Source organism: Orbicella faveolata, unplaced genomic scaffold (genome assembly GCF_042242905.1).
Source record: "Orbicella faveolata isolate gen_17 unplaced genomic scaffold, um_ofav_v1 contig_48, whole genome shotgun sequence".
Lineage (NCBI taxonomy): Eukaryota > Metazoa > Cnidaria > Anthozoa > Scleractinia > Merulinidae > Orbicella > Orbicella faveolata.
In genome coordinates, this window is record NW_028301578.1 from 4,417,501 (window position 1) to 4,660,000 (window position 242,500).

The 242,500-nt window shown below is 38.9% G+C and overlaps 16 protein-coding genes and 2 long non-coding RNA genes across 27 annotated transcripts; 11 read left to right on the forward strand and 7 right to left on the reverse strand.

Moving 5' to 3' along the window:
- Positions 1 to 4,462: 4,462 nt before the first annotated feature.
- LOC149096083 (uncharacterized) lies at positions 4,463 to 8,969 on the reverse strand. 3 transcript variants are annotated; one of them, XR_016204467.1, is made up of 3 exons: positions 7,664 to 8,872; positions 5,244 to 7,274; positions 4,463 to 4,803 (listed from the first exon to the last, which is right to left on the reverse strand). It is a non-coding gene; the product is annotated as an uncharacterized LOC149096083 (long non-coding RNA). The 3 variants fall into 3 exon arrangements; XR_016204468.1 differs by having other exon boundaries at positions 5,244 to 5,371; positions 7,151 to 8,848; XR_016204466.1 differs by having other exon boundaries at positions 5,244 to 8,969.
- A 1,869-nt stretch (positions 8,970 to 10,838) lies between these two features.
- Positions 10,839 to 14,165, forward strand: LOC149096084 (uncharacterized). The gene is made up of 2 exons (XR_016204470.1): positions 10,839 to 11,252; positions 11,748 to 14,165. It is a non-coding gene; the product is annotated as an uncharacterized LOC149096084 (long non-coding RNA).
- A 4,376-nt stretch (positions 14,166 to 18,541) lies between these two features.
- LOC110054813 (substance-P receptor-like) lies at positions 18,542 to 27,003 on the forward strand. The gene is made up of 2 exons (XM_020761172.2): positions 18,542 to 18,844; positions 25,592 to 27,003. The coding sequence occupies exon 2, from the start codon at positions 25,595 to 25,597 to the stop codon at positions 26,546 to 26,548; it is 954 nt and encodes a 317-aa protein (XP_020616831.2). The 5' UTR covers positions 18,542 to 18,844; positions 25,592 to 25,594; the 3' UTR covers positions 26,549 to 27,003.
- Positions 27,004 to 30,829: 3,826 nt separating this feature from the next.
- LOC110054812 (galanin receptor type 1-like) lies at positions 30,830 to 36,279 on the reverse strand. The gene is made up of 2 exons (XM_089280769.1): positions 35,783 to 36,279; positions 30,830 to 32,341 (listed from the first exon to the last, which is right to left on the reverse strand). The coding sequence occupies exon 2, from the start codon at positions 32,202 to 32,204 to the stop codon at positions 31,029 to 31,031; it is 1,176 nt and encodes a 391-aa protein (XP_089136895.1). The 5' UTR covers positions 32,205 to 32,341; positions 35,783 to 36,279; the 3' UTR covers positions 30,830 to 31,028.
- Positions 36,280 to 73,481: 37,202 nt separating this feature from the next.
- Positions 73,482 to 84,175, forward strand: LOC110054785 (polycystin-1-like protein 2). Its single transcript, XM_089280778.1, has 5 exons — positions 73,482 to 73,678; positions 74,339 to 74,575; positions 77,835 to 79,187; positions 80,291 to 80,459; positions 81,403 to 84,175. Exons 1-5 carry the CDS (start codon positions 73,553 to 73,555, stop codon positions 82,857 to 82,859), a joined length of 3,342 nt encoding a protein of 1,113 aa, XP_089136904.1. The 5' UTR covers positions 73,482 to 73,552; the 3' UTR covers positions 82,860 to 84,175.
- Positions 84,176 to 84,916: 741 nt separating this feature from the next.
- Positions 84,917 to 89,046, forward strand: LOC110054801 (elastase-1-like). 2 transcript variants are annotated; one of them, XM_020761159.2, is made up of 6 exons: positions 84,917 to 85,033; positions 85,844 to 86,056; positions 86,358 to 86,570; positions 87,369 to 87,707; positions 88,452 to 88,499; positions 88,890 to 89,046. In XM_020761159.2, the coding sequence occupies exons 1-6, from the start codon at positions 84,967 to 84,969 to the stop codon at positions 88,994 to 88,996; spliced, it is 987 nt and encodes a 328-aa protein (XP_020616818.2). In that variant the 5' UTR covers positions 84,917 to 84,966; the 3' UTR covers positions 88,997 to 89,046. The 2 variants fall into 2 exon arrangements, with proteins under 2 accessions (XP_020616818.2, XP_020616819.2); XM_020761160.2 differs by having other exon boundaries at positions 85,847 to 86,056.
- A 10,336-nt stretch (positions 89,047 to 99,382) lies between these two features.
- On the forward strand, positions 99,383 to 113,870 carry LOC110054809 (uncharacterized). The gene is made up of 7 exons (XM_020761168.2): positions 99,383 to 99,542; positions 99,696 to 99,768; positions 103,972 to 104,020; positions 107,780 to 107,946; positions 108,167 to 108,216; positions 108,594 to 109,162; positions 109,863 to 113,870. The coding sequence occupies exons 1-7, from the start codon at positions 99,514 to 99,516 to the stop codon at positions 110,927 to 110,929; spliced, it is 2,004 nt and encodes a 667-aa protein (XP_020616827.2). The 5' UTR covers positions 99,383 to 99,513; the 3' UTR covers positions 110,930 to 113,870.
- Positions 113,871 to 114,844: 974 nt separating this feature from the next.
- LOC110054786 (PX domain-containing protein kinase-like protein) lies at positions 114,845 to 138,560 on the reverse strand. 3 transcript variants are annotated; one of them, XM_089280764.1, is made up of 21 exons: positions 138,384 to 138,560; positions 138,211 to 138,261; positions 135,480 to 135,527; positions 134,920 to 135,009; positions 134,482 to 134,578; positions 133,866 to 133,943; positions 133,489 to 133,568; positions 133,214 to 133,288; positions 132,492 to 132,596; positions 131,563 to 131,664; positions 129,683 to 129,719; positions 128,982 to 129,027; positions 128,638 to 128,716; positions 127,719 to 127,836; positions 126,320 to 126,401; positions 125,860 to 125,908; positions 124,164 to 124,241; positions 123,948 to 124,034; positions 120,208 to 120,250; positions 118,359 to 118,415; positions 114,845 to 116,968 (listed from the first exon to the last, which is right to left on the reverse strand). In XM_089280764.1, the coding sequence occupies exons 1-21, from the start codon at positions 138,471 to 138,473 to the stop codon at positions 116,775 to 116,777; spliced, it is 1,686 nt and encodes a 561-aa protein (XP_089136890.1). In that variant the 5' UTR covers positions 138,474 to 138,560; the 3' UTR covers positions 114,845 to 116,774. The 3 variants fall into 3 exon arrangements, with proteins under 3 accessions (XP_089136890.1, XP_089136892.1, XP_089136893.1); XM_089280766.1 differs by lacking the exon at positions 135,480 to 135,527; XM_089280767.1 differs by lacking the exons at positions 114,845 to 116,968; positions 118,359 to 118,415; positions 120,208 to 120,250 and adding an exon at positions 120,982 to 122,101.
- On the forward strand, positions 126,600 to 127,374 carry LOC149096085 (uncharacterized). Its single transcript, XM_089281418.1, has 2 exons — positions 126,600 to 126,665; positions 126,790 to 127,374. The coding sequence occupies exons 1-2, from the start codon at positions 126,600 to 126,602 to the stop codon at positions 127,372 to 127,374; spliced, it is 651 nt and encodes a 216-aa protein (XP_089137544.1).
- A 5-nt stretch (positions 138,561 to 138,565) lies between the features above and the next one.
- LOC110054787 (non-structural maintenance of chromosomes element 3 homolog) lies at positions 138,566 to 149,712 on the forward strand. The gene is made up of 11 exons (XM_089280777.1): positions 138,566 to 138,773; positions 138,841 to 138,878; positions 140,092 to 140,206; positions 140,904 to 140,967; positions 141,693 to 141,772; positions 144,674 to 144,774; positions 145,839 to 145,918; positions 146,256 to 146,298; positions 146,629 to 146,691; positions 147,597 to 147,711; positions 148,377 to 149,712. Exons 1-11 carry the CDS (start codon positions 138,723 to 138,725, stop codon positions 148,461 to 148,463), a joined length of 837 nt encoding a protein of 278 aa, XP_089136903.1. The 5' UTR covers positions 138,566 to 138,722; the 3' UTR covers positions 148,464 to 149,712.
- A 7,666-nt stretch (positions 149,713 to 157,378) lies between these two features.
- On the forward strand, positions 157,379 to 175,506 carry LOC110054803 (uncharacterized). Of its 4 annotated transcripts, none has more exons than XM_089281018.1 (5): positions 157,379 to 157,602; positions 171,678 to 172,140; positions 172,827 to 172,907; positions 173,340 to 173,432; positions 173,970 to 175,506. In XM_089281018.1, the coding sequence occupies exons 1-5, from the start codon at positions 157,555 to 157,557 to the stop codon at positions 174,269 to 174,271; spliced, it is 987 nt and encodes a 328-aa protein (XP_089137144.1). In that variant the 5' UTR covers positions 157,379 to 157,554; the 3' UTR covers positions 174,272 to 175,506. The 4 variants fall into 4 exon arrangements, with proteins under 4 accessions (XP_089137144.1, XP_089137145.1, XP_089137146.1 ...); XM_089281019.1 differs by having other exon boundaries at positions 173,349 to 173,432; XM_089281020.1 differs by lacking the exon at positions 157,379 to 157,602 and adding an exon at positions 163,696 to 164,006.
- A 4,215-nt stretch (positions 175,507 to 179,721) lies between these two features.
- LOC110054814 (protocadherin Fat 4-like) lies at positions 179,722 to 211,572 on the forward strand. The gene is made up of 35 exons (XM_020761173.2): positions 179,722 to 180,293; positions 181,654 to 181,791; positions 182,412 to 182,716; positions 183,325 to 183,586; positions 185,001 to 185,129; positions 185,277 to 185,401; positions 185,899 to 186,059; positions 186,926 to 187,851; positions 188,293 to 188,616; positions 189,274 to 189,388; positions 190,116 to 190,290; positions 190,919 to 191,015; positions 191,517 to 191,831; positions 192,368 to 192,990; positions 193,560 to 193,870; positions 194,531 to 194,768; positions 195,166 to 195,757; positions 196,494 to 197,405; positions 197,843 to 198,928; positions 199,555 to 200,181; positions 200,796 to 200,915; positions 201,388 to 201,599; positions 201,946 to 202,034; positions 202,622 to 202,742; positions 202,818 to 203,013; positions 203,392 to 203,661; positions 203,972 to 204,060; positions 204,161 to 204,362; positions 205,010 to 205,302; positions 206,527 to 206,792; positions 207,353 to 207,489; positions 207,904 to 207,924; positions 208,406 to 208,505; positions 209,084 to 209,318; positions 210,076 to 211,572. The coding sequence occupies exons 1-35, from the start codon at positions 179,924 to 179,926 to the stop codon at positions 210,421 to 210,423; spliced, it is 10,530 nt and encodes a 3,509-aa protein (XP_020616832.1). The 5' UTR covers positions 179,722 to 179,923; the 3' UTR covers positions 210,424 to 211,572.
- Positions 211,573 to 213,727: 2,155 nt separating this feature from the next.
- On the forward strand, positions 213,728 to 215,127 carry LOC110054815 (C-type lectin lectoxin-Phi1-like). Its single transcript, XM_020761174.2, has 2 exons — positions 213,728 to 213,872; positions 214,562 to 215,127. The coding sequence occupies exons 1-2, from the start codon at positions 213,809 to 213,811 to the stop codon at positions 214,993 to 214,995; spliced, it is 498 nt and encodes a 165-aa protein (XP_020616833.1). The 5' UTR covers positions 213,728 to 213,808; the 3' UTR covers positions 214,996 to 215,127.
- A 685-nt stretch (positions 215,128 to 215,812) lies between these two features.
- On the reverse strand, positions 215,813 to 222,579 carry LOC110054810 (DNA-(apurinic or apyrimidinic site) endonuclease 2-like). Its single transcript, XM_020761169.2, has 5 exons — positions 222,343 to 222,579; positions 220,782 to 220,865; positions 219,623 to 219,935; positions 218,293 to 218,362; positions 215,813 to 217,418 (listed from the first exon to the last, which is right to left on the reverse strand). Exons 1-5 carry the CDS (start codon positions 222,461 to 222,463, stop codon positions 216,384 to 216,386), a joined length of 1,623 nt encoding a protein of 540 aa, XP_020616828.2. The 5' UTR covers positions 222,464 to 222,579; the 3' UTR covers positions 215,813 to 216,383.
- A 115-nt stretch (positions 222,580 to 222,694) lies between these two features.
- Positions 222,695 to 228,156, forward strand: LOC110054811 (protein deacetylase HDAC6-like). Of its 2 annotated transcripts, XM_020761170.2 has the most exons (4): positions 222,697 to 222,978; positions 224,972 to 225,185; positions 226,039 to 226,113; positions 227,915 to 228,156. In XM_020761170.2, the coding sequence occupies exons 1-3, from the start codon at positions 222,904 to 222,906 to the stop codon at positions 226,101 to 226,103; spliced, it is 354 nt and encodes a 117-aa protein (XP_020616829.1). In that variant the 5' UTR covers positions 222,697 to 222,903; the 3' UTR covers positions 226,104 to 226,113; positions 227,915 to 228,156. The 2 variants fall into 2 exon arrangements, with proteins under 2 accessions (XP_089136880.1, XP_020616829.1); XM_089280754.1 differs by lacking the exon at positions 227,915 to 228,156 and having other exon boundaries at positions 222,695 to 222,978; positions 226,039 to 227,109.
- Positions 228,157 to 230,877: 2,721 nt separating this feature from the next.
- Positions 230,878 to 232,078, reverse strand: LOC110054788 (lithostathine-like). Its single transcript, XM_089281484.1, has 3 exons — positions 231,922 to 232,078; positions 231,391 to 231,450; positions 230,878 to 231,092 (listed from the first exon to the last, which is right to left on the reverse strand). Exons 1-3 carry the CDS (start codon positions 232,076 to 232,078, stop codon positions 230,878 to 230,880), a joined length of 432 nt encoding a protein of 143 aa, XP_089137610.1.
- Positions 232,079 to 235,356: 3,278 nt separating this feature from the next.
- Positions 235,357 to 237,760, reverse strand: LOC149096086 (perlucin-like protein). Its single transcript, XM_089281292.1, has 3 exons — positions 237,565 to 237,760; positions 236,945 to 237,004; positions 235,357 to 236,463 (listed from the first exon to the last, which is right to left on the reverse strand). The coding sequence occupies exons 1-3, from the start codon at positions 237,629 to 237,631 to the stop codon at positions 236,033 to 236,035; spliced, it is 558 nt and encodes a 185-aa protein (XP_089137418.1). The 5' UTR covers positions 237,632 to 237,760; the 3' UTR covers positions 235,357 to 236,032.
- Positions 237,761 to 241,075: 3,315 nt separating this feature from the next.
- LOC110054817 (matrilin-1-like) lies at positions 241,076 to 242,449 on the reverse strand. The gene is made up of 2 exons (XM_020761175.2): positions 242,059 to 242,449; positions 241,076 to 241,381 (listed from the first exon to the last, which is right to left on the reverse strand). The coding sequence occupies exons 1-2, from the start codon at positions 242,447 to 242,449 to the stop codon at positions 241,131 to 241,133; spliced, it is 642 nt and encodes a 213-aa protein (XP_020616834.2). The 3' UTR covers positions 241,076 to 241,130.
- Between the last annotated feature and the right edge of the window lie 51 nt (positions 242,450 to 242,500).

Sequence of the window (242,500 nt, forward strand, 5' to 3'; positions counted from 1 at the left end):
CTCAAGGCGGAGAGATAATTTTTCTGTAGCTCGGTTTTTCTTGAAGCTGGTCTGGCAAAATGGGGAAGACGAAAAAGGATACGAACGCTAGAGTGGCTGGGCGACGAGAACAAACTGAACAAAAGAAAGTGCGGCGGAGCAAATGTGCATGGATAATATTCCAATGGATCGCAATGAGTTGGGCGATTCATCGGTATCGGACTCAACAAAAGAGTCAATGTACACGTCGCTGTTATAGCTGTCGAGTTCCCAAATTTTTACAGAATCTTTCTCTACTCTTGACTCGATCTTTTTGCCCGCTTGATACGATAGCTATAGCTTCATCCGCGAGGCCAACTTTCGCTTCTTCACTCATTGATGTGTTTTCATTCGTTCTTCGCTTTTTCGAACTGGTAAACAGAGTTTTCCGTGGTCCATGTTTACTTGTAACTTAATAGAATTACATCTAATACGAAAAATGCTTGGATCTGAGTAGCCAGCCAATTCGTGGTATCCATATATTCCCGCGAAAGTAGTCTCGGTTGATTGCGTACACGTTATAGGGCTGTCAATCAAGAGGGAACTTTCACTTCGGGCCGTAACGTAAAACCTCCATTTCTCCGCCAATATTGAGTTTTTTTCAATTTTGTTTTCAGAAATTAGAGATTACTCTTCGACCATTACTTTGAACCAAAAATCCAAATTTGAAGAAAATTGCCGATCTGAAGGTATACTGTAACCTTAAGGACCTGCACTGGCTTCCTGTCAAATCACGCATCGTTTTTAAGATCCTACTATTAACGTACAAAGCCCTTAATGGTCTTTCACCAACCTACCTAACTTCTCTTTTTAACGCCTATAAACCAGCTCGTTCTCTTCGATCATCTGGCCAATTACTCTTACAAGTTCCGGACGTTAAAACATATACATGTACATACGGTCAAAGATCCTTTTCCTTTTACGCCACGAAACTTTGGAATGACCTACCTTTTTATATCAAATAGTCTGAGAGCATAACGATTTTTAAAAAGAACCTTAAAACATTTCTTTTTTGTAATAGTTTTTTTAACTTAGTCATAGACATTAATAATTTCATCTTTTAGTTAAGTTTTATTCTTTTTAATCATATGCAATTGTAAGCGCATTGAGAATTCTAAATGCGCAATAAGAACCTTATTATTATTATTATTATTATTATTATTATTATTATTATTATTATTATTATTATTATTATTAATTCAACCACAGAAATGCATCGGCAAATATTTCAAACATTTTCCCATCGAAAATGACAATTATCGGTCAAAATAAAATTGATGATCCGAACGGGAGATCGGGAGATTCGGTCTGTATCCAGGAGCCACCTGGATATAGATACAGTGGGGCGATCACGGGTCTCGGAAAAACCCTTTGCCAAGATAAGAGTACTCTATTTATTCTAGCAATGTACTCGATTGCATCATGTTAGGAACAAAATAAAGACGGCTAAATAAAGTCAGCTTGAAACCTGAAAGAAGCAACTAATGACAACCTAAAATGCACGAATAGAGTCAGCTTCATTGAGATCGTCAACGCGATAAACTCAGTTTATAACATAAATGTGCCCACAAGACTTACCAAACGACATATGAGTAGGGTGTATGTTCAGCGTAAAAAGCTGTATAAAGATACATTGTTTTATCGGCAAAGGTCAAAAGAGAAATTAAAGCAATGAGGAAATAGCTTTTCTTTACACTTTCTTACTCTACAAAACCATAGTTTGAACAGCGACCATCTCTAGGCGAGCGCATTTAAACCTATTTACTTAAAACACGATATAAATCGCTTTACCGCAAAGACTGTTGACAAATTTTAGCCAGACAATGCTCAACAATGTAGAGGTCCTATTTTAACAATTACTGAACTATAATTGTCCCCTGACAAACCTGCTCGAAGGTATGTAAAAAAAATAATAATAATAACTGTATGCAGTCTCATCATTGATCCTGGCATCGACAATGAAGATTAAAGAATTATACAGAAAAAAGAAAAATCAAAGAGGATAGAGTTGGCTGTTGAACTGAGTTTCCCACCTTGAGGCGAGCATCAGACGTGATTTATTACTCTGAAAAATATACCGCATTTAGTCCAAGTTCTACGAGTGTTTTGCAGGCTACGAGTGTCCTTGTTCCAGTTGATAATCCTGGTCACCTTGGAACCCGTGACAATTCGAGTTCCATTTCCTACAGCCAAGCAAATATCCTAGAACTAACATTCCACAATAAAGCGCAAAAATTATCCAATAAATGGGCGTCTAATTACTACTCATCGTGCGTTCTTCCCACTCAGAGCGACAAAGCTCGCTATCTCAATGGTTTATTTTTCCACTTAAACTTCCCAAAAGATAACTATATTTTCGAAGAGCAAACTTTGATCGATGTTAATAGTTTTAATATTACTGAACTTAATTCAAAAGGCACCATCTTGATTAGCATGTTACTATAAGCGTTTTAAATAAGTTTTGAATGTTTGACGAAGGCAATTACGCCCTGCAAAGTCCTAAGCGCTTCCTAACTTCAAAGGTGAGACAAATATTCTTTTTGGCTGCTGTAAGAAACTGCCTAATACTTCATATAGTATCATGGGTGACAAATCACTCCTTAATTTTGGCGCCAAATTTTAGCGTTAATTTATAATTTCACTTGTGAAATTGCAAAATTGCCATGGCAACGTTTGGCGCGAAATTTCTCAGTACAATAAACAAGTCAAAACCTACCATTGCAAGCGTAATTTGGGAAGCACGATACTATATAGATTTAGTCCAGCCTAAAAGCGGAGCTCCTCAGTTATTTTTCGGAATGTTGTTACTAATGAAAATAATCCAACTTGTATGAGGTAAATTGCGAATGATTTAATAGTTTCAGCCGGAACTAGTATTACATCAGCAGATCGAGGTTTAAGATGGTGTGATTATGAAATATAGAGCCATGATTTCAGGGATTTCTTGGAAGCCACCAAAAATCTTGATCACATAACAGAACTGTCTTCTGTGCTTTTTGGTGGCATTTCTTGTTCTTTCCTTCCTTATTCAGAAAGACAAGGCATTGTTATTAATCATTATATTCTTCCTTAGCTAACATGGGGACTCCCGCACAAAAGAAGTTTACACATTTTTTGTTGTGGAGACTGATTGAAATGCAGTGGTTACAATATACTCAGTCACTGAATCTCTACCAAATGAAATCTCACAAAAATACCAAAACAGTATACATATGTGAAAAGTTGGAAAGTTTTGTTTTCTAACTTGTCCCCAAAGATACATTTAGCCATCTTCACTATTGTATGGAGTCTCCTCCTGCTGGAAGGGTTTGCAATAAGCAAAATCGCCCTCGCATGAATGGTAATTACGATATTTTTCTTTTGCTGATCATGAATACTTGCATAAGCTTCTAATAATAATTTTATTATTCAATTTCAATGTGATTTGTTCTTTTTTCCGACTGGCATTGTGGACTACAAGAGCTGTTATTCGATGCCATTAATTAATTTTGCTATGATTAAATTATACCAAGAATTATCAGTGAGCTAAGAGGAAGTTATATTATGTACATGTATTTTGTCAGCACTACACAACCAAATGCACTCAAAAGTTATGAGGCATAGGTACATTTGTCAGAAGAGCCCAGCATATCCAAGATATGTTTTGATTGACACATCAATTAAGATAATTTACAGCAAAATGGATAAAAAATACATCAATATCCTACATGCACCAAAGCCAGGCAAGGGGTTATAAGGCAATCGTTTAAACAACAGATTGAAATAATTTATAAATTAGAGAACACTATTCCTACAACAGAATGGAACAAATTAACCTTATCGGACATTGCGAATGGCAAGGCTGTCTGTAGAATGTCACAAATTTCTCAACCCTTTCTGTCTACAAAAATGCTAATCCTGCAACTTTGCTTAAGACCAGTTCTCCATTTCGTGTTGGCAAAATATCAATTTATGCCATGTCCAATGCAGATTATCACAAAATTGATTTAAAAGCTCAATAAATATCATTTTAAAGCCAAAAAGCCAATTATTTAAATAAACCATGAGTAAACTATCTCTAAGAAAAACTGATTAAATTAACAGGCACTTAAAAATAATTAGTTAATATGTGTTTCTTAATAATGTAATGCAGTGTATCTGTCACAATGTTGCAGCTATGATATTACTACAAACAGGATGGGTTGCAGAACTGAACCTCCAAGTCAGTTTATTCAATGAACGTGGTGCAGAATTTATAATCCCATCAAGTTGTCTGTAAATACAGAGAAACCAAACAAAGCATTACAATCATAAGTAATGAATTACTGAACTCTTTTACATGTACTATATGAACAGAGTATGTTCCATTAATATTGGGGATCTCTCAGAAGCTGCATCCATGATAAATAAATTTGTTCCCAGATGCATTTGTTTATAGATCTTTTCACAAATTAATATCTCTGTCATAACAGTGACCTCTGTGTTCTCCAACAATTAGCACACAAGAAAAATACACTCAGTAAGATATTGTTTACAATAAAAATCAATGCCTATAAGCAATCATAAGGACCTTAAATTTATATTACCTCAGAAATATCTCACCAGGCCATGGTTGCTTTGAAAATCTTTGATGTTTTAATACAGGCTCCCCATCTGTAACCTGTTCATACGTTGACTGACAGGAACAGGCATGTAATTCCTTTCTTTGATATACAGTGTACTTCATTGTTAGCTGTTTACTGAGTGTTAGTAGTGAATCAAATGCTAGGGGTTGGTACTCCAACTTTCACTGTGGCAGGCTCTGTCCTGAGATACAAAGCAAACTTACATAACTGTTATGAACTTTGTCACTTGCTTTTGAGAGCAAATGCAATTTGCTTCAAACAAGCAACTGGAACATTGAGGGTTACAACAATGTGCACAGTCCCAATCACAGGGTCATCCAGGCCATTTGGTTGTACATATAACTGTACAACTGTATATGAGTTCAGCTTCCAGAAGAAAATCAGAGTTTGTCAGGATAAATACTGATGTTCTTGCTTACTCAATGAATGAATGTGCAGTTCCAGAAGATATTCACACCCAACACCCATTCATGGCCAGTCTTTAGAAATTCCAAATTAAAGTATCAGGAATCAAGAGCTCTAACAGAGAAAAAACCTCCATGTGGGGTATGAATCTTTTCTTGAAGAAAACAATGTCTGAGAAATCATTAATTACAAAATAATGTTTAAGAAACATCTTACCTTTCAGAGAATTTTGTAATCTACACTGTCTGGCCAGTTCATATACATGTATTTGACAAGTTGACACTGGGCATGTTTGTAAATTTGTGCACTTCAATGTCACATTACTATGTACTAGCACTGGCCAACTAAAAACAAACAGCATAATTTGGTTAATTAATATACACTGTACATTATTAGGTTGAAATATTGGTGTAGATTGTTGCACATCAACAGATACAGAAACTATTTGCACCTGAATCAAAATGAGTGAAAAATCGTGCATGAGACATTTACATGTACATGTAACAGCCCTGAGACCACCTCAGAACCATCACAGATATGATATGATATTTTTAAACTCTCTGAAATTTCAGATTATTCAAGATTAACATATGCACATACATCATGTGGGGCAACCCTAAAACACTGAATTTGGAAACCAAAATCCGGAATCCAGAATCTGGAATCCAGAATCTGGAATCCAGAATCTGGAATCCAGATATTATGAATGATGATAGAAATAATTCACTTCAGCAATGTCTAATAAATAAATATGAGCAAAAATCATTTTGTTGTTATTTATTTTCTTGGCTTTACTTCAGCCACAGACTGTAATTGCTAAAAAATTACTGACTAGTTCTGAACAACCCTTAGCTATATATCTGGCCCCGTTGTTCAAAAGCTGCATAAAGCTATTCATTCGGTACACCACTATCCAGTCAGGGTTACTGATTTTTTGGGTGGATAGAGTTACTCATAGCCTGCGAGCAGGCTCTAGTATCTGTCTCTATTGTCTGAGCAGGCTAAATAGGTGTCTAGTGTTTTTCTGCATTGGCATGTCACCAAGAGCCTTCATGTGGCTTTGCCACTCACACCCCCAGCTCAAACACGAGAGCCTGCTCATAGGCTAAGTTACCCATCTTTTGTTCAAGCTGGCCCTGGTAAGAGCCTGGTTCTTGTCTAGATCAAATTGCTCTGAGAAGACTGGTGAGCAGCACATTAACAACAAGCTATTATAGGCTATTGCAGTGAGTTTCTGGCAGTCTTTTAGCATCTTTGAACAGCATGTGGTCTGATCTCTCAGCAAGTGAGAAGCAGATGGAAGTAAGTGTGCAACATTTCTACAAATTGTTTTAATATGATTGCCGCCAAGAATATGAAATGCTGATTTGTCACAGTATCAGTGTGGAAATTGTGTTAAGCTGGAACTGGTCTCGTATCTGTTGGAAAAATCAAATTTCATATTTAGATCAGATGGGTTAGCCCTTGGACTTTGAAATTGGGGGGCGTGACCGTCAATGTACAGGGGGCTGCCACTGATGGATATCCTGTTCTCTATGACATTTTCTATCTTGTTCAGTATGTACTAGACATAAAGGATAAATTTATACTTCCGGTAAATTGAAGATCACTTATTAAACAAAATGGCAATTACCAGCAAGCTTATTTTAGACACTCTCGAGGTGCTTGGAATAAAATTAAGACGCACTTTACTGAGATTCTCATAATCATAGCCCTCACTAAAAATAACGGTTGCACAATTTCAACAGACGGGGAATTTTTGTTCCAAAAAAAGGTTAAGTTTGAGGTCCTTTTTACTTGGCAGCTTACTTTTTACAAAACAATTTTCGCGTATTTGAAGAACTTATTTTCTTTGATTTGCGGATTCTGGTTTCCAGTTTCTGGATTCCGGTTGTTGGTTCCAGATTCCGGATTCCGGTTTCTGGGTTTTAGGGTTGCCCCATATTTAACATATTGTTTGCTTCATATTCAGTTTACATATGGCTGTTATCCAGCATAGGCAGACTTATAAGTTTTCCTTCAAAAATATATTGCAACAACTATTGCATCTTTCGTTACCTATTCTTGTGATGAAATGACACAAAATTCAAGAACAAGAAGTCATAAGCATAAAACTAACTTACATGGTAGTGCTTACAGTTCCTCTTACTGTCTGCATATGCCGTCCATAAACTGATGCTGCCTGGACAATGTACTCATCATTTTTCTGATCACACCTTTTAAAACGTCACTGTTATATAATTTGTCCTGAAAAAGCAATACATGAAATGTTATGCCTTTGGCACTCACCAAATACCTTTACATGATGTATAATGTACACCATATCAACATTCACAATTCTCTTTACTTTCATTGTAACTCTTTTGTGTCATTTTCCCTCACTTGAAGACAGGACTTCCACATTAGGTTATAATTTGCCTCTGGAATCTCTATGAATTCACAGGGAGTGATAACAATTAAATCATGACTAATTTTAGCAAAGGAGGCATTCAAATGTCAGATTTTAATGCTAAGTTTATACAGTAACTTTACATTACTCTTCGTACATATATATAACCTCTCAATTATTGCACCTATAGACAGAAGGTGTGCTGGGGGTAGAAATGTTCTAAACTCTCTGAACTTTTCCCCCTTACCTGTAATAGGATGACTATTATGAACTACGGTTTGTAACCAACACCAACATCAGGTGATGTATACACATGTATATTTTGTTGTCGTCTGTAATCATAAAAAAATAAAAATTTAAAATCCTCCATCAAGTTCATACTCAATAACACTGCTACATGTAGCGCTCTTACTGGAAATCAATTTAAGTGAAACTGTTGCAACAGCTCTGCCAAAATTTTTCCTAGCAGTTAAGGCAGGATAACAGAATATACATGTAGCACACAGCAAAGGCTAGAGATACACACATGTTAGTTATCAGTTAGGATTTGGTGAGCTTCTGTGCTGTAGGTATGGTGGAAAATAATAGATTATCAGAAATGAAGGTTTCTGAGACATTTTGACTGCACTGAGAGGAATTAATATATAAATTCAGAAAAGAAGGAGAAGTTCTTGCCCTGTCCAGTTCTCTGTAATAAAAATATCATCCACATATGAGTCATTTATAATATGTGGTTTGTGTTTAAAGCCGATATAATGCACACTCTGATTGGCCAATTCCAGTGCATTATTTACATTTACATGGTATACCTCGGTAAAACCATAAAACATTGCGTGCGACTAAAATAAAAAATATAAAAAATAGAAAGAAATGCCTAATTCATAACAATTTAAAATACTCAACACTAAAACGAATGTAATTCTTTACTTGAAAATTATTCTCCCGTAATGCCCATGGGCCAATTACAGGCATGCTAAAAAGTCCTAACACAAAGTAAAAGGAAATTAAGAAAACTATTGCTTTTTTCCGGAAAATTGTAGCGACTGAAGACAATGATGGAACACTCTGAGAGTGCATTCTATCAACCTGATGAGATAAAATTTAAGGAGAATAGAGAATTCACGAAGTTATATCACAAACAAATTGGTACAGGACAGGAGAAAGGAAACTGTACAGCCAGGAAGAAACTGAAACTTTCTTCGACCAGCAAAAAAGTATGCACGCACAACAAAGAAAACAGTCAGTGACAGTCATTTAATAAGTTAGTAAATAAAAAATTAGTGTGAAGAAGAGAGCAAAGAGAGAGATAGTGGAGATAGGAGAGCGTTCTCTCCAACTAAATTGTGTATATATGTATGTAAAAGTTATTCTTATTACTGAGAAATGGTCAGGGCAAGAACTTCTATTACACTGTTCAATTTACCAAGTTAATTAGTACTATCTCACTTTTTTGGAACATTTCCATATTAAGTGTAAATACCGTGTTGGGGAATAACCTCTTACTAAGAAAATAGGGTCCATGTACCCCCAACCAAAAGCAATGGCACAAATAACATGAATTAGTATATTCTCAGCTCCGACTATTGCATTTCTAGCTCTCTGATTGGCTCAAAAACTCCGACTATGAGCCATTAGTCGGAGTTTTACCTTATATGGAAAACAGTGCGCCAAGTTTAAAAATTTTCCGCTCTGTAAAATTGTTGAAATAAAAATCGGCGGCAAAAACCCGATTAAGAATATACTAAAACAATTATTCCATTCGACCTTGTTGGATATGAAGTGATCATAACCAACTCGCGCTACGCGCTCGTTGGTTATTTATCACTTCATATCCAACGCGGTTTCATGGAATAATTGTTAAATAGCCAATCAAAATCAAAGCAGAGCTTTATTTGCAGACAGGGTTGCCATGCATAATCGTCTACTCGACATTTTGGACTATATAAGCATTTCACCAAACCGAACTAATTGGACAGACAACAAAATAAAACGAGGAAATCTACATTATAAACACAAGATGCATATCACTACATCTGAGCTCGAGTATCAACAGCAAATCCCTTTTCAATGAACGGTGACCGAATAAAAGAGAGGATAAAGAAAATTCGTTTAAGCTTGCGGTGTTAAAGTTTAAAAATTATTCACACTTAAATTTTAATATTACTGAGAGTCTGTATTTTTGCCGACGGCTTAATTTAGCTTTGTAGTCATTTTATTGGCAGTAGCTTTACCAGTCTTCAACCAATTTAACCTCGGAATTCACAAAAGCATTTCGCCAAACCGAATAAATTGAACTAACAAAACGAGGAAATCTCCATACTTTGTAATCACAATATGCAAATATTCACATAGGAACAAAAGTAAATTTAACAAATCCTGTTCGCTTCGGCTTAAAATGGTTTGTAGACCTTTCTTGGTTCAGTTTTCAACAACAGAAGAACAAATTTTAGCAGTCTACGAAGCGGCAGTGCTAACTAAATCAGAGAAAACTTCAAAATTCGCCCGGCCGTATTTACAAGTACGATTTTGGTTAAGCTTATTTTTAGATGTGAGGTTATAAGTTTAAATTGACGACGAAAATCGATAGAAAACATAATTTGTTTACAACTTACAGCAACCTCCAAAGCGACCCACGTGTTATTGTTTAGAGACGAGCGAAATTAAAATGATGCAATTTTTAAAATCTCTTACAGCATGGCTTCAAATAAGGAAGACTTTTAATGGATTCCAATTGAAAATAAGCTTATATCGCCGAGGAAACTTAATTTTCATAGCAAACGCAACAACAAAAGACACTTACCGCAAGTTGGCAATTCAGTTCGGCCAGTGTAAATCTCCCAGGCAGAAACTTGCAGCAAAAGTTGTGAAGACTAAACTGAAGTGATATTTTCGATAGATCAACGAATCAACCACTTCTTTCCGCTACGTTTACTGTTTTGCAATTTCTCTAAAACACTCGGGTACGTTTGATTTCTCTTGTTCATCACCTGACCAAATCAGGTGACTTCTGACTTTTCTTGCACGGCTGCACAGCATCACGTTCGCGCGAATTTTGAACTTGGCCATGGAGAGTTCGGCAGTCTTCTGAATAAATTTGTCGGGTACTTTCGCCTCCTTTCTATAGCCCTCGTTAGCTTTGGTTCACGGCATTGTTCGGTATATTATTTCACGTCCTTTCTCTAGCCCTTGACTAGCTATAATTCACGGCATTGTTCAGTACTGTTTCGCCTCCTTCCCCAGCGCTGGCCCGCTTAGTCTTTTTCGCGATCTTCTTCGCTACTTCTTTGCCTGTTAATTCTTGCTTTCTGTCTTTTGCTTCAGCGCAACCCTGTCTTAAAAATATTAAATCAACCTCCGCTATCGTTTTTCTTAAAAAAACCGGCCAAGAAAAATGGCATTCACCCGCTACCAACTGAGGGTGCATGTCTCTGTCAACCACATGCCATTAGGGACAGCGCGTCTCCCAATCCCAAAATGCTTTGGAAACGAAAGAATATCGAGGTCGAAATGTATTATGGACCAAAATATAACAAGACAGCGGGAACCTGGTCTCTAACATTAGTAGGCCTGGTTAATTTTATCATTTTTAGCGGGTAAGGTAAATCCTGAATAAAATTTTTCACTTGAATTGCTCCAAGCATTGTTCGATATTTATGTATAGAATGATCCTTGCAAAGTTGAGCCGTCGACAGCTAAGACAAACCCAGTGCTTACAATACTGAGATGAGGTGGTTTTCGAAAGCTTTTCGCCAGCCCAAAACTCGGCGAGAAATCGATCGACAAATTCAAAGCCATGATCTGGGACAATCCTACTGACGATATGCTACCAAGTTATGGTAAGTTTTTTTAAAAGAAAAATTAAGAAATGACTTCATGTGGAGTGATGTCGTGATGTGTAGGCTTATTTTTCCAGGTATATCCTGAACTAGTACTGGAACCGGCTAAAATATGCAATAAAGTTTATGTAATTTTGAAGATAAACAAAACGAAAATGCGTGCACGGGCCCGAAAAAGTAAAATGATGTAAAATAGAAAATGGGATATGCTTATTTTGTAGCTGAAAAAATGCGATTAGGGTTTTAGACATGGTGTCGAAGGGTGGAAAGGGGGTTGGGGGGGGGGGGGGGGTTGGGGGGATGCCATCTCCAATACAGTATCACAGTTTTGTTGAATTAGAAACCAGTGACGCTTAGAACTTTATAATCTTATATACATCTTTGTCCGCTAGCAGCCTACTCCAACTCCACTTTTTTAGGTCTATTACCCCACTCCCTTAGAAAATATTTAATAAAGCCTGATGAAAAGTATATCATGTTGTTACTAATTAACAGGATTGACTGCAGATGAGCTTGCCTGTCTTGCTGCATCGGGAATGCAAGGCTGGGTCTATACTGATCACGTCACATGGGTTTTAAAACAGCTTAATGACATGCAAAACGATACCATGCTACTATGCCCAATGTCGTTGTTAATATCTACAATGAGATGATGAGGAAAGCTAAGTTACTTAACCCTGGACCATTAAAAAGGCTGGTTTTCACTCTGAATGTGGGACAAAGGAATGGCAAAACTTTCATTGGCAACCCTCAAAATGGTGGTAATCATTGGGTACTGGTAGATGTTGAGCTGCGACCTTTCATGAAGATCATATACTGTAAGATGCTGGCTTGGCAACCTCCCCCAGACATCATTGATGTCGTCAATGATTTTGCACGGTACATTCCACAAGTTGGAACGCACAAAAAGAGTCATTTGGTGCTTGCCCACTCTCCCAGTGCGACTAATTGGCAGGGTCATGAATGTGACTGGCGATGCCGTAACTATTCCCTGCAAAGTTGCACTGATACATGTGGTGTTATTACTCTGGTGAACGCAGCTGTGGTAGCCTTGCACAGCCCTCTTTTCTGATGGTTAACGGGTCCAGTGATCAAAGAATCGATCTTCTTGCAACACCTGACCCAATACTGGTTATATTTTGTGTCGCCCATGAGCAGAGACGAAGCCATATTCTTGTCAGTGTGAAACAAATTTTTAGTTTGTTTATTGTGGAAGTGCCACAACTTCCACTGATGACCACTCCATCTTTCCCTCACCCCCATTAGTGGTCATTATATGGTTTTACACATTGTGCTGGCATTATTTTGAGCATAATAGCGAGGCAAAAGAATCTAGCATTACGCGGGAATAACAGTGACAAAAACTGGCCGATGTCTTTTGAGCATAATATATAGTGAGATTTTTTGATCATCAAGCATTTGCATAATGACAACAAATTTGAGCATTATGTGTAAAACCCTATTTCATGACCCATTTCCAGTACTATTCTGATATTTACAACACATGTTTGCAAACACAAAATCCTTTAACAACAGAAAGACAACAATGTTGGAAAGGAATACTCCTTCTAACATGAACCGAATGCACTGCCCCATGAAAAATGCAGGACATGTGGTTAGTGTAGTACAAAGATAGAAGAGTGCTTTTAGAAACCTTTTGACCTAAGTTTTCATCTCTAAAATGGCCCTTGTGATATGATCAGTAGCAGGCTGTACATGTTTTCATGACAATTTGAACAGCTAGAGATAACTGTGCAACCTGACACTAGCCTTCTAGCAGGCTACTGCCATATTGGCTTATGATATTGGCTTATGTTATCCACAGGTCTTTAGCTTCCTCATTGTGAAGAACATCATCATAATTTACTTTGATCAAAATGAAAAAGATCACCAGGGATAATGAAAACCTGGATCTACAGGTCCCTTGGCAAAATTGTTTGTTTGATGCTGTGCTAAGTAGAGAAGATGATGTCATTATTTAGAGCATTTAGTGCAGGAAACATTTTCACACTAGAAAATATATGAAATCATTACAGGTCAGACTAGTGAAATTTTAAAAGCTGATTCTAACTGTTTCTGGACGACCCATATGGAACATGCCAGGTCTCTTTCAACTGAAATCATTTTGTTATTAGCAAAACAAGGACAGAGCAGTCATTCAAGACTATTCCAGCAGCTTGTATTAATAATAATATTAGACCATGTTTTTGATGTTCTGTAAAATAGAACAGGGATAAGCATGTGAAATCATTATTGGCATGAGGTGAAACTAGTCTTGCGTTTCACACATTTAATTTCAGTGAGCTATCACAATACTGGGCATCGTGCTTTGCATAAATATTTGATCAATCAGCTCATTTCTGTAGGATTTTTATCAACTTGATCCCCACCACAGATATATGTATGTACATGTACATGTAAGTACTGAACGGCACAGTGCGAACTATATTGATTTTGCAACAAGTTTACTATTAATTTAATATTTTTTTGCCATACATGGCTCGAGTAACATTCTAAGGAAAATTGGACTCTGAGTACATGTCTGACATCTACTGTCATTTCAATATTGTCATATAGTTATTTCATATTGTTCTAGAGTTTTTACTGCTTTTAAGCAACAAATCTGAAACAAACATTACATGCAGAAACAAAAAAAACAGATAAATATTATTATATATTATATTATATATTTTCAGGCTTTCAATGTTGGTATGTGTGTGGAATTATAATGGGATTACGGTATGAAATTCTGTATTACTGCATTAAATACACGACAAGCCGTTATGATTATTGTTAATCAAATTAAAGAAACTACATATAATTTCTACATACACAACACAAGCTAAGGTTCGTTTACTAGTAACAAATAGGTCAATGAATTGCAAGATAATAAATACCGTGGTGCACAACCGATCTGATGAGCAAAAATTTCTCTGACTGAGACGTTCGAGGGATAATTTGTGTTTCCTTTCAGAAATATTTCGAGAAAACGTGGGCTGGTGGTCGCTAACTGCGTTTTAAAGCTGAAATCAACCAGGCGTTTCAAGTGTTAGAGACCAGGCTCCCACTATCTGATTATATTTTGGCCCACAATACATTTCGATCTCGATATTCTTTCGTTCCCGATGCATTTTGGTCGTCGTCGTCGTCGTCGCCGCCGCCGCCGCCGCCGTCGTGCGTACGCGCCCACGAGTAATACCGCTAGCCATGATAACCATGAGAAAATCAATTCATGGGTTTCCTTTTCTTCCTTATATGGGTATGGGGCTCCGCCGGAGCTCCGCTATTAAAAGGTAATCAATATTGAATACCCATATTAATTTCTTTTCTCTAAGTCTTGACAAAAGCTCTAACTAGCCTCACCATGGTCTACAACAGAAACAAAGCAAATTTAAATTTCGACCAAGGGGTTAGCTTCTCGTGATAGTGAAAATTAAAGGAAAGCAAAGTAGCTGTTATTTGGCAGACAACCAGTCAATAGCTAAATCATTATGCTTTCTGTTGCTGTCTCGTCATTAACATGCATGTAAACTTTACGCCGGAATGGTGAAAGGCAGTTTTAGAAAAGTGCATGCGTAACAAAATGGGAGTCATTGAAAATATGAGGCAGCCGATTCAGAATAAGGAGGCCGCAGTTATGAAATATGAAAATTGTAAAATAAACACATCAACATAATGAGTAAATATATATTTTTTTGCAGGTTTTACTATTTGTCTTGAGGTACTTATGCTGTTTTTGTTGTGTAAAAGGTAATCAGTGTCTGGATTAGCATTAGCATGGTATTGCATCAGAGCTTCCTCAAAAGATTTTTTGATTGCATATCGGCGAGAATGTAAGAGGCTGTCCGCGTAAGAACGGATAAGGAAAATTTCAGACCTTCACCGATTGGCCTCATTTTTTCAGTTTAAGTCAACCGTTATATTTAATGTAAAAATATCACATTGATTGGATTAATTTTATTTATTTTTATTTATTTATTTATTTATTGTTATTATTACTATTATTATTATTGTTTTTTTTTTTTTTTTTTTTTTTCATTTTTTGCGAGTTGGTTTTTGAGGCGACCTCAAAACAGGCTTATTTGCCTTGGGTGACTCTTAAATTTAGCTATCAATGTCGGACGCTGCCAACAAGCTGAATTTTTTACATGCAAAAGTTTCACCTTTCTTCTATGTTTTAAAGGTTTAAGAATTACATATATATCCTGTCAACGTTTGACGGAGTTATGATTTTTTAATTTAAAAAAAAAAAAAAAGCCTCCTGCCGACCTCCGGAATGTGTCAAACTAGCTACTGTCCAAATTTGAGGGCAAAAGGACAAATTCCCTTTGACTTCTAGCTTTCAAATGGGACCCAAAGGAAGGTCCGGATGCAAGCATTTAAAGGTCGTGGAAGATTCGACAATTCATTTTATTTCAAAATTCTTGGTATAGCTTGATAGCCAGCTCTATAAGCTTTACATGTTTTAATTTGATATGGAGTTTAGATATCTACGGTTTAAACCGGACGCACTACATGATTTGGACGCGAGACAAATCTACAGGTATACGGCAACCTAAAAATACAATATGATGAATCACTTATCTTCCACAATATATCTGGTCAGTGGTATCGTGCGAGCGCCGCAAGTGCGTGTTCCTTTCTCGTAAACAGCTGGAGAGAAGGGGCGGGATTGTTATTCCCGACATGTGTTCTGATTGGTCAATACTATGTCGTCGTAGTTGTGATCTCTATCATATTTAAATCAGGGAAACAGATTGCGAGACTGATTCCCAGACTTTTGAACACCTCTGCTAACAGCGCCTTGTTGTTTTGTGCGTCTCCTGTACGACGAGCCTCCGTTACCTCTCCACAAACAATGTCGGTCGATAGTCGATCGTTCGATAGGCAGCCTTGACTACAGTCCCTCGTTCATCATCATCCGCTAGCTGCGCCACAAACCAGGAAAAGATCTTGGTCGATATATAGTCGATCGTTCAATGGGCAGCCTTGATTACATCCCCACGTTCAACATCCGCTACCTGCTCCACAAACCAAGAAAAGATCTTGATCGGTTGATAGTCGACCATTCGATGGACAGCCTTGATTAGAGCCCCTCGTCCCGTGAACACGACGCTTTATTCTCCAACAACAGCTCCCTTCAGCATTTCATAGGCTTCTTTAAAGGGAATGTGAAGCTCCACACCCTCTTCTACTGATCCTCGGAGTAGAAAATGAAAGTTCACTCTAGGAATGCTGATTCCGTTCACCTCTCACCTTCTCTAGTGCGTCCAGACCAGGGGCTACATCGAGATTGTTGTTATAGCGCTGCCAGTCTGTAAAGATCGGCATGCCTCGCTTCTTGAACATTTGTTTTACAAGATCTCCCCTTGCATACAGCTGGTGCGCCTAAAATTATGAACTGTCCAATTAGGATTCAGAACGCGGGAAAAACTGTACTACCCTGATGTCAATGTATGTTAAAGGGAAAGGCATGGCATGTCGAAAAAAATTTTCTTACCGGAGACGGTACTAAATATTCTCGAGAAAAAGGATTTACAATTTCAAAAAGCACATGAGGTTATGAAGAGTGACAAATATGGAACAGTTTCTTTCTTCATTTAATTTGGCGCCAAAAATGTGTCGCCCGCGTCCTGTCTCTCACTCATAGTTTGCCGAGTGTCGCCAGGTAAGAACATTAAAAAAAAAAGTGAAGCCTGGCAGCCGAATGGCTTATAGCTGCCGGAGCTTATGTCGGCTAGGAGTATTTTTATTCCCCCTTGACGGGATGCTAGTCCATCGCAGGTCACTCCCCCGCAATTTGTTAGGTTTCCCCAACAATTTGTCGGTACCCATTTATACTCCTGGGTGGAGAAAGGCACTGTGAGAGTTGCCCAAGAACACAACACAGTGTCCCCAGCCAGGGCTCCAACCCGGACCGCTCGCGCCGGGAATGAGCGCACTAACCATGAGGCCACCGCGCCTCTCAGGTAGGAACATAGTTGTGTCATTAATTTTGAACAAAATAATGTTGTTCTTCGTCAAATTTAACCCAGAATTCTCGAGTTAAGTATTAAAAGGAGTCAAAAAAACTTTAACATTGTCTTAATTTTTGTTCGCTGCGAAGAAAAAAATAATAATCGTGTCGTTTCGGTAGAACAGTTCGGTTTTGACTACCGCTCAATACTGCGAGCGCAGTCGCCGTGTGCAAGGCCACTGTGGATGTTAGTGTGATCTGGTAGACCTGAGTAATCAAGCTTTTCTGGTTTATCGAACCATTCATAGAGGAAGTACAATTTCTGAACAAAACATTCGTAGGCCGTTAGATGTAAATTTCGTAGCTGGTTCCCGGGCAGGTAGTTGATTATCAGTCAAGAAACCGGAAGCCTAGATTCTACATAAACATGATGGTGTTCGTCGTTTTCGCTACTCTGATCTGACAATTTTTTATTCTACCGAATAAAAAAGTATTTCATTTTTTTTTTTTTTATTTGCATATAGGAGTAAAATTAAGACGTGAGAATTTTAAAAGCGATAAAAAATATGTAAATATGCACTAAATATTGCAAAACGTACAAACTAATTAACTTTAATTACTTTTTAAATTTAAAAATGATCTCAGAGGGATCGAAACGTCGTTTTCGTTAATAGCACATTTTTTTTTTTCTTTCTTTTTTTTTTCCGAAAAGGTGTTTCGAAGAAAGTGCTCGTTAGAGCAAAAAGGAAATCTTCTTTGCTCTGTCAAAAAAAAAAACAAAAACAAAAAAACAAGAAACCTTTTAATCGTGAGCGAATAATGACAAAAAATATTTATCGTGTGACCCGTACGGCCCCGTGCGCAATTTCCTTGGAAAACCATAAGGAAAAGGGTTCCGTATGAGGGCCGTACGCGTCGAAATGATAGGGCCGGAAAAACCTGTACGGCCCTACTAGAAATGCGTACGGCCCTACTAGAAACGCGTACAGCAAAATCGATGGGAGTTAATGACAAAAACATTTTTTTTCGCTGGAAAAGTTTGTTCTCTTCAAAATGAGTGATGAAAGTTAACATTCTGAGCGTGAATTCTACTATCCAGGCGAACTGTCCGATGCAGAACTACTCCGAAAGCTTTGAAAGAAAGTCGACACTCCTCACAAACGAAGAAGTTCACAACTTTCTCAGAAGCTAACAACAAGCAAACCTGTAGGCGTTCAAGAAAACAAATTTTCTTGATGAACTTTCCGATAATTGACCTTTGAAATAAGCAAACAGTCTTGAGGCGAAACTTCTTGCAGTGGAGAGCATCAAAGAATTCATCGTGGGTCCGTCCGGCCCTCCCACTCAGTCAATAAGTACATAATATATGCGTCAGGTGTTATCTGTTTTGTCTTCCATCGAACATTGCTGGGAGCTTTTTTTCGCTCAAACTATTGAATTCAAGAGGAAATCCAATCAAGTACATAACACGACGTACACGTGATAAGATCTCACTGTTATTAGAGGTCTAAAGCACTTCTGATTAATGCAATGAGATAAAGCGGAATTACCTTCAGTTAATACGCCCGCTGTTTTCATTCCCTCTGGTCGCTTTTACTCTGAATACTAAAAACATTGGGTTTTCGCTTCTACTAAGGTTGGTGCCTCTTCTGTTATCATTAAGGGAGTTGGTTAGCATGCAGTGTTAATCGTAATAAGGTTGTAGCCTGCGAACAGGCTCCAGGCGAGGACGGAAAAAAACATTCGGCCAGCGCGAAACAGAAGAATGAGCGAAGCTATCGGGGGCTCACCGGGAACCTGTTCGCGGGCTAATAAGGTTGTAAATTTGAATGCTGTAACTGGAAATTCAAGCCCTCATTCCATTTTGAATATAGGTGATTAGAATTTTTTTAAAAAATTCGGGCATTGTCGGAGTTAAACATCAACAAAGAGCTTGAGGCTTTGAGGCTTATTCTCCTTCATAATGCACTGTCAATATTAAATTAATTATAAGCATGTCAAAGCATTGAGAAAACAATTTCAAATTACTTTAGCCACCGTAATCAGTCTATACACTCTTTCCTTTTTATAGATATAAGAATATATTTTATAAGAATATCGGGGATGAAATTTGCGAAATGCTAAGGATATTTTAAGAATAAAGTCGAGGCTGAGATTGTGAAAAGAATATCACTTTTGCGCGTTAAAAATTTGTAAACTTGTAAATTTGTAATCGATTTTATGTTTTTTTAACGAAACCATGTAACATCTTCCTTTCTATAAACGGCAAAACTAGCCAAAAAGCAACTAAAACAGCACTAGCCGAATTTTCGATGCTATTAACCGTGCATTTCTGCAAGAAGTTATGTGCGTAATATCAGGCTATAATGCCTGCAGGCTGGCTCCAAAATTTATTTAATACCTCAGTTCCAGACACCAAATATATTCGAAAACAGAAATGTCATACTGTATAATCTAAGAATATTCACAAGAATATTTCCAGCCTAAAATCAGCAAAAAATAAGAATATTCAGCCTCGGCCGGAAAAACAATGTTTTTATAAAAAAAAAAATAATAATAATAAAGATAAAAGAGCGTATTATAAGAAGCCCCAAGATTTGACTTCCGATGACGTCTCTATGTTAATTTTTTTAAGGACCAACTAACCTAACACATGCTGCGAGCGGTTTCGTTTTCGGTGACATGTCAGAACCTTGGGGTGCATAGTTATTAATTGCCAGCTATAAGCGACTCATAAGCTATTACCAAACAATAAATAAGATCATGCAGATGGGGGCAACGCGTTAAATGCAAAAGTGCGTTTTAAATACCAATGTGGCGCAGTTTCTATCTCTGGAGGAGAGAGGGCAAAATATATATATATCTATGTTAGAGGAACACCAACATTTGCTAATATTCAGGTTTCGTGAAACAGGGGTTTGTTAGGGAATTTGATGTTCAGTATATAATTTTGAAGTTTCGAATTCTTGAGAGTTTTGAAGGTTAAGTTTATTTTAGCTTTCGTTTCGCTGCGCTTCTTTTTCACTTTTTTGGTAAACGCGACTTTTTGACTTTTACGAAGATTTAAAACCCAAGATGATGAATGCGAGGTGACGTATGTTTTAGATGTGGCTTTATTATTTACAAGTGCGAACTTTATTGGCGTTCTGTTATTACAAAACAAGAATAGCGGTCGGGAATTTAAATAAATTAAATCGTGCAGTTTTAGGCCCCGTTCAAAGTACGCCAGAAAATTTTGAAAACGCCGCTTTATTTCTACGGTTAGGCCTAACATCCAAACCAATCCGTCGAAAAAGCAGCTTTTCGAAAACGCTCTTCGAACCTGGAGGAATTTGAAGACGCCATCTTTGCGGTTTACTGTGGACGGAAAACACTTTGCAAACGGAGCTTTTCAAAAACGATGACGTCACGATAATCATTTCCCTGTCCTCATTTTCTTCAAAAGCAAATTCAAAATGACAGCTGATCGTTGCATTTTTAATTTCCTCCGGCGTACGTAGTGTATGTTGTCGGAAAACACTTAATCCGTTTTCAAAGTGAAACATCCGTAGCGTAGTGTTGACTGGGCCCTAATCTCAGTTCTTAGCCACGCGCCTCGACAGGAATATTTAGCTGTGAACAATGAAGACAATGGTGCGTTTATCCCTCGGAGTGATAGTTGCCCTTGGAAATGTTTTGTCCAAAAAACTACATACATAAGGCATGGAACTTTGTTCTCAAGCAGGAGCCATAATCGGGGACGGAGACCGTAAGTCTTGGGATCCGGGCGCACCTATGATATGGGACAATTTTTCTATTTTTAGAACAAATTAAGCCATCCTGACGTCATATATCCGCGCGGATCCACGCACATGTCGGGGCCTCTCGCGTAGATGTTGTCACGTTGCGTGTTCAAATGGTGAGAGTTTCGAGATTCTCTTGCAGATTTTTCACAGCGATGGCAGGCAATAAGGCAGGGAATAAGGCGGGGAATAAGGCAGGGAATAAGAACCAGAGCTCTTATATGTAGTTTTATGCTCTGAGCTAACGGAAAAGGTGGGTTTTTCAGGGTCGAAAACAAGACTTCAATCTCGCGCTGGGAATGAATAATAGAATCTGCTCGCGCTAGTTGTAAGCTTACGCGTATGTTTTTGCGTTTGTTTTGACTTAAGAATATAGCAAGAAAACTCTCTACTCTGGTATCGAGTTAATTTGTGAGTTTCTCAGACAATGCTTAATCATAACCAAAACCTGTTTTTCATGGTTTCTTATTGTTTCTGCTTGTTTGGCGAGTTTGCAAAAGTTTTTGAACGGAAAGTCTGACGCATACAAGTAGTTCATTTGCATAGTGCAGCTCGTGCACTTTCAAGTCCGGGTCGGTGTTTTCAATTGTCAACAAATCTTTGTTTCGTTATCTTTTGTGCTGAGATGCTGCAACAAATTTCACGAACGCAAAAAGGCCACTAACATCATGTGTGTTTCTTCAACAGAGTGAAATTTTACACTGCGAAAATGAAAATAGACAAGGAGTTTTGATACTCGATCAACAAAATCGAAATCGTTATTCGAAGTTGATTAAAAAAAGCGTTATCGTAACTTTGCTGATTATTTCTGCTTTAGTCACATATTTTCAGCTTAGCTTTATGTTCTCAAACATTTATCAATCTTAAACATGTTTAAAAACTATGGAGTTATTGTTTGAGTTCGATATACGTTTTCACACGAAAGTGCGGCGGAAGTACAATTTGTTATGTTTACTGACTGTACAAAACACGCATCGGCGGGCGCTCTCATTCATCGACAAAAGACAATTTACTGGATTTTTACACAAATAAAACTGAGCAGTATCTACGTACGTAAAATTATTGGGACTTGATGAAACATCAAGCGTTGCTTACAATTCAGGCGAAACTCAAACTAGCAATTGTTTTGTTTTACTTTTCGGTCACGATAGACTGGCAAATTCCTCGCAAGCGTGTGGTAAGAGGAGCTAGGAAGTTATGAAGTCCTGAAACTCTGCTATATCTAAATATATCCAGGTAGTGTTTTGCTGTGTCATGGAAAAGCTGTTAATCTTCAACATATGTGAAATTTACAGTGGAGTAATGCACAGCTCATGTAAAAGTAGCATCGGAACACAACTTGGTCAGCGATATATATAAGCTTACAGCGGAACATACCTAAATTCGACACTGTCTTACTTCACTCCAACTGGAGCAGTTTACGACTAAAATATTTAAGCCAAATTCCAACAGACGTAAACGCGTTGAGTTGTGGGCCAAAAAGATGAAAAATTTCGGGAATTTAGGACGCCATGTCCCCCGCGCGACATCTGCAAAAATCCTCGCAGCATGTACGCGCGTCTGCCGCAGGCGATGGCTCAATTTGGTCTAAAAATAGAAAAATTGTCCCATATCATGGGGACAGCCCCAATACTAGAAATGGCGCGCGCTTACGGTCTCCGTCCCCAATTATGGCTCCTGCCTCAAGCTGATATCCATGTTTTAAAACATAAAATTTCCGCGGGCAACTATCAGCCTATAGATTCTGTCCAAGAAACTCTCCATTGTTTATTTAGAGTGCAAAAAAAGAAAAGGAAAACAAGAAATTAAAACCTGGCTTTATTTTCCTATCTTAAAATTTACCGTAGTTTCTAGCCGAAAACTTCTTCTTCGGGCAATATTCTGACTGAGATCAGCATGTAATGTTGAATTCCTTTCATCTCCATCCACAAATCCGTAGGAGAATGCTGCGATTTGTGAGCCACTTCGCTAAGCTTGGACTATCGTCTGATAGTTACCCATAAGCATCCATATTTAAACAATAGAGTGTTAGAGGAACAATCGACTGATAGTTGCCCCGCTGAAATTTAATGTTCATAAAACACTGAGAGAAGAAGCTTCAAGGGCAAATATGATAGTTTTAAGAACATCAAATCTCCAAGAGGCGACTATAAGAATGATGGTTCCGAGACATAAACACTCTTTTTTCTTTATTGTTCATCACTGAATTTTCTTCTGCGCGCCAGTTCAAAAATCATATTGAATCATTTTCAACTTCTTTAGATTAAAGACGTGAAAGCCAAATGTAAAATGTGAGAAAGAGGTAACGGTAAAGTGGATCCGCAGACTGCTTTGCCAGGACAGACAAGTGAAAAACTGACGTTAATTTGTTTGTTTGTTTTTTTTTTTAACAATAACAAAAAGGCAGAAGGGCCAAAATGAATTAAGTCACAACGCCAGAAATTCGTGGGTCACTGCGCTTATTAGCAATGAAAATTAACCAATGAATGCGCCAGAATTTTTGCAGTTATTATAAAATAGCTTATAGTGCATGATTTCTCAGCCAATCAGATCGCAGTATTTGTGTTTGTGTTCGACAACAATTCTGCCAAAACTTGACGTCAACAGCTGCAATTTTGGTGGACAATGTAGAGCAGAGCGATTTTTTTAAAAAGCTACAAATGTGTATGTCAAAATGTCGGGAACAATTTTTGCTGTGCAAGTATCGTTTGAAATCGTATTTCTGGAATTATCTTTTAGCAGACATTAAGGTATCAGTATACCCCAAAATTGACAGTTTTTCAAAGGAAATTGTTTTTGGCTTTTTCAATTATAACTTATTACGATCTGTCATTTAAAAAACAATTGTATGCAAAAAGATTGATTCTATATATATAGAGGATATTACACGGTGGCGAGAAGATATGAATTTTGTGTTCTTGCCACGAGAACATAAAATTCATATCTTCGAGCCAACGTGTAATGTTCTTTTTATTATATGGAGAAACCAATTCAACAAAAGCAAAAGGCGGGAATCGTGACTTCATTGAACGATACGACACTCCCAAAGGTGACATACGGAAAATACGCCACTCGGGTCCCGGATGAAGTGGCGTATGGAATCTACGAGTGGTTTAGTTCCCAGTGAAACACTCTTCTCCATATAATAAGTAAAGTTACAAACCAAAAACGTTTTTTTTGCATTAATTATCTCTAATTGTAGCTGTCAACGGGTTGTCACGAGAAGAACATGTAACCTTGCATTAAAAGCTGCGTGACGAATTGCCGCGTGTCAACGACTACCGGACTGGGTGTTCTCCGTTTCTAAATTGTTGGTTTAAAAATTTAAAAATATGTCGTCGAAGAAACGCAAAAGTTCGTGTTCATTTGCAAGTTCGAGGAAAGCACCACAGAGGAAAAAGTCCGGGGAAAAGATTTCAAAAAACATTCGATCAGATTAGGCTAGGTTAGCTGCTAGCGACAAAGGTTTCTGCTTCGAACAGGAGAAGTTGCTTCCACTTGGACGAGGAAGACGTTTGACATTTTCTAAGCATTTCTTCCTTGGCGCTTTTGCTATTCGAAGCGATAACAGTATTAAACATTTCAACTTAATCGGTATCGCGTGGGTTTTCTTTACGTTGATTAAGTTACGGGTGGGCTCTTTCGTTATCTACGGCATCTCCAAACTAAGGCGTTTTGAAAGTCGAAAAGAAGATACAGAAGCGAAAATTATTTTCTTACTAACCTGGGCGCACGAGCGGTGGATTTCAGATCTTGCATAAGGGTATTTCACGCCAGAGGCAACATATAAGACTCCTTTGTAATTGATATGAGCTCTGTTTTTTAAGTAAAGTGAGCCTTCACTTGGTAAATCAACGCGTCATTATTTTCACACGTTTTGAGTAATTATCTTATTAAACCGGAAGAACGCCTCAAAGTATATTTTCCTTTGTATCTGGAAACGAAAATTTCAGTTAGTGAAGCGTACAATTTGAGTTCGTTTCCGGCGCATTTTCAACGTTTTTCGCTAAAATTTAGAAAATGTTGCCCGATAATCAGGTGAAAAAACTTTGTCGGGAAATTTTTATTTTTGCTTCTTTCAAAAGATGACTATTTTAGGAAGAGAATGCGTGCTTTATCAAAATCAAAGTGTAACTGCGTGTCAGCAGCAAACCAGACAAGTAATCAAAATTTCCCGGTTTTTTGGAGAAAGGTGTCAATAAGACATAGCGATGTTGATCGCGTCCTCCCGCTCAAATCCGAAGGGAAACGAACTTGATTAGTGAACCTCTGTACTTTGGGAAATAGGGCGCTCTATTCGGAAAACCTAAACTTTTTTTTAATTTTAATGAATGTACCTTCGTAATGTACAATTCTTAATACTACTGGGGTTAGCATGAAACATCCGACCGTAAAGCGGCGTGAACTAATTATGGTCATTTGCGGTATACCGAAAATCTTTAGAGAGAAAACTCTCCAGAAGATATATAAAGGGAAAAAAAGTCATAAAAATAATAGTCTAATGCTTATCGCCCGTAATTGCAAACTTTCTTGACGAGATGTCAAAGTTTAAAGCGTTTCATGCAACCTCAAAGCAAAGGTCTGTTCTCTTTTATTTTTAGAATATGACAGGAATCACTGAAGTGAGCTTCTCCATAGTTTACGCCATAACAATGATCGTAGCTTTGGCTGGCAACACACTGCTGATCTACATCGTGTGGAAGAAACCTGGAACAAGAAATCTGACAAGTTTTATGTTTGTTAACATGGCGGTGGCTGATTTGCTGGTTGCAGTGTTTCAGATGCCTATCAGCATAGCTATTTTTTATTTCCACCATATTCAGATACCCTGCGAGTTTTTCTATTACTCTGCGTTCGTGTCGACTACCGCCTCCATTTTCTGTCTCGCTGTGATGGCATTTGATCGATACTTTGCTGTTGTGCATCCTTTCCGAAGTAGCATTTGGTTCAGGAAGCCTAAGATCATCACGCCAGTTCTTTGGATCTCATCCATGGTCTTGATGTCAATCGTACCAGTTTCCTACAAACCCGTGAATGGTGTCTGCTTCCTTAATGATACTGTTCTATCGCATCTGGCCTTTTGGAGTTTCATCCTTGTTATCGACTACCTCCTGCCTCTCGCCGTCATCTCCAGCCTCTACATCATAGTTGCTGGAAAACTGTGGCTCCACGAAATGCCTGCGGATGATGAAGTACCTGTACACCAACGACAACAGGAAATCCCCAAGAAAAAAGTCATCCGAATGCTCATCATTGTTGTGGTGGTGTTCGCAGTCTGTTGGCTTCCAGTGCATGTGTATCAGATGGACAAATCTGTAAAAAGGAGAGCATTATGGCCGCCTTCCCTCATTTACTTCTGCTACTGGCTCAGTCAGGCTAACAGCGCCATAAATCCATGGTTGTACATTGGTCTGAACGGAAAGATGAAAGCAGCCTTCACCAAAATGATCCGATGCTGCCGTGGGGGAAATCTCAGACAACAAAGATCTTCTGTGGGTACCAACACTAGGAGCAAAGCGACCTTTACAAAGCGTTCCCTCCTGGATACCAAAATGTAAATACCACTTTGGCCTTGTATGAACGAGTAGTAACTAGTGTTAGTGAAACATTGCTTACGTAGGGTGTCTAGTCTTAGCGAGACGTTGCTTGAAACCAGATAGTGCTTGATTTTTTGCAAGCTCAGCGTAGAGTCGTAGAGAAACATTAAGCAATGTGGTTGGAAGTAGTATACGAGGTTTTAAGTCTTACTAAGTTTAGTTAGTCAAGCGTGTCAGCCATGACTGTCAGGGTTTAACAAAGTCATTTTTATATATAGATGTTTTATTAAAGCAATACTATAAACGCTTTTCTGTTATTAACATGTTCTTAACCCCTAAAAGCGACATAATACGCCCTATGATTTATTTCTATTTATAAGATAAGTGAGATACTACGCACGCTCTGATTGGTCAATAGAGTTGCCAAACGTATGTTCTATGGCTGGTTTGCAGTGTCACGCCATCAAAAATAAAAATCGTAACCATTCAATAAAATAAGTCAAGAAGCTGAGATATGAAAGATGATTGATATATAAATAACCTCGCTAAGTTTTAAGTCTGTACGGTTTTCCATCCGCGCGTTATTCGGAAAAGTGTTTCACTAAAATTTATAGACCTTTGTATGGTGTCGCCATGTTTGTGCCCCTCGGAGGGACACAAACATGGCGGCCGTAAAGTAACAGAAACATCTGTCATTGAGTTTTACCGTTGAAACGAAACGTTATTACTCTAGAGCTCCAATACATTGAAATTAATACTTTGTCTAGAGCAAGAACTGTTTAGTTGAAAACTAAATAGTTAAAAACTTGAGCAATAACTCATCTTTTGACTTACTCGACAGCCTTATCTAGCCGCATTTTAATGTCACGCAACGCATAAATTTGGAAATTCCGACGTGCTCCATTACATAATGAGGAACCCTGTCGGACTTAAACGTTGCAAAACGTCAAGGTATTAGAGGGTCTTACATCTGATGAAACTAAAACTTCACGAGGATTGGTAATTTCTTATTTTGGAAATTGATGACGTCACGTGAAAACCGGCAATTGTACCGGTAAACCACGGCTTCCGATCTATGGCAGCTCTACGCGGCAACTAGACAACTCGGAACTCTAGCGATAACAAATGTGATAAACAGTTTTGCCTTTCACTGGCTGATATATCAATAACACGAATATCTTTTCATTCAACATATACAAGGAAATTTGCAAGGAGAAAAACGGACCAGAACTTGGCAAAAAAATTACGCCGATTCCGCTTACGCTTGAGATTTAAATTAAGGAAGTTTTACCCACTTTTTTCGGTGCTTTCCACTGACTGTGGAAAAGAGAGCCAGCTGGACTTGACTGATCAATTTGGGTTGTCTAAAAAGCAGGAAAAAGATTTCTTTCTATCAGACATTTTGAGTTTAAACCCAATGCATCCATGCATAACACGATAAATGAATTTAATTTCCCGGCATAAGCTTAGCTTTTAGGCATCTAGCAAGATACAGAGAAACACGGACTTCATAGCCTTCAGCATATGTACATAAATTCTGAATAAATTTCGGAAGCAGCTTTTCTATTACTAACCTTAATTCCTTCGCAAAACTTTGGAAAGTTATCGTTTAACACTGCGTTGAATCACTTCGCCAAGCACATGAAGTTTGGACTGCTTGCACACTTTTCGTACAGCCTTTTACTTTCGTGATGACCGATTCCACCTACGAATCCCTACATTTCCCCGTCAGAATACGTTTACGTTAATTAATACACTTTTTCCCTTTAACCGATAACCTTTTCCTTTCCTTTCTTAAAACGTTCTTAGCGTGAAATGTTTTCGTCGCTTTCCTCGACGGATTTCATGTCCGGCGCGGAGTCTGTGCTTTCATTCTTTCCGTTGCTATGATTGGTCATCTCATGAATTTGATGAGAATAAGCAACTTGATCAGCAAATTACAATAAATTTTCCTCTCATTGACAGACGTTTTATATAGTTATTTCATAAAAGCGATAGACCACTCTTTCTATGGCTTTACCGGCGCAATACTGAAACCACTTGGGATGTTGGGAGAACACTTGGAAATCCTCGCCTAACGGCTCGTGATTTACAAGCTTTTCTCGTGTTCTCCCAACACCCCGCGTGGTTTATTGCGCCAGTAAACCCATAGAAAGAGTGGTCTATCGCTTTTTTTGCTTAAATAGAAAATTTTGTAGTCAGTAAGAACTGCACTGTCTACTGATTGATTATATTGTAGGAAGTGTAAAATTGTGTTGTAGGTAGAGTACTAGAGTGCTAATGATAGTAACCCGTATTGTAAGTATGGTAAGTAAGTAAGTAAGTAAGTAAGTAAGTAAGTAAGTAAGTGAGTAAGTAAGTAAGTAAGTAAGTAAGTAAGTACTGCAAGTACTGCTCTGTTGCTACCTGGAGTATTGTAGTGTCAGTGGTTTAAGACACCTGCATTGGGTGCATAAAAAAAGTTAAACGTTTTAGCCAATGTAAAAAAAAGTACGATTTTCAGTCTAAAGCTAGTAATTTCTGGTTTTTCGCTTCGCAATAAAAGTTAAGCAATGTATAGAGGGAAGGAAAGAACAACAACAACCCACTTTAGAGCTTTTCAAGAAGTGTCAGTTCTAATTATAATTGCCGAAGAATATATATTTACAAGGAAATGTTCCGAGAAGCACGGAATTTAGCTTACTCAGTCCGAAATGGCTTTGTGAACTCCAAGCCTGCCCATCTGCTCCCCCTCCCCCCCCCCCCCAATCGGGGACGGATATTTGGCAGGTTGTAGGTCCCCACCATGGGCATTTGCTCGCAAAGGGCTGCCCAGGGGTGGGGCATTTGGCAAGCTAGTCAAAACAAAGAATTATACAACAGTACTTCGTAGAAACACAAGTCTGTTTTATTAACCATCGAAGAGATTAACCCTACTTAAAGAACGTATTTGTAAATTCTTTTCTGAGATTTAAACCACTGGAAACTACAATAGCTCGTTACCCTCGGTCTTCCACATGAGAGAAAATCAAGTCGAGAAGCGTCGACGACGATAGACGATTTTCGTGGGAAGGATTTTGAATTTGTGGTTCGTTGGCTCAAAGAACAACGCCTAAAAGCAATAAATTTATAGCACTTATTAAAAGAAAAGTCTTCATAGAGATGTTAGTTGTGGAAAATAAAATATCATTTTGATATCGTGGTAAAGATGTATATTACTTTCGAGAAATATATTTTTCATGCTATCCCATGGGCGGGGCATTTGCACTGCTCTCCTCGCACTGCGGGGATTTTTGTATGGACCATCTGACCACGGTGGGGCATTTGCCACCTTATGAAAAAAAAAAAAAATGCCAAATGCCCGTTCGATGTCCAAGGGAGGTGGATGGGCCGGCTTGGAATTTACAGAGCCATAAGGAAGATGTCCTACGAGGTGTCAGTCCCACAACAGAGTTTTAAAGTTCACTTTGTCGGGGAAATGAGAGAATATCAAATAATTTTAGGTAATGTTTACTAATAGGACAAGCACTGGCCATTTTTAGATGGAATAGCGAAATTTGTTCTTTCCCAAACCCGAAATTTCTAAACATTAGGGCAATCCAAGCCGATTTACATGTAAGAAAGTACATAGGAAACAAAGCTTTAAATCGATGCCTACTTCTTTAGGGGAGGAAATTTGACCTCTAGACGAAAGAGGAAACAGGAGAAGGGCGGTAGGTCCACTGAAAAGAGTTACATTGAAATTGTACAACTAAACATATTGATGACCCTGCAAATAAAAATGGCATAAATGTCTAGCATAATGGTTGGAGATCTCCCATTCTATGCGACTTAAAAACTTTCCGAATAGTGTTAGTGTTCCTTGGTACGACGTGGTCCTTACTTTTGAAATTAATCATTCGCCTGTGAATTAACTTTTAAATGAAGGCCGTTGAACGGCTCGTGCGGTAGCCTCATGGTTAGCGCGCTCGTCTCCGGATCGAGCGGTCCGGGTTAGAGCCCTGGCCGGGGACATTGTACTGTGTTCTTGGGCAGGACACTTTACTCTCACAGTGCCTCTGTCCACCCATGCGTACAAATGGGTACCGACGAACTTTATGCTGGGGGTAACCCTGCGACAGACTAGCATCCAATCCATGGGGGTGTAGAAATACCCCTAGTCGCTTCATGCTACAGAAACCGGGATAAGCTCCGACTTGATGGGTCACTGGGCTCGTATGCAGACGTATGCAGCTAATCAAATGGAAACTATTTCAATGCACGTTCGTGTGATACAGTTTATTGAAGATGCTTTAAATGGTAGTAAAGTCTTAAGTCTGTGAATTAAGTGCTAGTTTATTTATTCCTCCTTTCAAATGACAGGTTTTACATTGTACAACATACTTGCAGAAAAAAAAATTGTATTGTTTTGGTTTTCTTGTTTGTTTGTTTGTTTGTTTGTTGTTTGCTTGTTTTTTTTGTTTTGTTTTTTTTTCTATATTTTGAATTTGGGCACTCGTGGATGTTTTGAGACGGTTTGAATTCAAACATTGCTTTCTGCATCAGTGTTGCCATGAAGTCTTTGTAATTCTCTCAACGTTGCCCTTGTAGAAATGATAGTTCCTTTGCGGGTTGAAATACTCCTCTGGCTTAGACCAGGACTTCTCAAAGTTCCGCGAACAAACGTCCTTAGTCTGGATGAGCTGGTAAAGGACACGCGCATGGAAAACAGTCTACGATGGCGGCCGCTATCATCTCTCTCTTGAGAACTTTTCAGGACATCTTTACAGCTGGTACAGCGGGTCTGTAGAGTACCAAATATGAAAGGATTGATGCAGCTGTTAGCATAAACCAGAATATTTGTAAACACGAGCAGGTCAGTGAAGTACTTGGAGCTGTGTCCATTGCCGTAATCGTTCCACAGCCACATCACGTGATTCGGCAGCATGCACACTGCAAACGCAACCACTGCCGTCACAAAGATTTTAACGATGCGGACATTGCGATGGGCCCGAGTTTTAAGCATTTGTCTCCCAGTCATACCGCCTTCAGGGTCTGCCATTACGACTTGGAGAGTCTTGATGTCTTTGTAAAGTTTTCTCCCGATTCTCACGTACGCGATAGTTATGCCCCAAAGCGGGCAAAGGTACAGTACGATAAAAACGGACATGGTGTAGGCCTTTACATAACCAGTGCCTGGCCAATTTTCTACGCAGTTCCCTGCTTCAAAGCCTAGTACGTAAATGTAAGGAGAGACAAGAAGAGTGCTGCCCACCCAGATGGCACAGATCACAATTATAGGCTTGCTTCCTTTCATCCTGGGCTTTAGCGGGTGCATTATCGCTCTGTGCCTTTCAAGACTCATCGCCAGCAGTGTCGCAACAGACACAGACATAAGGATGGTCTGAAGAGGATAAACTAACTTGCACAAAAACGATCCGTACGGCCAGTACCCCGCTAATCGCTCTATTATGTCAAGAGGAATGCTCAAAATGCTGGTGGATAAATCAGTTATCGCCAGGTTGAGGATGAAATACTCGCTGGTCTTTCTCTTCTTGCGACTGAGAATTGCGAGGCAGATCAGAGCGTTTCCAACGGAACCAACGGCTATTATAACAGAGTAGAATAGCAGCTGCAGAATCTTCACCACTTGAATTCCATCACCTTCCAGATCGGTGGTGTTTTGGGAAAGGTTTCCCTCCACTGACCAGTTTAACATGTTAGGCGGGAAGAAACTTCAGCAATATACATTTACCCTAGAACGTGATTTTTTTTTTTTCAGTGCAATGTTTCAAGACTATATTATTTCTTTACCGGAGACTTATTTGTCCACTGGTGCTTTTTACTGTCAGTTTCCTGCAAAAAAAAAAAAGGGAACAAAAAGTCATTAGTTTCATGACTAGAATTGTGAAAACTTTGGTAAAGACATTTCACTCTAGTGTAAGCGTTTAATTTAACAGAGATCAAAGTGGACGATATAAGAAATCAAAGGAATGTCCGTCTTTTCTTTTCACTGGCCTCCACTCTTGTACTTTGCAATTTGCGCTCTCCTCTCTCTCTCTCTTTCCTGGGAGAGGAGTTGGGGGTGATATCTGGGCCTTTAAGAGCTGTTAATATTCAAGTAGCTAGGTAGTTCACTTAGTGCAAAAGAACGCACTTTTCTTAATTAACCACGTTTTCGTAAATCTAGTCATGTATATAGGTAACAAAAACATTGTAGAAATAATTGTTGCTGTTTTAATATCGAGGTTCAGTTAATACTCCGAGAAGGAAGTATCTAAGAGGGGAGAGACCAAACAGTTGATTATTGTGACTGGGATAATATATTTGCCTTAAGGTGGGATTCAATTCAACCACGCTATCTGATGGAAATAAAATAATATTGCTGTGATAAAATGAAGACTTAACTGAAAAAAAGCAAACAAACAAATAAAAATAGCGAAGAAAATGACGCAGGCAGCAAAAGAAATACGTCATATAAGTTGATTTGAAACGGTCAACAAAGAATATTCGTATACGAAATTCAGTGACCTCATTGTCACACTTGTCTTACTATTTAAAGTTGTAAAGTATGGGTGGAAAATGATTTCGCGTGGTAATGTCCTGATATTTGCCAGAATAAAATATAATACATACCGTTTACTCATATGTGCGAGTATTGTCTTCACAAATAGGCATGGACCAGAGGTATGGATATTCACGCTACATTTGACTCCATATGCGAAAAGTCATGTTATTTCAAGTCATCTTGAAATAACACGATAAGTGAAAAATAAAATACAATTGTCGGTTTACATGGATTTAGTGGTAGTGTTCGACTCTGTGACTGCAGAAAAATAACAAAAGTCTGAACGGTCTCTGAAAGGTCTTTTGGGCGGGACGAAACACCGTGACAGACTTGTCCTGAACGATTTTATCACAAGTATATGACAATTCTTTTAATAAGTAATAGATGAATTTAATAGTTCAACATACAGAAATTCAACCATTTCCTGAAGGGCTGTGGAATGTCAGAATATTATGCAGTTACACGTTATTCAATCCCTGGTAAAGATGGCCTTAAAACATTGAAACGGTCTTTTTGAGTCGTAAAGGAATATACCGTCATACCGCGGTTATTACTAATGATATTTGTTCTAGAAAATTATAAATGAAAAATCCCATTATATTATATCACTTTCTTTTCACGAATTGGTGGCGTCAGTTCCCTAGCTTTACCGAAATCTGATCAATTCCATGAGCTTAAGTAATCTCTCTTACACAGATAATCTTTGCCTTTACGTCAAAACGTCAATACATCTATTAAAAGATAGAACAAAAATTTATAAATAATAGTTTTCGGTATGTCAATTTGCCAGATTATGTTACCTTAAAAGCGAATAATCATAATGTTTGATTATTATGGAGTAATTTTATAACTTTTAAAGAAATATGATTAAAAATAAACGAAGTAATGTCATGGTTATACGTCACGCCATCTTGTTAGATGATTTACAAGAAGTAAAAAATCAACATCATGGTATAATGCGCAGGAAAGACACACATCTCTGTGTTCCACATACCAAAATAAAAAGAGGATGTTATCTACATTAACATAGTTGGGACAAATGGTTAATTAACACAAAATTCCAAGATTTCATTAAACACCATACATCTTAGAAAATGGCTTGCCTTATGCGTTTATGTAAAGCTAATTAATAACCATACAATGCCACTACGATATTCTCTTCGCAACATCTAAAGCAGTTTTCCTCCGATCTTACCAAAGTGGACCATATAAATATATTAAATGTTTTGAGTCCTGTGATAGACAAGGATTCGTTTATGAATAACTAAGTGCACTTCGTAGGTCATTTGCAGGTTATGCAATACTCTCTTTCTTTTTTATAAGAATATATTTCATAAGAATATCGAGGCTGAAATTTGCGAAATTTAAAAAAATATATATATTCTTAGAGTAAACTCGAGGCTGAGATTTTGAAAAGAATAAACATCAACACACCATGCAAATACATTCGAAAAAAAAACTGTCAACCACTATAGTTTTAGAATATTCATAAGAATATTTCAGCCTAAAATCGACAGAAAAATAAGAATATTCAGCCTTGGCCGCAGACACAATATTCTTATAAAAAAAAGTGTATATGACTTCATTCATTGTACTTAAAATAAGATCAAGACCATATTGTTAAAAAAAAAATCGGTTGATCAGTTTTTGCGACTGTTTAGTCGTTCTCTGTACCTATAATCATCTTGCTTCGATAATTATTATTTCAGTAAGCTTCTCTGAGATAACAAGGTTTAGGGAGAAAAAATTTTCTTCATTATCTAGTTATTGTACTGCAATGTATTTTTCAGCGTAAACAACAATCCCGGCAAACCTTGGAGATTGATATCACTTTAAAAATTAAACATGTTATATAGCTCAGCCATTTAATTCCTCTCAGACATAATTTTGTCGGATTGTGTGGAAGCAGTGAAATACGTTTCAGAAGAAGATAGCCGGCGGTGAAAGCTGATTCAATGAATGTCAATAAACGATCGATTGATCATTTGTTAAAGATTAATTGTTGGAAAAGGCCTCGGCTCCATTCTCGAGGAAATGAAATTTAATCAAACTCGCCATTCTTGCTTGGGAAAAATACATTTCGGCAGCCTTCAAAGTCTTTGTAGTCGTAATGTGAGTCTCTCTGACGAGGATTACTTAAAGCTAGCTAAGGATAATCTTTAAATTACAGCTTTGCGCTAATGAATTATAAAGTCGATATTAATGCAGTAAACAGCTTCAAGCGTTTTTTTTTTTTTCCGGCGTCAGATCGATTCATTTTTCATTGTGGCTTAAAATAATGTCGTGGCTTCCTCGTTATACCGTTCGTATCTTCGAACATACCCATATTTTCAGCCGTTTTTAGTTTAAAAAGATTCTGTAAAGATCGTTTCACTATAAGCAACGTAGAAGACAAAAAAATAAAATTGAAAAGATTGGCACTTCAACGCGTCATCTTTCTGTTTTGAAAATACAAGTTTTTTTATTCCTCCGCATAAACAAAATAGTCAAGACGCATGAGATCAACTGCATTCATTATCTTCAGTTTACTTCGGTTATTTAGTATCACTCCAAATTTTACCGGTTTTGAATGGTGTCGACCTTGAACGAACCAGTCGCCGCCATAATATGTTGAAAACAATCAATTCCTTCTCGTCTAAGTATGCTGTAAGCGCCATATGGTAAACACACACAACCTTCTCACCCACATAGCTTTATAATATTAGGTTACTTTTCGTGCGTTCACTAACCTGCCTCAGGTTCGAGGTGATCATGCACTCTGGTGTTTCTTTTTTGTGTTGTGATCCAGCACAGCGTGGTTAATGCGTTCAGCTTTGATTATTCACTTTGTCCTTCAGAATAATAAACCTTTGCTTTAGACAAAAGCAACAGTAGGGCAAAAGTGTAAACGGGCTTTCAAAACGGAGAAGTAAAAAAAAAAAAAGAACTCGAGACGACGTTCTTTGATATACACCCCAAAGTGACAATGGCTTTCAGTACTTCGAAGGCCTTTCACTTAAATCGAACAATGCCGACCAGCCAACAGCGCTGATTAAACATGATGGAATATTCTCTTCGTGTTCACAGAACAAAGTTAGAATGTCATATTCCTCAGGGTAGTTTGGACAATTTCAACATTGTATCATTGTGGAGGTATGGCCCCTTAGCACGCTATTGAAATTTGGCTCTGGGCCTGAAGTCTTCCGCTGCACTTTGATCAATCTTCAGATCGATTGATGTCACTTGGCTCCGTTTATTTTTTGCCTAAAGATGTTGATTTTCGTTCGTTTCCGGCATCTCTCTTACATTTTAATTTACCTTGCTTCAGAAATTACCATTGGGGATTTACCGCCGAACCTCCGGGTCATCATTAAGCTATTTTTTTTTGAGACGCGATAAAATCGTCGTCTTCAAGGCCAAAAAGAAAACATGATGTTTTTCGGCGAAATAATCTCAAATGCCATCGTTTCTATGTCTGCATTCCATATTCTTGCGACTTTTATGACTGATGTTTTACATAACATGGAGAACTCAGTTAAAAATAACTTAATATTGAGAAGGTTTAAGTACTTTCATTTCGAAATGTAAACAGAGGGAAGCCTTCAACCGTTTCCAGTTATTAAATTTTATTGAGTCTCTTTTTCAAAATAAAAACTTTTTATTGATTTTGTTAAGTCTTCAAAAACGTTTTGATTATGAAAGAGATCTGCCACACGTCAATAGTTTTGAATGATTATCCGCAAATAAAAGTGACTAATTTTAATTCATTTTTCTTGGTTTTTCTGCAGTTGCGGGAAACCTATGTATCACAATCACTTCCTGCATTTTAGTAAACATCCTAGAGTAGAAAAAAAAAAGTATTTCTCTAAATACTTTGGCTTCGAAAACACCTTGTCGCTAGTGACGTGTTTTAACGAAAAAGATTAAATTATAGTTTCCTCACATTTTCACTTAATATAGTCATATGTTTACTTTTCTCAAAAGATGAATAGCTTTCTGTGTGTATAATGGAGCCCGTGCGTAGGACATTAAGTTTGAGGTCTCACCAATAGCGAGCTGACACAATGGCTTCAGTAGACTTCACCTCAATGATTGATTGGAAGAAGAGGAAATGTGATAGCACCGCCTTCATAACGTTTAGGTAAAAGATAATTTACTTTCTGCGCCTTCTGTCTATTCGCTCTAGGCGCAAATAACAAAGGAAGTTGAAAGTGAATCATTTTTTAACTGAGCCGATATTATTTTTATCAAGTTCTCGGTAATGTAACAAACAAATATAATGGACAGGTTTTCGTTCTTAAAAACCACGAGGTATGGCTTTCATTTTTTCTCTCTTCGCGGATTCCTTGTTTCTGTATTACTCAGAATGCGTAAGTTTTATCCATTATTTGAAAGTTGTATTTTTGAGCTGTTCATCTGTGTACCCGATATCAGAACTTAAAATACCTTCAGGCTATTGTAAAATGGAAGGAACAATTAACTTAAAGGTTTGTCCCTGTATATTATTTAAGAGGGCATGGTGCATAGTTTTGTTCGTTCTTAAAACGAAGAAACGTCAAAATTTTTCCTTGCGGCCTCTGCAGAAAAATAAATTACTTATGTCTAAACAGCTTCGAAAGCCTTGTGCAACTAAACCCTGTGGCAACAGAAGCTTAAGTTCACCTCTAACCTCAAGAGCCATTTTTAGCTTGAAAAAATAGAGAAAAACACACACATGCAGATCTGGCGTCAAACATACAGTTAATAAAAATTACAAAACGTGTAATTCCCACTAATTTTTCATACGGATTTAATTTATTGAAGTTAGGCTAAGACCACTCTGCGCGACAGAAGGTCTGCATTTTTAACTTAATGTATATGATCAAAGGGTTGAATACGAAAATGCAACTGAGGTTATCAGTTATCAGAGAAGGTTGGAATTTCGATCAGTTACCTGACGAATCCGTTTGTGTCACTGCCGACTAAAATTACCACGACTGGGTTCAATCTTCTGGGCTATAATTCATATGTTGATTAAGATCATATAACGCTGTTTATTACGATCAGCATTATCAAGGTTGTTGTTGTCAAAAAATCTAAACGGAAACAAGAAGTAGGAAATTACAAGCTATCATTTGCATCTTGCATAAAAAATGTATCGTCTCATCTGCTGTTATTTATATTTTCCATTTATGTTTCTACCGACTTGACACAACAGATTGCCTAAATAGCCAATGAGTATTTGAACTTTATGTTGATTCTTGGCATAAGAGCAATTATGTATTTGCTTTGCAAGATTAAGCTTAGTTTTGCACGGGTTCAGAGAACTAGCCTGGTTTGTTGATGATGTCAATCACTATCTCTGCAAACAATGGTAGGAACCATTTGTGCAGCTGAAAATCCCTTCATGATTATCGCATTCGTTTTCCGTTGGCTATTGCCATCAGTAAAAGAATAACTTAAAAAGAAATTCATGAGATATATTTTAACAGAATACAATCTTGCAAATCTTTTCTGCTATTGTTCTCCCGAGTTTATTTTATCAAGGTTGCTCTTTGGTGGAAAGAAAAATAGGCTCAAAACACGACACTCGTATAGATTCGCATCTATACTAAAAATTTTCAAAACATTGGGACGCTGCTGTGAATAAAGACATGAATAAATTACGAGCACCTTAAGTGCCCAGATAGATTCTGCACTCAATATGTTGAGATTAAAATAGAAATATTTCAATAGTAAAATGATTTTAAAACGAGAAGCATTATTGTGGAAATGTCTTTTTCTTTTCCACAACTCATGGCTGAACTACAGCAAAATTGCCACACCTGGTTGTAGTTTATCAATGTGGGAAAGCACTTTTGCTAGATTTCTTATTTAACAAAACCTCTTCAAAACAGAATAACTTCTGACACTTTTCTACATGCAAATTAATCCCTCTACTTCCGCGAGTGTCGAGTTTAAAAACTGACACACACAAAAAAGTAAAGCGTAGAGTATAGCATTGTTAGTAGCGTAAGTATCTCACATTGTAAGTACTGTAAGTGTTATATTGTAAGTAGAGTATAGTATTGTTAGTAGCGTATCTCACATTGTAAGTAAGTACTGTAAGTTTTGTATTGTAAAAAAAATAAATAAATAAATAGAAAAATAAAAGATACCACATGAAAGATTTTATTAAATGGTTAAACTGTAGGCTCACCCAGACAGCACAACCCTAAAATAAAACACGCGTAAGAACTTCTTTTTATGTTCGCAACCGGCAACTTCTTGCGCGTACTTGCGGGTCATTTGCGGTAAAATTCAGCGGGCGCAAAAACTTCTTTGAGGTTTGAAATTAAAACCGCAAGAACTTCTTTGATCTGAGCGGTGCGCTGTGCAAGGACTTCTTTGTGCAAACATTTTAAAACTGAGAAAAGGTGGATGAAAGCCGCGTAACAAGACTAAAAGTTGTGATCAGTACAACCTCGTTGCAAAGCAGAACAAACAAGGGGTGCTTACCATTTACAAAAAACCATCCGGTTGGAAATTTCAGGGATAAACATTAAACAATTAAATTGAACATTGCGGGAGAGGGAATCGCTATAAAGTATATCCACATCAGCTAGAGAGACTTATAAGAGCAGAAAAATAGCATCAACCCAAGTCACAGCCCATATTTTCTGAAGCTTCCCAAACGGAATGGCGCGAACCATTTGATTTTCCAACTGGAATTTTCGGTTTTCCCATGTAAATGGTAAGTACCCAAGAACACCTTACTGACCCATGGTCACAGGGCATCTACATGTACTGGCTGAAATTAAGTACTTAAATTCTGAAGGGGAAAATTTAACTCAAGGAGCAATATATGCGCATTTCCCTAAACTGAAGACAAGTCAAAAACATTTTTGCAGCAATGTTTCTCCTTACTTAATCTTACTTTGCAAACACACATTGTCTCACGAAACTACTCTAACATGCATGTAATATTGCAGCAGCCAATACCATTTAGCTGACAACTTTTCGCCTCAGATGTTCTTACTTTGAATATTAAAAATATATGTTACATAACAACTTTATACGAACTACCTTTAACAGTGACAGAAAGATGTAAATAACTCACAGGTGGCTTTCGACACACGTCTATGAAATGAAAGAAAAATTCGTGTATCGATCAGGATTCGAACCCGCGTCTCCCCGCATACTATTCGGGCGTGCTATCCACTACACCATCGGTAGAATAGCTCGTTTTATTCTACCTTTAACAACACTTACACAATATTCCATCAACCGATACCAATTTCCGAAAATGTCAAGAATTCACTTACATAACTACATCCATTACCATTTTGCTCACTTTCCTTGTCTCAATCTCTTAGTTCGCATACAGTAAAAATAAAGATAAACTTTACTTACTTAATTTTCCAAAATAGTGCCAAAGTCGTAGCTCACACTAACATATTTGGGATTTTGCTTAACTGAACTATCACCTTCCCTGCAACTTACCTAGTAAATCAACCGACACGAATCTTTAAAACCCACTCTTAATATATATTGTCGCACGACCGGAAATGCTCCCTTGTAAAACCATCACTCAGTTACCAGGGTGGTCAGCAGGTGTTCATTTGAAATACATGCAACATTAAGAGAGCATCAAGGTAACTTACCTTGACGTTGTCTTGGTAACAACTTTGACATATCCTGAGGATTGCCAGAAGAAGCCAGTCGTTAAGTAGAACTAAAGGACAAAGGAGTCTGATATAACATCTACATACACGTGACAGCTTAAGAAGAAACAATAACAATTATTATTCTTCTGAGGAATAGCAAAATAACACGGATTTAAACATTAAATAATCTATAAAAAGCATCTTCATCTTCAGTCTTAGTTTCTAAATAAAAGAAGAACAACTGAATTTTGATTTATGTTTGCAAGGTATCGCTGCCTTTTTTGATTACGTTGTCTGTATCTGTTATTGTTGTTGTTGGTGGTGGTGTTGTTGTTGTTGTTGTTGTTGTTGTTGGAACAATTTTTAGTTTAGATGGCCTGAAAGGGAAGGAAACAAATCTGTCATCTGCCATACAGTAACAAAATTGCTTCATTTGCTTGTAGCCAGTTAACATACTGGCTCCTCTGTCGGTCCAACTGTCAGTGTCTGAGATGTGTTTTCTATACATCAGCTATGTAGCGAGATATATTACTTTTCATGTTAGGAAGAATCCATCAAACTGAGAAGTACCAGCGATACGATAGTGAAGCTCATGATCAACAAACTTGGAAAACTTAGACTAACGATCATTTTGAGAATCTACTAAGCTGGTGGTACCAGAGTTAGTCAAGAGGGAGCATGAGCAAACCACGACGGCAACGGCAATGAAAACGCCACCAAACGAAAGGTTTAATGGACAGAACAATGGCTATGCACGCGCGTTATAAATCTTTGCACATTTCGTAGCCGTCTTCTGCAAAATGACAATGTCAAATGACCAAGTTTCGCGTATTTTGAAAAACGTGAGCCACGACCTCAATTTGTTTGTACTTTGTTCTAGAATTGATCGCTGACGTTGCATCTTTAGTTTGAGTGGGGTTTTAGACCACTCGGCTTACTGAACAGTTCTAGATAATTGCGAGATTTAAAACGAAGTCATTTTTTTCAGCCGTCGTCCCTGGCGTCGCCGCCGCCATCGCTTATAAAACTAGTAAGGCTAACGTTCAATCTAACCATGTCGTTTTAAACATTTGTCATCCATTAGGGAATGATTCTAGCTGTGATCGTGTCAGGACCTGCTCTTAAGCAGGACACTTAATTTCACAACAGCTTCTTACATTATTTTATGTATAGATACAGTTACCATGTGTTAGGGCTATTCTGAACAAAAAAAAAAACATTCTGGAGGCTAACCTGCGGTAGACAAGCTTCCTATTTAGGTGAGTAAGATGCTAGAGTTATGTGTTAGTACAGTAGAAGTAGCCAGTTGTATGCGTTTGCATAAAAAATTTAGGTAGTTTTCTCTTATGCTTTCGATCCTAAACCCTTTCAAATAAAATGAGATATACATCATCTTAAAATTTTATACAAAAGTGATGTCCTTCTTCAACAATCTGCCATTTTTCCCTATTATCAAAGCTTTCTTTTTCATCTTTTACTTGCCTGGGAGGCATTGCGGCAGACGTACCGCTGCAGAAGAATAAAAAGAAAAAGGTCAAATTGCCTTATCATAAAATCGTTTTCCGAATTTTTCTCCAAAGTCTTTAATTTTAATTGAGACATGAAGCGCGGAATAATTGATCTGATTAAGAGAGAAGAAAACACGCGTACAATTAGACGATACGTGGGCATCCGCCACAGAAAACGGTTATCATGTAGCCTCCGGCAAAAAAACACATTAATTTCAGATTAAAAGGTTTTTGTTAGGTAAGGCGAACAAACATCTTAAAAGGGCGATAAAAGAGAAAACGTGAATCTCTATCCAGTAGCCACATGTTAAGGACCTTTTGACCTCCCAAATTTTAAAATCAATATGTAAATAGAAGTCGATCAGTTGAGTTTGTAAAACGTTAGAAACAGCTTTTGTAAGTGAACATCGATCCCATTGCAATTAAAAAAAGGACAAAGCACTGCTTGCTAACGAGAAGCAAAAAACATTTTACTGCTCTGTTCCTCAAAACAATTTGTAACAAGCGTAAAAAACATTTGAAGACATCATGCGCGCGCATGCCTGGCTATCGTGGAATATACTATTTTAAAAATGTAAAAGGATTTGAAGATTCAAATGATATTACACTCAGGGGCCCGAAAAAGGAGTATAAAATAGTATTACGTCATAATGGTCTACGTCAGAGACCGCTATGAATGACGTTAATTCCACGTCATTGCTTACAAACATGAAAGAAAACATGCCTTGTGTGATCAATGTTATGGGCAGTTTAAAAGGCTCTCGTCCAACCTTGGAAAACTTGTTAATGAACTTGGTCCGACTATTCTTGGCGTTGAGGCGTTGAGCGAAAGCTAAAATCAGAATAATTGAGCATTCCATCCCTATCCAATATAGTCGCCGACTGGTGCTCAAAGTACATTATGACCACATTTTTCAATATTATTCTAATAGTCGATGCTCAAAAAGCCTCACTATTATGCTCCATCCTGCTCACATAAAAAACTAGACGCTTTGCTGCGTGTGCCTAGGCAGTCGTTATACTGAGAAGCACTAGCTATATTTCAATTGAGCTAAATGTTCTGCATTTGAAGTCGTACGAAATTCAATCGAATCGATGTGCTCAAGCTATTCTGCTTTTGATTGCATTCCTTGGAGTAATAGAGCTTATTACTCGTTTCCAGGTCTTTAAGGCAAGAAATGAGTCAAGGTCTTTATATCAGCCTATAAACGTTTCAGTCTATTTTCCTTAGCCATTGTCGTTGTTATTTGTGGCAAACGAGACATTTTGAACTTCAGAGTTATGGCGGTGCGTGACCTAGACCTACGAACACGTTTGTCAAAAAACATATATTTATCCCGTGATTTTTATCCCATTCAGAAGTTAAAGCATTAAGAAAAGTGCTTATTTAAATGCTTGTTTGTTCAGTACAGATAATCAGTCGCCTAGATAGCCAGAGTAAGTTCCAGATGTTTACACTATTTTCCGGCCGCAATGTTGGCGTACCACGGAGGTACACCAACATGGCGGCTCCATACTGGGCTCTGTAAATTTGTGCAAAATATTTCGACGAATATCTGAGCTTGGGAAAAAAAACACAGACTTTAAAATTAGAGAAGTGTCATCTTTATTAATCTCCTATAACATCACAATTTCTTGATTTTATCCGCTAAATGGTTTTCGAATAATTTCTTATTGTGTCAGGATTGTGTGACAGTGCAAGGCAAGAATTGTTTTGCTGGGGTCAACATATATTAGTTTCTTTCAGCTTAAAATGTACAATAATTCGCTACATGGGTTTCACTCTTGTAAAGACACATAACTCTGTTACATGAAAATAACGAGAGAATATCGTTTAGTTCGAGATTTTATCTTAATTATACTTTACGAAGTTTCTCAGAGCGTTTTACTTAGGTGTACTCGAACTGATACATTCGTAAACAAATTCGCTACCCTTTCTGCTCTTGTTGCTCAGAAGTTCTTGAGTTCGTGCTGAGATTCTACTTGCTTCACGATCACGTCTAAATATACGATGACGCTTTTGAAGATGCTTTTTATCAAGCTGAAGAGTTGATAGCCCCGGTTGATGGCTCCTTTGGTATAACATGATTCTTGACAAATTCACTCAAAATGTTCGCTCGTAAATTGATCTTTCGTAAGGCTTGCTGACCGACCCGCTGCGAAAACGCTTAAAAAGTCCTTTAGTGTTGGTCTACCGCGAACGGTGCGTTCGTTTGTATGTGATTTCATCGCCCTAGAAATCAAGGACTCCGTGCTAACTTTTCACGACGGCAACTTCTGTAAATTCTATGTGCTGTAAGCTGGCAGGGGTGACGCATGCGCGTTAGGGACCAGACGGCGATTTGTGACTGAACGAGGGAAAAAAAAAAAAAAAAAAACGGAGCCGAAATTTAAACCCAGGCCTCACTGCCTGGGTAATTAGCATTTTCGTTGAAGGCCTATTTTACTGAAGCGTGAGCGACGCCTCATTGTAATTCTCCATTGCTCCGGCTTGAATATTACCAAATGAATTTTCTAGTAATGAGAAAAAGTCGATCAGGTGCACTGAGCAGAAAACTATATTGTCAAAACCTTCTTGTGTACTGAAGCTCAAATTGGAAGGCCACTAGGGAGTACCAGATACCAGCATAATTCTCTATTCTGTTCCACTGCTATGGGCAAAATAATGCCGGCATAATTTGTAAAACAATAACTTGTAGAGAATAAGACAGGTCTAAGATAACCCGGGTTATCAGTACCTACCGTCACTCCAGCGCGTTTACACGTGAAGGTTTTCACGGTTTAAGAATTTCCAGGAGTACCAGTGTTAACGGTAGAGGAACAGCAGCAGCGCAAATTGGAAGTTTTTTGCACCTCGAGACGTTTTTGCATGTGCACATCGGCTTATTAGTACAGTACATTTATGTACCACGTAAAACCTAATTATTTATATTGCACACACATATGCAATTAACAGTCACGGAATGGATGGGTCTGATTTACCGAAAGTGTCACTTGATATTGCTCAAAAGATCAATCAATTTTACAAGAGAGAAAATAATGACCCCGAGAGTTGGATTTTTAATTTCTCTTAGGTATTCTTTCTGCGAAAATCTACCAACTTGTGCGAGAGATAATTGAGGGAAATGCGATTTGAAGTATACACTAAACCTCGCATCATACCCGTTGACACGAGCTAGAGGTTTATTCAATTGAATACAATACAGTTCAAACTTTATTTCAAGAGGGTTACGCTAATAGTGCATAGCATAAACCTGGGGCCCTCGGCAGCTTATTACTCCATTCCTTATGGTCCTTATGTGAGATAACCCGTTGATGGCAACTCGATCAGTCCTTACTGATTGGCTATGTCGCTTGGCGAAGACTGAGATTTCTCCACTTTACCAAACAACCTTTGCTTCTATATACTGAAGGTAGTATTTCAATACTAAATTAATAATAACAACAACAATTAAAACAAACGTCGGGGGTTAATTGGCCGTTCTTTGAAGTTAAGTCACTTTATTTTTCTCGTGTTATCTAATAATGTGTTTTATTTAATTTCTTCTGTGAATCATCAGTTTTCGTAGCAAATAAATTGAGAGAAGCTGACTTTCAATCACGTAAAGTAACAGATAATAATGACACGTGCAAGATCGCATTTTACTTGTGATGGAGTGAAATATACCTATATAATTTTCAGCTTTGATTTATCGTTCTGCTCCAATTCTGCCTAATTCAATGGCCACACGGCTATCGTCAAGACAGCGGAATGGACCGAGAGAAAATCATTTCAGACCCGATGTCCTCCTCCACTAAGGCTGCGTTTACACCTAGTGCCCAAACACTGGTGCCTGGGCAACGGCACAAAATTGTGCTGCGTTCAGACACTGGTACTCCAAGTACCGTTTAGTGACCGAATACAGGGTGAGGACCTTGTACCCAAACACGGGCACTGTGCTTTAATTCTGGTGTGCTCTTGGAAAGAAAAAAGGTGTGTTCACACTAGTACCCAGCGAGAATTGTACTGAGACACTGTGTCCGGGCACGAAGTGTAAAAATAGCCTTACACTACTCTACGTTACTCTTCATTATTTTCACTTCAAGCTGCAGATGTCTTGACAACATAGCTGACAATCGCTTCGCTCAATTGAAATGATATCTTGATTATTTTTAGGGGCCTGACAGCTGTTCTATTAACTGTTAAGAAAAAAAAAATCAACGATAATAATTTCGAATGACATTTCGATGACTCGTTCATCATTTTCAAATTCTGAAAGTCAGATTCCTATGGGTTCTTTATATGCTAAGAATGCGTGCGTGTGAAGGTCTCGTTGAATGTGATAAAAAAAACTCTGCAATGCGGAATGTAGAGAGTGTTAATTAAGTACTAAATAATAGATTAACTGTGTTTAAAAAATTCCTTCTAATACTAACTTCAAAGTTTCAACCCATATGAAAAATTGGAGCTGTCTTGAATTGGTGCCACGTTGATCATCTTGAGTTAGCAATTATCCACACCGTTAGGTTGATCAGATTAAGAAAAATACTTTTAAGAATTATAATAAACATTACATTAGAGTAATTCGTTATTCCGGTATGACTATTTCTTTCCTCTAACAAATTCAAATTATTTCTTATTTTGTATCACGTCGCATACAATTTGAATTGCAGTGAACTAGAAACTGGCGATGACGTGCAGTGAGAAATAACAGCTAATATTTTTCATGTTGAACCCCTGAGGGAGGTCATTATGCTAAGATTTGTTTTTCGAAAAAAAGACTGTTTAATATTTTATTTCTCAGAAAAGTTTTCACGCCAGATAATACGCCAGATGTTGTATCCTGGCAATGTTTTTTTTCTCGGTGTTAATTAAGTAATATAATATTTAAAGGGAAATCAATGATATAATCCCGTTATAAAAGCCTCTACCTGCATTTTATGAATCGTTGCCAAATAAATTGTGGGAGTCTTAGAAAGTGTCTGAATCATTCAGTTGAATATATTATTTTAGGCCCTCGCAAATACTGTTTTATTTATTTATGTTAACTCTTGTGCAGAGACAGGTGCTGCAAACGCTGAAAATTTAAACGTTTTTGAAAAAGAAAACGCACTTTTTCGTAATCAATTTGACACGTAAAAGAAAATCTTTTTCGGGCGATTTTGACTTTGCTTTGGCTAATTGAAAAAGATCGATTCTGAAAAACAATTCTCTGTGGACAAAATTGTAGCCAAAGCAAAGAGTCACAGTAGATGTCACAATCACATAAAGCACTGCAGCTGCTACTTTATAAATAGTTTATTATTGTCATTTAACCAGAATATTCTAAAACCTTTGACTCATGATCACAAGTAGTGACTGACAAGGGCTTTTTGGAAAAGAAAACCGAGATTGGAAGGAAATTCGTTTAGTGATATATTTTTACGAGTGAACAAAACATCGCATTTTATTATGAACTTTTCTTGAGGACGCGTCAAGGCAGAATAAGGAGGTAAGATTTAAATGAATCACAAATATTTCAAATCGGACACAAACGTTATTGCGTTTGATTTGATTTCGAAAATCTAAAATAATGTCATCGTAGAATGCATAGACTTAGTTGTCATTATAATACAGTCACAATCAATTCACTTCACTTAAGGCCTAGGTGAAATTAAAACTTACACCGTTCTTTGAAGAAGACAGTCATAACGTAATTAACAGTTTTTCAATCAACATGGTGTTTTTTTGGTATTAAGAAATACCAGAACTTGTCTTTTTCTTGCTATATTGACTTAAATTATTTCATGTTGGAATCAATAGGAAATTCTCAATAAATTTTGATTTCTTTCGTTTGCAACTGGGATCCATCACAAAAGCGTAAGCTAATTTAACAACGACCAGCCTCTCAGAAACGGACACTGTTGCAAAAAATGAGGTTTTACAACAAATGCAATAGTTAATTCGTTAATATCTCGGGTACCAGGTAAAAGGCGAGTTTGACAAGAAACAAGAAATAATTTCCCGCCTCGGCTAGCATTCACTCTAGAACGAGTGCTAAACAAACTAGATTGATAAAATTAACATATAGTTTACTACTTCTCTTAAAGATTTGAACTCAGTTAAGAACAATGTTTTCTTCAAACTAAGTGACAGAAAGGGTGATACTTGGCCGAACATGCTTTTGGCTAAAGGGAATTCCTATCCCAACACATTTCAAGAGCTGGGTTCGTCGTTAAACGACGATAAAAATTAAATCTGAAGTATGGTTGCTCATCGTTGCTAAATTTTGCGAAACATGATACTATAACGTAAATCTGCTACTGCCGATAGACAAGTTAGTCTTGATTGAGTTTCTCACTTTGTTTAGGTAGGAAAGAAAGAAACATATATAGATCGGAAGAAAGTGTCTGCAAAAATCCCATTGGAAAATATAAAAAGTTGTAAAAATAGCATAAGTTACAAAGAGACACTCTCACTTGCGTTTACAATAAAAATTATTTGAAATAAATAATAGAAATAGGGAGGTTTTCTTAGAACCGGCGGTGACCCCGGACAGTGTATTTAATAATACTCGGTTTGGTGAAATACAGGATACGAATTATGCCAGTTGTTTTAAGTATAACATGTTCAGATAGTAATGTTAGAACGCAGTCAGGTGTGTTGATTAATTAGTGGCTTCTTCCTTCGTTAAAAACATCGAAGATTGACTAAAAACAAAAACAGAAGTCTCTCGATCCGTTAATTGACTTAAAGGGTCTTTCAAAGAGGTAGAAAATTCATGAAAATCTAGTTCAGCTTGATACGTAAGGAAAAAAAAACGTCACGTCAATAGCCTTACAAGATAAAACGCCTGTTTCCGGCCTGTCCACACTACGCCGGAGAAATTTGAAAACGTAGCTTGATTTCTATTGTTAGGCCTACCGTCCACACTAATCCGTCACGAAACGGAGCTTTTCGAAAACGTTCCTCAAACCGGAGGAATTTGAAAATGCACAGCTTTTCGTTTCAGTGCGGACAGAACATATTTTGGGAATGGAGCTTTTCGAAAACGATGACGTTAAGATATTAAGTGATTTCCCTGCCCGAGTTTTCCATGCATCTAAGCGTTCACTACATAAGACACAAACAAACAAACAATGTTCGCGTATGAAACAATCGACATTATACTAAGAGAAAGGTTGTAAATTTTTTACGTACTGCAGCCTGGCTTGAAAATCACTCCACGCGACGGCTGCACCAGATATGACGCGAGTTGTTCCCAGACAGGTCGACCAGCCGATTACTCATGCACACAAGCAAAATAAGTAATGTAAATTTTTAGCATGTTACTGCTATTAAGAAGTGACACAACCCCGATACATTCAATTTATTTAATTTAATTATTTTTTTTTTTTAATTGATAACAATCTACTGAGTTCAAGCCGGTTTAGACAAATGAACGAGACAAATGAACGTTAAACCCCTGAATAAGTAGTAGGTACTTAAGCGGTCCCAAATTTCCGAAGTTATTTATATTTCATCTGTTATTTTCCGTTTCAAAGCAGTTGCCCGGCTTTTGACGCTAATTTCCATCGCTGAATGGCGACTCTTCGATTTGGTTTCACTCTCCAGTTAGTGCTTCTCATATATGGATGGAGATGTACCGCTCAAGAGTGGAACTGTTCTGACAATGTGGCAGGACTCTATGGTAAGTGGCCCTGCTTTCGATTTACCAAGTACTTAGGCAGTAGAACACTTTTTCCATGTTTACATGCCCTCGTCTAAACACGAGGAGGGTTGGGAGAATCCGAGACAGTTATGTAAACCCAAGACGCAGACGAGAGTTTGCATAACTCTCGAGAATTCTTCCATCTCTCCGAGTGTTTAGATGAGGCTATAATGTAAACACGGGAAAAGTACTCTATTGCTTTTATAAACTATTTCTTAAAAATACGTGCGAATCTAAAAGGTCACAACCGTGTTTTCATACTCTCATCTAAATGCACCTATCGGTCAATCAGAGCACGCGTAGTATCTCTGTTATTTTATAAAAGATGATGTTCCAAGTTCTCTAACAAAATCATGCACGCTTGAGGTCTAGAAGAAATGCAGGTGGACGTAAGAGTTTTTCTAGACCTCATAAGTGTAATATTTGTTTTCTGAAACCATAAGAACACCATCTTCCATTTGTTTTAAAATATAGCATGAGGAAGCGAAGATATTTACATCTGAGAGGGGGCGGTGATTGCACCAGCAGTACAACATCCGGGACGTGCGCACTTGTACAAAACCTTTTCAGGAAAATGAGTTTGATTTGCATGAAAATGAACCTGTAGGTGGAACACATTTTCATATGAAATGGTTTCGCACGAAGATTCGTTTTGACACAGGGGCAAAACACAACTCGGAAATGGCCTATTTCCAGCAGTGCATCTATTAAGAAAAAAAAAAAAAAAAAGGAACGCCCAGCTGGTATACAGTAGCTAGTGGATATCTAAACCAGGCATATATTTTTGTAACGCTTATGCTTGTAGCATCGTTCTGTGACGTTGTGTGTACTCTCGCCATATTAATATTAGAAAATCTCGTATCATGTTTTTAGCTGTTGTTGTTGTTGTTGTTGTTTGTTTGTTTGCTTGTTTGTTTGTTTTTTTCCTCGGAGAAAGGTCACTGTCCGTGATCGGCGTGTGGAGGAATAGAAGCCTATAGAAGTGAAGTCTAGTTAAGATAACTAAGTGCTATCTTTAGCGGTGTGATTAATAACAGCTGTGATGGACAAAAACCTTTACGAAATTTATAGGACTGTCACGAGTGAATTTATTTGTTATGTTATTGGGTAACTCTCTTTTCCCTAAATCGGATTAAGTCTCAAGGAATTTTAAAGGCTTTGATTTATCCTTCATATTTCAGTTAGCCACTCAAGGAAGTATTACTGCTACTACGCAGATAATTATGGGGAGCCACCTATTCCATCCTTGGAAGGAAAGGACCCTCTATTGATGGATTCATTTGCCTCTCGAAGCGACAAAGTGGGATCCTGTGCGAAGGCATCAATGGGCCGGGGTTTCACATACTTCGCATTATTCAATAACGGGGAGTGTCTGTCGTCATGGGATGCCTCATCAACATATGACGACTATGCATACGTGAGAGGCACAAAACAGTATTGCTATTATTACTGTTTCTGGGGATGCTACAGACGCTGTTACACTTACCTCACAGAATGCGGCAATGGATACGGTGACTCGACCAAGATGAACGTTTATTCATTTAGTAGTAAGTCACAACCATAGTTGTGCTTTTTTGCTTTTGTTTTTGTTGTTGTTTTTTTCTTTCACGAGTGTTATGAATCTGGATCATTGGATGATGCAATTCCAGAGTTTATAGATTATTACATATTAAGAGCCTGATATCGTTATTATTCACGACTTTTCAATACCATTTCGCGAACGAGCTAGTCTCTAGAAATATCTTCATCGGAGACACACACAAATCTTGAAGCGGCCATTTCGTTGATGAAACTGCCATCTAATTTGGCACCAGGCATCAGCTAAAATATAACGTGCATCCCGATGGGTCTAACCAATTTATTACAGTCTATTTGATTGGGGAATTTAACCGTGAAGTGACATGGTAACATTTTACTGCAGTGAAATGATATTATATCACTTCACGGGTATTATTTTTAGTCACGGCTTTATCACACTGATATCCACATATAATATGTCATAAGAGTCACTATCCCATGTTCTACAAACATGGTTAACGTTAGCGTACGCGTTATTTTTGGAGGTGTTTTTTATTATTTTTTTAAGTTTTGTGTATTTTGAGGGCGTTTTTAATACAGCAATTATTCCACTTGCGCATTAGATGATTATAGCCAACTTGCGCTCGTGGAATAATTGCTAAATATTGTCTACCATGTAGGTGATACTCAACTTAACAAAATCCCTCTGTTCAGTAATGACACCGAGGCAAACAAAAAAGTGGCATACGAGCTGTTAGTCGAGTGTGTCACTGATGTGTTTACCACATTTTGTCATCTTCTGTGATCTATTACTGAACAGAGGCGAGGAAAAATGGAATCTATTTGTTTTATATAATAAAGAAACAAAATAGATTTCTCGATGACGTCATCTATGCGTCTGTCCTCTAATAGATCATAAGTAAGAACCGATAAAAATGCGAGAATAATTCGGCACGTTATATAATCGACGGTATTACACTCAATCTTCCTATAATGTGCCATTCATTTATCCTGTCGATCACCGTATTTTCTATGGCATGGTGTAAAAAAGGAAAGCTCGTGTGTATGCCGAGTGACTCGTGGGATATTCCATGGTATACCACTCGAAAGCGTTGCGTAACTAGTATTTATTTTTTTCTCAAGCATCTGAGCGGGCCGGAATCCTAAATCCTCGAATTTGATTGGCTAATCATTCGCACGTGACCGGTCCAGCTTTTCACGATACGGCCCACGGGCCGGATTTTTTTTACGCTGCCTAAATTTCGCTCCTAAAAGTTAGCGGTAATCGTCAATCTTTTGCCTTTTTTACACATCCATTGACGATTAGTCAACGCAAGGTTATTTCTGTTCACTTCAAAATGGCAAGTAAAGTCACTGTAAGTAAATTCAGTTGAGTGTTTTGAAGTTGTGAGAGCTTGCTTGGCGCTGTAATGGCGCGTAATCCTGTGTTTCTCTCGCCGTAAAATTTGAGACAATTTCAGTCGAGTTTACCTCTATGATCGTCGCTGTATTTAGAAGAATTTCTGTGAAAAACACTTGACGAATTAATTTCCTCGCTTTCTGCTATTTTTTTCCTTTAACAACAGGTTACGACATAATATTATGGATACGTATAACTCGCGTAAATCAATTCCCAAAATACGAAGACTTCTTCGATAAGGATTCTCCGGCTTCTACAAACGCAAACTGGATTATCCAGTCTTGGGTATGTTGTCTTTTTTTTTTTTCTTTTCGCTCTTTCTTTATGCTTGAACAATTTTTTGGATCCCTTTAGACCTTCGTTTGTTGCACTTAACCTATTCTCCACTGCAGAATATCTCTACGCTATGCCAGGCCCAAGGAGCACTCTACAAAGTTTTATACGAGAAGGCTCCGCCCCGAGGTCCAACCCCTTACCCTTTTGTATACTATTTAGACAGAAAAGGTACCCTTTTTGTATACCTTTTGTTGAAAAAACGGTACTCCTTTCACATACCTTCTTGAAATACTGCATCTCTTTTCTAAATCCTTGAGTAAAGTTAATGAACAATATTACAGGAGAACATCAAACATTCCCAGATACAGCCACAAGGTACATCTGTTAGAAATATTTTAATTAAAGGCCCTTTTAAATACCTAAATGCGAGATTTCCCTACCCTTTCATATCAACTTGTGAAATCCCTGCCCTTTTAATTTATACACCTGAAGCCTGTTAAAGGTACCTCTTTCGGCTGAAGCCTCTCCTTTTAGGCCATTATATCTGTGTCCGTGAAATTCTCAATATCCTATCGCAGCCAGTTGTTTAAATGGTAAATATTACTTTATCAATGAGTTAATCTTCCCTACGTTTTTAGGTAAGAGAGGAAATAGAGGAGAACAAGATCTGCGGGATCAACAATGGAACTCTTCAGTTTTGGCGGTAAACATTATTGCTTAACACCTAGCTTTAAGGTGGCTGAAAACAGTTTTCAGCTCTGTCCACCTCGTAGACTTTGATGAATCAATACTTTCAATCTTTCTCACATGATTCTACAATAATGGTATCAGGCAACTGCCTAATCATTGGTAAAGAGAATGTGATCAACCTTTTTATATAGTAAGTTACCGTAGCAACAGCAGAACCTGTCAAAAAAAAAAACCCTATAAATCAAAAACCAGCTGGGACACCTTCATTTTGTGTCGTTGAATTGTTGCAAGCCTGTTAAGTTTTTTTATTTTTAAGTTAATTATCGATTAATTATACCATCTGCAAATGGGAATACTAATAAACTTTGTTGGTGGTGGTGGGGGTGATCTTCCCCACCAAATTTCCCCCAATCAAAGCTACAGATAACAATTGTTTATTTATGTCATTTGTTTTCGTTGCAGCCCTGATTCATCCGGTACCGGTAATGTGATTGGACACTATCGCTTTCCAACAAGTTTCTATAATACGGCATCCCTCGTCACTAGCATGATTGGATTAACCCTGGATAATCCTGACGCTGAAATCATTGCTATACAACAGTTCTACGGTAAGGAACCAATTTACAAGTATATTTTTATCATTAGCACCACCACCACCATCGTCATCATCATCATTGTCATCGTCATCATCATCGTAGTCATCGTCGTCATCTTCATCATCATCATCAACAACAACGGCAACGACAGTTCTCATCGTCATTCGTCGTCGTCATCGTCTTAACTTGGAAACAATAGACCACACCATTGTATTCGTTACTTTATATAACAATGTAACGATTTTAAAGCTGCTAAAATAGATCCAGCTTGGCCTGGCTCCTTTGGACATGCACGTGGTGGGTGCATGGGTAGATACTGCGTCATCAAACCCGAAAGTGGAAAAAAAATAGAAATTAGAGAAATAAGAGCTGTTATTTGTGAGGTTTCTACCTCTTGACCAATCTAGAGAGGCATAGCTCCGTAGGGTCAGCCGTAAGGTCACGTGTTAACTCTAAAACTACGAAAAGGTGCTAACTCAAACTAGAGAACATGAAGGGCCTATAGTATGGAGAGGTGCAAGCATACATAAAAAAATCTTTGGATATGACAACTTAATACCGCGCCTCGTGGAGCTATTTTATATCGTAATATGATAACATAATTATTTACTAGTTCAAAAGTGTACACACGGGGAAAGTGTTGAAAGTGTTTCCTAAGACATGGGAAGTTTTATGGTAGAGAGGTCTTGAAAGATAGAGATTTCAGTCAATTAAAATCGAGAAATATTTACACCATTAATCCAGGCTTATAATTTGGTACATGTAATTGCTTAATGGGGTAGGGGAATAAGATGTTGACTATCTCACTTACTCGAAAAAGCTCGCAGTTAGTGGTTAATGTACATGAATTAAACTTTACGGCCATTTACAAATCATATTCAAGTTTTCAAAACTCGCGCTTTTTTTTCCCGGTAATTTCCGCGATATTCTAGTTTGGTCAAGCAGACCCACATGAATGAATGTAGTTTTTTTGAATACAAACTACTTCATTGTGTTTGGCTGAGGGCAGGCCAATTTATCGTTAATTCTTAATCAGTTGCACTGCAGTGCAAATTAAAGCGCGCGTCTTCGTAATTTTCCCAGTCATATAGTAAATGAGTAATCGTTTAAAAGCGCGAGCAATTAAGGGTTTACACTACTCGTGATATTCTAAAATTCTTTCAAATTGCTTCTCGCTGAAAAGCTCTTGCAATTTTGCGATAATTTTAAAATATCTCTCGTAGTTTAAAGCCTTAACTACACTCGCATTCATGCGATTACCTATACAAAGAGTTGGCAGGGGAATTTCACAGCTATATTTATGAATCGTATAATTTTTACCCTAAGTAGACCAACAAGATCTCAATCTGCAGTGGTACATTTTATTATTGCAGGTCGGTGTTATGACAATCCTTACACACGTGCAAGCATCGACATTTCCAGTAATTTTATGAATCCATCTGTTCGTGAGAGACAAGATAGCTACGAATACTATGGCTATGCATATTTCTACTGCTCAAGTCCATCAGTGAAGGATTACAAGTGGGAGGTCGCTCTACTTGAAAAGGCTAGTTTTAATTTAAGTCTTTGCTAACATTTGTTGTTGTTGTAGCCAATCTTTGTTGTTATTGTTGTTGTTATCTAGAAGACTAGACACTCAAATAAAGTTATTATTATTATTGTTATTATTATTATTATCAATAATGTTGTTGTTATTGTTGTGCGTATTACAATCTCATTCTCAGTCTTTGCTAATCTTTGTTGTTGTTATTACTATTGTTGCTGTTGTTTTTGTTATTCTCATAGCAATTTCGTTCCCAGTCTTTGCTGGTGTCTGTTGTTGTTGTTGTTGTTGTTGTTGTTGTTGCTATTGTTATTATTGCTGTTGTTTTTGTTGTTCTTATTACAATCTCGTTTCCAATCTTTGCTAACCTTTGTTGTTGTTACTATTATTATTGTTGTTGCCGTTGTTGTTGTTCTTATTGCAATTTCGTTCCCAGTCTCTGGTAATCTTTATTGTTGTTGTTTTTGTTGTTCTTACTGCAATATAGTGTATCGTTCTTAGTCTTGGCTCATCTTTGTTGTTAGCACCAAGAAACGAAACCTATAAACAATTATTGGCTGAGGTTTTTGTGATAACCCTTACCGAGACCTTGATTATTCTGGATATCACAAAAACCGAATCTAATAATTGTGTTATTATACATTGAACGAAAAAAATGGAAGTCGGCAAGCAACACAAAGCGCGCGAACTTGACATGATTACCCGTGACCTTGAGTGTCCTTGACATGATTATTGTATAATCTGCAGAAATGACGTCACAGGCGCTGATTTCGAAAATTCACTGTGCGCTTTCGGCCAATCAGAAAAAAGATAATGAGTTCAATGTATAATAATAAGAGTATTCGGAAAATGTGCCAGCGTTAGGTTCAGCGGCTACCTTATCTACGCATGTTCAGAAACCGTTATTGAACTTGACCGCATACGCACAATCAAACTGGAACCACATTTTCTGTAACCGGTTTTCGATTTTGTCCAGACCATCGGCTTTCGGTACCGCTGATAAAAAAAAAAAAAAAAAAAAAAAAAAGAATTGGAGACAACATTGCTGATATAGCTATCCCATTTTTCCATGTATATTGCTTAGTTCCATTTGTTCGCTTTGTCGTTTTTTTCTACATGGCCTTCAATTCTGGGTCAGTCAGTTTATTTGTTCGTTCTTTATCGCTAGAAACGAGGTTCTTTGAATTTGACGGCACCCGCTTTTAATACACTCTTGGTTGAAGAGAGGCACTTTGAAAGCAATCTTTTGCCCAAGAATACAACATAATGTCTCCCATTATTAGGGCTGACATTCGAAACACTCGATCCAAAGTCTAGCGCTGATTGAAACCTTTGATGAAATCTCCCTGCATTGTAGGACAACATTACAGTTGGGGCTTACTCAACCGTCAGCACTTCTAAATATTGGACCCTGTCGGCCCGCTCATTGGATTATGGACTTTACTTTGTACAGTACACTGTAACCACCTCAGATAATGCTCAGCAAATTGGTTATGACTACGGATTTCTCAAGATCACCCCGGGTCCTCTGTACGTGTATATAAACCAAGGATCTAGTGCAGTATATATAGAGAAAAGAAACATGACTCTTAATGGTTCGGCGACGTATGATCCTGACTTCTTCTCACAGCCAGGTAAACTTACTTACAACGTACCAACAAGAGGGGGAGGGGTAGCGGAATGCAGCTCAAGTCAGTTATGAAAGTCTCATGCAAGGGGAGTAGACACCAACATAAAAATAAATTATATCTGTTTTGTTGTATTGCATTTTATCGTTTTTTTGTTTGTTTGTTTGTTTGTTTGTTTGTTTTTTTCAATTAAAGATGAAACGGGCGGTCGGATAAAAATCAGTACAAGCCATACCCGATTTCAGTACAGAGGGTCAACCAATGCTTATTTTGAGACCAAAATATGTATGATCATTTTTAATGCACACTTTCGGTCATGGTTGTTCGACAATAGAATCGCTCATGACAATAATAAAAACTGGCTAAGGTACAGATGGCAAAAACCTGATAAAACTTAATATCTGCTTTGTACCAGGAAACTATACAGGAATGAATTTTACTTGGATCTGTTATTTAAGTGGTGAGAGCGTAGATATTAATGAGGCCAGTTCGTTGCAAGAGGTGTACTCCGATGGGTCTCCACCAACGTTAGACGGCGTTCAAGTGGTGCCTCCTCCGACTGGAGGGTGCTTTAACACGGGACCTGGTAAAGTAAATGTACCACGTGATAGCCACATTATTACGTTCAACAACAGCTTGATGGAAGTGGGCAACACCTATTACATTGTACTTAGGGTGACAAAAGAACAGCGAGTTGGAACCTATTCTCAGAGAATCACTATCGCCGAGGCTCCACCACCTTTTAATATAAGGTATGAAATCAGATTAGGAAGATGTTTCTTGAGAATGCATCATATTTTGGACACTGAGCTCTGACGCTTTGGTAGCTGCTTTAAATATACCATGAGAGGATGAAGAGTGAGTGATTTTAATCGTCCATACAGGCCTTATTCCTAAGGTCATTCCTCTCAAAGCATTTTTAGATCGTTCGCGGTTTCGGAGATCTCTGGTGAGTTTGGAAATAGTCCATTCTGTGATGCGAATTTTGCTCATGTGAACGGTGCAAGCGTATTTGCATGCATTTTCATCCTCGACAAAAACATATACAAGCAGACCACGGAGACGACAGCAACGAGAAAGTCACCAGAGAAAAGGTTTCATGAGGAAAACAATAGCTGTGCACGTGCGTTATAAATCTTTATACATTTCTTAGTCGTCTTCTGGAAAAAATCAACGAAAAATGACCAAATTCTGCGCAGTCTGGGGAACGCGAACGACGACGGCTAATTTTGTGTATTTCGTTTGGAACTGAATGCTGTCATTGCATATTTAGCCTGAGTAAGTTTTTAGAGCCATAGGGGTACTGAACAGATCTAGACAATTGTTAAATTCGAAGGTAAAATATAAATTCACTTTTGACTGGGCAGTGTCCTCGGCGTCGCCGTCTAAAAGTAACTTGAAAGGGATTGCTTTGACAAAAAGTCCTACATTGCCTTTTTGCGAGATATTCTCTTGGTGCGGCACACAGAAGTTCTATAATGTAGCTCAAGACTCATTGATGCGACGAGTTAAAATGTCCAGCTTACATACGTTCACATTTGCTTTGAAAAATTAGATTGACGAGCTCGAAATTTCTATCGCACGATTTTTAACTCGGGCTGCGCCCTCGTCGACTATCACGCGTAGAAATCTCGAGCTCATAATCTAATTGTTTTAGTACAAATCTACTGGTCGTTCAAAACTCCATCTAAATCCTCTTCACAGACATTTCGAAAATGCCAAGAAGCGGCCGTCATTTTGTTAACAAGCGCACACTGCCACGCTACTTACTATCTATCACAGAATAAATAGTGAGTAGCGCTGCCAATCAGAGAACAGCGCGCATTCGTGATAGAACGCTAGTAGATTTATACTAAAATAAAACATATTTCTTCTCGTTTGCATCGTAGTTGTTTCTCGAACTGTAAATCAAGTGCAATCATAAATTTCCCCTTGGTCTAAGAGTATTCTGCTTGGGCACAGCTGAAAAGTGTGGAATACCCCTGTATGTATATTGGTCCATGCAATATAAAGACGACGAAAACTCGGAAGGTATGTCCACTTCTTCTTACCCTAATTAATGCTCCCAACCCATGAGAAAAAGGAACACAACAGTGATATGTGGGGTAGGGGGTTGGGAATGAAGTACTCCAATAGCAGGCCAGTGGAACTACATGTAAATGCCATCACTAAATGAATCACTAATCTGGCTTGGTAAAGGGGGTGGGGAGGGGGGTCAAACCCGCCTCCTCTCCGGGGATGCAGGTCACAAACCCCTGGGAGAGGTTCCTAATCCTCTTCGGGGCTGCAGTCACAATACCCCGAAAGAGGTCCTTACTGCCTTTCAGGGCTCCAGGTCACAATACCCTGAAAAGGTCCCTACTCCCCCTCAGGGCTGCATGTCACAATACCCTGAAAGACGTCCTTACTCCCCTCCAGGGCTGCAGGTCACAATACCCTGAAAGAGGTTCCTAGTTCTAAGGGAGTTTAGACTCATGGTTACCATGGCAATCCATCAATTCTGAGTCTATGGGGCCAAGAGTGCCTGTATGAGAGCATTTCATCCTAGCCCAAAGTTTATTTGTGTATTTCAATTAGACAAATCTAAACCGTAGACAAACTACTTATCACAATTATGCAGTCCTTGACATTAGACAAGGCTAATTAGTTCATTCAGTGTCTTTGATGCAGTTAAACTGCATAAGTACCTATAGTATTAGTCACTAACAGTAACAAAAAATAGCTCCTAACTGTAGCGTTTTGTATAAAGAGATCTCAATACATATTGCTGTCTATCTGAAAATTAGATACATGTACATTGGCTGTGCATAGTAAAGCTAGTCAGTGACCTCGTAACATGGGGGTCAAAGGCCCAGCTGAGCAGCTTAAGTAGGATACATAACTATCCATAAATTCACAAACATTGTGTATTTTGTGTGTGACATGCTTAAACCATAGGGTGGGGAGGGAGGGAAAATCACGTCACAGAACAAGGCAAATACAGTTTGCTAGCTCGCAGAGAAGGAATGAATGAACACACAACTCGTGCCCGATGCCTGGGAATCGATTGACAGTGAAAGACCAGCCAATTCTGATTGGCTTAGCGTACAGTTTGCGTTACTAATGCATGTGATCACACTAAACTTTGGACTATGAAATCCTACCTCTCCCTTTTTGCATGCCACACAACCAGCACGTAATCACTCATGGTTGTCCCATTAACTTAAATTTATGAGGACATAAATTGGTCTTTAACTAAAATGGAGTCATGGAGTGGCGCAGATTCGAGTCGAGCGCTGGCTGGAGTAATTGCGTCTTGTCCTCAGACCTCTCCGTTACCTTTTACTCAATAACTGAATCCCAACATCTCGAAATTCCAATTGACCAGGATAGGGAGCCCGCATGAAAACCACAGCTAAAGCTGATGTGGCTTCCTCTCTAAATATTTTAATCTACTGCTGCAAACAAAAAGGAGCACGCAACTTTCCCTAAGCATAATTTTTTATCTAACGTTTTCCTTATGACTCGATCATACCATTGTTAGTAGAATTCGCAGACTTGTATATCAATGCAAATGCTGCATATTCATTGGCTGGACTATAGCACACTATTAGCCATTATAGCTCACCATTAAATTTTCGCCGATTCTTATTGCTTTAAATTTATCACGTGACGCGATAGTGTTCGTCCGCGGAGAGACACTAACAGCCCATAGTGCCCGTCCAAGGAAAATACCGGAATGGATAGTACTCGCCCGTAATTTTTTTTCTTTTTTTTTTTTTTGTAAACAAGCTGGCTCATAGAAAAGTCATAACATTGTCAAAGTGCCCCCAAAATGGTGAAATGCCGGGAATAAATGAGGGTAAAAGACGCCGTAAACTTGCCGTAAACAAAGATAAGTGAATTTTATTCAAAATGACGTAAACATTGTCGATAGCTCTTCTCGCTTTTTTATTGGCTGCTTAGAAAAGTCCATAAAATCTCATTGGTTAAAAAATTGACAGTTTGACAGCTGAAAGTTAAACTTGAAAGCTTGCCTAAATTAAAATTTTATCTGTCTGTACTCGTATTGATGATAAAAATGAGCCAATCAGCGCACGGGAAAATAGACAGTTATTGTAAAAATGAGTTTTGAACGGGCGCGCGGAGGAACATTTAGTGCTGAACAATTGAAACAATAGAGTGTTAATGTTTCGGAACTATCGGTCTGATAGTTGCCCCTTGGAAATTTGATGTTCTTAAAACTAGAATATTTGCCCGAGAAGCGAAAGCTTCTCGAGCAAATATTTGTTTCAAGAACATCAAATTTCCGCGGGGCAACTATCAGCCGATAATTCCTCGACAGAAACACTGTATTGTTTAATTAGCGTACTGTACGGGTCCGCAAATGATCCCAGGACCGCAAATGATCCCGGACCGCAAATGATCCCCAAATTGGACCGCAAATGATCCCGGACCGGAAATGATCCCCATTTTGGACCGCAAATGATCCCGATCAAAAAATAAGGAATGGCATGGATGGTGGGATGGTGTGGATAGAGAATTGGCGTACGTGAATACCGATGTTTTTATTTAAGCCATTTTATAATTATAATGGCTTACAACTTGATTTTTTTTTTTTTTCATACTTTCCACTAAACTTTGTTACTAACTACGATATTATGAATATCACCACTCAATCATCAAAACACGACTTGGCTCACATTTCTTTGCAATTCTCAGTAAAATTATGATCAGTGCAACTACGCTACATATCCTCCTTTGTTACACATTGATATTTCGGTGTTATAGTTAAATCAAATTTTATCAGCCATTAACGCCACTCGTCTAAAGTTTTAAACTAAAATATAACCACGAAGCAACTATTACAGAAGACGCTGTCACCTGAGTAGACTCACAAGCCTACAGCGCTTCATCACTCTGTAAAACACCTACTGTGTAGCACTGGAAATTTGAAAAAAAATATTTTATTATTTTTCCTTGGTCGTATTTTGGCTTTAATTCCTCGGAAATGACTACTTGAGTATTCTAAGAAGCCAAAATTCCAAGCTATAGTTATGAAGTTCAGCTTCATGACCACGCAAGGCCAAGGCTTGCACTTCGTTTTGACAATTAGCTGTTTGATAGATGTTTGATACTATCGCCACCGGGATTTCGAGAATATTTACAAGTATGTGTTTTTCTAAGACTTCTTATTCGATAGATCGTCTTCACGTGACGTGTTTTTATCTTCATCAGGCATAAGAGGCGGTATATTTATATCTGTTTACAATTAGCGTGCTTCGTTTGGAAACCAGAGCATTTTGAATTTCAGAGTTATGGAGCCTGCGTGACACAAAGCTACGATCGAGTTTGTTGAAAAATATATACTTATCTCATGATTTTGAGCCTTTTTAGAAGTTAGAGCATTAGGAAAAGTGCTTATGTAAATGCTTGTTTGTTTAGTACTGATAGTCAGTCGCCTAGAAAGCCAAAGTAAGTTCCAGATGTTTACACTATATTCCCGCCGCCATATTGGTGTACCACGGTGTACACCAACATGGCGTTTTCTTACTGGACTCTGTAAATTTCTGGGAAACATTTACGACGAATATCTGACGTTTGGGGAAACGTACAGGCCTAAAACTTGGAGAAGTGTCTTATTTAGTTATCTTCTGTAGCGTACATCACAACTTCTTAGCTTTTTCCATTGGTTGGTTTTCGATTTATTATTTCTGTTATTGCGTGACAGTGAAAACGATCTGTACCCTTCGAAGAACAAAACAGCAATTGTGGAAAGTTTTTTTGCAAAATGATAAAATATGTTTTTTAGTTCATTATTTTTGTACATGTTCTCACCTTCCTCTGATATAAATCCATGTCATTCCTTATTTTTTGATCGGGATCATTTGCGGTCCAATATGGGGATCATTTCCGGTCCGGGATCATTTGCGGATCAATTTGGGGACCATTTGCGGTCCGGGATCATTTGCGGTCCTAGGATCATTTGCGGACCCGTACAGTACTAGGCTGGAAGTTGTCTACAAAATGGTGAAAACTTCGCTATTTATCAGCTGTAAGCTAAATTTCCTGCCGTAGTGACTGGGGTGAATATGGTTCTTCTTTAGAAAATACCTTTGAACAAAATGAAGATATTTCCTCTTTTATTTGAAGTATCAGACGAAGATTTAGAGTTATACTAAAACGATGATGGACAAAACACTGACTCCTAGTCCATGGACTACCCAAATGGACTACCCTAAAATGGACTAACCTAAAAATAATATAATAACGCCAGCATAATATAATAATAATAATAACGCCAGCAACCAGTGTTTTTCTCAAATGCATTGTAAACATTCAGATTCAGACTGTTTGCCTCCAAATTATGTGGGAACAATTAAAAGCTATTAATAGATGGAAAGGAACTAAATGTTCTGACTACCTTGTTAATTTGTCATTGTTCCTGGAAGGTTTACTATTCAGCCATTATTCTTGTCATCTCCTATCATGTCATCTTTTAGCTCGTGCATGTGTAGTGGCTGACTGAATCGCATGGAATAAAACTGAAAATCACCGTGTGACATTTACATTTAGTAATGTGCTAGTCCTAAATCAAATATTAGACTGGGTTCCTCACTCGCATTTCAATGGCTTTTCAAGTTATTATGTTTACACTTGTATGATCCTGATACTGATTGGTTCCTCTGATTGATAACAACCATTATTATCAATATACGCGGCCAAATTGAAAACCGCCCTCTTGAAAACACGCGCTTTGCGGGCCGCAAATGACTCCTAGCGGGCCGTTAATGTATTAACGGCCCTGCAGCTGATTGGTTCTCGGTTCATCATCCGATGAATATTAACCAATCAGGTTACGTTTATTGACGCGGGAAAACCATTCAGGTGCGAACAGCTTGCGTAGTGAACGTTTGCCGTTTGGAAATTTCATTTTAAAATGGAAGAACTCCCAAATTTTCAGCTTTTTTCTAGTCAAAACTCGGACTTAGACAACGAGCAACTGGATGAGATTGAGCAAAAAGCTCAAGCGAAAAACACCAAGAGAGCAACTGAGTGGGGAGTAAAAAAGTTCGAGAAATGGTGTGAGAAAAGAAAAATTACAGTGGATCTCAAAACAGTAAGTGCAACGGACTTGAGTGAAATTCTGCGAAAGTTCTTCGCTGAAGTGAAAACAGAGAAAGGCCAAGCATTAACTCCAAGTGCATTGACTGGAATTAGAGCGGCCATTCATCGCCATCTAACCTGTGCTCCACTCAGCCGAAACGTAAACATTTTGCAAGACAGCGAATTTATGTCTGCCAACAAAATGTTCGAAGCGAAGGCCAAGCTATTTACGAAAGAAAACAATGCGAAACCAAAACACAAATCATCCATTCAGTCAGGAGACATGCAGAAATTGAATCGATACCTCATGGAAGGGCAGAACACGGACGGCGTTTGGAAAGATGCGGAGAAGTTAGTTGAGTTTATTTGGTTTTCGTTGTGTTTTCATTTTGCTCGCCGCGGCAGAGAGGGATGGCGGGAGCTTACAAGGCAGTCATTTGAAATAAAAACTGATGACACTGGAGCCCGTTACATCACCGAAAAACTTACTGAACAAACTAAAAATTACCAAGGAGGCGCTTAACAGTCTGAGCAGTCATACTCGGATGTTCGTATGTACGAAACTTCAACTGCACTTGATCCAGTGGCTGCGTTTGAATTTTACCTCGGCAAGACTCATCCCGACTGTAAGGCACTGTTTCAGACTCCAAGCAAAGCTACCACCAAGAATGTAAACTTTGCAAGCACCCGACACTGGTACAGAAATGAGCCTATGGGAAAAAATACTATCAGCAAGATGATGGAAAGGATTTCCATCAAAGCAGAGTTATCGGAGCGGTACACGAATCACTGCATTCGTGCATCGACTGTCACTTCTTTGTTCCAGCGCGGTGTGGACGCAAGGAAAATCTGTGCAATCACAAAGCACAAAGATGAACGGAGCCTTTCCCACTACATCAGCGAGACAACAAGTGCACAAAAAAGAGAGTGTTTAAAGATTTTAAGTGACACATTTCAGCCACAACTCGCTGTTCAGCAAGAAGCTTCAGGAATCACAAGGCAAAATGTCGCGGGCCCGTCAGCCGGTCCTAGCTCAAACTTAAACCCACAGTCTCTTCTCCAAAACCAATTTATTTCCTTGGCACAGCCGTACCAAAATTGCACCCAACATATTCAGATTGGAACAATGAACATTTATCACGGAAAGTATGAAGAACCGTCGCCATCAACCCGCAAACGCCGCCGAATAATCGAGAGCGATGATAGCGACTAAAAGCTGTAACTTATTTGATGAAATTAGCAAAGACAGTCTGAGTCCATTGCCTGTGAACGGGAAGACTATCATTTTTTTAAATGTAAACTGTCTTTTTGCTAATCATTGTTACCAATCTTTTTAAAACTAGATTATATTTGACATTTTATTGTAAACAAAAAGGAATTTTATTTGGCTCTTGTTTAGCTGTTCGTATTGTAGCAACAACTTTCCATACCATAGTTTCATGCTACATCTCTGTTAAACATTTTTTTCTTATTAAATGAATTTGTACGATTTGGCCTTGTGTATTGATAATAATGATAATCGCATGACTTTTGTCGGTCATATAGTTTATTTGTGTCCCTCGTAGCATCATTTGTGCCCTTGCGCTTCGCGCTCGGGCGCAAATGATGCTACTCGGGCCACAAATAAACTATATGCCCTCCAAAAGTCATGTGATTGTCCTATTGATAATTAAATGATGAAATTTAGTTTGAGTTTACGCTTTTCGCACCATTTTGTGTTCAGCAGTTGTTTATTTAAAGTATAATTATTCAAAATGGTGGTTAGAAGCTGTACAGGATGATCATAAGCGGAAGTTATGTGTAATTTAAGTATACTAGCAGCTAAGAACAATAAATAATACTTATTTGGAATATTATTTTGAAGGTTAGTCCATTTTAGGGTAGTCCATTTGGGTAGTGCATGGACTGGGGGTCAGTATTTTGTCCATCTCCTACTAAAACAGTTACATGGTTTGCGCAAGATTTCTGTGAGGTGATGGCTCATTCAGCTTCAATTCAGCTTTGTTAAACGTCCTTCTCAGAATCTAATTGTTCATCAATTTAAATCAGGGTGTACGTAAGTTTAAGTAGGGGCATTGTAAGGTAACGAACTCTATCGACCCCTTTCAGCAAGTCACACTACTACAAGAAATATGAGGTCAAAAGGCTCCCTCCTTGGGTGATCTCATTGAAGTTTCTTATAATGACTTCTTTGTTGTTGTCTCAATTGGTATAGGGGATTGGATAGAAGAGACAGGCTTCTCTTCGCACTTGGACACACCTTACCCCACCACCGAAATTCTCTTACAAGAAAACTTTGTCCAAATTTACAAGTTGTACCGAATAACATTCAAGGTTCTTACAGAGTACGGAGCTGACGGATATACGTATTACGTATTCCGCGCCAACATTCCTCCAGAGGGCGGCACGTGTGAGTCAGCCACAATCATCGGGCAAGCGGCATTGGACGAGTTTGAGATACAATGCAATGATTGGAGAGACCTTGATCTACCCTTATTCTACCAAGTGACCTTACCTAAGGTAGATGGCACCTTCATTTTCTTGGCAGAGGAACTTAACAATTCGTTCGCATTGCGCCTTCCAGTTGGGGATAAAGATGATGGTTATCGCCTGCGGTTGGAAGTCTTGGTCGTTGACTCTCTCGAAGCATACACAAAATTCAATGTAACTGTAGTTGTAAGTATATTTCAGACAATTCATGTACAATTTAAAGGTTACTTGCACAAAAAGGCGTAAATTCCCAACGACATAGTTATGTCCCACTCAGCTGTATTCACCGGGTTCACCTTAGAGATAGAACCCAGTTAGCATATATTTTGTTTTAGTCTCATAGATCTGTCCACATTCCTGGGGAAGATGCCTGCTACTATTTTATACAGGTAGCGGGGAATTGTTTCACTGAAATTGCAAGCAGACACTCTAAGGATAGCCAGACAGACAGACATTTACCATTTCAATGCTTGTTCTTGCCGATGAAAAGATTGGTTTCTTTTTATACTCCAAAAATCAGCTTCTCCTTGTGTGATTCGCGAAGTATCACCGTCGTTCATCGAGAGCAAAGTTGAATAATTATGTTTTTCAAAACCTCAGGGGTTTGTGTTTTTTTCCAGGTATACACACCAGATGCAGATAATTTAGAACTTCAGCTACTGACGCTGATTGGCGACAGTGGTGAGCTGGAAACTTTAGTGGATGAAGAGAACAACGAATTAGCGGTGCAGCTCACTATCGGTGTGTTGAGTGCCGTCGACAGTCTCAACGAAAATAACGTGACAACCACCAACACCTCCCTTGTAAGAATACTTACCCATACTTTTACAGAAACGTTCTAAAGCCTTTAAGCTTTGGTCATACCGTTAGATACCTTATAGGTAGATAACCTGCGTGATACAACTTTCTAATCTTCGTTCTAGTTTTAAACCTTAGTTGTAGTCTTAAGTTTTTAGCTTTTTATTACTGTATTCTATTTTAGAATTTCAATGCATTTTAGACCTTTATTTTTAGAAGACCCCCTTGAAAACCACCCTTAGGTGATTAGAGACCTCCTCTTAAAATATGATGATGATGATGATGATAATGATGATGATGATGATGATGATAATGATGATGAGGATGAGGATGATGATGATTACTTACTAACTTACTTTTTTTATTCCCAGCTACGTGAGAATATCATTAATAGTATAACAAAGTTAAAGATGAACGACACGAAAAGTGTAAATCAGATAGCAAGCGTGTTGGTGGAGGCCACAAAGGAAGAGGCTTCAATAACTCCCACTTCAGGGGTAAGTAGTATTAATATTCAACTTTCATTCACTGTACGAATTCCGATTTTCTGATTGGCTGATTTGTACCACGTGATACTGGGTTGTGACGAGACAAACACCTTGATGTCATTATTGTGGTGAAATAGCCGTGGTGTAATTTCAACACATCACTGTCATTACACCATGGCTTCGGCTGGCTCAAATATAGCGGTTTCAATGCAGTGTTTCTTTGCGCAGTGTATTCAATTTGAATAATGAAAATGTTAACGCACTCATTGCTCATGAATTATCGAGATTTACCTGTACTCGTTCACTAACAATGAACTCGAAACTTTCAATACCGCACTCGGCAAAGCCTCGTGCGATATTGAAATTTCTCGTTCATTGTTAGTGAGCTCGTGCAGTTAAATTCCGATAATTCACTCACTGAGTGCGTTAACCTGTAATTAATTATTAATAATTTATTCTTAGAGCGGTTTACAACTGAGTGTCGCAAAACTAAGACCTAGTGGTCACTGAAGCCAAGCACAGAGAACACAGACAATAGAGTGAACCAATCAAAACTCTAAGTAGTTACATGTAGCCGTTGCTAAGCACATGCTGGAAAACGTGCGCGAACGAGTCACAATTGGTTTGGGTATTACTTGTGATTCGATTAAAAAGTGACGCGAGTATTTTTGAGCCAATCGTGTAGCCTAGTAGTAATAAAAAACCAAATACTTTTCGATTTTCAGATGAAAAAGATATGTTAATAAGATTGGTCAGTTTTCAGACGACGAAGAGCACTATTTACTGCCTAAATTATGATCAAGATTTGACGCATGGACCTGGCCCAAGTACAATGAGTCCTTTCACAATGTCATGGAGTTGTTCGTTGTTACTTAAATGCCTTTAGAGGTCCACTAGCTTATCAACTTGGCACTGGCGCTGCTATCCAGGCTTACTGGGTTAATTTTCTTTATTGCTTTAATTTTGTTTACACGGCAATCTTTAGAAAACATCCTCGTGGTGTATTCTATGGGCACGTTAAGCACGTCATTCTAATGTGAAATATTTTGTTTAGCTTCAGTCGCTTGCTGCTTGTGAAAACATGTCGGCACTCTTGTCACTTGAGGGTAACAACACAGAGTCTACAGATGCAGTCGAAAACGCTGGAAAACAAATCATTCTGGTGACTGGCAGTGTGTTAGGTGGAGCAGTGTTGTCCGGCCAAACAAGAAACTCTACAGAGGTTAGACCATGTCGTTACTTTCTGCATCCTGCAAATTGGGACGTTAACGCCTTTTACAATTCTTTTACTTAGCTTAGACATTAGGATAAGCATATAACTATCTTTCCATTTGATATTGAAGATATCAGTCTCATGAAGATCTAAATGATGAAGTCACTGAGTAGACCTTTTAAGCTTGGGTGGTTTGCATTGTTTTCCCATCATAGACCTCGTCATATTCCCTAGAGAATTGTTCTTCTATCCATCTAAAAGTCATTCATCCATAGAATTATCAATAGTGTCATCACATGGTCTGAAATGGGGAAACAAACCGTCCAAAAAAAATGTCTATTATGAAGAGACTAATGTACATAAAATAAAAATAAGAATATTTAGTGATGTGTTCATGGGCAAGACACGTTACTCTCAAGGGCCTCTGTCCACCGAAGTTTAGAAATGGGTACCGGCGAATTTAATGCTGTGGGTAACCCTGCAATGGATTGGTATCCCATCCAGGAGGGAGTAGAAATACTCCTAGTTGCTTCATGCTACAGACAACGGGATATGCTCCGACCCGATGGGCAAGTTGGCTCATATGTAGACTTTTCTTTACCTACCTGCCTAATATAACTGCTTTTTTTGCTCTTTCAACATGATAGGTGCAAGACATGGCTAGGAAAGCTTTGGAAATGACAGAAACCGTGGCAAACGTTTTCTTTAAACGTTTGTTACCAGGAGAGAATCCGGCGGTCTTCAAAAGTCCGCATCTCACGTTGCAGCTGTACAGACAGCAAATGGGCGATCCTATACCACAGGATATGGAAGTCAACGGGTGCCAATTTTTACTTCCTTCTGACTTGGAGCTTAAAGGTTCCTCGGAATATCTTGATCGAAATGTAAGTCAGGGTGATATCTATCTGGCGTACCTCTCGTAAAGCGCAATATAGATAACCGTAATGTTAAGGATCAGAATGTACAAGGGATCTCGTCTTGCATCAGAAACTTTAGTCTCCCTCACAGCCGTTTTTTAGCTGTCACGCAACGCCCCCAGAAAACGGCTGCGAAGGAGAGTACAGAAACTTTGAAGGTCCCGCAAAATAACTTTTGTTCATTCATTTTCTTGTTCAGGCTTGCCCCCTTTAGCCCTCTTCATACTATTAATACATGTATCACCAGGTTTTCTTGGCCCACTGTTGAACGGATTACACCCGCTTAAGTGTTACATGCATATACATGCTATGTAACCTGGCCTACGCCAAAAATGTAAGCACAACTGACCTCTCTAAGGTCAAACTCGACTTGTAGTCGCAAAAGATAGATTTATTTGACATCAAATCAAATAAAAGGTGGATTTATTTGACATCAAATGAGTATCAAGAAAACATTCTGTGACGGATAAATCGACTGTTTTGAATGTCTACATCTTTCGAATATTAACTGAGCGGTAGCGACCCAATTCTACCGGAGCTCGCCATCGAGAGCCAATCGACTACACTAAAAGCGTTTGAATTATCCCGTAAATCGGGAAACATGCAAAGGGGACAATCTTCTTCATTCATTTGAGGTAATTAATTATGATTTCTTTGTCATTTGTTCCACTAATAACCGAAAAACTTGCCAGTTTCACAGTTAAACGGTCTTTCAGCCGTTTACAATACACGTCGAAAGATAGCATGTCAGAAGATGGCATGTCAAAAGATGTCGCCTAAGGATCCCTAAGTACGTAACGCTGAAATCGCGTGTAAGAGGGTTGCACTTCATTGCCTTGGCATGTTTTATCACACCATTATGGCTGAAGGTTAATCAGATCGATCTGAACAAATAGTGACCACCAAGCCAAATTAAAATGCAAGACAATGCATACAAAGCACCTACCTTTACTACTCTGTTACAGCAGTGCTCTTCCTGTTTTTGTTTTAACACCACAGTCTCTTTTGAGCCTGTTTTGTTGTCAAGGCAGCTCAGAGTTGGCGCCTTCGTTTACGACCTCGTGAGTTATGATCAGAATTATTAAGACCAGTTATAATTTCGAGTGACTGAAAACTAGTGAACAACCACTTGTAATTTAAAATAAACAGCTAGTTCTCTTTGTGCATTTTAAAACTTTCTACAATTTTTCGTGGTGTCTTTTTGTTTGTTTGTTTGTTTGTTTGTTTGTTTTTTTGATTGTTTATTTAAACGAAACCAATTTGAGCTCAGGTTAAAATCAGGCTCAATTTGGTTTCAGTTAAAATAACTCTTTATAAGAAGAATCTTGGATAACTTGATAAACTGCCCAAAAGGCCTAAAACCTAATTCCGCCTTCTGAAAGCCGAATGAAAATAATTTTATATGTTAAAGGAGCTCAGTCATGGCTTTTTGAGTTATTTTGGTCGCGTACAAAATTACCCTTAAATTAAAGGAAACATGAAAATAATTCTTTACTAAGATAGAAGAGATAATAAGAGATAATAATAAAGAGATAATAATAAACCACAAAGGAACAACGATGGTTAAGGATGGACAAGATTAACACAGATTACAAACGACGAACTTGAAAACTTTAGGCTAAACTATTCAGCATGCGCAAACCGTGACGTAGTCCCTCCAATAAATGATCTTTTTTGATGTCAATCATCTCACTGAAGGTTTCGTGTGTTTAGGTCCAATTTTCAGATGTAGATCCATTTATATGGGCCAAGAATGACAAGTACAAGGCAGAAACTCCAGTGGTTAGCTTATCTTTCAGGGATGGTGACGGAAATCCAATACCGGTGCAGAATTCTACATCATATATTGAAATCAATATTCCTACCGGAAAGGAAAATGGCACTCGCAGCGCACCCACTCATTTCATCAATCCTGGTAATGACTCTATGGCTTATCACACATTTAACATCTCCTACGAAGACACAGCGTTTTCGATTCGTATACAACCGGTTAATGAGACACGTTTTGTTGTTTATTTGAAGCACGGGAAAAGACCAAATGAAACGGACTTTGATTATGAATTTCTCGTGCCAGACTTCTCTTCTTGTCTACCTCCCAACGATGAGAACTGCAGCATGGTATCGCAATTTATGGAATGTGTAGGAGTAGAAAATGTTCCTTATCAACAGGTCAACTTTACTAAGCCCGGCCAGAAAACGTACTGTGGACCACCCAAGAATGACTCAGTACCGGCACCGGCTCCACCCGAGAATGGAGACGAAGCGGAGGACTTCAAATGCCCTGAAATGTGTAGACAGGGTGACCTTACCTTTACGGATTGCAGCTGCGACGAGATTCCAGATGTATCTTTTCTGTTTCCGAATGCCACCATAGAGGAAGATGCTCAGACTTGTATAGACTTTATCGACTTTGCTCTGTGTGAAAATGATACTACGCTATGTAAGAACTCAGTTAATTTATTAACTTGCTATCTTCTGCGATTGGGACGTTTTGAACAGTGTCTGGAAATCCTTAGCACTCCGCGGAAGTTATTTTATGATATTTACGGAAAATGCCTTGATGATCCATTCAAGGTTTTCTTCAACCATTCGGTTGGGAAGCCTGGAAAGTGGTTCGTCGGAGTAAAGGTGTATATACCTCCGTTTGTTAACGAGACAGAAGAGGAAGAACAGGAGCCAGGGGAGGGGGAAGATGATTTTGAGTCATCAAAATGGTGGCTAGAGACTCGAGAGATAAAGGAAAAGAAAGAGGTCAAGAAACGTCTCGAGGAATACATTGTTGATAAAGTGAGTGCGGAAACGAACAGTACAGTCGAATTAGACGATGACAAGTGCCGGGTAAGGCGGTGGTGGTGGTGGTGGTGGAGATGTAAGAAGTGGGTTTCGCACATACTGGACAAATGGGAGGTTTATCAAAACATAAAAAAGCATTTTGGTGGCCGTAAACGTAGATCACTTTTATCAAACTCCACGGATTCAGATTCTGAAATAAAGGCCAAGCGACTCTGCATATTAGTGAAGGAGAAGGATCCTCCACCAAAAATAGGCGAAAAAATGGTACTTGTTGAAGAACCGGAGTTTGAAATCAACGTATCGTCTTCGTATTCATTTGACGTGAAGCTTTACACCTGTCTTTTCTGGGATGAGGACAACGACGAATGGAGTACGAAAGGCTGCAAGGTAAACTGCTATTAGAATAGACAGCACTTTACGTAAATTTGAAATGAGATTCAACTTCCTTAGCTTAACAGTTTCACAAACGTAACTTGCGTAAAAATGCAAGCCTAACCCGAGGAAATCAAGATTGAGTGCGAATGGCATCAGGTAATAAAGCTACAGGGAAATCGGTTAGAGCTTTCGGAAGAAGGAGTGGCAAAAAGCAAAAGAAGAAAAGCGATATTCTCCTTTCTCCATTAAAACGGACAGAAAGTTTCTGAAGCAAATAGATTTAGAAAAACAACTTCCCCCTCCTCCCCATTTTGATTAGTTCATATTCCATGAAATCCTGTGGAATTGTTTTTATTAAATGTCGCACTGAAGATGAAAAATGCCTAGCTAATGAAATATGAATTTCAGAACGCTTTTAGTCAGAAATGCCTTAAAGCAACAACTTGCAATTCTATTTTTACTATTTTTGGTAAGCAAAGTTGGGTATGGTAAAAAATGGGTATGTTTATCCTCTTTATGTTTAAATCTTAAAATCTTCGGCTTTGTTTACAACTGTTATTTTCTGATTCTATTCTTCCTTCTCTCCTGCTTTCATTCATTCATTCATTCATTCATTCACTAATCCATTCCTTTGTTTCCTTCTTTCCTTCATTTCATTTTTCCTTCACGCAGCCTGGCCCAAACTCTACTGATGAAAACTTGCAGTGTTTCTGTAACCACCTGACCTCATTCGGAGGCGAGCTCCTTCCTACCCCGAATGATATTGACTTCGAAGAAGTTTTTATTGGATTTGCCAGCCTTGGAAAGACTGGGAATGTTGGAGTTATTATTGCTGTTGGCGTATTCTTCCTGCTGTACATCGTTGGCGTTGTGTTTGCGAGAAAGGCGGATAGAAGAGACGAAGAACAGGTAACTTTTTTGTCGTGCCATTGCCCTTAGCCCACGGTCCCGTCTACACTATGCCAGAGAGAAATTTGAAAACGTTGTTTTTACTTTGTAAACGCATCAATTTTTTTTTTCTGTCCACACTAGGACAAATTTAAAAACGCAGCATTCATCGGTCATTTTGGATTTGTGTTTCAGAAAAACCTGGGAAAAGAAATCACATGATTATCGTGACGTCACATTCTCCGCCCACACTAAAACTCAAAGCCGGCTTTTTCAAATTCCTCCGGTTTGCAGAAGATTTTCCGTTTTCGTGAAGGATTAGTGCGTAGAAATAACGCTGCGTTTTCCAGTGTTTCCGGCGTAGTGTGGACGAGGCCTTAGAGTGTGGCGAGACCAACGGCCAAAGGAAGATCGTTTATGTAAAGAATAAACAAGAGAGGCCCTAACACGGAACCTTGAGGTACTCCGCTACTGATGTTGGCGGCAGAAGAAAGGTGATTTTCAATGGACACTCTCTGAGTCCTGTTGGTGAGATAGCTCTCAAACCACGAGAGAGGCTGGTCTTGAATTCCATATCTGTACAACTTGTTTAAAAGACCGTCATGAGGAACAGTATCGAAAGCCTTTTTCAGGTCAATAAACACTGCCCCCGTCAATAGCCCTTTGTCCATATGACCACGAATTTTATCTGTAAGGAAGGTAACGGCCAACTGAGTTGAATGATTTGCGCGAAACCCCGATTGATAAGGCGAGAGAAGAGAGTTTTCTGATAGGTAGCTATGTAGCTGATGGAAGACAGCTTTCTCCAGAATTTTCGACAAGATCGGTAAAATTGATATAGGCCTGTAATTGTCCAGATCATCTTTGTTTCCAGATTTGAACAAGGGTACAACCTTTGCTTGCTTCCATTCAGACGGGACTGCACCAGTTTCAATAGAAAGATTTATCAAATGTTTTACACAGTCAGCTATCACAACTGCGCTGTCCTTTAAAAGTCTAGCAGGTAGACCATCTAGACCTGTAGCTTTCTTGAGTTTTAGGCATTTAAGTTGCTTAAGCACAAACGGTTTACCCACTGCTGTGAACTCAAAATGATTCTTTGTAAACAGCTCCTCGGTTGTAGAATTAAAAACTGGTCTTGCATACCGGCATGATTCAAATAACTTGTTCACAACAGAAGTAAAGTAAGTGTTAAACAATTCTGAAATGCTTTGTTTATCAGTAACAATCTTGCCCTCTGCCTTGATACAGGTCGGAATAGATTTCTGTTTCGTGTCCGGCATTATTTTCTTCACAGACCTCCAGAAAGATTCAGAATCGCCGCTGTTCTCTTCAAGTAGTGATCTACTATAGCTTTCCTTAGCACGTTTAATCCTTGCACTGACTTTGTTTCGGAGTAATCGATATGCGGCCAAATCGGTGTCTAATTTTGATCTACGATATTTCTTGAGACTGGCATCCCGAGCTCTCATCATCTGTTTGATTTCCAGTGTAAGCCATGGACAATTACGTCCTCTAACTTTTTTGTCGATTAGTGGAGCATGTTTGTCACATTCAGCCGTAAAGTTGCATTTCCACAAAGACCAGGCTTCTTCGACGTTAGTCGAACTCAACACATCATCCCAGGGGATTTTCTTCAAATCACTGCAGAAATTAGTTGGAAATTAGTCCACGGTGCTTCCGATATTAAGCTATTGTGATACGTGCTTTTGCCCTCTGGGAAGCACTAACAGAAAGACTCTTGAACGCCTGCAACGACGAGCTGCGAAAATCGTATACGGTTTTAAACCTGACATAGCCACGGAAACAATACTCGAGAACCTACGCTGGCCCTCTCTTACAAAAACCATGGAAAAGCACTGTGCACTGTTAGTTAACAAGTGCTTGGTCGGAGAAGTTCCTCTATACTTTAAAGACTATTTCCTGTTACGCTGCCAGAGCGACAACCAACATGTTTTTAACAGATGCACTAGATCGTCAATCACTGACATTATACTTCCTAAATTTCATTTAGATGTCGCTAAAAAGTCTTTTTATTATCATGGTGCATGCACATTTAATAGCCTTCCAACGAACATAAAGATTTTACCACCTAAGGAACGTTTCAAGGCTATCTCCGATTTTTTTTCTTAGGTTATTTTTTAGAACATTTTCAATTCTATATTCAATTTTTATGAGAACGCTATTACCTTTTTAAGCTTTTAAATTTTTTAAACATTTCAGCGTATCTTTTAAAGTAGTTAGTTTTTTTATAGATATATATTATTTATACATGCTCTTTTTATTTTACGTTATACAGGGCCCCCGTTGATACCAGTCCTGCGACTGAAGGGGTCACCCTGTTTAAATATTGATTATTATTATTATTATTATTATTATTATTATTATTATTATTATTATTATTATTATTATGTCATTTACCAAAAACCGTAGTTGCCTAAAACACTTTTTTTTGCAACTGGGTTCTGATGATCATAGTTCATGTTAATTGATTTTATTTTTCCTTTTTTTGTACCTTTTGTGACAACGTGGTGTTATGCTAGTATTTAAGTCCTATTTAACGATTGCACCTGTATATGAACGCGATTTATAAATAAAGAAAAAACCCAATTCTCAAAAGACCAATCCTAATCCCGAGAACTTGCAATATTGACCTCGCTATCACTCGGTCAATACACCAAGGCCGAGGTTTGAGATTTTGCCGTAAAGACCTTACTCTCGGTTAATAATTAGTTTATTTTGTGGCTTATTAAAACAAGAACAAAAGAAAAAAAGCCATCCGATAATGCGGGCATTTTTCTGGCCGTGCATTCATTGTTTCCAACTGCACAAATCAGGTGAAATAACGCGTAGTTCAAAAACCTCTACATTCTCCTTGTTTATGGACCACAAACAACGTTGAAATGTTTTACAAAATGTCGCCGACTGTTTTCTTCGTGGTTTTTACCTTCTTTATTTTTTTGCTTGCCGAGAAAAGCTTCAATTTAATTTCCTATTGGCTGTTTCAGTCGTCCTGTCCGCCATCAATTGGTGCGTAATTTAACTTTGTGAAATCCCTGTTCTCCTAAAATCGTAGCTCGTCAGGGTAATAAAATGCATTCTCAGAGTGTTCAATCATAGTTTTCAGTTACAATTTTCAGGAAAAATGAGAATTTTTTTTTTTTTTTTTAAATTTCCTTTCGCTTTGCCCTTTGGAGGACATTACGGGAGAATAATGCACTAGAATTAGCCAATCAGAGCGCGTTACACCAGGCTAAAAAGGTCCTTTTACGGTTTGCAGATCTCTTTGTCCATTCCTGTGCGAACGAGAAAAACTGGCGGCCATGTTTACGAAATTGCCGTGTACACAGGAATGTTTGGCTCCTCTGGCACTACTGCAAATGTGTCCATGATTATTAACGCAGAGAACGGCGAAACCGAAATATTACCTCTAAAGGACATCACTGGCAACAAAAATCCGTTTTCTCGTGGTAGCGTAAGCTCCTTTGTGGCTAAACTGCCAAATCTCCTTGGTCAACTGAACTACGTGAGAGTGTGGCATGATAACTCGGGCCCAAGTCCTTCATGGCACCTTTATCAGATTGTTGTTCGTCACGTGGCCACAGATAAGAAGTGGTTCTTTATTTGTAACCGCTGGCTGGCTGTCGAAAGAGACGATGGAACAATCGAGAAAGTACTTTTTGTCGCCGACCAAAAACAGATGGCGGGATTCCAAAACCTGTTTTACCAAAGAGCTACAAAGGACATCGGAGATGGTCACTTGTGGTTTTCAGTGTACACAAGACCGCCAAACAGTTCATTCACCAGAGTGCAGCGATTAACGTGCTGCATATCATTGCTTTTCTCCACCATGGTTGCCAATGCAATGTTCTATGAGCTTGGTTCCGAACAACAAGGTCTTGAAATACAGTTTGGGCCCATTAACTTTAACTGGACGGAGTTGATGATCGGGATTCAGAGCAGTTTGGTAATAGTGCCAGTGAACCTGTTGATTATCACTATTTTTCGTTACACGAAGCCAAAAGCGTACAAGATTGAAGCAAACTCAAACTCGAAAAAGAAAAGGAAATGCAAACTCCCTCACTGGTTTATTTACATAGCATACACGTTGGCTTTATTGACCTCTTTAACAGGAGCAGCATTCACCATGTTCTACAGCATGATTTGGGGAAAGGAGAAGTCTAACAAATGGATAACATCAGTCATTGTTTCCCTGGTGCAGGACATCTTCTTCGTGCAGCCACTTAAAGTCATCATTGTAGCTTCGTTGTTGTCCTTCTTGTTCCGCAAGCCACCAGAAGAAGACAGAGATGAAGTCGACAGTGATGATATTTCAGAAACAACAAACGAAGACACTGATCTCCATAACACGGAGAACATGAGTCACGTGAAAAACAAACTGGAAAATCCCAAGACACTGGCGGGGCTATACAGTCCGCCTGATCCAGTGCTCGTGACGCTCGCTAGAGAGAGAAAGCTCAATGAAATGAGAATGAGGAAAATATTTTCTCAACTTGGATTACAATTAGTTTTCGTTTTTCTTCTGTGTGTAGCTACCTATGGCAGTCGAAGTAGCGATAGGTTTTGGCTGAACAAGAATATTAAGGATATTTTCAGCGTAAAGATCGACAAGGTAAGAAGAAAATTTCTTTCTACTGGCTCTGTCAATTCCAAACCCACTTATCCCCCCTCCCCTCGATCGCGACGGCGGAGGCGCAGTGTCCTCGTGGTTAGTGCGCTCACCTCCGGATCGAGCGGTTCGGCTTCCACCCTTGGCCGGGCGTATTGCGTTGCGTTCTGAGGTAAGACGCTTTACTCTTTCAGAGTGTCTCCACTTGATCAGGTGTATAAATGGGTACCGGCGAATTTATAATTAATGCTCATGCATAAACCTGCGATGGACTGGCAGCCCATCCAGGACTCCTGGGGGAGTAGAAATCCTCCTACTCGTTTCATGCTACAGATACCGGAGATAAGTACCGGCCTGATGGGCTACTTTGCCCGTATGCATGTATGTATGTCCGTCAAATGCCCGGAGGGGGATGAGCGGGAATTGACAGAGCCATAATGAAATCAAGGCTTTGGAAAAGTAGCTAAAAGTAAGCGAGACACAGTTGACAGAGCATATTATCTGATTCTTAACTGGAATAACGTTGAAATCTTAAGTGCATCGTAACCGGGAGGATTGGACCTTATTAGGAGGAAATACCACATGCCATCTTTAAGATTAAACAAACCTATGAATAAGATAGTAGTCACACTTGAATGGTACTTATTAATATATCAGATACCAAGACAATGATAGAGAGACGTATACAAATTACAGGCGGCCTTCGACACACGCCTCTGAAATAAAAGAAAAACTTCATCTTCCGAAATCAAATTTTAGTTATATCATGCTAATATAATCAGTTTTCAAATGAATATATGAAAGAGCATATATTTGAACTGCGAAATGAGAAAGATATGAAGACGTGATTGATCATCGCAGTTATGCACACAACTTAAGCAGTTGGGAAATTGAAACCTGAAAAAAATTCGAACCCATGACCTCTGCGATACCGGTACAGTGCTCTACCAACTGAGCTATCAAGCCAACTGGGAGCTAGTCACTTTGTGAGTTCGTAATATACCCGTAGATGGTGAATAGTGTTGCTGTTTTACTAACTGAGTTAGATATTACTATTGTTTGCCTTACGCGTGTGCCTTGGTTAATCTTTTTTTGTGTGTGTACAGGTTAAAGACGTGCACACATTTTGGTGGTGGAGTGAAAACTACATGCTTCCTGCCCTGTACAGTACACCATGGTACAATGGAAAAAAGTTCAAAGAAGAAAATTTTTTCTCCAACAAGAAATCTTTCATTGTAAGCCTTCCTCGCTTACGGCAGATTCGAGTGAAACCAGGTTAGTTGGCGGTCGACTGTGTTTGAAGCCTACATTTTTGGCTTCTCGCTTTCTCTTGGGTCAAACTCCTGGGGGGATTCTTCCGTAGATATCGGATAGGTGTGTGCCGCGAAGGGTCTCAAGGCGACACACCAGAAGCACAATGTCAACAGGGGCAAAAATGAGATCCTATTTAAGGATCGACAACGTCAAATTGAATTATGACTGAAAAGAGGAACTGGCAAAAATGAACTTTAAAGTTGTCTAGTTCAAAGGAAAAATTGGAAACGGCCATTGGGTATTAAACGATTCGACAAACTCCAGGTGGTATGTTAAACAGGACATAATAAGTTTCTTACTTATTCGCAACCGAAAAGGGAAAAAGTCTGCGAACGAGCTAAGTGGTCCGTTAGGCCTACGCTTATCTCTTGTCTCAGTAGCATGAAGCGACTAGGATTATCTCTACTCCCCCATCCTCTGGATGGGATGCTAGTCTATTGCAGGGTTACCCCCAACATTAAATTCGCCCCTACTCATTTATGCAGCTGGGTGGAGATAGGCCCTGATAGAATCAACTGTCTTGCCCAAGAACACAACACAATGTCCCCGCTCTAGGTTCGAACCCGGACCGCTCGATCCGGAGAAGAGCGCACCAACCATGACGCCACTGCGCCATCTGACCGGAGACAACTGACCGTTTTTTGATAAAAAAAAGTGCAGCACTTACACAAAAGAACAACCAAGAAATAAACCTGAAATAATGGCAATATTATATTCTATCGATTCACTCTTAAGCAGACACGCTTAGGAGAGTTTTCCAGTTACGGAAAATTGAAAATGTCTAGTAGTGTTTATATGTGCCTTCAACGAAGCGCCCGCCTATAAAAGGTGTCCGTTTGCGGAAGTTCTTTGGAAAGCAAATTTCCAGCAAACTCACGGAAGCTCTTTTTATCTCTCTTTATAGATCCATGTGTTGCTTTGTCCGCCTACCCTGAATTTGAAAAGTGGTTTCCTCGATGTTACCTTGAATTCTCAGACGATAATCGTGACGTCGTCTCATCAGGCTCCCGCCTTGAGTTGATTGACGTCTCGCCTTCTTACATACCCAGCCAAAGCAGCAGCAGCAGCAGTAGTAGCCGCAACAACAACAACGACACTAACAACAGTAACAACAACAGTAACAGTAGTAGCAATATTAGTGGTAGTAGCGATAATGAGGAGACGTTCCCATCCATTCCAATAGCTTGTGAACACACAGTGAAATATCAAGATTCCAAAGCCCTCGGTACTCTTCCGGTTGTTACAGTTCGCCACACATATAACGGCGGTGGCCTTGTGGCTGACTTGGGATATGACATACAGACCGCCCGGCAGGTTATCTCAGGCCTTCAGGAGGACATTTGGATCAACAGACGAACAAGAATTGTTCTGTTAGAACTTGTCACTTTCCAACCATCGACCAATCTGTTTGCATTTACTCGTTATTCCTTTGAATCCCTACCGACTGGAGGCGTAATGCCCTCTTACCGTATTGACCCTATCTCGTTTTACGGTAGTAGTAACTCGCTAAGCCAAGGCATCTTCATTGGTTGTTACGTTCTTATCGTCTTAATACTTATTTTCTCGATATACACTGAGATAAGAGAACTGCGAAAGCTTGGAGTCAAATACTTTAAGGACGTCTGGAACGTGATAGAGCTGGCATTCATCTCCTTCACAATTGCAACCATCGTGATCTTCTTCTTCAAATCGGAATACACCAGGCAACTGATACAGAAAGTGCAAGAGAATCCATATGCTCGAATGAGCTTCGACTTTGTAGCTCTATGGACAGACATCGAAAGCGTGTTTCTTGCCCTGGTTATCTTCCTGGCAACGATGAAGTTCCTCCGCATTTTGAAATTTAACAAGCATATCGCCATCATGGCAAAAAGCATAAGTATTTCCAAGGGTCCCATGATTTCATACTCAATAGTGTATACTGTGGTACTGATCGCATTTGCCACAATGGGCCATATGATATTTGGGCGTTCGGCGTACATGTTTTCTACGTTTACGAGGGCACTGGTCAACATATTCGAGATGATCCTTGGTAAAGGCACCAACTATGATGAACTGGAGTCAATCAACCGTTTCTTTGGGCCATTCTTCGTCTTCTTCTATTTCTTCAGTATGACTGTCTTCCTCATGAACTTCTTCATGGCCATCTTGAATGACTCCTACACTGATGCAAGAGAGATCTTGGAACAAGAACCAACGGAGGACAGTCAAGTAGCAGATTTCATTGGGGAGTACGCTGTAACCATGCTCAAAGAAATAGCAGACGAATTGCGAAGGACCAGTGGAAGGAAAAAGAGATATTCACATCACGCCACAACATACAGCAAAGAAGTAAAGGAGAGTGACTTCTTCTTGTACTGATCAATTTGACTGCGGAATTCAGGCGCACTGTAAACTCTGCAATATCATAATTTCGTTAATTTATTTTTGAGGCCGGGGCGCTCGTTTAATTTGGGGTGCAGCGCGAAGATCGTTATTACCGAAAAAAAAAAAAAATAACGGCAGGTGAAAAAGAATGCGAGGCTTGGGGGCGAGGAAACCACCAGTCCCCAACTTGCCGTCTTCTTTGTTTCTTTGCTTGTTCGTTTGTTTGTTTACTTTGTTTTTCAATACCTTTCTTTTCGCAGCTCCCCAATTTATAAAATCAGAGGGGAACTAGCAGATCGTCAAAACCCTTTACAAGATTTCATGTCTAAAGCTGTTGCTGATTATACTTACAGCGATCGCAAATTGCATTCCTTACACGCAGCATTGGTTTATGGTTTAATCAAAATGTAGCTCGCGCACGGTTATGCAAGTGGACTTCGAGAGGTTTAGCGTATTCTAAATGGAATCAAGCTAAAGTATGTAGCAGGATGAACCGTCCACTTCAATGTTAAAAGTGTGCATTCTTTTCATAATTATTATTATAGCACATTGAAACTATACAATGGGAAATTATGCACGGTCGAGAATTGGGTGGTGCTTAGCTTTGGTCGTTGAAGTTGAAGTTTTGTATTTGAAACAAGAAAGTATTGTGATGTTTCCTGTACAATGTATAGGAAACAAAAACATTTGTAACACAACGTCGCTTGTAATTTCTTTCGCGATAGTTTTTCCATTGATTGTATGACAAGTATATAACAAATCGATCGATCTACATGGGAGAACAAGAATTCGACTCTTTCGTTTGTTTTAATGCTTTGATTAAAAAAATGAGGTTTTTGTATTACACGCAAGCTAAATAAGAGGATAATCTAGGTCAGTTTACTCATATGTAGGCTTTCCAATCGCTTAATAAGGACAAAAATAGATAGAAAAGTAATTTTCTTGAAAAAGTGCAATGAAGCTTGTTGGGAGTGAGGTGTTGCCATGAACACGAGTGGCTTTCGCAGGCCACATTACACTATATGCTGAAACCAAAACAAAGCAATGGCCAGTCTCAGCAAATGTAAACAACAGACTGAGCCAAAACGAATTTGAAACAAATAACACCACAAAATTTACTGACAGTTGAGAAATAATAGACATGGGCTGAAATGTTACTGATAGCTGCACGAAAAAAGGCGAACAAAAGAGAATTCAACTGGCAACTTAAATTCCATCACCTCTGGGCCTCTGAGCACTGCTTACAAACGTTGTGCTATGGTGGTGTTCTTTGTCTTAAAACAGAAAATAAAGATCTTTTCAGCTCTCTAGCTATCGAATGTTGACGTCCATTAATTACGCTATCCTCTTTGTATAAGTAGTAATAGAAGACTTAAGTTTAGTTGCACATACGTCGGAACTACCAAGGAAACCCGATTTTCTGCAGCAGACCGTCCACGAAATATGCTCTAGAATACAACTCAAGAAGAACAAGGTTTAAAGAAAAGCGCAGCTGCAAAAACAGGTCACTGAAAGAGCGGGATAAATGCCCTGAGGAACACAATCTGGTTTCCACAGGAGCGGGGGTTCTGATTACTCGAGTTGCTCCTTCCAGCCTCCTCAGACAAACTAACCCTTCTTCCAAATCGGTACAATGTATGACTCTGTACTTGTGTAGAGAGGTCCTCAAGGTAAGGTAAGGTAAGGTAAATTTATTTTGAGTCGTAAACGTGGGGAGTGGTTGCCCAATCCCCCGATTCAGGAGCTCATGACAAAAACGCACGAATATTTACAATAACGTTACTACTTACAATTACTATATTCGCTAAGATAAATTCAGAATTAAAATATAAAATATTCCTAAGAGCACAACTGTTTTAAGTGTTCCGTATGATGGAGAAACCGAACATCACAAGATGACTGACAGCTTTAACACTGGCCATGGTGTATTTGCTTTAGTAGCGGCTTGTGTTTGCAAATCTGCACCTATTGAGCAAAGACAGGATGCTAGTTTAGACATAACACGACAGAGAAGGAACCAGGTGCCCGTTATTTCTAGCTATCTGCTACAAATTTGTCCAGCACTTGTTAAAGCAGTTCAGCCGTAAGGCTTCTTGCCGAGATGCACTTCACAGTGGTTTTTGCGCTGATGTTGCTCAATGGTTTAACCCTTACCCTGGGAAATCAAGGTTTGTAACTTTAGAGAATATAACGAGTTGAAGATAGCTGAGAGATTTACCTCACTATGGGGCCTGGAATATCTGTTTCCTCGTCAACATAAAGAAATCTTTCAGTTGCTGAAAACCAACCTTTTTCTTCTCCTTTTCGTTCTGATAATACTTGACCCAAACTCGAAGTCAAGTTATCTTTTGCAAACCACCACTTTTACGCAGTTTATCCATCCACACTCGCTAGTGTGCGGCAATATGAACTAGCCACTTAACATGACTCTTGTAAAAAGCAACGCTTTCACTTTGATCTGTTTTTTCATATTTTGTAAAAGTAATCGGGCAAAAAAAGAGAACTGTTGAAGTGGCTTGCTGAATAAGCTTGAAGGCAAATAAACGAATACAAAAACTTCGAAGTCATGTTTTTTGCCTAGAAAACGCTACATAAGCCAGTTACGCACTGCCAAAAATTAATCAAATCATATGGCCACTACTTCAAGCTTGATCGAGCGAAAAATTACGGCTTTGGCCAAAACATTTTGCCAGGATTTTGACATCAAACTAGTTTTAGCGCTATTTAGACTAAGAAGCCTTTTGTAAGTACTTCATAAAGGATTTGTCCCCAAATACGCTACGGTTTCTTGTTGCGTACCGCTTCGCAGCACGTATTCCCGAGCACTTCTCCTTGGAAAAATCCTGGCTCGAATATAGTTAATATACTTGAACAGATTATAATCGGAATAACTTCCGTGGGGGTTGTAGCGAAGTCATCGATCAACAAAGAGCAATACAATTTAAAAGAATTCTTGTTACAATTCCTTATGTTAATAGCAGAATGTGGAAAGCGACCCATTACTACTCGTGTAGTTGGCGGAACAGATGCCCAGCCTAATTCATGGCCATGGCAGATCTCTTTGAGGGTTAAAGTGCGAGGAAAACTTTATCACATTTGTGGTGGATCTCTCATCTCACCAACACACGTAGTAACGGCAGCTCACTGTGTGGTACAAAAAGCTGCGCCCAGTCGTTACAAAGTTGTTGTAGGTAGGCTTGTTTTATTACTAAAATTTGTAGCCTAGCATAATCTTTTGTGAAATCCTTCATTTGTTCTTGTGCAGTCTATTTGTGGCTAGAGTTACTCATCCACGAAAACTGGCAAAACTTAATTCAACAGAACCAAATTTAAACCTGATCGAGACTGTAAGCGTAACACTAGCTCAATAAACAGGGAAGATAGACCTTGACGAAAATGTATCTAGCCATCTTCACCGAATTCCCCTTGTTATGATCAATAACTCATATATCTGAACCTCACGTTTGGTCGATAACAATTATATCCTTGCAGGCGAGCATGACCAAACAGTAACCGAAGGTGCGGAACAGGTATTCGATGTATCGTCGGTTTGTTTCCATGAAGGTTTTTCCATGCAGCATTTACGCAATGACATCGCTGTGCTTACACTTTCCAACCCTGTGGCCCTGAGTGATCGAGTAAACACTGTTTGTTTACCACAGGGCGGACAGCAAGTGCCCACGGGAACCAAATGCTACATCACAGGTATCCCAGCCCAAACTATGTTTGAATTCTTAAATTATAGGCACGCACTGTGTGCAAAGAGTTTAAGCAGAGCGGCCTGCCTCGCATGCCTTGCAGACATGTGACTTTTTAGCAACCGAATTGATCGAAATTACCTTTCCTGAAGCATATATTTCCCAGAAAAAAGAGCAAGTTAGAAAATGGTTTGCAACAGACATGACACTTGGTGCAAAACAGTTTCGCGTCACTGTCAGATTGCACGGAAATTTCTACGTCAACATGGGCGCGCAGTCTCAAAAGAAACCACCAAAGTGGATAGATACCAAACCGAGTGTAAGTCACTTGTTACATTTTATCCCACTGCATTTACTAAAGGAATTGAAGTTAGGAAAAACTGTTCAATCCATATATTGGTGTACCGATTTATGACCTATTTCACACGCATCTTACGCCCATTTGTTCAAAATTAATCCGATGAAGATTTGGAAGTGCAAAAATGAGTTTAACACAACCAAGCTAGTAACAAGCTGCGATTGGTCACAGTTTAAGGCGATGAACGACGCGACCTAAGACCTCGTATTACTCAAAATGTTGGAAAATGTGAGAGGACCAGTCCTTTATCAAAGGTTCGTGGATATAAGTAACGGTTTTGCTGACATAACAAGCCGTGCCGCTTGCAAAGGAAGGACGAGTTTTTGTTTATCTAGATAAGGCATTTACGGAGCGCAATAGGCTCAGAGACTTTTACACAGAAAATTCATTCTCGACAAATTTTTCCGCTATGACGAATTTTTAATAGGTGTGGAATCATTCATGTAGGTTGGGGAAGAACTATTGGCGGAGGAAAGCCGGCGAATATTCTTCAACAGGCCGTCATGCCTGTTGTCGATCACCAGACATGCGCCAAGGCGAACAAGGACTTAGTGCCAGTGGATGAACCAAGCATGCTGTGTGCAGGATACGCGACAGCAGGCAATATGATCAGTGGATGTCAGGGTGACAGTGGAGGGCCATTCGTGTGCGAACAAAATGGGCGTTTTGTTCTTCATGGGGCTGTGAGCTGGGGACACCCTCGGTGTGAAGCAGAGAGCTCCTACACAGTGTTCGCCCGTGTGAGCTTCTATGTGGACTGGATCAATGACAAAATGGCTACTGGAGGTCTGCTGTAGTTAGGTTTTGAAGTTATATACTTTTCACTGAAATTTCAAGGTCTTATCCTCTGGAGAAATCAAAGCCACAACACAGATTTTTGAACAGTTCTTTTCCACTTTCCCGCGGATTTCAGAAAACAGGACAATTTTCAAACATTGCCATCAAAACCTACTTTGTTGGAAAAAGAATCCAGGAGTTCATGTTTTGACTAATAACACACATTACGACCTCCATAAGACAACCATAACTTTTTCTGTACATTTACTGCTACTATATATAAGATTCAGAGTAAGAGGTAATAGGTGATTAGCTATGTTCTAAACGGGCAAGCGACTGGGTAAGAATATTTAAAATCGATGAGCCTGATGCCTAAAAAGCATCTAAAAGTTAGTAATTTTGCCAAATGGCAATGTTTTTGGTTCAAACACAAAGATGTAATACAATTTTGAAAAGCTGTGATTTACATGTAAGAGAGTTTTCTTTGGTTTGGAGGGACACCTTTTTTTGTTGACACCAGGCTCAAATTTTCAACTTAATCGATTTTAAATATTCCTATCCAGTCTCCTTGCTTGTTTGGAACATGACTAATTTATTGTCAACCTTGCTCCCAGGGTTTTTTCCAGTATTTCAAAGGGATTTTGATTGATCTTGATTTCTTGTGATCATGATATGATGTGTCATGCGACAATTCCTCTACACAGAAAGGATGCCATAAGTGATACCTAACTTGACAATACATTAATCCTTCAGGTCATGGCCAAGGATGTGCTCCAACTCCCGCCCCTCCAACAAAACGACGTAAGTTTCTTTTTCACTGTTACAGTAAGCTGGAAAACGAGGTGCTCTAGCAACATAGTTCTCAGGAGCTTCTCTTCTATCCTTAAGAGGAGGCACAAAATTAGATCCTGCGAATGGGGTTGCGTATATCATCAACTAATTTATACACTTTGCGTAAATTGCAGTTTAACATCGTTTAAAGGAGTTACATCATGGTTTGTGCATCTTGAATAGTTAAGCCTAAACGAGACGCGTCTCGAGAGAAACGAGTCTCGAGAGAAACACGTCCCGAAAGAAACGAGACGCGTCTCGCGAGAAACGAGATGAGAGGTGGTAACTCGCATTTGAGCGGTACTGTAGCATGGCATGGTATGGCATGGCACTCAAATACATATTCTTCTTTCTTCCTAGCCTGTTTCGACAGATGGCCAGAATCAACCTGTCGAAGATACAAAGGGCAATGTGGAGTGCACACTGTTAGGATCAGTTGTCGTAAAACATGCAACTTTAAATGCTAATTCTCATTTTCAAAAGAATAAAGACAGCCCGGCAACACGGGGCCTAAGAAGAGCGCCTGTGACTCATTTATTATTAGTACTTTTTTTTCTGATGTAACTCATATCCCTTTACTCATCTAACGCCATGCTTTCAATACGAGCATTTAGATTATAACTGTGGCTGTGTCTTTTTTTTTTTTGCAATTGCGTGTGAACAGTTTGGCCTAAACTTTTCAAGTGCGTCGTTTGTAATCCGTGTTAATCTTCTCCATCCATAACCATATTTGTTCTTTCATCGTTTAATATTATCTCTTTGAAGTTTTTCTATCTTAATGAACTTCTATTTTCAGGTTTAATTCAATTTAAAATAATTTTGCACGGGGCCAAAATAACTCTAAAATACCTTCAAACATTTTGATCTTTTATTTCACTTTTAGTGTTTTTTTCCAAAATTTCAAAAACGGCTCTATGGCCTCAGAAAATACATTTCGATGAAATACCGGGAATTTTCCTTGTACCTAAAATTTAATTTCTTTGTCGGGCGCAGTGAAGATACCATTTTTATCTTTCACAAGTCAACGGTAATATCGACGTCGTCATGGTTACGGACATGTACAATTTTTCTCCGAACATAATGAAACTTCAATTTGACTTTGTTAACACAGAAGATGTTCTTGATCTTTGCGATTCGTTAAACTGGCTTTCGCATTCATTTACACAGTTTAAGATTTCAGTTTCGGTGGTTTTAACATATGAAGAAAAACTGAGATGCATGTAATAAACATAACAATTTTTTTCTTTTTTAAATTAAGGTGGTTCGAGAGAGTTTCCAGCACTCTCCAAGACGTAGATTTTGATGGGTCATTATAACTATTCTATATTGGCTGATCAAAAATCACTGCTTAATCATAGGTGAACATGTTGCTGTCAATTGCGCGGCTCAATAGGTTACCACACCAACAATATTCATGCCCGAAAAAAAAAAGTCTTTAATTTTAGCTTTAAGCGCTTATGACTAAAAAGCGAGCACGGTGACCCCCATTTTTAACTATTGAATTGCGGTAAGCACGATAAGATGCACCTTTGTGCAAAGGTCAAACAATTTCTGTCGGGTGAGTTCACAGCCACTTTTAATTTTCGTAAATGAACCCACTCTACAGAACCCATTCTGACAGAATTTGTGCGATACCATAATTGCAGCATCGCTTGTTAAACAGCGAATGAAGTGCTGGAAACTGTTGCCAGCCTCGTTAAATATATTTAATAAATGTTTGCCCCAAGAGCAAAAATTGCCGCTGGCGGATGCGAATTTTATCTTGCTCGTGCTGATGATATCTCCCACTATCACTAATACCTCCAGGGGGACTTCCACGTAAAAAGACGGGGTCGCTCGCCGGATGTCATATATATGGGTTATTGACCAAGTGTGAGGTCAAGATGGCTGGATATTGGCCAAGTTCTTCTTTTGCGAGTTTATGGACCGAGACGGAGTCGAGGTCCATAAACTCGCAAAAAAAAAAGAACGAGGCCAATATCCAGCCATCTTGACCGAACAAGCTTGGTCAATAAAGGATTTATTACATGGCTTTCGGGGACATTTTTCTTGCGGGACAAGGCGGGTAGTCTCGAGCGGGCAAGATAGCTCCATCTTGCCCGCTCGGGTAGCCAATCACAGCACAGGATTTGATTCATCTTGCCCTGCTCGCGGAGCTAGCCATATAATAATATCTTTTTTCGGCTCAATACCCTAAAATATACCGCAAAACCTCCCACTGTGGATCTTTTGAGGTTGAACACCCTAAGCTGTACCAAAATCACCTTTTTAACCCCTGAAAGGTACGCAGAGCACCCGGGGGAGATACCAGTAGCACTCGAAGATAAAATTCGTATCCCCGCGCGGGGTCATGCAATACCGGTATCATATACCAAACCAGGAGCCATAATCGGGGACGGAGACCGTAAGTCTCGGGATTCGCGCGCACCTATGATATGGGACAATTTTTCTATTTTTAGAACAAATTGCGCCATCCTGACGTCATATATCCGCGCGAATTCACGCACATGTCGGGGTCTTTCGCGTGGATTTTGTCACGTTGCGTGATCAAATGGTGAGAGTTAAGAGATTCTCTTGCGTATTTTTCACAGCGATGGCAGGGAATAGGGCTGGGAATACGAACCAGGGCGCTTATATGTAGTTTTACGCCCTGAGCTAACGGAAAAGGTGGGTTTTTCAGGGTCGAAAACAAGACTTCAATCTCGCGCTGGGAATGAATAATAAGATCTGCTCACGCTAGTTGTAAGCTTACGCGTATGTTTTTGCGTTTGTTCTGACTAAGAACATAGCAAGAAAACTCTCTACTCTGATATCGACTTAATTTGTGAGTTTCTCAGACAATGGTTAATCATAACCAAAACCTGTTTCTTATTGTTTCTGCTTGTTTGATGAGTTTGCAAAAGTTTTTGAAAGGAAAGTCTGACGCGTACAATTAGCTCATTTGCATAGTGCAGCTCGTGCACTTTCAAGTCCGAGTCGGTGTTTTCAATTGTCAACAAATCTTGACAAAGATTCCTTTCGTTATCTTTTGTGCTGAGATGCTGCAACAAATTTCACGAACGCAAAAAAGGCTACTAACATCATGTGTGTTTCTTCAACATAAGCATAGTGAAGTTTTACACTGCGAAAATGAAAGTAGACAAGGAGTTCTGATTACTGACTCGATCAACAAGATCGAAATCGTTATTCCAAGTTGATTAAAGAAAGCGTCATCGTAACTTTGCTGATTATTTCTGCTTTATTCACATATTTTCAGCTTAGTTTTCAATATGTTCTCAAACACTTATCAATCTTAAACATATTTAAAAACTATAGAGTTATTGTTTGAGTTCGATGTACGCTTTCACACGAAAGTGCGGCGGAAGTACAATTTGTCGTGTTTACTGACTGTACAAAACACGCATCGGCGGGCGCTCTCATTCATCGACAACAGAGAATTTACTGGATTTTTACACGGATAAAACTGAGCAGTATCTACGGACATAAAGTTATTGGGCCTTAATGAAACATCAAGCGTTGCTTACAATTCAAGCGAAACTCAAACAACCAATTATTTTGTTTTACTTTTCGGTCGCGATAGATTGACAAATTCCTCGCAAGCGTGTGGCAAGAGGAGCTAGGAAACTATGAAGTCCTGAAGATCTGCTATATCTTAATATACAGCTAGTTTTTTTCTGTGTAATGGAAAAGCTGTTAATTTTCAACATATGTGAAATTGAAAGTGGAGTAATGTACAGCTCATGTAAAAGAAGCATACGTCGGAACACAACTTGGTCAGCGATATATATAACCTTACAGCGGAACATACCTAAATTCGACACGGTCTTACTTCACTCAAACTGGAGCAGCTTACGACGAAAATACTTAAGCAAAATTCCAACAGACGTAAACGCGTTGAGTTGTGGGCCAAAAACACGAAAAATTTCGGGAATTTCGGACGCCATTTCCCCCGCGCGACATCCGCAAAAATCCTCGCAGCATGTACGCGCGTGTGTCGCAGGCGATGGCGCAATTTGTTCTAAAAATAGAATTATTGTCCCATATCATGGGGACAATCCTAATACTAGAAATGGCGCGCGCTTACGGTCTCCGTCCCCGATTATGGCTCCTGACCAAACTTAAAGTGCACCTAACCCCCAAATTTTTTTTCGCTAAAACGAATCTAATTGTTATTTGAAATAGTTCTGCAAAAAAATTTTTGGATTCCGTTAAATCCTCGATTTTCTGTGCCCCGACGAAATCTCGAAAATGGCTCCAAAACACCGCCATTTTGTTTCACGGCCGAGTTTGAGGAGAATGGGTCCAGCGGCTCTTGTGACGTCTACCCAGGAAGGTTGGATATCTCAAGTCCTCTCATTTCCTTCAGGATGGTGCAACACACATTCGAAAAGTGCGCAGAAACTCCTTCCAGAAGTACTATCGGCTGTTGCAGCAATATTCCAGATTTAAAGAAAGATAAACTGTACAATTTACTGACGATGATCGGCTAATGGTGCAATAAAGACGTAAACGATGGTTGATTTTGTCGAACCGAAACAAGCGAACTGAATCTGTGAGAACCATTGAAGAACTCTCACTGGAACTTGTTCCGCAGACTTTCGAACGCTATTTTCATAAATTTTCTGCTTAAAGCTAACTAGAAAATTGTAGAAATACTAGCAACTACCTATATCTTCCAATCCCGCAGTATTTGTAACATAACCGGCAAAGTTATGCGATCCAATCATGATCAAGAAACGTTATACTGATATGTAAATAGATCGCAACTGTACGCCGCTAACCAACACTTATTTCTCTTTCGATTTAGATGAAAGTCGCAGATTAATCCTTTAGAATTACAAAATTATTAGACTCACAGAGTTTTTCGAAGGTTTGGAAATCAGCAGTGCGACAAAGATTCTGTGCAATAGCGTCGAAAATATGACCGCGTAACATTATCTGCGGACCGCTTAGGGAACACATCCTTTTCGCTTATCCGACGAATTTCACTGCAAACTTTGAGAACAATTTACATTGGTTATTTGGAGTTACGACTTAAAACGTGTGACAATGTGAAATCGGTAATTGTATGAAATGTTTCCTTCCGCCTTGCTTCCCGCAGCTTCAAAAATACAGGTCCAAACAATACGATTTTCAATCGATCGAAGCCAATGTTTTGGAGGTCATCAAGCCTCGAAAACTGCAACACGTACGTCGCTCTTATAAACATGAAGCATTCAACTGAAAGTAAAACACAAACTGGATTTAACAGAACAATCACACCTTGACAAAATACATTCTCGCTAAGGACAAATGTAAACGGGCTATAAACACGCGTGGGAATCTTATGTTTAGTTGACGAAATTACCATCCAAAGCAGTCCTTGAAGTTTTCTTTCCTGCTTTTCGTTTGCCTGCTCCTCCACTTCGTATCTAGCTTTCCATTCCTAATATACAAGCAGGTCGTCCACAAAGAAGTCTTCCCCTTCGTCGCTTGAAATATTGTAAATTGCTCTCAAAACTCTAAGCAGTGAGTTTTCACAGTTGTCGAACGTGCTCGATCGAAGTTGATTTCGGAGTCTTCCGAATCGAAACTTAACTCTGACTCCAGTGACGAAAAAGAAATGATTTTGAGACAAAACTTGGACGTTTTAGTCCCAAAATACATCGGAACGATTAGTTTTGTATTCCATTTTCTCGAGCGAATACAGAGAGTTGACTTAGGCGCTATTGTGCTTGGTTCCTGGGTAGACGTCATCAGGTACCGCCGCCCCAGACTCCCTAAAACGCGGTCGTGAAACACTTCAAGCGCGACTTTGAAAGGACATAGGAAATCGAGGATTCAACCAAATTCAAAAATTTCTTCGCCCAAATGCTTCAAATCAAGTCTACATTCGTTTTAGCGAAAAAAACAATTTGAGGTTAGGTGCACTTAAGGGTGGTATGGTACCCTAAAATATGGCGATGTTCATGAAAAAGTCAATTTCTTGGAAACACAAGACTTAAGACCCTTGAGGACTTGTCAAAAACATTTTGAAACGATCTTGCCGAATTTCCTTCCAGATGAGTGTGAAATTTAAGGAAAGTACACAGTGGTATAAGTTTTTTCACGTGGCAACGGCCATAGCAACGACTGTTTACTATAAGAACGTGACCAAAAATATAGATTATTTTTAACTTATATGAACGAAACTATTTAGAAAAAACTTTAAAGACATGCACAACTCGATTGGTATAATTATTTGTGAAAAGCTTTGCCTCAAATTGCCATCACAGGCTCATTCATTTCCCTCATGACAAGGAATATTTCCCACAACTGCGGTAACTTTTTACAAAATAGAACAACCATTGCACCCCCTCCCCCGAGATCCAATCTGCACCCCCCCCCCCCCACTATTTGTGGCTCGTTAAATGCTTAATACTTCGTGTAAAAAACTTAAAGTGCATTTTTCTCAAAAGTTTACTTTTGTACCGACTGACTTCGCGCCAACATTTCTACTTTGCAAGGTTTTTAAGTAGAATTTCTGAAACTTGGACTCATCAAAGACCAATAGTGTCGTGATGATATAAACCAAAAAAATCGTAACATTTTAAGGTCTGTCACGTGACATGAGATGATTTGTCCACTGGGTGTGGTAAAAAAGAAGGTTATTTCCAAATAAAGCTGTAAAAAGCACTGAAAGTAAGAGTTAACTGTCAAAACTTAGGTTCATATCACAGAACATGATATGCTTATTCGACAGTCAATTCTTGTTTTGTAAAAGAGCAGGAAGTGTTGGCGTCAATACTATAAAACACTACTTCAAAAGGCTGTGGCTGGTTTCCATAGCAACCATTTTGAGTAAAGCTCTAGAAATTCAATTTCTCTTCTTGAGTGCAATAGCACACAATTGATCTTTCTTCACCATATTTAAACAAACTTTTTGGCCCATATTGAGGGTACCATACCACCTTAAGTCTATTTCCAATTACCGGTGTAATTTTGATATCGAACCGATCAAAGGAATTACCTTGCATGGCATAAGCTGATCGAGGTCTAGAAAAATCTGTATCGAGACAGCTTCAATAGTCATTAAGAGTAACATGGCATGACTGCTGATCAAAACTAAAATATGTGTTTCTTTCCTCTTAGCCTGTTTCGACCACTAGGGAGAAGCAAAGTGTGCTTCTTTCACTGGGAGCAGCGACTTTATAACTGTCAAGATTGGCTGTCGAAAAACATGCAACTTTTGTAGAAGAGTCTAAACAGTATAATAAACATTTAGTTTCGTTCATAATTTTTCACTTGTTGTTATTCACGAGGTTATTGTTATAGTTGTTAAGCAAGGTTCGAAGTTTAACGCAAGGTTCGAAGTTTAACGAGCGTGAGTCCCTAAATTTTCTTCACATATTTACTGTAAAATATACCTGCATTCAGCGGACACCCCTGTTAAGCGGTCACGGACACCAATATTAAGCCATTTTGTTGCACAAAACCTGCAATAAGCGGACACTTCAAGGGCATTTTACCTCTAAAGGTTCAGCTCAGACTCCTTTAACATTGTTCAGCGATGTCGTTTTAAAGCTAAGTGATTATTCCAGGTTGACGCATTGACTGACTGGACATATTGTGCTATGAGCAGTCTTTGATCTTACATTGTGTTACACTGTGTTACAAAAGGGTTAATAATTAACAGTTATTGCACGAGATATTAGAGCATGTTTTGAGAGGACACCCTGTATTAAGCGGACACTAATGAGAGTCTCAAGGGTGTCCACTTACACAGGTTTCACTGTATCATCATTACGTAGTTAGGTATGTTTATTTTAGTGGTGGGATATCTGTAAACTAGCCGTATGGCTAAGCATATTGCCACTTTAAATAAAGTAACTTATTACATGAAATTTTCGCGACACGTTAATTTCGCGATTTTGAGGTTCGCATATTTCGCGACACCTTAATTTTGCGATTTTGCGAAAAGTTTTCATTTTGACTCACTTTAATTTCGCGTTTTTGAGTGAGACACACTTCATTTCTTTGTCAATGTTATTTAACATTTTCCTGAATTTGAGCAAACAACTTAATCAACAATGTCCAAATAAACAGAAACGCAACTGATTATGTAAACAGTAACAAGAAAGATGTTCTCACAGTGTCTACAAGGCACGGTTTGTAGTTCTAAGCGATTTTGAGGTTCGCATATTTCGCGACACCATAACATAAAACAAAACAAAGAAAAAATAGCAGCAACTGGAGTAATGGCCCTCCGTAGCCAGACCTACAATTAGTCACTGTAACGTGGCACGGGAAAGGGTGGAGGGGAAAGGGTGGAGAAGTCTTATCCGGTAACTTTAATTTTTCATTTCACGACTCTAAATTTCATTTTTACGATTTTCGAAGATAAACATTTCATTCTTCAATCACGATTTATCAGAGGGTTTTTACACGATTCAAGGGACAGAAGAATAACCCATCAGAGAGTCGCAAAGATAACCTTGCCTCCTCTGATCACCCCTAACGGCCCCTTTTGATGAATAATTCATTCTTACGGACGGACCATTTTTTGTTTTTCGAGAGGGGTGGGGATTGGTTGGGCAATTTTCTGGGCCATGAAATTTTTTTTTCTCACCTTTAGGTTGTGCATTTTTTTGGTGGGAAATAGCTTGTGCAAGGATATTTTTTTGTTAAGGCAAAACACACGATAAGGACAAGGTTGGTAGACAGCACTTGCTCAATTTTTTCCCCATGGCTCTCCTTACACGATTTTTTCTCCCGCAGTTTTTCTCTGCAGATTTGTTTTTTTGGAAACTGACAACCCATCCCCACCCCTTCAAAAAAAAAAATGTCCTTCCCTAATGGCCTTTTTAGAGTTGTCCTTTGCCTGTATCAAAACAAGCTAAAACGTGTCTTCGTGCGAAACCATTCATATGGAAATGTGTTCCACCTACATGTTCATTTTCATGCAAATCAAACTCATTTTCTCATGAAAGGTTTTGCACCAAGTCTCGTTTCAAAACAGAGGCACAAGGTAACTCGCACCGGAAATGGCCTTTTTGGACTGGATTGGAATTTGTTTCCGGTCGGACTGTAGAAGTTACACGTTAATTTATTTCCATAAACCGGAAACGCTTTATAAGAAGCGTATGATCTCATAAAGAACTTACAATATTCCGTTAAATCGGTATATGGCCTTCAATACGCACCCGTGGGAAAAGGACTTATTTCACGATTCATTTCTCTTTTGAGTCCAGTCATCTTTTAACATTAACCGTTGCGGTTTGTTTAACCATACATGCAGAACTACTTGCAGCAGGAGATAATAGTTATATTGTTTACAGGTGGTTTTGGGATTTGAATGGAGGTTTCTTTCAAACGTTTGCTCTAAAATACGAACTTTGTTTTAGCCTTGACCTCGTAAAACTTACCGCCTAGCTCGGTCATAGCTGAGACAGGCGAAAGGGAGAAGAGAGCAGAGAACTGAGTGGAAAGACATGGTAGTATTCAAGAGTTTTTCCGAAAGAAAACCTACACCGTGTATCAGAAATTCACAATGGTGTTACATTGCATAAACAATTACGTAACAAGCAAAAACCGCAGAGACAATGGGCGAGACGTAAAGGAAATATCTTGCTTATTCGTTGAATGCTCGTGGTCTAGAAGTGACCGTACTACCGGTGTGTACACTAGATTAGCCGGTTTAATTTCTAGTGTAATCGTAGCAATTAATACTCAGTACATTGCACTCACCCCCACCCCCAACGGTTAGTTCTCCCTACGATCGCGCGAGGATTGGGCCAAGTGGATAACCACATTTACAACTGCCCAACCGGATATCGAAGTTTTGGACAAGCTCTTTCAATACAATAACAATACTTCAAGCAATCTCTTTATCGTGTTCATGAGGACTCAAACGCAATATATTTTGTTTTGAAACGTGCTTCCACGAAAATAGTGTTTACAAAATCATAACACGCCATGTACTGAACCTAAACCGGTACCGAGAGCTTACTATAGATCCCGTTAGCACTGATAGCTTCAAAATCCAAGTTGGCGCGAGTCGCAAGGAAGGATATTTCCTGGGGGATTCATATAACAATTCAACACTGGTAGTTTCCTAATTAACACGAACGAAGCGTGCTCCCTTAAACGGAGAAAGCAAAAACTGTTTTTTCTCACTACGAAGCGCTAATTGTGTGTTTTTTTTTTCTTTTCTTTTCTTTTTATTCCATCTGATTTATTTATTTTTTCAACTGGAATCAATGATTCCAGTTGAAGAATTGTCGCCTCTGTTCAAAGCGTGTTACTACCACAACCCTATGAACAAAATATATTTCACATCTTAAACCTTTCAAGAGCTTTCCCAAGTTAATTACAGAGGTTGCCCTACATTCTAAGTGATAGAACTTATACGTCGTTTCGTGACCGGAAGCTTTGGTGCCAGAGAAGAATCAAGCGCTGAAAGAATAATTGTAGGAAAAATATATATATTTAAATATATTACTTTCATTAGGCAAGCAAATAAATATGAGAAAATTTATGAGCCCACAAAATGCTTGCAATTGGTTCTTTTGCTCTGAATTGGCTTTTCCTTTAGCATTTTAAGTTGGTTGCGTGATCTCTAACCCTTGCAGAAGAACTCAGCATCACGCATGAATGCTAGAACCAAAGACGACACCATTTTTTTGCAACCAGAGGAGAAAAAGATTTACCAGGTTGGCATTATTCTGTCTTAGAAATTTGTTGGCTGGACAAAATCAACTTTTCCAACACATACCTGTCAATTCAAGAGCGAATGTCGTGTTTGCGTGAGTTTAACCCAGTCTTTCCCTTCCGGTACATCGATTGCGTGTCAAGTTCGCGTGACAAGAAGCAACCGCTGACCAGGGTTCCAGTTAGAGCGACCAGGAATGCAAAGATGGTGGAGGCATAAGACATGTTGACCTTTCGCCGAAAACAATAATCCTGTATTTAGTTCTCGAAATTCGGTGCTTTCACAAAAGCGAACACCATCGGACCAGGGATTGTGATGGGGGAATTTGGAGAAACGAGAAAGGGGTAATTTTGGAGCCGGTTTGAGTTGATAGAAGGCATCCACGTTGTTTGCGAAATGCCTGCTCGGGTTGGCGCCGAAGTTGAATGGGTTGTTCACGCACATGTGTTTGGTGTGAAAATTGATTGTAATTAAAATTATTTCGCTTTATTTCCTAGACAGAACCTGGAGACGATAATTTCGAAGCTTTCTAAAGAACAACCAAACGGCAGAAGGAACAGTTTTATGTTGGTAAGCCCATTGTTTTATATTTCTCCCGAGCTAGGCGTCGCTTGTTTCAACACTGCCTGGTCTTGCGTGTTTTGTCGATTGACACACTGCTTGGTATGCTTCATTAGATTATGTAACTAAATAGTAAAATGGAGTGAAATTTAGCGCTTGTAAGGTGCCAGAAAACTGTAATCTAGTTCTCTCTTCTAGCCGGTTACTTTTAAAAGCATTTCCCGGCGTTGTTGGAGGAGTTTAGCATTTCGTGTCTTCGCTAAGGAAAACACGATCGAAGTCCTTTGTAGTTTAATGATAAGCACGCTTGCATGTAAATGTGTGAAATGAATAGCGTATTTGAAATACCTCCTATTGGTAAACTGCCATTAACCCAACCCCTGCGTGTCAAAGGGCTTTATGGACGAGTGAGATGTTGTATTTACAAATTGTCTACCTCGAGGGCAACATTTTGTACCAAGATCTGCGATTAAGCGAACCGGCCCTGCACTTATTGGGTTAAATTGTCGCTGGTACAGTACGAAAATATTGTATCTGACACCTCGTGAACGGGTGGTTCGGTAGGTTGCCCATGAATAAACCTCGTTTCTCGCTTACACCGATCTGCATTGAAATGCTTTGCGATATCGTTTTTTATACAAATTTACATTAAGATTCAATGAACTCGTACTATAAAGCCTTATGTTGTCGGTTGCCGACGACGAAATTGAATAGCGTGGTTTTATTTCAGGAAGTCGGCGATTTGACATTGTTCATGCTTAGCAGCTTCCCAAAGTTGCTTGAATCTTGTTTAGAAGCTTATAAAGAGAGGTCGATTATTTTCGAACAGAAATACTCTTACAATTCAAAAGTACTTGATGTTTTTGTCGCACGTGAATTAAACCGCGGTGTAAAATGTCAAATACATTTTGCGTTTAATCTGGGGGAGGCAAAGATTCCGCCGCTAAATATAGCCAAGGTTCGCTTGTTATCGTGCTTTCAAAGTAGAAACAGACAGTCAAGAAGCGGTGTTGCTTTCCCAGCAATTTGATCCATGTTAACACGATATCTAAATGTACTTATCAAAAGAACCTATTGAAACTACATGGACGTGTTCGACAGTTTAACACGACTCACTCAGAGTGTTTCTACCCGCCGCTGGCCGATTGCAATGAGTTTCCCCTGGTCGTAAATAACTCGTATGTTCTAAAGTGAAATTTTTTTTTTTTCCATTTCCCACTGTCTGGTGGTGTTTTAACAGATCAATATCTTCCCTGTTGTGATAGTATCATATTATGTTTTATTGCCAAAAATGTCTGGTGGTGTACAGTTATTTCAAACTGGAGTATATGTTTGCTGGACCTCATAAAATGTTTGGTCCAGATGTAAACATTGCAATTTGAATTGTAAAATTGTAAAAACTGGTTGCCAGTAAAATTCCTAAAATCTACAGCTTGTCACCTAAGAAAGGACAGCTTTACAAATAAAATAAATGTTCACAGTAGATTTCCCAAGTGACTGAAAGGTATTTTTGCATCAGATACTCTATCTTTCCCATGTGGAGAATTGAAGGGCAGTAAATTTGATTTAGGGTCAGCCAATAGTAAAATGGATTTTCATCAGAAGTGTTGAAAAAAACATAGAAATAGAAATATTGTGCATTCATGTTGTTGATCCACTCCACTGGAGTGTTTGAGTTATTTTTACATTTAAGGAAATTACATAAAATCTTTTCTTATTTTGATATACTTTCATTTTTTTTTTTTTATGGTTTATAAATATTAGACATGGGGTACTTACCATTTACATGGGAAAACTGGAAATTCCAGTTGGAAAATCAAATGGTTCGTGCCATTCCGTTAGGGAAGCTTCAGAAAATATGGGCTGTGATTTGAGGTGATGCTATTTTTCTGTTCTTTCAAGTCTCTCTAACTGATGTGGATATACTTTATAGCGATTCCTTCTCCCGCAACGTCGCATTCAATTGTCTAATCTTTATGCCTGAAATTTCCAACCGGATGGTTTTTGTAAATGGTAAGCACCCATGATTTCCTTCTGTCTTTGTGGAGGCAAAATTAATTACACAGCTATCAAGCAATAACCTACTCAACCATCAATTATGTTTTCAATGGTAGCAAACTTGGAATACAGGCAGTCCCCCTGGAGTGAAAGGGGACCTGGGATCAAATGAGCGAGGAACGATACTGGAAGTGTGATCCGCATGGGTATGGATTGGGATTCGACCCTTGGGCGGGAAAACAAGAAAAATAGGGAGAAATTTTACAACATTGCACAATGGGGGTTAGCCACTAAGGAAGGGGCGAGACACATGGGGAAAGGTACAGGAAAACACCAGACACCCCTATTTCCCCTCCACCCTAGATAGCTGATACCTCCTAGTTTGTCCAATACTCTGGTAGATAAACTGTGGTGGTTACTGACAGAATAGAGTCCTGCTGATGATAACTTGAATTACTATTATTATTGTTATGAACCCTAATTCAAATTAGGGGTCTAATAAGCCCAACAAGTGATCCTTTACAGTAATTGTACTGCCCCTGTGGATGTCTTGATCAACTTGACAAAAAATCAGTTATATTTGCTGTTGTATGTCATTACTGGACATTGTGTCTACAGACAGTTCTCATTTGATTTTTGTAGCAGAGACCATGACATAATACATGGCTGAAAATTTAATATGTAAAAGTGAAAAACTGGTACAGAATCAATGTTTACAAACAGGAGACTAAGAAACATTGATATCATTTGCCTAGGTCCAAAAACTGAAAAAAAAAAAACAACAACAACAAACAAATAATCAAATAAACAAGCAACAACTTGCAGCTGTATTGTTGTCATTGGCTGTCAGCTTAATGATGCACACTTAGGTTTTATCCAAAGACTTTCAATCTACAACCACTTTTAAACAGTATGATTTATGCTGAGCTGAACCATATGGTACTGTAGTTGTTTTACTAGTGTCGGAATCATACAATGAGGCTTCATCAACATAGTTAAAAGTTAGAACCATCTTGAACTTTTCAAAGTTGAACCTCATGAAAGGTAAATGATGTTAACAAAATTTTATTTGAATGGTCACACAGGATTTCATCCTCTGAGTTATATGTCAGAATCAAGTCAGAATTACCTTGTATCATTTGCGAAAAACAGCATCATGTAAAAAACAAAACAAAACAAAACAAAACAAAACAAAAAACAACAACAAAAAAAACTCATTACTAATACCCTCATTTGAATAATATTGCCACCGATAAATTTATTTACATATACAGAATTGAAGTTAAAAGTTTCACCACCGCTGACTCAAGCTTAATTTTGGTTGTGAAATGTAATTTAAATAAACAACCCAAAACCTTTGTCCTGAAACAAAAATAGAATATTGTTATTCTACATGTTTGACGAGATATGATTTCCATATAATATTTCCAGCTGAAGTAAAATTTTACTGTAACATACCCTTTGACAAAGAAATAATTACATTGTACTCTCATTTTCAATCCAGTGTCAATAATAATTATTTATACATGAATTGGGATTCATTAAATATTTAAATTAAACTACCCTTTTGGTTGGCATGATGGTGGTGAAATGGTTGATGTGGTGAATGCCAGCTAAAAACTCTTAAGTCAGCGTTCCTTAGCAGAGATTCCTACAGTGCTTTTTTGTCACCCTAGTAAATGGCATATTGTTGACAGGCAATTTGAAAAAAATAATAATAATAATAATGCTGACAGGAGCCTTCTTGAAAAGTTTTAAAGGCAAGATCTCATTAAGAAATTCCTACAGGTTAAGTGACAGACATGAGGCCAGTTGCCTAATCATACAAAGTTTTTTTTTTTTTTAATAATTTGATACGTCAGGTAACTAACCTTCTTTCACCTTGTTGGGTTTACACTGGGATAACCTTGGCTTGGTTTCCAGCTGCTGTTTGGCATGAGAGAGCAATGGAAATCAAGCCTAGGGATAACCTGGCTGGACTCATCCCACAAAAATGGGTATAAGAGAAGTTTAAACTAAACAATGCAGTCCTGGTGAGTGGCCAAAACTACATAGAACCTAAACAATTTTATTTGTCATTTATGTCAAATAAAGTGTATACAGATTAGGTGCAACTTGTAATGGATACAAAAATTATCTTATTGATATTTGCATGTTGGGTTTTGGAGAGTTTACATTATCATGTCATAATTAATGTATTTGTTCTTTTCACAGATATCAGGGATAGATCACTCTAATGTCATGTTTCACCTTGGGGGTGGAGGTATGTTTGATATTTTTTTATCACTCTCTCTGTGCCTTTTAGCTACCATTGGGACTAGTTATTTGGCTTCAATTTGGATAATAATTCCCTCCAAATTATTTAATGCAACAATGCTTCAAATGACAGGCTTTCAACCCTCCCAAAGCTCCCTTCCACATGTAGTGGTTGTTGTGCATGTGTGATCAGATCGTAGGACTTGTTAAATTGCATTTTACAATGTACATCAAATTTACGTTTAGAGTTCAATACGTTCGGCTAAAATTTTCCAGATGTCAGGTTGGCCAACGTAAGCCTCAAAATTCCAAGCCTAAGTGTTTCAACCATGGCTTTTAGCTCCCCATTTGTCAAGTTTAGCAAAGCCCTGCCTAACTTTCCAAGCTTTTTGACGGGCTTCCTGGGAAAGTTTACTCTGCAAAACTATGGCAATGCCAGCTAAAAAACCAGGCTGCCAGCCATGGCCACAGAGCTAATTGGCTAAATCCTGACCTAGCTTAAGGTAATTCCTCTGAAATAAAAGTGACAATAGATTTTTGTTCAAACTTTGTCCACTGAATATTTGTCATATGATAACTTCAATTTTGAAATAAAAAAGGGGGGTGCCCATGCTCATTAAGGAGTAGTGAGGCATTGAAAATGCCCCATTTTGACATTATTTAATGCTTATTGTAAGAACGCATTCCCAGTAATTGTAAAATCTTTGTGAACCCAGACTCATAAGAACACGCATTAACCTAAAGTCAATACATTGTGTCGGACACAAACAAACATTTTAAGTTTGATTCAGGCAGAAAGCTAAATCCTTGATTAAAAATTTGAACCAAATTTTTTGACGTGGTTACCGACTGCAAAATAGAAAAGACCACAGTGTATCTGCTATTTTTCTTATTTATTCAATTTTCAGCGATAGAAATTAGATCAGTCTTTTCTCACGCAAAGCTTATGATTAGTTGATTACAGTGACTGGAAAAAAAATTGGAGTGCCTGTGCTCGTTGGTGAGCTAGAGCCATTTTTCAACTGACAGAGCTCAATATCAAGGCAAATCCGTCATGTTTTCAATATGCTAATGATGTCATAAATTATGTACAGTAAGGATGCACAATGCAAATGTGAGGAATGACCTTAAGGCCCATGCAAGGGTTTCTTTTTGGCTTTTTTGGCCTACAAAAGGGCCCAAGACTCCACCATTTTTTTATGACATATCTGCTGATACATTTCAATGCCCAAGAAAAGTTAATTACTTATATATAGCCAGCTATTTGGATTTCATGGGTTACACTGATAAATACAAATGAGTTTTGAAAATACTCGTTGATATGAGCTCTAAAACTAAATGGATCCACTGCTGGATTTTAAATTTTGAGTAATGAAATTCCCATTACTGAACAGCAATTCTCTACATGTATCATCAGGATAAAGTTCAAAATATAAAAAAAGCTTATCATAGCAATGGCAAATATAATTTTCAACCAATTTTGTGTGGCTGCTATTAAAGTGTTTCATACTCGACACAATTTTGTGCCATGCTTGTGAGCATGTGTCATTTTAAGTCCCACTGTACTGAACAATCAACACGACTGGGTGACTACATGAAAAAAATTCAGCCCCATAAGGGGGTTGAAAGTTCTTTACCTTTTCTCCTCATAGCAACAAACACAATCACTGAACACTCCCAGCATGTGTGTTTGTCAGAGTTCCCTTTTCAGTCCAGGAGCTCTTTCTTGGCCAACACTTTTCTAGCCTAGTTTCTCAAACCAGGCCCACATTTTCAGCCTGAGCTGAATTTCAGCCATGATTAAAACTTTCCAAGTACATGTAATCTAACCAACTTCATTTCATGAGGATTTCTTTTTTGGAATCCCCTGAAATTCTCCATTCAATCACCCCCTATGTGAACAATTATTTTCATCAGTGCAGAGGTTTCACCATCTTGGGAAACCCAGGGGCTGCTAGTCAGGATGATGCAATATGCGATATGCGATATTTTCGGGGGAAAGTGCTTTTGCCCAGAAATATCGCGTTGTCCCAACTAACAGCCCCTAGGTCTCTGAGGACGTGGTTTCGCATACAAAATTGTCCTGTTAGTCAGTGAGGAAACTCATCAACATACACAGCTGACAGACACAAATCTTGTCTCTTGAGCTGATTCTCCAATAATTTGGGGAAGAGAGTGAGTTATACAAAATTAATTTAGTTCATGGGGAGAATTTTTCAAGAACAGATTAAAACTTTTTGTAAATTTCAAGGGTCTATTACCTACTATTAATACACCTTATTCCAAAATGGCCATCGTCTTAGTGTTCTTTTATTTACTTGCAAATTAGCCCTTGTTGCCTCATTTAAGGGAAATATTCTTTTGAATTTTGAGCTTAAGAACGAGGCAACAAGTGCTAATTTGCAAGAAAACAAAAGAATACTTAAATGGTGGCCATTTTGGAATAAGGTGTATGGAATATCCAAATATTTCTGAACTTCTGAAGGACATGTTATTGGAATTTATGAAATTACATTGAGAATACCAGTTTAACTGGTAGACATGTTTCTTATTATTATTTCCTTAAACTAGGTATAAACAAGAGCATAATTTTATTCTCTCTGGGTAAATTAAACTAATTAACTTAAGCTTGCAGCAATTTGTAGATCATAACAAGCAGTCGTACAATAAAAAGCCAATTACGACGCTTTAAAAAGCTAGCTAAGTAGAAGACTTCTTACCCCAACTCACCTTTGAAGTCATAGAGATACTATCAAAGATTGCATGCAAAAAAAAAAAAAAATGAAGGCTCTTGTAAAACTGAAAATTGCAAACACGTAACACCAAGAGCTACCAAGCGCTGGCAAAGAACAGCAAGCCTCGCTCTATACACTGTACTTTGACTCGCTGTAAGATTTTATCTAAACATTGCACAAGATGAAAATGAGCAGCAGCAGTGACACAAGCTAATTTGAAAAATATCACACTAGTTTCAGGAGAAAAATAGTCATTTCCTTGGACTCACCTTTTGAAGCAAAAAGAATGAAACTTTTATTTTTCTTTCGCGACAACTCGCTGTCTTGTTCGGACATAATCGTGCAGTTATCTGATTGGCTAATAAAATACCGACAAATCCCCGTCCGTTCACGGAAGTTTACGAAAAGTTTACGAATAAGGACTGAAAAAATAAAAATAAAATAAGGAGTGAGGGATGCTATCCCATCGATGTTGTTTATTATTCAAGCTGATATTTTCTGTCTGCTTTGAGGTTTAGATCGGCGGGAAAAAAAATCAGCCTTAGAATTCAAGGCTGCAAGAACTTTATAATTTTGGAGAAAGATCATATAGCTTCAAAGGTCTTCAAATGGCGCGTACACGATCAGACAAAAAGAAACTGGACTATTTAATTTGGTTCTGTTCTCGTGTACCGGTTCACAAGAACCGATACAAAAGACCCAACAATGTTCAACAGCTAAACAAAGGCTCGTAAAGAAAGGGGTACAATGGTTATTCCCTCTGTGTACCGACACACCAGGACACAACCAGTAATTTCGTGTAATCTGGCGACTTTGTTATGCCGACTTACCTAGTAAGCTGGAACCCAGGGCCTCTCTTCTATATCCTTGGGAACGAGGTTATCAGTCATCATCTTTTGGCGGGAAAACAACAACCTGGCAAAATTTTGATTGAGTTCGCTCGGCTTTGTCACCGAAGTTGCTAAGCAACATGAGGTCTATTTGCGCTATTCTGAGGTGATCGTTGATGTATATCCCTTTATGTTTTGCAGGACATGAGTCCGAGGGAGAGGACAGCGAACCTGACCTGTTCCAGTGCGGAAAATGCAAGCGAATGTTCACCAGCTTGCAGAAATACCTGAAACACAAGGCAGCTAAGGACTGTGCCCAACTACAAACTGGCCAGCGAAGCACGACCAGTCCTGTTACAAACGGAGAGGTATTCAGTCGGCCATAATTAATACCCAGGCTTTCGCCCAATTTGGCGCGAAATTTCATAGGGACAGACATACAACTGAAACTCATCCAACCCGTTCCCAGGCCCTTTCGGATGCCTCCCGCCAGAATGCCAAGGGGCTGCACTTACTTGCATTGTTGGTTTGTGAGCTCGTTAGTTAGTTTATTAGTTTGTTTGTTTGACATTTCTTTATTTTTCTCAGGTTTTTGATAGTCCAGATGAGAACAATTCAGTACATTCTCCTACACGAAGGTATATTGTAGCTGCTAACTATAGTTACTCGAAAAAAAAAAAAAAAGTTATAAAACTGTACTGGTTCATATTCTTAAGGCTGTAGATCGTAAAATTGAAGAGGAAAATAGGAGAAAAAATGCTGCATGAAGATACTCGAAGTTCGTGCGCACATAAATTTCATTTGCGTTTTTGCTTCATCTCTGGACAACGGGACAACATGACCTCAGGGAAACAAGATAGAAGTATTCCTAGGAAAAATGCGAAAAAACGCTGTGCCCATATTTGGCCTGACGGTTTTGGCTTCGTGTTTAACGTACGTCTCATGATCGAAATGCAAATCTACGGAACTACCTCTGTACAATACTAAGTGTGCATCAATGTGGTTTTTTACGCAGGAAACACGACAGGAAAGGAGTCGCACGAAGGGTGTCCAACTTCTCGTCTGAAGGAGAATCAGTGAGCCCCGACATCCCTGTTGTCGTACCAGAGCAAGTATACAGCGTCCCCCCTGCGTCGTTTCCCGTACACATAGAAGCACCTCCGACCTCTAACTATCACGACTTCTCCAACCCTGTAGTGAGCATTTCTGTAGCTGAAGCGCTTCGCTCTCAGAGTCCTGTTGTAGTCCAGCCTTCGCCGAATTTCAACATGTGGAATGGCTCGGTGAATGATCAGGCAGAAAGCGTGAACCCGCCCACAATGGCGACGACTGTTTATGGGCAGATGCCGTCTACATCGGTGGTGAACCCTATGCCAGCACTTCCCCTTCAGCACCCCAGTCAGTCATCATCAGCGCCCACTATTAGCTCATCACACATGGACCAGCAGTGGACTGGGCCCAGGTTGAGAGGGATCCCAGTTGAAATACGACCGGCCGCGCCGCAACCTCCAGTGCATATGACAAGAAGTAAGAATGGTCTGGGACAGCCACCTCCACCGCTTGTGGTACATCTTAAAGACAGAGGTGGGTGTCTGGAGAACTGCGCTTTTAAAGTGCGTTGTTAACAGAAGATCCTGCATACCACTCCCTTCGTCCTCTCTACCTTTTTCCCAGCCGTTTGCTTCAAACTGCTACTTTGATATTTTGGTTTCATATTTTGCGCTCCTTTCTGGGCCATAGTAAGGACTGCGTAAAACCAATTGAAGCCAAAAGCCGTCACATCTGCTAATCGCAGTAAAGAAAGAACGTAATGAGCCAATAGGAGCTGACCAATCAAGAGAAAGAGTTTAATTTTGCTTCTGTTTCGCTCAAAGGCATCCATGTCAGTCGTTTCGATTACTATGTAATGGCAACGATAAGTTTCGATATTAAACACATATTATATGGTACTGCCAGTCTTAGCTCAGTTCTCTTTGCAATAGCTAGGCATTATTATAGTGAATTTCTGCTATCGTTTTGATGGGTTATTTTTGATTTGACCGATCAGAATCTAAGCATTTGGGAGTTAAACTGACAAGGCAATTACGTCGTTCCCAGGGTCTCTCTTCTTCATCCCCCTCCCCAGCCCACCCCTCCGTCCCTTCCCTGGAGCGAGAGAGCGGCGGAAAGAACAAAGACCCTGGGAACGGGGTTGACAAGGCATATGCTAGAACGTTGCATGTCAACGAGACATGTAATCGGTTCGATTGTATTAAGTGGCTGTGTCATGATGTTCTTTTTGTAGGGCGTCCCGTGAGAGCAAAAGAGACTGGCTTGACAGAAGAAGAGCTGACTGACGAGATTGTCACATCGTCTGGTCAGAAGGTGTACAGATGCAAAAAGTGTGATAAAGAATTTTCCTTTTCCAGCCGACTAAAGCGCCATCTTCTTGTCCACACAGGGGCGCGCCCGTTCGAATGTCACGTTTGTTCCCGCCGTTTCACACAAGCCGTCGACCTTAAACGTCATATGCTACGTCATAGTGGGCAGAAGCCCCACGTGTGCCACTACTGCGGGAAGCAGTACACAAGAGGCGACCGACTGAAGGCTCACTTAATGTCACATACGCAGGAAGATAATTCTGACAAGCCGTACAGTTGTTCAAGATGCAGCGCGGCCTTCTACGAGGCGGAGGAACTGCGGCTCCATGTTTGCGAATTTCAAGATGGCGCCCAGGCAGGTGTTGAGGTCGACTTGGACGAAGCGGCTGTTTATGGAGACGATGGCGGGGCAAAACTGCAACGGACAGGCAAGAATTACACCTGTGATGAATGCAATTCAAGCTTCACGAAGTACACTTCGCTGAAGTCGCACCTTCTCAAGCACACCGGAGAGAAAAAGTACAAGTGTGAACACTGTAACAAGACTTTCTTCAGCTCCAGTAGTTTAAAAATTCATGTTCGTGTTCACACTGGAGACAGACCGTTTAAATGCAAGGAATGCCCAAGGAAATTTAGTGACCCGTCGAACTTTAACAAGCACAAGCGGTGGCACGCGAAGCAGAAGGGATCTGCAGCCACTGTAGCGGCGACGGCTACATTGTCTAGCATCGCCGAAAATAGTTCGTCCTCCGATGACAAGGCAAAGGAACCCGCTGCAGCAGAACAGAGTGGTTCAGGGCAGAGCGAAGAAACAGCGGGACAAACTAATGCGGACAAGAGCAGTACTAAGGAAGAGTTACGAGAAGATTTATTTCCAGAGGCAAGCCAAGATATGGAAACTGATGATTCCGGCGGGTTCAAATCTCCGGGAGCGTTGCTCAACATGGTGGCAGAAGCTGAAAACAGTGTAAAGCAAGAGGTAACAGAATAAGTAACAAAGAAAGATTATCAGGGAACTGTTAAAAAACAAACGTTAGCTAGAAGCGTATTTCAAAACGCAATCCCCCCTGGGGGGGGGGGGGACTCCCATATAAAAAGGAATGTGGTGCTCGTTGTACATTTTAGGGGTTAAAAAGACGGTTTTGGTACCTCTGAGGATGTTCAGCCTTAACAGGTCTACAGTAGGAGTTTTTGCGGCACCTTGTAGAATCTTGAGCCGAAAAAAACAAATGACAGGAGATGATGTGTTGCTTTAGAATTGATACCTCTTTGGGGTGAAAAAAATTCACGCCACGCCCACAAAACAGGATCTTGGTACTTTTAGGGGTTCTTTTTAAAATTTCCGACGAGCACCGCCGTTCTTTTTATATGGGAGAGTCTTCCCCCCGGGAACGTAACTTTTTTTATTTATCGGCACTGCATTGTACATTATTAAGTAAGCTAGCCTCTAAAGCATTCCAAGATCATCCACTTGATCTTTGTAACATAATGCCACATGCGAAGCGTTTTTTTTTGTGTGTGTGTTTGTATTTTACAGTTCTCATTAGTGTTTTCTAACTAGCGCCGATTTTCATTTAATGTAAGGCAGCTGAATATATATCAATATTTCGACAGTATATCAGATTAGTTTTTACAAACCAACGTAGTTTTAGATATGCATATGGATAATTATATTATATTATTAGGTAAAGAGATAGTGTTACAGTCAGATTAAAGAGACAGGCTTTTGCAAGCGAAGAGGGAATTTATATTTCAGATATTTACGGCGATTTGTAGACTTCAGGAAGCTGGGCTTGGTTTTGTGTCAAAGTCAGTTTCTTGCTCGAAGTTTTTCCCCTGCGAGAAAGATTCTGAGATTGGAACCTAAAAGCTGCATGCTGTTAAACGCAGAATTTCACAGTTCTCTCCAAGATTCGTGGTAGTCTCTTATTGGTTTAAAGCCGGTTGTGAATTTTCGCGGGAAAAGAAGAACCAATCAGAGATATTAACACCGAGCTACGTCATCAGAATGGAATGGGTGTTTTTGGCTCGAGTCGGAGACGTCCTTCGAGCGAGGGCAACCTCATTCCCAGGGGTCCCCTGGAAACGAGGTTGGAGCGAGGGAAGGACTGAACAAAAGAAGAGAGACGTAAAGCCCGTCTCTTGTTTTTCATATGTATAGCTTTAGCCTTATACGGGTAAGTCTTCGGAAACTGTTTTCAGATACAGGACAGTGGACTTTGCCATTTAACTCGGCCTAGTCGCGTTTAGAAATTTCTCGGCAGACTGAACTAACGCCACTAGCTATCAAGTCAAATTAGCTTCATTTTGCAACTTTGTGAGATAAAATCCACATTTTATGGAATATATATATATCGGCAAATAGGTAGACATTTTTCATTATGTGGTGCAACCTCAGACTTGGCAAACATTGTATAAAACGGGCATGTATATGTAACAAACTTGGAAATAACGATCACAGATGTCAGGAATCACGTATCCAACACACGACGGATTTAGCGAACATCGGACGTAACGAATATCGCCCATAACGAAAATTGAATGCAACGAAAAACGGGGCTAAGAGATATTGAACATAACGATATTGAATACGTAACGAACTTGGACATAACGAACTTGCATAATGACTGGAAACTAACGAACTAGGATCTTTTAAACTGCAGGATAAAAAGATGAAAAAATATAGACTTATTGAGATGAATTATATAAAGTGAGAGCCGAATCTTTTTTAAACAGCTGTTCCTTCTATTGAGGTTGCGCCGTGTAAAGAAGCTTAAATGTAAATAGCGCATTCATTCCCTAAGATACCCACGGCATTTCATATATCCAGAAATTTTTTGTAACACATATTCAAGTTGATGTACGCGAATCAGTCACGAAGTCTTCTCTATAGAGAGTTTTAACACGTAGGTCTTAAAGTTAGCTGAACTATATTTTGGCAGCCGAAGTCGTCAATCTTTTTTTCGTCCTTAAAATGTCTTTTTATAGCTTTTTCCACTCTACAGCGAGTTTTCACATCTAAGTCTTAAAGTTAGGTGAAATATTTTTTGGCAGCCTATGTCGTCAACTTTTTAGTCAGAAATGTTCATTTAGGTTCTGTAAAAAATTATGAAAATGTTTCGTCCTTGAAATGTCTGTTTTTTTAGCTTTTTCCACTCCCTAGCAAGTTTTAACATGGAAGTCTTGAAGTTAGCCGAGCTGTATTTTGGTAGCCTATATCAATCCTTTTTTTTTTTTTTTTTTTTTTTTTGAGGAATTTTCTATTAGGCATCATCCACACTGCGCCAGACGAATTTGAAAACGGAGGTTTCACTCTGAAAACGCATCAAATGTTTTCCGTTCACACAACGCCGGGGGAATTTGAAAACCGAACACGGCAGGGAAATGACGCAATAATCGTGATGCCATCGTTTTCGAAAGCGTCGTTTTCAAAATGTTTCGCGTCCACACTAAAACGAAAAGCCGGCGTTTTAAAATTCCTCCGGTTTGAAGAGCGTTTTTGAAAAGCTCCTTTTTCGTGACGGATTAGTGTGAATGGTTAGGTCTAACCGTACTGTAGAAATAAACTGCCGTTCAAATTCTCCCGGCATTTGTGAACGTTGCCTTAGGTTCTGTAGAAAATTTCAAAAAAAGATTGTGAATAAGCATGTCACTTAAGCCAACTCACGAAGTGCAGTCTATAGATCTCCAAATACTGTCTTTAGGGAACAATTCAATTTAAGTTGACAGATGGAAGCCAAAATGCTCAATAGAAAAACTTCGTGCCTGAAAAGTCGAAAAGTACATTCTATATTTTGTATGTTCTTTATAAATTGTATTTATTACTGACAGAATAATGATATGGACCTCTCTGGATTACAGATTACTTCAAATATGCAATCTGTAAATTCTGCATGGAAACACCGATTAAAAAGTTTTGTTGAACGTGGGAAGCTTGTTGTGTCTTTTGTTGTGTCGTTTAGGAGAATTTTGCCTCCACGTGCAATTAATTCTCCCAGGTAGTGGTAAAAACTCTCTAAGCACGCGATCGAGGTTCATTTATATGCGCGTAATACTTACACAGTAACTGTGAACCTTCAAGGCAAAACACCCTAAATCGTTCCAAAATACGATTTTCAATCCCTGGTTATTACGAGCGTCTCCACGTGGGCTGCATATAAGGGTTACTGACCAAGCGTGAGGTCAACATGGTTGGATATTGAGCAAGTTCTTTTTCCTTTGCGTGTATATGGACCAAGATGCAATCGGGTTCATGAACGAGCAAAACGAACGAGGCGAATATCCGACCTTATAATCCACCAAATATTTTCGTCCGCGCACGATTGGGCTAAACGTATCACGTGACTGAATATGTCCCAGCTAAAACTGGGGAATATCCGAGTGACATTCCCAAATTTCCAAACCTGCACGTGTTGCGAAAAACATATTTAAAGGATCAATAACACAGTAGCCTCTATTTGGAGCGAAAATACTCAGACATTTGTCCTTGAACATTATCTGTTCCTCAAAGCTCACAGTTTTCCTTGAGCTACGCTCTCGGACAACTGTTCGCCTCTCGGAACATATAATGTCCGCGGACAAGTATCCGAGCTTATTTTCGCGCCAAACGGAGGCTATTGTTAATATCTTGACCTGACAAGCTTGTACAATAAATGATTTATTGTAAATGCACTGTAAATGTATCACTTAAAGGATTTTTTTTTTTTTTTTTTTTTTTTTTTACGGGACGCATCGAGTAATCCCTAGAGGACAAGATAGCCCAGTCTTGCTCGCTTTTCTCGGGTGCGGAATTTAATTCATCTTGCCCAATCAGGAGCTAACCAGGCCCTCGGGGTGATGAACTGAAGTAAGCCACTCTATAACCCTAACATATTTAACTATAGTAAATCAGTAGCAAACGGTGAGATTGTTTCTGTCCTTTTAATAATTATTCTACTAAAATTCCACGTCCACCTTTTTTTTTTCCGACAGACATACATCCAAGTTGATTTTTTTTATTGACAAACTACCTATATTCATTTCACGTGTGGCGTAATTACTTTACATCAAAATGTACGTTACACGTTCAATTGCGTCCTACTAACAAAGGGAGAACAAGAAAAAACAGAATTAAAGCAAACTGAAAATGCAAGTCCACGTTGACGTGCATAATAGAGCATTTTCGCGGTGGCCATATATCGGTGTTCCCAAACAACTGGGCATTTTTGCCTAAAAAAAGAACACATTTCCCAAAAACCAAAGAAAGTTGGTTGTTTGGGAAAATCAACGTGACCGCCGTGGAGTGATCTGAAAATGCTGCATATGTGAATTGGACTTGAAATTTGTCAGGTGATGAACTACCTATTCAGGTATAAAATAATAATAATAATAATAATAATAATAATAATAATAATAACAACAACAACAACAACAATAATAATAATAATAATAATAATAATAATAATAATAACACTCTTTAAAATTTATGCTTGATCACCAAAACGAAGAATATTGACGGTCTCTATCTTGGGTCTCATTCACTATTTTAACAATAGAGTGTTTCTGTCGAGGAACTATGGGCTGATAGTTGCCCCGCGGAAATTTGATGTTCTTAAAACGAATATGCTAGTTTATATGAATATGCTATATGATATATGCTATATGAATATGCTATATGATAGTTGACGAGGGCTGCGCCCTCGTCAACCATCACGGAAGATGAACCTGTTGGCAAGAATGGAATAAACACGTCATAAGCAAGACCAAGCCCCAGTTGTCCCAAGGCTGGATAACGCAATCCACCGTATAAATCAGTAGCCAGCAGATAGGTGTTAACAAAACAAACCTCGCCTTCGAACAACCGGGGCCAGCGTATCAGCTTGTCCTTATAATGTTTTAAATATCTGCCAAAATTGCGTCTGAGTCAAAGATGTTATGAGTCATATTATTACGAAAAGTCATTTTTGCTTGGAATGGTTACTCCAAGTTGGTTTTGACTGCCAACATGGCAGTCTTTGCATCAGGCCTGTTGTAAGATTTCTCATCTTGTTTTAAGCCCTTACTTTCACTCGCCGTTAAGGCGCACTATTTCAGCTCTAGAAATATGAACCTAATACGATATCAAGAACTAAATTTTCATTTGAACTCAACAGAAATAGGAATTAAAATAACATTAAGTGTAACAATAAACCATAATTCCTTGACCTTAAACACACTTTTTTTTTTACGAACACCACCATAAGTTTGAAAACTTTCATTGGCGATCGCCAGACTATAGAGTCACTTAAGTAAGGTTAATTAAACAACATAAATAAACGTAAAGTTACTAACAGCGAAAGTAGCGACTCCTCGAAAGAAACGACACAATTCTGGGGGAGTGAAGACTTAAAACACAACCACCATAAAAAGGAAATTAGTTAATACCTAATTTATTCGGAGAACAAGTGCTGTTGTGACAAAATCATCGTTTAACACTCGTTACGTTTCCGATTTTCAGTAGCCAATAAGACAACAGCGCGATTACTCGAGAGTACGCCGAAGTTGTCACGACGTGACGACATGACGTGACGACATGACATGTCGCGACGAGTATTGGAGCTCACTCTTTGAACTCAGAGGAGACAAGGTTGGTAACGTTTTAAGTATTGGTTCACAAACAAGTTAGCAATGTATTACTACAAACTGATATAAAGTCGTCATTTTTCCTTTAGCGACTCAAATGTGTTTATATATAACAACTTTCACGAACGTGTTCTGTGACAGTTTCTACAGAGAAATATCTTTAATGGATAGTGAAAATATATTTGACTTCATAAAAATTTTCTAATACATAAAACCTTTGTGAAACACCTACTATTCTATATCAATGGCTTGCTCTTGTCATTTGTTACCGTCTTTTTCAAGCCGCCTTTTCTGAAGTCGCAGATGGAGTTTAACAAGGCGCCTCGTTCTTGTGATTTTGGCGGGGGCGATGTCTTCTTAGCGGGAGCCTGGGAGGAAGGAGCAGGCGGCGGAGCAGGAGCTTGGGGAGCAGGCGGAATAGAAGATGAACCTGTTGGCAAGAACAGAATAAACACGTCACAGGCAAATAATTAAAATTTATACTAATGAGCATAAACTGAACTAAAGCAAATTGAGTTTATAGCCGTTGAGCAGACGAAGACTAGTTTTGCCAGCTGAAATACCAACCGACGAGTAATGAACTGCCGTTTTTACGTAGTGCCAGTAAAACAGTTTTGTTTTCCCTCAAGCGGTCCTCGCCCGATTCAGAAATAAAGATGAACAGTACGTTTGAAGTATAGAGCGGTTTTCAATTGAGTGTTGTAAAACCAAAACCAAACCAATTACTCACCAATTAGTCTATTCAGCCAATCTCAAACAGTAGTAAAACCAAAACCAAAGTAATTGCCTGATTAGTTTCAGCACTCAATTGAAAACCGCTTTATGCCTAGTGTGATAGCTTATTTTACAAGCAACCAGGCGTAACTTAAACTGCATCAGAGATGGGCATTCAATATACACAACAATATGAAAACCTGGTGCATCGTTTACACTGAAATCCACAGCCGTCGGACAATTTGGAATAGAATATAAACAAGACGAGATCAAGGATGTTTATCATTGTTGAAAGTTCTGGTTTACTACAATAAAGAAAGGTTCACAATATTTTGACTCTAATTTAGAGTCACTTAATATTGATCAAAACAAGGGGACAGCCAATAATGCATAATGCAATCATAGAAAAAGATGTAACATTCTCGGTCTCGACTTGTTTATTTTCAATCACACTGGGTAGCGCCATTTTAAATTGGTAAGAATGCACAATGTGGAAATAGTACTGTTTTAAAAGACTTTCCCTGTTCGCACGGACTGACATGGGAAAGGTCAATGTGACTAGTGTCATGTGCGCTGCTTGTCGAGGCAAGCATGAAGCTCTTTTATAAAGAAATACATCCAGCAGTGTTGATAATTTCTTTCGATAAAACTGTCTGGTGATTGAATCTTAACTCAAGAAGGTTGCTGGTCTGTTTGTCTCAAACACAGCACTACATTTTGCAGAGGTACTATCAAGATCAGGACTTCGACAAGCCAAGACCTAAATATATCAGTCTTGTTTTGTTAAAAATTACTATACAATTGGACTGAAGCTACGAAGGGAGTATTTAAGGAGTCATACATGCATAAAGGGCTGTGATGTCAAATTGAAAAAGTATGGCAGAGTTTTCCAAACCATATGTCTTGAAAAAAATGCATAAAAACTAATTACAAGTTAGCATCCCTTCAACAATTCACTTGATATCCTCATTTTCGAGCTTTTGGAGCAATTCGAGTTCAACTGCTCAGTCATAATTTTAGCAATCGCCGTGATAATGTCCCTTCAACGACTCCCTAATTTATTATAATCAAGTCTAGCTGGGATATAGATAAGCTCTTACACACACCAGAGGTTGGAGTCCGCGGTGAAACGGGCGCAGGCGAAGACGGTGGACGGGCAGCGGCTACAAAAAAAGACAACGTAACACAAAACTCAAACAACAGCAAATTAATTTAAGCACTATAAAAGAAAGAAAACCCGACATACAGCTAAAGGCAGCAACAGGTAGTTTACTGTGAGTTTCCTTTGCCATGGTGAGAAGGCCCTTTCCTATTTGCGAGGCCTCGATATTTTGCCTCAGTCAATAGTTTTCGGGTCACGTGGCCCGAGGCGTAAAGAGGACTCCGGGGGAAACGTCACCAAAATCAATTGACCGCGAAGGCTTGGGAGAAAGCCGTACAGGAACTAAGCAAAGAAGGCCCAACACATACGACAAACCACTTGTCTGTGGCTTCTAGTACTCAGGCTCCTCGGATGGACATGTTTTCATGTTACAACGCCTATCGATGAAGCAATGAGGAACTCTCTTTCACAGCCAATTTTGATTGTCACACAACGCTCCTCAGTGCAGCATTGCGTGACGACCTAAATGAAAACGGGGTTATGGAGCACCAGTCCCCTATGCAGACATGCTCGGCCCGTCACGCAATGTTTCATCCCCACGGAAAGATTACGTGATTAAATAAGTTCTTAGTTATCTGTAGAGGATTTCATCCATAATATGGGCTTAAGGTGGCTGAACACAGTTTTTGATACCTGTGTTTCATTCACCTTTTTCTCTAAAACCCTTGATCCCTCGGTCGCCAAAAAATAGCAGCAAGTTAACAACACAAACTTTGGTTTTTTGATGGTTAAGCTGACGTATGTGCCGTTGTCATGGCAACATGAATAAATATAAACAGGCCTTTAAAATCGGTTTTCTTTATTTGTAGAAAATCGAGTCATTAGATTTTCTTTATAATTTGTATGCAACAAGCTTGTAATGATTCTCACAAGTTAACACCATTTTGCTAATAATTTAACAGAGATCTTTAATTATCCCTTGTTGAGGGTTCACTGGAATATCTAGAATTTCCTTTGTTAAAGTGCAATTATTTTCAATAATCCAGGTACTTATTTCCTAAAGTATTTTCGTGCCAAATTTCCTGAAATTCTAATGAGTGGTTCTCGAGAAATAGGCGTATTTCCAAGAGTGCAATTTTTCATTCAATTGCAATATTTTGACTTACTACGCATGCACTGCATTTAACTGGGTTCTTTCGGTAACAAAGAAGAAGCTGAGAATTGCTGGGTTCTTTGCATCGTTACCTTTTCGGCTAACATATCCTTGTAACCAAAGACTTAAGCCATCAATACACTGCGTTCAGTTATAGAGAAAAATAACACAGATAGTGCTGGTGTCGAGTAAATAAAATGATCGCTCTATTGACGGCATGTTTGTTTTTTCCAATCCTTGTGCGCGCGCTGAATTGCATCAGCAAAAGCGCGCGCGAAAACTGTGTTCGGCCACCGTGTGCAGTCGCTGATAACTAATAGAGTATGATGTTTACATGTAATGGAAGTCTTGAATATTTTCACCAAAAACGTGGTGTAAAGATAAAACTTGTGTATATAATTATTGCAGTTTCGCCAAGACTTTACAGGACTGAAGAAACTGAAGGTGAATACAACTTTTTCTTTAGCTATTTTTACATCAGGACACTTCTCTAAGCTTTGTCTGCTGACGAAAAAACATGAGCCCCAACAATATTATTTCACATTGCAAGTTGTAACAGTTGAGAGATTCCATAATTTAAGCTGATCGTCTGTTAAGTTTTAGAGCTACAGGTGAGAGTAAAATCCAATAAACATTTTTTCCTGCTCCACATTATGCTATCAAATAGATAGAAGTTTGAAAAAAATGCATAGAATGTTACCTGACGGTTGAGTCGTGTCTGACAATGAAGCCTCTTTCTGCAGCTGCGAGAAAACGAAAACAAACCATTCACAGGAGACCGAAATGACCCAGGTTGGAGGGAGGGGAGGGAGAGGAGAGACGATCTCAATTACAACAAACAAACCCATATCAAGAGATGAATTTAAGGAGCCCAGTCACTGTACTTAGAGTTATTTTTGTCCGGTTACAAAATCAACTTTAAATCAAAAGAAACCTGAAAATAGTAGTTGACTGAGATAAAAAAAAACACCAAAGAGATAATAATAAACCATAAAGGAACAAGGATGGTTAAGGATGGAGAAGATTGACACGGATTACAGACGACGAACTTGAAAAATTTAGGCTAAACTTTTCAAGATGCGCAAACCGTGACGTAGCTCCTTTAAGAAAACAACTCATATATTGCCTTGTGATAATTTTCTGAGATCTATATCAGTCTTGTAACCCATGGCAGCTTTTGTATTTGTCAAGTCGGAAGATTTCGCGACCTGTTAACTCGTGGCAGCATGCAGATCGTTCGCGTATTATTGTTCCGTTCTTTACTGTCACTTCACGAGAACAGCTAGTAACTATCGATCACACCATTGCCGCAAAAATCTTGAGCAATTTAAGAAACTATATCAAGGTCATTTGGAATTCTTTGCCAGTATCCATAAGTGGTTCAACAAGAACAGAAAAAACCTTAATGAAGGTACGCCAAATGTCGAGCTAAAAATTAGAACTGTTGAAGTGACATCCGCTATCAGCCTTGTGGTTTATTTTTTTTATTTTTTTTTATTTTTTGGATATATCCTCGACCCATCTAAATTGTTATTGTATATAGTGGCAAATAAATGATGAGGATGACTTCACTGTGAAACAACTGACGCAATAAAAACAAACATACAAACAACAAAATGCGACAAAACAGTTGAACCAATCAAGAAGTTTTATTATAAAATGTCCCTTTCAAAAACTGTCATTTGAAGAGGCTCGTGTATGGGAGAATTACTCTCTTATATCATACTCTCTTAAACCATGTGTGATCATAGTTAACAATTTCATTGGTTTGAATTGTGTTGAAGCTTGGCATTTTTCTTTTGTTTTCAGGTTTCTTTGCAAGTGCCTTTTACTACTCAATAGTTATAATGAAGATCTCTATATATTTAATAAGTTGGCAGGCACTTCATATTTAAATCAATTTTAAATGTGCCTTTTGCGGCAAAAAATAACTTACAGTAAATGTTTTATTTGAATTTCTCTGAAAGCGTTTCTTAAATTACTACAAAACTATAAAGAATAAATTTTCGCATGTATTCGTCCATCAATGATGAACATGTAAGATTTAATTCACATTGCACTAAAGCTTTTTGAACTACATTCTAACACACTGAACACACCACATATGGACAGCTACACGTACTTTTACAACGTTCTGATGCAATTTAACGCCAACAAAAGGACAGACATTGACCACATTTCAAAACACCTCAAAGTTCGTCCGCCACGTGTCGTATTTTCAATTCTCTTTTCCGTGTTTCGAAAAGTGGCCAAACACCATTTCTCGTGTTTGATACATTACATGAACAACATTAACGAGCGTTAAAGTTAAAATGGAGACCAAACCAGTCCCAAAATAATAGGGCAGGTTTGCATAAGGATATAACTTATTTCTCAGCGGAGAAAAAAAAAATTCCCTGTTTGTGATCACTAACAATGCAGTCACGATACTTTGTATCAATTGCAGGACGCTATATTACACGTTCTCGTCAAACGAAGCCAATACAGCTTTGTCAGACCTTGTAGATAAGCAAACTTTGTTGTCTGCGTTAGGGGCGAAACATTTCGGCCTTTTTCTCCTCTTTCCGTCACGCAAAACCAGCTCATTGACTTGACTACAACAACCAAAAAGTGAAACTAAGTAAACCTGAAAGCCTCAAGATTTACGATTAAACAGTCGGGACTAGCTTTAACCTTACTGTCTGGGATTCTAACCAATGGAAATAGGCAGTCAGTCTTCTCCTAACACCCAATAGACAGTCTACGTATCGTGTTTTGCCACCATAAAGCTAAGCTCTTGCACGCCTTACGTGCCTACGTTTTTGCTTTGTTGCTTCATACAATTTAAGCTAGTAATACAACGCTTTCGAGTGGCATACCATGGAATATCCCACGAGTCACTTGTATTTTCTAGGTATACATACGAGCCTTAAGGCAAGTGTGTATACCAAGAAAATACAAGTTACAAGTGGGATATTACATAAGATGTACCACGAGAAAAAAGTTGCTCAACTATTTTATACCATGCCTTAGAAAATCCATTGGCGAACAGAAACAATGCAACATTTGCGCTGCGGACAATGAATGAGTTGCCAGTAATCGGATACCTGTGTTCGCGCGAAGAACTCTGGGATCGTCAGGGGCCAAACATTGCTAGTCGCTAGAAGGAAATGTATGGCGAAAAGTTGTTTCGAGGTATAAGAAAACGATTTTTGAAACAGATCAACGCTTTTTCGCCGTTGTTTTTATCGCGAATGGATTTAGGCAATGTTGATATGTGGAATATGTAAGTTTTTGTTTGATTAATCGTGAAATATATGAGAATATCTACCGATAAACTCCGTTGCTTGCGTGAGGTTTATTGTGAAATTTACATCGCGTAATGGTCTGAAAATATTACAAAATTAATTAGGTATAAATCGAGAGGAAATAATCCAGTAAAGCCTTTTAAGTTGTGTACGGGCTGCTTTTGGCTTATTTGAAAGCTCAGTCATACAAATAATACTGCAAATAAGCCCGGTGGCGATCACTGTACTGTCTGGGGTTGATTTAATGACAAACGAGTCCGCGCGACTCACGCTGTGTGGCTACTGTCTTGCTCAAAGCCTTTGTTTTGCTTTTACAAGCACGTATTTCAGTGATTTTCCTTTTCTATAACAGATCAAGGGTGACTCCTTGAATATATCTCTGAGTATTTGTATTTAAAAGTCATTTGTGCGTGATTATGCTTTCCAAAGTATGGTATTGACGGTTGAGTGAAATTGCCCGACACAAAGGGTAGTAGTTCCTTCTGCAATTTTTGATTTCTGTTTTAGAGCTTCTTTTCTGTCTTTATATTTAACTTCTCGGAGGGTCTTTTCTACCATTTGCTCCGGGTAGCCTCTCGAGATCAGGTGTGTATTGAAATTTTCAATATTCCCTTCAATGTATTTCACAATAAACCTCACGCAAGCAAAAGGGAGTTTATCGGTGAATTTTATCACTTATTTCACGGTTATTCAAACAAAAACTTACATTTTTCATGTACCAACATTGCCAAAATCCATTCGCGATAAAACAACGGCGAAAAAGCGTTGATCTCTCCCCAAAACCATGTTTTTTGGCGTCGAAACAACATTTCCCCATACATTTTCTTCTAGTGACTTGCAATGTTAGCCCCCTAACGATCCCAGAGTTCTTTGCGCAAACACTGGTATCCGATTACTGGCAACTCATTCATTGGAAGGTTAGGTGTAGTACAGTCGAGTGTACAAAGGCGTTCCTGTATTCTGATTGGCTGTAAGGCATGGTATAAAAACCAATATGTTTGCCCAGCTCTTATCTATCTGTCTGTCTGTCTGTCCAGTCCTCAGTCTGACTTCCAAAAATAACCAAGAGAGAACAAAAGGGCAGTTCTTGTTCTAAAACTAATGGTGAGACAATTGGTATTGATAGTAGAAAACAAGATTAAGATATTTCCACCTTCTTTGCCGACTTTTTCCTCTTCTTCTTTTCTTCCTCTGACATATGATGGGCATGCGCTTTCGATGCTCTGCGGAACTGCCGCAGCTGGTTAAAAAGAGAAACATAATCAATAATCAATAATTTATAAACAATTAAGTTAATAAAACGGACTTTAATAGCCTACCGTAAACAAAACAGGGATTCAAACAGATTAAATACTGTTTGTCTAATTACCATTTTCTGATCCTCCTTCAGTTTGGTCTCCGCGCGTTCTTTAGCTGTTTTAATAGCTTCCTTTAATTTACTTGAGATCTTAAATCAACAAAGGTAAGACACTGTACGGTTAGAACTGTAAGTAGAGGTTTCCCCTGTATGTGAAGGATTACAGGCGGCTACATTTACACGACAAAAGCGATTTTGCCTTCACTACAAAACTGAAGACAAGTTGCGAGGCATGGGCATGTTCGTTAGCCAAGCCCAAGATATGTTTTAGTTGAGACAATATTGTTACAACAAGGTGGATAAAAGATACATCAAATAACACGTTACATGGGCCAAAGCCGGACACGGAAACCCCCAAAACCTTTATCAAATTAGGAAGAATAGGGACCGTGTACCCCCGACCAAATGCAGTGGCGCTACCTTTGGGGTTTAAGGTTATTATATAAACAACAGAGTGAAAGATAAATAAGATGACACTATTCACACAACACTAGAACCAAAAATAAACCTTTTCCGAAGCTGCGAGTGGCAAGGCTGACTGTAGAATGTCTCAAGTTTCTCAACCGTCTCTTTTCACAAAAGCACTAACCATGAGTCTTCACGTACTACGCTCGCACCCAGTTCATTGCTCCGTGTCAGCAAAATATTAATTTATGTCAATACCGATTATCACAAATTGTAACGGTTACCACCCATATAGGAAACAAGACACTGTTGAATTATTTCTGACCAGAACTGAAACGGTTTTCACTGTCTACTGTAAGACTGATAAGTAAAAAGAAGGCAATTTACGCTTTAATGAATTTAACAATAACGACATCGACCACAAAACCACACCTGGCAGACTTTTGCTCAAGAAAATTTTGTTCGCGTAAAGAAATTAAAATCAAACTCGCCTTACGTGTCGTTGGAGAGAACAATTGCACGATTTACCACATACAATATATATGTCTTTCTTTTTTGTAATCGTTCTGTGCAGTAGTTCTCCCATGCCTATGTAGACCAAAGAGTGTAACTGAACTCGAACTAGAAACATTTGTAACACATCGCGGTTTTTTGCTTGATCTCAGTTATATTGGGCTCCAACAGTTAAAGGAGGTCACTCCAGAAAGCTTACTTTTTTAGTCTTCGCCTATAGCAAGTAAACATTCAGCTATTCCACTCACCGAAGTTTCAGCCTCTGAAGTGCCCGTTATCCTGAAGAAATTCGTCTTGAAAGATCGACTTCGGAGGCCGCCACTTTGAAACTGTCTTGGCAGCCAGGCCGTGTTTATGTGACGTCATTCGGTCCGACTCAAAATTAGCGGCAAGGAGAAAAACCAGCAACTGACTTCACAAGGTCAGCAAAATCAATTTTTTTCCAAGCGATTTTCCACTTCACTATCTTCGATGCTATCACTGCGGAGTTTGGAGCATGTTTGGCTCAAAATAATATGGCTAAAGACCAGCCATAACGCAGAGTGGTAGTTAAAAGCCTCTTCGGAAGCCATCTCTCGGACGGAATTACGTCACGAAAACGCGGCCTGGCAGCTGAATACTGTTCAAAATGGCGGCAACGATGTTCGAATTTGGAGACGAATTTCACAAGGAACACCTGCACTTAAGAAGCTGAAACTCCGGTGAGTGGCTAAACTTAGTGGAAGGTTTTTATTAGCGTTGACAAAAAAAAATATACGTTTTTTGGCGTGACCTCCTTTAAGTTATTTACCTTAAGCTGAGGCTTATCAGTGGAAGGGAGGTCTATTGCTGTAAAAAACCTGTTAAAAAAAACAACAACAACAACAAAAATGATGATGACTTAACAAAATATTTTATCCCTGGCCTTTGATATTTAAGAGGGTATGTAGAAGAAGTATTCCTTTCGCAGTATATGTACTTGTATGGTACCTAGAGATCTGGTTATAAAGTACAAAACTCTTTTAAAAGGCTCCAAAATCCACAAAACAGGGCTCCAGGGCTTTTGTTGCACTGAAAGTACTTTTCACTTTATGAGTACACTAACCTAACTAGTAAACATAATTGGACGCTATGCTTTGAATGATTCTTGGCAGGCACCGTGTATGGCTTTTCTACACACTGGCTTTAATAAAAGAGATATGTATACATGTAGTCCCAGAATAACGAAATAAAAAGGGAAAAAATCATCAAAGAACATTGCAGTTACTTACGGATTAGCAAGAAGATCAGAAACCGACGGAAGACCTGTCTTGTTACACGCCTCATCACTTAAAATCGACAACAAAACTGATCCTGTAGATTAAAACATCACATGTACCAAGTAAAGGGTTCACCAAAACGTTTTGTGCTCACAACAACAACAAAGAAAATGACTACAAGCTTTGTTCTACATGTGTTTCTAAGTATCACAAAAGAATTGTTAGCCTTGAAAGGGGTTCTAAACCTCCCATATTTTGTCACGTTTCACTAAAAGTTCATTGGCACGCATTAATGAAGTCCTTGGCGGGGAGAGAGGAACTGTTCTGGACGTCAAAGTCAAGTGCATGTCTTTCTCAGGCCCGTGTTCGAACTTGCATTGATTCACCCAGAGGTCAACAGACCAGCCATCACCTAGGCCTCCATCGTACTACAGTTACAAAATTTTGTACTGGTGTAAATCACCCTCACATTTCACCCTCAGAACCACGCAGTAAAATCTATCGTTCTAAAAAACTTTAAATTATTTCAAAATGATCCCGATACTGGTAGAATCTTTTCGCAACCTCCATTAATTTCATTCAAACGCAACAAAAACATAGGTAACTTTTTAGTCAGAAGTGCATTCCAAAACCGTGATCAACCCGGAATTTTTAAATGCGCACAGGCACGATGCAAAGCACGTCCTTTCATTCGCAACGTTGAGAAAATATCGGGACCCAAGCGATCCATCATGATCAGTGATCATTTCACCTGTACCTCAGCCAATGTCATCTACTGCATAACTTGCACTCTTTGCAAAAAGTTCTACCTCGGCGAAACAGGGAGACGACTAGGCGACCGATTCCGAGAACAGCTTCGTGATGTACAGAAAGACGACAAAAACGCATCTAAACTGGTCGCGAGACACCTTGATCTCCCCAATCATTCTAAGCAACATATGGCAGTCTGCGGCCTTTCCCTGTATCAAGGAAGCACGGAAAGCCGCGAACCTCTAGAACAAAAATTTATTTTTCAAATCGACACTCTTAATCCTCACGGTATCAACGGACGCTTTTTATTCAACTAATATAATTCTGTTGTTTTTCACGTTACCATGCACCAACCAATAGCGTAGCTCCATCTTTCTGTATATAAACTACACAAAACCCACAATTCAATGATTCGCTCCGACGAAGGGCTAACGCTCGAAACGTCAGCTTTCGAATCTCTTTACGGTGGCCAATTCACATTATCAACCCAGTTGATAAAACCAAATTAGCTTGTTATACTCCCCACCGACGCAGCACCACAGTTTCTTTAGAAACTTACCCCTCTAAATCACAGTAGTTCACATTCAGTACCTATAACTAAAGGAAAACCGTCATCACTCTGAATTTTCTGAAGAGTTTTACAAGGTTAATGCACACTTACTGAGTTGAGATGGGCAGTTAGGAGGTACATCATGCAATGTGCTGCTACGCAATGCATCACCAAAAGCCATCTCGTATAACACATGAGCAAAACAGTAAACGTCTTCAGCTTCCTTTTCCTAAAACGAGAGAAGATAATCTGCTTTAAGAAACAACATGAGCCGAAGTGTGAGGTGATTTGGGGTATCGCTGCCCCCGTCTGCCGGGATGGGATGCTAGTTCATCGCAGGCTACAATAAAAAATAATAATAATAATAATAAAAAATGGAGGAAAATATTGCAGTGCAAAGCCTGTTTCTTTTTTCTTGAAAAACTAAGACCAAAGGGTAAAGGTATTAGTTCCTGAAGGAATTGTTGGATTGCGTGGGTGGGAAAATGAAACAATACTTGACAATTTATCGATGTTGAAGTTCATACAGGTAAGTTAACTGCTGTGGTGAGTATGCGAAGATAACGTTTTGAGCGTTAACCTTACGTCAGAGAAAAGAAAGGGACTGTGGGTTGTACACATGTATGAGTATTTACTAAGTGGAGTACAGAGTTATGCTATGGAGGAAACATGACGATAAAAATTGCAAGTGTGAATGAAAAACGTTCGTTAATCCCACGGGGAGTCAAGGTACCGAGATGAAAGATAAATTACATGTACTTCTGTTCTGAATTTTACGACTTTCCATGTCAAGACAAAAGCGGAACTACTGCAGTCTACATGCAAAATGAAACAGTTACAAATCTTGCAGTTACTCAACAATAAAAACAAAACATTTTGTATTTAATATGTTTCTAAGAATCGACAAGGGGCATTGGCGAGATTCTTCTGTGCATGGGTAGATATACCTGTAATCTTAGAAACAGAGTTCCATTCGTTAAAAAGTAAATAGGTTAATTAATAATATAAAGTCATGTTAGTTAACATGTACCTGTATTTTTTTCATGGGAACATAGCGGTGTCTGTGAATGGACGGGATACCCATCAAGCCATTCTCAATTTCTAGTAATCTACATTTGTAGAGAAGAAGGCAGAAAAATGTTAATAAAAGAGTTTATCAATCGACCTTGTCTCTACGCCACATTTTAACTTCTCACGTGAAAATATTATGAATAAACAAAACAAAGAATCCACAGCTAGGTCTCTTTCTTTTTTTACCATTTTCGTCAGGGATACTACAGTGACTCAATATGAAGCAAAATAATATTATAATCTAGCTGCTGTGTTAGAAAAAAACCTTACGAAGTGACCAGCCTGAGGGTTTTGCCGACCTACCTACACACATTTCCTTCCAAGACAATATTTCCTGTATGTAAATGACCTGCAACGGTAAAAACTATTGTTACGGTTCTCCTATATAATTGTGACCGGGAAAGCGAAAACGTCCACTAACTCCTTACCGTTAAACGGATAAAAATAAACATAAAACGAATAAAAATAAAATAAGTGTAGAGAAATGAAGAGTATTTCATACGTCTGTCCTGTTATTGATCATGAATTTCGTCATAACATGGTCAAAGTGGCTGATGGCCTCGTGGATTCACAGACTACTTAAACAATGTTATGACGAAATTCATTGTCAATAACAGGACAGATGCATTAAAAACTGACATCAATTTGTTTTTTACGATAACAAATTGTCAAATTGTCTGCTCTCGCTCGTTGACGCATCGCATAAATTATAAATTCATGTGTCTGTCTGCTTATTGAGAATAAAAATTAGCCAATGGGCGTGCGATAATTTCTGCAGTTATCGTAAAATATTTTTTGTTATATTTTTTTAGTCCAAAAAATATCTGAATTTAAAGATTAATCATCACTATGCAGTCAGTGGTTAATGCATACAGTACATGTATGCACTTGTTTTGTTAGGCAAATTTGAATTGTTTAAGGTTTCTCAAGATATGATACACTGCACCTGTCACTGCATTGGAGACAAATTCATTAAAAGGAGTGACCCCACCGACAATACTAACCATAGGGAATCCCTTTCTCATGTAAAAATTTTAATGCCTGAAAAATAAAGAACAATACCAAAGGTAATGTAGACTCTCAGACTGAGCCAACAGGCTGTAAATTTAGTCTGACCCATCAAGTGGTGTTGAACTGCTTGCTGTTGTAAAGTAAGCTACAGTTGTACATATATATGTATTATTAGTGTACCAGAATGTCATGTGAAATAAAACAATTTCTCATTTACAGGAATCTCTGTTTGCAAGCAAAGCTAATAAATACAGCTGTACATCTAGTCAAGTGTCTTATCTAACTATTCAACAAGACAGCTATGACAAATATTAATAAAATGTATTATCGTTTGTCACACGATGTAGTCACTTTAGATGTAGATCGCGACGTTTCGACTACTTATTGCTAGTTTTCTTCAGGCGATAAGGCTGACCGCACGACACTTACACCAGTTCAAATCGCGGACCTCTGGGATTTCGTATTAAGATCTACGTACTTCCAATACAACGGATCGATTTACGAACAACAAGACGGCGCAGCCATGGGGAGCCCTGTATCAGCGGTTATTGCTAATCTCTACATGGAGATATTTGAAGAACAAGCAATAGAGTCCGCACCTTGCAAGCCTAAGATCTGGAAACGCTGCGTAGATGATACTTTCACCATCCTGGATCGCGACAGAGTTGACGTCTTCCTGCAACACCTAAACAGTCAACAACCATCAATCCGTTTCACCATGGAGATCGAGAATAACAGCAAGATCGCCTTTCTCGACACGTCAGTTTATAGAGAACCTGATGGCCGCCTTACCACCAGCGTCTACAGGAAACCAACACATACTGATCAGTACCTAGCGTATGATTGACACCACCCTCAGTCAGTAAAGCGCGGTATTGTGAAGTGTCTGTACGACCGGGCTAAACGTCTCGTGACCAAACCATCAGTAATCGCTGGAGAGAAGAAACATCTGTCATCTGTAATTGTTTCTAACGGATATCCCTCCTCGTTTGTACAGAAGATCACAAAGGCACGAACAACCCCAAGAGGAGAGCCCGTCGCGGAATTTAAATCCACCGCCGTTTTACCTTATGTCCAAGGAGTTTCGGAGTCTCTCCGCCGCTGCCTAGAACAACAAGGCATTCGCACCGTCTTCAAGTCCGACACGACACTTCGGTCACACTTAGTGCGACCAAAGGACACCGTCAACCCGGCTAAACGTACCCAGACCTCCGCCGTTTCTGAACACACCCACGAGACCGGCCACTATCCTATCTGGAATGAGGTCAAGTTTATTGATCGAGATCCTCACTGGTACACACGTAGGATCAAGGAAGCTATTCACATAAGACTTCACCCTAATGACATCAACAGGGATAGTGGAATTGAAATTCCTGAAGCATGGATGCCCACGATCAAAAAACACAACAACAGGAGAACGGTACAACCGCAGACCACTGAGGGAACAGCTACTCGTCGGAACAATGGAACAATAGGAGGATCGAAATTCACCAATCACAGCCGACCTTTGTCATATAAATGATACCGTGCAATCAGTCGACCTTATCGCCTGAAGAAGACTAGCAGTAAGCAGTCGAAACGTCGCGATCTACATCTAAAGTGACTACATCGTGTGACAAACGATAATACATTTTATTATTGCATCTACCACGATGAACAACAACAACCTTTTCCTCGACTATGACAAATATTTTGGGATAAAGATACACTGTCATACTTTCTCTAGCTAATAAAGTGCTATTTTAGGATAAAGCACAAATGCATTAATTTCATTTAGACTACATTGCTACAAGCCTATTACATCATACTTTATTATAATACAGTATATTGAATTGTACATTAATTTGAACACAAATTTTGTATGTATGCTCACCTCTAAGATCTGTCTTCCAAAAAGCTGAATGTTCTGTTCATGTAAGACAGCTCTAGACTTTGGATTTCCATATTTCTTAAGTTGATTTAGTTTTGGTTTTGCCTGAAACATTAAAAACAGCTAATAAAAATTTTGATCATTGATACGCAATGGAGGGATTCAAAAACAAGCCTAACCTTATGTTGGTTAAAACATGTTACATGTACATACCGATAGTATTGGTAGTATTTAGAGCGGTTTTCAGTTGAGTGTTGAAAGTAATCAGGCAATTACTTTGGTTTTGGTTTTGGTTTTACCACAGCTTGAGATTGACTGAGTAGTGTAATTGGTACATGTAAGTTATTGGTTTGGTTTTGGTTTCATGACACTCACCTGAAAACCCTTCCATTAATTTACTCATTGGTATTAGTTCAGTGGGAATGCAAGCAATTACAATATAGAATCAAGGAAAGTTTATAGGGAGCAGTGAAAACAATTAATATTTAGCATTCATATTAAATATTATTATTTAATAATAAATATTTTTGACTTTGGCATACAGTGTACATGTACAATCAGTATGAGTTCATACATATATGTACTAAAAAAGAATTCTGGAGATTCCAAGATTAACAAGGTGAGTGATTTTTTTACCACTGTGACACTTAAATATGAACCTAAAATAATACACTATTAACAAAGAAGATTGAAATACATTTTCTGCAAGTTAGTTACCCTTTTTTCAATTTATGCCTAGACAGTACGTACATGTAATACACTGATCAAGTTATTGACTAGAGATTAAATAATTTTAAAAAGTTAATTAACACAAAGAAAACAAACCACGATAGTTGAGATCAAAAATTAACTGAAATAAAATAATAGAAATAACTGAGATGAGCAAATAAATACACTCTGTTAAGCAAAAATAATGTAAGTTGTACGTGTACCTTACACAGGCAATCCCTTAGTGTTCCATTCGGCATAAAATTCCTCACAATTATGACTCCTTCTGAATTAATTGTGGTAAATGATGGTGGGCATATATAAGGATGCTGAAAAATATCAATAACAAAAAGTAATTTAACTCAATTTTGTTCCAATAAAATTTGCTATTATGTAGTTGGCTAAATGCTCTAATTTGATTCTAATACTGTAATAAATAAAATAATAAGGTAAAAATTTATACCGTACTGTTTCAACGAAAATATTCAACAGCGCCTTACAATATTTATTAAAATTACTACATAGATAGCAATTATGCTGTATTAAGTGCACTGCTTAAATGTGTTTTCCCATATGCAGACAGTTCTTACATGTACATATCCTGAGGTGTAAAAATAATTCCTATATTAATTACTAGTCAAGATTCATTTCAATCATTTACTTAACTCATTATCATGTAATATTAACTTTATAAAATGCTTTTTATCCTCTCTAATAACCTGAGCAAATGCTATTATTCAATTATACAACAAACTACAAGGAAAATTAAATGAAATCATTAATTTGTCAAAAATAGTGCAACTTTGTGTAAACAGAATATAATTTGTAGAATGCTTTCTACTGTTTTTAGTTCATTGCCAAAAAGAAAAACAACAGTGGATTGTCCTTACTGTTCCCAGAATATGTATTATGTGTAATCAGCGCAAAAATATCTTTCTCAATTTACCTGTAAAGAGGTCATCAATTTTAATATTGCTTCCAGGTCTTTCTCATCCAAACAAAACTCTGGACCATAGTCTGTCTAAAAGAGGAAAACAGGAGACAAAACTTTACTATATAATTATCCATAATAATATTATAACTGTATGTAATGCAGATCTAATGTATGTATTTCAAGAGTATATCCATGAAAATTTCAAGTTATCCACCACCCTCCCTCTCGAAAAAAAAAATTATCTAGAGATCAGAACTTTTACTTTTTTCAGAAATCAAATTTCATACCCATGTAAGAATATTTCTGATATCTTTCTTGGTAGGATCTGTAGGTTTTATTAAGAAGAACTGCTTTCTTAGCCGCCATCCTGAAACAACAAAAAGTTCACAGTTATTTCTATTAAATACTACGGTATTATTCATTAAATCTTTTGTGAGTTCATTTTGTAATTTATTGTTACATGACTGTACAACCAATTCAACAAATGCTAATAATTTAAGACACACCGACAATTGAAAACTTCTCTTACTAATTGTTACCGATATATAATGTTTTAATCTGTAATTAATAGTTACATTTAAATGCTACTGAACAGTAATTAAGAAGGTACATAGGTCTGAAAGTTCAACTACTGGTACACATGCAAGACAAAATCTTCATTTACCTATGTCAGGCAATGGTTCAACTATTTCCCAGTTTGGAACTGATCTCAAGAACATCGCTACATTTTGCATGGCTATCTCTGTGGCATGAGAAATCATAAGTCCATGAAGTAATTCAATATGACACAGCTTAATGTAATTTCCACTGACACAAATAATTAGCTGTTAGTAATTAATTTTGATTATATTATTAAATTTAATTAGCATGCACAGGTCTACATTTTGCAGTCACTAGTACATAATACATAGTAGTACACTAGTACACATGTAGCTTTAATTATACAATGTAAATGAAAAACTGTGAGTTTTCAGGTTTCTCACAGCTATCTTTTGCAGTAAATAACATCGTTTGTTATATTCAATTCACTAAGCTACAATTCACATATTGTAGTCATTTCTTTAATTTATAACTACATACATACATGTATGTAAATTGCCTTTTTACATTGAGATTTTCTAGTATCATTTATGATGGTACTTGTACTTGGCTGGTTCACACTAACTGAAAATCTTTCAAACATTTCTGTATACTAAATGATTTTAATTAGCCTAATGAAATGTTTCACATTATACAGCACTGATAGACACATGTCAAGACTTAATTTATGGAGAACTTGCCTTGAAAGTCCCAGGAGTAGTTGGCTGGGTCAAGGAATCTCTTAACAGCAATATGCCGCGTTAAAATTGGATGGGCCAATATCAAGTTTATGTAATTCTGAAAAAAAAATATATTGGGCACTCGCATTCAGTCACAACTGTATGAACTCAAGGTCTTGAAGTGATGACAAAAAAATTAAATTATTACTGGAATGAAACAGCTCTTGCACGTGCATGTATATATACATGTAGCTGCTGTCAGCAAAGTAGTAGCTCACGGCGACAAACATTTAGCTTTTAAAGCCATGAGCAAAAAGTAAAAAGCAGTACAGTGTATGTGTAAATGTAAACATTAAGTTCTTCATCTCAAGTGATTGCATGTAGACTGAACAAATTTTGACAGTATACATTTTGCAGAGTACAAAATACACATAAGTGTTCATGGTAGAGTTGACCTACCTGAAGACCTTGCTGCCGTTCAGCAATGAATGTGGCATCCATATTACCAAATACCTTTTTTGGTGGCAGGGGAAGATCGATACCAGATACCTGAATCAAGAACAAAATTTGTAATGAGCATGTTGCATGTACATACAGTACATGAAAATATTGTCTTAATCAGTGGTAAAACTAACACTTTATTTTTAGCAGAAAAGGCCTTGTTAGGCCTTCAATAGCATACAATCAGGCTTTTAGCCAGGATTTGAAAAGTGGGTGTCCAAAAATTTAATGTGCTCTAGGGCCTGCACTAATGAACAATATTATTTATAAGGCAACATATGAAAAATAAAACAACAGGATGTCTGGATGCCCATCTGGCTATTAAAGCCTGCGTACAATGAACCTCTAGGAGTTAATCAATACATTTTCAAGTAGTTTATATCTAGATTTCTTTTACAAAAAAAATCTGTTGCTTGCAGGTAAAGTAAGAGGGTGTGATGAATTCTGCTTCTAAGAACTAAAATTGTGTTCAAACAAGTTTATATACACGTACACAAGTCACACAAACTGTTCAGTACCTCAAGAATTGATTGTAGAGTTACAAATTCACTATAACGATGCACAACCTTGGAAAAGAATAATGATATAAGTTCAAGTTATAGAAACTAGACGTACAGAATCAGAACTAATCTTTTCATTTATGAACAAGGTCTAGAGTAAGAGAGCCAGTGAAGGAGGGAAGCCACACGTAGAAAGGATGAATTTAAGAATTTAAGATGGATGAATACAGTGTAGAAGCTTGGAAGATAAAGTAAGAGCAGGAGATTTGGACTCGATGTGATAAGCGAAGGCTGTGTTCCACACAATGGAGTTATCATAAGTACAAGACCAAGACTTACATGTATACATGAAAAATTATGGGCAGTTGCTGATATTGTATTTTGCTTGATCAACAAATTTTAAAATCCTGATAAATGTATTCTATTTCAATTGTTTCTGCTGAGCTCCGCACACAATAGAGTTATCATACTGTAAGTACAAGACCAAAACTGTTACATGAAAAATTAAATACCAACTGTGATTATTGGATAGTATTTTGCTTAATCATCAAATTTTAAAACCCTGACATGTATTTTATTTCTAAGAAAGTCTCACATGAAATAGTTCCTGTGAAATACATAGAGGATATTACACAGTGGCGAGAAGATATGAATTTTATGTTCAAGTGGCAAGAACAGTACCTCACAAGTGAGCGCAGCGAACAAGTGAGATATTGTTCTTGCCAAAAGAACATACAATTCATATCTTCGAACTAACTTGTAATGTTCTTTTTATCATATAGACGTACTGATGACGACGTTTTTGACGATTTTCTGAAGATTTCCAACCACTTTCCAAAGATCTCCAAAGATTCTTCAAAACTTGTCCGAAGGTCACACAAACGTTGCCAAACATTTTCCAAAATTTTCCGAAGATCACCAAAGATTGCCAAAGATTACCGGACATTGCCGAAGACTTTCAAGGAAGACCCAAAGATGTTTTGATGATACACCAACGAATTTAAGAACAATTTAAGATACAAACTTGATATCAGTGAAATCATCGATATCTTCACTAGTGAGGATATGGAAAATACGCCACTCGAGTCCCGGATGTGGTTTTGTATGAATTTTACGAGAGGTGTATTTTCCAGTAAAACAGTCGTGTCTGCATAATAAATACCAAGTATGATTCAAGAAATTTAACAGCCTGTAAACTAAGTGGTGGACTACTGAGGGAACAACTACTCGTCAGAACAGTGGAACAATAGGAGAATCGAAATGCATCAATCACAGCCGGCCTTTGTGATATAAATGATACCGTGCAATCTGTCGACCTTATCGCCTGAAGAAGACTAGCAGTAAGCAGTCGAAACGTCGCGATCTACATCTAAAGTGACTACATCGTGTGCCAAACAATAATTAATACACTTTATTAAGTGCAAGTAGTAGATATGAGTTATTTTCAATTAACAAATAGGATAAAGTACAGCTGTTGTTAGCTTACAGGTCTCCAAAGGTGCTATAAAACATACAGTATGCAAACAATAGACGTACAAACTTTTAGATTTACATGTATGCATGAACCTTTGCATCATTTTCAAAATTATCATTTCTGAGAAAACAGGAAACTGAAAAAGTTTTTAGTTTCATTTGATTTTGTTTTTCATTTTTCCAAAACTAAATTATTAAAAAACAATTTTCAACCTTCATTTTTCATCTTCCAGAAAAACACAGTGTAAAATATACAATGTAATAATCATAATTTAATCTTCAAGTAAAGTTCGTAAACAGCATATGTAGAGGATTTGCAGTCAATTTTTGTCTATTGTTAGTGTTGGTTCTCTTTTCAATCAATGTTTGTTCACTGGTTTTGTCAAGGTCCTGAATAAGTTATTAATAAGAAGCCAGTGCATAAGTCAAGCAGCTCTCAACTTTTGCCCCCCTGCAGAAGTCTTAGTTTTCTTTTTATTAAATATAGGCTGACAGATGACTTCCCTGGGCAAGTTACTAGGTCAGCAAGAAAATCTACTTGTCCCAGATAACCAGAGGGCACTTTTTTCAAGCCCTGACTTGGTGAAGACTAAATGTAACTAATTATTGCACCAGATTTTCGCAGATAATTCCTGTCATGTCAGTAGTAACACTTCCCCGGGTCTGCTTCCCAAAAGCTACCACCTCCACCATCAAACACCTATCTCAATCTCCTGTAGTCTGAGCAGATGTTCAGAGAACTGTTTCATTCATTATTTAATATGTAAATTATGAAAAGTACACTATTTATTGAGGGAAGAAAGATGAGAAAATGGGGTGGTCCCATTTTTTGAAACCAGTGTTCAAGAAGTGTGATCTAATTTCACACCCAACAAAGCACATGCCAAATTGAGACATACACCTGTACATGCAAGCTTACTATTATTTTGATTTCAGTTCTGATTGCCATATATCAGTTTTGATTCCTCACTCAATGATTTAGCAAATATTAGAATCTACTACTGATTTTGTCACTCTTTTGCAAAAACTGTTGTTTCTTAAGTTATGATGACTAGATGAACTGTGTAAATAACCTTGACAAATCCCCACGGGCCTTGAAGCTAATTACAATAGCCCAGGATTTGGATGATTTAAGATCAATGACCAAAAGCCTATTACACCGGCGCGGGAGCAATGGGTCTTTAACGCAAATTTTCATTTATTATCTCTATTATGTAAGTTTAAACCCGCACATCATATGCAAATCATGTGCACATCATATGCGGCTGAGACTGACCTGCCAAGAGTCGTCATGGTTGATTCCTCGTTGCACTTTCATGATATAATCCTGCGACATAACCGAGCGAAAAGCATAAGACGTTTGTCGCGGTTCGGAGCATTACATTTCGCATCTCGTATAAATGTACATGTACGCACAGACAACACTGTAAATACAAGTTTGCTTCTTACAACATGTTCCTTCTTGGCAATACCCTCGATGGTGCATATCATTGGCGTAGTGTCATTAACAATTTTCTTGCCTTTAGGTACAACAGCCATTTCTAGGGAAACGATGATTCAAAGTTAACAGTAACACGACTGAAGCGGATGAACGACCACTGGCAGCCACTCGAAGTCGTTCGTCTTTCAAAGAGGGACACTGGGCGCAAGTAAAACGGGTTCATGTCAGCAGTGTATCGTAGAAACATAAGCGCCTGAGCAAGCGAATAGTTTGGCGGGAAATCGACATGAAATCAATGTGAGAGGAATCAGTGATAGGTTTTGTCGTTCTATTTTCATACAAACGCAATGCCAAAAGCGAAAGACAAGACCAAAAGGAGAAGACTAGAAGAGCTGGAGGTTTGTAATGAGCAGTATTTGTGACGATCGAGTCATAAGATGTTCAATAACTTACATTGTTTTTCAGGAAGATGAGCCGAGTCAATCTCAAAGGCCACGAGCAAGGTAATGCTTGACATCCAATAATCTTAGTGGCCCTTTAAATATAGGTGCTCTGCCAGAAAAGTCCGTCAATTTGACCCTGCAGTATTCAAATGTTGATGAAAGTCAATATCCTGAAGATCTACATGTAAATGTAAGCTTACATGTACTTTAATAGTGTTCAACACTTAACAGTATCCAGAGGAGAACAATGAATAAGTTTAAGCTTACGTTAGATAAGTTTAAATAAATAAATCAATAAATTAATTAATTAATAAATAAAAGATAAAACCTTTTTTTTTTAATCCGAGGGTGTCCACTCGATGAAATTGATGATCAATGACAATCGATACCAACCGATACCTATCAGCGATTAATCGATTGATATTGGTAACCGATGACCAGTTGGTGAAGAGGACGTGTGACCTTTTATCGATTGCCATCGATTTCCAATGGCAATCAATGGACTAATTGGTATCAATTAGTATCAAGTGGTTGCAAATTTCATCATGTTTTGCCAATCAGTAGCCATCGCTGAATGGCTTTTGTGTGATTATTGATTGACTGATACTAATTTATACCAGCTACATGTAACTAAGGCCTAGTCCAAACATTGTGCTACTGCAGTGCCAAACTGAAATGACTTGGCCCAGCAGTGGTGTGACAAAAGACTGACGCTGGTTTCAAACGTCAAATTTAATTCAGTCGCGCCAAAGATCGGAAGAAGTATGCCTTGACTGAAAACCATTTTAAATGCTGGAAAGCAATGGCAGCTGATACAGCAGGCTAAAAATATTCAGTTTGGCATGACAAGAGCACACCGTTTGGATGTAGCCAAGTGACGCTACTGTCATGCGGCATGGCAAGGCCTCTCATCCTAAGTATATGTAGTTGCCAAACTTAATTCAATCTGTCGAACTGAGTGGTTTCATATGTTGTGCTACTGCTGTGCTTAAGTCACATTTAATTCTTGAATTTAGTTTAGCATGGCAGTAGCACAACATTTGGATCATATTAGGCCTAATTTTATTGATTGATTTATTGCTTTTCTGATCATCGATTGATGCAGTGATGGCAAATGAAGGCTGATATCCTATGCTGTACACTGTAGGTATACGATGTCATGAGAGTTGCCATTTTGATTGCATAGCCCTGGATTGTTTGATGAAAACCCTTAAAAATAAGCTCCCTCGCATTTAAGGCTTAACTGAAAACATTCTGTTGAACCAAACTGCAGGCGTAGTAATGACGAAGATGAAGAAATAGAAGTTGATTACACGCAGACTACCAAGTCACAGAGTCAGAAAACACAAAATCAAAAAGACATCTCTAAAGATGAACTCAAAAGAAAGGTTTGTCTTTTTTTTCCTCTCTTTTTTTTTGGGGGGGGGGGGGGGGCTAACTAGAGTGCAATTCAGGCTCAGTGTTATTCAGGCTAACCATCGGGGCTATCATTAAGGTTTGAGTCGCCTGTACCCTTGTACTCCACATCCGTAGCAAATGCCAGCCCTGACCATGACTATTCAAAACTATATAAACAGTAGCCTCCATTTGGCACGAAAATAGACTAGCATATTTGTCCATGGACATTATCTGTTCCATGGAGCGAACAGTTTTCAGAGAGCGTAGCTCGAGGAAGACTGTGAGCTTCGTGGAACAGATAATGTCCTAGGACAAATGTCCGAGCATAGTGTATTTTCACCCCAAATGGAGGCTATTGTGTTTATTATTTGTCAAATCTTTTTCGCAACACACACAGTTTTGAAAATTGAGGAATATTCTCAGATATTCCCCAGTTTCAGCCGGGGAATATTCAGTCACGTGACGTGTTTAGACCAATCATGCATGAGCGAAAATATTTAATAGATTATAATTGCTATTATTTCCAACCATGAACTTATACATGTATATTTGTTATTGTAACATCACTATCAGTGAAGAAGTCAAAGATGTATCAGCCTTTGTTAACACTAAGAGTTATGATGTCAGTGACAGTACAGATAAATCAATCATCTTGCTTTGTTTCTCCTATTTCTTTGTCTTTAACAGGTTGTTGAAGTTGTCAGGTATTTATTATTTTCGGACAGGAAAAAATATCCCATCAAACGTGGAGGTATGTGTGCAGTAATAATAATAATAATAAATAATAAATAATAAATAATAACAATAATGATAAAGACTATTTAAGGACGGTTAAACACTTAATAGCCAAAGGCTAATAAACTTGTGGCCCTTAGAAAATAAAACTATGAATACAAATATATACATGTAATATAATAAAAGTTAAAACCTAAAATTATGAGAGACGCGAGTATATTAATTACAATAAGATTAAAAACTTAAATTTAAAAAGTTAAATCCTAAAATGGTCCAAATGTTGCTGTGCTGCAAAGATCATTTTAAATAAATGAGTTTTTAAGGACTTAACAGAGTCTTGCTGCTGATACAGCAAAAGAACAACCTCCTTCAGTCTCACGCTTACAATTAGGGCAGATGGAATTACAGCTGGCATACCGCCTGCTTCTGTTATGTTGTTGCATTACGTTAACATCTAGACAGGGTGTAACTTATATTAACATAGAGAGGAATGTGAAGAATTTATTATGTTTTCTTACCCGACATACATGCACAGTTTATTATAAATCCATAAATAAGGAGAATTTGACTTGAGATCAAGAGTCACTTAATGCTTTTTTCCATGCACCCCTTCAATTTTAGACTCAAAGGTACATGTAGTTTTACTACTAGCAAATTTCCCATTATTCCTAAATTATTGTCCTGCATTTAAATCATGGCTCAGCTCTTGATGCACCTCACTTGTATGTTACCATTTTACAGATATAACAAAAAACGTGCTGAAGGAACATTCCAGAGCATTCAATCAAATCTTTGATCAGGCCAAGACAACTCTTCATAAGGTATATATGTGAACATACAGGTATAGCGTGCAGTGCTAGCATGACATGTACATGTACACATAGTGCATGCAAATATACTTTAATAATAAATTAGACTTAGCATAGGTTAAGAAATATATATATATTTTTAATGTGCTCAACGTTTCCCTGTCTTGATCAAGATTCAGCAAAACAATTCCATGGTGTACTCGTATTGTACATGTATACTGTTTAACTTCAGAGATTTGGTAGTACAAAGGAAAGGTAATGGAAATTCTGAAGGGGAGAGGAAAGTACACTGGAACTCTGGAGCAGTGGGAGGTTGCCAACCAAAAACCCTTTCATGGGAGGGGTATGGATATTCCTTTAAGTAAATATGTCTCAGTGAATAATTATCACATGATCATACAGACAGACTGCATTCATTGTACAGAAATCTAGTGTCAATCTTGTTATTGCTGATTGTGGGAACACTGTATAGTACATACATGTACATTTACATTGTAGCTACGTGTACTGTCTTAAAGGGTGTAAAACTGTCAACCTACACTGCACTTTTAATTGGCTTCATGCTAAAAACAATTTAAGGCTTTCATGCAAAAAGGGCATATATAACATTTTCGGTCGATTTTTTTCTTTTTGCAGGATTGAGCTAATTTTTGGCAGACTGACTTGTTTTGACATGAAAAGCATCATTGCGTAAGCATTGTTTTTGTTGATTTGCGCTTCGTTTTCGAGAAATAACATATGCAAAAAAACTCAGTTTTCCGAGCTGCATCTTTTGGAGCGAATCCTTCCAAGGTGGATTTTGACGCGGCGCAAACTTAAACGGTTACTTTTAGCAGCTTCGACAGCACGGTTTTTTTTTTTAAATAGATGTTTTGATTTTTGAAAGAAGTAGAGAAATAGACCGAAAAAAAAAAAAAAAATTGACCGACCTCGTATTGAACCAGTGTCACAACAAAACAAACTCGAATCCGGCCCATTCAGCGCGTTATTTGCTTGCCCTAATGAAGCAACAGTAAAAGAATTGTGTAATTATATGAATAATAAAACTAGCAGCAAATACCACGCTTCGGTGACTTTATCGTTTAGCGAAACAAAGGTTTCTTTTGTTTTTTGCTCAACAAAAGATCTCCAAAAGATACCCTTGGAAAACTGAGTTTTTTTGCATACGCTATTTCTCAAAAACAAAGCGCAAATCAACAAAAAAATTACGCAACAATGCTTTTCATGTCAAAACAAGTCAGTCTGCCGAAAATTAGCTTGATCCTGCAAAAATTAAAAATTGGCCCAAAATGCTATATACGCCCTTTTTGCATGAAAGCCATTAATTATTATTTATTATATGGCTTTGGCTTGTGGCCGATATAACGCGCGCTCTGATTGGTTAATTGTCACTGAATTGTAGGGCATTATTCTCCCGTAATGCCCACGGGCCGATTACGAATTATGCAAATTAGGAAGAGCCCGGTTCTGAAAATTCAAGCGCATTGAAGCGATGAAAGCCGATTAAAATCAGTACGAGAATATCAGTAGCTAAAAGTTTAGAGATATTTCTTTAACAAAATTTATATAGATGACTTACCAGTCGGTAACCTTGGCAGGCACTAGTGAAAAACAATCAAAGTTTGCCTAGTCTTAAGTAAAGCTAAAATCGCTAAGTAAAAAAACACCATCGGCAGATCTGCCATGCATCCTGAGCAGAACACCACAAAGAAATTTATAAGTTATCATCCTAGTCACAGCAATTACCGAAGTATTGAACTCCGTCAAAGTTCTCGTCAAATAGATTCCCTCGCTTTGACACAAGCAAGTGTAAATCAGCTTCCAGGATCATCAGATGTAAACAATCGGGCAGTTTCTGTCGGTAGCAGTGTTTCTGATAACTGCAGACGTTCACAAGGCTTGAAATGTTCATCCATAAATCCCAGAATGAAGAAGGCGAAGATATGTTGTCGAAAGCGAATGCGAAGATCGAGTTAAGCTTATTTTGAGCAGTGCATTCTGAAGCATTAGTATCTTCTTTCACCAAAAGACGGTTGGTTTGGACAATTTTGAAGCACTTGTTGTCTTTTCTATATGCGTTGACGTTTCACCCCAAAAGTCGGAAAAACTTCCCCATCAACTTGTGGTACCACGATACTAAAATACGTTTTTGAGGCTGTGACAGTGACTTTTCCGTAAAGAAATGAGTGTTTTTAACGGAATACGTAATACAGTGGTGAAATTCACTGACTGTGTAGTTTTGCCCTAGGTTTGAGACAATGAATGAATCGGTAAACGCGCGCATCGCCGGATGTAAATTGACGACTTCCGCTCGAATGATTTTTCTCTTTATTGATGAGCCATATAATAAACAACTTAATAACCTTGACCGTTCGGTCGTTACGGGAAAATCTCAAACCTCGGCCTACCGTATTGACCTCGCTATCGCTCGGTCAATACGGCAAGGCCTCAGTTTGAGATTTTCCCGTAACGACCTCACTCTCGGTTATTAAGTAGTTAGTATTAAATTATTATTTTTAGCGGCTTACTAAAAAACTTCAAAAGAAATAATAAAACTATTAGTTGTCCAACATTTTGATGTTGCTAACATCATTATCAAAGTAAAAATGACAGTTTTATCATGGTGTGAATATGAATTAGTAGAACTACTATAATAGGCATTTACGTAACTTTGTGATCTCACTTAAATAGTTTTGCATGGATAGAGTCAGTTTGCACATTCAGAGTTGGCTTTAGATCTTGATTAATTAGCATTTCATGGACAAGACAATTGAATTTGTTGCAACATTTTTTCAATGCTGATTTATATTCACATGGTGATAAAACTCATTATTTTTTACCTTGATGTTAGGTTAGCAACATCGAAATGTTGGACAACTATAGTTTTAAGTATTATTTTCTTGTTATAAATAGGTTTTTGGAATAGAAGTAGAAGAAATTGAAGTAGGCAAAGCAAAAGGTTACATTTTGGTAGATGCTGCTAAGACTGAAGAACAAGATCAGCTAATGGACTGGTAATTCATTTTTACTTAATACTAGAGAACCTTCATCACTTTTAAACCCTTCAAATGATATTGTCGGGGTGGTTACTCTATTCCCAGACTTATCCTGACAGTGCAAAGGGTCAGGTAAGAGCTCTTCCCAGGTCCCACATGAATGGCTCAATACTCTTAGAGAGACCAAAAGAACAAACAACAGAAACAATGTCGTTTGCCTAGCCCTGGTACAATAACAGCTACTACACTATGATGGCAAATAAAAGTACAAGCTTACAAGAAATACAGTTCCAAACCCAAGTTTATCAAAACAAGTAAATTAAAACTGGACTTCCCCAGAATATCAAAATAAGCCTCAAACCAATAATTCAGAACACAAAACCAGCTTTGTTTGGTATAAAGAGAGATTATTTTATTTCCTAGTTGTTATACCAAACCAAAAAGTAACAGAAATAAATCTCTCTTCACCTAAGGATGGAAAGGATGAGAAAGAAACTAACAAACTGAATTATTACACAGATAAACAGCAATGTGTACAGAGCTCAAATAAACAAGTGTAAAATGTACCCTGTGTTCTCTCCTAAGGCTGTACATCATACAGTGTACATGTATTTAGAGAAGCATGTGTTCTGATATTTGAAGCTAACCTATTTAATGCAGCCTGGAGGAGTGCAGAGAGAGAGAGAGCAAAAGGAGATGGGGATGGCAGTCATGGGGGGCTGCAACAGCATCTGTGAAAGACCGGTCCTGCAGGGCACGATCAGGAATGAGATGAAATGATGATAGATATAGAACATGAGAAAAGATTACAAAATAGAAACAATGATATTATTGAGAATTAAAAATTTTGTGTTGTGCAAAATAAAGCAAATATTAAATAATTAACCATTGGTGTGAACAATGATGTACAGTATTAAACAAAATATTCACAACAAAAGGCACTAAACATCACTCACACCAAAATGCAATTGCCAACCCCAAATTTCTGTACTTGGAGTAGTTTGCACTTGAAAGTGATTAAATACATGTTAAGTATTTTTCTTTCGTATTAATAAATTTTCCCTTAACTGATGTTGTTGCAGGGGAGATGATCTTCCCAAAATGGGCCTGCTAATGGTTGCATTGAGCTTGATTTTCATGTCTGACCATGTGATTAGCGAATGTAAGTACATGTACCTGAATTTATTCCCACAAAAGAGGGTTTCACTCTGTTTGGCTAGGTGATAAGCTTAACAGATGTGAATATCCAAGCATTTTTCAAATTTGCATGTGCATGTACATACTATTTGAAATCATTAACGTTATGTTTTGTATGGCATCATCCAATGTCTGGTTTGTTGTTTAGTTCCACCATCTTCCAGTCAAACAATGTCAGAAATGAAATGAAACCTTTAAAGCTGTAATTACATGTTTTTGTAATAGCCTTATAAACTGACTGTATTTTAATAAAATGTATTAAATTCAACATGCTGAAATATTTAATATTTGTTTGTATTTAGCATTGTTGTGGCACACATTAAAGAAGCTTGGCATTGAACCAAGGTACATGTAAATATATTACTCAAGTGAAGAAGATCAATTGAAACTAGTTAGTCAAGCCGTTTGAATGACAACATATTGAACATATTCAATTCAAGCCTCTTTAACATTAAGTCTTCTTGCCTTAAATGCTTGTAAGTCTACATTAGAATTACTTTTTGTAGACCTTAGTGCAATTTTGTGTGTATTTTTTTTTAATACATGTATGGCTTTTTAGTTTATTGTGTGGGATACCTTTGGTATCTCACACTATTGTCATCGGCTCATGTCTGTTAATGCAAATGAGTTTGTATCCCACACATGTACCCCTTGGATACCTATTTTATTTTTCAGGGTAGAACATGAAATATTTGGTGATCCAGAAAAACTTATATCTCAAGAATTTGTACGACAATGGTTGGTTCAATAAAAATAATAAGCTAAAATTTAATGACATTCTTTACTTAGTACTGTCTTAAAAGTATGGTTAAGGTGGCTTTTAGCTTCTGTTAGAGGGTGAACCTGTTTTCATGTTTGGGAGGAACAGGGATTTAACAGAAAAGTTGAAAAGCCTCTCATTTGGTACAAAATTAGTCCAATGCAGCATGTATAAATGGGTGGACATTACTGTAAAGTTCTATAAGACACAACCCTTTTAGTAAATTATTATTTTTTTTGGTTTTTACTCAGTTATTTATTTATTTTATTTTTTATTTTTTATTTTTTTTTGATTATTATTTTTTGCTGCCCCGCAAGCTGACTATTTGTGATTCACTGGAGGCGTGGTGGCCTTATGGTTAGTGCACTCGTTCCCGGAGCGAGTGGTCTGGGTTCGAGCCCTGGCCAGGGACACTGCGTTGTGCTCTTGGGCAAGACACTTAACTCTCACAGTGCCTCTCTCCACCCAGTAGTATAAATGGGTAGCAGCAAATTGTTGGGGAAACCTAACAAATTGCAGGGGAGTGACCTGCGATGGACTACCATCCCGTCTAGGGGGAGTAGAAATACTCCTAGCCGCTTCATGCTACAGAAACCGGTATAAGCTCTGGCAGCTATGAGCCATTCGGCTCCAAGGCTTCACTCACATATGCTTCACTGGTTCTCTCTTCTCTTGAGATACATGTAAGAACCTTGTCTCTTCTGCAAGACAAGTTTCTCATCTCAAGAGAAATGACATAAGAGGTGGTAACTTACTTTTGAGCAGTACTGTATGGTTACTTTCAGACATTTGCTCTGCATGTAATGTTCTCAGTGAACATGACACATAATACATGTACATCATGAATAATGCGTTCTTAAGCTATTTTCCTTTGGTTTTGTAGTTATGTGGACAGGAAGAAAGTACTAGGAGGTGATGAGGCAGCATATGAATACAGATGGGGCTCAAGAGCTGAGAAGGAACTCAGTAAACGACAAGTGTTGCAGTTTGTTTCTGAGGTATGTACATGTATATAGGAAACACACTTGCTAACCTACATGTTACACTTTTCACTTGCATCTAGCCAAACCTTTTTATTTTGCTTCGCTAGGTTTATCTAGCTTTTATGCATACTTCTGTGGATGAAATATTCAAATGACAGCTATTGAGAAGTACAATGTGTTTTCATGTGGTATTGTTAATTATGCTGTACAAGGTGGTTCTAACTTTTATTAGTCCGTCGATAAAACCCTAGTGTGTGACCATTCAAATGAAAGCTACTGAGCAGTCCCTTCATGTGGCGCAGTTTATTAAGCTGTACAAGGTGGTACTAACTTCTAAATCTGTGCATAAAACACAATTGTGTGACCATTCAAATGAAAGCTATTAAGCAGTACTTTCATGTGGTACTGGTTCTAACTTTTAAGTCTGTGGATAAAACCCTAGTGTGTGACCATTTAAATAAAAGCTACATGTGTTGAGCAGTACTTTCGTTTGGTCCCAATTTTGTTGTTGTTGTTGTTGTTGACATTTTTAAACATGAATTTGAATATTTCAATTTTGAAAAGTTCAACCGTTTTTCTACTGAATGACGAGTGGTACACTCACACAATTTTTGCCAATAGCAGGTTGCATTCGTTGAAAGGCAATGCTAATTTCATTCTTGTTGCATTCTTCTGCCCAGCTCTATGACACCCAAATGGACGACTGGACTTCCCAAATGAAAGAAATACTTGCTGAGGAGGAGAAGGCAATGAATGGCACCGAGTAAAAGAAATGCATCGGCAATCAGGAAGATACATGAAGCGGGCAGCTGTCTTCTCCGTTCTGGTATTCCGTGAACTGCCGGCCATTTTCTTTCCACATTGCTAGGCACTGAAGATCTAATTTTTGAAAAAATTCACATCAGCTACATGTGCTACAGTTCACACGATGTTCCGGGTTTGAACATCTATTCGGCCGTGTAAATAGAATGCGGAAGCTAAATATAGGTTGACTATTGTTGTGGATTCACAAAATTCATCTCACTTACATGTAACGCCTTCCTGTATGATTCATGTAAAATTATAAACAATTATTGGATGAGGTTTTTGTGATATCCGGAATAATCAAGGTCGAGGTAAGTGTTATCAGCCGAAGGCTTCGGCTGATAACACTAACAGAGACCTTGATTGTTTCGGATATCACAAAAACCGAATCCAATAATGGTTTATTTTACATTGTTTTAAGGAAAACAACGACAAACGCATTATCGTACCGAACACAGTTTATTTTCGACAAACCATATTCTTGCTTCGCTGTTCGTAAACTTGACATTGGTCTTGGAATTGCTTGCGCAACCTACGGATTATTCACTAATCTGCTAGCAGATTAGTGAATAATCTGTAGGTTGCACTGTTTCCCAGAATTAACAATGAGAAGACAGATGGTGACAAGGCTTTTTTTTTTTTCATTTACACGATTTCTTTCAAGTGCGACACGTTTACTTATGTCATCGATCTTTATCCAGCTATCTACTTTCCCTTTAGCTGCAGTTGTATGCGGATAGCCCTGCTTCCGGCCACGGTTGGTTTCAAAGTGTTCGTTGAGTGAATAACTTACTGCACACTACAATTCTTTTCCGTAACTTCGCGTTATTTGACTGCCAGAATTCTATGCCAAATAATATTCGAGATCCAGAGTTCAGATTTCGACGAAGCATTAGAAAGATCGCCAGCCTTAAGGCGAAAGCCAACCATATTGAAGTATGATATTTACTCTGTTGTGCCATGTAGCCCAATGTCTGTTTTGGACCTCTATTTTATAGATAGATTATTTAAGAGACAAAATATATGAAGTTAAAATTTTGAAAAAAAAAAAATTGTAATATTTCGGTTTCATATCGGTATGGTTGCTGTTGGGTTAATATGAAAATTACCCCCTCTTCAAGGTCGGATTAGCCATTATAAATAGTACATTATAAAATTATTTTCAATTGTGAATGTTGTGGTTAGAAAAAATAAAATTTATTGTTCAGTTTGTGGGCTATTCTTGTTTAATTTTCTTTTGTTGTTGTCTTTTTTTTAACCAGTGGCTTGATAGGCTCAAATGACTTGACTTGTGGAAAGTTTTAACTCGATGTCAAAATAAAAAGGTTTGAGTACAGAACGATGTGAAAACGGCTGACCTAATCATAGCGGCTATGGTGTGCCGACTAGCCGACGAAGTCACGATCGCGAACGACGAAGAACGAAGTCGCGCTCGGACTTTGGCCGACAAGAGAGCTTAGAAAAGAGAGAAACCATGTTGTGTTACTATCTGGTTTCTTTATACGTTATCAATTTCCGTCATTTCCTTAAATCGACAAGTTTGTGATCCATTAATAACCCAGAAATTCAATATAATGCAAGTTGTTTAACATCGGAATCCCTGAAAATCCCATACCAGCTCATTATGTCGCGATAAGTTTGCGCTACTTTCAATAGGGTGGAATTTGAAATGCGGTGACGGATATGGTCTATTTTCCTTCTATTCTTGGAGCTTTTCCGCCTAGATCGACAACTATTATGAAAACTCCAAAATCATTCATTCCATCTTAGGCAACCCTCGCACCTAGCGAGCATGCTCGTCAAGTTATATTCGCTCGTCAAACCGGTTGTACAAGGATATTACAACTTAAACACGCGAGCGTCACGTGTGCATGTTTCCCTTTCCTAATATGGTGAAAACGCAATTGAAGTTCGCATGTAGTTGTTATTGACCAACTGTGAGGTCAAGATGTAGAAATATAAATCCACTTGTGGACTGCACCGAGGGAAACTCAAGCTCCGCAGATGAACTAAGAAAATAACGACGATACTTTTAGATTTGTCGACTACACAAGCTTGATCAGTAGGCTAGTCAACCTTGTTCCTAGGGTCTCTCCTTCCCCCCCCCGCCCCCCCCGCCCCCCCCCCCCCCCTCTCACTGCTGGAGAGAGAGAAACACTTGAAAGATGACAGTTGAGGGTTATTTGCCAAACGAGGGGTCAAGAAGGCTCGATATTTTTGCGTTTTTCGGAGCAAGACGCTGTAGAAATCTGTAATAAGGCGAAAAAAAAAAAAGAGAAAAGAACGAGGCTAATATCAAGCCATATTGAACGAACAAACTTGTTCAATAAATGATTTATTTATGCGTCACAGCGCGCCATCTCGAGCCGGTAAGCATTAAACCCATTACACCTAGCCAATCACAGTAGGGGATTTGGTTCAGATGGAAGCCATTTAGAATAAATTGGCTATTTAAGTTTGTTACGATTGCCTTGCCAAGATTATTTGAAGGTGAAAATGATAATGATGAATAACCTGACCCTAGCGAAAACAGTAAACTGAATCGCGCTGAAGCGCTCGTAATTCGGCCTCATCAAGCAAAACAAAATTATAAATAAAGATCGTTTCTTCTGTTCGATTTCAAAACGAAACAACCACTCTTCGAAACTCTAGGGCGAACTGTCTGCGGTTAAACAACTGCATATACTTTCAGGTGCTTTAAAATTTAAAGTGAAGAAATATGAAACGGTAAAACGTGACGAGACAAAAAGTAATTGTTAGAAAAGATAATCTTTCAAGTCTGTTTATGTCGCTGCCAGCACGTAGGAAACTCCGGGTGCCCTGCAAGTAAAGAGAGTCTCTTAACGGATGCAAACATCATTGCAACCACAAGATTTTAGTTATAGACACTTTGAAACGAAAGCCAAAATAAGCGCTTTATTTACGTTTGTATTAAGGTCGATCACAAATTTCGCGTCGAAATTAGGAATCGAGGTGAAATAAATAAATTTAATTAATTAATCACTTTATTTATGTGTCCAAGTGTTTAGCACTGCTGTCCTAATTGCGGACACTGAAAGAAACAAACAAATATTGTAAATTAAACAGAAACTTGTTAAAAATCTCAACTGCTGGGGGGCTAATCAGCTGGCTATATATTTACAAGCGCGGAGGAGTTGAGTCTTCGACCACCAAATACAAATCCATCTAGTGGCGGTAAGAGGATTTGAACTCGGGACCACCAGATAACAAATCCAACGCTCTAACGACTAGGCCAAGCTGTCTCCTCAAAATTAAGTTGCCAAGTACAAATTAGCAAGTATAGCTTCGTTGCTGGTGAAAGCCTTGAGTTTCCTGTGCATATAAAATCCCATGAGGAGTAGAAAATATCGGTCCAGCTTTTTCCTCGTGCCAAGGCCCCGCCGGCCAACAAGGACGGGTGGCTCTAATTCTGGGTACGAGAATAACGTATAGCCGTACAATAGATCATGATCCAAATTCTCTTGAACCGTAATACCTAAAGGCAAGAGCAGATCAAGGTACCTACCTGATTCTCTCTTGCTAAAGGTCGCTTCTCTCTTTTTTAGTATTTTTATTTTTCAAGTTTACAGGACGCGTAGGAACACGTCAAAAATGATATGACCGAAGAATCGTAAGTCGTGTTAAGTCACGCTGTGAATTAGTTTGCTTGAAGTAAGCCACACGTTTTTTTCCTGAAATAGTACGATGGGGTATATTTGAAATGCTAGGCTCCTAAAAACTTCTTCTCCCTTAAGGTCCGGTAATACGGGCAACATTTTTCTTCAACTTGTCTCGCAACATTGTTGCATTGAAAGTTGAAACACTTTGTTGCGCCTATTACCACGTTTCTGACCAACTTGTCTCGCAGCAAAATACAGTGTTGCAAGTTGAGGCAACATGTTGTGCAAAGTAGACTCGAGTTCTACTTTCTGCAACAAATTTTAGTTTTGCTGCTCGTATTACCACTGAAGCTACAACTTGTCTCGCAGCAAATTTGAATTCAACGCTTGTGATTGGCTGTCGCGAAGCGCGCGAGCCTGAATTGGAAGTAGACCAGTAACTCTCGGAAAGTCATAACTTTGTCCTTTACGAAGACATCGAGGGCTATCATAGTCTTTGAGACACCTCGCTTGTTCCTTCAAAACAAGCAGGAAAAAAGGCAAAAGGTCAGGAAGAACTGTCGCAAAAATACAACTTTTCGCTTAGCTATCTGAAACGACACTGAGCTTCATACTGAGAGAACTTCGCTGGCACGGAAAATTAAGAAGAAAGTGACGGTCAGAAGTCGAAGTGGAACTTCATTGAAATGCTAAATTATATTAAAGAAGGCGCTACCTTTATTTACACACGATTAAGCAATTATACCTGTAGAATTCTGCAGACTTGCAACGCTGTATTTTGCTGTGAGACAAGTTGGTCACAAACGTGGTAATACGCGCAACAATGTGTTTCAACTTGCAATACAAAAATGTTGCGAGACAAGTTGAAGGAAAATGTTGCTCGTATTACCGGACCTTTAGCCTTACACGTGTATTTTGATCAATATTCATTGATACGTTTTTGCCCTCACTTACCTTTTTTACCTTACCAAGTCTCAGGCCATCTCTAATCATGCACCTAATTATTCGCGCGTTGGCCTCCGGATCGAGTGGTCTGGGTTCAAGCCCTCCCAGGGTGATGTCATTGTGTTGCGTTCTTGGACAAGTCAGTTCACTCATAAAGAGCCTCGCGCCACCCAGGTGTATAAATGGGCACAGGAAACAGAAACTGCAATAATCTCCGACTGCATTGCCTGCACTGTGAGTTTTCAAGTTTTTTAATAAAACCCTTTTCTGTTGAGCAACTGACTTAAACCCCCCCCTCAGCCAGGTATAGCTTTCATGTTTGCTATATTTTGACTTGTTCCTTAGTAACAGATGTTCGTTTGCTACTCTTTTTATTTTGTAAAGCGTCATTAAATATTTAGACCTCGCACGTTCCTCGCACGTTTGCATTTTCGTATGCCCCCTCCTCTCATATACCCCCTTGTCTTCAGTGTTAACCCTCCTTAAGTCCACCCCACCCATCCCTTGTACCTCGAAAGAGGTGTTCAACTCATAGCTCACGAAAATTGGTCAAAATTATAACTGACGGCTGACGACCCATGCTCCGTCTAACAGATGATAGATGAGACCCGCAAAATGTACCGATAGGTGAGACATGAAATTTAACTGATACCTAACAAAAATGCCGGACATTTCCCTGATATAACTGTGATAGCCTCACCTCCGAGTAGACCCTCTCAAAAGCTAAGGCTAAGTCAATTGAAAAAGAAATCAACTTCTCAAGGGCTTTACAGAGGTTTTAATGTAACCGAATAACCAGTTTATATCTCTTTACCTGAATTTTAGTTAATTTAATTACGAGGACATTGTAATCTATCTTCGTCGTCTCTAGATTATGGCACCTTAATTCCTTCATCATTTCGTTACACTCGTTTTTTTTTTCTTTCTTCCTTTGTATTACCTTTGTGGTATTAGAGTTGGGATTTCTGTCAGTCTTAACCATGATATGTACCATATTCAGAATAACCCTTTGAACCCCCTACCATGATTCAAACTGCTAACTGTCACTATTTTCACGAAAGCACTTTGATTTTCATGATTCTATCATAAGAACAAATGGGGCAGTGATTTCCAACTTGTGACATCCTCCACTTTTGAATTTTACCGACGTTCATTATAATTCAATTAACAGCAATAAGTTACTCGATCCTAAAACAAGTTATTTACTGAGATATTAAATCCCAACTTGACGGGTTGATTAACCTGATAGTGTGAACATTTCATTCATTTGAACAATTTACCCCCAGAACTGATAATACTCTTTCCCCTGACTCTATAAAAAGCATCTTGCATGCAATGGTACCTCAGCACGAAACACTGCGCTTTTTAACGCCGCGGAACTATTATTTTTTCTCAAACCTGCAATAAACAATTCACCAAAATTGATTATTACGACACAGTAAGGAAGCTTCTTGAAAATGCAAAGAGAATTTTCAAAGGAAACTTCCGTCTCCCGACTGATTTCAAGATATACATGCTGCAACACGCTTTGCCCAACGATGTAAAAACTATTCTTTCTGTCTCGCTGATTGGCCTAAACTGAACTTTATCCAGTCCTTAAAAAGTGTCTTGGGAATTAACTCTAGCATAGAGAATCTAAAGAATCTTCTCTACAGGTTAAGTAAACGTATCTTTTCTATCTCTTGCAAACCTGTTTGGTTTGCTGCAGAGTGTGCAAGAGTCGACAAGGAAGAAGGAAAGAGATAACTTAGCTGAGGTAAGCCTTGTTAAGTAGGCAAAAAACCATCAAGAACTTCGAGTACAAGGATGTGACAGAATCGTAAGTTTAAATTCTAGTTTAAGCTCTGTTTGCAGATTCTGCTTTTGCAACGGTAGTCCATTTCAAGACGAACGAGTTTACACCCCCTTAAAACGGATCAATTCAGTGAATCTCTCGATTCGTGTGATGAAATTTATTATTAGTACACTCACCAAAGTGATACACAGAAACAGGCCACGTGCAAGTTCATCATCCTGGCCTGTTTTTTTTTTTTTTTTTTTCTACCCATCGTCACTCGAATGACTGTTTCAATAACGTAACCAGGACGTTTTAGGCAAAGTAGTCGTGATTTCTTCTGCTATGGAATTTGACGTTCAACTGATGTTGCGTAAGACCTTCAGAGTTGAATTCGGTTGCTTCGGAACATTTTGTTCGACACGTTCTGTTTCATCGACGTCACGTGGACGTACGGTTTAGGCACTAAAAAGTCATTGCTACTCCTAACTTAAATTTTTACATGTGTAATATCGTAAGACCTTAAGATTTGAATTCAGTTGATAAGAACAACTTGTTCGGCATATTCACTCATTCTGTTAAAACCAGTTTTATGATCCCCTAAGCGCGAATTTAACCGGATCACGAAAACGTTGAAGCCCCAATAAACCAACAAATGCTACTATTAAGACTGTTTGAATTTCTAAATCTTGACCTATTTAAACAGTTTGAAGAGTTTCATAAGCAAAACCTCTAAGCTGATCTTAAAGCACAAGTCGCGATGGAGATGATGGATTAAAGACGGATTATTTCAATCAACAATTCTATGCAAATTTGCTTTTAGCATTTCAAGAAAGTAACTTGAGATAAACTACTTCGTCGTGAAGTTTTGGGAAATAGGAACTTTTTGTTTGCATATTAGGCATGCGCGAGTTTTCCCTTCTAACGCCCCTACGACTAAGAAAATCGAGTGGATCTCGGGACAAAAGGGGGGTTGTTATTTTTCTCTATTAATAGAACTGCGCGCACAGAAGCATAGCCAAACCATTTGCTCCAATCATTGGTAACAAATTCAATTCAGATTACTCCTGACTAAAACTGAAAGTGATTTTGTAACCGGCTCCAAGGTGGATATAATTTCGTCGTTAACAGAACGATCAGTTTCTTAGCAATGAATTTTTCATTACGTCAGTGTCTTAAATGCTACATTTGAGTATAATTGATAGTTTCCACTTGAAACACAGATCTTATACTATTTTTCAATGCATACGAGTCTTATTTTCACCTCAAACCTTTAACATCAGGTTTTAAAAGCAAATGTCCACAAGAATCAAAAATAGTTCGGTAAGACTTGAAAAATAGAATTTGCCCTACTGTTGCATATACGTAGGCCTTAGTAAAAGTAAAAACACTGTGTAGTTTTTTTCTTCAAATATCTAGGTATTTCGGAGAAAAAGGACATTACTGGTTTCACGTCCAGACATCAATCTAACGAGTTCTGACTGGGCTGAAAATTGACCATTTTCATTCAATTCGCATTTCGCAACTATTGAGCACAGAAAAGTTGTAATACAATCAACTTAATGCAGAACTATTCCTTGTCCAAAACAGCCCAGTCTCAAGAATATTGGATTTATCTAACTATTTAGCGGTAAACAAAACTTAAGTGTTCTCCAACGATGAGTTCATCAGTCGGTGAAGACAATTGTCATTTTGACCATGTGCCATGTCTCGGAATTCCACAAGATTTTAATTCTAACTATGCTTGGAAAGGTCTTTCAATATATGTAAAGTTTAGTTTGGGCAAATAATTAGGCACTCGTCAAAACATTATTCAAATCATACACAAAAAAATTAAAATCACGCCAGCAGTCGAATGCGTGACCAAAAGTACCGTCATTGTTTTTGTCATTAAATCACTTCAATTCGAAATACCACATGAATATCAGCACGACTTAAGCATAAACCAACATATATATGTTTACCTTAGCTGGGTTATCATGTCTTGACTGTCAAACAACATTCCTATCCTAGCTGCCATTTCAACGGTGTTCCATTAGGTTTGCATAACCGGTACGCATTCGTCTGGTGATTTTGAATTCCCTAAATCGCTCAATATTACCAAGTTCCCATGCAAATGTTCCGATGTTTTCCGTTTTGTTGTTCAATACAATCATTTAACCTGCTATCAGGCAGAAATCCTCAGTAACTAGCAGTAACAAATAAGCCGCCATCTTCGATGGCTCCGCGTCTCTTATTTGCATATTGTCCAGCAAAAGTCTTTGCACACAGGGTAAGGGTAGAGTGGGAATTATTTCGAAAGAAAAAGCGTCAGAATTTTTCCAATATCTCGATGTTAGTTCCAATCCAGGGCTTCCTTTCTTAGGTAGGCGAAAAAATGCTACACTCAAAACAGGTCTTTGTGGCTTAAAATTCAAACAAAGAAAAGTAACTGTTAAAAGCTCTGAAATCCCGACCCTCACTCCCAAGTAAAATATGTTGTAACGCACGGGTCTCGGATAACACATTTTTAGTCAAAATGGAGGACTTTCAAACGTCTTCAAAATGGAAACCCGAACGTCGCACGTGGAATAACAATTTAGCAGTTACTACTGGCTTAATCAAACGACACAAATAGCACAGATAAATGATACATACATGGGACTTGGCAGTTACTGTTTTTCTTCAAAGTCGGATATGAGTACTAACAAGAACGACGCTGAAAATTAAGCTTATATGCGGGGAAAGAATCAGTTTGCAAGTTTCAGGATATTACAAACCGAGGTAGGTGAGCATGCTATTATTATGTGTATGATATTTATACTGCTTGGTAATGCTGACGTTTCGAACTGAAGTAATATGCCGATACGATGATAATACTTTTGGTCACGCACTCGGAAGCTGCTGGCGTGATTTTGTGTCTTTTGTGAACGATTTTGAATAATTTTTTGACGAGTGTCTAATCATTTGCCTAAACTGCACTTTACATACATATATTGAAAGACCTACCTAGTTGCGGGCTCAAGAAAGCCCGCAACGTATTCTCGATCTGGGGCAAATTTGTTCTGCCAAAATCGATCGATAAATCCTCGTAAACCAATCAGAATCCATTTCCACGCGAACAAGAATATTTTAAAAGACGAGCGCCGAGTCGGCTAGTGTGCTAGATCTTCAAAGCCAAAGTTTTGCATCATTGAAGTGTTAAAATTAATGTACATTTCGAAGATTGAAAAAAAAAAAAGAAACAGTCTTAAAGAATACTCAGTTCGCTCTATGATGTCAAAAGAAGAGCAGCAACCGATGAAAACTTGTATAGTTTGGCCCTGACTCGATTTTACCTTCCACTAAGAATGTATGGAATGCAAAGAAAGCGATTTTATCACGCGCATCACGCGTATTTGGACCTTGGATCACGTGAAACTCAAGCATAGCAGCAAGTCAACTTGAGACGTTTCCTGTTCAGTGTTCATGTTGTGTTTGAAGTCCGCCTCGAGCAAGTTTTATCCGTTCTCGTCCTTGGAGTCGAGCGAGTTGTGATCTGTTCTCGTCCTGTGGAATAGAGCGAGTTGTGATCTGTTCTCGTCCTGTGGAGTAGAGCGAGTTGTCATCTGTTCTCGTCCTGTGGAGTAGAGCGAGTTGTGATCTGTTCTCGTCCTTAGAGTCGAACGACTTGTGATCTGCTTTCGTCCTTGGAGTTGTAAAGTTAAGTATAGCGTGACAAAGCGCGACAAACAAATGATCTATGCATAAGCCTTTGTGACAAAAAAAAAAAAACAAAAAAAAACAGCGTTTCAGTAAAACTAAACAAAACAAAACGACAAAACTAGTGTATCATGGAATTTTATAGTGTACAGTTAAACCTGTGTATAACGGCCCTGTATAAAGCGGTCACCCTGTCTGTAACGGTCACTGAACAACTTCCCAAAAATCGTCCCTTGCATTTACTGTTAAGTTAACTCGCATATAGCGGTCACCTGTATATATAAACGAACGCGGTCACCCTTTAGACTTCCTGAGTCCACAATTTCATTATAGTTTTACCTGTATATAACGGTCACGAACTCTTTGGGGAGAGCGTTGCGTGGCATCCCAAAAAAACGGGTGCGGAGGAGACTACCAAGGCAAGGGTCTCACAAAAATGCAAATATTAGTACTAAACACAATTACTAATACATGAACATGAAGAACTTTCTTTCACACTGAGTAAAGTTAATGACTGACATACTACATGAAATCAAGCTTCGAGCTCCGAAATATCAGAAAACTATTACCGATTTTTTTTCTTCTTCTGGAGATCCATATTGTTACGTTAAAAGCTTTCCCTTATAATTTTATGAGGTGATTTGTTTTTATATGGGGTCACGCAACTCTTTTACAAATTACCCTTATGGCTTATTTCTTTTGTTCGTTGTTCTGTAAATCTGCCATTAAATTGTAACGAATACAAGGAAACGTAGATCCAAGGACACTGTACCTCCCTTAAAGTACACCACGGACATTTTGTGGGCCTTTTTTTATCGTGTTTATTTCGTTGCTGTTACTCGTTACCAAGTTGTCAATAAAACGTAAATTGGATGATTATTTGCACATAAAAATGCTATTTATTGACTTCCAGGGGAGTTTAAAGGAAACCTGTCTACAGCGGTCACCCTCTATACAACGGTCACCTGGCCATTTCCCAAGGGTGACCGTTACATACAGGTTTGACTATAGGTGACTGTTTCATAGGTTTAGTGAAATTGCTCTATGCAACACCTCCACGTACACTTTCGAGCACATAAATTGGCAAAAAGGAAAAGGGGGTGCTGCTGAACGTTCAAGCTACCCTTATGGGCAGATCTTTTTAGCCCCGCGAAGCGGAACATTTTACTTCAGGCCCCAAAATATGTCATGACCCCAAGAACCATGTATAACACACCTATTAAAAATTAATCTCAATACGCCACTGATTACAACTTAGAAAAACTCTGACACATTTTTAGTAACCCAAAGCACTAAGCATCGTCCTCGCCCGCATTTCCTAACCTTTGGTTATTACTAGTATAGTTAGAATCTAAAATCTTTCGGAATTCCGAGACATGGCAATTGGTCAAAATGACAATTCTTTTCACCGACTGTCTAACTCAATTTTGGAGAACAATCTCGTTTTGTTTACCGCTAAATAATTAGATTAATCCAGTGTTCTTGAAATGATCTTTTTTCGGACAAGGAATAGTTCTGCAATAAGCTGGTTGTATTACAACTTTTCTGCGCTCAATAGTTGCGAAATGCGAATCGAATGAAAATAGTCGATTTTCGACCCAGTTGGGACTCGCTAAATTGCATGAAATTGGGTCTGAAAGTTAAATGGTAAATGTCGCTTTTCTCGGAAAGACAAAACTATTTCAAGGAAAAAACTACAGCCTGTTTGCACTCTTGCTAGAGGCTAGCTATATGCAAAAGACGAGCGAATTTGAGTTTTCTAGCCTTGCAGAAGAAATTTGATTTTGTTTAATTTTTGTGGGCATTTGCTCTTAAATTGATAAATTTAAGAGCTGCGCTGCAAATGTGAAAACTTGTTGATGGATGTATGACATATATCTAGTCAGCATAATTAGCGAAGGAAGCATGAAGGAATTCTGTGAATCTGGTTAGCTTTTTAACCGTTTGGGAAAACGGTTTAGAGTGCCCTGGAATGTAATTTAAGGATTTTTATATGGTCAGTAGTCTAATCCTTATCGTGTCTGATAAAATTGCACTCGAATCTAATTTAACTAAGTCACTAATTTTGAAAGAAGCTGGTTGTGCAGAAGAAATACACTTCGCCTTAATTTAACTACATGTGGCCTTACTCGCCTCAGAAAGTCGCTTTTAACTGAACTTGAAACTTCTCAGGGAAATAAGTTATTAATTGAGAGTTTCAACAAAAAGTCATGTTGGAAACCGATTTTAAGGTGGCCGGACACAATTTCCGCGCGTGCTCTTACTAATGCCATTCAGCGCGCGCACAAGGATTACACAAAGCAACCATGACGTCGATACAGCGATCATTTTATTTGGTCAATGCCCTCGCTATCTGTGCTTTTTTTTTCTTCATAATTGAACACGATGTATTTATGGCTTAACTCTTTTTTTCAAAAATGTATGTTAGAAAAGGTAACGATGCAAAGAACCCAGCAATTCTAAGATTTTTCTTTTTTACCGAAAGAATCCAGTTAACTGCAGCGCATACGTAGTATATAAGGCAAAAAATTGCGATTGAATGCTTAACAGCTTTCTTGGAAATACGCCTATTTCTCGAGAACCACTCGTTAGAATTTTACGAAATTTGGCACGAAAATACTTTAGAAAACAAATAACTGGAATATGGAAAAAAATTAAAATTGAAAATTGGCAGAGGCGATTCTAGATATTCCAGTTAACCTTTTACAAGTGATAATTAAAAATCCCTGTGTTAAACTATCATTAAAATAGTGCTAACTTGTGAGCATTGTTATTTTCTTGTTGCATGCAAATGGAAAAGAAAAACTAACGACTAGAATTTTTGCAAACAAACAAAACCGATTTTAAAGGCCTGTTTATATTTACTCATGTTGCCATGGCAACGGCAATACGTCAGCCTAGCTATCAAAAATCCGAAGTTTGTGTTGTTAACTTGCGTGTAGCCATTTTTGGCGACCAAAGGATCAAAGGTTTTAGAGAAAAAAGAGATTGAAACACAGGTATCAAAACTGAGTTCTGCCACCTCAATTTACACTAACAAAATATGGTAACAAACCTGAACTAAGAAAGAATTGGGGAAAGAACGGTAACATCATAAACTTTTGAAAACAAACTGTCATTATATATGTTGCAAAAATGAAATACAAGTTAGAGGGAGACCGATAGGCAAAAATTGTCGAGTTCTCAAATTTTGGCCTGATAATCAAGTAGTCTTCGATTCAAGTCTTTTAAGGAAGCTTTTCCTTGAGACCAGAAACGTCAGACAGAGTTAATTATTTGAAAAAGCTCTGGAGAACTATTATTGAAATTTCTTGGTAACTTAGAAACTGTTTGGAATCTGCAATCTTTTGCTTAGAATTTAAAATATTCCCTAGCGCGTTGGTTTGAATTAGAATCCTTTTTGCCCAGAGTTTGTCTTTTGTTGAGCCGAAAACTGGCCCAGTTTTTCTTAGAAAGGACTCCTGATTTAGTTTCAAGAGCAGTGAACAAGGAGTGATATCTCGATTGTTACTGGTATTATCGTGCATAATTTCAAGCTTTTAGGATTCATATAGATTGACTTTGGATCCAGGAAATAAGTTCTGCAGTTTGCCCTGTTGTTTGCTTTCCCATTTCATCTAAATTCCAAGATGGCGCAATTTGCTTGTAACGAAGCTATTGAGTTATAACAAATGCCTGCCGCTCTCACTTAGCACTGTTAATTCATCCTAAGCTGATAATCTGTAAAAATCTCGTTCAGTTGAAAGATGGAGAGTTTCAGCATTAGTTAAAAGGTTTCACTCAGACAGTCTTCTGGTGACTTTTAATTGCGTTTTAATTAAAAATCTTTATATGTAAACACGCAGACCCCAATATCTTTATAGCTTCTCTCAGATAGTTCCGCATTGATGTCGTGTATTTATTTCACTAAAAACAAGTTGTCATGGCTTGAAAGGTTATTGTCAGATTCCTTAATCACTCAGAATGTTTCGAGCACAACGAACTGTTTGCCGGTTTCTTAAGGTGTAGGAGTTCTAAACTTCCAAAAGAACCATAAAAGACAACTTCATTCTTGCTAAATGCCGTCTAAGTTTATATTACAACAAACGAATTAATCTCGCAAACAGCAGAATCAGCGTTCGAAAGTGGATATGCTATGAACAATTCGCAGAAAGAATTTCAATACTGCATGTTACATAGTTCAATTTAATCGGCCATCGTTATCAAGCTCTGTATGCTCATCAACTTGAGTGTCTTTGAAATAAAATGAACCAAAGATGTTTGAATCCAAGGCAACTGTGAACTGCGACCAAAATAAAGTCAAGAAACGAGTAAACAACTTTAAAACTGGTAAGGCAGGCAAATTAAGATTTGAAAGATGAAATAAGTGCTGCATTGAAAAGGGCTGAAGCTAGGTCAAAGCTTAACCTTGCGCCAACCGCAATGACGAATACTTCTAAAGAGTGTACGCTATCATAAATATCACAGAGACACGCAAAACTTTACTATATTAGGTAAGTATGTTTCGGCCATGAAAATGACTTCCTCATAGCTTGAGCGCACTCTGAAGAGTTTATCTCTTTGAAGAAGGGGAAAATTCATTGGTAAATTTTTGTTGCTCTGTCCACGTTCGCAGTTGAGATGTTGCAAACATTCGTTGTATAAGAGGCCACGAAGTCATGCGGAGCGCTAAGACCCCGCTGAATCGCTTATTATCTGGCAAGGAATGCTTCTAATAATTGCAAGGTCTGTTTATTTTCTATTTTGATCGCCGGAAGAAACTGTCAGAAGGTGTCAATCACACGCTCTGAGTGGTTGGGCCAGTTGAAGGCGGAACTACGACCAGGGTAAAATCACTTTGAAACTTTCTGCTGAGACGTTCGTGAAACGTGATAAAAAAATTCTTTTTGTCATGTAAATACTATTCCCCCTGCTGTTGGTCAAGGTTGCGGGTACCGGAGCGGACATTTGGAAAGAATGTTTCTCTTGCTTTTCACAAGCATCGATGTGCATACAGTGCAAATCAAAATAAATGTCTCCCAAGGATATCTCTAATGATACAAACTGGTAAACGAGATTTATTGCGTATGTAGTTAACAGAGTAACCAAATTAAAATGCAAAACTTCAATTAACAGACACAGTTATTAATAAATCAAAGAATGATGTAAACTGACATAACAATATTGTTGCTTTAATAACTTGACCTTATGTTGCGTGAAACACTTAAATCGTCTTTTGGCGTGACCATCAGCTTCAACCCCCAAAAGATTTGCAGTGTGATGCAACGTTATTGCTTCAAAGTAACACTTCCTTCTCGTTTCGCTTGCTCGATGGCTTCTTGTTAATTCATTACTCCAAACCACTCTTGCCCCGTACTTAAGAAGGCCTTAAAATTGAACAGTCTAAAGAAGTGTCTGGAGTTACTGAAGGAGAACTCAATACGCCGGACCAAACTGAGTCGTTTACCTTCATTGTTACAAGACTTGTTTTGTATTGCAAACATTAGGTGAGTTAGTTGTGAATTTTTGTTTGCATTGACCAAAGAATCAATTTCCAAAAACCTGCACGCTGTTCTCAAGAGTCCAAGGTTCGTCCCTCTTATTACGTCTTAAAATTACGATTTGTAATTAAGTCTAAACATTGAGTATGTAACCGGCGGGTCAACCTATAAAATAACCTTCAAGTCTTATCGTTTACATCACATTAGCTCTTGATGCTTTAATATGCCGGATTTATTCCTTGTTGCTACTTTTTTGGAGAGTTTTGCAAGTTAGAAATGGTACATGTTGCAACAATAGTGAAAGTATTTTGTTGCCTAGCTAGGGGTCACCGAATATGCCTGAACGTGTTTCGTATTGAAAACCGTAGCCCTGTTAACTGTTTAGATAGCATATCCCGTGTTGCAAACGACCACCCATCCGTATATTTGCAATTACTTCCTTGAAAAACAAAATTCGCTTGCTTGTTGAAGGACAAATCGAAAGGCCGTTATGAACAATCCTTCACGTCCGAGCTTGAAATATTATAATTATAATAGCGGTTTATATTTTATAAAGACAGTTAGTGTGACAAAACATTTAGGAAGCTTATTGGGGCGAGAAATAATCATTAGCTTGATAATTTCTACGGAGGCTCTTGCTGAGAGTGGCCGAAATTCACTCTTTCAGATCCGGCTTGGACAAATTCTTTTCATAATCTCTGCATGACTGAATTGTTCGTCAATACGCCTCCAGTTAAGCTGCAGTTAGTCTCTCAGAAATAACGAAATCGATACTGTGATTTTTAGTTATTTTCTTTTTAATCCCATGAACTGCAACCTCTGAGTTGTTTGTTGTTGGACTGGTGGATTTCGAATTGGATCGTAGCTTTTAATTGGCTACAATAGGATTATTACGTCGCACTTATTATAACTATCAGTTACCTTCCTGATAATTATTCGCTTTTGCCAGTATGTTCTGCTCAAGATGTGATTAAAACTTCTTGCTTAACTCCATAAAGTTTGTTGCCGTTCGCAATAAGCAATGGTCGATCATTCTCGCCGTTTCCACATTTCCGCCTGTTTAAGAGTTATTTAAGGCATGCAAAATTCAATCTAGATTTTTACTCGATGTGCTCAAAAACAAATTTTAAAAAGTCGCTAAATTACTACACAGAAATCGCTTTCAAAAACAATCATCCAAAAACAACACCTTCGAAGGTAAAATGTATCTATTTATTTGTTTACTTATTGAAGATAATGTTGACTTTTGACCCCATTATCGTCATAAAGACTTACCAGGGCCAACCAAAACACGAAGCAGATTTAGTCACGCAATTTTGCAATCTGACAAAAGTAGCTTTAAAATGACTAAATGAATATTAAGCCGGTATTACCCTAGAACCGTCAGCAATGTGAGCTTAGCCAGGCCATGAAAACTATTTTCAATTCTTTCATACTCAAGTGCACCACTTATTGATAATACATTTGTAAAAATTTGCAGAAACGTTCACTGGCTATATAAAGTAAACTAGTAGTAATCAGAGATTATGAAAGTGCGTTCAACGCCCTCACTTTAATATATATACCTTAATAAATGATTTCACTAGCTCACTTTCAACCTTTGTCTATTGCTGAAGTCAACATCTTTTAGCAGCAACCGAGGTTTTCCAGTCAGATATGCACAGTGTCAAAGTCCACGCTAGTGAAGAGGTCACGATTTGGTGATAAGTTGCGTGACGCCGCCAGTTTCTGTAGACTCACAAGTTTCATAGAATATTTAAATTACGTACATTATTCTAAGCTAGCATTTGCAATCGCGTGCTCGTTTCGCGTGCTCGTTTATCGTAAACAAACTCCGTGCGACTAATTCGAGTATTTCCCCTGATGAATAAAGTAGTCTTATGGATCTTGCCTTCAGAGTACTTTTCCACCGATTCCAAACAATAAAATTTCGACCGGATAAAGACTGAGCTATCTGTCGCGACTGGAACTAATCAACAAATGCAATCAAAATGTAGCTGTTCCCACGGTTATCATCCCAAAGCCAAGTCGTGTTAATAAACAAGGACAATTCCTCAGATTTCGATAAATGCTACCGTCGAAGCGTTTAAATTCGCCAAAATCTAATGCTGAGAGCGAAGCGTACGGCGACTGAATGGAAAGAAGTCAAAGAAAGATCCATCGGAAAGACGAGCTCACATGGCCTGCTCACATACTCACATGTTCGCCACATGTCTTACCACATGTCTTAGCATTAAAGGGTACCAGTTTACTGGCCGTGACATGCCCTTGCAAAAATCAAGCGGGGTGGCCATTTTGGTGTCCTTACAGGAATGTGTTTTTTTCAGCCTAGAACCGTGCACAGGGTAACCAACTCTGGAAAGCCACAGGTCAGAATTAGGTTTGCGTTCCACTTCGTCGAACGCAAAAACTTTCGAACTTTCGGCTGTCAGACTACAGCCGTCGATGGCAAAAAATGGAAAAAAAATGGCAGCTAGGAATATATACAAACATAGGCGCGACCATATATTATATACTATGTAAACCATATATATATGCATTTTTTTTCCATTTTTATCCGTCGAATGCTGTAGTCTGATAGCCGAAAGCAAGAAAGTTCCGTTCTTTCAAACTTAAACGTTTTGTCGTTTTCTTTAAATTCTTGACTGCTCAACAGCTTTCATCTGAATGGTCGACACTAGGATTTCATCTGCAGAATTAAAACTTAGAACCACCTTGTAAAGCATAAAAGATGCCACATGAAAGTACTACTCAGTAGCTCTCATTTGAATGGTCACTCACTAGGGTTTCATCCACAGACTTAAAAGTTAGAACCACCTTAAGCAGCATAATAAACAGCACTACGTGAAAGTACTGCATGCTCAATACCTTTTCAATGGCAATACGTTGAGGTTTCACTTGCATACATTGTAGTTGAAAGTTATAACCGCCTCGTCCAGCGTAGCCACAGCAACTACATGACAGCATTGCTCAAGAGCTCAGTTTCATATGTGAATCAAAGGTTTCATAATAGCATTGTTCGATAGCTTTAAGTAATATATCAAACACGACACGACACGACAGTGTTTCATCGGAATATCCAAACACCGAGAGGAGATTTGGAAACACGACGCGCACTGGTGTATTTTTGACAAAATTCGAGGTGTTTGGATAGCCGATGAAACACTTTCTCGAGTGTTTGATATATATTCTAAACGGAAACAAAAACTAGGGAGTAAACGGAGAAGTACAATCGTCAAAATCTATGCTAATTGACTCCTAGTATCCAAACCTCCTTCACGGTTGTTATTTTCTTTGTTTTAATTTGATGAATTATCTACAAGTTTGAGAATTTTATATGAATGGTCACGCACCAGGGTTTGATCCACACACCAAAGTTAAAACCATGCAATTTCATGCCATTAACGAGTTTTAATTTAACAGGTCAAGCTTGGGTATGATTACACAAGGTGCGACATTTTGCTCACACTGACAGCGTTTGCCTTGTCTTCTTGCCTTATAATACACTAATCAGCCGGGCAAAGTTTAAAAATAACGAAATAATGAAAGCATTTTGCCGCAAAGTACACAAATATTGGAATAAAATCTTGGCAACATCTAGATGCGCAATTTAAACCAGTCTTGTTGTTATGACAACTGTTATGACGCAGCATTTTGGGCGGGGGATAACCATTTGACTTTTGAAGGAGGGAGGGACAATTTAAAAAAAAGAAATGTCCTACTGGCATACATGTACCTAAAACAAATTCATGCGCATGACCAGTGCTGAAAAAAAAAAAGAAAAAAAGAAAAAAAAAAAACATTCTTTCCTGTTTACACCATGCAGGTCACTGAAACACTCCAGTCATTTTCTATTTTTTTTTCCTAAGAAAATGTATGTTGAAATCGAACGTTTGAATGTGAGAGTTTCAAGTAAAGCTTTTAATTAAGTTTTGCTGAAATTTTTTTTTGGCAACATTGTCAATGTATCATAATCTTAATTAGATTAGCGTTCTTTTTTTCTTCGTGTTCTTTCTCAAAGTTATATTTTCTAGTAACCGTTCTAAAACCGACCGATGGGTACCGCAATTGAATAAATGAAGTTACTTTCTTTATAATAATCATATCATGAAGAAATGGTCTATTGCACCGGATCGAATTGGTGATTACAAATCAGACAATAGTCCCAGCGTGTGCCAAGTATTTACCACTAATGCATTCAGACAAAAGTTGATCAATTGGAATGGATGATGAAGATCAGAAGAAGCAGATGATGAGGATCACGTGAAAGGTTACTGTTACTTGTCCAGTAGAATGGGAACTTGTTGTAACAATAGAATAGAAGCTGATTAAGGCAAGTCCGAAACTTTCTCTTAATACAGATAAACTAGTTCTTCCGCTAAACTTCCAGTTTCCTTTGCGAGCTGAGACTTGTCTTGCAGAGGCACGTTATAACCACACTTTGGCTCATTGAGAAAGAGGAATCCTTGGAACGTGTATGAAATTTACCGTCATGTTTCTGCGACCGGAATGTGTGCTTTTTCTTCTATATATTCAAGTTAGCATGCCATATGGATTAGCTATGCAAACATCTCACCAGTTTCGAAAGACATCCGCTTAAAAAGCTTGGCATTTTCCCATGTTGCGTGAATGCTTTCAGGCTCAATTTGCGACCGAAAGCAAATAGGACATACTTTGGGGCGCCAGTAGACTTCAAAGTCAATTGTTCAGTTCGAACTTTGTGAAAGAAAGGTTGATGCGGCAAGTTTCGTGTCTTCAAAACAATGACTTCTTTCAGACTTGAGTGAGCATCCTCGCGTGTCAGCCCTGGAGGGGTTTCCCTCAGTAAACAGGAACTCGTTCAAAAATTAATGATTTTAAAATAACTTTAATTGTAATTGATTCATTCATTATCAGTCTGACGTTATGTGTTACAAATCAACAGCAAAACGTCAATCTTATCAGTTAACTTCCAGAGTTGCGGATTGTTCAGCTAGCTTTCGAACTGTTCTACTCATCCTTATATATTTCTCAAATCTGTTTTCACTGGCTGTTGTGAAAGTCATCCGCCTTTCGATTCAGCAAGGATTCCAATAAACCTAAGCGCATAAATTTATTGGCTTCAAGACTCAAGACCTGCGGTAAGTAATTCATGGACGATTTCTTTAGCATAAGTTTTTCATTCATTCAGGTTTATCACAAGTCTTTCCTACAGAACGCAAAAGAGAAACAGTCTACAAATTTTCGACGTTACCTCGATGTTGTCCATCATATAACCATATATATTCATAGAGATTACTGCTATATTTCGGTTTTAGTTTGATGGGTGTCCTACAGTTCCTTGAAAACAATCCAAGGATATACAAAAATTCTTCCAAATTAGAGATTTTGACAATGTATATTATTCAATGATTCTAAGACCGAGTCACACTTAGCTTAGATGGGTTGGCCACAGTTCGCAATTCGTCCAATAACGTATTTACTAAATAGAGACCTTAAGCTTCAACTCTCTGGTTGACAGGCTTTTGTTTAAAGACTATGGAAAAACACAATTTTGATCGTTCACCGGAATTTTAGCAATAAGAAGGGACTGATTTAGCCACGTAGAAGATTTTGTAGTGGACTGACATGGGTCGTGCGTGGAACACTTTTTGTCTTTGATGAAATAAGGTTCCTAGGGCTCTGAAATAGTAAGGTGGTGTTATTTGAGGTGTTGTCGACCAAGCTTAAACGGAACAGATATTGCAAATTTCCGAGGTGGAACAAGGTGAAAGAAATATTTCACTTCCACTGAGCTATCAAAGGCGAGCAGCCATTTCTTCTCTTTCAAATGACGAAGTACACTCAGAAACTGAGTATCCAAATTTTTAGAGATCGTAATTCGTCTTTCGATGTTTCAACTCCTGCAAGACAGAGCTCCAGACAAGGAGATAGAATACAGATTTCTCCTTAGCTTCAGTTCCACTCTGTAATGTTAATGATGAAAGTAGAGGTCTTATTAATTAAGAAGTGGTACGTTCTTTTTTCAAGATACCGTCAGATGATGGCGATCGACACTACAGAGAATAAAGACTGGCGTTTCTAGCTTGAGAAACTGAACATGCCATTACTGCTATTTGTTTTCAAGTAAACGAAAGAGGAAAAATGTTCATTGTACATTTGCCAGTGATTAGCACGTAATTTGCTCAAATCCGGAATGACTTCGATTTCGACTTTGATTTCGGCAGCCCTTGATTGCAAGAATAACTTTGATATACACAGGATCAGTTTCGTACCATCTCCTGGACTCTTCTTATTTTTGTGCTATAAACGTGGACAAAGCAAAGACAAAAACCTGCTAATTCACCTGCAACCCACGGTTAAAAAAAGATCATTTGGCAGGCTTGGACCTGCAAATTCATCCGGTCCAACATAAAGCGCTCTACGAGCATTAAAGTTTCGATACAGATTCGTAAAGATCATCCACTATCTTAACGATAACAAAACAGTTTTCGATAATTTCGTTGAAGTTTTATGTTAGCACATCAACCAGATCCGAAGAGCGACTTGAGTAACAAAAAAAAAACTAATTTTCCACTCATTGAAAATCTTCCAGAAATAGTGTTATTCGCTGTTAATGGTCGATGGTTTAAATATTGGTATTTCTATCATTATTTAGTTCATAGTTATATAAAGAATGCAACTAATACTTTCAGGCCAAGCGGCAGACTCCAGAGAATTTACTCTTCTCGAACAAGGTCGATGGGTGGGGATCGTTAACTTTAATATGATGAAATCATTATCGCCACAACATTTTATGCATATAATGTAAAGCACGCAATAGCCAAACACACATTGAAATAAAGAAACGACTCATTAGTCAAAAACCTTTTGAATTGTTCCTGTTGCTGGGAACTACAAAATTATTCCGTGTTCAGCGAGTGCTTTCTTCCTTTCCGTCGAGGAATTAGATTGTACAACGCACGCCAAGAGTCACTTGTCATAACATTCCAGAGGCGTAACATCATAACAGCACCAATAATACACTTGAAAGAACATCCAACCCAAAAAGCTCGTTTTGAGGGGATAGGTCTCGGTATCCTAGGTAGCTGCGATTTAGTTTTGTTAATGTTAGCTTCTAACTGACTTCACATGGGTAGAGCAACAGCCTCTTATGGGAGAAATCACAACAAACACCAATCATTTCTGAACATTGCCAATGACACTTTCATACAAACTGAGATAAGCTTGAAAATGAAGTCGACTGAAGCTTTTCAAATTTACCCAAAGGTAATCCACTTTAATCTGCGCCAACTTTGCCCAATAATGCCCCTTTTGTTAGCAGTGTAAGTCGTTTAGACATTGTAATTTAAATAGTGTAAATAATTAGAGCAATATAATGTAAGTAGAGCTAGTGTTGTAAATAAAAAACAAATAAATAAAAAAAGAATGCCCCTTTTTGACTTTTCGGGGCTTTTTACAGTTCTTGCACAGTTCTCAGCCGTTCTTGTAGAATTTCAGTAAAATCTGTGAAAACGTAATCAGTCGGTCGGAGTTGAAATTGGCTTTAATTATGACCTTACTTCTTTAAGAAAAATGCCAGTGTGATCTAGATATCTACCCTGGAACTTAAGGCAAAGCCCTATACTTCCATTCTGCGAAAACATAAAGTGACATAATTAAACTTAAAAATTCTCTACTGTGTTTTCACTTTTCTAGGCAAGTTCTTCGATGGCTAAAATGGCAACATATCCTCCTTTAACTCCGCCGTGCGATTTACCGGTCTGGCTTCTTCCAAATAACATCTTTCCCGATGAAATGGAAACAACAAATTTATTAGAGCAATACTTTTTCTATGACGATACTATGCCCGATTTCTCGGCTATAGCTGACATTCCGATGACAAATGATGTTGAACGATTCAACGAGCTCACAGATCTTAACGCAATAGAACCCAGTCCCTTACAGACGCCGCCGACCCCAGAGCCTGAGCCGAGTCCGACACCAAAACCAGAAGTGATCGAAACCAGGATCAAACAAGAAATTAGCAACGATGTTGTTGAATTTGGCATTGAAGAAGATGAGAAGCTGACATACGAAGGGAACGAATTGGCAAGGCCTGAAGAAATGCCACAACAACAACAGCAACAACAACAACAGCAGCAGCAGCAACAATTCCAAGGTTGGAATGAACTTTTTTCTCTCAAAGAAAAAGTTACTATACTTGTTTTCCCTCACTGATTAATTAAGCTCAGGCTTTTGTTTAATTTGGCGGTTTGGACAAGGTTTCTAGAATTTTGATTACGTTTTCCGTGGTCTCGAAACTTGAGCTTGTAGAGGAGTTTTGAAGCCACTTTAATTACAAGACCCAAAGTCACTTGTAAGTTTACAGGACTGATAAATCGTTTATTTTCTTTATTTTTGCCCCCATTTTGTTTTAAACAAAGTCAAAGAAAAAATAAGATAGAGAGAACAGATAAGTCTAAGTTGCAAGCAAACGAGATAACTTTTATCTAGGAACGCTTAACGTAACCTGGAGTAAAAACATCTAGGAATAGATTGAACGATTTCAGCGTTACCAATTAATAGTGTTTCACATAAAGTCACCTTAAAACTCTGCCCCTTGTTGTTCAAAGGTTGGATAGGTTTATCCATCAGATAAATCACTATCCATGCAGTGGACAATGTAGTTTGTTTTGCCATTACTTGCCCAATGGATAGCGTTTATCCGATGGATAGCGTTATACGGGAATTTTGACAACTAGGGCCTGGAGTTTAATTATTGAAAACGTACTTTATTTGTTCAAGGAAGATATATCGAGTAATAGTTGGTCATGCAGTCAAGTGCGTTTTTAAATTATCTTTCAGAAAACGAGACGAAGATGGAAAACGACAAAAATAACCAATTAGAATCTCATGCGAAAGAAGATGAAGCATTGAAACAGGCTGGTAAGTCGATATTAAAAGAAAATTCTCCGTACTGATTTCCATATGTTTCCTTAATAGTGCGTCATGAGAATCTGGTGAAATATCTACCAAATTGGCTTTTAACATGATAACTTTTTTTTGTATTCTATCCCCTTTCAGCTTGGCAATGTGTCAACATTGCAAGAGGGAGTGTAATCTTTGAAGTTAAATGAGATGTTTCCACATCCACATATGTTTAACTGACTGACCAACCGACCGACTGACGGATTACCCGACCGACCAACTGACTGAATGTCTGACTCACTGACGCACTCACCCACTGACTCATTGGGTGGCTGACTGACTGACTGCCTGCCTGCAGTCATCCTCAGGGTCGGGGCTGCATACATCCGAGTATACCCCTGGGCTTAAAGTACTTCCTAGAGTAATTGCCAGTTTTTCAGACTCGTTATTTTTTTCTAGAGGAACGCCGCACTCGTCGCTGCCATTCTCGCTATGCATTCCGCCCTACCTTGGGATCATCAGCAAAGCCGTGCAGGCCAACAGGTATTAGAAATTCCTTAGACGTTTAACATGTTCGTCATTTGTGACGTCCACTTCTCCCAGTATCAAACTAGAAATTGGACAAAGTTCAATTTTTTTTTTTATTTGGAGTAATTTTCACCACGTGAAAGTATTGCTTATTAGCTCTCATGTGAATGGTCACACACTAGGCTTTCATCCACAGACTGTAAAGTTAGATCCGCCTTGTTCACCAAAATAAACAGTACCATATGAAAGTACTGCCCTTGTACAGCATAATAAACAGTACAGCGTACATAATGACAGTACTGCTGAATAGTTTTCATTTGAATGGTCACAAATTAGGGTTTTATCCACGACCATAAAAGTTAGAACCACCTTGTAGAGCATAATAAACAGTACAATATGGGTAGTACTGCTCAATAGGCGCACACCAGTATTATTTCCATCCACAGACTTAAAACTAGAATCACCTTGTACAGCACAATATAAAGAACCACGTGAAAGTACGGCTCGATGTCTTTGTAACTTGCATTAAAATGCCATCTTTTATGCTTCTAGTGAGGAAACAAGTTGTGCTTTGGAAATTCCTCGAGGAGCTTCTCGATACAAACGAAAACAACTGTGTTAGCTGGGTTTCAAGAGAGGAAGGGACTTTTAGATTCGTCGACTCCAAGCTTGCAGCCAAACTGTGGGGACAGCGGAAAAACAAACGAAACATGACTTACGAGAAGTTGAGTCGGGCGCTGCGTTATTACTACGACCGTCAAATTATGTTCCACGAGGAAGGACAGAAGCTTATCTACAGGTTTGGAGACATTGTGATGAAGAATAGAAAACCAAGCGCTGTTGAAGCTTCTTAGGGAGATATGAACATGAAAATGCTAGGCTATCGACAACGAGGAACTTTAATATCGGCTTTGCGAGCTGTTTCTTGATCAGACGTGAAACTGAATCAGTGATTTACCGTTGATTTGTTTGGCATATAATTAGCTGATTGAAAGGAGTATGGAAGCTACTGTTCTCAGTATGTTATGTTCACATTCAGATTCTTTACATTGCTGGGGATCAAACGTGAAAGTATCGAATTTAATGAAAACGAATGAATATATACTTACAAACTTACAATTTCTGTGAAAACCACTTTTTTATTTCCTATTTTGATTGAATGAAATTGAATCAATCTCTCAATTAATAAAATACGATTTTAAAATTTCTACATACATGAAACCGTGACTTAATTTGTAAAAATAAATATGTTAGTCCGTCAACTTTGAACTGTCTCGATCTGTAAAAAAAAAAAAGAAGAAAGTTTTTAATATCATTTTAAAGCTTAGATGTTAGAATGTTCCTGGCGACGAAACTTAATTAATTAGAGAAAAAAAATATAAAGTACTTTAATGTAAATTGTTTTTAATTAATTTTATACTGAATAAATGAATCCAGACCTTCAAAATTGTTCATGATCTGTAAGAATTTTTTTAAGAAAATATAAATAACAGTGTATCGTTTTAGTCCCCTTATTTTAATCTGGATTTTAAGGTATATAAGGCATTTTATTTCCCAGAGAGCGGTTTTCATTTGAGTGTCAGAAAGAAATTGGTTTCGCATCAACTGCGCTTTCCGACTGACTTAAAAAATTGGCGCCAGTTTTTCATCCAATCAGAAGTAAAACCAAAACCAATGGTAACTTACGCGCGCACGTTTTCCCGCGCTTTCCGTCAGCTGCACGTAGTTACTCAGTCGAGTTTTGATTGGTTTACCGTATTGTCGGTGTCTTTTGTGATTGGGTAGAGTGATTACTTTGGTTTTAGTTTCAAGACACTCATTTGAAAACCGCTCAAACAGATACTATTCTGTGCAGATTTGACTGCAGTGCAGTTGTATCGTTAATCGTTGTCCTGTATCAACTTGGCACGCAGGACGTGTTTGAATGGTTGGTTCATTGATTGACTGTTTGAATGACTGACTGGTTAATTGATTGATTAAATGATTGACTCACAGACTGATTGACTGGCTTTTAATTTCTTTTAACTTTCTGTAGTTTTAATAGCAATTGTATTAAGTCAGTTCAGCAATGAATGTTCTAACAAATCAATTTGTACTAATGCTTTCTTAGTTTGAATGGCTCACACAGAGTTCCATTCTTATGTATACCTTTTAGGGATAAGATAATGACGAGTGTTTCAATCAGTGATTAACTCAAGGAATTCAGTTTGAAGTAAACAGTTGTAGTCTTAGCAGAACTTTTGAAGATATTAAAAAAATCAATTTACTACAAGATCGCGACCTCGAGATACCTATCGGTTGATAACTGGCGGGGAACAAATCACCAACGAACTATGGGGGGGGGGGGGGGGGAGGAGTTGAAATACTCCTAGTCGCTTAATGCCATAGAAAGAGGGATAAGGTACGGCCTGATGGGCAACTTGGCTCCGTATACAGACTTTTTATCAATCAAAAGCTTAGAAACAACTTTAATTTGAGTTTTTTTTTCTATCTGTCCTCTGATGATGACTGCATGATTTTATTTGGGACCTATACAGTTTCTGTTTCTTTAGTGCAGTTTCATAAAAAGACCAGTCGCTCATTACGTAACGCTTTCTCGAAGCCAGCGTCAAACGTAACACATTTTGCGATGAAAATGTTCCTGACCTCAGTTTTACCGAGTATTTTTAGTGTGTCCCATAACTCGACACATAACGCAAGCACACGAGTGTTTGAGGGTAAAATCATTTTTCTTTAAAACGTCTCATTCTAATGATTCCACATGAGATTTGCCTTTCACTTTCATTGCTAAACGTTTTTTTACAGTTAACATTTTTTAAGGCTCACAGTTAAAATTTTCCCATTTTTTCACCTGACGGCTAAATTTTGGCCTTCATACCTCAGGTTGAAGCCTCAAACGGCAGTTACATAGCTGAACGTGAAACATTTTCATTACGAATTGAACTGTCTATATTAAGACAGAGAGGCTTAAAGTAAGTAATCTAATTTCTTAAAAGATATATAAACTGAGTAAAAGGACGATAATCGGATTAGCCCTAAACTTTCACATAAACCTGATTGAAATAGCAACTTTGAAACTGATACATGGACTGAACTGACTAAGATGTCAACAACTGCTCTTGTTACTGATTTCTGACCCTTAAATATTTCTTACCTCTTTGTTTATACTATTTTAGAAAATCAAAGTATAAAGGTAATGTTTTTAAACAAATAACAACCCAGTCATTGTGAATGAAAGCTGTGACTGCACCAGAAATGCAGCTGCTCGGAGATGCGTACATCCTGGTCTGGACCATCCCAAAATAATTTAATTTAATACCGGCGGAAGAGTGGGATAAGAATCCCAAAAATATCCAAAAATATCCCACAGTCACGCAGTTTAATGATGCTGCAAATTTCAAACTGGAGGGTATACACAGTACGTAGATACGAGGTAAGAAAAGTTGGACAGAATGGAATCGAATTTAATAGAACATTTTCCCCTACAGATCTAGGGTCTAAAATTTTACGAAACCTGTCAGATCGTAAAAGGTTCTTTTCATTTTGGCGAAAAAGCTCTCACACCAGGCATTGGATTAGCCATCCTCACTGGTTCATTCACGCCCACGAACCGTTCCCTACCGGCGGGAAGTTGTCGCCTGTGGGAGCAGAAACCCGGAAAGCAACCGTGCAGACAGTAACTTCCCAGATCGATCAGCTGTAACTAATCTACTACGTTACAGTCTGTGTCGTTGACCAACCCGATAATGACGAACTTCCGTTAATTTTGTCAATAGATTTTACCCAGGGTTTTCCCGAACGTAGAGCCGGCTAATCAGATTTTTAGCGGGATAATGCGAACGACATCTGTCAATTTTGATTGATGTACACAGCGATGACACAATTATTGCGAGAAATGGAACGGTCAGTGTGGTCAGGACTAGAAGAAGTGTCACGTTGACGCTAGTACATGAAGTGAAATTGTTTTCGGTAAGTTATTTAGGTTTGATAAAACGCCCTCGTTTACTGGTCACATTTGACCTGAAGAATTCCCAACTTCTTCGTATCGAACTCGGTCTGTTTTTAATACCAATTTTAAAATATTAATTTAAAAAAACACCCACATTTCATTTACACGACAGGTATACATGATGTTGACTAAACGAATGAGACAAAATAGAACCGCAGACATTTTCGACAATGCCTCAGTCGACCAATGTTTTTTTAAGCTAGCCTCGGTTCGGCCCGGTATTTTGCATTTCAAACACAGCATATCTGAAGATCGAAGGGTTAATTCAATCATCAAAGCAGAGACCTGACTCAAATGTAGCTCGTCAGCCTATATAAGGTTATTAATTCTGGCTAAGATGCGCTTCGACGAGACCTATCATCAGACACCTGTCTCACCCCCAAGACAGGTGCTCCCTAGAGTGGTTCTTAATTTTGCCAGTGGGGGAAAATCCTAGAAAATAAATAAACAAATAAATAAATAAATGAGTAAATAAATAAGTAAATAAATGAATAAATGAATGAATAAATAAATAAATAAAACAAAATAAAAGAATTCTAAGCAAAAATGGTGTTAATCATTTGCTATTCTTGTTCTTCCGATACGGTCTGAACATGCGAATTTCCGCTCACATTCAGTATTGGATTTTCCTCGCCCATTTCTTTTTCTCGCGGGGACTGACCCGACTCACATCCTAACCCAAAAGAAAAGTATTAATTCCGACCGATTCCCGTAGTGTTGACGTACTATTAGCACGGGGTGGGGCAGACTCTAGGAAGAAACACAGTCAATTATTAGAAACTGCTCGCCTACACTTCAATATTTCAATTATACATCTTCGCGTTGTTTACAGCCGGCTGTTTCCCGAAAAGGTGCCGGAATTTAGCAAACACAGAATGCCTGGGAAAACGAGCTGACCGAAGAATCTTCGTAATCTCTCCGGCTTAAATTAATGATCGAATTCAGACGGAATCTCGTAAGTTCTAAAACAATGGTTTCGAAAAGCGAAAAACTCAAAATCTAAGTGTGTCATGAGCTGGAAAGTGAATTTCCGTGTTTTCAAAATAGTAGAGCACTGTGGGAAAGTTAGAGATAAGGCCGATTGAATTCCAAACCGTTAGGTTTTCAAAATCGAACGTTAATCTCGGATCACATTTCCCGAAACTGTTCTGTGAGTTCCATTTTGTTCGATCGGCTCGATCTTTTGTTAAACTCTTCGATTAGAATTAAATTTAAAAAACCCTGTAGATAAATTGTGTCTTTTTTTTTGCCATTCGTCTTGGGAACGAGGTTGACCCAGCCTTGGTAGCGTGCAGTTCGTAAAACGGGATAGTCCAAGAAGTTCCGATTCGTACCGCACACGCCGAGGATTAAAATTAAAACTTATTTAAGCGAACGAAAACAAGGTAAGTTATGAACTAATATATGCAAAAAGTGTATGATTGAACGTCTAAAACAAAAGGATTAGGTAACGCAGAAAAGTCCATTCAAACACACCAATGAACGCAATTGTCTCCTGTTCACCGGGTCTCCCTTTTCGAAACTGTTTATAATGGCCTATTTTCCCCTCTCTTTTCTAGTAGTCTTCTCGGAGGAAACAGGTCGCGCAAATGGAGCTTAAGTCTAGCATGATTGTGGATTGTGACGTCCCTGTACCCTAGATTTTATGAAACGCGACCAGTTCTTAAAACGAACGTCATTTCTACGGTTTGTCATCCAGTCTCCGCCGGGGGGATATATATCTTTTTCTTCTAGAAATCAGCAGGATTTAGTAAGCTGGTTTTTAAACCTGTTATTTAGGTATTTCTAAATTGGATACCTTCTATTTCTAAGGTTTTGGGTTAGAATTGAAATCGTCATGGACTAAATGATTGAGTAATCACATCGTGACTTCTAAACCAGATCCATTGTTTTCCTTATAACTTCGGTTTGTTGACACGTCCGTCAAGTGCAGTGGTTATAACCGGAATTGGGCGTTAAATTCGTGTCGCAACCTGTAGCCTAGAATCACGAGATGTAGAAACAACACTTTTAGCGTAGGACTGACCCAGGAACCATATTTGGAGAATCGCTTTCGAGTTGAATACATTTTGAAACAGATCCAACACGTGTCACTGGTTTCGCTTCACTCATACAATTTTTTTTCCTTCTGCTTATAAGCTTTTGTTCTTTACTTTTCAAATTCAGGAGAGGTTGTCACACGAGTACAAATAGTCTAGCGGAAGCCTTGTCCATAAAAGGAATTTGGCTGACGCATGAAATTAGGAACTGTGCGAATAACCAAAGGTTAATCACCTATTGTTTGCATTTTGTATAAATACCGCATAGTGTTACACTTTAGGGGCAGATCCTTGGCAACTATACTGCAAGACAGTTCCTCAACTCACAAAAGCAATCTACCTTGTTTGAACATTTCATAGAAATCTGCGTTTCACCATAAATCGGACATTTAAACCTTGCATTTGAATCGAAGTTTTCCAATATTGCTCTGATACCATCCGTAATCAAGCTGTACAACATGACAACGGCGATTTTTAAACTTCTTCTGTTGGGATTTATCAGCGAAGAAATATATGTCTACGGTGCACTTCGATCGATCGGACCAGGACAGACCTATCCAAACGCTAAAGAAATAGACACGTGTGGAAATATCAGAGACATTATCAAAAGAAATTCAGCTCGCTTTAGGAAAATCCTTGTCAGGAACACCAACAGCGAAATCGTGTTTGCCAACGACGATTGTCGACGAATGACGGCGCGAGCTAAAAGTAAGTTGGATGTATTGGGTTCCAGAGTTAAACGACAGTGGAGTAATGCAAAGCTGAAGGTGTTGTTGGCTTGGACAGATCAAATAATTCCTCAGGCGCCGATCTCGCTACATTACGAAGGTTAGTAAAAAACACAAGTTCATTCATCACTCATTTAAAGGTTGTATCATTAATTAACAATTATAAAATTTTCACATTAATGCTATATTAAACGTAACCAAGTCCGACAAATTTTAATAGCTTTAAGTATCTAGCGCAATTCAGTATGATTTTCAATGTATTTTTAATTTTACGTTCATACAACTTACTCCTCTAGCAAACACTGGGACATCGTCTTCCGTACTATTTCTCAACTGCGTTAAAAGGTCAACAGGGTATGAAACATATAGCCCACGTACATTAGCTTAAAGTTTCATTTTGACGAAACAAATTTGTAAAGGTCGTCTCAAGATTGTGCAACGACTTGACCTATGAAACATCATGAAAGATCGCAATCAGGAAAAAAAAATTGCGGCAAGGTGTTTCACTATATGCTCAAGCTACAAATTTCGTTGTTTAGATTCCGTTGTTCAAGGACATGCAGTTTTAATGAGGAGAAAATGTATTTTTTTCCTTTGGTTTTCACTTTTTAAAAGACATTTTCTCGATCTACAGCCAAATTCTCATAACTGGCACTGAAGCAATGTACCAAAACCAGTAAGGGGAACAAGCAGTTCAATCTCAGAACATGTTTTCTTTAAAAATATGTTTAAAACTGATGCTTGACCTTGAAATAAAACTCTATATTTGAAATCAAAACCTTCTTGATTCGCTTTGTTTTTAAACAAGATTGAATTAACAAAAATGCAAATCTCAATTTTTCGAGTGGCCTTTCGAAACGTGTCTAGATGAGCGCGTGGAGGCGGATAACGGTCTCGCGAAGCGTGCGAGTTTCTCTCGTGATCATTATTATTTTTTTGTTTTTATTTTCATGCGATCGTCACACAATCCCTCTTGAGGTGGAATGATTTAGGGTCACGAGTCAAAGTCTACGTAAACACTTGTACGGCTCTCGTTGGAGATTTGAGCGTGACGCAACGGTTTCGATCTGTTCCCATTATTTTTTTGACCCTCGCATATTTTATCCTTATTGACTTTGCATCTTTCATAAAAAGAACGCCATGAAAAAACACACTGCACCCGCATTTATCTTTCAAAATAGGCTTCTCAAGAGTCAACAAAACTATGATGCAACGCAGCGTTAGTCGATGTCACGCAACGTTTTTTACCCGTTCTGTGACAAACCCAAACAGAGAGCTTTGAGAGGTGAATTGTCACTTGTATCTAGCTTTGTTTGGCCGACCAATAAATTTAAGTAACGCCCTGAATAACGTCATATATAAAGGACAGCACTGAGTTAACATTGTGATAACACAATGTACTGTCTTTAACACAAGTAACCAATTTGATGCATGACTGATTATTGACTTTTTCCTTTCAGGACGAGCCCTTCGTCTCCAGACTTCCGACGGCGACAGAAAAAAACTGTCCACTCTAGCAGGCCTGGCTGTACAGGCTGGATTTGACTGGGTTCACTACGCAACAAGTTCATACATTCATGCCAGTGTCATCCGAGATGGTAAGTTACATTGTATCATGAACTTACAAACCTTAGAATCCGAAAAGGCGAGAGCCTTTGCGTTAGTGGTAGATTTTCCTTTCGATTAAAAGTGCGCGCGATTTTTCGCCACTTTCAGTTTTGCTCAGTTTTGCTAGTTCCAAGTTTTTTTTAGCCTTATGCTCTACTCACAAGAGCGAAGAGGATGATTGAGTGAGTTGCAATTTTAAGTTCAATCAATCAATCAGTCAATCAAATTTATCATTAGGTAGTCAGATAGTTTTCGTCTTAAAATTCATTTAAGAGTTTGAGTGATAAACGACCAAGAAATTTTTGTTTCTTAAGTTTTTCTTCGAAGATGAAGTACTTTTGCATACGATGGCATTCCAAAGCTTCATTGATTTTATAATTTCTTGGCGATTCGTACACACGAAGAAATAAAACTTGTCACAAGAAATCTTCTTGCGAGCTGACATTTACTTGCTGCTCGCATGCTTGATTACTTGCTTGCTTGGGAAATAAGTTCTTTTTCCATGCTAAATTTTCCACTGTATGGGAACAAAAAGATAACCCGGCATCAAAACGCTCTGCAGAATGCACCAACAGTGTTAATATTTGTCCCTTTCTCTTTGTCTTCCCAGTTTGTCAAACGTCAGTTGATTTGGCCTTTATACTGGACGGTTCAGGCAGTGTCGGAAGCTATAACTTCAACCAAGTAAAGAACTTTGTCAAAAATGTCGTGGACTTTTTCAACATTGGTTCATCCGGGACACACGTGGCTGTCGTGACGTATTCAACATATTCAAGACTGGAGTTCAATCTAAAAGCGTATTACACGAAGTCATCGATCAAGAACGCAGTTAGCTATATTGGATACCGAGGGGGGTGGACTTATACAGCGGATGCTTTGGATTTTACACGCCAGAATATTTTCAGTAAATCTCAGGTAAGTCGGCCCATTGAGTGGAGCTCAAAACACAGTGATTTACCCTCCCTTCCCCCCTCCCTTGATCCTGGCGTAATCATTAAAAATATCGAAGTCCTGACATATGATATGCGTTTACTTTTGTTAGCGATTTTTTGGTGCTTTTTTGGGATGGGTCTTTATCGTTCTTTTCTTTCTACAAAACTTTTTTTTTTCGCAAAATGTTAGCACTTTCATTGCGCTTAATTATTGTGCTCAAAACGTTTTTCGGCGGCTATTTTCAAGGAGAGTAAGTTAATATCGTCATCAAAGAAAATACATGTCGTTTATGTTACCTGCATAAGAATAACGCCAGGAAAAATATTGTGAGTAAAACGATATGTAGTTCACAAAACAAGCTATGAAAGACGTCTAATTAAAGCAAAGGTTTTGTAAATGTAAAATCAAGGCAAACATTGTTGAGAAAGAAATCAGTCAGCGCAAGCAGCGAACAGCGAGTCCTCGCGAGCGAAGCAATCTGGCGACGGGGATTCTGGTGAAGAGGCAGCGCTCTCACATGTACTCTGCTCGCAGGCTATAATTAACGTAAATTTGTCTATCACTGACAGCTTTTTTTTTTTTTCACGCAGGGCATGCGTCCAGACCAAGGAATTCCCAAGGTGACCGTCTTGCTCACTGACGGCTACTCTAATGGGCGCGCCGTGGCCGGCCCTGCCAATCAGCTGCGTAAGCTCGGCGTGAATATCTTTTCCATTGGTGTGGGTAATTACGTCAACCCTGCGGAACTGAACGTCATTGCCTCGGATCCCGATAGCACACACGTGTTTCGAATGAACAGTTTTAATGACTTGGCTGGCTGGGTGGACAAGCTCAGTGCTGTGTCCTGCGATGGTAAGTAGAGAGCTTAAGCAATGACGACGGCGATCCCGAGGACAACGCCTGGTAGAAAATGAATTAATATATTTTATTTTCGAATTTCACAAATCTCTAGATCTTTTCCGTGCGCCTATTAGTCTCAGAACTTGCTCAAGCTAAATATGTAACGCCAGCGTTCGATTCCAAATAAAAATACGAAAAATTAGCCGCTGTCATTCGCGTTCTTCAAAATACGAAGAACCTAATTTTTTCACGTTGTTGTTGTGCAGAGAACGGCAAAGAAATGTAGAAAGATTTATAACGCACGTGCTTAGCCATTGTTTTTCTCATTAAACCTTTTGTTTGGTGGCGTTCTCGTTGTCTTTGCCGTCGTGGTTTGCTTAAAGGAGCTCAGTTACTGTAATTTGAGTTATTTTGGCCACATACAAAATTAATTACCTTTAAATGGTAGGAAACCTAAAAATAACAGTTTAACAAGAGAGAAAAACACCAAAGAGATAATGATAAACCATGAAGGAACAAGGATGGCTAAGGATGGAGAAGATTGACACGGATTACGAACGACAAACTTGAGAAATTGAGACTAAACTTTTTAATATGCGCAAACCGTGACTTAGCTCCTTTAAGGTCATTCCCCAGTATTGCATTGCGCATCCCTACTGCGTATCATTTCACGCGTGATTAGCGCGCGCGCATTAAAAAATGGCGGCTTTTTCTTTACAGCTGGACCTCGCCATAGTGGTAAATCGTCATTTTCTCGCAAACGAATATGGTGACCTATCATTTTTTTTCTGTTGTTTTGAATTGAGTGATAAATTTCTCTGTGTAAAATAAATATGGACCAATTCTCAGTGTAGAACAAAAAGCAATCGTCGGAAACGTGAATTTAGCAAGCAATCGTAACTGCAATCATGGTGCTATTATAAGGATTTATATGGGTATAAACAAGGTACTTTTGCTCCTAAACGAACATGAGGACCCTTCATTTTTATTTCAAAATATAAGTTCCTATAATATAACTAATCGACAGGCAAAGTTTCACAAAAATCTCAGTGCAGGTTCAATTTCAGCGGAATGACCTTAAGGTCTCTTGTGATACAATTTGGACGTTGGACACAACCCTTTTTAATCTTCCGTCGTCTTTTTCCTTATTATATGTACCTCTTTGCTATTTTTCTACCTTATCCTACATTAATTAACTAGGTTTCTCAGGCTTCCGTGGATTTCAATGTTATTTTTCTGAATGACCTAGGGGAACAACGTCAAAAACGAAAATTTAGTCTAGTATAGATATCTGATTATAGGCGATCCTGTCGTGTTTTCTTTAGTTTCGTTGCCTCAATACTTAATCCCATTTACATCTATTTAGTTTTAATTATGCTTATGAATATCAAAAATACTAACTTTAGCCTTGTCCTATCCTTCTTAGAGGGTGCCTCGATCTCGTCCTGTGACGATACAATCACGACTGTTGAGAGCGACACGTTTAAATATTTCAGAACTCAGTTCACTACCGTGGCGAAAAACAGAATATCTGTTGAAGTCAGGGACATCGAAGGTGAGTTACTTATCACAAGTGTATCAAGCTCACGCCTCAATGGTGGACAAAAAAAGCGATGTAATGAAACAAATTTAACAGCAAACTCTGTTTTCCAATTTCAGAAGTGTTGAACTTGGTCGCAATTTTTCTTCCTTTTTTTTGTAGGAGTCTCTCATCTCTACGCATCGTTAACCAGCACTAACCCAGGCCCCATGGACCCTGCCTCGTCCAAGAATGAAAGCAATGTCTCTCCTCGTGCCATTTCTCTGTCTCTATCTACATCGAACAAGGTAAGTCACCCAATGAAAGAGGTACTGTCACTGAATTTTGCTGAAGCTCGAATAAGTCAACTCGACTTATTACCTGTAACTCGTTAACCGTGCAATCTCGAAACCAGACCTCCATGATTATAAAAGGTAAAAATAAGAGGGGTAAGCGACTGTCTGCACACGAGGCAAGTGGCCCATTAGGCCGGAGCTTATCTCGGTTTCTGCAGTATGAAGCGACTAGGAGTATTTTTACTCCTCCTTGGATGAGATGCTAGTCCATCGCAGGGTTACCAACCAGCATTAAATTAGCCGGTACTCATTTATGCACCTGAGTAGAGAGAGGCACTGTGAGAGTAAAGTGTCATGCCCAAGACTTTAAAGCAAGCATATAAAGTTGTCATGTTTTGTGCTGCTGCGTTTTGGTCTACTTCATATCTGCAACCTGATTTGCTAACAACAAAAATAGCTCAACTTGAATTAATATGTTTGTTTAGAAATCCATATTTGTTTGTTCACAGATCGTCTATGTCGCTGTCCAAGGCCAACAACAAAGCAATAAATTCAAGCTGTCCATGTGGGATGCTCTCTTTACCAAAGACACTTACGTGACCAGTGTCACAGAAGAACAGTCTGCGCCTGTCACGGTGCTAGATACGAACCTCACACCATACGCTTACAAGTACGCTTGCTCAAATTAACAAATTGACGTCAGATTTTTATCCGTCTGTACTCTTATCGATGATAAAAATGAGCCAATCAGCGCTCGAGAAATTAGACAGTTATTGTAAAAAATGTTATGACAAAAGGACAACCACGCTTTTTAGTTGTCCTTTTTTACAAGCTCAACATTGAAGGAAATACTCCTTACTACAGCGGGTCTATAAAGTATAATTAACAAATTATCAGATTATGAGCTCAAGTATTAAATTTCACGCTCTTAGAAAAAAAAAATTATGTGGATTGAATTGCCATTTGAAATTTGTGCGCGCGTATCATTTCTTACAATCATTCCTCGGGTTTTAAAAGTCAAAAAATTGTGAAGGTCTTTCTTTTATTCTTCTCAGAAAATTGTATTACCCATTTGTTTTTAAATGATCCGCCGAAACGCTGCAAAACTGAGAAAATGTTTCTTAGATGACCTAAAATTTCGATCTTTTTTAATGCAAAAAACCGTAGATGCCGTCCTTTTAATTTTTCTCAGGAATTTTGTTTATTCCTTTGTTTCTTAATGTTCTTTCAAAACTTTAGACAAACAAAGAAACGTTGCAATTTTTTCGGCCACACCAAGCCACTGCAAACTAATTGCTAAATAGTGTTCAATGGCTCAGCCAATCAGATAACGGCATTTGCATTAGTATACTAGTAGAATTCTACTGAGAGCTGATAGTGTACGCTCTTTCAGCCAATTAGATTGTAGCCTTGCATTAGTATACGAGTAGAATTCTACTTATACATGATAGTATTGTACCTTGTTTTACATTCTTTATTTATTAACCATAAATAATACGAACTAATATATTCAAATTTCTTTCTTTTTCTAATAAGGCTCAAGTACAGCATAGTTGAGGGGAACCCGGGATGTTTTACAATTGACCCAGACACTGGAACAATCAGAACAACAAAGACTTTAGACCGCGAGACACGGGAATCGTACCGCTTAACAGTTCTTGGGCAGAACACACAAAACCGCTGCCACAAAGGTCGCGCTGTTGTTCTTGTTAACGTAGGCGATATTAACGACCATGCGCCCGCCTTCGACCTCGCCCAGTATTCAGCCACTGTACTAGAGGAAAAACCCAGCGGTACCTTTGTTGCCACGGTTACTGCCACTGACAAAGATACTGGTACCAACGCTCAGCTTACTTACAGCATTACGTCAGGAAATGACGGTAACAGATTCACCATTGACAGCAAAGGGGAAGTCAGAACTACTCAAATGTTAAACTTTGAAGCCAAAAGTAAATACACTCTGGAAATTAAGGTTCAAGATGGCGGACAGCCTCCTAAGAGCGACACTGCCACACTTGCAGTCATTGTGCAAGATGTAAACGAGCCTCCGTATTTTATGGAAGCCTGCGCACGTAACAACACTTGTAAATACACGGTGGCGGAAAATAACAACCGTAACGCCCAGCTGGGCGTGATACAAGCCCAAGATCCCGACACGAGCTGTAGCTCTTTAACTTACAAGATCACCACAGAACAGTCGCAGAACACAAAAGTTTTCGCAATTAGTAACAGTGGACAAATCTCAGTTCTTTCAAAATTGGACCGCGAATTTAAATCGCACTACACTGCAGTTATCACGGTTCAGGACTGCGGAAAGCCAGCGCTAAAGGTATCGACACGAATACAAGTCGAGGTCCTTGATGTTAATGACGAGAGCCCAACATTCGCTTTCAAGTCATACAAGGCTTCTGCGCACGAAAACATTGCTGTGGCAAGTACCGTCCTGCAAGTTTCTGCCTCTGGTGTGTCTCTTGTTTTATTTTTAATCCATCTATTTATTTATGTGTTTGTTTGTTGTTTGTTTGTTTGTTTGTTTTTTGGTTGCTGTTATGTAAGGTTTCCGCGCTGATCATCGTGTCCAGCGGTCCTTTTTCGAGCCTGGCAGGGGCCATTGTGTTGTGTTCTTTGGCAAGACACTATACGCTTATAAGGTGTATAAAGGATACAGGTGAAATAAATCAGTCCGGGGGAGGGAAGGGGACTGTAACCCTACGGTGTAACCTCAAGAGGAAGTAAAAATACTCGTAGTTGCTTCATGCTACGGAAACCGCAGATAATCCCCGGCCTAAATGGGCCAGAACGCTTTGTTCCGCAGTAGTTTTGGGGGTTTGAAGCAATGCTTTACTCAAGAACGGCCACAATGCCTCAAACAATTTTTTTGTAATATCGACTGTTTCTTTCAGATGCCGACACAGGAACGAACTCCGAGCTGTCCTACAGTTTAGAATCTGGCGACGTGGCCGCATTTTCAATCGATCAAAAGACTGGAACTATCTCGAGTAAAAAGACGTTTGACAGAGAAACCAAAGCATCGTACAGCCTAACTGTGCGCGTCACTGATCATGGGCAAAGCCCGCTTCACGACACGACCACGGTGGATATTACAATCTTAGATATTAACGATAACAGCCCTAAAATCAACAACTTACCGGCGACAGAACAAGTGACTGAAGGGAAGAATATTGGGGATACTTTATTCACTGTCTCTGCGTCAGATAAGGATCAAGGTTAGTAAACAGTACTTAAAGTTCAAAGTGGCGCTGAGGTGTTTTGAAAAGTTTCTTACTCGAAGAGTTTGTTTTAGTCTCCATAAGCGTCCTCCCCACCAGTTTTCATATCGTCGAGCGATCTCACGTTTCCCGTTAGTTTGTGGAGGGAAAGCCCTCGACGAGTCCAAAAACGGGTGCATATGAAGCCATTTTGTCAAGACCGAGGCGGGGGGTGGGAGGGTGTTGCAGTCAAAGAAATCAACGCCTTTACAATAATGCAGAACTTTTTCTATGTTTGGCCGCTAGTGCTCACAACTAACTAAAACAACTGCTTTTTTATGCTTTCCTAAATTGATGGCAACGCTTGTGGGAATTTTGGACACTGGAATGTTATAGAACTCTGTGGTCGATGTTCCAGCTTTCTTCCAGTCTTTTTCTCAAGTGATTCCATTGGGGCTCTTACGTAATTACCTCAGGGCTCTCACGTGATTATATCAGGGTTCTCACGTGATTTCATCAGACTTCCCACGTGATTACATCAATTCTTGTAAAAGCATACACCGTTCCCTACCTCTCAAATAATCCGCCTATTTTTCCAGTTTTAACTTTTTCCCTTTGTCTTAGTTTTTTTCTTTGGTCTTTCTTACACACAGAGAGTAATTTTGTGTCTTGCAGGTGTAAATGCTGCTCTGCGATATTACATAGACACAGGGAATGGACAGAACTCGTTCAATCTTGAGGCAAAAACAGGCGCTTTAACGCTCGCCCGCAAACTGGATTACGAAACAAGGTAAGGATCAGATACCATTTTCAGGTCGAATATAGCCACGGATATCTAAGACAAAGCTTCGTATGGGTGTCTAGATTTAGTCTAAGGAAATCGCAAGATAGAGATGGGCAGAAAGAGGGGCACGTCGCCGAAAGGGAGGGGGCAGGGTGGGGGTAAAAATAAGGTATCAATTATACGACTGGTTAACTTAAATAGCGTAAGAGGCAAATCAAAGAGTATTTATGCACATAGATATATAGGCGAGTGATGCCTGGTCTGAAGCCCTGAGGGTCGTTATGAACCTATATGCACCGAGGTAATGGGAGCAGCGTACAGGAAAGTTTCAATACCTTTCGTCATGAAAAAATGGTATATAAATGAAATTACAATAATTAATGAAACTCTCTTACCAAGTCGCCGACTGACCGTTAAGGGTCAAGAAGACACAAAATGTTGAAGACCATGTTAGAACACAACGAATACAAATTGTTCTAGGAGTACTCACAAGGAACGAAAGTTGCAACAGACGCATAGAAGAATGACCGATTCTGGACAAAAAAATATTTGCGAGCCCATGTAAGATAATTTAGAATAAGTGGGCATTAGATTCACACAAAATGCACCTCACCTGCGCTGTGTGAATTAGTTTAATTTAGTCTCTACTGTTTTATGTGAAGCATTCAATAACGTCGGTGCATTGCTTCAGCTAAAAACTCCCGCCATGTAATACTCATTGTTTTCCCTACAGGACTAGCTATACACTCAACATCCGGGTAACAGACAGAGGAAACCCGCCCCTGTCTTCCTCCGCTCAGCTCCAAATCCAAGTCCAAGACGAGAACGACAATACGCCAGTGTTTAGCATGTCATCATATCGAGCGACAGTGCAAGAAAATACAGCAAAAGGAAAATCTTTCTTTAAGGTATACTGGATCCAAGCTCCAACTGCCTCTAGATTTAAAATTTACGATGCAATCGATCCTCTCTACAACGGCCACCTAAGAGAGGTGGCCGTTTGTGGAGGTTTTACTGTATCTTTTAAAACTCAAAGTTCCAATGGTTATCTTCAACTTCAAGTAAAACGCACTCTTTACTTCGTAGTTATTAGGCAGTGGTTTTCGTGTCAAATTATTTGATAATGTCGTTTTTGGTGGATTGCCGGGTGAAAAGGAAATACGTAAATTAAGAATGTAAATGTTTTTGTCAGGTTGAAATAACTTTAACCATAGTTAATAGAGCGAAATAGTGAGGAAACATGGCAAAATTCTTTGTTGTATGTTTTTGTTTGCTTTTTTGGGAACTGACCCTGCACAAAACCTGGTAAAATACAAAAGGTGGCTATCTGTTCTCATACAACTAGCCAACAGAAGTATTGCGATTATGTAATTTGTGCATAGTCAATCAGCGTGCATAAAACAAAAGATGTGCAGGGTCAGGGACCTTCAACATAAATCTTAGCCTGTTTCTTTGCTTCTTTGATGTTTACCGACCTTCCTAACCATTTTACTCTTTGACTATGCTTTAGCTAAACGAGCAAACATTCTGTTTCAGGTAACAGCTACAGATTTAGATTCTGGATCAAACGGAGAAATTTCGTATAATATCGACAAAGGCGACACTGGAGATGCTTTTGAAATCGATGGAAAAGGTAATCACATGGCAATATTAAGTCCTGTTTTTCTGTTTGTCCTTAAGGGGTGGTTTGTCTCGCAAATTTGTTCCCCTACGAGTCAATGTAGCGTTCATTTCGGTTAGAAAACACTCCGAGAAAAAGACCTCGTTTATTTCTGTGATAAAAATTCTCTTTACTCGCGCGTTCATAACCCGTTTTCACATGACGTCACGGCAGCCATATTGGTGTTCCAAAACAATGAAACCGTGGCCATGTTGGTGTACCAAACCAATCCTGAGGGAATTGAACTATTTTCTTGTACAAACACTTTCTTTATGTTCCAATAAATGTGCCTGTGTGCTGGCCACGTGAGTGAAAACTCTTTCACCAGCATCTCATGATGCACGAACTTACTCCTCCTCCTCCTCCTCCTCCTCCTCCTCCCCTGCCCCCCACCCCCCCCCCCCCCCGCAACCCCTCTCCTCGCGCGCGCGCTGGATGTGAATAAAATTAAGTAAGTATGGTTGTTTTTTCTAGGCAACCTGCTGATCAAAACTTCGCCTGACTTTGAGACCAAGGCACAATACGACTTGATTGTGAATGCATCGGACAATGGAAAACCCGCAAAGTCAGCTTTAGCGACAGTGAAGGTTACGATTGAAGACGTGAATGACCATGAGCCCGCGTTCAATCAGTCCAGTTACAGCTTTACTGTCAGCGAAGGAGTTGATTTGCGGGGGAGGGTTGGGGAAGTGTATGCGACAGATATGGACTCGGGACCCAGAGGCAGAGTGGTGTACTCCATTACAGGTGGTAATGTCGGCAAAGCATTCTCCATTGACGGAAATACAGGTCAGTGCTACCTCAGATGCAATAAACACAATAGAGAACTCTCAGTCAGGTTTAAATGAAGTATTCAGTGACAGAAGAACCACGTACAGTATTTTCAAATATCACGAGGGCTCGTGCAATTTTGAGAGAATTTTCAAATATCACTCGTGGTATAAATTCTTAATTGCACTCCCATTCATTCGATTACCTAGATTAATAGTGGTAAATTTAACTTTAGAACAGTCTGTCCACAGGCGTTTACTTTTTTTGCCATCTTTACCCAATCCCACCCCCTTGTATCCCACGCGCCGGGTTAATATTTCGCTAAGCTTGCGATCTCGACGAACTCAAGACACAATAGAGGTTTTGTGGACAGACTAACCGTGGACAAAACCATATAAAAGCTTAGTGGATACATGCTGTCGATTGCAAGATTTCGTTAAAATTATTTGCAAGCTCGGTAATTCTAGGCTTCAACTTAACTCCCCAAATAGCAGAGATCATAAATTGATCGCTGTTCTTTGTTTGATTTTTTTTCTTACTTCACTTCCTCTCAGGCGTTATCAGTGTCCTATCAAAACTCGATAGGGAAAGCAGGGATCTTTATACTCTCAATGTGGAAGCTCGTGATGGTGGAAATCCGTCGAAAGATTCTGTCGTGGATGTTAAAATAACGATTACAGATGTCAACGACAACAAACCTCTCTTTGACAAACCGAGCTACAGCGCGTCCATTGACGAGGACGCAGCTCCAGGCACGTCTGTGGAAAAAGTGTTCGCTACAGATAACGACATGGGTAAAAATAAGGAGATAACTTACATAATCAAGACCGGTAATGAAGAAGGCAAGTTTAACCTGAATGATAACACCGGTGAAATAACTCTTAATCAGACCCTTGATCACGAGACGAAGACTTCTTACGCTCTTGTTGTGACCGCAAGTGATCATGGAAGCCCTCCTTTGACGTCATCGGTTGATGTCATGGTGACAGTCAATGACGTTAATGACAACGCGCCGTTGTTTCCAAAGTCACTGTATAACTGCACTGTTGCTGAAAACTTGGCCAGCGGTGTTGCTGTGTGTTACGTCACCGCTAGTGATGCAGACTCTGGTGCGAATGGTCAGCTGTTTTACTCTATCGTAACAGGCGATACTGGCAAAGCTTTCGGGATAAATACGGTGAGTTGAATAGAAATTATAAGAGATTTCAACGTAAATTCTGAAAAGGGTTTCCTCATTTACCCTAGAAATCACGTGATTTGTCGTCGAAACACTATGATTTAATACCGAAATATTCAATATTTAAATTATTAATTTAAATATGGCATTTATAAAACCCGCTATCAAATTTAATTTTCGATATTATTCTTTTCACGCCATAAACATCATTTGTGATTTATGACTATTCGTCCCTGTTGATTGTTCTTTGTTACTGTTTGCTCGTTTTTTCATCGTTCGTTTGTTCGTTGGTGGTTGGTCGTCGTTCGTAATTTCACTCGTCGCTCGATCCTCGTTCGTCGTTCCTTAGTTCGTTTTTCTTTGTACGTTTTCCTTTGTTCACTTCTTTGTTATTTATTCTAGCTCGTTCGTCAGTGATCGTCGGTCGTTGTTCTTTTGTTCGTTACTCGTTTGTTCACTGTTCGTTTTTCGTCGTTTTTTCATTCTAAATTATTCTGTATGCTTGTTCGTTATTTCTTCTTTGTTATTTCTTTCCAATCCATGAATAGTTCAAAACTGTCTTTCCTTAGGGCACGGGAGAAATAACCACCGACCGTACATTGGACAGAGAGACCATTTCTGTGTACAACTTGACAGTTAAGGCACAGGACGGGCTGTCGAGAGCTGACAAGTCTTCATTTAGTGCTACAACGTCCGTGGTAGTCTATATTCTGGACGAAAATGATAACGTACCGATATTTAACCAGTCCATGTACACATTTCACGTTCTAGAAAACGCAGCGAAGTTTCATGTAGTTGGTTTAGTGACAGCGACAGATAAAGATGCCGGGCTTAACGGAATGGTAACTTATCGCATTTCCGCGGGAAATTCCCGTGACAGGTGAGACTGAAGCAGTGATTTTCAACCTCGTGGAATTTCCCCTTCGCCTTTTATCTCACTCTCTTAATCTTGACTTCGTTAAGCATAAACCGTAGTTTTAGCGTTGGACTCAATCCCAAGATTCATCAACGAAGTGTTTCAAGCGTTGGAGGTTTACATAATTAAATCGCAGGCACACAAACCGTTGAAAAACGTGCAAAATAAAATAAAAACCCCATTGATAAGGGAAAACGATAAACGAGGAGACAACTAGACTGAAAAAACGCCCGTCTTTCCATTCTCGCTTTCTTGAATATTTTACAGGTTTTACTTTGTTCTGTTTTGTTTGTTATTTTTGTGTCTGCTCACCAGTTCATTTTGCCCTGAGAGTACGCAACAGGCTACATATGAACACTCCAATTTTGCACTGAGCATGGACGCTGCTAGAAGACATGTTTTCGATGACCCTTTATTTCATGTTTTCATACAAACTACATGACTGTCAGGCTGAGCATGCTAAGATGTCATAAACAAAGCTTTATTGCAGCCAACTTCATCAGTTTTAAGACCGTAAATTAACTGCGTGGAGATGAAATGTCAAGGAGAAGCAAAAAGGAGAAGCATGTTCAGCCAAACGCCTCCATTTCTGTATTAACTTTGTTATTATTTTCCTCTTTCCAGTTTTAAGATCAATCCTTCGTCTGGTGTGATTACAGTTAAATCAGCACTAGACCGCGAAGTCCAGGCAGAGTTTTCTCTTACAGTGGTAGCAAAGGACTCTGGGACGCCCTCGTTGTCGGCCAGCGTGGTTGTCAAGGTGATAATTGATGACGTCAATGATAACGCGCCCGTGTTCAGTCAGCAGATGTTTTATGGCAGCATAAGTGAGGATGCCTCGTCTGGTTCTACGGTCCTTAAGGTAAGCAGTTGTTATTAAAGATCACTATAAAGAATGAGAACTAGATAATTATGAAATATCAAAAGAGACCAATTAATCCAAATGTGGTTGAAACTCTTAAGTCTGTGGATGAAACCCTAGTGTGTGACCATTCAACTGAAGGCTACTGAGTAGTACTTTCATGTGGCACTGTTGCACTGTACCGTTCAAGGTGGTTCTAACTTTTTTCAAAGTCTTTGGCTGAAACCCTGGTTGTGATCATTCAAAGGAAAGGTATTGAGCAGTGTTCTCATGTAGTACTGTTTGTAATGTTATAAAAAGTGACGATAAAATGACAATTTTGTGACTATATAAGTTGTATTGAGTGTGAACTATTTGACGACTGAAAAAGCTAAGAGAGATATCATTTCTTTTGTAGGTGGAGGCAAAGGATGACGATGAAGGAACTAATGGTCAGTTGCAGTTTGATCTCCAAGGAAAGGGCAGAGATAATTTCACTATCGATTCACGCGGATTCATTCACACCGCCACACCCTTGGACTACGAAAAGACCAGTTCCTATATCCTTACTGTCACTGCAAAGGATGGTGGATCTCCAGCGAACTCGGCATCTGCGCAAGTCAACATCACTGTCTTAAACGTTGACGACAATGTTCCTGTTTTCCAGACCTCCTCACAAGTGTCGAAGATCCGCGAAGACGTTGCCGTGGGTACACGCGTTGTACGCCTAAACGCGACAGACGCCGATGGAAATGAGCTGAAGTTTGACATATTGCGTGGAAATAAGGGTGGGGCTTTTGAAATTCATAATAAAAGTGGACTCATAACGGTTGCGGCAAAGCTTGATCGTGAAACAACTGAAAAGTACATTTTGGCTGTGGAAGCTGCTGATACGGGCTTTAAATCCGTTACCCACAATGCAACTATCCAGGTTATTGACGTGAATGATAATGCACCGGAATTCACACAAGCGAGTTATTCCAAGAATATCATGGAAAACCTTCCATCAGGTATGACATTTGTTTGTACCATTTTATCCGAACAGCGATCATGGTAACCTTAGAGGTCTTACTTAGCAGCTCTCACTAACATCAGTGGAAACTGTTTACCGATCATAACAAATAAACAAACTGATTTTAGGAGGTTGGAGGGGTGGGGGGGGATGTCAATTCAAAGGAGCTGTGTCAATGCGTCAAATCGAAAGAACCCTCCAAAAAAAAAAAAAAAAAAAACGAAAGGGGTATTTATAAAACAAAAGTAACAAGGACTGTCTAAGATCGAGGGAGATTGGAATGACCCCGTGACATAATGTCTTTAGTCTCGAGGATGACCAAAATCAAATTTCTCCCTGTAATATCGATACATACTCTATCACTCGGGTCGTGAGAATTCACCAAGTGATCGCTTTTGGGAAATGCTCTTGACAGTCTTGACAGTCGAATTATTTTAAATATTAGCTGTAAAAATGTATCGAGGCCATTAGGAGGAAAGTTATTTTGACCATCGGACTAAGAGTGTTTTAACAAAAGAGTCGATTTCCCTTAGTTATTTCAAATCTGCTAATGTTCTGTTCTTTTATTGGTTCTTCATTAACATCTTACAAAATCCTCCAAAAGTTATGAAACGATTATTGGACATATATACGTCATGATTTTAATGCTGCATGGAGTCTGCAACTGTGTCAATGAAATATAGACTATTTATTAGCTTAATAAATATTTTGGGTGTTTTATTGTATTTTAACAGGGCAGCCGATTGCTAACGTTACTGCAACGGATAAAGACAAAGGCGTGAACTCACTTGTCAGCTACAAGATAACATCAGGCGATAGCAAGAAGTTTACAATTGACTCCAAAACCGGAGTTATAACTTCGTCTGAGAAGCTAGACCGCGAAGAAGCCGTGTCTTATAACCTGGTGATTACCGCGAGAGACCATGGAACACCCTCGCTGTCATCCACAGTGTTAGTATCTGTAAAGGTTCTTGATGAAAATGACAACGCGCCAAAATTCTCGCTCCCTTTCTACCAGGCGTCCGTTCTTGAAAACACCGCCATCAACACAAACATTCTTCGTGTGACGGCCACAGATCCGGACGATGGTACTAACGGACTTGTCACCTTCTCGATTGTATCCGGGAACACAGACGACGCATTTGCGATAGATAACTCCACCGGATTTCTATGTGTCAAGCAAAATCTTGACCGAGAAGCTGTCGCTTTCTACAGTTTGCTCATCAGCGCGTCAGACAATGCTCCGAAACCAAAAAGCGACTTTGTCCGTGTCAATTTCACAGTCCTGGACGAAAACGACAACAGCCCCATATTTGTCAATGTGGCAAACTTTACCATTGTGGAAAATTCCGCTTTAGGTACCAATGTGGGCTCAATTTCTGCAACAGATTCTGATGGTGGTAGTAATGGTCAAGTACGCTACTCAATAGTGAAAGGCAATAAAGATGATGTGTTCCAGGTAAACCCAATTTCTGGCAAGATAACGGTCAATGGGAAAATCGATCGAGAGAAAATGGCCAGTTATACACTGACGTTAATGGCATCCGACCAAGGGAAACCAGCAATGAAAACCGAAAAGGACTTCTTTATTACTGTTGAAGACCAAAATGATAATCCACCTGAATTTGATGCTCAAGAATTCCGAGGTTTGTATGCGTTTGATGTTCTTCAAATGTAGTTCGCGATTTCCTTATCTTCCAAAGTCAAACGTAAGCTCGTTTCAAACGTATTTAAATTGTTAAGTTTCTTAACTACCACGTGACAACATGCTGCCACTTGACAATGTGGCTGGTTTTACAGAATACATTAAAGTATATGTGAGGAGTTTTCTTAGAAACGAAAACTTGCTGTCGAATTTTTGAACTGAGTCTAATCAGAGAAAATGGTTTAAAATTTGCTCTGACGCTCGTGAATGTAATGTTTCTTTTATTTGTCACAAATTTTGTGGGGCGAAAAACTTTATTGTCACTGAATTTTATGTCTGATCTCTTTACTAAAATGTTATTACTTAGAAATTTTCTAAACTGCTATATGAGTCACATTGTAAAATGCTAATTACATGTACGCATGCTTCTGTTTTCAGGTTCAGTCAAGGAGAACATCCCTGCCGTTTCCAACGTTGTTCAAGTGAAAGCAAGTGATAAAGACGCTGGCCTCAATGCAGTCATCAGTTACAGTATCACAGCAGGGAACTCTATGTCATACTTCGTTATAGACTCACAAACCGGTAACATTAACGCAACGAGCTCAATAGACTTTGAGAAGACGCCTTCATTTAATTTAACCGTTTCTGCCACAGATTCCAAATTCGACTCGTTCGCCCAGGTGATCATTGAGATCATCAATGAGAACGATAACAAACCTTCCTTTAAACAAGCAAATTACATGGCAAGTGTTGCAGAAAATTCCGCTGCCTTGACATCTGTCATCACAGTCGCTGCCTTGGACGTCGATCCTTTCGGTCAGCTGACATACTCTATAGAATCGGTTCAACCAGGTAACCATAGTGACGCATTCAGCGTAGATTTAGCCACGGGGCTGATCACCACCGCTGATGTACTGGACCGAGAAATGATTGACAGATATGTCATCACTGTAAGGGTGATTGACGGTGGAGAACCGGCTCTAACTGGTTTTGCTACTGTCGCGGTAAACGTGACAGACAAGAATGACAACCCACCCGTTTTCAACGCCTCTTCTCTCAAGACTGTCGTTTCTGAAGCATCAGCTATTTCATCCTTTGTTACACAGATCAGTGCTCTCGATGCAGATTCTGGGAGCAATGCCAGAATTTCTTACAGAATAAGCTCTGGTAATGACATGTCCGCCTTTGTGATCGCCCCCGACTCTGGTATTATAAGAACCAATGCAAAACTTGACAGAGAGACTGTTCCAGACTATGCCTTAACATGCGAGGCCATTGACCATGGACAGCCGCAGCGCAGCTCAATGCCAATCATCGTCCACGTGACGGTATCAGATGTAAACGACAACGCACCCATATTTGGACAGTCCGTGTACGTTGTCAACGTGACTGAAGACGTGACATCCGGGACTGTCGTAAAGGAAATGCATGCCATAGATAGTGATGCCGGACTTAATGGAGTGGTTATTTACAGTATTACAGCCGGAAATGACGATAGCTCGTTTGATATTGGTAACGGAACGGGTAAGTGTTGCAAGTGATGTGACACGTTTGTTAAAAAAGCTCAGTCACGCTTCTGTCAAGTTCGTCGGTTGTAACTCGTGTTAATCTTCTCCATCCTTAACCATCCTTGTTCCTTTATGGTTTATTATTATGTCTTTGTTTGTTTTTTTGTTTGTTTTTTCTATTTTAGTAAACTACTATTTTCAGGTTTTCTTCAAATTAAACGTAATTTTGTTCGGGGCCAAAATGACTCAAAAACAAAAAACCGTGACTGTGCAATGCAGTCATTTGGGTCTAAGTGGGTACGCTTGGCGCGGAACAAGTTTCACCACTTTCCTGAAAGGAAACCTCTTTGGTTATGAATTTGCTTTCAAAGGTTTGATGCTAATGAAGAACAATAGGTCGAGCGCTGGGTGATATCTTGATATTTTCAACACTCGGCCTCTGTTCAACCAAGTGTTTTAATGGGTAACAGGGCGGGGAGGGTGGGGGAGGGAAAGTTACCGTGTAATAGACCAGCATCCCACTCAAGGGGAGCGATCAGATCTCTCAACTCACTTCATGTATCCCACAACTCAACCTACCTCATTTCGTTCCTCTCCTCATCTTATGTCACTTCCTTACCTAACCCTGCATTCTTGTTTCAGGTGTTGTTACCGTCTCTAAAGGCGTGGACCGGGAAAGGCGTGACTCTTACACATTAACTATCACAGCAAGTGATTTAGGGAGTCCACAGCAAAGCACATCTGTACAACTGAAAATCACGGTTAACGACGCTAACGACAACAGACCGCTGTTTAATACGTCCTCTCTTCAGGGCGCCATCTTGGAAAATTCCCCCGCCGGAAGCTCTGTCATGCGCATTATTGCCACAGACGCTGATGTCGGAATGAACGCGCAGCTGGAGTTTAACTTCACTACAATTGAGTACTCTGACGTTTTCTCTCTAAATCCAACAACCGGAGAAGTCACAGCGCTGAAGCCACTTGACCGAGAAAAGCAAGATCACTACACGTTGAAAATCAGCGTCAGCGATCATGGAGATCCGCGGCTGTCGTCATCAGCTGACGTCACGATCAACGTCATTGATGTTGATGACAACTGTCCCAAGTTTCAGCCAGCGGTGTATAATAAAAGCATTAGTGAGAATTTACCGTTCAATCAGAGCATAATCCAAGTGACGGCTACTGATGTCGATGTAAAAGATAATGAAAAGATGATGTATGCAATTTGGAGTGGAAACCAGGGAGGTGCATTTACCATTGACAGAAACGGTAAGGGAACTTGGTTGAATATCTTCGGTTCGACTGGTTTTCCTTCAAGCTGGATGATTCTGTGTTGTTTAGATTGGTAATCAAATCAATTTAAATTTGAAACCGTCGAAAATACCTGCCAGAAAAACAGGGTCTCCATGACAAAATTATTTCTGGTATAACGAAAAAGTCGTATGGCTTGAATTCCGAAGGTCGCGGGTTCATGTTCCACTCTGACCGCTAAGCTGGAGTTTTTTCTCGGTAAATCCTAGTTCAATTCCTCGGTCATGCTTTTAAATAGCTAACTGGTCTGTCTTCCTCCAGTTGAGATATTTCAGCCTATCTCATTTGTCTGAAATACTTCTTTCTTTCAGTTTAAGTGGCATTCCTAAGAATTAGCTGGTTGTAGCGAAACGTATCGACCACTATAAGCCTTCAACATTTAAAATTGTTAACATTTTTTAACATTCAAACCGGCTATTTTGACAGACTTTTCCATCACGCGTATGTGACGCACATCCATTACCCTCTTCTCTTCATCTCAACGCGTCCCTGTTCTTTTCTACCTTGGCTATCAAAAACATCGAAATCTGTATAAGGTAAATAACTACGAGTTGGCTCTCTCTTTGTTCCAGGTTTCCTGAGGGTGAGCTCGGCTGGAGTTGACCGAGAAGTGACCGACACTTTCCGACTTGTGGTCCGCGCAGGTCGCCAAGACTGTGGTGTAAACAACACAGATGGAGACGACAACCAGGGTAAGACAGACAAAGATAATTATGTAAAGAAAACTTGGGATATAGCGGCGTAATTTCTAATAAGGTTGTGGGTGGGGTTGCCCAGATAAAAATCTAATACCCACTGGTATTCTTGGATGGTAAGCAGCGCTGTGAAGAATTAATTTGTCTAGTTGGTGCGCCCGACACAAAGGATGTAATCTCTGTAACTCGATCGTATAGATCGATTCATTAGTCGTTACCACCAAAACGCTATCTCCTCCGCAGAGGCTCCCTAGGGTAGGGGGCAGTGAATTGGGAGAGGGATGATGGAAAGTGGGAGAGGCTCTCTCTCCCCTTCCGGGCGTTCCCCGTGTGCTTCCATTATTTCCTCTCCCCAGCCTCCGAACTACCAGCCTACTGGGTCAAAGCAGCAACAATGAGGCCTCTGACGAGAAGAGAGACCCTAACAGATGAAATTAATTAGTGACATTGTTTGTTTGTTTCTTAACAGCCGAGGGAGGATCCGAGGACAAGTTAGCTTCCACTGCTATCGTCAACCTTATAGTAACCGATGAAAACGATAACCCTCCTCGCTTCAAGTTTCCTTCGTATGAATTCGAGCTCGATGGTCTCAACGACACCGACATCGGCCGAGTTACAGCGATCGATGACGATCTAGGCTCGGGCGGGATCGTGAAATTCCGACTTCTCGGACAGACTGAGGTGAGGAATTTTCTGTTTAAGGTTTGGTAATAGCGTTATTAATTATAATTGCGTCACTAAACATTGTCGGGAGCCCATCACTAGTGATGGGCTACTGACATTGGAGGATTTTCATAATTTCGAGTTAAAGGTCTTTTAAAATTTTTTTTAATGTTATGAATTGAAAATTCTAACAAAATGAAGGAAACTCATCAAATGTGTTTAAGGTACTGATTTGCAAACAAAGAAGACGTTTTGTAAAACTAGCGTGACCCAGCGTGACAGTGCTTACTAGCTTGACCTTCTTATAGAACATTTGTAGTGTGAGAGTTCTCGCGTTAATGAATTCCGTTTACTCTGATTTCAGGTTGCGAAAAAGTGGAAAGTGACTGTTCAAGCTTACGACTTAGGAACTCCAAGTCTGAACAGCTCGATTGACGTCATAATCGCATCAAGGTATGCAGAGAAATTGCTTTTGTCTTTCTTTGTGATTTTGAAGTTTCAGAAGCAGTAAACAGTCATTGACATTATCACCCTGTACTTTATTTCTTTCCTAGGGCATGACATCATGCTCTTTTTTTTTACCAACATGATACACGTATCAAAAAGTACACGTCTCCTTTGTCCTTCTCTCCTTATCCCTTACCTTCCCCCTCCCTCCCTCCCTCCCTCCCTCCCTAACTCTTTCTTTTCTTCACTCTATCCTCTCTCCCTCCTTTAGGCATCCAGTCTTTCTACCTTTTACTCTCAGCTTTAAATAGGTAGTTAAGAATATGAAGTCTCGTACAGATCCCCTATTTCTAATCTTCATCCTTTATTGTCCTAATTAACACAAGAAACAGAGTAAAGTAAAGGGTTCTCGCAGTTGTAGTCAAATGACGCCACCATGCAAATCGCCTATTGTGCAACTGATTGCATGTTACCTCCCAAATGAATCATCACGTGACCTGAATAGGGTGCTAACAAGGACGTTAACAAGTTAGGTAAATCCGTTCATAGCATGCTATTAATATCATTCCTTGTACTCTTTTTTCTGTTTTCAGGATTACTTGTGAGGCGATGGTGTTTAACATCACTGAAGATGGTTTAATAACGGCCGACACTTTGTGTGATTTCGTGGAATTTCCGAGAGGAGCAACGCATCTTGTGGGCGACAAATATCAAGTGAGAGCTTTGATTAACTTAAATGTTTGCCAATTTTCATGGGCAAATGTGTTAATTGTGTACTTGATTTTACAGCTGAAATGTTCTGCCAAGGGTAACACGAAACCTCAATATCGCTGGATGAAAGACGGTCGCTTTGTCTCCAACTGGAATGATTTCGGTGATTACGTCATGGAACACGTGACCGAGGAACACCAAGGTGGCTACTCTTGCCTGGCTTCAAGTTCAGCTGGTTTGTTACAGTCTAGCGTGGCTTACATGACAGTGAATGGTGAGAAGAGACTTCTTGTGGCACTTGCGTCTTCATTAGATCGAACGAATCAGTCAGTCAGTTAGTCTGTCAATTATTTAGTTAAGTCAACAATTAATCAATCATTTATTATCTCTTTTAACCCCCTCCCCTAACATCAAACCCCTAATTCTCTTTTCACTCTACCTTTACAGTTGTGTTCGTTCAGAGAATTTGGAAGTACATAATAAAGTCAATACTTTGTTCATTCTCAACTCTTGCTTACTTAACAATGTACTGACAGTGATTTACAGTGAAGTATCCGCGTGTTACAAACCAATGTAGGTCCGTATGGCGTGTAAAGATCAATGCATCGGATCGCACGGTACTTAGCGGTTTTACTCTTGTCTCTCGTTATAGATCCACCAAAAATCGCGACTCACCCAAGTAACAGTAGTGTGGAGCTCGGTGGTGAGGTGACACTGGCGTGCAGGGCATCTGGAGACCCGCTGCCGACATTTAAATGGTACAAGGACAACATCCCGATGGTGGAAACAGACGATATAAATCCTTTTGTGCCGGAGCTTGTTCTGAAAGACGCCCTCGCTCAGGACGAAGCTTGGTATTTGTGTGAAGCTACCAATGTGGCTGGTACAGTGAGATCCAACTCGGCTTCACTAAAAGTGTTTGGTGAGCAGCAGAATAAAATGCTTATTTGTTAATGCATCGTTTCTTGCCAAGTGAGATCAAGTGACGCTAGTCTCGCTGATGATTTTCGGTAGAGATTAATGGGAAGGAGAAAGACTCGGTTGATTAAAACTGCTCTGACTAATCATGTTCAAATTCTGAAATCTGTATAAGTTTCCAAACCAAAAATAAGTCACATCTGTTTCTTTGCGGTCGTATGCAGTCCTGCCCAAGGTTTTAATCATGAACACTGACCGCCCAAACAGCATTTAAATTAATTTCATTGATTGTTTTTCTTTTTGTGCGTTTTTAGGCAAAAAGGCACTGGTTTCTATGACGCTGTCTGTGACAAAACTGAATCGAGAAGGAACATGTCATGTATTTGACATCAAAGAGTTTAAAGTAAGCAAGAAGTGTTATTGATGCAATTGAGCCTCCAGACAAAGCTGTGCTTATTAAGATTCGTTGTTACTGACTTGGCTGCCTTTTGTTTCATTACCAGAAACTCCTAAGCAGAGCATTAAACGCTAACGTGGAGATAACCGGTTTCTCGGCTCCCAAGAGGTGTGAGGAACACCCTTGTAATTCAAATCCGTGTAAAAATGGCGCTGTTTGCTCCAAAGAGGGTTCTCAGTACGATTGCTTGTGTAAACCGGGATGGTCTGGAGACCATTGTGAACTGGATTACGATGAATGTAGTGGAGGTAGGTTTTCCTAACTTTAGAAAAAAAAAATCATTTATATGAACTACAAAATTGAAAGAACTCGCGCTACACTCTCTTTTGTAGGGGCCGTTCTTTATAAGAACGTTGAGGCTGAGAATAACCCAAATTTTAAGAATATACTAAGAACAAACTTCGGGCTGAGGGCCATTAGAGTCATTAGAGGAAGTTTATTTTGACAACGTTTTGAAATAACAGTGCGAACTTTGGTAAATTGTGAAACTTTATCATGAGTTGCTTACAGTCCGTAACTAATCAAGAAATAGATTCCATGTTGTCGTGTGTCTGTTCAGCAATAGATCACAGATGACGTCAAAATGTGGTAAGAACAAAAAAGCGGCACATGAGGTAGTAGCCGAGTGTATCCATTAGTCTTATGGTTAATTTTAGGAAATTTTCGTTCGCATGGTTGTTTGCATTTTTCCATTCCATAACTATGGGAAGTTGTAACGAAGCTAGTAAAAAGTTAAGAACGATTGAAAATGGTAAGAACATCTTAGCGGGTTAAAATTGGCAATAAAACTTAAGAAAGTTCAGCTTCATTCCAAAACCTAGACGTTCGTACAAATAGAGAATGTACACCATCAAAAAAATTGTGTGAATTAATCTTTGTGCATTTTTTTTGGCAGATCCTTGCTTTTACAATGGTTCTTGTAGCAACACAGCTGGTTCGTACAAATGTAACTGCATATCCTCCAAGACAGGGAAGAAATGTGAACTAGAGAAAACAGCGTGTGACAACAGCACATGCAAAAGCTCTGAAATCTGTGCTCTGTCTGAGAGATCGCCTAACGGATATCAGTGCGTAGACAAGAAACTTGAGATTGCCATGGTGTTGGGTGGAGACGAGCGTAGCAGTGTGTTTGATCTGGAGACGGAAATAGAGAATTTGGTCAAGTCTGCTCCAAACAACGCCAATTCGGTAAGATACACTTTCACTGAAATCAAAGTGAAATTACGGTAAAATTACGTTAAATCACAGTGAAATTACAGTAAAATTACGTTAAATCACAGTGAAATTACAGTAAAATTACGTTAAATCACGGTGAAATTACGATGAGACTGGAGTGACACTACGCGAAATTAAAGTGAAATTGCGTGAAATCAAACTGAAATTACACTGAAATCACGTGAAGTTACAGTAAAATTGCAAGAAAATTGCATTGAAGTTACAGAGAAGTTACAGCGAAATTTCACTCCGATGTGCAGACTATGTTCGGAATAGTACTGTTTTGCATTATATTGAAGCGAAAGCTTTTTTCTGCCTGCTACTTTCAGTTCTTTCTACAAAACGGTAAAAAAATGGTTGTTATAATAACGCGGTAGCGATTGTTTTGTCATCTATAAAAGTAGACAGAGAACCTTTCTGTCGGCAACACTTCTCTTGCATTTCCCAATTTCCTGAGTTTTAGAAAATTAATTCGCAAAACAAGCAGTGGTAGATAAAGTTGTAGATGACTCGCCTTTCCACTGGATATGTCGTTTTTGAAATATCTTCTATTTCTAAGTAGTAGAATTCTATTAGTATACTAATGCAAATGCTGTAATCTGATTGGCTGAGCCATTGAACACTATCAGCCATTAGTAGGCATGGCCTGGTTTGGTCGACAAAATTGTAACGTTTCCTCGTTTCTCCGTAGTTTTGAAAGAACATTTACAAAAAAATGAATAAACAAAATTCCTGAGAAGACTAGAAGATGAGCATTTACGGTTTCTTGAATTAAAAAAGTTCGAAATGTTTGAAAGAAACTGATAAGCGCGCGTACACAACTTTAAATGTCAAATTGACAATTAATTTAGTCCGCGCGAATTCTCTAAAGCTTGAAGTTTAATACTAAGACCAGAAATAATTGAAATCGCTGTTTGAAGGAAATTCAGTTAGAATTCTACTAGAACAATTAGATTATTCGCTCTCGATTTCTATGAGGTGATAGTTGATGAGGCCGAGGGCCGAATCAACTATCGTCGGCCTCATCAACTATCACCTCAGAGAAATCGAGAGCGAATAATCTAATTGTTAATTGGAGTTCTATTATAATTATTCTATTACTGATTATCAACAATTATTCTGTTATTAATTATTCATAATTATTACAATTATTTTATTATTAATTACTCATAAGCATTACAACTTTTTTTCTCTCAGAGTGTCTCTGGCAGGAGAATACGAAGAACTAACGTTAGAAACACAGATTACGGCTCCTGCACAGTCCGTGTTATTCGTTACACTGAGGATAAGGTTCACTTTGTGTTGCTCTGTCCACCGGAAATGAAGCCATTTGAGCCGCAAAACGCGCAACAGTTTATTTGTGGTTTGATGTTTGACGCTGAAAAATCAACGTCTTGTGGTGGAAGTGACTCCATGAAAACGCCGATTCCACCAACAACCTTACCTCCTCTTGAGCCGCTGGAGTAAGTCGCTTTACTTTTTTGTAGTAAATCGCAATTTTCTCTATTCAGAAAGACTTTACTGCGAATTTTAAGAGTTTCTGTTCCCTTCAGAGCTCTTATTGGAAACACCCTCTACGCTTCTCTCAAGTAGAAGCGTCAAATATTGTGTGACGAATGCAACGTACGCAACGAGTTATTGGATCGTCACACAACACTTCTTCGAGCTGAAAGGGAGACCCTTTTCGTGACCCCGTAAATGACGGGGGACACAGGAGACTAGAAAGCTGTTTACTTAAAAGGCACACCAATTACTTACTGTGCCAGGTTGAGAACATGTTGTTTTAGGCCTGAAAAACCCTACTTACAAGTAGAAAAGTGGTTCTAAAAATATCCTTACACTGCGTCTCAGAGACACGGAATATCAGCGATACTCCTTTTTATGGGCTCTTCACGCCGCTAAGCTCATTGTCACAGAAATCGTCAAATTCTCACAATAATACTTTATTAGATATGTGGCGTTTACTGAGGAGATTTTGTGTTTTCTCCAACTCTGGCTAAACGGTGTTACGTTCCCTCTACAGGGTCAAGTTAACATTATTTGCTCGAGACAGTGAATCTGGAAGTGATTTGACGGCCGGTAAAGTTGTTGAAATGATCAACAGTGGAGAAGCCGAGGATTTAGAGCAGTATGGCTTCAAAGTGGAAAGTGCTTCAACCAGTAAGTATTTTTCGCTTTTAAAAAAAGGCAGACAAAAACTAGGTCTGTGTCGCCCCAAAGTATATGGATTTACGAGCTAATTTAGTCAGAAGAGCTCTGGATCTTGTTCACGTGAAATAAGTGTCTTTTGGCTTGGCAAGTGTTTAAGAAGCTACGGATGATGGAAGATCGAGCTTAGAGAGATGAAAACGTTCTCTAAGTTGTCCTATAGACCGGAATCCCTTACCCTGGACTGACGAGTCCCATTAGTCGCGAAACCGCTGCTCAGTTATCATGGCTTCGCAGTCTCGTGCTTGTTGAAAGCATTGCTATAGAAGTATTAAGGTTCCTCTTTCGTTCCATGAGCTTTGCCCTCGACAACCATTTCTTGGAATGGTCTGATACTCAAACGGTATTTTCTTGTTATTTTTGCAGGTTACACAGAACCACAGACAGGTAATTATTAATTTGATTTTGTATAATAATATATTCATTCAAACAGTTAAGGCAAGCTCAATCATCAGTTGTACCGTGGCTGTGTTGTCTCCAGGCGTATCTATGAACTTTCCAACGGTTTGAGGATGGTTTTGTACGACGAAAAGTGAATCAGCAGTGAATATGACATGCCTGTTGTAAAGATAGATGTTCCATGCTCTCCAAACCTATTTGGTTAAAATAACGTGTTTTATTAAAATACATAAACAACAACAACAACAAAAAAAACACTTACAATAAGTTACTTGGAAGAAGTTGGGAATTGAAGAAAACACTTGTATTTTTCCTGCAATTCCCATTTATTCTGCTATGCCCGTACTTGCCTTACACCAGTATTTTAGTATAGGGTGTTACTACCTCAATTCAGGTCCTTAAGTGACTATAGACAATATTTACTTTGGAGATTTTAGTACTAATTTTCATTTTTCCCGTGGTTTTACAGCTAAGCCGTCGTCAAAGACTGGTTTAATCGTAGGTTTGACGATTGGCTTCTTTGTTCTCATCGTCTGCGTGGCTGCCGTTGCTTTTGTTGTCAAAAAAGGGTAAGAATTATGACACGTTAATAGCCTGGGTAATATACTGAAGAAGTTGAACTCGCCGTTCCCCTCTAGCTCTCTTGGCTTTCCAACTTGTTTACGCGCATCAGGCCCTGGTCAAAGTGTAAGCACGTGACCTACGCCGCGCGTGGGAAAACGCACGTGACCAAATCGTGATTCTTTTCAAGTTTTGCATCTCATTGGTGGAGTTAATGGAGTTGCCGCGGCCACCTTTGGTTGTCCTATTGTCGTTAATCCTATAAAAGGGCCACCCAAAATTTGATGCGTGTAAATTAACTTTGTTTTGGAAAAGGCGATGACAGATAAGAGTCCGAAGTAGAGAGCGATCATCGATTAAAAAAATTTAGGCACACGAGTATTATTACCTTCACCTCATTCTTTTTTATGTTGCCTTAAAGCAAGTTTGTATTTGTGTAATTGAAGTTTCTACCACGCCCCATCCTAACTCCCAACGATCTCCTATTGAGCAGCCACCTCCCATTTTCCCAAGGGTTGCCGCTTGATAGGGGTTCGACTGTATTTTCAACAAAATAGAGCAATTACCTGCGTTGTTTTCCCTCTAGGCGAAACAAACCTACGAATTTCCACCACTCATTTCAACAAAGAGCGGTAATGACACGAATGGATAGTGAAGAATCTATACTCCAGAGAGACAGGTCTGTCAAGGACATCTGTCGCTCAGAGAAACACTACCTCAATGTAGCTTATGACGAGAATTGTGATGTTTCTGACGATGAAGAACAACAATTCATGGTTCAAGTTGATCTTGGTAAACCAAAAAACAAGAAATCAGCCACGGTGAGTTATCATATCAAGCAAAGACCAAATTTGAGTTATAAACCAATCGTCAGGGCTGTACTGAGAATATCAGCCCTTAGTCTTGCCAGTACGGATCGAGTGCAGCGACGTCTGTACAGAAGGTAAACGGAAGACTTATATTCTCCCAGTACGATCCTGAATATGTTGTATTAGGTCATGTCCGAGTTACCTTGTGCCTCTGTTTCAAAACGAGTCTTCTTGCAAAACCCTTCATACGAAAATGAGTTTGATTTGCATGAAAATGAACATGTTGGCGGAACGCATTTCCAAATGAATGGTTTCGCACGGAGACTCGTTTTGACAAAGAGGCAAAAGGCAACTCTAAAGAGGTTTCAAAAGATTACCTAAACAATATTATGTAGGACAGAAAGGAAGCGATCTGATTGGTTCATTCTTATAATTATTAGCTCTCAAAACTGTCTTAGTCCCGAAAGACAACTTTGACCCTTGAAAGTTTAGCCTCACCAACACCCTATTTGTTTTTGTCCTGTGCAGAATGGAACGTCATATATCTCACGATATGCAAAAGAATTACCTTGAAATCTAGGAAAGTAGTAGCGTTCTTATGTAGGGAAACATTTAAGAAAAGAAATACCTTACCTTAAAGAAAACAAGGCGTGCAAGGTTTTAAAGGAGCGACAACTCTCATAAGTTCAATAGTTAGGTATACAAAAACATAACTAAACACAATTCATCGTAGAAGTTTCGTAACTAAATGACAAATTGGGTTTTGCAGGTATGCAACGAGCCATACTTCTACGAAAAGATCACAATACTGGAAGCTGAGGAAATGCTTTCTTCAATGGTGAAACCAGGCACGTTCCTTGTTCGCGAAGGCCCTAACAGCAATGAGTTCTTTCTGACGGTACGGGCACCCGAAGGGGGACCAGCATTCAGGCACTTGCCTTTCAGATATGACAAGGTCAGCGACGGCTTGGTTGCTCAGTTTGGTTCAATGGAAGACGACATGACTTTCAAATCAATGGATGAGCTTGTTAGCTATTTCCAAGTCACGCCGATCAACTTTGACGAGGATTCACCAGATGTGGTCCTGACCCATCCCTGGAATAAGAGTGTGGTCTAAAGCAGTGCAATTAGTTTGCAATTGAATGTATTGAAAGCGTGCTTTGTTTTGTTAACACCTATCCACTGGATAGCGTTGTCCAGCCTTCGAACAACTGGGGCCGGTACAGTAGAAATGCAGGCGTCAAGAAATTTTTAAGAAATCGAAAACAAAAAAGTTATGCGTTAAGCCAGTGAGCCAGAAGAGAATACCTCAGCATTTTCAACCATACTTTATAGCCGAGCGTAGTTCGGACCTGTTTAGATTGTCAGTTAAGTGTAATTTCCAGATAAGCTTCTTGAGGATTTTGGTAGTCTTAATTGAGTGAGCTTTGCTACGAATGTGATATATAAGTTGTTTTGTCGATTTTTTTGAGAAACTTCATTCAATCGGCTGACAGGAATTGCTGAATATAGCTACAATGTTTAGGTATAGTTTGCATGGCGCTGAAATATCTGATCAGCGATATTACCCTAAACTGAAATTCCCCAAAGGCCTCATAAAGCTGCACCTCCCTTCTTTCAGCGCCTTTCTTCAACCTCTAAAAGTCGCCTCTTAAAGAGGACAAGAGAGAAGATCTACAATCCCCGACAAAAGACAAAAAAGTTTTGGCACGCTTGCCCACCTTTGCAGTATCTGTCAGGGAAATATATCAGCTCGCCCCCCTCCCCCCAATTCAATGTTGTTTACGCATTTACGTGCCATCTGATCCAGGCGTGCCAAGGACTTATGTCGTGGATTGTAGGCTGGCGACGAAACAAGATTTCAATCCTTTGCCATCCCTTGTCAAGATGATCAAGTTGCTCTTGATCATTGGTTTATCATAAAGTCTTCCCCCCATCCCGTCCCTTGAAGCGAAGTAATCTTGGTTGGGGGGGGGGGGGGGGGGTAATTTAAAAGGCTTTACATGTAACATCAATTTCCATTGATGATTGAAATATATGTATATAATTATGCTCTGTAATATTTAATTAGTAATAATTAAAATTGAACCATTTCTGCAACATTCTTCGAAATAGGAGACGGTCCGATAGATAATGTATTATAATTTGCTTCGACCATTGCAAAATCGACAGAGGCTGTGATAAATATGATTGTGAAATATTTTAACAACACGCCACTGGCCTGAATATGTAAATTTTTGCCGAGCAATAAAGTTCATTTTAAAAATTTTGATGTCCTCTTTTTTTTTCTGGCCGGGAGGTGGGTCGGGGGGAGATTAAAGCCTCGTTCAAATTTTCCCGAAAACTTTTATAGTGAGACACTTACACTTACTTCGCGCCTATTAGACACGTCCGTAACCATGACAATATCAATATCGTCACATGTAAAATATAAGAAAATGGTATTTAACAGCACGCAACAAGGAAGAATTTAGATATCAAATTTTGGGAACAAAGAACAATTTTTAGGAACTTCTAACTGGGATTTCTTTTTCCGTTTTTAGGACCACTTTTCACGACCTCTAAATGTGAGGGTCCGAATCCTCTTTTGGGTGCCTTTTAATTTGAAAGCTACAAGTCAAAGGGAATTTGTTTGTTTGCCCTCAAATTTGGACAGTAGCTATTTTAGTTTGATATATAAACAACAAAGACGAGTCTGCGAATTTTTTAGTTCCAAAAATTTTCTCTCTGAGAGCAATTTTTCTACGGTCACTCCATATTTTTTCATCCTATTTGGAAAATGTTCTGTAACTTTTGACTGAAATTACACACGGCAAATCGGAAACAACTTTTTTTACCACTGGCTCCGGAAACTGAGGAACAAATTAAATAAGCGAAGAACAAAATTCGCTTCGACTTGTGGCTTTCAAAAGGTGATTAAAAATTCGACAATTCATTTTATTTCAAATTCTTTGTATAGCTTGAATTGATAGCCAGCTCTATAAGCTTTAATTTAACATGGACGTTTACGTTTAGGGGTTTAGGTATCTACAGTTTAAACCGGACGCGCTACATCGCTTGGACGTGAGACACGGTATACGGTGACCTTAATACATGTAAACAACACTACTGTGATATTCACGACCATCCGGGAAACCATTAGTCCTGCCTAATTAGAGAGATACAATGCTATCAGTGGTAACGTCGTTTGATGTTTTCAGTTGCAAGTTATTGACCTAAATGTGACCAATCACATTGGCATCGCACGAGTCTTTTCAATGACATAACATTAGTTGTTAAAACGAAGCTCTACGCGCAGACCTGAGCAAGGCCGCCAAAGTCTTGCAGTATAACCCTTACGCACGAAGCGGCCATGTTAGAACCATTATGCCTCATGCTTATCTGATCATGTGTAATTAAAGTTTTATGATATCATTGACTGATATTTTGTTACTCATTTGTTAAACTAAATGTGAGGAAACATGACATCGTAGGATTTTTTTTTTTTTTTTGTTATAGCGTTTGTTCTAACAAGCGCAACACTACTAATAGAGCAAGTATTTTTCACAGATTTAAAACAGAAATAAGATAAAATCTTTTCTGCAATACTTATAAACCACGCGGCTACCTGGGAAACCGCTTCTCGCTTTGTTTATTAGCTGTACCTTTTAGCAAAGTGCAATTATCGACTAGAAACTCATTCACCCAAAGGTAACCAATCGTTGCGCGGCACGATTGTATTAGTTAGCTTTAAAACACTTTGATTCAATAAGCCTTGGTCATAATTTCTTCGAAAGCGCAGAACAAGCAGGTGAGTGAAGGAAACATTTAATGGCGACGTTGTAGAATTACAATATTAGGGAGCTTAAGCAAACCACGACGACGAAGGCAACGAGAACGTCACCAAACAAAAGGTTTTATGGTCAGAACAACAGCTGTGTACGTGCGTTATTAATCTTTGTGCATTTCTTTGCCGACCTCTGCAAAACAGCAACGTGAAATGACCAAGTTCTGCGTAGCCAGAGAAAAGCGAACGACAGCGACTGTTTCGTATTTCCATTTGGAATTGAACGCTGCCATTGCATATTTAGCCTGAGCACGTTTGTAGAGCCATTGGCGTACTGAATAGTTCTAGAAAATTGCGAATTTCACTGATAAAATATAAATTTATTTTTGACTGGGCGTCGTCCTCGGAGTCACCATCGTCGTTACTTAAGCTCCCGATAACTTTGAAAGCAGTATGACCTAATTACCCAAAAATGACAACATTTCAACAAAACATTAATTTCTCTGAAGAAACAATTAAGAATATTTGGCCGTTAACCTCTGAGACATTTGTAGTTAGGATCTGGCTTTTAAAGAATTTTTTTAACGTTTTTGTAAATACAGCACTGTGTTGTTTTCTCATCGATCAGTTCTAATCAAGAGATTATCAAGGTTACCTTACTAATCTTTTGTTCTAACAGAAGCTATTTGTTCTCGCTTTGTTTCACAGCGTAGCAGACAGTCAGACCAAAACCAAAATGAAGACTCTTGCAGTTCTATCACTATGTCTTTTGGCTCTAAGTGTCACAGAGTGCACACCAGGTATTCAAGTAATGTCTTTGAATGATTCCCAAATCTGTTTGTATGAACTCGTTCTTGATGATTTTATTAGTGACCAAGAATTTTAAAAACAATGATCAAGCTAAGAAGGCGCTTTCCACTCGACCAAAAATTCCCATTTGAATTTCTGAACTTTTGTAGTAGAGAAGAGAGCATCATTTTCCGGAATTTTCAGAAAAGAGGACAACTTTCGTTGACCCCGAATTGAAAGTTTACAAAATTCTACGCAAGAAGTTGAAACCACTGTAAATTATCGAATGTAGTCGCAAATCAATGCAGTATTACCCTCTTCAAATCGAGTAAGTTTGCAATTGAATCGGTGATTAGCGACTTAGCCGAGCAACGAGTTGGCTTTTGTCTCTGTGTCAAAACGAGTCTTAGTGCGAAACCATTCACATGAAAATGTGTTCCGCCTTACAGGTTCATTTTCATGCAAATCAAACTCATGTTCAATGAAAAGTTTGCACGAGGACTCGTTTTGAAAAAGAGGCACAAGGTAACTTGGAAATGGCCATTTCCGCAGGATCAGCCTCGTTCCAAAGGATTCTCGGCTCGTCGGAGTCTGGAGTCTCTATTAAAAGCAGTGACTTCACCAGACCTCGCGCGGACAGCGGAAAAGCAAGCGCAGAATGTTATGTTACCCACTGACAAACATTTCAACTCGTTTCCAGATCCTTGTCCTAGTAGCTGGTTCCAGTTTGAAGACTACTGTTATCTGGTGAAGGAATCCACTGCCTCCTGGTCCGCGGCTCAAGAGTACTGCCTTTCCCAGGGCGGGAACCTAGTGAAGATTAACAACATCGGGGAAAACGAGTTCGTCCTGCAACTTGTCAGACAGGAAGCTCCATCAGTGAAACATGTTTGGATTGGGCTGGGCTTCAATACCGAGGTCGACGACTGGAGCTGGATTGACAACTCACATCCATTCTTCACCTACTGGAGTCCGGGTGAACCCAATGGATTTGAGCACGAACCATGCGGAGAGATGTATATTGACAACACAGCTGAGCTCCCGGTCAATGGCTACTGGAATGACCACACCTGTAATAAGACTAACGCCATTGTCTGCAAGAATTTGGCTGATCATAGTTCATATATATCATAGCCGCAGAAAGTCAGAGTTGGTCGCGAGAAATTAGCGCTGTTACAGTTTATTTAAAACATCAACGAAGTAAAAATAATTGTAACCGACGACTTAAAAGAAATGGCGGCTTGACAATTAAAATGCTACTATAAAGTCTGTCGTTCCGTCGTTTTCTTTAAAACTAGAGAGCATAAAAAATGACTACCGAGGACAACGTCGGGTAAAAAATGAATTTATATTTTATATTTTCGAATTTCGTAATTGTCTAGATCTGTTCAGTGCCCCTACTGGTCTCAGAACTTGCTCAAGCTAAAAATGTAACGCCAGCGTTCGATTTCAAATGAAAATACGAAAAATTAACCGTCGTCGTTCGCGTTCTCCAAAATACGCAGAACTTTCACGTTGTTGCTGTACAAAGGACGCCAAAGAAATGTACAAAGATTTATGACGCAGGTGCACAGCCATTGTTCAACTTCTCGTTGCCGTTGTCTTCGTGGTTTGCTTAAGCTCTCTACATGCCAGACGAAACAGCAAGACCTTCAATACGCTTTACCTAAGGGAAACAGCAGTGAAAACCCATTATCTTTGCGCTTCTGACAGAGTTGACTGTACCTAACCTCAGCAGAAGTTCAAAAAGATCTGAACATTTTGAGAACGAATGTCCTTAAGGCGGCTCGTGTTGATTTTTTCGAGGCACACCATTCTAACTTGAACGGCTGATATTTCATTGTCTGAGTAGTCGTTCGGGCAAGCTACTTCACAAGGTAAGATCATCGGACCCTGAAACAATGTCTATACACAAAACCGGTGCGAATATCGTACGTTTAAAACCAAGAAGTATCATGATAACTAATTTATTTATGACCACTTATCAATTATTACTTTTATTATGCAAAAATGTTTATTAGTTAGCCTTTCAACTACCTAAGGATCCAAAATCTGGGAATTACGGTATAAAAGTTTTCGTTGAATTGTTTTATCTGCACAAACGAATACACGCAACATCCCACCTTGCAATTACCGAGATGTCTTTCGCCTGATTCAAAACTAGGCTTCAATGTGTACAGCTCACTTTCATGTGAATGGTATTGTCCTATGTAAAGGCCACTAGTACGTAGTCTATGACTTGGTTTGTTGTTTGGTCCTCTACTAAACTAGCGTATAAATTCACAATATACTGTATTAAATAGCAATAGTTACGGCTATGAGTATGTTATTGAGTTGTATCACTGCCAAAGCATCTCCCTTCATCCGCTCGCTCTACCATGTGCAGTTCTCTTCAACTGAACCCACATAAAAAGGGGCCATATTCAAATATCCCTCTAAGCTCCCTCGTCAGATATCGATCGTCCCACACCTCTTGCACTGACAAGTGACGGACAAGAATGCGACAATACACCTGCAGAAGTCTATTTTACCCACTTGAAAAAATTGCAACGAGCCTGTGGGTTTGAACTGTGTCCCTGCGGTCGAGCACAACAATGAAACTGTCTGCCTTGATTGGGGCCTTTGATCTTAACTGTTCTTAAGACGCAAGGTTCCTTGTGGCCACTGCAGAGAGGGGGTGGGCGGGGCCCGGTGAGAATGCTCTTCCACAGAGCAACCTCACCTTTGCGTTTTTCAGGGCAGTCTTTGCTGCTACCAGTGACAGTTTTATCGTGAGAAAGGTTTGTAGTGTTTTTAGACACGAAATCGTCAGAATTTACACCCAAAGAAACACTATTTGCCTGAGGAGCCAATGCTATGTCAGAAACGCCATTGTCTGGTTTATTGGTTTCACTGACCTCAGCTGCGACGTTCTTATCTGACGCAACAGAGCTTGAAGATCTTGAAAAAAAGCTAAACAGATCCGTCTTTGGTTGGCTGTCGGCTTTGCCTTTCGCTCCAGCAGATTTCTGGCGTTTTATGGCTTTAGCTTTATCGCCATCAAGAGAAGCACTACGTTTTAAAGATGATTTTACTTCTTGTGATTTACGAGTGGCCTCGGGTTGACTTTGCGAAGGTCGGTGCACGTGCTTTGCAAAGTATGACTTCAGTTTTTGCTGTCTTCCCGCAAACTCAGGCATATACTTGGTACAAAGTGCCGGTGCTTTAAGCGCAGCTTGGAAACATGTCTTCAAAGTTGCCACAACTGGGCAGTGATCGGAGCCGTCGATATCAGCTCTTATCTCGCAATGGACGAACTCTTTTCGAACGAGCTCCACGTCAGCAAATATGTAATCGATTCGTGTGCCGTAGTTTGTTTGACGCGCGCTGGTTACTGTGCACCAGTTAGTGTACGCGCCTCGCTCGGAGGGGTGAAAATAACGGAAGGTATCTATAAACATCCCTCCGTGCCCGTCAACAGATCCACTCGTTTCTTCGGCTGGTTTTGTAGAGGACATCTCACCAGGCACTAAAAAATGATCTAACCACTGTCGCCCAGGATTAGCATTGAACAACTCCTACAGTGAAGGAGAAACCATAACTTTAACTGAATTCTTGCGTGTGAGTCGTCTGAATGTTTTTTTTTTTTTTTTCAGTAATATAGGTTATTTATTAAGCGTGAGGTCAACCTGGCTGGATTATGGACCTCGACTCCGTCTTGGTCCATAAATCATACAAAACAAGAACGAGCCAATACCCAGCCATCTTGACCAAAACAAGCTTGGTCAACAGCAAAGTAACGTGCAATCATCCAGCCTCCTACGGACCCTCTCTATGGGTTTGTCACGCAATCTTCCTCCTCGGGAGGAAGATTGCGTGACGAGCCCAAAGAGCGTCTGCGCAGGTGGCTAGCAATTATCCCGCTTTCGGGTCTCAGTTACACGTTCAAAATCTCAAAAATTTGAGGCCGCCAAATGCCCCAAATCCTTCCGCTTTTTCTGACGCTTTCTTCAGCGACAGAATCAAAACAAACACAAACGCTCGCAATGTATGCTGTTCAACAGAGAGTCTTTAACACAGCGGCTTCAACAGAGAACTTTCTTCTCTATACATTATACTATATCATATTATTATTGCTTTTATTATATGACTGGGAAAATTACTTCATCGTGATTGGCTAAGAGCAGGCCAATTTATGGTTAATTTTCACTTTGCACTGCAGTGCAAATTAGCGCGCGCGCGTTAGTAATTTTCTCCCAAAGTGATATAATAAATGAGTATTTGTGTGAAAGCTCCAGCAATTAACGATTTACTACCAAATACTGCTAGATGCTTATTATGCTATGGAAACCAGGATAAGCTCTCGCGGTATGGACCACTTGGTACAAGCAGACTTTTAAGGACTGGTTATGGCTATACATGTAGATACATTTCGGTTACAAATATACTTACCTCTTTGTCAGGTTCACAATGGTCGATCATTTTATGTGATGTGTTGATGTCACCAAGAACTATGACATGTCTACAGGATGAGTAACAAACAAACAAACAAACAAAAAATCAAAACAAAACTTGAGCTGTACTCAGCCAAACATACATGTACACTGTCAGACACTTGGTCAACACAGATACTAATAAATAACAAAAATGAGCTACTTCATTCATTTGTCACAATTTGGGACCTGTCTCCTTCACATTACTCAAAATTTATCTGGAAAGTGCATTTCAATACAAAGACTGCTAAACCAGCCCCTGTGGAGAAAAGGGACTCTAAAGCCTTGTATATGAACTGAAATCGATACAGCTGTACAGTGAAGTGTAATATTGTAAATAGACCAAATTGTCACGGTCAAAATGGCCGAAATGTTCAATTTCGTTGTTTTTAATTTAATTTTAAAGTTCATTAGACTAAATAAAACACTGAGTTCCTGAAAATATCCATCCCTCCCCCACGGAAGGGATTTTATCCAAGAAACCCCCTTCCCCTGATACATTTCAGTCTTTAAATGTTTTGGTCTTAGAGAATGCACCTCCCCCCAGGAAATTCCAATCCCCTCTGTGGGGGGAGTATGGATATTTTCTGGAACTGGACACAAACATTCAGAACAGGGAAATTTATCTGAATCTTGTGGCTCATGTTATTGCATGTCTCAGATGACTCGCTATACACTCGCCTATACATTGTAGGTTGTGCATAGCGATATGTAGTAATTAAGAAAGAGCAACATGGTGTTTAGTTTTGGGTTAGCAATTTTTTTCAACCCTGTTTACTTGTTTAAAGATGATTTCCAGTCGACACTACATAATTTCAGCACCCTAATGTTTTTATTGAAACATTATAAATCTCACTTGATGGAATGTGAATAGATGTTATTCCTTACGAACAACATACCTTATCTTTGAGACCTTTCAAATTCTTTTTCCAACAGCTTCATTGATTTAACAGCAAGGAAGTTGTTTCATCAAGTGATAAGAGACATAATGAAGCACAAAGCTTTGACTGCTTCCCATTCATAATGGCGGTTGTTTAGAACCTTCGAGTTTAATTCATGTAAGTAGTTGCAAAATGTTTACATTTTGTGATGTCTTGCATGAAACAAAACAAAAAAATGCAAACAAATTCTCAAGAGTGTGCAGTATGGACTGGAAATCATCTTTAACTAAATTTTGCTTTGTTGCAAGTACACTAAATACATGTAGCCTGAAACAAAGGACAATTAAAATCAAACACTGGTATATAACTTTGTAAATCAAGGACAAATTTAAGCCATAACAAACATACCTTCCTGCCTTGACAAGGGTCTCGGCTCTCTCCTGTAGTAGTTTATAAAAATTCATTTTGAAATCTACTCTTTCGTTATTCTCTTTGTCAGCTCTTGGGCAGTAGACATTAACAATAACAACTGACTTGCCATCATCGAGTCTGTGTTCTGTTAGCATGGCACGACCCTCTGCATCTAAAGCTTCCAAGTCTTCTAGAGTGAAGTCTACATTATTCCCATAACATTCAATAGAGGGCTGCGGGGTGAGCACAGCAGAGAGACCTTCTTCTGCAGCAATGGGTGTCACTTCATTGCGGCAGAATGTAGCTACCCCTGTCAGGAACAATGAAATTTATCTCTCATTAATTGATGAAAATGGCATAGATAAAACAAACCATACCCTATTTCAGTCCACAAATTGATTATAAATCTATAACTTACTTCAGACAAAATGTCAACAAAGACATACCTTTTGGCACAACACATACTGACAGCTTATAAAGAAAAGTAGCTCACCAAGATTCTACATGTATAACTGATTTGTGCAGCTTGAAAGATATAGACTCAATTTTTCAAGAGCATTACTTGTATTATATGTTGTAATTTTCTCCATCCTAAACCATCCTCATTTTGTTTTGGCCAATTGAATTGCTTCTTTAATTTGTATTTGTCAACCTCTCAGCACTATAATTTTCTGGTTTCCTACATTTTGAAACCTTAAAATAACAGTGAAAATGTCATGATGGCCCATTGCCATTACAGGTAAATTGTGTTAGTGTCACTTCCTTGTGAAAATGTGGCTATGCCTGTGATAGGACCCTGGTCCAATCTTGTCCCTTGAGTCTTGGTGTGCAAGCTTAATGAAAGGAACACTCATGAGCGTTTGGTTACAGGCTAGATTTTGATTGGTTCTGAAAACAATGGAAATTGATGGAAATGAAACACCAGCACCTCAATTGAGCCACGTGTTTGTCAGCTAAACACGTGCAATTCAAACAGAAATCTGATATTTTCAAACTTCAAATCAGATCTTTCAAGGGCTGCTTGTTTCCTGACTGCTGGTCAAGGGGAATGAAGACTCTGGGTACAAGGTTGGAATCTGGTGTAATTGCCATTTACACAATGAACAACAAGCAGCATCTAACAGACTAGTCTAATAAGTAAAAAATGTTCTCTTACCAGAATACCCTGTTTTCACTTTTGAGAAACTAAAGTATGCATTGTACCCATCTACAATAGCTGTTACTTCATCTAACATATCACCTGAAATCAGAACACAGGGTCTAGTAAGTACACTTTTGAACCACAGAAAATGTTCAAGATCTCGCCTCAGATTGTCTGCAATACAAGTTATTATGAGTAAGATAAAACCTATACATATATACACTTTCCAGTTGCAAGTTGTATACGTGTAGTATGTAACTGTCTGATTAGTGTAACATTTTATAGGAGTGGCAAAAGCACCACAGTCGGATTTGAGCGATTGCTAAATAAAAAAAACCTCATAAATAGACTGTTTTGAATAAAATGTCACTCTCATTTTAATCCAAAAGCAGGGTATAGGCCTTTGCTTCTAGGCAAGACTTAAGAACTAAACGGTGTCAAATAGGTGATGAACATGTGGTTGTTCAGTCAGGTTGCTTATGATACTTTAGTAAGGGTGGTGTATTCTTAAGAATTAATTTTTTTTTATTTATCAAATAATATTTTTACAATGTAACATTTTATTTTGTTGTAGTGTGCGGTACTTATTACAAGTATCTACGGTAACACTTTTCAATTTGGAATTGGATGAAAAAAATAAAATATTCAAAGACATTCAGAGCTGGAAAAGAACAGATGAAATGATTTTGTTCAAAAGAAAAACATGGTTCATCATGGTGTCTTGTTAGAGATTTGATGACCAAATGACAGAAAAAGACTGATAGTTGTGTAATACCACAATATGCACTTGTTGCCAACGGTGGACACACACGATTAACAATTATTGGGCAAGGTTAGGCAAAATATCGTGGTCTGTGAGAAACTGACAAATTACGACTCATATTTTGCCATAACTGAGTTCATCATTCGATCACCAAGTTCGCTTTCATATTTTAAAATCACTCTCTAACAGCTCAGGGAAGCGATCAGCCACTTTTCACCAGAGAGCGTACATGCAGTGTAGTTACAATTACGCATACAGACTGCAAGCAGAATGCTATTTGAAGCAAAACCCATTTAGATGGTACACATGAGCAGACCAGTATTTGTAGGCAGTTATTTGCAGGTCACGTGGTGGGCTCTCACCAATATTATGAAAAGAAAGAGAAGAATGCATTGAATTTGTAATACATGTAGATGCAAATATTTCAGATTCTGTAGAACAATATTCTTCTTCTGCAACATTAGGAGCAAATACTATGATTAGACGAATGGTGCAACATTTTTCAGGAGGCACAGATGATGCAATTTAGCTATTGTGCATAGAATTGCGTGCAATGCTGCATTGTTTATCCCCCCTCCCCCTATCTCCCTTCACCCGAACCCACGAGGATATAAAACCAATATTGGCGGGAAGATATTTTAACAACGTTAACCAATCCACATCACAAAATATAAGCTCAGTTTGATATGTTAGCACATAGCATGACTAAACTGTACTTTCAAGACGACAGGAAACTTAATTTTAATGAAGTTTAAAGTTCAAGCTTAAAGCCTGTACCGAAATTGATATGATCAAGAGATATCCTCTACTCACGAGTGACTTTCGTCTCCTGCAAGCAAATAACATCAGCTTCAAGAGAATCCAAAATATCTTTCATCGATCTGCCACGTCCAGCAGCACGAATCCCATTTATATTCCACGTTAAAATCTTCATTTCTTTAATAATTTTTCGGGCAGAAACTCCCGCGCGCACTTCGGAATAGCACACCGCTCGCTTCTCGAAGAATGTTGATTAGCCCGCGAACTCATTGTCAGCAGTACGCAACAACAGCAAGAGCTCGCTGGTGTGTACTTGCACGAAGTTGTCCTACACCGCGTACTTCCGGGTGAAGAATTTTCCTTATCCAGTAAACCATATTTGAAATCACGCAAGTACGTTTTACCAAGCATTTGCGATCGCTTTGTCTAACTGGGTGTTTAGAAATCAAATTTTTTTTTTCTGTTTTTCTTTTCTTTTTCTTTTTGGTCTCAACACGCCCACTAGCCCCAGTCTCCCAACCGTGCATTGGGCGCCTTGCCATTCTTGCCATTCTTGCCATCAGTTTGTTGACCCTTGTTTCCAAGGTTGTTGGAGAGTTTTTACATCGGTTGAAAATGGCTGCTGGAGGCTCTGTCCCCACAGAAGCCGGTTTTGCTGTTGAAGTTAAGACGGACTGCCTGCATGTCTTGGTATTTTTTTTTTTCTTTTTGTTTTGAAAAAAATAGCTAAGCTTGGATGGCGAATCCTCTCCTTTGAAAATGTCGAACAAAAATAACTTTTAAACTTTTAAGTCAGCTGTCATGCCTCGCCCATGTAAGCGATTGTTGCTTTGTTTGTATTTTAATTCACCCTCCGTGAAACAAAATCTCTCCAAATAAATATATTTTAAGCTTGTTGAAAGACCAGGTCAAATTTTTGTCCTAAGTTTCTGCGAGCTAAGGCGGTGAACACTGTGGTGTTTGAAAAAGCTGTAAGCTTATTTTGAAAAACAGTGTCTGATGTCTAGTGCCCGTGAATTATTGAAGTTTAAGTTTCATTTTAATCGACTGCTGAGTCTCTAGCTTTTGTGGACAGCTAAAGAGAAACAGAATTTGGTGGTTTGGTTACGTACATGTGAAACGTCAAGGCCCAACCAAGGAGGGTTTAACTGCAGGTTGCAATTTACAAATTTATTATTTATATGTATATTTTTTTCAGAACAATGTGGCTTCTGTTTCCATTCACCCTGTAATCTGAATTTTACCTGCGTGACACAATAAACTAATAATGCTTAATATTTGCTTTTTTATTATGGTGTTATGCCACTGTCAGACTATTGAATAACTGGGTCAGAGAGGGACCTGGAGGCAGAGGTGGGACCTCATCCGCAACTGTATCAGAAAAATTGCAAACCTTTCACTTTAGAAATGTGTTTAACTTTTGGCATTCTGGGCATCATCTGTACACTATCTACACCTGTATGACCAATTGTAACCAATTGTAACTAGACAGCTATAGTCAAATAGACTGTTTACAGCCTCTATATTTGCGCATGTGAAAAAAAAAAGTGAGCGAAGCGAGCTCAAAGCATGCAGAGGTCGGGGGTGGGGTTTGCGAGCAAAGTGATCATTTCTGGAAAAACGGGAAATTCGCTTTTTTCCAAAGATGTCTACAGCCCTTCTATTTATCTCAGTCCTCACCCTCTACCCAGTCAAGTCCTCCGTTTTGCGCTGAAGTCCAGTTCTCTCATGATTCTATCCGCGTGTTCAATGATCGAATAAAAATATGACAAAATAGAGGGCTGTGAACAGTCTATAATCAAACCCCTATTAAAGCGGTCACCCCAGGGGAATGGGAGGTGTCTGCCTAGTAAAGGTTGGTGTACGTTGAATATTTTTCACTATCAGGTTAATTTCTTAGTGAACATGGAGTCACTTCAAGACAATCATGATAAATATGTGTTTGAATGTTTTTATCACTTGCCACCCTCTATTTCAGACTCTTATCTGCCATTGCCTTTTCTAAAACAAAGTTAATTTGCAAGTATTAAATTAAGGGTGACCATTTACAAGGAGTATAAAGGCAATAGAAAAACCCTCATCGAGACGACCAATAGGTGACAGCGACTGCTTAATAGAGGTGGCCAATTAATGGGGGTTCTGTTCCGTCACTGCACTGAGGGCTCACAAGTTAGCATTGCGCCTGGGCGAACTCAGTGTGTTGCTGCCTTTCTGAGCAAATATAAGTTTTTTCATGTCTAGTGAACATTTTCAGCACTAATTTACTCCAAAGCACATTAGAATGCCTGACAACGACATGGATATCGGTCAGAGGAAGGAAACATCTGTCAAAGTAAAAGCGTGCCCAAGGAGACTGAAGTCCAACTTTGTGGAAAATGACACCAAGATTGGTACTTCTCCTTCTCATGGTGAAGGACCTTAACAGAGGTGGCCAGTTAATAGGGGTTTCATTTACAGTTATTGTATTTCATTGACAATAATTTTGGCTGAGGCTATGATAACTGGCCACTTAATAAGGGGTGGCCACTCAATACATGTGGGTAGCCACTTAATAGAGGTTCAACTGTAGAGTAGCTATTTATTATAAACCCCTATCATGTTACATGTAAGGCAGACGTCAGCATTTGTGACTCAGTTTTATTAATGATGCGCTTTGTATCAAATATTTTGATTCCTTCACCAGGCACTAACAAACGTAGCCTCACTTCATGTTGATTTGTCTAAGCCTTGTGAGACATGCGATAACGTTGGTGAGAATTGGCTTTGCCTCGTGTGTTCGTCTGTTTTCTGCAGTCGTTATGTCAATTGCCATATGGTGGAACACAACTCCGCATCAGGACACATGGTGGTTTTGAGTTTCAGTGATCTGAGTGTGTGGTGCTATGGTTGCGACTCATGTAAGTCTCAGACTGTTAGACTGTTGGTTTATTTTAATTAATGGTTACATAGAGGCCTCATTAAGGGGATGTTAGGGACATCCCCTGTCTGAATTTTGCACCATTTCACATTGAAATCTCGCGAGGTCCCTACATCACTGTCAGAATTTCAACACAAGAGACATCCGACTTAGTCATTTCATTGGCCTATTATTGCGCTTTCATCATCATCATCATTGTCATCATCATCATCATTGTCATCATCATCATCATTGTCATCATCATCATCATCAGGGTTCTCAGGTAGCCAGTTGAACAAGATATTCATGGTAGCAGAGCTCCAAAAAAGTGCCGTCTGGTCATCAGGGACAAGTAGATTCTCCTTCAGTAACTTTTCATTCTCACTTGCCCAATGGGCGAGGGATCAGGCAAGTCATCTGCCAACTAAATCATTAAAGAGCAATGTGAGCTACTTGTCCCAAGGGCAAGCTGGAATTCAAGTTTTTTTTTTCAAGTCCTGAGTAGTATGAAAGGGGTCCCTAGGACGTGGGGAGATAAGTCCCCAATACTTTTATTGGGGTTGTGTGGCACACTACATGATCATTTCTTGAAACTTTTTCCCAGGGTTTCAGACTATTAGATAAGTGATTCAACCAACCTATATTATCATTATATGAACTGCAGTTTCTTTGGGAGCAATAATTGCCAGAGGTATCTGTGTTATGGTGATACCTGCTAGAAGAGAAGAGAGGTTCAACCAACTCTAGCCTGGGTTGTAGTCCTTCCAATATTGTTACAACTGTTACAGATTAATCATTCTTGTTTCTGAAAAGAACTAAGCGGTTATTTTTTTTTATTTTTTTTTTTTTAACAGACATTGGATCTCCTCTGCTTCAACCAATACTAAAAGCTGCTGAACTGGCCAAAGATAGCAAGTGACGAATTGAAGGTATAAAAATTAAGTTACATGTTGCATTCCTTGTTTTAATGAAGCGCCTTTGGGACTGGGGAAATTGGTTTGTTACATTGAGGGTTAGTGGAGGCGCAGCGGCCTCATGGTTAGTGCACTCAGCTCTGGATCGAGCAGTCTGGGTTTGAGCCCTGGCTGGGGACATTTCTTGTGCAACACACTTAGACTTTACTCTCACAGTGCCTCAGTCTCCACCCAGGTGTATAAATTCAAGATAAAATAAAATCATGCATGTATATAAATAAATGTGTTGGGGTTACTGGGGAACTTAATGCTTGGGGGTAACCTTGCAATGGACTAGCATCCTATCCAGGGGGAGTAGAAATACTCCAGACCTAGTCGCTTCATGCTACATGCTACCGGGATAAGCTCCAGCCTGATAGGCCACTTGGCTTGTATACAGACTAACTTACGGTACGTTACATATTGAGTGTTGCTACTGAGAATCTGTAGAAATTTTGCCTAGTACATGTAGCTCATACCATACACATGTATCAATGAATGTTTTTAGGACTTGAGTTCCAGTCTGTGCAGATAATAACATTTAGACAACAGAAAACTACTAGTTGCTAGAAGATTGCCAGTCACAGTTTTTCATTATTTTGCAGACCAACCCTAAAGTGGTAAAAGTTATTTTTCTGTCTCTCTCTCAAAATTCTTTTATAAACTCACGAAAGCATTGCCATGCAAGACTGAACAAAAATAGAATAGAAAAACAGACCAAGAAGAACCATTTGCAGGATTGGTTACAAAGACCCATTGGAAAAAAATAAATGTGCAATGTTATGTTTAGAGTAAAAAGGGAATGTTGTGGTTACACTCTTAATTTTTATAATAATAATAATAATAATAATAATAATAATAATAAAATATTTATATAGCGCCAATCCACTATTTGTCCATGGCGCTTTACATTAAATAAAAAAATATTTAAAAGCTAAAAAAGGGGAGGGGAAAAAAAAAATAAAAAAATAATCTAAAAGTTAAAAGATTTAAAAAGCTTGTTTAAAAAGATATGTTTTTAAATGCTGTTTAAAAATGTCAATCGAACTACTGGATCTTAGTTCAAGTGGGATCGAGTTCCATAGTCTCGGTGCCGCCACAGCAAATGCTCTCTCTCTCCATATGTTTTCAGTCTAGCTTTCGGGGTCGCCAGAAGGTGTTGAGAGGACGATCTTAATTTCCATTGAGAGGTGTTGTACTTAAGTAATTCACGGATGTAGTAAGGTGCTGTTCCATTGAGAGCTTTGTAGACCAGTAGGAGAATTTTAAAAATTATACGGTAGCAAACAGGTAACCGGTGGAGCTGTTTTAGGACAGGGGTGATATGATCAAATTTCCTAATATGTGTAACAATTTTTATGTTCAAGTGTTGACAACAGATCAAAGAATCAGACTGTAATTGAAATTATAATCATCATAACAAGTTCAAGACTAGAGTGCAAAAACCATACCCTATTTGAGATTAAAATGGCTAAAATCAATACCTGATTTCTGGCCAAAATGGCTTAAAAAGCACACCCTTTGGGGTCGCACATACCTATATAGCCCATATAATGGAGTTTCCCCCTCCCCTCAAGGGGGGAGAGGGGTAAAGGACAGCTGTAAAGGGAGGCTTAAGAAGCCACTACTATATGTGACGTTTTGTATTTATTTGGTCAGGAAAATTATTTTTTATCAGGGAAAAGTCACTTACGGAAGTTCAAAAAGTGATGTCTGTGGCAAATATGTTGTTGCTAATCAAAGTGAAGACCATTAACAATAGTTATCTTTTGCATAGGTCTTAAATCAAGTACACAGAGAGACATCTGCTGGTTCAGGCTCCATAAAATACTCCAGTAAAGCTGAGTGTGTCATAATATGTTTGTTTTGATTAACAAAAGGATCAAAATCCAATTTCACAAGAGCATAGTTTATTAAATAACCTATTTAAGTTTTATTGGTGTGAAATAAGCTATATAATACAGTTGAAGCTGTCATGGAATAAGCAAATTTGAAATAAACAGTTTTGGAAACTTTTGATTAGTGTCCAAAGAGACGGATTGTGACTTTAACTCCTGGGGTGGGAACTCCCAGAAAAATCTGGTGGGGGTATGTGGCCCACTTCCCAAAACCCTTACCATTTAAATGACCAAAATCTGCAATTTTCCCTACCGTATTTATGACTTGTCCAAACGTTTGGTACCCTATTTATGGCCTTTGCAGCTGGCACACTTGCTCTAAACATAATTTATGAAGAACTTTTGATGATCAAGTCTTCTCATCAATAATGCTGAAAAAGTAGCTTCTTCTAAAGAACATACATTTACTTACTTCAAGACCAGAGTGCAAAAACTATACCCTTTTTCTGACCAAAATCGCCAAAATTGATACCCTGTTTGTGACCAAAACGGCTGAAAAACCCTACCCTTTGGGGCCGCACATACCTATAGAGCCCATATAAGGGAGTACCCCTCCCCCCACCCCCGGGCTTTAACTGAAACTGACAATGCCCATCCAGTTTACTGATTTCATGGAGTTTTGTTCCCTCTGGGGGAACTTCTGAGGCGGGAGCTTACCACCACATACCCACAAATCACCAGTTATTGATCAGGGCGAGGCGTTCTCTTGTTTTCGCGATGGTGGAAAGAAAGAACGCCTGATCGTAGGCCTAAACTTGAAATTTGAGAAATTGAAAGTTATAAAATACAGATTAGGAAATAAATTCACCCCCCCCCCCCCCGGTGGAATTCGTAAATCAAAAGGTGGGGGATGCTCGTGGTCTCGATTAGGGTTATAAAATAAAGGATTCTTGTCTCGCTTAGTGTGTTCATGACGAAACACCATTATTTTTTAGCTGTCAAAGTATCTTGTAAGGTGCACTCGAAGGAATAATAATACAAAACGCTCTTATTTCCGTTTTTAGGCTTGATTTTCCACCGGTCTCTCGAGTCTAGTCTGCTAGCGCGGGCTCCTTTCCTGAACAGCCGCTGGTAATGGCGCGTATTTTGTTTTAAGTGTATCTTTTTAGGGGTCAAATAAAGCTCAAGCCACGCCCCGGTTGGTCTCCTTTAGGGGTTTAATTCAAATTTTCGGACGAGCAACCCCGTGCTTTTCATATGGGGGTTTCACCCGGGAATACTTGGTTATGCTGGCCACTGAAAAAGTCATTGCGAAGACGCTAAAATCACTATCGAGTAATACGTCCTGCCAAACAACATGAAGAGACAACATCGAGACAATGAAGACGATACGCCATCTGCCTACCGGGGGGAGGGGGGGGGGGGAGCTATGTCTTTTCCTTTTCTGGTTCAATTCACAAATGACTTCTACAAACAGCGGAATAGTGAAGTTCTTCAATGTTTGATTTATCATCGCAACCGCCATTACGTGAAGATGTTAACAGAACGAATAGTGGCTCAGTGTATAAAACATTTACAGGCAGGGCTGATATTCAACGATAGATACACTCATTTTTAAAAGAATACATTTTATGAGAATATCGAGGCTGAAATGTGCGAATACTTCAGGAATAAACCCGACGCTCAGATTTTGAAAAGAATATAAGTTTGTGTATTGAAAACCCAGCCAAAAAGCAACAAAAATAGCACTGGACGTATGTTCAGTGCTAATAACATTTCTCCAATAAGTTCTGTGTATGTTGTCAGGCTTTCTTGCCTGCAGTCTGTGCCAAGATTACTTCAACACCATCGAAGTCGATAAAACGGAAATGTCATAGAATAAATAAATAAGAATATTCACGAGAATATTCTCAGCCTAAAATCGGCAGAAAAATAAGAATAAATGTTCAGCCGGGGAAAAACAATTATTCCTGTAAAAAAAAGAGTGTAGAGCATTAGATAATCAAATTTCTAACGATAAATAACGCCTGAGATATGGCGAAGAGCTAAAATCCTTATTTAAAAACATCAAACATTTCGGGCTTGCCATTAATATATTCATCAGCACTTGGATAACTGGCGGTGTGCCACAAGAGTAGAATTGAATACAGTTCTGTGTTTTTCACGCGCGCGCGCTCCTTGATGAAAGTGAAATTCAGAATTGAAGCCGCTTGACTGCAGGGAGCTCCTAAGCAGGAAATTAAGACACATCTCAGCCCTTTACTCTGCTTAATTCAAAACTTTAAGGTAGCTTGGAAAAAATCCAGGTTCTTACTGTTTACATGTAAGTGGGTGTTAACTGTACCAGGTGAAAGTCCCCTGGTAGCGATGAAACAATTTTTCCCCGGATATTCCCCCAGTATGGCCGTCGCGTTTAGTTAAAGATAAGATATATTAAAAATTTATCAGTGAATTTTCCAGTAACGTCTGCTGTGTGAAAATAACAAAACAAGAACGAATTCCTGGTAACATTTTTATTTATTTTCAAGCCGGTACTTAATATCTTCTACAACCCGTCATTTGCAAACGATTATTTTTGTACTGAATACATTCTAAATAACATCCTAGACTTATAAGACTTCCCTTTACTAAACCCAACCATCTTCGGCCTTGATATCGTCAAGGTTATTTGCCATGCCAACTACGCCAACTTCTTGCAGACGATTCCGCAGGGATGTTTTGAGTCTGCAGAGCAAGGGATGTCGTTCCAGCGACCAGATGCTCTGTCAGGAAGGTTAAGACTGTTTGCCCGGGCAGTGTACATCTGAGTGCATGGCTCAAACGAAAACCCATTCGGTTCACCGCTGGCCCAGTTCTTGTAGACTGGAATCGAGCCATCGGACCAGAAGTAGTCTTGTCCGTTTTAGTCCCAACTCATCCCGATCCAAACCTGTTTCACTGATGCAGATTGATCTCTGACGAGATTCAGGACAAACTCGTTTTCTTCTTGGCTGTTGATCTTCACCAGTTCCCCACCCAGGGAACGGCAGTACGCGAGAGCCTGGGACCAAGGCTTGAAGGAACTGCTCACCAGGTAACAGTAATCTTCAAAGTCTTCCCAACCGCTGGGACAGCGGACTAGAAACGAGAAGAAATGTTTTTTCAGACTTGTCGTTTGGGTCAGATTGGCGTAACAAGATTCTGCCGGTTCGCTGACATGGGTGTAGTGGGTGTAAGAGGTAGTAAGAGGTGTTGGGTTCCTGTTCGTTGCGTCAGCTTCAGTAGGTCGGTAGCAGTTCTACAACAGTTCTTTTCAGAAGTACCCTCACCCGGATGATCACACTATACGAACTACTGATACTTCTGGGTTGAAACCATTTACTACATTGGTCTCTCGAAGAAAATGTTTGTATACAGTATAAATATTTCAACCTACCGATGTTTTCTTCCATGTTTTCCAGCACTCCTGGTTCCTGCTGAACTTGATTCGGTAAAGCTGAAAGAACAACGGGGAAAATTCACTTTTGAGCGATTTGGCTCTCGAGTCTTTCTCTGTTGGAATTTTACCTCAATTTCGTCGACGACCACGTCGAAAATTCGTAAACCTGTCGTACAGTAGATCCGATATATTGGCATTCAAATTAATAAGCACTCTAAGGTAGTTTGATTGATTTGATAAAGCTGCAGAAATCATTTTGCCAGAGAGATACAGTTCTCGAGAGCCTGTGAGCAAGCTCTCTGGGCAGCTCTTACCCCTGCAGTAGAAGCTGCCCAGAGAGCTTGTTTTCTAGCAGGCTATTCTCGAAAAACAAACTTATTTCTTGGGTCCTTTGAGAGTTAAGTGAGAAATTGTCTAATATTTTCACATCGCAACAGTCTTCATCATCTACGTGTAGAAAGAATTCGCGCAATACCCTTCTTCAAATTTTGTTCCTGATTGTTTTTGTAAATCGGCAAATGAACATACCTAAAGCACAGCGTCCCATGGCAAACAGAGCCATAATATGAAGTGGTAGAAATGCAAGCATCTTCGTGTTGACAATATCCAGCGTTCGTCTGGCTGTTTCGAGGGCAAGATGAGTTATGAAGCGCACTAATTGCAAAGTTCTGTATTTAATAGACATTCTGTACATTTTAGCTATAATTTCATATTGACATGTCCACACTTAATTAACTGCATTTGTTTTAGAGGTTGATTGTTTTTATCATATTACCAAACAAACAAAAATGGTTATATGCGCTTAGCAGCCCCCTTCACCAAGCAGCATTTGGTTTTTCGATATAACCAATTTTTGCGCCTCGCGGCTGTCGGTTATTGTAGCGTGGTGAACAACAATTTCCGGTATGAACCCTGGGAAACAAACGCGAGAAGACTGGGAAGAAGGTATGAGCGAAAGCTTAGTCACTTCCGATTCGGTCCCGTTCTTCTCGCGGCATTATTACTTTCTTTTATTGAAAAGAAAAATCAGCTTTGCAGTTTGCTAACTTTTTGGATTAAGCTTAATTTAAACACTATCTGAGAAAAGGTTACTTGGCACTGGACTAATAAACCAAGATTGCACAATGGGGCACTCTCTTGAAAAAGTTACTGCTATTTCCACTAAAAGTTGTTTCAGATTCCAGTTTATATAATATTAAAATATGATACTATCTCTTTGAAAATTGCAATCCACAATTATTCACTGACACTGAGGTGCATAATTGTAATAGTATACACTGCACAGGCTAGATAACTAAAGGACCAAAAAATTACTCTATTTTCGACAATAAAGCGAAAACTGGTCGGAAATTGTAAAATCTCGGAGGTGAATAACACTTTGTTAATAACCTCCGAATTAATCGATCAGAGCGCATAAACAGCAATATTAACCTGTTTGGTACATACTAATAGTGAGTATCAAAATTTGAAAGTAACTGTATCCTGTTTCAAATTGTCAATAAAATTCACGACTTGATCTGTGACAGCAGACAGCTGTGAACACAGATTCCAATGGCACTTAACGAAAACTATGAAAAAATTATCCAAAAAGTGCACTTTCGCAATATGCAATTACAATTTTCACAAGCATAATTCGACGTACTCCGAATCGCTCGCTGACAAACAATTTTAGCAACAGAAAAGGTTAAGAGGTAATTGCTGCGGAGCGAGCGTAGCGAGCGAGCAGCAACATAATCAGGATTTAAGAAGAATATATAGAACGGGGTACGAATTCTCGAATTCATCACTTTTTACCAGAATGCATTGCAGTTAACCAGACTGCACTGCGCCACTTTTACTGGAGTGCATTGCCCCACGAACAACACGAGGATGTCATACTCGTCGAGCCGTCGTCCTTTTTCGCGTGGATTCCACTGAGAAAGTTTGCTCTGATTTACCTGTAAAGCGATGTGAAGGAGATCGTGCTTGACTTTCACAACTCTTGCTATGCAGTATGTGAAAGTTTGTAAATCTGGACGATTAATTGTGACATCTTAATCTTAGTATGTCATTTCTTAGCAGTCTCGCCTCCTTCGCCGAATTCTTAACTGAAGAGAAATCGTCGTTACTAAAGCCTGTAGAATAATTAAAACAAACGAAAACCGTGGAATACGCTGATTTCATAAATGCTGCAATCTATTCCTTTTCATCGAAACATGAATTTAAGCTAAAGCTTGAGCATTTTCACACATCGCGGTGGACACGTTCTCGACACAGTCTGTGTGTTCTTCTGTCGAGTTCTAGAGATATTTAATGCGTGCCAGTACAGAATTTATAAGTTAGATTTCTGCTCCTACAATTTCCACATCTTTCGGTTTTCGCGATCTGGTAAAGGAGAGGCTGATGTGTATCGTTTTATGTCCAAACATACTTGAGATCACAATGTGCCTTTTTGTCTCGATCCTTTGTCACACCTCGCCATCGATACGTCATCATGCATGAAGTTGATGCATACAACGACAGATTTTAAGTGACACCACGATTTGACACTACTTTGAGAAATAACAGTTAATGTAAGTCTTGGAACGCGCAGGTAAATGAATCACGGCGTTAAATATGTCACTATCAACAGAATGTGCCGCAGCATTACTATCTTTTAGATACCCTGGTTAGGTTAACTGACCGACAATCCATTTCTAGTGATAAGTTAATAAAGATGGTGAATTTTAAACTCGGTAATGAAGTGTGAAGATGAATTAATCAACATGACTCGAGCGTGGGACAAAGAAAAATTCTGAGTCCCCGACAGGAATCGAACCCATGACCTCCCGAACACCGGGCGGGGACTCAGAATTTTTCTTTGCCCACGCTCGTGTCATGTTGATTAATTCATCTTCACATTTCATTACCGAGCTTAAAATTCACCATCTTTATTAACTTATCACACGATGACTTCTATAGTGTTGATCCTAGCAGTATGCAGGACACCTGTCATATATGAACTCAGTTAAATGACCTCGCTCTCCATGAGTTCTCGTAACTCAGTGGATAGAGCGCCCGTCCGGTGTTTGGGAGGTCATGGGTTCGATTCCTGTCGGGGACTCAGAATTTTTCTTTGTCCCACGCTCGTTTCATGTTGATTAATTCATCTTCACACTTCACAATCCATTTCTAACTTTCCAAGAAATTGAATAGCGAAGCGCGCGAGTGACGTCATAATTCGGACAAACAAAACGGAATGGTGGAAGATTTGACACTTTTTCAAGCGCGTAAGCAAGTGTTCCTAAAACAATTTTTAAAACGAAAATTCGGCGTTCCTTTTCCTCCTATTTCTCTCAGAACACGCTTATGTTGTCTGACTCTCGAGGGGTTCCAATAATTTGCATTCTATTTTTAGACTTCGCGCGCTTCGTTATTGCTAAAGTAAATCCATAGAGTAAAGTGAAGCCATGGGGCGTGCTAAGATGAAGTGTTTGAATAATAATTTTGATTAAATAAACAGAACCGCGGGATTTTGCGTTGACTAAATTTTCACATTTTCTTCCTTATTTTATCCAACCTCGATCAAGAGCCAGGCCGGCCGAATAATGTTCAAAGTCATTTTCTGTATCTAATTCTGGTCAAGTTTCTTTTCTCGTTGGACACTTCCTTGGACTGGAGTTTTTAATTTACTTTATTTTGTTACGTTGCTGAAGCACTTGACCGATTTCTAGTCTTTTATAAATCTCAAATAGCTTTGATTTTTAGCTGTACCTAACACGTATTTATTTTATTTTACTATATTCCTTTTTTTTTTTTTCGGAAATTGTCGTTCCTGTTGTGTAATTTTAGATGGTGACTCGGCAATCCTAGTTCTAACTGCCCTATGGGGTTCCTTGCTTAAACATTTTTTTTTTTGCAAGAACAGCTGATTTTGGACTCAAGGCTGAACAGAGATTGGGATTTTCTTGTTTTTTTGTGTTTTTTTCTTTTTTTTTTTTTACATGATTTGTGGCTGAATGTTCTTAACATGTTTTACAATTTTTGAGACCATGGGAATTGAACATTTCATGGGCTTGATGGAATTGAATGAATGTTTCAAATACTTCCTTTTGTTTTCCTTTTACACTGGGAAGGAGTGTTAGAGTATTATATTTAGAGCCCATGGAGAACAAGTGGAGGAAATAATAACGATTTTAGTCTGAGAAGGATCTGATTTCTGTGTTGGTAAAATTGTGGTCAACCTCGAACTCAGACGTTCTCGATCTGACTGATAGAAAGATTCTAACAAAAATTCATATGTAGCGTCAAAACCTCAAATTTACGACTTCTAAAAGTAAATTCCACGAGAGTTGTTGATGGGTTGAGGTTAGTTTGGGCGGAATAAATGCGTTATTAATCGATGAAAATTAATGACTGAATATAAGCAACACTGAAAATAAGTCCATAAAATTGACCAAACACCAAAGGGTTCATTATGATTTTTTTAATTGCCAAGCCGCTTTTGCTTCTACACCCCGTAGTTTTACAATTATTTTCACTTTATTACTTTTTAAAATGTCCCTTAGTAAGAGTCCGCGTTGTTTTTTTTTTTTTTCTGCTAATTAAGCGAGTACCATGCTCATCACACTACTGTCTTCTCGTGCGGCTCGTTTTATCGCTGGCTCACTTGGCTTGTCAGCTAAGGAAGCCTTTCACAGACAATGCCATTGTGATGGCCTGAGATCACCTGACATCCACTATCATTCCAAGAACCAGCTGCTCTGATGGGAAGGGCATATGAGTGCCCATCCATCCACATATGCCCGCATGGTTCGTTCGCTTTTCCACTGGGTTCATTTGAAGCCCAGTTCGTGTAGACTGCAACCGAGTGATCGTACCAGTAGAAATTGTTTGAAGACCATTTCAGCCCGATCCAAACCTGTTTTAGCGAGGGAGCTTTCTCTGTGACCAGATTCAGGACAAACTCGTTCTCTTCAGCGCTGTTTATCTTCACCAGTCCTGCGCCCAGAGATTTGCAGTACGCTTGGGCCTGGGACCAAGTCTTGATGGAGCTACTCACCAGGTAACAGTAGTTGTCAAATCGCGTCCAGCCGTGAGGACAAGGTTCACCTGGAAACGAGTTGAAATATCGAAAATATTGATGATGAAGAATGATCTAGCATCAAAATAGCTTAACAGCTGAAGAGTTCTTTAGTAAGCTCAAGACTCTCTTCAACCCAGTCGTCTAGCTAGCTTAATCCCAAGGTACTGGCTAGAATTCGTGAACAAAGTTCAGAAAGTTATTAGTTTCTAAAGAGCCTGGCTGTAGGGCTGCGTCGGCGAGGATTCGAAGTGAAACAATTAGATATTTGTCAACTTCACGTTGACTTTGTGAAGCTAAAAAGCCCTAAGGCAGTTAAATTTCCTTTGTAAGCTTCAAATTTAGTATAATCTTAGAAATAAAATAATTTTGGTAATAGAATTCGTTAGTTAATGGATTGCGTGGTAGAATAGACAGGAGTAATTGTAGAAACGATTTGAGACAGGGTATATATATGATCTAAGTTCAGTGGAGGCACTCGGTTGACAAAATTTCAATTGCTTAACTTACCAACAGTCTTCTCGATGTTTTCCAGAACTCCAGGATCCTGTTGTGGCACACTGGGCAATGCTGAAAGGAAACCAGAAAATGGGAAAAATTAACAGGAAATAGCGCTCTGTAAAGCAGACAACGCATATAGCAAAACCATAACTGGTACAGAAACTCCAGTGGACTGGAGTGATACTGTAGTTTAAGCGATACTTCATTTGAGCTGACTGGGAGAATTTGCATCAATTCGACCATTATGAGCTCGAAATTCGATTTGGCTGTAATTTTCCAAAGGCTTGTTCATCAGAGTAGTTTAAGATTTTGACCAAGAGGTTTTGAATTTTACAGGCAGCTTAATTAGGTTTTTTTTTTTGTTTTTTTTCTTTTCTTTTTTTTTCGTGAATGCGTTAGCACAAGTTCCCGACAGATTTTAACGGCAAATTAGTTTTGCTGTAGTTGTTAATACGTCTGATCGCATAAAGAGCGGTTATTTTAAGATTTGCTTTTTAAGGGCATATCTAAAACGCTTGGTTAGGGCCGCGTGTCTTTCAAACTAGAAAATCGTCATGATCGATGCCTCAATTCCCATGAATATAATGGCGATTAATTACTGTTAAAGTGAAAAATCGGAATTACAATACCTGCTACACATCCTATGGCAAATAGAGCGGTAACAATATAGAGTGGCAAAGATGTAAACATCTTCATCTCGATTTTCCTTTGGCTGTTAGAGGCAATGTTAAAGGACAATTTGAACGCAATCTCGCTCACGTTTCCGTGGGGTCGATGTATAATGAGTCGGGCAGTAGTGATGACTCACTCTTACACCATCCATCGAACACGAAGAAACAAGAACGTAAACACTGTGATGTCAGAATGAAGAAGCGTAAACTCGAGGGGAGTACCTGTCGGTCGAGGCAAGCTTAGCTAGAGGGTATTTACTCCATTTAGGCTATTTTAGACCGTCCCGTGAGCCAGATCGGGCCATAAATGTCCATAAATGTCCGGAAAAACACTGAAAACCCTCGGAACTTCTTGAGCGACAGCTGAATGCGCGAAAAGAACTGGAGGGGGGAGAGGAAGACAGAAAATCGTACGTCCCGACCCCCTCTCGTTCATAAAATTCACATTCGCCTGTGCCTTTCCCATTACAATTTAGACTTCCCTTCACTCGGCCAGCTCTGTCGCGTTCTTTACGTACAAGGCTGTCGACACTCTATCAGGATGTGGGCGGAAAGTCTTATTCAAACCTGTTTACAGTGTTCTATCCTTGTTTGAAAATGTCGAGTGATCAAAACAGTTCTTTAATTTAGTTTTGTAGTGGCAAGTTTTCGCCTCTTTGGTGTACTGAAGAATTCATAATTTTTTTAAACAAAAGGCCTTGTCGAGGACAGTCATGTTAAATTAAATATGCCCAAGCTCTGGTATTTCGTCCTGATTACTATCAGTTGTACTAAACCACAATTTTCGCTTGTCCATCGCTCTCTAAACAAAGGTAGAATACTCTTGAGAGGTCCATATGAGAATCTGTCAGAATCTGTGAAATATAAGTGCTGGCGAATAAATAATGCGCTTGAGCAACGAAAAAATGTCAACAGTGGTTAGTGCTCCAAAATTAAAATATTTGCTTAATATTACGCTGGACAAAACTGTTCTGAATAGAAGTTTTACAACAGACAATTAAAACAAGCAAAGCGATGCAAATAATTTTTTGATTGTTATAAACCTTATTAAATTCCACACATGGAGAGATATTTTCATATAGATCACGCGAGGAAAACTTGCGTTACAGCTGATCTAAATTTGTGGACTCAATCACAAAAGTACGGAAAATTGCGCGGTTTCTGAGAAAAAATAGCTATGGTTTACATCAACATCGTAGTGGTAGACCAGTGTTGTTGCGCGAAGAACTGAACATCGTTGCGCGTTTGTGAAGTTTTTTCATGAATTCGACAAGTTCGCATGAGGAAGGAGCAATAATCCATGTAAACAGCACCATAATACTGTGATATATCAGCGGTTTAGAAAATCAAAGATTCGAGTTGTGATGCTACCACTGAGGGGTCACAAGGCAAACCAAACAAAGTTATTTCAAGTTGTTATGCAAGAAAATGCGAGAAAATGGCAAGCTCCTGGTAGATGAGCCCAGAAACAGGCCCGGAAACGTTTCTAAAAGCACAACTAGCGGTGTCTGAGGTTCTTGGCCGACAACGCTTTAACACAGTAGTATTTTGGGCACTTTTGTTGCTTGTACGAAGGCAGCCATCTTCAAGTGAAACGGGTGAAAGACCGATCTTGTGGCAAGAACAGAGAGACTTCAAAGAGGATCACTTTGTGAAGACAGTATTGAGTCTTTCTCCCACATAAGTTGTAAGTCTTTTCCCATGCTTTCTTGTCAAAATCCACTAGCACGTAGAGTTTCTTCGCAAAACAACACTCCAAATGTGACTCTTTTTTTCTCAGAAATCACGTGATTTTGCATACTTTTGTGACTGAGTTACCAAAATTGAACAAGGTGTAATGCAAGCCTTTCTTGCGTGATCCATATAAAAATAAGTTCCCATGTGTGGAATTTAGTAACAGGGAATCACAAAATTATTTGGGTCACGTTGTTTGTTTTAATTTTTTGTCGTAAAACGTCAATCCAGGACAGTTTTGTCCAGCTTACTATTTACACTGTCTAGTTTGTTTCGCTGTCGTATACAACAGAGAGCTTAAACAAATCACTTTAAATTTACGTGACAGTTCATTATTCCTCAGCGACCGCGATCCATTTGGTCAGAGACAAGATCATTTTCACGTGACGTCATCATTTTCCTAAATCGAAAACTAGAGAGCCACCAAAGTTTTTATCCCTATCAGGCATAAGAGGTGGTATATTTATTTCTGTTTACAATGTTACAGCTCAATAGTGTGCTTCGTTTGGAAACCAGCGTATTTTGAATTTCAGAGTTATGGCGGTGCGTGACACAAAGCTACGATCATATCTGTCGAAAATATATATCTATCTCATGATTTTTTAGCGTTTCTAGAAGTTAGATCATTAGGAAAAGTGCTTATGTAAATGCTTGTTTGTTCAGTACAGATAATCACTCGCCTAGATGGCCAAAGTAAGTTCCAGATGCTTACACTATTTTCTGGCCGCCATATTAGTGCACCACAGAGGTGCACCAACATGGCGTTTCCATACTGGGCTCTGTAAATTTCTGCGAAACATCTCGACGAATATCTGCAGTTTGGGAAAACGCACAGACTTAAACCTTGGAGAAGCGTCTTCTTTATTTGTTTCCTATAAGATCACAATTTCTTGAATTTATCCACTGAATAGTTTTCGATTTATTTTTTTTATTGCGTGACAGAGAAAACGATCTTTAGATCCACAGTTGATCCAGCTGATCCACAAGGAACCCTCACATCCGTTTAGAATTTGAATAAAAGATTGCCCTTTCAGGAGCCGTTTTTGTTTCCTTAGGGATAAAATTTACTGTTACAGAGAATTTTTCACTGTTAATGTTAAAATGCCCAAAATTTAATTGTTCTGTGTTACAGAGCCAAAAATTTAAGTGTTCAGTGTTGTCGAGGTACCCCCTTTGAGACCCTCCTGTAACACACTCACTACCTAGCTAACCATCTCGGAAACAGCGGAAATCACCGAAAAAAATGGAAAAGAATCAGAATCAAAGAGTCTGACTCTGATTAAACTTTACAAGTTTTATTTTAAATTCTGTGCCCGTTATTGAATATTGCATTTCTTACTTAAGTACGTTTATTAAACCTTTTATGAGCTTGTTGCTTGAATCCCAGTATGCATATAATAGACATAAGACAGCATGGAAAGTGCGCCTTTTACGCACTCGTTGGTATTTAAGAAATTTCACTCGTTCACTGCGCTCACTCTTTCGATTTCTGATACTTACCAACTCCTGCGTAAATACCATACGGACACACTTTCCATGAAGTATTCTATATTATGTAGAATTCAAAATGGCCCCCGTATCGCCGAAAAGGTCCATTATAAATAATAACAATTGAAACAAGGTGCGTTCATCACATCGGTGGTTTTCAGAACGGCCCGATGATGATGATGATGATGATGATGACGATTGCTCACAATTGCAGTTTTTCTGGCAAAATTGCAGACAGCAAGGGTACACCCAAAGTCGGAGCAACAAAAACTGTACCTGCATGGAATATGCATCCAGCATTGCTATTTGCAAATTTCTTTAACGATATGATCAACTATGCCTTTCATAGCGTTATTATCAGTTAGCCTAAGGAAATGATTTTTAACTGGTTTACTGGATAAAGCTGTCAACTCTTCGTCGTTCATTCTCTGGGTGATTCCGATCGCGAACATTTCAATTCCTCTCGCCTTTATCGCGTCTGCTCGCTTCTTTATAAACTCGGGACCAATCCCACTGAATCCATCTGTGACAAACACAGTCACTTGCTTTGCGTCTGCAACAAATTCAGCAACAGGGAACTGAGATGCCATCAGATTAAAACCTTACGCATAGAGGGGCTTTCGTTTGGGTGTCGATAAGTAACTGCTTCTGCATTAATACGTTGCACGATTTGTTTAAAAAAAAATACCTGGCGCCACTTTCTCATCCAATCAGACTAAAACCAAAACAAACTGAGACTCGCTTGCTCACGTTTTCCCGCGCTTCTCGTCAACTACATTTATTTATTTCGAGTTTTGATTGGTTCATTGGATTGACTACGTCCTTTGTGATTGCTCAGAGTTATTGCCTTGGTTTTAGTTTTAGCCACTCAATTGAAAACCACTTTATTAGGTTAACTCATTTGAGTCCCAAAATTTGCTTTTTGAAACAAATTATTAACAACCCAAAAGCTTACCCAAAGCAGCAAACACGAATAGGAGACCATCATAAAAAATGGATGGTGCTTCAGACTTCAGAATTATTTCTCATCAGTGGGATTTTAGGGTGAAATTCAGAAAACTGGTACAATCATGCATAAGGCCTATTGTAGCAAATTCAAATCTTCTACTTTTCTATCGTCTACCTTGGAGACACTGACAACTGACCACTGAAGAGAAGGTTGAATTGTCGTTTAATAGGAGGCTTCTTGATATAAGTTTTTTTTGTACTTTTGTTCAATAAATTGCTTACCAGGGTTTCCAATTCTCGACCCAAACTTGGACGAAAACACTTCAAAATTCACTGCCTTAATAGTTTTTCCGGTACCAGTTGACGATCCCTCGTAGAACGTATTCCTCAAGATGTCCTCCAGCTTCCTTTCGTCTTCATCATCAGAAAATCGTGATTGTATGTTGATATGTTGTGAATATGACACGATGGACACTCGAGAGTTGTCTGGGGATATTGTAAACCTTTTCAAAAGTCTCTTGGCGAAGTCTTTGGCCAGGTTAAAGTTGTCTTCATCTATACTCGCAGAATCGTCTAGAATGATAGCCAGGTCGATCTTTTTGCCGCATGTTTCTGTTTTCCCTGATACAAAAAAAGAGAGACAATTGTATATTAACGTATTGCATGTTATCATGAAATTGCCTTTCGCACGATCCTAAACTGTTGAGGCAACGCGAAGACTATG

Bases quoted from the DNA above. Each gene is read 5' to 3' on its own strand.
- LOC110054810 (XM_020761169.2), bottom strand. From the start codon at position 222,463: ATGAAGATTTTAACGTGGAATATAAATGGGATTCGTGCTGCTGGACGT. The intron at 220,866-222,342 runs GTGAGTAGAGGA...TTCTGATTTCAG, and splicing joins GCAGGAGACGAAAGTCACTC to GTGATATGTTAGATGAAGTA. The intron at 218,363-219,622 runs GTATGTTTGTTA...CTCATCCTGTAG, and splicing joins ACCCTTGTCAAGGCAGGAAG to ACATGTCATAGTTCTTGGTG.
- LOC110054817 (XM_020761175.2), bottom strand. From the start codon at position 242,449: ATGATAACATGCAATACGTTAATATACAATTGTCTCTCTTTTTTTGTA. The intron at 241,382-242,058 runs GTAAGCAATTTA...AATTTGTTGCAG, and splicing joins GTCGAGAATTGGAAACCCTG to ACGCAAAGCAAGTGACTGTG.
- LOC149096085 (XM_089281418.1), top strand. From the start codon at position 126,600: ATGAAGTCCTTGGCGGGGAGAGAGGAACTGTTCTGGACGTCAAAGTCA. The intron at 126,666-126,789 runs GCCCGTGTTCGA...TTTCACCCTCAG, and splicing joins CAAGTGCATGTCTTTCTCAG to AACCACGCAGTAAAATCTAT.
- LOC110054787 (XM_089280777.1), top strand. From the start codon at position 138,723: ATGCCAAAAGCGAAAGACAAGACCAAAAGGAGAAGACTAGAAGAGCTG. The intron at 145,919-146,255 runs GTAAGTACATGT...GTTTGTATTTAG, and splicing joins TGACCATGTGATTAGCGAAT to CATTGTTGTGGCACACATTA. The intron at 146,692-147,596 runs GTTGGTTCAATA...TTGGTTTTGTAG, and splicing joins CAAGAATTTGTACGACAATG to TTATGTGGACAGGAAGAAAG.
- LOC110054809 (XM_020761168.2), top strand. From the start codon at position 99,514: ATGGGGGAATTTGGAGAAACGAGAAAGGG. The intron at 99,543-99,695 runs GTAATTTTGGAG...TTTATTTCCTAG, and splicing joins TTTGGAGAAACGAGAAAGGG to ACAGAACCTGGAGACGATAA. The intron at 109,163-109,862 runs GTGGGTGTCTGG...TTCTTTTTGTAG, and splicing joins GGTACATCTTAAAGACAGAG to GGCGTCCCGTGAGAGCAAAA.
- LOC110054813 (XM_020761172.2), top strand. From the start codon at position 25,595: ATGACAGGAATCACTGAAGTGAGCTTCTCCATAGTTTACGCCATAACA.
- LOC110054815 (XM_020761174.2), top strand. From the start codon at position 213,809: ATGAAGACTCTTGCAGTTCTATCACTATGTCTTTTGGCTCTAAGTGTC. The intron at 213,873-214,561 runs GTATTCAAGTAA...ACTCGTTTCCAG, and splicing joins TGTCACAGAGTGCACACCAG to ATCCTTGTCCTAGTAGCTGG.
- LOC110054801 (XM_020761159.2), top strand. From the start codon at position 84,967: ATGCACTTCACAGTGGTTTTTGCGCTGATGTTGCTCAATGGTTTAACC. The intron at 85,034-85,843 runs GTTTGTAACTTT...TTATGTTAATAG, and splicing joins CCTTACCCTGGGAAATCAAG to CAGAATGTGGAAAGCGACCC. The intron at 86,057-86,357 runs GTAGGCTTGTTT...ATATCCTTGCAG, and splicing joins TCGTTACAAAGTTGTTGTAG to GCGAGCATGACCAAACAGTA.
- LOC149096086 (XM_089281292.1), bottom strand. From the start codon at position 237,631: ATGAAGATGTTTACATCTTTGCCACTCTATATTGTTACCGCTCTATTT. The intron at 237,005-237,564 runs GTATTGTAATTC...GTTTCCTTTCAG, and splicing joins TGCCATAGGATGTGTAGCAG to CATTGCCCAGTGTGCCACAA. The intron at 236,464-236,944 runs GTAAGTTAAGCA...ACTCGTTTCCAG, and splicing joins AAACATCGAGAAGACTGTTG to GTGAACCTTGTCCTCACGGC.
- LOC110054812 (XM_089280769.1), bottom strand. From the start codon at position 32,204: ATGTTAAACTGGTCAGTGGAGGGAAACCTTTCCCAAAACACCACCGAT.
- LOC110054786 (XM_089280764.1), bottom strand. From the start codon at position 138,473: ATGGCTGTTGTACCTAAAGGCAAGAAAATTGTTAATGACACTACGCCA. The intron at 129,720-131,562 runs GTGAGCATACAT...TTTATTTTTCAG, and splicing joins TTGGAAGACAGATCTTAGAG to GCATTAAAATTTTTACATGA. The intron at 128,717-128,981 runs GTAGGTCGGCAA...CTACAAATGTAG, and splicing joins TTGGAAGGAAATGTGTGTAG to ATTACTAGAAATTGAGAATG.
- LOC110054785 (XM_089280778.1), top strand. From the start codon at position 73,553: ATGGTACTTGTTGAAGAACCGGAGTTTGAAATCAACGTATCGTCTTCG. The intron at 74,576-77,834 runs GTAACTTTTTTG...TACGGTTTGCAG, and splicing joins ATAGAAGAGACGAAGAACAG to ATCTCTTTGTCCATTCCTGT. The intron at 80,460-81,402 runs GTTAGTTGGCGG...CTCTCTTTATAG, and splicing joins GCAGATTCGAGTGAAACCAG to ATCCATGTGTTGCTTTGTCC.
- LOC110054814 (XM_020761173.2), top strand. From the start codon at position 179,924: ATGACAACGGCGATTTTTAAACTTCTTCTGTTGGGATTTATCAGCGAA. The intron at 181,792-182,411 runs GTAAGTTACATT...TTGTCTTCCCAG, and splicing joins TGCCAGTGTCATCCGAGATG to TTTGTCAAACGTCAGTTGAT. The intron at 194,769-195,165 runs GTAAGCAGTTGT...TTTCTTTTGTAG, and splicing joins CTGGTTCTACGGTCCTTAAG to GTGGAGGCAAAGGATGACGA.
- LOC110054788 (XM_089281484.1), bottom strand. From the start codon at position 232,078: ATGTCTATTAAATACAGAACTTTGCAATTAGTGCGCTTCATAACTCAT. The intron at 231,451-231,921 runs GTATGTTCATTT...TTGTTCTTTCAG, and splicing joins CATGGGACGCTGTGCTTTAG to CTTTACCGAATCAAGTTCAG. The intron at 231,093-231,390 runs GTAGGTTGAAAT...TCTCGTTTCTAG, and splicing joins AAACATGGAAGAAAACATCG to TCCGCTGTCCCAGCGGTTGG.
- LOC110054803 (XM_089281018.1), top strand. From the start codon at position 157,555: ATGCGGGGAAAGAATCAGTTTGCAAGTTTCAGGATATTACAAACCGAG. The intron at 157,603-171,677 runs GTAGGTGAGCAT...TCACTTTTCTAG, and splicing joins TCAGGATATTACAAACCGAG to GCAAGTTCTTCGATGGCTAA. The intron at 172,908-173,339 runs GTAAGTCGATAT...AGACTCGTTATT, and splicing joins TGAAGCATTGAAACAGGCTG to TTTTTCTAGAGGAACGCCGC.
- LOC110054811 (XM_089280754.1), top strand. From the start codon at position 222,904: ATGGCTGCTGGAGGCTCTGTCCCCACAGAAGCCGGTTTTGCTGTTGAA. The intron at 222,979-224,971 runs GTATTTTTTTTT...TTCCTTCACCAG, and splicing joins CGGACTGCCTGCATGTCTTG to GCACTAACAAACGTAGCCTC. The intron at 225,186-226,038 runs GTAAGTCTCAGA...TTTTTTTAACAG, and splicing joins GTGCTATGGTTGCGACTCAT to ACATTGGATCTCCTCTGCTT.